Genomic DNA, 265,938 nt, shown 5'->3' with positions numbered 1-265,938 from the left:
CTTTCCCCAGATTTCCCCAAGTCAGTGACTCAGTATAATGTGAATACACAGTGGATTCATTACTGGGAGATATGAGAGTTTTCCAACAGGAGACCGTAGCTCAAGTACTCCTTTTCTGGAAACCAAACCTCTGTTGGAATCATGCTACATCAGAGAATTTTCCTCCTAATCCATTTTTTCATCCCTATCTCCTTCTATGTGTATCAGCCCAGCATTATGATATAAAGAATCTACTGTTCTTTTCTTGCTTCTCCCTACAATAAATGTCTTGAATGTCTAATTCTTTCTTGCTGTCTGCCACTCGGTGGTCCTAAACAAATGCAAATGATACCAATATATTTAAGAAAAAAGATGGAAAAATGAAGAAATGGGTGTTATTCATTGGCAGAAAAAGTAGACATTATCTTTAATGGTAGGAGGATCACCAATAGAGGATGACACAAGATGGCATCTTAACTGCCAAGGGTTTATCTTGCAGATACTTGGGGGAATGGTGGAAGTCCTCACCTCTTCAGGTGCAATGATTTAGGCATTTTGCATATCTGAGGGCTGACGAGTCATAACAGGATAGCCATACTGGCTGTTTGCTGCTAATTTGAATGAACTCATTGAAGAGGGTAGGACAATCTGATAGTGTTGCAGACCTTCAAATACATTTTTATGCTCAGGTAAACAAGATCTGTTATGGAAAAGTCAGGCCTTAGTTATGAAAACCTTACCATGACACATAATCTGGGGACATCCGTATGTAACTCCTGAGGATATTGGCTTTGCAAATTTGCTTGAAACCTCAGAGCTTGAAGACGTACCCCATCAGTCCCTATTAGGCCCTAACAGTACATTGTACAGAAGAGGGCTTTTTATCACTAGGAAATAATTGCTTTCCTCAGAAGCTGCACCAAACAAAATTAGAATTAATTCCAGTATACCCTGGCTAGGAGCATGCTGAGGCTGATAAAGGAAGAAATAAATTATAAACAAAAGGAGAAGTTGGAATTAGATATCATGTGCTGGCAAGGGCCAAGGAAGTTATTCTCAGATTGGATTTTTAGAGTGTTTAATCAGGGGACCAGAATGTCAAACTTGATAAGTAAGAAGTAATAAGTGACCAGGGGACAATTTATCAAAGCAGAAACTCCAAAGATTGAGACAAACTTACAACCAGGTGAGTCTTAGAAGCTGAGTGCAGTAGTACTGTCCAAGGTGCTCTGGCAGACAAGGAAGAAAAATAGAAACCCAAAGAAGTGGTCGTGTAAAAAATGTTTATAATGCAAGGCAAAAAAAACAAAAACAAAAACGCCAGATGAATATATGTTTACGGGATAGGCTCTAAGGACACACCCTTTACTAGGACTATCAGGAATACACTTAGAAGCAGGATATCGACATCCTTAAGAAGTTCAGCAGTGACTGCTCGCTGCAGGTTCAGTTTGAAAAGAAGAGAAACAGTGATAAAATGAGGCTCACTAAAAGCCATTGAGATTAATGGACCCTAAACTAATAGAGGCCAGGTGGCAACATATAATGTCTAAAACATGAGAGGTCAAAACTATTGTAATAACCAGTACAACTGGAGGAAATTGATGAGACATTACTCCTGCGAAGTTGTAGAGACGGTCGATTTAGCATCCCTGGACAAAGTAGATTGCAGTCAACAAGAGTGCTACTGAGCATATACAATCAAATAAGGATGAGAATTAAGGAGCAGGAAACTGAGGGCTGTTATCCCAATAAAAAGCCCCAATCATTTGTAGAGCTTGTAGACCTTGACCTCACCATTTTTAGATCTGGATCCCAGTGACTAAAAAGGAGGTTGTATCTCTGGAAGGAAGAACCCTGTAACACCATGACAAGTACATACAGAAAATGGCTTTATCCACCTGCTTCAGGGATTGAATGCCGAAAACAAAATACCCAGACATTTCGAGAACTATGTATATAGGGTAAGAGTTGATACTGATATCCTGAGTCTCACGATATCACCATGCCTCCTGTTAAAATGGAAACTAGAGGGGGAAAACTAAAATAAATTCCTATCTGAGGTGTTTCATGTGAAATCACGGGTATTTTAGAACTACCTATGGCTTTGAAGTATGTATTTGACTATACTGAGAAATTGAAGTAATCTGAACATTGACTCAGGGTTGAGTTGTCATAGTAGGGAAGGTTAAATAGAAACCTCTGAAATGTCCAGGATAAAAACTGTTGGCAACCTACCTCAAGCTTAACCACGTAGTAGCCACAATTTCAGCTGTTGTGTCAGATACTTTTTGTTATGCAGTAATTGATTTAGGGAGTACTTTCTTTTCCATTCTAATCATAAAAGAAGATCAGAGACAGTTTATGTAGGAATGGACAAGAATATTCATTTTCAGCTCTGCCTCAGTCATATTAACTCCAATGGTAACTGTTGTAATGCGAGTGATAGACACAAATGCACGCATGTAGTATGAACACTCCAATATTACTGAATTGTGACACTGTACCAGTAATATTCTCTTTACAAATTTGACTTAATGGTATAAGTTGCAACAGGCTATGATGGTAACATGAAGAAAATAATGTGATATATTCAATTTTGTAGACATTATAAATGATCTATTTATAGCACTGGTGATATGTATGTTGCCAACATGCTGACAGTAGCTCATTATTTTTTATTTAATCCTGCTTTATTCTGATTTTTTTCTTACATTTTTTGTTTTGGTTTGTTTGTTCATTTCCTTTTTTCTTTTTTAACTGAAGAGTCAAGGAGGGTAATATAGCTCAAATTATACAGCTCCCTATTAATGTAAAAACTAAATTCTTTCTGAGAAAAGAGTATTAAAAAAAATTTTCACCCCAACCCCTGGTAAAGTACATAGTAGGTACAACTAATGTTGGATTAAACCTTACTATAGGAATAGTTTTAAAAAAAAGAGAGAGAGAGAGTGTGTAGAAGTTAAAGGAATGTTTGAGTATATGCCAGTTGAGGTTTTCATAACTTTATATTACTAAAATATTTTAATCTATGAAAATATGTTAATTTTAACTATTTATTTTGTAACTGAGAATGATTTTGTACAAGATTGAAGTATAACTGCTTTTGTCAATATGTGAATTCTGATTAAAACGTAAAGATATCTCTTCAATGGAATTAAGTTTCAGATATCATTTTGAAATTTAGGTAGATTCTATCATTATAAAAATCATAGTTATTAAGGATGAACAAAGGAGATTACAGAAAACCATCTATTCTGTGCAACAACACAGGGTTTACTTTTTTGTCTCTCTGAACATCAAGGAATGAAATGAAACTGACCAGAAATCTTCATCCAATCCAGATAAAGTTCAGTGGAACAATGACTTGGAAGGTTATTAAGCAAAACAATGCACTTTGTTAAATCTTATAAAGTATTAGACTCACTCGTGTGATCTCAAACCAATCTGAGGGTGTTAGAAGAATATCTGGTCCCAGGGATCCTCCAAAATAGGCAGTATAATCAAAGTTTATCTCATTAGATATGTATATTATGTTAAATATTATAATTACATACCTTTTTGAATCCTCATAATCACCCTTAATACATATTATATTCCACTATTGATAATGATGAAATTGAGACTCAGAGAAGGAAAGTATTTTTTCTAAAAAATCATCTAGTTATAAAATATTAGAACTATTAATTAATCCCTTCTTTGCTGACTCCACACCACTTTCCCTTCTAATAGCTCATGCTCTCTGCAAGCAAAATAGAAAACAATACTTTTCAGATTTTAAAAAGATATTTATTTTCAATTAATCATTGAGGTTGACTTTGAAAATACTATTATGTAATATAATCTGAAATTTCATCAGAGATAAATTCTTCAAATCTGTGAATTCAAACTTATAGAAATGTTTAGAGATAAATTTATAATGTCTAATATGTCAATCAAATATCACAATCTACAGTCATTTCATTTAGTGCTATAATTAAGATTTACCAATACATAATTTAAAAATTTAACACATTGGTAAAAGTAATGTCTATTTTAGTGATAGAAACTATAGCTTGGCTTTTGAGAAATGTTTTATTAGTGGGAAGTTTCACACAAAGTAGTTTTCTGAAATAGGCAATGCAGCAAAAAATATTCTGACTTTCCATGATTTAAAAAGAAATGCACTTGGTTTCATATTTTTTTCACTAGTTTTATCACATTCTTACATGAATTGAGACAAATTACCTTTATTTCCTTAAAGAAGGAATGACTTTGTTCTGTGCTACTGTTTATTTGTGTAACCCACCAGGATCTCTTAATTTAGCATAAGTGCGAGCAGTTCAGACATATATCCACTGTGATAAAGAAATTGACACTGAGATTGTCACTAAGATGCTCCAAGATTGATGATCCTTCTTAAACATAAGGTATCATTATCAATTCAAGGTCACCCAAAAGGAAATCACCAAGCTGTCAAAAGTATCACACTGCTACTTTTCTCAAAAGAAACATTACCTACATTTTGCTCTGGCTAGTGAGTCGTTTTCTGTATATAAAAATAAAACAAAGTATATAATATAAAGAATTTTACAACAACTAAGCTCACTGATGATTGTTAAAGAAGAAATAATATCGCTTTTTTCTTCCTTCTACATTTAATCTGAAAACTCAAGATGGAGTACAATATTTTTTATTGTTCACTTTAGTTGGTATTGGGGCAATATTAGATTGGAATATTTGATATTAAAATAAGACCTAATATGTAGTGTAGATGCTTTCTAAAAAAAATTCCTCACTGCAAGTACTTGCATGCATGTATTACATTTAATAAATTTTAAAATATGTAGATCGTTAAAAAGAAATGCAATGTAAAATGCACGAGATAGGTTTACAAAGTGATATTTTATGTGACTATATACGTATGTGTGTAGATATACACCTGTATTTGTGTATGTCTATGTGTGTGTTATTTGGAACAGATACTAAATTTTAAATTTTATCTAACTTTAATTATTTTTAGACAATAGAAATATATACACAATATAAATTGTATATATATGTGTGCATGTGTATATATATATATAAATGCAATATAAATTGTGTATATATATACGCACACATGTATAGATTTTGTGTGTGTGTGTGTGTTTGTGTGTGTGTGTCTGTGTAGAGACAGGGAGGGATTTTCCAAGTAGGATGGAGTTAAATTCATTCTAGGAAGAATTGGAAAAATTTGCAACGTAATACTATTGCTTCACCACACTGATTATTTATGTACTCAAAAAAGCTTATTTTCAGGTCATTTGTAGCCAAACTACTGAAAAACTTGAAGTGCAAAGAGAAAAAAAAAATCTAAAGAATAAGGTTCAGTTTTAGGCAACTGCAAAGAACTCTCATATTTCTATGAAATTACATTAAATGCATTAGTTTGAGTTAATCCATACCTGCTGATAAATGCAACCATTTGGAATTTGGAATTTAATTTTTTACCTCAGAATATTGTTTTAATTATGAGGCAATTGTGTCTTTCATCAGCAAGAAGTTTTTTGTGTTTTTGTTTTGAGACAGAGTCTAGCTTTGTCGCCAGGCTGGAGTGCAGTGGTGAAATCTCAGGCTCACTGCAACCTCCGCCTCCTGGGTTCAAATGATTCTCCTGCCTCAGCCTCCTGAGTAGCTGGGATTACGGGTGCATGCCACCACGCCCGGCCAATTTTTGTATTTGTAGTAGAGACGGGGTTTCACCGTGTTAGCCAGGATGGTCTCAATCTCCTGACCTCATGATCCGCCAGCCTCAACCTTCCAAAGTGCTGGGATTACAGGAGTGAGCCACTGCACCTGGCCATCATCAGCAGGAAGTTTTAAAAAATGTTCAATTTTCCATTATTAATGCTGTCATTCAAGTATGCTAGTTTGTATTCTAGTGACTTGGACTTGCTGGACCTCCTTCATTTCTTTACACTTTATTTGAGAAGGTATTAGCTGTGGAAACACTTTTCATGCTACCAGATAGACTGAAGAACAGGTAGCACAACTGGATTCTTTAGGTGGAGGGCCATCTCGAAAATAATCTAATGATTTTAATCCTGTCATGTTTGCCAATTTTTAATTTAATCAGTACATGAAGTATGTTTTAATTGGAATTAAGAAAAATTGTTTTGTTAAAAATATCAAACTGGGGTTTTATTTATTTCATTCTTTTATTAAAATATTAAAAACTAATTTGTGAACCACCACTGTATATCAGGAAATTGAACAGGTACAGAGTACTCATTCTCCTAACAGAATAGGTTTCTGCACTTGTAAAGTCAAACTTATTATTGAATCGCATACACAAATTCTAAGGAAACAAACGGAATTAACTACCCAATTTTTTAACCAACAAACTTTAATTATTGTAAGAGCAAAATCAAGGCAACTGTAACCCATTTGAGGAACAGAAAAATATCATTTACAGCATTACTGTCTGGTATTTCATTTATCATAACATATTTACCCAGATTTTGCAGTTAAATTTAAAAAATTATGAATCATACTTGTCATCTCAATAACACCTGACTGTGTCTCAACTTACATTTGCAGGATCCTCAACTTACATAGATCCTCACCATCTCAATAACAATTCTGTGCCATATTCCATTTCACAGCAAGGAAATTAACACTATTAAAGGCAAGAGTTACTGTCTTAAGATACAACTCTTAATAAGAACTATACCAAAACCTGAAATCAGATCCACTGATACTTGAGCTCATATGTTTTTGTACTGTAAGGGAAGATTTTACTAAGATTTATACAATGTGATATCTGTTGTTGCTTTATTAACTATATTCTATTTAAGTATATAGACCGTGGATTCTTAAACTATAATACAAATGTGTTTGTATACCTAGAAATATTGTATACATGAGATTAAAATTTTTGAACCACTTACATTTAGGTATATGCATTTTAAGTGATTAAACTTTTGAATAAATGAGGCCTAATTGCAGATATTGAAATTGCTATTTTTCCAGCAAGGCATGGTGGCTCATGCCTGTTAATCTGAGCACTTTGGGAGGTTCAGGCGGGTGGATCACTTGAGCCCAGGAGTTCGAGACCGGCCTGGGCAACATGGTGAAACCTCGTCTCCACAAAAAGTACAAAAATTAACCGGGTGTGTGGTAAAGCATGCCTGTAGTCCCTGCCAGCTACTCAGGAGGCTGAGGCAGGAGAATTGCTTGAGCCTGGGGGGTAGAGGTTGCAGTGAGCCAAGATTACACCATTGCACTCCAGCCTGGGTGACATAGTGAGACTCTGTCTTCAAAAAAATTACTATTATTCTGAGAGTGGATGTATTGTCAGTTGGAGTTTTTGGGAACATACCAACCTACTTCCCACTGGGGCTGAATAGATAAATCTTGTTTAACCTGTAACAATATGGCTCTTTCTCTTATCAATATTTGGTGTTTCTAATGAAATGTCTATCAAATGTCTATTTCTACTGTGGAGTATTTATAGCAAAACAAATAAATTCAGATGGTATTAGCACCAAAATCTACTTCTCAATATGTATGGATAAGTGTCCCAGGTGGTCTTCCTTCTCTCCTTCTTCTCCTCCTCCCCTGCCTCCTCTTCCACCTACTCCTTCTTTTTCTCATAAGAAATTCCAGAGATGCAGGATGAGTAAAAAGCTGCCGTAAGCAGGCTGAGTAGAGTCTGCTGATGATGTTTTGCACGGACAATGAACTTTGATTCTTATTGATTGCTTCTTGTCCATTCATCTCATCTCTCCTAAAACTCTGTGTTCTTTTGTCATCTCTCTACTACTTTGTATTTTTTACACTGTATCTTTCTATTGGGATGTCCTTGTCTGAATTAAGAGTCATCCTCCTAACAGAAGAGAATTGAAAGATGACCTTCACAGGTCACTATCAGCCACAAGATACCATGGCATGCTGTCAGAAAATATATAAAGTGAGAAAATATCAAGTAAAAAGAAGGGCATCTTTAAATTTTGTTTTAATAGTATGTTTATCTCTCTATAAGATCTCTTTGATGTTTATTATTACTAAAGCCTCATACTGTTCTTATCTTAAAATCATCAATGAGATTATTATTGATTTATATATACTAAGGATAAGATAAATTATTTCAAAAAAATAGTGCTAATTCTTGTAGGTTTGGATTTGTGGTGATTGTCGGATACCAAGTGCCTCCTCTTCAAATAAAATTTGTATTTTAGTCATTTATAAACATATATATGTGTACATATGTGTATATATATGTATATATGTATACATATGTATATACATATATATATGTTTCCCTAATGTAATATATAGGTTTGTTTAGTCCACATAAATGTCTTAGTTTTATTTTTTAAATAACAGTTAAGAACCAGCATGCATGTATTTTTAACCTACTGGAGGTTAATTGTGATAGAATTAAAAGAAAGAAAAGCAGAGAGAAAAAGAAAGAGAATGAGCTTGTATGCAAATATAGCAATTTAAATAGTGTATTCTCTTTGCCATCTAGCACAACTGAGTATGTCTCCTTATGGATATGATATGGTAAAAATTTTTCTGCTATTTCTTTAGCCAGTTTTAGTACCAAATTTGCACTCTCAACACTGATGTGGCTAGTGTTTGAAGGTAAAATATAAGGTCTTATTTCCTTGGCCCTCAAATACAAGGAAGCCAACAGCTTCATTTAGTACTCAACTAGAAAACATTGTGAGGAAAGTGGCTGTGTTAATTTAGTTAAGAATTGCTATTGCAGTGCCCAATGCGATGCCTTGTTAACAGGTTTCCGAAAACAAATTTTACTTCATGAGATACTTGCCTAATGTTGTGTATAGATAGCAATTCTATCAAAATACAACTCCATTTCTCCTTTGATGCATCTGAGTTGCTTTTCTGGAATTTTCATTTTGTTTCATTTAGACTGCAAGCCATTTGGAACAGAGGCTATGTTTTCTGTACCTTTATTACTTCTATAGCACGTAAGACTATTATGAACATGGTTTGTGGCTCAACAAAAACAAATAAAAACATATAAATTAATTTTTAAGTGAGTGGGTAGAGCTATTGACGGATTAAAATACTCACCTTGCAAATTCTTGAGAGGATACATAATATTTTATTTTTGCTAGAACAAAAGCAGGAATAATAATGGAACATTCTCAGTGAATTTAATTTATGTATCCCAATAGCCTACATTATAATTAGTTGCCTTTGTAAGTGCTACAATTAACTTATTATTAAATGGAAAATATATTAAATATGTATTTCCTGAAGTTAAAACACTTTGAATATGAGAATAGGAACCCTATATTTTCTTTATCATTTATCTTTAGTAATTAAAATAGCAGTACCAATAATGGGTATTTAGTATGCACTTTCTGGTGATGAATAGCATACATGCAGTATGTGAGAGATATGGATCAGAGAGAAAAGGGGTATTTAAAAGGATTAATGACAGCAAAACTAGACAAAAACATTGAAAGAAAAGAAAACTACAGACTAATATCCCCCATGAAAGTAGCCGCAAAAATCCTGAACAAAATATAATCAAAATAAATTCATCAAAATTTAGAAAGGTTAAACCATCATGACTAAGTGGGCTTTCTCATAGAAAAACTAGAATAGTTAAGGTTTTTAAAAAACAATTTGGTTCACAATATATACAGAATAAAGTGAAAAACGGCATGGTCATTTTTTTTTTTTTTTTTTTTGAGTTAGAGTCTGGCTCTGTCGCCCAGGCTGGAGTGCAGTGGCGAAATCTCGGCTCACTGCAACCTCTACCCGGGTCCAAGTGATTCTCCTGTCTCAGCCTCCCAAGTAGCTGGGACTACAAGTGTGCACCAACACGCCCAGCTAATTTTTGTATTTAGTAGAGATGGGGTTTCACCATGTTGGCCAGGATAATCTTGATCTCCTGACCTTGTAATTGGCCTGCCTCAGCCTCCCAAAGTGCTGGGATTACAGGAATGAGCCACCGGGCCCATCTATGCATGGTCATCTTAATAGAGAAAAAATTGCTTGGATAAATTCAGCCTCCATTCAGAATAAAATTCTCAGGAAATTTGCACTAGAAGAGAATGTTTTTCTCAATGTGATAAAAGGCAACTACAAAAACACTATGCATAAAATTATGCTTAATTTTGGAAGATTAAATGCAGATTTTTTTGTGGAAATTTATAACTTCATTTTAAAATTTATACGGAAGGCAACAGGATTTAAAATTGTCAAAGAAATTGTGAAAAATCACTGATTAAAGACTCATATGGCCTACTTTTAAGACTTATAACTACAATAAGTAATAGAGCCTCAGTACTGGGAAAATATACAGACACAAGGTTCAATGGAATATATTAGAGCATCAAGAAATAAATCCACATATGTATGGTCATTTAATTTTAATAGAGGTACAAAGGCAATTTGGTAAAGACAAATAGCATTGGGAAAGTTAGTGCTGGAACAAATGGTACTGAAATAATTGATATCTATATGCAAACAAGAATCTTGATCTATATCTCATACCGTAATGAATATATTAAAATGGATTATAAACCTAAATGTACAATGAAAAACTATAAAAACTTTTAGAAAACAAATAAACAAAAATATCCATGATTTTGGGTTAGGCAAAGTTCTTTTTAGCATTTTGAGAGGTAACAGAACTGTTCTATGTATTTTACATCTATGTGGCTTACTTATATGTCTTATGATAGTAAAAACTGTACTCTTACAAGGCTGCATTTTATACCACATGTTAATACCTCAATAAAAAAGATACTGTCATCCAGCCTATTTTAAATTCAGGTATAACATGTATTATAAATTTCATGTATTCATACTAAGAATCTTTTTTCAAACCTATAAATGACCCAAAAGTCCATACACAGGAAAATGGATCAGCAAATTATGGTGTATTAATAAAAGAGAATACTCTTCAATAGTAAAAGTGGATGAACTACCTAAGAGTATACAAAATCTGGCCCTAATGTCAATCTATTCAAATTCATAAAAACAGATGTGCCCATATAAACATTTCTTAATTTTCTTGGCTGAAGTTCTGATGAATTTATAAGCTTGTTTCAGAAATACCAGCACAGAGTTTCTGTTGGAAGAAGTGTTGTGATATACCATCAACTAGAGTTATCAAGTGAGTCTTAAAACTAAGTCAGAAGCAGTTAAACTTAGCTTTTCTGGCTATGCAAACTCGAACATTATTACAATATTTGAATTTCTCTTTATCATTACTCTAAGGCATAAACGTAGGTCTTGTAGATGGCAGAGCTAATTAGGTTGCAGAAAGAAAACAAAACAAAACAAAAAGAACAATCAAGATAACCCTCTAAATAAATAAGTGTAAATATATATTTTCTGTATCTATTAGTTTCCATTATTAATAGTGACAATGGTAACATCAGTTCACAATTTCTAATGTGTTTAACATATGGTACTTGGGTAAGATAGCCAATGGTATTTACTTCTTGTCATAAATTGCTGCTTGATTGCATATGGTAGATTGATAACTGTCTTTTTTGTTTTTCCACATACTGGATATGTAAAAGGCCCTTTATCGGTCCATGAAGAGGCAGACCACATATCTCATCAGAGAAAAAGTTAAAATACATACAATTAAAAATTAAAATGAAATTAACACATTAATTTTTAATCTATAAATATTCATTTTTTTTTCTTAGGTTAATAGTGTTTGTTCTGAGCCTTTCAGATAATGCAGAAGTCACTGGGTTTCTGACTGTGGCACAACAAGTAGCTCTGCTGCTGTTCTTATTTCCCAATATTCACAGCTTTGCCATATGGTTTCAAGTACATCAGGGCCTTTTAAAGGGTACCTTCCAGCTATCCAGCCTGTGGTGGGCTCACCACAGCCCTGCAGTCCACAGATGACTAAGAGGCCTGCTGTTTTCACATCTTCACATGCTCTCAGCACCAGAGATTTGCAATGCAAGAAGCATTGCTGCAAACCTAGAGAACTGCTGTTTTCCAAGTCTTTGAATTTACTCCTCTGGATGTATCATTTATGAAAATTGATTCTCTTATTCATGTCTGGGAGGTGCCTAGCAACTCTCTGTGGAATGTAGCCATAGGAATAGCATAAGAGAGGTAATTAAAGAGGCAGAACAGTTGCATGTGTGGTGAAGAACAAGGAAAGGTAAAATGTTCTATGCAAATATCAAATAATTTCTTAATTTTATTCAGTAACTCACAACTACTCAGTATCAGACCAAGGTTTATTGATTATCAATATAGTGCTTTTTTCAGTAAACCACAACATTGTTATGTAAAGGCATTTCTGTTAAACATCATCATTGCTATTATTTAAGTCAAATCCTTTCCAAATGAGAATTTACAAAGATCATGATTTTTCTGAGTCAATTTGACTTGAGATATTCATGTGAGTATTTAAAATTGTAAGTTCTCACTCCTTGTATACACACATGCAGACTTGTCCTGGAACAAGAAAGAGCAAGAAACAAGGTAATTGTTAGAAGCACCCAGAAAGTCAAGGGATACCTATAATTTCCAAAATCTTTTCCTACCACCCAAATTTTTATATTTATTAAACAAAAAATAATTTAGACATTATATTTGTCACTGAACATACAGCAATAAAAGGAGGATATATTGTTACTCTTAATAGCTTATTGTCTCAGGAGAAGAAAGATAAATAATGACAATTATATGTAGTCAATTCTAAAAGTGACGTAAGCCCAAAATGCATATAAACGAGCACTAACCTGTACTAGAGGGTTCTAGTAAATATTCTCAAAAAATAATATCTTATTTCCTCTCTCTTATTTCCACTATTGAATTATAAAACTCTCCTATTAAAACTCTTCAGTCAGCTCCTTCTTTTCATGTCCAGTTTCAGTATCCTAGTTCAACTCATCATTTTTATCTCAAGTATATAATAATCTCTTCATGTTGTCCTACATTCACTCTGGCATGGATGCTGTCTGTCTGGCCTCTAGGCAACATCTCAAATTGTGTTTTAAACATTTTTATATGATCATAGGACAAATTTGTGTAAAAACATATGGAAATATTTCCTTTGATTTTAAAAAACTTTATTTTTTATTATGGTCTGTAAGCTCCTGCATAATTATGCCCTGGTGTTTATCTCTAGACTAAGCTCACACTATTTTTTTCTCCCTGCTAAATTTCTTTCCAACCACTGTGACTTTCTGTCTATTTTGCTAATGCTCAAAGTTCCAGTTTAATCATTAAAGTGTACAGTTTCTTTCTTCTTGCACTTTTCTTAAATCTTTCCCACTCTGATTTTGCTACTCAATTATCATGTCTCATGGCTGCATTATCTCATTCATTAATTAATTTATATTAAATAGCGTTTATCCTAAATACCCTTTGCAAACCTTTCCAAAAGGCTAAGGCATTTTGTTATATCTTTGCATAGTATTTTGTAATTTCCCCCATAATAATAATGCTTGTTGCATTACATATTTATATTATATTGTTAATCATAATATAAATAGCTTTCACCAGAATATCAGCAACATGCAAGCATATCTCTATCTTTATATTCTTACCATTTTTCTTCATCTGTTATCAACACCTAATATTATGCTTCATACACTCACAACAAATCTTTGTTGAATAAATAAATGTTCCAAATTATGCAAAATAAACTAAGCTGGTAAAGAGAGGAAGAGAATTTTCAGGAAGAAGAAGCACTTATATCAACATTTCTGAAGATTATGGATACAAATATCTGTAAATAGATTCAGGAGGCAAGAGTAGTAAAATGTGGACCTAAGTATTAGTAAAGTGCTCATTAATGAAGGATGTTTTATTCTATGCTAAGGAGTTTGGATTTTATTCTAAAGTCAATGAGAACTAAATGACAGATTTTATAATTTGGTAAGTTACATGTTTTAGATACTAAGGTACTAAATATATTAGAATTAGCAAGATTTGAAACTTTAATCAGTGTTAGAAATCAAAAGACAATGGATGGTAAAAGAAAGTAGGAAATCTAAGATTATACATGCCCTTCTAAATTAGAATCTTGATGTCTTTTTTTTTTAGAGATTTAAGCATTGCAAATTGATTCCAATCATAAAACAAGTATATATATATACACACACATATATGAATTTTAAAATTACATATATAAATATATACAAAAATATACATATATGAATTTATTTAAAAAATTTGACCCTGTCTACTCATTATCTACAGGTATATTTCTCTCTTACCATTTATAGTCGATTTCTTGAAAGATATGTACATGTCGTTACCTTGCGTTCACCCCGCAACTGACTTCTGTATAATTTTCTACTCACCACCAGTGAAAATGCACCTGTCAAAGGTATTAACATCACCCTTATAACAAATCTAATTACCATTTTTAGCCCTCACCTTATTTATCATTTGAGTTCTTTTAAAATTCTCAGAAGTTCCACCATTGGAAATAAAAATGAAAAAGATTTTGCAAAGGCAATTAATAATGAGTCATCAGAGAGAATGAAGCCACCAAGGAAATCTAAAGTTTCAAAAACTTGGGAAAGGTCGACAATGTCAGACATCCAAGGGATGACTGAAAATATTCTGCTAATATGCCATTGGTGAACAATACAGGTTAGTATCAGGGGACTGCTGGAATAGATAAGTGGGAAATTAGCAAGTAAATACACTAAATGTGGACAAATTGATTTGGGAACTAGGCACCAAATGGAAGGTTGATAAGGACAATAACTAGATACTCAGAACTAGAGTTGATGGAATCATATTTACTGTGGCTATAATTATTATTATTATTGCTATTACTCTTTATTGTCCAAAATAGAACAAAAGGTGGGAGAGTAGATGAAGAAATTCCCTGAGGAAATAGAAACCAGTTAGGTCAGAGAGTAGATATATACCATCAATAAGAAAAGGAACTCTGTTTCCACTGAACTGTAAGCAAGGAAGCATGATGAAAGACGTAGGTAGAATTTTGAGGTGTAGACAGCAGTAATGTGAAGTTTCTCAATACCCTGATTTCCAAGAATAGAAATAGAACATGAATCATGTTCTGAGAAATGTGTTGAGTTGAGTTATAAGAATAAGGCTGGAAGCTAGAAATAGGAAATTTATTAGGAAAACAGGAAAATTTCAAGACAGGATTCAGATCTTATTGCAATTCAAAGTATATTTTGTATGATTTTTTAATATCAGTGATCAGCGTTTTATGTGCAAAAGGAAAGTCGTATGATAGTGTTGAGATCAGATTCAGATTTGTCTAAAAGGAAATAATAATGAAAGAAGTATGGCTTACATGATGGATAATGGGTAGGTTAGGATAAGGAAAAAGGGAAATAGACCTAATTTTTTAAAGAAAATAGGAATTAAGGAAAAATTCATTTTAATTTAGTCTGAAATCAGGAATTACAGGGAATTAATGGAGTAGAGAAGAGGAAATATATAAATTTATGATCAAGAGTTGAATACTGAAGTATATAATCTCTAAATTTAAGCAATTCCTAGATATAATAATTTTATATGGTAGTAGATTATAGTTTAGATATCTAGAAAATATGTGCTAGTAATTGAGATCAATTCCCCATTTGATTGTGTTGTATTTTATAGAAAGTTATCCAGTTATATCTGTTGTGGAGATTTGCCATTTATAAAATATTATAAATATACAAACTTGCTTTTCATTAAGTAACATTTGCAATTTTGTAACAAAATATTTTAGTCACAATTAGCACAAAATAATAAAAATATATATTTACTAGACAAATTATTCCAACAAACTGTTAACAAACATTAGTCATCCACTAAGGAATTCATAATAGTATTGCTAGCAACATAAAATTATGATGATGAAGACACATATCTGCTAAAGAAACATCAGCAATATTTCAAAAGTTAGTAGTTTTGAAACAAAGATAATGAAAATATTCAGCTGTAAGAGTTGTTTTTGTATATGATTTTGTTATGATTCATTTTTTATTCAGATCAAGTGATTCTTCTAAATTAATTTTGCTAATTTTTAGTTTCAAGTTTTCTTTTGCATATTTAAAAATTGGACTAGGATGTATTAATGTGTAACATCTGTTAACATCAAAACAAAGTCAAAATTGTTAAATAATGCAATAGGATATCATCAGTTACTTTCTATAGTAATTCACTTACTGCCAATGATGGCTCAAAATTTTCATCAAATTCATGAATTAAACGTTTTAGAAGTTTATTCTGCCAAAGATGAAACATCTGACAGTATTGTGAAAATAAATTTGCAGTTATAATTCAGTTTCATAGATCAATATTCCAGATAAAATTACCTAGGTTTATAAGTTACTATGAATATAAATTTGACTGAAGCATGGTATCACAGTTAAAGCAACATTCTGATTAAACATCTGTCAAGCAGGAATATACATGGAATTGGTTGTGGTGAAAATGTAATATATATAGGAATCTATACTTGTCAAGTTTTCAAATGTTTAAAAATATTCACAAAATAAGTATATATTACCTATTTATAGATTACACACACAAACACAAATCTGATGTTGATACAAAAAATACTTGAAGTGTACCAATATGCAATTTTTCTTTTCACAGCTTATCAATTTAAAATATTTGTGCTTCTGAGGAACTATTTAATTAGCAACCTAAGAGCCCACCTATGAAACTGAACCTTTTTGCAAATGAGCCTTATAAATTATGATTACATTTCCAAAGTAGTTGGAGAACAGCTATTCATAAAGAATAATGAATTAGAGGCAATAACAAAAACAAAATCACTTTTGAAGTTTTCAGAAAATTGAAATTATTTAAAATAAGTATTTTGAAACAGAAGGACATAAAAATCTATTCTCTCAAATAAGGAGGACTAAATAAATTGAATAATGGCAGAGATCAAGTGGTGTACAATATTTGATTTTAAAATTTTACAAGAGTTTTTAAGAATATGTGAACTTGTGGAAACAAACTTTTGATGGGTTTTTTGTTTCAAATTTCATAAATGTATACTCTATCAAACAGTTTGTCATTCAAGAGATAAAATATTCAAAAATTATCTATTTTTATATTTATTGTCCCTTTTCATAGTCAAAAATATCCATATATAGATAATAAATTATATTTTAATAACACTATTGGTGACACTAATAATATTGGATCAAAATATCAAATTGAGACATGATAGAACATTCTGGAGACAAGGCAGACAAAGCCTGGTACAAGCTTAGATTGAGAAGAAAGTATGAATTCTGCTGTAGTTGAACTGTCAACAGAGACTTGCTGCAGTATTACTGACTGATGGTTTTGTCAGTCTGTCCAATGTACATCAGTTGTCTGTCACTTATTGTGGGCTTATGAGGGCTTATACCTTCAAAAAAGGAAAAGTAGGCCAGGTATGGTGGCTCACGCCTCTAATCTCAGCACTTTGGGAGGCTGAGGCCAGGAGTTCGAGTCCAACAGAGTGAAACTCCGTCTCTACTAAAAATACAAAAAAATTAGCCGGGGGTGGTGCCAGGCACCTCTAATTCCAGCTACTCGGGAGGCTGAGACAGGATAATTGCTTGAACCCGGGAACTGGAGGTTGCAGTGAGCTGAGATCGTGCCACTGCACTCCAGCCTGGGTGACAGAGTGAGACTCTGTCTCAAAAAAAAAAAAAAAAAGAAAAGGAAAAAAAAATATATATCTATCACCAATTTATAGAAAATTTTGTCGTTGTTTTTCACATATCATATTTTAGTAGGATCAATATATTTGTGATGCATGAACAAAAGAATAAGTAAATAAATTACAGAATCACCTCAGCTTGATATTTGACGGGAATTCATTGAAGCAGAGGAAATTGGGAAAATTATGAAAAACATTAACAGGAAGAAGCAATAACAAGTTACTAGATTTAGGACTGGGAAAATTCTAAATTAGGCTATTAATAATGTCTTTAAGAGGGGTCTTAGTGTCCTAAAATGAAAGGGCATAGGAAACACTTGAAAAAAAAAAAAACTTGTGTAAATAACGGAAAGACAGGAGATAGAAATTTGAGTGAAATTTAGGTTGAAAAATTTTGTACCATAAAAGTGAGTGCATCTTATGAGATGTATTGAGGGAGAATAAAAAATGAGAAAAAAAGCAACTGTCACCAGCTTAGCCTGATAGACGCCGAAGTTTGCTCATACAAATCCAGATAGTGTCTTCCCATAGATTTAACAACTTGCAAATTGGCCCTAGTTTATATCACTGTTAAGTCAATCACTAAATTTATTATTTTTCTTTCTTTTACAGTGGCATGCATTGTTTTGCTAAGTAAACTCAAGTTGAGCAAAATAAAAGTTTCTAATATGTAGACTTCATTCATCTGCACAAATATATGCTACAAAAACCATGATTTTGTAAAATATAGGAAATATTAGAGAAAGCTATAGTTAATTAGAATTTAGTTCAAAAATAATTAAGTTACCAATATTTGGTAACTGATGAAATATTCATATTTTGAATATTTTCAAGAAAGCAAGAAGTTTTGGATTCTAATAAAACATTTTCTTAGTACTCTTTGCCAGAAAATATATATTTGCTTTATTTCAGAGATTCCAAAATGAAAGAAAAGTCATCCTCTCTGGAAATGTGAAGCATAACTAAAGTTTGACCAACAAGTTGTAGAAGTAAGGAAAACTTTTTTCCAGATAAACATTATATTATGGATTAAAACAAGATTTGTATTATATAATATGGAAATATTGTCAACAATTGAGCATTACAGACACTATAAAACGATTTTATTTTTATTCATATTTTGCCTTTATTTTCCTTCATAAATGTGAAGTGGTTGCTATTTATTTCCAGTATTTTTTTCAGAGCTTATTATTTTCAGTTTCAACAATATCACCTAAAGACAAATGATGAAAAGTTGTAAATTTAACAAGTATTTTCTCCATCCAAATTATAATTCGGTGGTTTTTACGGGGTTTGAATTTTGAAAAGACAATAAGTGAAGAAAGTAAATAAATAGTAGTAATTCAATAGAATTTTAGAGTGTAAAGTTTTTAAAGGAAAATGTATAAAATAAACTTGTTGGCTAAGTGTTTTAGAAGTATAGGGTTGAGAGAGATTTCTCAGTCACTGGTGATTTGAAACTGCTTTTCGGGATTTATACATTTGTTTATATTCTGTTCTAAATTTTAGTGAAAATAGTGCCATTGATAGAGGATGCACAGTTAAATGGCAAAAGCCTATGGCATATTTTATCAAACATTTACAGTTCTAAAAGGCAAGTGTTATTATTATTGCAAATGGTGAAAGAGAAAAATAGGATACATACTTTATCACTATCACTGTTCATAAGAAACAGTGGAAAAGTGAGAAAAAACTCCAGATTTGTCCAATATCCACGCTCATGTTCTTTTCCCTACACTATGATTTCTGTTTAGAACTTCTTTCTTTTATATTTTCTAATTCTGTGGCGAATAGCCCATGACATCCCTCTTTTTACATTTCACATGAATGCCATATATAATCATTACCTATAGTCACCTTGTTGTATGATAGATCTCCTGAACTTATTCCTCTTAACTGCAATTTTGTATCCTCTGATCAGCATTTCCCCATCCACCCCCTCCCCATAACCTCCCCAGGCTTTTATAAGCACCTTTGTACTCTCTACTTTTATGAGACCCACTTTTTTAGATTCTGCATCTGAATGAGATCACGCCATATTTTTATTTCTGTGCCTTGCTTATGTCACTTACCATAATGTCCTCTAGGTTGATCTATGCTGTCACGAATGACAGAATTTAATTTTGTTATGGCTGAAAGTATTCCATTGTGTATACATATCACATTTTCTTTATCCATTCTTATGTTGTTGGATACCTAGACTCCATATCTTGGCTATTGTGAATAGTGCTACAATTAAAATGAAAATGCAGATATTTCTCTGATACCCTAATTTCTAGTGAGATTGGTGAATTGCATATATAGTAGTTCTATTTTTAATTATTTTTGTGGAAACTCCATACTGTTTTTCATAAGGGCTGCACTAATTTACATTCCCACCAACAGTATGTAAGAATTTACTTTTCCACAACCTCAACAACTCCTGTCTTTGAGACCTGAAACTATGAAACTACTAGAAGAAAACATAAGGAAAATGCTTCATTACATTGGTATGGGCAAGAATTTTTGTGGGATAAGACCTTAAAACTACAGGCAACAAAAATGAGATTGAATAAATAGGATTGCCTGAAACTAAAAAGCTTCTGCACAGCAGAGGAAATAATCAACAGAGTGAAGAGGCAACATACAGAATGGGAGAAAATATTCACAAACTGTACATCTGACAAGAAGTTAATATTTTAAATATGTAGGAAACTCAAACAACTCGACAGACAAAAATAAAATAAAATAACCTGATTTTTAAAAGGAGCAAAAATCCTAAATAGACATTTATCGAATGAAGAGATACAAATGGCCAACAAGTGTATTAAAAAACAGTTCAACGTTACAACATCAGAGAAATGCAAATTAAAACTGCCATAAAATATCACCACACTCCAGCATAAAAAATACTATTAACAGGCCAGGTGCGGTGGTTCACGCCTGTAATCCCAGCACTTTGGGAGGCTGTGGTGGGTGGATCACGAGGACAGGAGATCGAGAACATCCTGGATAACAAGTCGAAACCCCATCTCTACCAAAAATACAAAAACTAAGCCAGGTGTGGTGTCATGTGTCTGTAGTCCCAGCTACTCAGGAGGCTGAGGCAGGAGAATCCCTTGAACCCAGAAGGCGAGGATTGCAGTGAGACGAGATTGCGCCACTGCACTCCAGCCTAGGTGAGAGAGCAAGAATCCATCTCAAACAAACAACAACAACAACAACAACAACAACAAAACACTATTATCAAAAAGATAAAAGAACTTTACTTTCTTAATAAAATGAACATTTTATTTTGGCATTCATTTATTAAGAACGAAACTGAAAGGGTCTGAAGATTAAGGTATCCAGAAATACGTTTTTACAGTTATGTAGGGTTTTGTAAATATATATTTTGGAAAACATGTTGATAAAGTTATTCAGGGCTTTATAAATAAATCCTTTCTAAATTTTTATTTTATTTGTAATTGAAAATAATAATTACATGAGACCTACTATTTGATAGCATAATAGGGTTACCATAGTCATTAATACATTAGTCGTACATTTTAAAATAACTAAAAGAGTGTAATTGGATTGTTTGTAACACAAAGGATAAATCCTTGAGGGGATGAATACCCCATTCTCCATGATGTGATTATTACGCATTGCATGCCTGTATCAAAATATCTCATGAATCCCATAATATATATACATACCATATACCGACAATATTAAAAATAAAAAAAGGAAATTATAATTGCATATATTTATGGGCTACAATGTGATGTTATGATACATGTATTCATTGTGGCATGATTAAATCAAGTCAATTAACGTATCCATCACCTCACATCCTTAGCATTTCCTTGCAGAGAGAACATTCAAAAATCTCCTTTTTTAGCAAGTTTGAAATGTATATTGTTATTAACTACAGTTACCATGCTGTGTGATAGATCACTAGAATGTATTCCTCCTGTCTAACTGAAACTTTGTACCCTTTGGCTGACATTTCCCCTTTTCTTGTATCATCCCAACCCCTCTGGTAATTGCCTTTCTACTACTACTTCCTTAGGTTTCACATAAAAGTGAGATAAATGTGATACCTGTCTTCTGTACCTGTCTTATATCACTTAGCACTATGTCCTTAAATACATCCATGTTGTCACAAATGACAGAATTTCCTCTTTTTTTAAAAAGGCTGAATACTATTCCTTGTGTATACATATCACATTTTCCTTATCCATTTATCCATTGATGGTTATTTAGGTTGTTTCCGAATTTTCGCTGTGTTAATAGTGCTGCAACGAACTTGGAGAGGTTTCAACATACTGATTTCAGTTCTTTTGGCTATGCAGCTAGAAGTAAGAGTGCCAGATCATATGCTAATACTCTTTTTAGTTTTTTGAGGAACCTCTATACTGTTTTCAGGAGGCCGAGGCAGGTGGATCACCTAAGGTCAGGAGTTTGAGACCAGCCTGGTTAACATAGTCAAACCCTGTCTCCACTAAAAATACAAAAAATTAGCTGGCCATGGTGGTTGGCGCCTGTAATCCCAGCTACTTGGGAGACTGAGGCAGGAGAATTGCTTGAACCCGGGAGGTGGAGGTTGTAGTGAGCCGAGATCTCGCCACTGCATTCCAGCCTGGGCAACAAGAATGAAACTCTGTCTCAAAAAAAAAAAAAAAAAGGTTTATATTAGTTTACATTTACATTCACACCAACAATGTGCTAGGGTTCCCTTTCTCCACATCCTTGCCAAAAAATTGTTATCTTTAATATTTTTTATAACAGCCACTCTACTGTGTATGAGGTGGTAGCTCATTGTGGTTTTAATTTGTATTTTCCTAATAACAGGTGATGTGGAGCACTTTTTCATGTATCTGCTGTCCATATGTATGTCTTCTTTTGAGAAATTTCTATGCAGGTCCTTTGACCATTTTTAAATTGGGTTATTTTGTTTCTTGTTATTGAGTACTTTGTGTCTTTTATGTATTTTCAATATTAGACCATTATCTGATGTATGATTTTCAAATATTTTCTCTCAATATATAGGTTGTTTCTTCAATTTGTTAATTGTTTCTGTTGCTGTGCAGAAGCTTTTCAGTGTGACATAATCCCATTTGTCTATCTCTGCCTTTGCTGCCTGGGTGATATCCAGGAAATCATTGGCAAGACCAATTTTGTGGAACATTTTCTCTGTGTTTTCTTCTGGTAGTTTTAGAGTTTCAGGTCTTACATTTTAATCAATTTTGAGTTGATTCTTGTATAAAGGGTAAAATGAGGTTCAAATTTTATTCTTCTGTATGTGGATAGCCAATTTTTCCAACATCATTTATTAAAGAGACTGATCTTTCCCTGTTGTGTGTTCTGGGCACCTTTGCCAAAAATAAATTGACTGTATATGTGTGAGTTTATTTCTGGGCTCATTGTCTTATTACATTTGTCAGTGTATGTGTTTTTATGCCAGTATCATGCTATTTTGATTACTATATCTTTGTACTATATTTTAGGTAGTGGGTTGCCTCAAGCTTTGTTCTTTTGCACATGATTGTTTTGGCTATTCAGGGTCTTTAGTAGTTCCATACAAATTTTAGAATTGTTTTTCCTATTTCTGTGAAAAATGACATTGCAGTAGGAATTGCATTGAATCTGTAGCTTGCTTTTGTAGTATGGAAATTTTAAAAATATTAATTCTTCCAATCAGTGAACACAGGATATCTTTTTATTTATTTGTGTCATATAATTTAGTTAATCAATGATTTATAGTTTTCAGTATACAGACCTTTTATTTCATTAGTTAAATTTATTCTTAAGGTTCTTTTTCATGCAATTGTAAATAAGATTGATTTTTCTTAATTTCCTTTTCAGATAGTTTGTTTTCAGTATATGAAAATGCTACTGAATTTTGTGTGTTGATTTTGTGCCCTGTGCCTTTACTGAAATTCATTTATTCATTTTAACAGGGTTTTCTTTTTTTTGGTGGGGTGTTTTGATTTTTCTGTTTATAAGATCATTTCATCAGCAGAGAAAATTTCACTTTTTTCTTTCCCATACGAGTGCCTTTTCCTTGGTGTTCTTCACCGATTGCTCTGGATATGATTTCCCATAATATGTTGAATTGAAGTGGTGAGAATAAACATGCTTATCTTGTTTCTGATCTTAGAGGAATAACCTTCAACTGTGAAGCTAACTATGATGTTATTTGCAGGCTTGTTATAAATGGCCTAAGTTATATTGAGAAACACTTTTCTATACCTAATTTGTTGAGAGATTTTACTCTGAAAGGACATTAAATTATTTCAAATGCTTTTTCTGCATCTACTGAGATGATCATATATTTTTTATCCTTTATTCTGTTAATATGGTGAATCACACTGATTGATCTCCATATATTGAACAATCCTCGCATCCCAAGGATAAATCAGAGTTGATTGTGGTAAATGATCCTTTTTATGTTCTAATTAATTCAGCTTACTATTGTTCAGTTTAGAATTTTTGCATCTATGCCTTTTCAAGCTACAGTGGTATAAAACTGAAAATCAATAATAGGAAAACTCACATAAAATTCACATATGTGGAAATTAAACAATATGAACAACCAGTGAGTCAAAAAGGAAAAAGAAGTTAAAAAATATTGAGATTAATAAAAGTGGAAATACAACACACCAAAAACTTATGGAACACAGCAAAAGCCATCCTAAGAGGGAAGTGTATTAACTTTAAACTTAATAAATGTCTTAATAAACTTAAAATTAAATATCTACATCAAAAAAGGATGAAATATCTCAAATAAACAACTTAGTATACTTCAAGGAACTAGGAAAATAAGAACAAACTAAACCAAAAATTAGCAGAAGAAAGAAAAAAATTGCTTTTATTAGAGCAGAAATAAAATATAGACTAGAAAGAAAATAGAAAAGATAAAAAATATTAAGAGTTGGTTTTCTAGAAAAGCTCAAAAAAATTGACAAACTCTTCACTACATTTATTAAGAAGAGAGAAGACTCAAATAAATGACATCAGAAATAAACAGAGACATTATAACCGATAATGCACATGTCCAAAGATCGTAAGAGACTACAGTGAACAATTATATACCGAAAACTTAGATAACCTAGAATAAATGGATACAATTCTAGAAACATATAACCTACCAAGATGTAATTATGAATAAATCAAAAATCTAAACAGACCAACAGTGATTTAGAAGAGTAAATGAGTAATAAAGTTTCCCATCAAAGAAAAGTCATGGCCAGATTTATTCATGACTGAATTTTACCGAAGACGTAACGAAAACTAATATGAATTCTTTCCAAACTCTTCCAAAAAACTAGAAAGGAGGGGATATTTCCAAATTCTCTTCACAAGGCCAGCATTACCCTCCTATGAAAGACAGACAAAAACACTACAAGAAAAGAAATCTGAAAACCAATATCCCTATAAATATATCTTTTTAATTAGTTTTATGACTATTATAACTGTCATTATCATTTGTTTTCCTTATATGGCCTATATTCCAATATTCAGTGTTTCATAAGTAACCTAAGATCTTTTAGCATGCAGAAAATCTTTTGGAAATTTGTCTTTTTTTTTTTTTTTTTTTTTACTGATAACTCATTGACAGGAAACAAAATCATTCTCTGTTCAATCATTAAGTCTTCCTGTCTAAGCAACTAGTGTAGACCAATTTCACGTTATTATTTAATCGACGCAATCCAAACTCTCTCCCACCTAACTCAATCCAAAAGTAATATATTGTACTTGTTGATTATCACATGATGAGGTTACTTTATATCTATCTTCAAACTAAGCTCTGAGTAAATATAGAACTAGTAAAACTTCCTTTATTTCACTCTTCCTAGAAAGGGATTATTGAAAAACAAAATTTGAAAACTGAATGAAGAGAGATTCATCTCAGGGCCTCTATGCAGTATTTTCAAGGAATTGAGTGGCAATTACATATCCTTGATCAAAATTTTGGGTTTGTCAGGAGACAAGAGAATAAAAAGCAGTAGAGGATTATAACATTATCTCTTTGTGCATTTTTAGATATGTATTTAATTGGAACACATGGACTTAATTTTGGCTGATATATTCAAACCATGTGTTACTTTGTATTGAAGATACATCAGAAATACATATCTTAACTTTTTCTTTTTATATATACATCAAATTGCTCAAATTAGACAAAGGAAATGAACTTTCATTCTTGACATATGTATTTTACATGTATACATCATTTTAGTTAATATAGTAATAATCCACGTACATTTTTACTAAAAGTATCTAACTGTTCTATTAAGTATAAAATGCAAAACCAGATAAGCAACACTCATTTCCACCCTCATTTCCCTCAAAAATGTGTTGATTCTATTAAAGTTCACAGGATGTTCTTATTTTAAATATTTTAATTAAAGAAATATGTCTTACAGTTCCATTACCTAACAGGTAGACAGTGGTAATCTAATGATGCACTTGGGTCTGTTCTCATATACTTTTATATTTAACATAAAGCAGTGTGAAATAATAGCAGAGTATGTTAATTATAAAAACATGCAATTTTCAAAAATAAAGTGTGTGTCAGCAATTCATACTATCTCCATTAAAATGTTATGATAGATAAGATTTATATGCCTACAATAGCAGAATAAATTTTTATTTGATATCTCTATTAATTTTTCCCTAATTTTATGTGGTTATTTCAATACACTTATGATTTTCAAAGTGATAGAATTATAATTTTAATACTAGTGTTATTTGTCACTGATAATAGTTTGAAAATCAGTAAATAATAAAGCCTGTTATAACTGCTTTCACATTTGATTTGAAATACAGGTGAAAGGCATCAAATATAATAACCAAAGAAAACAGAAAAATACCACACGTCCGGTAATTCCTCAGCTGGCAGTAAAAACAGATGATTGATTTAAACCTTTTCTCTACATACATTCTCAGGTGGGAGGCCTTTGCCCCACATTTTGCTAATAATGTTATGCATTTCATGCATCTAATGTCACACTCTCAGTGCTGGAATCAAAGCCATATAATCATCAAACAGGTCTTTGGTCTTTGTTATTCAAAATCAGAGGAAAATAGAATTAATTAATGACTAAAAAATAGTTAAGTCTCTCACTTTTTGAATCCACCTCTCTTTATAGTATTCCTTAGGTTTCCCTGTTTTAAGAGTTAGCACTTGTATCTGATGGGAGGGGAGTTAGCTTTTTAAAATTTTTTTTAATTTTTGAGTTTTGTAGGTACATGGCATATATATTTATGGGGTATATGAGATGTTTTGATACAGGCATACAATACATAATAATCACATAATGGAGCATGGAGTTTCCATTCCCTCAAGCATTTATCTTGTGTGTTATGTACAGTCCAATTATACTCTTTTACTTATTTTAAAATGTACAATTAATATGTTACAGTTAGGTGAAGAATATAGGTTAAATAGTCGTAACAATTTCATAGACTTCCTTTACATAGCTAAGGCTGAAAGTAATTAAACATCATTAAAAAGTGATTCAAACTCATTAAACACTTGTTATTATGCCTTTGAGATTCTGCAACCAAAATTACACACAATATTTCACATGTACAAATACCATGGCATTATCCAAAAATGAGTGAGCTTTGTTCTTCTTACTATCCCCCTTTTTCATCATTTTTATTTTTTAGATTGAAATTTTGTGCAGGGTGAGTTATAACAATTTTATCCTCTTGGATAACCTATAATGATAACCAGATTAAAAATGATCTCATTCTGTCTCCCAGGCTGGATTATAGTGGCATAATCTCGGTTCACTGCAACCTCTGCCTCCGGGGTTTCAGCGATTCTCCCACGTCAGCCCGCTTAGGAGCTGGGACTACAGGCACGTGCCAACGTGCCCAGCAAATTTTTTGTATTTTTAGTAGAGACGGGGTTTCACCATGTTGTCCTGGCTGATCTCGAACTCCTGACCTTAAATGATCCACCCGCCTCGACCTTCCAAAGTTCTGGGACTACAGGTATGAACCACTGTGGCCTGCAAAATTAAAAATTTTAACTTGAAAACTGGAAAACTACAACTCAGAAGCTATAATCATATAAATTGTTCATTGGTAGTTTATTGGCACATACCAATATAACCTAAAGTATTTTGTCACCTGAATGTAAAACATGGTGAGATATATATCCTCCTTTAGCTACTTTCTTTACTTTTCTCCTTGAAATGTAACATTTTATAGATAATACTCAGGGCAATCTTTAAAAATATTGTCTGTGATGTACCCTGTGATTTAAGCCAAGTGAAAAAAAATATTATAAAATTTGTATTGTAGAAATACGACTCACAACATGTAGAAATGTTAGTAAAGTTTGTTTAACAAGTTTTATTAAAAGGAATGCAACTGTGCTTACAAGCCTATGGTAGTTCCCCATGTTCCTGAAGTTAAGGAGATGCCAGATCCTGAGAAATAAGAATAATAAAATGTTGAGTTTGCTCTAGAAAGAAGCATGAATTTTAATACCATGCATGAACAAAAAGTAAGTTATCAGAAATGGGTTACAACACTATGGGGTGATCAGAATAGGCCTCATCAAGATGATGACATTTGAGCAAAGACTAGATAATAAAGGAATTATCAAGAAGATATCTTGAGGGAAAATATTATGGGCTGAGTGATAATATGTGCAAATGTTACATTATAGTGTGAGGAAGTCATAAAAACATGGTTATTGGTGATATTATACATAAAATAATAAAGCCATTGCAAACTCAGATAAATCAGTTCTCGAACGAGAGACGAACACACTTGTTTCTTACAGAATTTACAGTGAGAAAATGCATCTTTTAAGAATAAACATTCTGGTACACTATTTCATGTTTATTTAGAGTGCAGAGTATTTCACTTATATTGCTTAGTAACTCCAAGATAAGAAATTAATTTTTTTTTTACAATTTCACAGGCAGACTGACTTTTGTTATGGTAGAATAAGGAGATAATCTCAATAAGCAATTATATAACTCGGGGAAAATATTAAAAAAAAAACACCCACATGTTGCAGGCATTTGGGTATCAACCAAATGCATACAACACATTGAGAAGCATTTATTCACAATAATCCTTGGTGTTCTTATCCAGACTATTACTATCACCCACTGATTGGTCAGCAGTTCTATAAGTCAGGAAATACCACAAAAGCCAAGCCCTCTACTCGCCAAGGAAATCACTTGATTAGGAACAGAAAACAAAACAGTCATGCCCAGCAGTGATGTCAGTGAAATTATCAATTTCAGTTTCAAGTGAAGAGAGAAAGTTTAGTGGACCAGCCATTTTGATCTTGTCTCCTAGCTGGGAGGAGCAATGGGACACTAAAATAGCCAACATTTTCAAAAGGAGATTTTATAGATGAGGCAGAGTGGCTTGATAATTTATCTACAGTTCCTAGACTGACTTGATTGCTGCAACTAGTGAAGACCAAAACAGAAGACTCAAGCTGTTAAGCTATGTACATATTATTTTGGCTGTCAAGAAGACGGTGATCATGCATAGAGGAGAGATAAAGGGTCCAGCAAAAAGTAAAAGTTAGAGTAAGTCTGAATTCTTTTTCTTAATTTTGGAAGTATTCCACAACCCACACACACATCTGTCAACAGGGGTTGGAAGCCTTCTTGGCAGATGTTTGGACATAATATTACACACCTGTAGTCCCTGCTCCTTGTAAGGCTAAGGTGGGAAGATCATTTTAGCCTGGAGGCAGAGGTGGCAGTGATCCAAGATTGCACCACTGCACTCCAGCCTGGGTGACAGAGTGAGGTCCTGTTAAAAAAAAAAAAAAATGAAAAGTAAAAGCAGAAACATCAGCAGTCCCATACTAGAATGGAGTCAGATTGTCCAGATTTAGCTTAACAAAGTAACAACTTACTAAATAAACAATGAAACAAAACAAAAATAGCAACAGCTTTTGGGAGGAAAATTGAGAATCTGGAATTCCTGCAATATAATATCGAAAATGTCTAGATTTATTTTTCTAATTAAGAGACATAAAAAGAGAAAAGTTAGTCACGGAGTGGAAGGGGCAGTCTGTCAAGAAAACTGAGTGTACTCAGATGTTGGATTTGTTATAGTATACAGCAAATTCAAAGCAGCTATTAAAATACTTTCAGTATTAAAGAAAGTATAATGATAATGAATCAAAAAATAGAAAATATCAACAAATGAATAGTAATTACAATAACCAAATAGTTATCCTGAAATTAAAAAATTGAATAACTGAAATAAAGTTCAGTAGAGTAACTCAACAGCATAGGTCAGGTTACAAATGAAAAATTAAGCAAAATATAAATGTAGATTAATAGAAGCTGTCCAACAAGAGAAGAAATGATAAAACTGTACATAAGAGCAACATCAAGCATACTGATGTATATGTAATGTGTGTGCCGAGAGAAGAAAAAGATAGGAGCAGAAAAAATATTTAAACATATAGTTACCTAAAGCTTCTTAAATTTGATGGGAAAAAATTATCCACATTTCCAAGTTTAATGAATTACAAATAGGACAAGCAGAAAGTGAGCCATACCTGAACATATCATAGTCAAACTGTTGAAAGCACAGACAAGGAGACCACCTTGAAATCAGTAAGACAAAATGACTTATCATGTAAAGAGGGAGATCTATACAATTAACACTGATTTTTGATATAAAGCAAAGGAAGTTACAACGTATTGAAATAGCATATGTTTCAAACACTGAAAGAAACAAGCAAACGAACAAGAAACAAAAGAACCATAACAAAGAATCCTATATCCAGCAAAACTACTCTTCAAAAAAAAACATGGTAAAATGAAGACATTCCTAGAAACATGATGATCAAGAAAATTCATTACTACCATATATGTCTTCGAATAAATTCTTAAGAGAGTTCTTCAAACAGAAAGGAAATAATACTGGCAGCTAATTCAAACCCATAGGAAGAAACCAAAACAACTAGTCTTGGTAAATTTAAAATTATTTCTAAATATATTTTCTCTTAGCTTATTTCAATGTTACAAGGTTATATAAAGCAATTACAGCATTGAGTTGTCATGTCTATTGCACACAGAGATGTAGTGCATATGAAAATCATAAAAGATAATAGGGGAGATAAAATGCAGCTATACTGGAAAAAATTTTTCTCTAATTTATAAAAATTAGCTAAGTATTGATCAATATGTATCTATCTATCCATCTATGTATATATCTATAAAAACACACAGGCATACTACACACACAAAGAAAAAGTAATATTCAATACTATAGTCACATTTAAAATTTAATTTCAGATACATTAAAGATACACAAAATAATAACTTTAAACTATCAGTTAAAACATTTTTTATATATAATATAGGCAAAATTATAATTAAAATTTTAATTAGGCTGGGCGCAGTGGCTCACGCCTTTAATCCCAGCCTTTGGGAGGCCGAGGCGGGTGGATCACGAGGTCAGGAGATCAAGACCATCGTGGCTAACACGGTGAAACCCCATCTCTACTAAAAATACAAAAAATTGGCCTGGCGTGGTGGCGGGAGCCTGTAGTCCCAGCTACTTGGGAGGCTGAGGCAGGAGAATGGCGTGAACCCCAGAGGCAGAGCTTGCAGTGAGCCGAGATCATGCCACTGCACTCCAGCCTGGGTGACAGAGCCAGACTCCATCTCAAAAAAAAAAAAAAACAATTTAATTAAACACACTTTTTCTAATTCACCCTAACGGACATAAATTTTTCTAGGTGTTCAGCATCCAATAATGAATATTACTGACAAATATCCCTCTCTCATGTGGCTTACAGTCTCATGTGTTTAACAGTATACACACAACCAAATGAATGAAGTGTAAAATTTTACACAGTACAATGAAAATCTTAAATGATATGAGATACTACAAACAAAATAGAAAGACAAATTATACGCTGAAACAAGGTATATAGTACATACATAACAACAGAGGCTTTTACTCCAGAGTATGTAAGACGAGTTCATATATCAGCGAGAACAATAAGATGTGCCAAGATAAATATGAAAAAGTCTGTAAAGAGAAAATTTGAATGACCAATAAGCAAATGAAAGATGCTCAAATTAATCATTTATTTAAGAAAACTTACTTAAAACAATACTGAAAAATAATTTACACTCATAGGATTAAACAGTTTTAAAAGTTGGCTAATATGAAGCTGTCAAAAGTTTAAAGGATGAAAAATGGGGCAAAAGAACACTATGCTACTTTCTGATAGTGTAAGTTCAGGAGAAATTGGCAATATCAAAAAAGTTAAAAATGGCTGGAAATTATGCTCAACAATTTACTCCAAAAAAAAAAATGCTTGTATTTGTACAGAAGGAAATATGGCCACTAGTGTTTATGGCAGTAATTGTGTGTAATTATGAAAACACTAAAACATCCTAAAATTTCGATGTGGTGGTAGAAGAAAAATCAATGTAGCTCATTAGTATTAGGGAATATTACACAGTAATTGATTAACAGATTAATGCACTAGAGCTACATAATTCTCAAAACCATCCTGTTAAAGGAGAAAGGAAGAGTGCTTTATGATGGTAAAGAAATGTCATTATTTGACTTTTATAAATACACAAAACCAATCCCTTACATTATTTATGTGTGGATATGTGAGCAGTTATATATAAGCACAAAACTGGATACAAAAATATCTGAATGTTCACACTAACTTGAGATTAGTGGAAAAAAAAGAAGTAACCTGTGGAACTTGGCCATAAACTGGGCTTTTCACAAAAAAATAGCTATGAATCTGATAAGTGAAATTGCTAACATCTTCCAAAATTAGTGTTCAAAACATTGTGTTTTTTGTATTATTTTTGTAGTTATGTGTTTTTAAATAATTGTATAATTTTATTGCTAAAATATAAAATTCTGTTACCTTTGAATGCAGTTTTGTTTGTTTGTTTGTTTTTGAGACAGAATGTTACTCTGTTGCCCAGGCTGGAGTGCAGTGGCATGATCTCGGCTCACTGCAACCTCCACCTCCCAAGTTCAAACGATTCTCCTACATCAGTCTCCTGAGTAGCTGGGATTACAGGCGCGTGCCACCATGTCCAGCTAATTTTTGTGTATTCAGTGGAGACGGGATTTCACCATATTGGCCAGGCTGGTCTCGAACTCCTGACCTCAGGTGACCCACCCTTCTCGACCTCCCAATGTGCGGGGATTACAGGCATGAGCCCCCACACCCAGCCTGAATGCAAGTTTTAAAAACAGATGATTCAGAACATCATAGTAAAAATAATGAGATACAAAATTAAAGCTTAAAATAATCAGTTAAAAGGTTTTCTTCTAAATACTAAATACTGCTCTCCCATCAGTGCACTTCATTGTTCATTTAGAGATCAGTTCCTACTTGACAGAACCCACGGATCAAAGAAAAATAATCTTGTATTTCTGTTCAAGAGTCCATTAATTAGCAGCCGGGGATCTGAGAAACTTTAATCAAAATATAAAGAGACATCAACAATTACAGAAGAATCCTAAAAGAAAATAAACCATCTTCAAAACTAGGCCAATATGAGAAAACACACACACACACACACACACACACACACACACACATACACACACACACACACCCCATTTGTAAAAATCTAATTTACATGCTATTGTTTTACCCCTTTTGAAAACAGCTGGAAACCTCATAAAAGCCTTAACATAATTTTACTCGGAAACAATGTTTTAGTAAGTCTTTAATTTTCAACATAAAACTTTTGAGAAATTGTGTTATTTCTTATTAAAACAAGACTTTCTTAACTTTTTTGCCTTCCCAATTCTGTGTGTTACTCCAAAATACTTTGTTTATGCCAACATTGCTTTTGTAAAATATATCATTTTTCATGTTATTGAAATTACATATTTTTAAATTTAGTGTTGCTTAATAATTTTGATGAATACAAAGGCAAAATTCTCTAAGTCTATAATATAGCAAAAATCTAATGGTCTGATAATAAGCATATTGTGAACTTTAATATAGTAAACAAGCCCACAAATTATTTCATTTACAATATGTCCATAAAATTATAGTGTTCAAATTTTTCTTCAAAAGAAAAGTGAGGTTGATAAGTAGGGCTTTAGAAATAGTAGATGTCAATTACTACTTCTGATAATACTAGGCTTGTGGTACATTTATGTATTCTGTAAGTACAGGAGAATATAGTAGAAAAAATCAGAACAAATAGTTAATAAGGATTAAAATAATATTTGAATCCAGTGTTCTTATTTAATATACTTTTAAAATAGTATGATAGTTAATATGACATTCTTTAGGGAATTAATTTTATTGTATTTATTTAGGAAATACATTTTGTATTTTTCCATAACATTTTTGTTTTATGAGATTAGAAAACTTCATAGGGCTGCCCTTCTGTTATGTGTTATTCTGACCTCTACTCAAGGGGGCCTGCCACAAGGACAGTTAGCTGACAGCCTCCAGCTGCAGGTACTTTCAGGATATGTCTCAGCTTTTATTCCCTGGCACACAGCAGAAAGGCTGTGCCCATCCAGTGACTTAGCATCACCATGATACAAGAGTTTAACATTTCTGAATTTGAGGGAATCTACCAAAAACATGTTAGCATTGTAGTTCCCTGCTGGGCTAGCTAGGATTTTCTCAATGCTGCACCATTTTCTGGGGCTCTTCCTAGTCAACCTTTTATCCTTTGTACCCTCGTTTCACAGATTGGAGACCTGTATGGCAGTCAGAAGTCTTCCCCTGACTACTCCTATACTCTGTTCCCTTTATTTTAAGTGATATTGTGTCCAATTAATAATTATTCTCTAAATACATGTTTGTAGTCAGTCTTCTAACTACTTATTTGTGTATATATGCGTGACTTCTTGGAAGACCCAATTGAGAAATATAAGATGTGCAAGTAAATAATAAATTAATTTTCAATATAATTAGCTAAAATTTGTTTTAAGTTCTTAAATGTTTTAATAAATTTTTGAGCAATTATTTTTAGGAAAAATACGAGATATAACAGTTGACATATAGTATCCTTAATAATAATGTGCTAGTGAATCTTGATTGAATGAATGCCCTGCTCTTTTCAAAAGAGTATACTAATATAACATATTCATTTATTAATGACTGCTCTCTATTACTAATTACAATATTGAGTGACACCATAGTCATTCTTGTTCAGTCCAATCCGTCATCAACTTTTCCCAGATAGCAATCTCCAATAAGCCTCTCTGCTTGAATTATTGCAGAGTCTGACTCAAAATAAAATAAAATTTTGAATAATTTTATATCACTATATTTACTAAATTAGATGAAATAGACAAATTTCTTGAAAGATACAAACTACAAAAACTCACTCAAGAAAAAATGCATACTCTGACTAGGCTGAGATCTATTAAAGACATTGAACTCTTAGTGAAAATAAACAAGCAGGAAGAAAACTCCCAGCTTTGATGGATTCACTGATGGGTTATACCAAACATATAAGAAATAAATAATTTCAATTCTACACAAATTTTTCCAGATCCATATCTCTCACGTAGATGCAAAAACTTCTGATCAATAATTTCTCAAATCAAGTCCAATAATATAGAGAAAATTGGTTTAATATTTGAAAATTTAAAAGCAGCACAAGAAAACATTGCACGTTACAGAGGTTTTTTTTTTCATGCTTGCAGTGGTGTTTTCACAGAATATACAAATGTCAAAATATATCAAATTGTACACTTTAAATGTTTCCAGTTTATTGTATGTCAAGTAAATCTCAATAAATCCATTAAAAAAAATAAAATGGTTGTGTTAAGTCACTATATTTTGGGGTAGACTGATACACAACAATAAATACCTAGAACGGTGTGATAACACTCCCTCTCCTTTGGTTTGGTTAGCTCTGAGCCTCAAGCTCTATCCTGGCTCTTGGTTCTTAGTCCTGCAACTTAGTTCTGTTAAGTGGTTACTTGTTTGATAACAAATCCTTTTGAACATTGTAAAAGGAGTCAACTAGGCTTTGGCAAAACACCTCAGTTGGGTTCTGATAGAATAGATTCCCTCGAGGACAGATCCTTGTTAGGGACAGCAGAGTGAAAGACCCCTCCTCCACTCCCTTGTGGAACATGAGGGGATTTCTTTTTAATTTTCACAGGGAGAACCTAGTACAACTCCCAGGGCTAAAGCTTGAGAATGTGTATGTGCCTTCTTTGGGCTGCATTACTTCAGAGTTTTTCACACTCATGTTAGTTCTCATAGAGCCTCTAGAATTTCATCAGTTACAGATTGAAGTGTTCCTGTTAACACTAGGTCCAGCTATAAGCTTCTGCTCCTAGTACGTTCTAATTCTATCTGCCTCTCTCGCCACTTTTTAGGGCAGGCAGCAATTTGCCCGGATTTTCAATTCTTTGACAAATATAGTAAGAGTTGTTGATTTTCAGTTTGTTTATCTTTTTTGCTTATTGTAAGAATACGTGTGACAGCTTCCAAAGTCTTTATGTGTTGGGACAGAAACTAGAAGTTTAATATATTTTACAAAATATTCCATCCTATAACAGCAGATGACACAAACTTTTTACACTCGCATAGAACCTTCACTAAGATGAACCACATTCTGAGGCATAAAGAACACCTTAAAATTTTTTAAATAATATAAATCATACAAAGTTAATGATCTCATAAAAGAAATAAACTAGAAATTAATAAGACAAACATAAATGGAAAATCCTCAAAATATAGGAAAATTTAATAAGACACTTTAATTCATGAGTCAAAGGAATCTCAAAAATCACTTAAAAACTTTGAATCATATGAAAATGAAAACATAACATGAACATTTATGAGATGCAACTAAAACTGTACCTAAAGTGAAATTCATAGCTTTATGATCCTATATTAGGGAAGATGAGAGATATAAAATAATTAAATTTATACCTCAAGAAACTAGAGGAAAAAGAGGAAATTAAACCTAAGTTAAGCTGAATGAAAGTAATAAAATATACAGCTCAAATCAATGGAATTGAAAACAGAAAAACAACACAGAAAATTAACAAAACAAAAAACTGGTTTTTTGAAAAAAGATCAATAACATTAATAAACTTCCAATGAGGCTAACCTTAGGAAAAAAGAGAGAAGATACAAACTACCAGTATTAAAAAAAAAGATATTATGACTACTGATTACATTAATATTAAAATGATAAAAAACTACAAATAAACCTATGCTCACACATTTGGTAACTTGCATGAAACAGAACAGTTTTTTAATATCACAAACTAGTAAAACTCATTTGAGAAATAGATAACCTATAACATTTTGAACAAAATCCCAAATACTTATAGTCAAGAGGGCTTCATTTGTCTTAGTACTCACCTTACTCACATATCCATGCTTGATGTTCTTCAAACAATATTAAGAAATCTTACTGCCAGGCGCGGTGGCTCACTCCTGTAATACTAGCACTTTGGGAGGCCGAGGCAGGCAGATCATTTGAGGTCAGGAATTTGAGACCAGCCTGGCCAACATGGTGAAACCCCGTCTCTACAAAAACTACAAGTAATAGCCAGGCATGGTGGCTCGCACCTGTAGTCCCAGCTACTTGGGAGGCTGAGGCAGGAGAATCACTTGAACCTGGGAGGCAGAGGTTGCAGTGAGCCAAAATCGCGTCACTGCACTCCAGCCTCGGCGACAGAGAGAAATTTTGTCTAAAACAAGGAATGAAGGGAGGGAGGAAGGAAGGGTGGAAGGGAGAAAGGGAGAGAGGGAGGGAGGGAGAAAGGGAGGAAAGAAGGAAGGGAGGAGAAAGCTAAAGAAAGAAAGAGAAAGCTTACAACTTCACTTGTCTTTACTCTGACTGAATTGATTCTCCCAAAATATCCAGTTCACTCTGATCTGTGGAAATATTCCTCCTTCTGTGCTCTATCTAAAATACCAGATGTCCATTCTATTACCCCATCCATTTGCTCTCCTGAATTTCTTTCAATGCATTTATCCTGTCCTTATGGTTTTATTTATGTATCTACTGTTTCTCTTACCACCAAGAGTAAATCAATATTAACCATGTTAACATATTTTCTACAAGCACATTTTTTAAAATAAAATATGCACAAGATATCAACTAGTTTTTTCTCCTTTCAACTCTGGAATAGGGTTATACTAAATGTATTGTCTTAAACTCTTTCTATTCTGCTATGTACTATCATCCTTTTTTCATATTTTAGAATGTTTACTTCCTATATATTTAAATGCAAATAACATAAAATATGCATTTTAAAATTTAATATGCTATACAATATAATGTTCTTCTTGCAATTTGTGATTTTTTGCAACATTTAACTGGAAAATAATATATTCTGAGACCTATAGCCCTAATTTGTTCATTTAACTGCTATGTAATTTTCCATTTTGTGAGCAGATTATAAATTTCTTTACCTTATTATCTACTAGGAGACTATAACTTTTTCCCACATTTTAAATATTTCAAACAGTGCTACTACGAACATCTTTTCTGTGCACTTATGCTACAATTTCTCTGGAAGTTGAATTATTGGAATATTTGTGCTTGCTGTTAAAAGACATTCATTTTAATTTATGTTATGGCTAGTTTAATTTGCAATTATCTGAATAGATACAGGTACAAATTTTAAAAAAATATATTTATATTATTCATCCAATTGCTTTTGCATTTTTATAATTTATTTTTATGTGTTCTTTACATATTTGTGATATTAATTCTATGATAATTATTCCCTGCAATTATCTTTTACCTCTCTACACTTCGTCTTTTTCAGAATGATTTTAATGACTATTCTTGTCTTTTGAGAAAATCTCTGCCACCCAGTGAGTAACAATAATTGGAAAAGCAAAACTGGATTTGATTAGCTGAATCTGTCCCAGAGATTTGTCCTGTAGGTAAAGATCTTTGATAATAGATTGACTCACTGTTGAATAGACAGAACTTCTAAGTCAGCAAACTCCCAAATAGAATTCAGATGCTATCACTTTTTTTCAATTTTACAGTGCAGTTACCCAGCTTTTAGACAATGTTACAGTTGATCTTACCTCATTATTTTTAGCAAACCAAGCATTTGTCATTTCCTTTTCTGTTTTAGTATGGAAATATTGAATAATTATTTACCTTATACTCCTTCAAATAAATGCATTATGTTTAATTTAGACTGTTTCTGGCAGTCCTTACGGAAGTATAGTTTCTCTGAGTGCTGCTTGTATGGCTTTCTCATAATGCATTTTCCTTCAGCCTCCTGAAAGACCCATGCCTGAAGGTTTTTTTGCTCATGTGCAGTAGATTGTTGTTCAACTATTTTACCAAATGACTTTCCAAATATGGTTATCTTCATGTACCAATGCTACTTCTTTTATATTAATTTACAATTAACCTCATTACAACAAATATTAAAGGTTTTGCCTATTTCGTTGACTTTACTATTTACCTTATTATTTAATTCAGCTATGTCACTTAACTTCTCTAAATGTGTTTGTCTCATCTCAAGAAGCTTTCGAAATATTTTTTCTAAAACACAGGCTTTCTAATACCTGGAACTTCAAATGTGACCAAAAAAGGCCATTGCAAGCAGCAGCAGTTCAAAAAAAAAATAATGTAGCAAGTGTGGTGGAACAAATCTGAATGAGTACTTAAATTTTTAAAATATGCTAAATTGTTCAGCACATTAAAAAGGAAAATACTTTGGAATGAGATGGAAACATGGTAAGCGGAGGCTCAGAAATGTTAAGGGCTAGTTATTGCAAAAATGAGTAATGATGGGGAGAACTGCCAATACCAACATAAGAAAGAGGGACAATGTAGAAGAAAGATGGCATTTTTTGGTTGTGTTGTTCTCTATGAAATGTGAATTCTCCATGTAATACACAAAATATGAGGTTATACCAATTGTGCAGCCAATCTATAGGAAAATGGGTGATGCAGATCGGATAAAGTCATTTCTTGATTCCCCAAAATAGATTCCACCCTGCAAATATTTTGTGAATGTGTATATATCTGCCACATAATGATATTTCAGTCAGTAAGAGACTGACGGTGGTCCCATAAGATTATGATGGAGCTGAGAAATTCCTGACACCTACGTGTGATATCGTAGTGATATCATAGTGATATTGATAGTGATATCATAGCCATCATAATGTCACAGTGCAATGCATTACTCGTGTTTGTGGTGATCTGATGTAGTAAACAAACCTACTACACTGACAGTCGAATAAAAGCCTGGCACATGCAACTATGCATAGAACATAATATTTGATAATAAAGGACTGTTACTTGTTTATGTATTTACTACACTATACTTTTTATTGCTATTTAGTATTTACTCCTTCTGCTAACCAAAAATAAAAGCAGTTAACTGTAAAATAGCCTCAGGCAGATCAGGAGATATTCCAGAAGAAGACATTGTCATCATAGGAGACGACAGTTCCATGTGTGTTACTGCCCTTGAATACCTTCCAGTGGAACAAAATGTGGAGGTGGAAGGCAGTGATATTGTTGATCCTGAAACTGTGCAGACCTAAGCTAATGTGTGCATTTGTGTCTTAGTGTTTAACAACAACAAAATATATATATATAATATAAAACATAAAAACATAAACATAATTCAAAAATCAAAAATATGCAATAAGAATATAAAGAAAAAAACTTGTATATCTGTACAATATGTTTGTGTTTTAAGCTAAGTATTATTGCAAAAGAGTAAAAAAGTGTTTAAAAAGTCAAAAGTTTATAAAGTAAAAAATTACAGTAAGCTAAGGTTATTACTGAAGAAAGAACTACATCATTTCATAAATGTAGTGTAGCCTAGGTGTACAGTGTTTCTAAAGTCTATAGTAGTATACAGTAATATCCTAGGCCTTCACATTCACTCTCCACTCACTCACTGACACCCAAAAGCAACTTCCCGTCCTGAAACCTCCAATCAGGGTAAGTGCCCTATATAAGTGTACCATAAAAAAAAATTATGCCATAACTTCACTGTACGTTTTCTATGTTCAGATATGTTTTGATACACAAATACTTACCATTGTGTTTAACTGCTTACAGTATTCCGTACAGTATGGTAACATGCTAGACAGGTTTGTAGCCTAGGAGCAATAGGCTATACCATGTAGCCTAGGTGTATAGTGAGCTATACCATCTACTTTTGTGTAAGTACACTCTATGAGGTTCACACCACAACAAAACTGCCTATCGGTGCATTTCTCCGAACATATCCCCATTATTATGTGACATGCGTATAACTGTATTCTACTCTTCTGTGAGGAATTTGACATCCTAGCTGAAAATATATACTTGAAGTGTATGAAATATCCCAACGAGACCATGCAAAGATTGTGAGTTAAACTATTACAAAAAAAAGCATAAGGACAAAGAAAGGGTATCAAAGAAAGAATCAGAGTGTGATTCAATGAACAAAAGCTTCTTAAGAGAACGGATTTTGTTTGGCAAATAGGCTGCATTTAAGCCAAAGTGAGTAAACAGAGATGCTTGGATATTGGTGATAAAAATGTTGGGGGTTAATGAAATGAAGCCTGTTAGAAATGCATTTTTTTATAAGTATTTCTTTCTGATAAATATTTCTTCTGGGGTTAATATTTGTGAACTGTGTCTAGCAGTAGGAGTCTTAAGCATCAGCAGTCAAGTGAACATCCAGGACACAACTTTAATCAGGTTACTGAGAAGAAATGTTTTAAAGATCCACTGAAGCACAAATTCAAATGACACAGCACAACTGTGTGCTATAGGAGAGCAACAGCTGCAGTCAGACCTCCTGGCAGTTACTTATGGTTCCTGTCAAGCAGTGCTATCACACAAATTTGATTTGTTGCAGTTAAATGATGGTGTCAAAAAGAAAGCAAGAGTGGCTTTTGAGCTAACAAGGCTAAAGGCAAAGTTCATTCGGAAACAAAGCTAATTTTTGTCTGGGCACAGTGGCTCACGCCTGTAATCCCAGCACTTTGGGAGGCCAAGGCGGGTGGATTACCTGAGGTCAGGAGTTCGAGACCAGCCTGGCCAACACGGCAAAACCGTCTCTACTAAAAATATAAAAATTAGCCAGGCATAGTGGCACACACCTGTAGTCCCAGCTACTCAGGAGGCTGAGGCAGGAGAATCGCTTGAACCCGGGAGGCAGAGGTTGCGGTGAGCTGAGATCGGGCCACTGCACTCCGGCCTATGTGACAGAGTGAGATTCCATCTCAAAATAATAATAATAAAGAAACAAAGCTAATTTTTTAACCATCCACATAGTCCTTCTCTTTTATAAAACCTTCAAACAAAATTTTTGGCCCTTGTCATATCTCTTCTCTTTTTATATTTCTTCCATAAGTAAAAATCGATTATTTGATTAGCAGACATTAATCATTGTTAACTCACTTTTTTCAATTGGTCTGCCTTAAACATGTTTTTGAAATGCCCAACTACTGTTTGAATTCTTCTGTGGTCTGGTTAATCTAAACAAGAATTTACAAGTCACTTTTATAAGAGTATGAGTTGAAGTGCCCTCTCCTGTAGTGAAATAAAACATTTCATGTTTTATATTTTACATGGTCTATAGCAATTATTGATGTTTTTCTAAGTAAATCTTTGAAAGCACAGCATGCTAAGGATTCTGCAAGTGATGTCAAATTTTAAACAGTTGGCAGTATCTGCACAATTATATTGCATTCTTTACATAAATTATATGTATTATAATGAAGCAGAGGTTTTGCATAGACTATCCCAATGGTCCACATTCTTACAGAAATCGGAGATTTATTTCTTTTAATCGGGGCCACATCCTTTGCCCACTCGTGCTCTAGAGATAGAGTTATGTTGGCTTTATGGTAGCTCTGCCTCCAAAAGGGTTTATCAATTCTCAACAAGTAGCCAGAATGATATTGTCAAAACTGAAGTCAGAAGATTTTATTCCTCTTATCTGAACCTACCAATAGCTTCCCATCTCCTTCACTTATAAGGCTTAACTCAATCTTGCCCATGTTACTTCCCTGAATTCAACTCTTACTGCTTTCTCTCTCTCACCACTCTAGCTATACATATGGTTCCAGATTTACAATAGTTTGACTTATGATTTTTCAACTTCATGATGGTGAGCTACATGCATTCAATAACTGAGGCCTGATTGGCTACTGACTTGTTCCACTAACTACAAACAATTTAGCAGAGACAGTACCAAAACATTGGCCTCCTGATTTCAGATTTGAGGATCAGCAAACATCTTAATATAGAGGATAAGAACGTGACTCTAGTGAGAGAATGCTACATTTCAACCCTCCCTTTATTAGTTGTTAACCCTTACTTAGTATTTAGGGCAAGGTACTTAGCCTTCCTGAGTCTTAGTCATCTGTACAAAACCAGAAAATAATATTCGCTTCACAGATTTGGGGTCAAGATTAATCAAGTCAACGTATATAAAATATTTTGGGCCGGGCACGGTGGCTCACGCATGTAATCCCAGCACTTTGGGAGGCTGAGGTGGGCGGATCACGAGGTCAGGAGATCGAGACCATCCTGGCTAACATGGTGAAACCCCGTCTCTACTAAAAATACAAAAAATTAGCCAGGCATTGTGGCCAGTGCCTGTAGTCCCAGCTCCTCGGGAGGCTGAGGCAGGAGAATGACGTGAACCCAGGAGGCGGAGCTTGCAGCGAGCAGAGATTGTGCCACTGCACTCCAGCCTGGGCGGGAGTGTGAGACTCCGTCTCAAAAAAAAACAAAATTATATATATATATATATATAGGGCCTGCCACACTGCATGAATGTCAATAAATGCTAGTTACTGGTTTTTTTAGATATTCACTAAATTCATCACATTAATAAGAGTCTATTTTGGTATGTTGTCTTAATAGATAGATATAGAATATATTGTTTATGATAATGTGTGCCTGTAACTTAATGATGCTCATTTCCAACACATGGACTAATTCAATTTTTATAGAGGTGAATTCAAACTGCATATGCATTGGTTGATTGATATTAGCAAGTATAACATTTAACACCAAGGAAACTATAATTGATTTAATTATGCCCATTATGGTATCTCCTCTAAGGAAGTGCTGTCATGAGAATCACACTCAGAGTTAAAACAATAATTATTTATGTAAATTGTGTTTAAAAGACAATCATAGTACAGTCATACATTTTATCTTCTCTACAAATAAGAAGAGTGACACTTTCAGTACCACTCATTGAAATAATTGGGACATTTTAGGGACAATAATACACAGTATTTTCTTAGGTTATATGACTAAACATGACATAACTTCAAAACATAATTTTTACTACTAGAGCGTATTTAAAAGCTTTCTAGATTTTTGAAGGACAGATTTCTATTTATTCATTTTTTAATACAATGAATGTATAAAATTAATATGTGACTTGTTAAAAACTTTCCAAAATTGACTGATGCCAGTGGGCAGTTCATGAGTATTTTAAAGTCAGTGTTCACTGAGTTACTTGACTGTTAAACATACTCCTTTGTAACTGAACATGCATCTGAAAGATCAGCTATTTTAAGACATATATATTTTTCCATAAACCTGGAGCCCAGGGCTGCAGTGCCTTTGATATAGGGGAAAATAATTGCTGCAGTAACTGTTCTATTTAAGTGGGCCTTGAAAGGTAGCCCTCAGTGAAATTAGTTCTTTTAATTATCTTTGACCTATGAAAATATTGCACAAAGATGCAATTCAATAAACAGGGATTCCCATCATGATTGCCAGTGAATACCACTTTGATCATAACATGTGGTTTAATAGATCAGAGCCCTCAAGCTAGAATTCATGCTGTCAGCAAGAAACACACCATATGGAGTTTCTCAGTTGTTCAAACTATTACCTTATTGAGCCTAACTAGTTGTTGTTGAATATAACAAGGAAATATCTTGAGTCAACAGCAGGTAAAATTCTTTAAAAAAACTTAGTTAAAAGGCTTAGAAATATTCTAAAGATTTTCTATTAGAAACAGTTGAAGCACAACTGATACACTTTCTTTTATATACAGTATTTCAAATAATAGATATTCCAGTTATTTCAACAACTATAAAAGATCCAATGACAGATAAAAACTTAGATTGCAGTACCACTGATTCCTGCTGTTTACCAAGTGCAGCTTAGATGCTCGAAAATAATGATTCTTCTCATCTCTATGACACATAGATTCACAACATTTTATGTTCAATATCAAAAACATATATTAAGCTACAAAAGATATGCACTTTTATGTGTATATATATATTTCATATACAACACAGGATGCTATTTATGATCCCATGTTTCAATATCAAATAGTTTCATCCTTTTATATCACTCCTTCTTTCTTTTATATGTGGGGTCTATGTTAAAGATTAAAGAAAACTTATTTATGAAACCACATTGAAATGACAGAGGTCTGAAGACTGCATAAAATGGATGTACATAAATTTGTCAGTTCCTATAAAATAACTACTTGAATCCATAAAGTTTAGTTACAGGAGAAAATATAGTGAAAGAAAAATGTCTTGGACTTTGAGTTAACCCAGCATAGGATCAAATTCTTCTATTTGGAGTCTTTGTGACCATGGGTAAGTTACTTAACCTGACTGTACACCTCATCAATCAGTCATCATTTGTGGGCTACTATGTAAAAAGAGGTATAACTTTCTTTAACTTTAGGTGAGGCAGCTCCCTTCAGATATGGGCAATTTCAAAGGAAGGAGTTAACTCCCAGCCTTCAGCAGACAGCATTCTCAACAGCAGAAGGTGGGATAAATACTTCTGTTCTAAAGGAGAATCAAGGCAGAGCACCACATTACTCATGAATGCCAATTATTTTGCTAACTCTTCCATTTTCAATACCAACTGTTTCAACCCCAAATACTAAGCCCCTCCTCTGTAAATCTTACAGGTTGACTCTATATGAAAAATATTCCCTTTGATTGTGATTATCTTACACTGCTTTTTAATCATTGACTTCTTACATAAATAATATGGTAAAATAGCCAAGCAGTAGTTCAGCAACTAAGAGTGTGGGGTTTGGAGCTAAACTGTTGGGATTCATGCCTTAGTTCACTAATCATTAGCTAGGAGAAATTAGTGAGGATTTATCTCTCTATGTCTTGGTTTCCTAATCCACAAAATGCTGATAATTATAGTACTTATTTCATAGGTGGTGAGGATAAGATGAGTTTAATAATACATGGAAAGCCCTTATCAGCACCTGGCATAAAATAATCACTGTGTAAGTATCAGTTTTTATTACTATGTCCTATGCTTTAAAATCTTCAATATCTTTCAATATTTATTACTCTACTTAGCTTTTTTTATGGTAATAGAAGAAAATGAGTTCAAAACTCACCAATATCATTAAAGAGTTATAAAACATTCAAATCCCTCTCAGAGTGACTGTTTCATTAAATAAAATGTGAGTCAAAATAATACACCCTTTCTGCCTGGCGAGTTTATTTTGAAAATCATATATGTGATTTTCACATGTATGTTCATATATGTGAAAACACTATATCCTCTAGCTAAGTAAACTCATTTTCAATGCTCCCAATGCACCATATTTTCTCATGTCTCAGGTCTGTTGCATACACCCTATTGTGCCTGGAGTTCTTGCCTGTCTCCTTCTCATCTTTTGACTTTAATTGCCCATCAAGCTTCAGGTCTATTCTTTCCTGGGTCTGTAACACCTCAGTTAACACCAAACACCCACCACCCCGCACTCCCCTGAAACTCTGTAATTAACAATAGCGTCACATTTATCCCACAGTTTTGTAATTATCTGGGTTTTTCTTCTTTGTTGCTTTGATTTGTTTGGTTTTCAGATGACTCTACAAGATTGTTATTTTAAAGGAAAGCTATATTCATTATTTGTTTATTTGTTAGTTTGTTTTGATACATGACCTCACTCTGTCACTCAGACCGGGGTGTAGTGATATAATCTTGTCTCACTGCAGACTCAGACTCCTGTGCTCAGTGATCCTCCCACCTCAGCCTTCCAGCTAATGTGTTTTTGTTTTATTTTCTGTAGGGATGGATCTCACTTTGTTTCACACTCAACTCAAATTCCTGGCCTCAAGCAATCCTCCTACATCAGCCTCCCAAAGCACTGAGACTACTGTCCCCTTATTCCTTTTGTTGATATTCCCAAACCTAGCCCTGCATTTGGGTCATGTAGGAAGGAGTACAGTGGAATAGATGGAATGGGCTTTATGGACTGGACTGAATTTTTCAAAAACAGTTAGATCTCGGGACATGACTTAAGATAACTAGCAAAAATTTAGTTTGATGGTATAAGTAAAAATTTATCTACTTTCTACCAAAATTATCAAAACCGATTCTTCCAAGATTGAATTTCTCAACATTACTTCAAAAGTATAGGTATTGTTTTGTTCAATATCTTAGCTAGAGTTAGCCAAACCACCCCCTCACCCCAGGATTTCTAATGGCTTCTTTCAAAGTATGTCTGCAGTTCATGTTATTTTTCCTACTAAACATAACAAAAAAAAAAAAAACTTGAAACTAGAACAAAGAATACCTGAAGAGACTTAGAATGTAATGATGTTATAACACCTTAGCTGTAAGTACACACACAAACATTACCACCAATGAAAATGGTGATTCAAAATCAAATCACTTTATGCATAGCTGTAAGGCCTGTTGAAAATTTCTAGAAAACCAGATATTTATTTCATTGTATTTGCATTTACACTGCATTGTATTTGGAAATACAGTATTTGGTTAACCTTATTTTCCTGATGACTGCAACAGAGTGAAAATAAGAGACTGGGACATGGGCATCATAGAGTCTCCCATTCTTTTGTTTGTTTGTTTGTTTTTTTTTTTTTTTTTGAGACAGAGTCTCTCTCTGTTGCCCAGGCTGGAGTGCAGTGGTGTGATCTCGGCTCACTGCAAGTTCTGCCCCCAGGTTCACGCCATCCTCCTGCCTCGGCCTCCTGAGTAGCTGGGACTACAGGCGCCTGCCACTGTGCCTGGCTAATTTTTCGTATTTTTAGTAGATACGGGGTTTCACTGTGGTCTCGATCTCCTGACCTCGTGATCCGCCCACCTCAGCCTCCCAAAGTGCTTGGATTACAGGCCTGAGCTACCACGCCCAGCCAGAATTTCCCATTCTTAAGAAATCATAATAGTACTTAGGAATGGCTATATTATTAGATTTCTATTTAGAATGAAAAAAAGCATATATTTTTTGAGAAATAGGCACTATTTTTATTAGAGCAGCTCTATCTCATTGTGTTAGTTTTTTTTATCCTAAACTTCAGGCTGTTTTTTTGGAGGGATCTAGCCACCACTGTTATCTTTTAACTAGCAAAACTTTTGACTTTTGCATTTACTATAAAGAGAAGTTTACAATAGGAGAACAGGATTTTCAAAAAAAAAAAAGGATCAAATTATGTTTAGTAATACACTCCTTCCCATTTACATGCTTTTTGTTGACTTTGCAGAATTACAAGTAGTGCTTCTAGGTCAAGTGAAGTTTCACATGCAAGGTTGGTAAGTTTCATTCCTTAATTTCTTTCATTTAAACCTTCATTAAACCCCCAAATTTAGCTATTCTCTTCCAGAGATCAGCGGTCCATGCTTTAATAAGTAAGAGTAGAAATACTTCTAAGTGACCCATGCATATTTTTGCAGGAATATGGGGATAATGATGTTGCCTTACTTTAACAGTGATATGGAGTTCACTCTCAATTATCTAGGAGTGATTGTCCATTTTCCTCATTATTCCGAACCTTTAATTGTTCTCCCTTTTCTCCTGTCATAATGCTTTGTTACTTGGCGGTGTACCAGCAGAAAATGGAAAGGAAAAACAATGAATTACAAAATATAAATGAATATTATGTTGTCATTACTGGCCTTATAAAAATGAAACTATATTTAAATAGTTACAGTAATTTTGATCTCTTGCCTTGTCTTTGTAAATTTTTTTCTTCCATTGCACTAGGGAAAAAATTGCTAGATAATTTAACGGCATAAAGATTCCAAAAGAGACACTTAAAAATACCTAGTAAGAGAAACTTACAATAATTTTAGCACATCAATTATTTATATGAAACAAAGGATTTCTAATAATGCCAATTAGACACATATCAATTAAAATCACACCCTACAGGGCCTCCACAAGAAATCATTTATTAGATTAATTTAAGTTACTATATAAAGTTAAATTACAACACTTATATATTCTAGAGTTCTGACATGTTCCTATTTTGTATTTGAATTCACTGCCAATGATTTTGAATTTATGATGCCTTCTTTGAGTTTTTCCAATTCCATTTAAGTATTATTAATTATTCAGTGACTATTTTTTATCCATATATAGCATAAAGATTTTCCTTTCCCTCCCCACAACAAAATATCTTGCATATTGATATGAAGCTAAGCTATCTAAAAAGGCTCTTGCAATAATCATATATAGTTCATTCTCACAGGTCAGTATATTCTGGTCCCAACTTGTCTGTCAAACCAGTCTTCCCACTCCTCTTCAATTCTTAAACTCCATATGATTTAGGTCAATTCTATTTACTTTCTCACTAACATAACAAGATATTTAAATCCATTTGCCAATCCTTATTGGTGATGTGCTTGCTTCAATTCTGTGTTTTTTTCACAGAATGTGAATATACTGTTAAGTCAGATAGGCATGGTTTCATATAATAAAACAGTCATCATAGTAAGAAAAGTTATAGTGACAATAAAATGTCAACACCTATGTAGTGATTATAGTGTTCTGTGTTTTTAGTACTTGAGATATTATCATATCTCATTTAGCTCCTCACAACAACTCTACTTATGAGACAGATAGCATTATCTTTAGACAGATTTACTTCTAGGGAAATCAAGGACTCATGATTGAAAATTGAGCAAGGTGTCAAAACTGGCAAGTGAAGAATATGGGGACCTTAACCTAGACACTGGGGCCCACTATCTGCTGTTTTAATAAGAAACCCATGCTCTCCTTGACACTTACTTATGCCTGTAACTTTGTGTAACTGACACAACCTCTCCAATCCTTTATTTCTCCCTTTATAAAATAAATTTATATTTGTGCACGTTTCATGTCAACCCTTTCTCCAAGGAGCCCTGGAGAATGGGACATACAAACCAAGATCTGTTGGCTAAGTATGCCCATCGTTATCACAGTTCCTTTTTTTCTATATGCTCTTAGCAGATATAGCTAGTGACATCTACCAATTATATTTAAAGCCTACAAGTTTGTAAATGATCCATTCAAAGCAAATCAGACACCACAGAGTTTATTCTAGCTCTTCCCCTTTCCACATTTGTAACTCCCTTCTTTGATGTTTTTGAACCCTGATTTAAATGTCAGCTTATTAATATCTAGTGAAGACTGATCTAAAACTTAATCTTATTCAAATTAGCAATGAGATTATTCATTGCACCAGGTAGTATTAACCTCACATTATGAGAAAAATTAATAATTTAGACTGCTTCTGAATATTTCCTGTTGAGTTGTAGAGTTGTACTGGCTTTTGGCCAACATGAACACAAAACAATTTCACTAACATTAGGTTTAAAGTTTATAATGGAAGGACAATATACACAAAACAAGAATTTGATGGCACATTAAATAATTGGACTTAATTCTGAAATTCTTCTTGGAAAGTGAAAAGGTGTATTCAGAATTTTAGCCAAATGTTTCTTCTGACGTGTCTTTAAAGACAGTATTTCTGGCTCTTAAGCTTAACTAGGATTGGATAAATGTCTAATTGGCCTATAAAACCTTGAGATTACGTGTGGCATTTTAGAACCGTAGTAGAGTGTACATATGTGATCCATATATAAAATATAGTAAGCCAATATCAATTTGGTCCATAAGATTCACAAGAACTGTTCACATGTTTATATGTCACTGTTAACTAGGTGATCCAAGGTTTTTCTAGGCTCAGTCTTAGAATTCTCATGGGTATTTAAAGTAGAGCAGGCTGAGCACAGTGGCTGAAACCTGTAACTCTAGTGCTTTTGGAGGCTGAGGCACCAGTATTGCTTGCGGCCAGGAGACAAGCCTGGACAACCTAGCAAGACCCTTTCTCTATAAGAAATTTAAAAATAAAAACATAAATTAAAAAATAATAAAAACAAAGTACAGATTATTGAATTTAAACAACTTCTCCAATGCAGGACAACTTTACTAGTGGTATATATAAAATAGCTCCAGAATATTGGTCTGAGTGCCTTAGAATAGCTGATTTACAACTGAAGTGGTAAAGCTAAAGCTCTCTCTATCTCTGGAGATACCTAGATGCCTGTTTGTGTGACTTTTACCCAAGATAAAGGCAGAAGAATTTACAGTGTGCTGTTTCACCTCAGAAATTCTCCTGGCAATCCTGCCCCACCAGGGCTAGTTTCTTTACTGGTTTGCAACTGGCTCAAATGCTTTGACAAGCCTGGCTTGACCACTTAACTACTGAAAGCTTTTCCAAGATGTGTCCTGAAGCCAAGATTCCTGACACAGACTTGGAAGTTCAGCCAGAGCTTCAGCACAATTCAGGTGTGTAAAGATTATCTCTCAGCCTTTTGATGCTTTCCTGAATTCTACTTCTATTGCTGCTCTGTATGTTTTACCTTTAAATAAAAGCCTTATATAGATATACTCTGTGAGGTTTGCTAGATTTCTCAAATATCCGAACAACAACAACAACAAAACAATACAGCACCACACTGACTATTCCACAGCAAATTGGAATACTGTTTCACACAAGGCCAATATGGAAGGAAGGTGTAGGAAAGTTGGTAGGCAACTCCAACACAGTCAAAAGAAACTCCAAAAGATAAGACCCAACATTGAATACGCAATTCAGAACAGACCAAACACACGCTATGGAGGTATTACTTTTTCCAAGGTTTAGGGATCTGTTCTGATCCAACTGAAGCAAAATCTGTTGTGATCCTCAATCTATGTGCTAAATGGGGAAAGTGATGAAGCCCCCATGATGCTTAAGTTTTCCTCTATATCTGACTGAAGGAAAATTGATCCCAGTAGGGAATATATGCATAGGGATTTTTCCTGTTCACTGGAATTAAACGTTATACCTGAACTTTGCCTTATTAGTTGCTTCTCACCAATGTGCTTACTGTAGTAGGTCATCATCTCCTTATGAAAAGGAGATGATACACAGTTCAAACACCAACTCTAACACTAACTAAATGATATTTTGTTACATTGCAACCCTTACCCACAAAATGAGGAAAGTAACACTACAATCCTTATGGGATTTTGTGGATTAAGGTATCAATGGATGAAAAGCACTAATATATTCCTGGCTTATAACAAATGCTCAATAAATGCTGCTTATTTGATATTTCTAACCTCATGATCAGACTGTCTAAGTCTTCTCCACAAAGTCTGGTTAGGCAGAATTAACTCAGCATTGGATGCTCTGTGCTCAGAATATCTAGTCCATAAGTCATATTAACTGGCTAAATTTAACATATTTAGCACCATTGTACTCCAATTTGACCTAAAGTGGCTGTTTGCATTACAAATCAGTGTGACCAGAGCCACTTCTGTATATAGTCACAGGAAATATCCTTGTGATCACCCAATTCACTTCTCTTAGAGAGCATTAATGCATCTTCCTTGGACATGTTAATGGTGGGAATTATCTGAGTCACACGGCATCAAAATACGTTACCAGTGGCGGATCCACGCAGGTCTGGCTGCAGCAATCTCAATTCTTGCCTCCTCAGAAGAAAGAATTCAATGGAGGAGAATAAAACAGAAAGGAAGACTGAGGCAAGTTTTCGAGCAGGGGTGAAAATTTGTTACAAAGCTTTAGTGCAGGAACAAAAGGAAGGAAGGTATACTTGGAAGAGGGCCAAGTGGGTGACTTGAAGGACAAGTGTAAACTTTGACCTTTTGACTTGGGGTTTCATATGTTGACATACTTCTGGGGTTTTGCGTCCCTTCTCCCCTGATTCTTCCCTTGGGGTGGGCTGTCCATATGCACAGTGGCCTGCTAGCACTTGGGAGATGAGCATGCACAGTGTGTTTACTGGAGTTATATGCATGCTCACTTGAGGTATTCTTCCCTTACCAGCCAAATGTCCCTAGGAGGTTGTATATCAGATAAACTCTGCCATTTTTTCTCTTAATGTGCATATGTGAGCCCACTTGCCCAACTCCTGAGATCATATTGGGAAGCTACTGATCACCAGTTTCAGGTTTTTCCTATCTATTGGGAGGCTGCCTTTCCCTGGCAGTGGCTGCAACCCAATAGTATTTTAGAGAGACAGTTAACAAACCACATGACCATCACTTGATGGTCGCCTGACTTTCCTGGTTGTTGTTGGTGGGGGGCTTCTCCTCCCCTGTTTATGTCTGACTAGCTACCTACTGTAACAGGCATTATACAGTACAATGTAGTGATCCAAGCTAGAGGCAGACATCATCGTTCTTTCTGAACTGTAAAATAGAGGGTTTCCTTTGTGTCTGTACTGTTTTCTATATTTGAGCTGAAATTACTATTGCTTAAATTTCAGTGGGGTTCTTTTACCTAGGTGAACACTTTATTGATTTATTTATTTTATAAAATGAAATCCATATCCATAAGGTTGTTCATATAGGTGAACACTTTAATAATAACTTGCATTTTATATCTTATCATTACCACATCTCTTCAATTTCTGGAGAAGGAGATAAAGATGGAACTATTTTTAGAATTAACAAATATTAGAGGTTGAAACTTTGAAATATTCACTGAGTTTCCTTTTGATGTTTGAAATGAGACATCAACACTTTATTTATATTCAGTTGACATAAAAAAATACATTAAACTGTAGCCATTGCTTTGGAGTTAGAAAACACACATGCACAATTCAAGATTTTAATGTACCTAATCTGTTATTCCTTTTGAAATGTTTCATTGTGTGAAAAGAGGACATTCCACATGATTATCAGCTTCAGAGCCATTTAAAGTGTTTGAACAGAAGTGCATTTTTTGAGACTAGCACATACATAAATAATTGAATGTATGCAAAAATGTTAAATTTAAAAAATAGATGAGCATCATAAAAACATAGTTTCCTTAACATTTATTGAAAATAAATAAGATTTTCCTCCATATTGGAAAACTTTGGCTTCATCTCTTATATGTTGCATACCAATGGGAAAGCTTTAATAGAAGCGGAGTAGGCAGGATTCTAACATGGTTGTCAAGATTCCCACCACATGGTGTGTATGCCTTGGAATCCTCTTCCTTTGGGGGCAGGCTGACCTGTGACTATAATGGGATATCACTCTTGTGATTATGTTACCTTATAGGGGAAAGTAATTTTGTGTGTGTAATTAATTTATGTCCTGAATCTTTTGGTTTAGACTTAACTGAAAGAGAGATTATTCTGAGTAGGCCTAACTTAATTATGTGAGCTCTTAAAAGATGTAAGCGTCAGCACTAGATGACCTCCTGCTGACCATGAAGAAGAAACCTGCTATGTTACGAAGAGGGCCATTTGGCAATGACCCAAGAGTAACCCCTGGAAACTGAGAACATTCCCAGGGCAACAGCTAGCAAAAAAAATGGGACCTCAGTCCTCTGGCAGCCAGAAAATGAATTTGGCCAACAATCTGAGGAAACTTAGCTGTTGGATCCTTCCCTAGCTGAGCTTCCTAGTGAGAGCACTAGAAGCTGGCTGACACCTCAATTTTATAGTTTTAAGATCCCAAGCAGAAAACCCAGCTGATCTGTGCTAGACTCTTGGACCACAGAGGCTATGGAGTAATGAATTTGTTTTGTTTGTGGCCCCAAATACTGTGGTAACTTGTTAGGCTGCAATAGAATAGTGATACAATAAGTCATATTGATACCAATGTTGACCAGTCAGTATTTGCTGTGTACTGTAACACTACTAGTTATATCTGCTTGTAGATGCCTAGCATGTGCTATTGCCTTCATTCATGACATAAAAATTATTTTCCATTTAAATATAATATTTTCAAACATCCTTTGAAGGGTGAGATTACCAAATCCTGGCAAATGAAATATGAGTAGCAGTGAAACGTATCATTTTATTAAGTCTTTAAAAGGACAGTGAATGCTCTTTTCTTCTTATTCCTCTTATATATTTAAATGATAGTAAGCCCATTCTGGCCAAGGTTGCTAAGTGAAGGATTGATGTAGGAGACACTTATTTCATTAGGTATCTGTAAGTTGCTGGACAGAGAAAATTAAGAACAAAACAACCAACTCAAGCTCACATGTAATAAAAATCTACAGAATGCACATGTATTAAGTGACAGAATACCAACAATAAATCATCAGAAAGGCATTACCATGTCTATGATGTATTCACACGCAGACATCCACATTAATAACATATATTTTAGTATTTTTTGTTAAAAAATTTTTACAAGGGCTGGGCGCAGTGGCTCTTGCCTGTAATCCCAGCACTTTGGGAGGCCGAGGCGGGTGGATCACAAGGTCAGGAGACTGAGACCATCCTGGCTAACACGATGAAACTCCGTCTCTACTAAAAATACAAAAAATTAGCCGGGCGTGGTGGTGGATGCCTGTAGTCCCAGTTACTTGGGAGGCTGAGGCAGGAGAATCACATGAACCTGGGAGGCAGAGCTTGCAGTGAGCTGAGATGGTGCCTCTGCACTCCAGCCTGGGCAACAGAGAGAGACTGTCTCAAAAAAAACAAAAACAAAAACAAAAAGACAAAAAAATTTTTACAAGACTATTTACTTAATAGAACTTTTTTTGGCTAATTATGATTTTGTAACAGTCTATTTATTTTCATTCCTTTTGCTGAAAGGCATTCATTAGACTAAAGTCTCACAGCCAATCAACTCATTTCCATTTAGAGTTACTTACTAGGTAGGTACTAAGTATAGGATTATATCAGGAGGATATAATCCATACAAAGTCTATATTCCAGTATTAGAGACAAATAAGGATATGAATTTAATACAGTGTTAAAAGAGATATTAAGAAGGAGGATAGAAGGACACCTGTCTCAGTCTAAGAGGCCAAGTTAGCATCCTGGAGGAGCTGATGTCTTACAATTGAAGAAAGTGAGTGGAGAGGGAAAGATACACCAGTGAGGCAAATTGAATCAGCAAATAGAAACCCGGTTAGAATATTTGAGAAAGCATATGTAGTTTAGGCTTATTAGATTATATTACAAAGTAGAAGGTGGCAGACATAAAGATGGAAAGAAAGAGAAACTCTAGATTATTAATATATGATACTGAAGAGATGAGATTTTATTCTGCAAGCTATGGAAATGACAGAAAGCACATAAAATGGGTATAGAAGGGAGACTGCTAATTAACCTTATTTACTTAACGATTATCTTGTTTTAACTTAATATTAACATGTCTAATAGCAGCGTACAGCCTCTATTTGATATTATTAGGCAGTTTTGGCAACAAATAGGCCCCGTGATAAAGATGAAAATCAACAGATACCCAATATAGAAAGAGAAAAAATTTTGAAAAATGTTGTTTTGCTACTTTAAAATGTATATTCATGATGATAAATATGAAGTTATTCGTGAAATGTGAAAGACACATATTACTGAATTATGTGTCAGATAGACCTTGTAAATCTATCTGTAATTTTATATTCTACAGAATGGGGTAAGAATGCATTTCATTGGGGAAGGAACAAAGTCTGTCCAAGTTCAATCAACCCAAAGTAGTCATTTTGGGGGTAAGTGCACAATTTAGAAAGTGTTGGGTTTTAATTCCACCCTTTATAACTCACCACCTATGGAGACTATGGGAAAATTATACAAGTGATTCTAACTTTTCTTAAAATAAGAAAAACAGAAAAATATGGTATTCAATACTTAAATTGTTAACTTAATACCTGGCCAAAAAAATCAATACGGGTTTCTATCCAACCATCAAAAAATAGGTAAAGCCTATTATCTTTTTAATAATGTTAATATGTTTCACAAAAGTCACTTGTAGACTCAAATTTGATAGTTAGTAAACAAGATTCTCCTTTTTTATTGTATCTAAATATAGGATAGAAACAGTTTATGTAAATAACTTTTATCAGAAGTATTACTCTCCTGTTAAATAATATGTTGCAAAGATATGTGCTGACCTTCATTTATCTTCACCTCAAAATGTTCATGTAGTGTGTAAAGTATCTATAAGAGCAGTTCCTCTCCACAGCTGTAAATGCTCAAGTAGGCATACATTGTGATTTGACCTGGATCACACAAAGTGCAAGAATGACAAATCCAGGAGGAAGACCAGAGTGGCTTCAAACTTAATCCACTACTCTGTATAGAGAAACGTGCAACTTTTGAAGAACTTGGCTAATTCCGTGGGAGCTTATGTTATGCTGGCTTATGTAATTGATCTGGCATGAAAGACAAAAATACGGATGGCTCAGCACTCTACAGATCTGTGGGCATTGAATTCTCCTGGATAATTGCATGAGCAAAGGGGAAAAGACATGCTTCCTTTTTACTCTCTATTCATCTTGTTAAATCTTTTTTTTAAAAAAGGAATAAAAGAATACCAGACTTTCAACAAATAGAACTAAAGATATTATTAACAGATAGCATGTTTCAAGTTTACTTTTTAAAATGAGCATATAAATTCAGATAAACAGATTATTAAATCACTGTATTTTAAAAATTTACATTAAATTTAAATTAAATTAACTAATTAAGCATATTTACCTCTTGGAAAAAATATACAGAACATACACACACATACACATACACACACAGAGAGATGAATATACCTGGAAGTTATTCCATTATGTCTTCCCTGACCTTTGCATTTAATTCTAGTTGACATCTAAAAGGAATGTATATGCTCCTAAATTATACTAAAAAAAAAGTTTAGAAATAAAATTTTGATAGCTGCAGTTATCTAATTTTATTCATATAAAATTTATAAAATGCAATCATAATTAAAGTATCAATGATATTAATAAGTAAATATAGAAATCTGAAAATGTTGATATGAATTAGAAGATTGATTTATTAAAAATTATGAAATTGTAGCCAAAATTTTCATAGCCCAAGATAGTTTATACAGTTTTAGCAAGCAAATGTAGATGATATTGAGATTCAATAGATTTAGACATGTCAAAATGAGTCATTAATATATATAATCATATCAAATATAAAGCAGAATCTGAGTCATTATCATGGCAACTATATTTAGGAAAATGAAGAAACCAAAGGGAAAGAAAGAGTGAGAATTTCATTGGTCTGAATTTAATTTTTACAGTGCAGCGTACCTGATAATTTCCTGAACAATTTGCTTTGGTTTCCAAAGCTATTAGTCATAATAATTAATCATCATGACTCCATTTTTTTTTTTTAGACCGAGTCTCACTCTGTCACCCAGGCTGAAGTGCAGTGGCGCAATCTCTGCTCACTGCAACCTCCGCCTCCCAGGTTTCAAGCAATTCTCCTGTCTCAGCCTCCTGAGTAGCTGGGATTACAGGCACCCACCACCACACCCGGCTAATTTTTGTATTTTTAGTAGAGATGGGTTTTTGCCATGTTGGCCAGGCTGGTCTCGAACTCCTGACCTCAAGTGACCCGGCCACCTTAGCCTCCCAAAGTTATGGGATTGTAGGCATCAGCCACCATGTACACAGGCCATTGTTAAATAAACATAGTGCTTACTACTGTAAGTATGTAACATTTTGAATTTTTTTTTTTCTTGAGACAGAGTCTTACTCGGTTACCAGGCTGGAGTGCAGTGGCATGATCTCGGCTCACTACAACCTCCACTTCCCAGGTTCAAGTGATTCTCCTGTTTCAGCCTCCCAAGTAGCTGGGATTACAGGCGCACGCCACCACGCCCAGTTGTATTTTTAGTAGAGACGTGGTTTCACCATGTTGGCCAGGTTGGTCTTGATCTCTTGACCTCGTGATCCGCCCGTCTGGGTCTCCCAAAGTGCTGGGATTATAGGCGTGAGCCACCACACCCAGCCTGTAATTTTTTTTAACAGTTGTATTTAATGGATCATTTATATTGGTTGTTTTGACAAAACAGGTTAAAATAATCTGAGCTTTTTATTTAGCACTGAACTATTCAGTTGTTTGACAAAGATAAACATGCAGAACTAGTTATTTTAAAATCACATATCCGTAAGTATTTTTAAAAATTTATTTCTCTAAAATGTGTGTATGTGCAGCAAATCACACTGATTTAAAATTTATTTAGTTACTATAAAAGAATCCTGACACATGCTATGTACTCACATAAATATAAATTTAATGAAATCTTTATAAACTGCATTGAATTGTTTAATATGATTTAAAAATCTAAAGCAGTGCAGTTTACCTGCATATATTTTAAGTACAATATTTTTAGATTAATAATTACTTTGTCGTGATGGGCTACATTCTATCTTTAGAAGAAAACCATCCAAGAGGATTTGAACTCATTGTAGCAAAGCTCAAACATCAAAGAAAACAAAAACAAAACATTTCTAACAGAGGAGCACCACACTCTCTTTACTCCAAGCACAAGACCTTTCAGCCATCAAAGATGCCAAGAATGTTCTCACTTCTGGGCCTTTTATGTGCTGTTATGACTGGTTAACTACCATTATCCAGTTATCCTGATCTTAAACTACCTCTTCCAAAATTAGGACAAATCTAAATGTCATATATGTTCATTACATCTATATTTAAAATTCACACAATGAGGATTCTTTGTAATTATGTTATTTGGTCAGATTATTGAACATTTTTCTACCCAATAACTGTGAAGCTCATGAAGGCAGTCATCTTGTTTAATAATTATTTATTGAATGCTCCAAATAGACCATAGGTCTGGTGCATCATAGGTTATTAAATAAATATTTGTTACATAAATAATGTTTAAATGTGGTAGGTTTGTCTTATATAATCAAAGTAAATTTATTTTTATCACAACAGTGATAAATGACAAAATTTATATTCAAACCCGCTGTGTTTTACTAAAAATTCAAAATTGTCTCCGTGCCCACGTACATATATCATATATAGTAGGTGTTCACTGGGTAAAACTCATGCTGTGAGAAGATGGAGTTATGAGGATGGTGGAAGATAAAATCAGAGATGATGTGAAACTCTGTAAAGGAAGAAGTCATGGTTAGCACAGATATTTTTACTCAGAAACATTGTATCCTTTGCCAGAAAGAGAAAGACACAGGATTAAAAATAGACTTATCACTGCTTAATAGAACGAGTTTCAATTTAGGTTTTAGGAGAAGGCTGGGCTACGTTTGTAGCACATCTAGTTTTAAATTTCTGACATCCAACTGCAGTTGTGCAACCATAATTCAAGGGATGAGGAAGAGAGACATGCCAATTATTTCTGCAGGAACCAAGTCAAAAGTACAAACAATAATAGTATATTCCTTCTGTGTGAGAGTAATTTTCCCATGGTTGCATGACCAGGAAACTGTAGAGGGGCTGTTGTTCCTTGGCAAAATCCACGGGAAGCTCAATGGCTGAGCATTTTCAGCATAATAGAAAGTAACTCTAGTCTATCAAAATTACATAAAATTGAAAATCCTAGTGGGGTTGGCACAACTTCTTATAATTTGTCACCTGAACCTAGACCATAAAATACATAAAGTCAAAATTTTTAAACTGAAATTGAACAGTTTAGATATGGATCAAGAAATGCTACTGAATAGGTGTCTTTTGTAAATATTGAAATTATAAATATGGAGAAATTGAATAAAATAAAAGCAGCAAGTATGAAAGCTTTAATAAAACTTCAGTTTGATTTGGCAAGTAATAAATGTCAAAAGGGGTATCAGCCAAAGATATTTTATTACTAAGGCCTTAGCTCAAATAAAATCTGCTAACTACTGGCCTTTAAACAAGAGTAAAGAGGAAAAAATAATAAATACAACCACGGCTATACTAGAATCATAGATTATAACAAAATAACACAAAAGCTTTCTTTACTTACTGTTTTGCAGGTGGAAATGTGGAAAAAGAGATCTTTGTTGTTTCTCTGTGCTCAAAAGAAAGACACTGTCTGCAATGTGTTATAACTTGTGTATATAGTTCAATACCTGTGGTGTATAAATAACATATAACCCGAAATGGTGTAAACAGCCATTCTTCTTTTTATGCATTAAGAACTTGATATGGTTTAGCTGTGTCCCCACCCAAATCTCAACTTGAATTGTATCACCCAGAATTCCCACGTGTTGTGGGAGGGACCCAGGCAGAGGTAATTGAATAATGGGGGCTGGTCTTTCCCCTGCTATTCTTGTGATAGTGAATAAGTCACACGAGATCTGATGGATTTATCAGGGGTTTCTGCTTTTACTTCTTCATTTTCTCTGGCTGCCACCATGTAAGAAGTGCCTTTCTCCTTCTGCCATGATTCTGTGGCCTCCCCAGCCATGTGGAATTGTAAGTCTAATTAACTCTCTTTTTCTTCCCAGTCTCAGGTATGTCTTTACTAGCAGCATGAAAATGGGCTAATACAGTAATTTGGTACCAGTAGAGTGGGGTAATTGTTGGAAAGATACCCCAAAACTAGGAAATGACTTTGGAACTCGGTAACAGGTTGAAACAGTTTGGAGAGCTCAGAAGAAGAAAAAATGTGGCAAAGTTGGGAACTTCCAAGAGATTTGTTGAATGGCTTTGACAAAAATGCTGATAGTGATATGAACAATAAAGTCTAGGCTGAGGTGGTCTCAGATGGAGATGAGGAACTTGTTGGGAACTGGAGCAAAGGTGACTCTTGTTATGTTTTAGCAAAGAGACTGGTGGCATTTTTCCCTGCCCTAGAGATGTGTAGGACTTTGAACTTGAGAGAGATTATTTAGGATATCTGGCAGAAGAAATTTCTAAGCAGCAAAGCATTCAAAATGTGACTTGGGTGCTATTAAAAGCATTTCATTTTAAATGGGAAGCAGAGCATAAAAGTTTGGAAAATTTGCAGCCTGACAATGCAGTAGAAAAGAAAAACCCATTTTCTTGGGAGAAATTCAAGCTGGCTGCAGAAATTTGCATAAGTAGCAGAAAGCCTAATGTTAATCCCCAAGACAATGGGGAAAATGTCTCCTGGTTGTGTCAGAGACATTCACAGCAGCCCCTCCCATCACAGGCCCAGAGGCCCAGGAGGAAAAAGTGGTTTTGTGGGCCAAGCCCAGGGTTGCTGTGCTGTATGCAGCCTAGGGACTCAGCACCCTGTGTCCCAGCTGCTCCAGCCATGGCTGAAGGGGGCCAATGTACAGCTTGGACTGTGGCTTCAGAGGGTAGAAGCCTCAAGCCTTGGCAGCTTCCACATGGTGTTGAGCCTGTGGGCACACAGCAATCAAGAATTGAGGGTTTGGAACCTCTGTCTAAATTTCAGAAGTTGTATGGAAATGCCTGGGTGCCCAGGCAAGTTTGCTGCAGGAGTGAGTCCCTCATGGAGAACCTCTGCTAGGACAGTGCAGAAACATAATATTGGGTTGGAGCCCCCACACAGTGTTCCTAATGGGGCACTGTCTAATGGAGCTGTGGGAAGGCCCCACCGTTCTCTAGACCCCAGAATGGTAAATGCACCAACAGCTTGCACCATGCACCTGAAAAAGCCACAGACATTCAACGCCAGCCCATGAAAGCAGCCAGGAAAAAGGCTGTACCCTGCAAAGCCACAGAAGTGGAGCTGCCCAAGACCATGGGCACCCACCTCTTACATTAACATGACCTGGATGTGATACATGGAGTCAAAGGAGATCATTTTAGAGCTTTAAGATTTAACTGCCTCTCTGGATTTTGGACTTGCATGGGACCTGGAGCCTGTTTTGGCCAATTTCTCCCACTTGGAATGGCTGTATTTACCCAATGTCTGCACACCCACTGTATCTAGGAAGTAACTAATCTCCTTTTGATTTTAAAGTCTCAGAGATGGAAAGGACTTGCCTTGTCTTGGATGATACTTTGGACTGTGAACTTTTGAGTTAATGCTGAAATGAGATGAGACTTTGAGGGACTGTTGGGGAAGCATGAATGGATTTGAAATGTGAGGACATGAGATTTGGAGGGGCCAGGAGCAGAATGATATAGTTTGGCTGTGTCCCCACCCAAATCTCAACTTGAATTGTATCACCCAGAATTCCCACGTGTTGTGGGAGGGACCCAGGTGGAGGTAATTGAATCATGGGGACTGGCCATTCACAATGGTATTCTTGTGATAATGAATAAGTCTCACGAGATATGTTGGGTTTATCAGGGGTTTCTGCTTTTGCTTCTTCCTCATTTTCTCTTGCTGCCACCATGTAAGAAGTGCCTTTCTCCTTCTGCCATGATTCTGAGGCCTCCCCAGCTATATGGAACTGTAAGTCTAATTAAACCTCGTTATCTTCCCAGTCTCAGATATGTCTTTACCAGCAGTGTGAAAATGGACTAATACAGAACTTGTTTCTGTTTGTTAAGCCCCCATGAGTTGATATCATAGAGTATACTTTTACACAAGTTTGGCAATGCTAAGATGGAGAAATGAGTCCTAATCAATATTCTTATAAAGACGACACAGTTTTCATCTCAACTTCCTGTCTGAATTCCTGTGGGTAAAATGGAGTGAAAATGGAAAATGGGTGCAAAACAAAACCAAAATGACTAACATTGCAATTTGGTCAATACTTTAAAAGTCTATACCAAAGGTGCAAAACTTTTTAAGAGGACAAGTAAATGAAGACATAGTGAAAAATAGTGTTTTTCAGCCTGTCTCTGTTTGAACCTGTTTCTTAGCCATTCTGATAAAATATATTGGATACAATTTAGCCTATCACTGAGCCCAGCTAAATTACAGAAATATCTTCATCCTCATATTTTCTTTTGCATTATTTTCTCCAGTAGGTATTATGTCAACTGCAGCTGATTCACCTCTACATAGTAATTATTAATAGTAATAATATTATTCTAGGCAAGAATAATTAGTTCACATTTTACCATGATTAAAATCATTAAAAATACCAACAACTTCCTGTATATAATATTAACAACTTTTCAAATATGCAATATTTATGCAAGGTAAACTTACACACAAAAGCAAAATATATCTCTACTTATCTAAAGCTACATTTTACAAAACTGTTGTCATTCACCCAGGAAATTATCCACCAATGTTAATGTATCCTCCCTTCCCAACTATCAACAGTGGATGATCTTCTGCTTCCTTATATTATGCTCTATAATTTATTTCACTGATAATATCTGTACTACATATAAAAATGTCTATAGCTATCTTGTCTGAAATTTGACCACAGAAAGTTAAATGATTATTGCTCAGCTTAAAAAGTACAATGTAAGATCCAGCACTTACTTTTGAGAAGTATGCAGGTAAATTGTGTAACCTTAAAATAACATAAGGGGGCAAACATTGCTTTTGAACAAATAAATATCCATTATATACTGTAATCTTAATAATATTCCAGTATTTTGAGAGACAGTATTATGCCTAGTTGGAAACACGGATCTTAGATTCCTTTGAAACTGGTGGTGACTGAGACTCAGTTCTGACAAATTGAATATGTAATTGAAACTAAAGACTTGAGCAACACTTCTAAAATCATGCTCTACTGTTCATTTTCTTTTACTTTTTTCACAACATGAAAATAAATCTATAAATAAATACATGAAAATAAATCTATAAATAAATAAACAATAAATTAAAGTTGATTGAGTATACATCTACAAGGTATTTTAATATTATCTGGCACCAATGAAGCAGTTGTACTAACTCTGAATTAGCAAATAACAAGGGACTTTATCATGAGAAAAACAAAATCATTATTTACTTTAACATCATGTAGTGGTTGCATAAAATGAAACTAAGTCTAAACTGACAGAACAGATCTAAACTATTTCATTTGAAATACAACAATCCTTTGAAGAAGGGATTATAACTGTTCCTTCAATTTGAGTTTCCCTAACTTCTAGGAAAGTTCAGTATTTTTTCAACATTGGCCGTCCACATTTGCATTGCTATATATTCCTTATTTCTGTTCTTTATTTAACCTCTTAATTTTTAGTAGCATGCCTTTCAGATTAATTTACAAGTCTTCTTTGGATGTTAAACATATTAATTAACTTTTTATATTTTATCTGCAGGGCATTTTTCCTCTAATAGATCCTTTTGCACTAATTTGATAATGTTATCTTTTGCCACTATGGAATTAAAATAATAAAAGCTCCTTCTCTTAGAAAACCATGAAATCAGGCCAGGCACAGTGGCATACACCTGTAATCCTAGCACTTTGGGAGGCCGAGGCAGGAGGATCGCTTCAGGTCAGGTGTTTGAGACCAGCCTGGTCAACATAATGAAACCCTGTCTCTCCTAAAAAAAAAAAAAAAAAAAAAAAAAAAGCCAGGTGTGGTAGTGTGTGCCTGTAGTCCCAGCTCCTCAGGAGGCTGAGGCATGAGAATCACTCAAACCCAGGAGGTGGAGGTTGCAGTGAGCCAAGATAGCACCACTGCACTCCAGCCTGGGCAACAGAGTGAGACTCTGTCTCAAAAAAAAAAAAAAATTAAAAACAAAGAAAACCATGAAATTATATACATATGAATCTTCTTCAGGATTGAAAATTAATTTTAACGAAATAAGGCAGCAAAATATACTGCTTATACCTAAAAGAACTTTTGAAAGTTTTTGATGTCAGCAAGTTGGCAGAGTAGAAAACTCCAGATCTGACATCCTCCCTTGGAGATATTGATTTCACAGCAATACATGGACCAATACCCTTTGTGAAAATCCAGAAAAGATTTAAGAGACTTTTAAATCAAGGCAAGTGTGAAATCAGCCACATCAAGTTTGGTAGGAAAATCTATGCCACTCTCTCACAATAGTCTTTCTTCCCAGCAGAATGCCACATGACTGCGAAGAAACCCCTAGTTCCTGGATTCTTCCTGGGAAGAGGAGTAAAAAAGACAGGATTATAGGTGCAATGTTCTGACATTTCAGGAGGGCTGCTCAAAGTACTAGGATCTGTCTCTCTTGTCTCAGAGAGCTGACAAGACCCGGCACACTCTAGATGCTTCTAGGCAATAAGAAACAAAAGAGTTGGGCAGCTTCAGTGTACATGAGGTACAGCAAACAAACACCAAGATCCTAAAAAAAGAAACAGAAGAGCATTCCTACAGACAATGAGAATACATCAGAGATGTGCACAAAGCTTGTAGGTACCATTACCTGCTATTTCATCACGGGCTAACAAATCTTAATAAAATAATACAAGACATAAAATAATAATATAAGTAAGAGCAAGGCAAATTCACAGAGTTCACAGAACATTACAGAACTTCAGTAAGAATTATAATTTTTGAAACAATAAGAAATCAAGAACAACTAGGTATAAAGCAAGAATGAATAAATATATCTGAACTCCTATATTGAACAGGCTGCACTGATCAAACAATAACAGTTACAATGGATTGAAACCAATCTAATATGCTTAATTGTGCTGTCTCACTATGATTTTTAAAAATCTATATTTGGATAGTAATAGGGAACCAATTATTATCTTAAAAGTTAGTAAATAAAGAAAATCAATAAAGGATTTAGTCTTTATTTCTTATATCACTCTGTAACCATGTAGTATAGGAGTTGTGACTATGTATTAACGAATTTCAACTAATGAATGAAAAAGAAATAGTTCAATTATAATATCACTGTATTGAAAACCCTAATGGATTAATATATCTAGGCATTGAGCTTCAATAGTTTTCTGATATTACAAAACATGAGGATAATTAGAAATATTTTTCTGATGAAAACCATTTCCCAATGTCTTGACAGGGGCTGAACTTAGACCAATGATCTAGATTTAGCTGCTGATTTTAGGAGACACAGAGGTCAGAGCTACAAACTGAACCACACTGTGAATTTGCACTCAGCAACATCTGGCCTATAGAAAACTCTCCAGGTCAAATGGTTGATGCAAGAGATAAATTTTAAGAAAATTAATGGGATGGATACGGATATATTGAATGAAAAGATGGCAGACAAATCTTTTTTGTTTGCTTCCCAATGGACAAACCTAAACTACCCTGCACACTTGCATAATGTTTTTAATGTAAGGGAGTAGTTTCTATATAATTCAAGATTGTGATTACTTATGAGGGATGTGAGATCACTGTTGGATGGCCAGCAATGCTCGATTTCTTTTTTGGTTGTAATACCACAAGGGCTCATCTTATACTAATTCATTATGCTATTCATTTTTGTTAAGTGACTCCCTGTATCTGTGTTCATTTCACAAGAAAAAGTGTGAAAAATTAAAAAACAAAGTCACAATTCTCAAGGAATGGCCTGGATAGTTTGCTTGGAATTAGAACATTTAAAATCAAAATCTATGGATCTCAGCAAAAGCTGTAATTAAAGAATTTTTAAAATCCCCAAAATAACTATTCAATAGAAACACATAACTTAATAAAAAATCTTAATACTAACTTTAAGAAATTAGTAAAAAGGCTACTGCATTAGCCAAGATAGTAAAAAGGAAGAAACAATTCTGTTAAAATTTAAAATTAAGGAAATAGGAAATAAATAAAAAATAAAGGATAAGTCCACAATATAGTCTTTACAACCAAAAATAAATCCATAAATTCCTCACGTACTCAGTTAAGAAGAAATCAAAAGACTGAGCAAAATTATATATGCTTATAAATGAACGTGTAGATCTGACCATTATGTTTTTGTGGGTTTCACCTCCAGGAATACTCACAGTGATTACTCAAAATGAAGTTTGAGAAAATCAAGGAAGCTCTCATATTTTTATATAGGAACATTTTTTAGTACCTGTGTGTTTTTAATAAATCTAAAACTTTTCTACATATAAAGTGTGTTAATTTATATTTGAAACATCTAACAATTTATACACAATACTAAAAATTATATAAGTACCTAAGGAAACTAAAGTGATAAATATTCCAGATATATTAAGGCCTGAAAAATAATTTACTTGAAATTTTAAGAAGTTGCTGGGTCCTGCTGTTAATAATTCTAAATTGACCTTTCTTCAGAACTTCTTAGAAAGTTTTGAATTAAATTTCAATCATGTTTTACCTTCTGCTAATAAACATCTCCTGGTACTCAAAGAATATAATCTTTTTGCATAAAATACTACATAAACAATAATTTAGCATTTCCACAAGAAAGCAGTCATAGGTACTTTGTGAAGAGTTTCCAACAGCTAGGATAACATGCAAATGAGCACTTTCAGTCACTTTATCATGTTCTTCAACTCTATAGTTCTAGGCTGTATATTCACACCTAATATTCCCAACACAATTTGTAGTCTGAAGACAGAGTTTAAAAAATGCATATTTTCCCTTTGACTGACTTACAGTAAAAAAAGACATTGCAAATGTGCACAGATAAATCTACAATAAATTTTAAAATTGGTTTCAGTGAATTTCACATAGAGACTATTTAAATAATTGAAACTTAAATAACTGCATTATTAAAAGTATCCTGTTAAAATTTCTAAAACATAGAGATTTACATCAGACTTTTTTCTTTAGCATCTCTGGAAAATAATGGTTTCATGAATAGCTGATAAACTTTCTTATGTTACATAAACCTATGTATTTTGTACACCGTAAAGCTTAAAATAAGTATTTTAACTGAGTTGCCTGTTCTCTCCGTTATACTTCTTCTTATTTGATAAAGTTGCTTTTATTGAAGTTTACGTTACCTCAAATCATTTATACAAATAAATAGATAAGTTAGATATAAATACATAGGCAAAACAAGGTAACCAAACAATATAAAACAGCAGGATTACGAGAAGTCTTGTATTGTGACATTGACTTCTAGTAATGACGTGACCCATTAGGTCAGGGCATAGATGTCTGTGATTGGGAAAGAGTCTGAATACATGGTCAAAAAACATGTCTCTGGTTCTTTTGCAATTTCTTGCTACCATTGGCAACCAAGCAATGAGAAATTTCAGTATTAAAATGATGTAAAACTTGATTCAATATTTTAAAAAATGGCTCCTACAAGCAAACTATCCAGGCCATTGCCCACAGTTTTTACATAATTCCTCTTCAGAAAATAAAATTGCAAAGCATGATTTAGCTTCATTATCTCATCAATATCTAAGAAAATATCCAGTTAATCATCTCTAACATCACAACAAAGTACAAAAATTAATTATCCTATTTCAAATATTTTGTTTACATAGCTCTTGCATCAGTCATTAAACAATTGTCACATTATGTTAGAATTTGTAGAAACCCAGGGTGTTCCTACAAAAAGTCCGCCCATCCAGACCTAATCTTACTTAGATATTTATAAAAGTGCAAATATCTTCCGATCAACTTGGTTATAGAACTTTGAACACTGCTTTTTCTTTAAATTTAATTTATATATAATCTTAAATAAAATGTTTGTGAAAATTATAACTTTTATCCAAAACTAAAGTCAGAAATATACTACCCTAAATCATCTGATCTTAGCAAAAAGGACAGAATGCAAAATGCCTTAAAAGACATGCGGTGTGAGCTTATATGAGTTTTTCTAAATTTCGTTGTCAAAAAATACTGAACAAACCTATTTATTCTGACATATCTAGCCACATGCGTTTCACCAAATCAATATTATGGTGATAATCCCCAAGTTTCCAAAGACTTCTCAGAACATCTGGTAGAGTTGAAGGCATGTATATGCCAATTTCAATTTATGTACATCCTGGATTATATCTAAGCCTGGGAATTGGTAAATGCCTAATCTTCACATTTAATTTTGTAAACCTTTAATGATTGGGGCTTAGTACAACAATTAACAATTAACCCTGCAAATACAAAGGAAAAAAATGAATAATATTTCCAAAATTCTAAAAGCAGTCTCCTTTCCTTTCAGAATTGATATCCACAAAGTAAGGAATGAATTGAAATGTATCCACAATAGCTTCCCCTCTTCCAGAGAAAATCATATTTAAGCTTTCATCCCTAGGAAACCTTCCTGGAACTTAAAGCCCACTTCTCAGAGATGCTCGTTTATTTTAACACCATCTGTTCTACAATTGAAGACATAGGGTAAAATGCCCTTATGTGTGATAGCTCCAGCCTTTAAATGTGGAGAAAATGAAAGAGAAGACAAGGACTACTGAATTCAATTTATTGATAGTTTATGTTTTTACCTAGACTTGAGTCTCCTCTTTTTTACATTTGTGCATTTATATCCTTGTGTTGGCACCCTGTAGAAAGAGGAATTTTATGTACATATGTTCATGATTATTGGAAATGTCCAGTAAAACCTCAGAAGTAAAGAAAGGATTTACTTCACTGGATCCTTGCTCTTCCTTTATATACATTTTTTGTCAAACAGTCAATACAGGACCGACGGAATCATGCACAGCTATGCCACACATGAAAACAGACAAAGTTCTAACTAATTTATTCTGTTGAACAGTTGTTTAACAAATACATATTTTGTACCTCTTCTGCACAGAAGCCAGAGATAAAATGGTGAGATAAACTGACATTTTTCTTGCTTTTGTAGAACTTAATGGAGGAGGCAATCATAGTAAAGCAGTCGTGTGCATACCGTAGATTTTTAATTCCAATCTATGCTTATTGCTACAAAGAAAATAAAAGAGCCTTATTAACATGCCTGAATTAGACCAAGGGCAGTGGAAAATGAAGGGTTACCCCAGGAACTGAAGTTTCAGCTGACTTTGAAAGATTAGAAATTATTTCTCTTGTCTCTAAAATAAAGAGTTGAACATGCAGAGGTTCAGTGTCAATTTTTCTTCCTGGAAGCTGGGGAGATTCAGATTTATTTATTCCATTGTAGTATGGGAAGGCTATGGCACTGGTGCACTGAATACATGCAGAGTTAATGTCTTTGGGCAGCCTGCTACAAGTCCATTAAGAGGATTTGTCTTTCCTTCCTTCTGTCTCCTTTTATTTTATGACTTGTTCTTCCTAGAGCCTAGTTTTTAAGAATTTCACCTAATCTCACAGCATCAACTCTTATCCCTATATGGCTGATCCTTACTTAAATCTACCAATCCAGTCCAAACCAATCTCTGTGATTTCAGCTTTAAATTTATAGCTGCCTGATTAATATTTTAACTTGTATATGCTGATCTTTCCTTAAACATAATATATCTGAAGTAAAATAAAATAAAATAAAAACTTATTTTTCCCTCCATCCCAATCCCAGACGGTTATCCGACCTTGGAAAGTTTAGGATAATATGGATTCCTCACATATTCAATATTCAATCTGTCAGGCCTCTAAGCCCAAGCTAAGCCGTCATATCCCCTGTGACCTGCACATATACATCCAGATGGCCTGAAGCAACTAAAGAATCACAAAAGAAGTGAAAATGGCATGTTCCTGCCTTAACTGATGACATTACCTTATGAAATTCCTTCTCCTGGCTCATCCTGGCTCAAAAGGTCCCCCGCACTGAGAACCTTGTGACCCCCGCCCCTGCCAGCCAGAGAACAGCCCTTTGACTAATTTTCCACTACCTACTGAAATCCTATAAAACGTCCCCACCCCATCTCCCTTCGCTGACTCTCTTTTCGGACTCAGCCCGCCTGCACCCAGGTGAAATAAACAGCCTTGTTGCTGACACAAGCCTGTTTGGTAGTATCTTCACATGGACGCGCGTGAAACAACCATTCATTTATTCATATTGATTACCTCGCTTTCTCTCTGTTTCTCTCTCTCTCTGTCTTTCTCTTTCTCTGTCTGTGTGTGTGTGTGTGTGTGTGTATGTGTGTGTGTGTGTGTGTGTGTGTGTGTGTGTGTGCAGGTCTAGATGTGTCATTTCTTGAGTTTTTAGATAATTTCCCATTCACGTGTTCCATGCCAATCCATATAACAGAATTTTGGTTTTGTTTTGTTTTCTGTTTTGGTTGACCTTTACATGAATGCAATTTTAACAAGTGTATTCATTAAATATTTATCCACTCTGTTATGTGTAGCACTTTCTTTCATTTTATTTGGAGTATGGAATTGTATGGATATACTACAACTATTTTATACATTTTAAAATTGTTGAGCCTTTGAGTTATTTCCAGTTTATGGTTGTCATAAACAATATTGCAAAGATTATTCTTGTAAATGTCTCAGTGTTCATATGTTTAAAATAATTTTATCTGTGCAGTCCAAAAGGGTAGCCACAAACCATATGTCACTACATAGTGCTTAAAATGTGGTAAGTGTAACTGAGTTAAGTAATTGAATTTTTAATTTGATTTTATCTAAATTTTAATTTAAATTGTCACATGCAGCTACTGGCTACTTTACTGAACAGTACAAGTCTATGACATATACACAGAAGTGGAATTGCTGAGTTATATGCTATGTTCATCTTTAAATTTCTTAAATAATATTACATAATTTTCCAAAATTATTGCAAAAATTTTCCTAGCAATATTTGGAATTTCCTAGTACACAGTATGCTTGCCAGCACTTGGCATTTTTAGGATTTTACCTTTTCCCCACTGTGATGGGAGTAAAATATTACTTTTTGATGTTTAATTTGTATTTTTCTTATTTCTAATGAAATGAATATCTTTTCATGTAGATATTTATTTTCCTTAATGTGTGTGTGCACATGTCTGCACATGGGTTGCCTGCTCAAGTATTTTGCTTCCTTTTTGATTGTCTAGCTTTTTCTCCATAAAGATAGGTGTTCTTTATATTTTCTAGGTATTAGGGTTTTTTTCCGTATTATAAACAAATATAAACATTACAAATATTATTTTCTTCCTCTTTATCTTTCTACTCTTTATATGCACATTTAATGAATAAAAGTTATTTTAAATGTAAGCATATTTATAAATATTTTCTTTACAATTACTTGATTTTTGGATCAGTTTTAGAAAGGAAAATACTTGTTTTCAGTTTAGTAGATTTTAAGAAGTCTGAGGTTAGCCGTTTACTCTCTTTCTGTATATATCTACACATACACACACTTACTGTTTTTAGGTTATGTACTTTTTTGTCAACTTAGTCATAAAAACCTAAGAAGTTCTACCTTTAACTTATTTTTAGATTTACCTAAATTTTCCATTAGTTTTCCTGGCTTTCTTACTTCCTTTTTCTTTCTCCTTTCCTCCTTTTAACCCCACTTCTATCCTCTCTTCCTTCTGTCATTTTCTCCTATAGTCATGCGTGCATTTCACACTGTCATCACCTAACCTCTTACAATTTCTATTTGTATTGTCTATTAGGTAAATATATGTTTAGAATTCATTTCTTCAGACTGCCGGAAGCTTTTAATTTAAAGGTCTCAGAAATCTAGTCAATGTCACCCCACCCTCATTTCTCACTTGAACTGTCTTTTAACATCCTTGTTTATTTCCTGTAGCACCCACTGTCTCATTCACTCAACAGTTTCATTCTCTGTAGAGTAAGTTCCATTAGGCTAACCAAAGCACTTGGGTGAAATTTAAAGTCCACTGAGCTAGATGATTAGATCTATTTAAATACAGATTTTCTCCATGGCTCTGGGATTTATTTCCTGAATCTAAGAGATACAAGACGTAGTCGTTTTGACCATATTTGTTTCTAAATATATCAGTGAGCTTTGTATTGTTTTTATCTGTGACTCCATTTGCCAGATTAATGTGCTTCATAATGGTTCTATCAACTCTGTCTTCTGAGAGTAAAGTTTCTCTAATCCAGAACATCTATTCAATCTGAAAGAATTTTGGTCTTAGAATTCTTGAAATTTTATCATTTTTAACCTTTTATTGTCTTATAATAGTCTAAATTATTGCTTAGAAAATATTTATTTATTTCTGTATCCCACTGAAAGTGGAATATATATCCCTGTACCATTGATATTGACTTTGAATATTTGACCAGCTTTGGCTAATGAAATGTTAACACTTGTTTTTAAAGCAGAGTTCTTACATAGGCTTGTGATCTGGTTTTATGCTCTGAGAGGCATGTGCCCGAGGTAGGCACATTCCCGTCAATCTAGAACCCAAACTAAAACTAATCACAGCCTAATGCAGGGGTAATTGATCCACAACCTGAAGAAGAGTCACCCAGTCAAACCAATCCTGGGTCAACTGAACCAGAGTTGCCCTGGTGACCTGCATAAGAATAAATGATTGTGCTGTAAACCACTGAGATTGGGAATGGTTTGTTATGCAACATTACTATGGCAACAGTTGACTCATACCTGTCCAAGTGCAAAACAGTTATGTCCAACAGCTTTCAGTTCTCTGTTATCTACACATTTTTATCAGATTAACTTGATTTATTCTTCATCTTTGAGAACCACCTTATTTTCTTCCTTAGACCTTCCTCAGTTTGTATAGTTATTGACAATACAAATCTTTTAAGATGAAGATGCTTTTTCTTTCTGCTTTAAGAGAAAAAGTTTTTTAAAGTATAGTCATTATTAGCACACTATGTCAAAAATAGCCTAGTAAATTCTTCTGTAATATAAAACAGGAAATAAAAAAGTTGTAGGCCAGCACAAAATGTCTATTGCTGAAGCCAATTCTAATGTTTTAACCTGACTTTGTAGGACACTTCTGTACTGGGAACATCCTTCCACTAGCCCAAATTTTAACTTAGTTTGAGACTCACTTATTATGAAGAGTCACTTGCTACATATAAATGTCTTGTTTCTTTATAAATCCGAGTTTTCATCTATACTAACCGTATAACTTTTATAATCACTGTTTTCTGAGATATTCTAACTGGAATTCCCAGTTTTCCCTTCACAGATCCATTCAAATGTGGTAGAAGTGGCAAATATAATGATCCTAGTCATGTAATAGATTTTCTCTAGTTGCCTGCTTTGTTATTGACTTCCTATCTTAACTTTGAGAAACTGCCTCTCAATAACTTTTTGGATATAGTTTCCCTTTAGGGGAACATTTTTGTATACTCTGAGATTTTCTTTTTTTTCCTCTGTTAAGAGTTCTCTGAGCCCTAGAAATCCTCACTGATTTTGTCATGAATAAAATATCATCCTCTTTCCTAGCTCCACATTTGAAAGCCATTAGTTCCAGCTATATCATTCTGGGTATATTTCTTTTTCCTTTCACATAAGAATAGTTTGGCCTCCAAGATTTCAAAGTTAGTTTCTGTTTTCCTCCATTCTCTGATGTTTCTCTGGCTTTCTCTTTGTCATTTTAAAACTAAGATTATCAATTGTGCTACATTTGTATGCTCATGAGAGTTTGTAAATCATATTTTGTCGTAGATCCCCTGACATCAGAACATCTTAGAAGTAATAGCTGTGTAATCTTAGGCAATTTACTTAATTTTCTATGCCTCAGTGTCCCACTTGTTAAATAGAGATTATAACAGTATTTACCTCACGTAGCACTTTGGGGAACTAAATGTGATAGTTTATGTATATTACTTAGAATAGTCCTAGTGCATCTGAAACACTTATTAAGATGTTGCTTCCAACATTATTATGTGCATTTGGTTGTGAGGAGTAAATGAGATATTCTATGTAAAGCAGTTAACATAGAGGTGCTCTGTAATAAGTACTGTACAAACATTAATTCCCATTATCTGTATAACCAAAAGTACTTTGTCTGCCATCCAAAGTCTATGACCGTTTCCAGGTACTTCTGATTCTCAAACCTGAGACTCTTCAGCAAAAAACCTAACTTAAAATAATAGACACACATTAATTTTTATATTTACAATTATTAATTTACATTTACCCTCTCCAGTATGTTCCCTAGTATGTTTTAGTTTGATACAAATCACACATTGCTGTCTTCAAAGTAATAAAATATAAAGAGAAAAAAAGATAAAGACCAATAAGCATCAAAAATATTGGCTTTATTACAGGCAAGTATGCAATAATCCCTAACCTGCAGTACTTCTTAATAAAAGGGGTAAAAGACCAATGATAAAGCCTCCTACTCCAAGTCTAAATGTAGACCATAAGAAGTGGGTGAATTCGATCCATATGGAAGACTCAGTCAGAGCTACTATCCAGCTCCTTGGAGTATTGACTGCTTGACTGGCACACAGTTTCTGGCATAAGAGTTAATGACCTTACTAGTTAGTGTGACTCTATCTCCTAATAAACCCATATCCCAGTTAACATTCTAGGTTTTGCTTATTCCAATTAGCACTACTTCTATTATGTGGAAGAGTGAGGGGGTGAAAAGACTGCAATGATGCCCATTTCAAATCTCTCTCCACTATATAGAAGGAGCTAGATTATATTCCTATAATAACACAGAAGGAAAATAAACATTCCTCTAAGCATTCACTAGATTATATTGCAATCTCCTTAATTTATGTAATATATATTGTATCCCTTTTTTGTATTCTCAGTAATTACTGAATTATCTGGTATCCAGGAGAGAATTAATAAATTGAGACACATTTATTGATTGAATACGTTGTAGATAAATAAATATGTTGATGCTAAATTAATCATAGTTTGAAACTATGAATCTTTTCCATTTCCTTTATTCAAAAAAATAAGTTTGCTTGCTAAAGATGAGGCAAAATCTACTGCTCTTCTTCTTGACACTAAAATCTGCAGTTATGAACAAAGGCCATTACATGGCCCACTGACATTTATTTAACATTTAATCTACTTATAGGTGAGAATAGTGGCTTGTAATGTCATACGAATACCATGAATTCATATGATTAATACAAAAAAGGAATGCTAAGATATTAGATGGTTTATATGCAAATAACACATACAACATATTTTTCCACTACCCTCTCATTAAGCCCTGCCAATAAGAAATTCTGAACCAAAACAGAGAACATTGAAAACATTGGGAGGAATTTTCTATCTATAAAAATCCATGTAGATACATGCACGAGTGGACACTTATTCTGGAATTGTCATGTTCCATGCAAAGTAACTTTGGAATCAGTCTTTCCCTGTCATCGACCTTTATTCTGTGTTTTCACTAGATAAGATATGAGCTATGTGATTAATGTAATTGGGTGAATAGAGTGACCATGCTCAGATCAAACAGCTCTTTTCTCATTTTCTTTAATAAAGCCTCGCTGTACAAAACAGTTACACGGCTCTGCCCCCCATCACTTACTAAGAGATTTGCAACTTTGTTTGACATACATGTGTGCCATGTCTTTCAATCTAACATTCGCCTCTAATAAAAATGTTAATTTCATCTCCTCTCACCTGATTTTGCATCCCTGTCTCAATTGACTCAAATGTCACATGGGAAAAGTGGATGCTTTTGGAAAACCTCTAGTTTCTTTAATATGTATTTATGTAGGCATATTGTGTACATGTTTGTGTGGTGTGAATGTGTGTGTGTGTATACACACATCAACATTTTGAATGAATTGACTTTACCATTGTTTAAACATAAAGATGTATTTTACTCAAAACTAAAATACCTCTTTGGTTTTATAATTTATTCTGGAAACTCAAAACTTTCCATTCTAATGTGTATGAGGTTTATTTTGTTTGTTTGTTTTTCACTATTCTAGAGTATTTTATGCTGCATTCTATTGTAATTCAAAATGCCAAAGCTAGTTGATTTCATAGTTTCTCAGACCTTACATCTTAATTTTCTACACTGGAAAAACAAAAGCAAAACTGTATGTCTTAGTGGAAACTAGCAGTTACTCTGGCACCTTGCCCATTTTGGCTCTTCTTCCTGAGGTTTCTCTCAGATCACTTTCTTCTCTTTGGCCCCAGATGAGCTTCCAATTTCTCCTTCTATGGCAAATTCTGATTGGGCAGGTACTGTTTTACTTGTTCTTTCCAGGTACATATCTTGGTTTTGATATATTATTAACATGAATATTCCACAATAAAAATGCGTTGCTCTGTTTGGTAGATTAAACAGAACAACTAAGATTCTCTCCGAAAGGGACATAAAATCTAGAATCGTTTTGCTATGAGAACAAAAAATTAAGCAAACCCATTTTACTGCAAATTATTTGTCTAATTAACACAGAGTTGTATCTTTAGCTGTAAACATTTTACTGTTTGCATTGAAAATATTAAATACTTCCATTCTGTTAAGAATGGCATATATCAAAGAGAATGATTGACACATAGATAATATTTTAATGTTGAAGCAGAACATTTTTAAATCCTTCAAGATCTGTAGGCTCTTTTGATACTTCCAAGGAAGTTGTGCTTTTAGCACATGGGAAATTTGTAGTTCATATAATCAATTTTTGAGTGTTTTATATATGTTATAAGTTTTAAAATTCCAGTTCTACCTTGATTACACAGCATATCATAGTGTTCATTCCAGCTCAGATATGTACTTAATTCAATGACCTGAAAGAATTATTGAAACTTTTTATACTTCTCCAAAATAGACATAAAATAAAAAAGGAAATATAAATAATAATATGGATGTGAGCCTTAAGTAAGAAAATGCATTCTTAGCTATAGCCAATGTAAAGAGCATAAATGCTTACCTTAAGCATCAGGAGCTGTGAAAAAATAATTTTACCCCAGCTTTCAGAGAGCTTGAGTTGATCTCAAGAGAATGACATAGAACATTACAGGGAAACTAGACATTAATATGCTATAAGTGGTACTGCAGTGTTTTAACTCTATGAATTGAAGTGTATTATGGCTCTTATTGACAGGTGAGTAATGACAAAGCGTTGGGTTTTCTGAAAAGTAAAATCTGACACAGATTGGCATGGAGGTCAGATTTTGGAGATCGAGCACAGAATCAACATCTGTAAAAGAGGGAAGGAGGTACGATTTTCCAGGTAGAGAAATTGCACAGCCATGTAGGCTCCTTGGGGACCTCTGGATCTAAAAAGGCCCTTCAAAGTAATTCCTAGTAGGGGAAAGAGGACCAGACCTTTTTATACCCCATGTTTATTTAGTGTGGCCACCATAGGAAGTTAATATGACATTGGCCAAGGTGTGTTTCTTCACTGAGACAATTCTTGAAATGACTAAGAGTTGAGGGCTGTTCACTGCAAAAATATCCAACAGCTGGAGAAAAGTCCTTCTGAACATGTATCTGAGCACACTGTGTGAGGTTTATCTCAGGGCAGAGACATAAGATGCTAGTATTCTGTGAAAATCCTGTAGAGTGGAATTTCCCTTAATTCAAGTTAACAGGAGATCCTTGGACAATCTTAGGAACAGCATCACCTTATTTCTGATTGTCCACAATGGACTTTGTGAACGAAGATGTCAATTAGCCTAAAGTACCAAAAATAAACTCTCAGTTTTTATATTATTTACAATTTAAGATGTTTTAATATAGAGAATGCATATGTGTATAGGCATAAATAAAGGTGTTGACAAAATGTAGATGTAGATGAGAGATATAGATATAGATATAGATATGGATATAGATATTGATCATCTCCATACTGGTCTGATTTAGTATTAAAAGATCTAATTAAAAACTTTCCTCCAGAAATAAATGCTACAACTCTTTTTATGTCCAATCAACATTAAGGGGCTTATAAATTAACATAATGAATGTTAGAAATGATTTTTTGTTGGTAATGATCAGTAGTAAAAATATGCAGATAAGGAAAAATACTTGCAGAAACTTCAATTCTGATAAGTTAAAGGTCTAGTGAAACCAGAAGCCCTCATCAGAATGGAGTCTTAGGCTTAGAACCCCGCATTCTCTTGGATCAAAATAGCAAAATATTTTGTCACAGGATAATTTTTAAATGATAATTGAATGCTGAAAAAAATTGTCCACACCAAGAATTTACCTGATTGTCTAAAAAAGTCAGAAATGAGAGACTTCGTCAGGATTGCAGAAAAGATTGCACAGCTGTGTCCACACACGTGTATGGAGTGCACACATGTTTGCTTGCTAACAAATATGTCAGAATATAATCTGTGACTTGGGTTTTGTTATAGCACAGCTCATGATAGTAAAGTTTTTGAAGAGAAAATATCCAGCCACTAGCTATCTTTAACTCTTGGAGGCTATCAATAGTTACTCAAAAAGCATCATAAATCTGAAAAACAAATTAGGTAGTTAGGTTGTAACACCAAGAAACTTGAAGTAACTCAGATCATAACCCACTGGGTTAATATTTAAATATAAAAATGAAGTTTCTTTTTTTACATTAAGATTTGCTCTCATAACTGCAATTATACCCAAACTTGCAACAATCACAAAGCTTTGTAGTATTTCCTTCCAATAAGAAAGATTATAAGGGATGGTTACAGCAAAGTTAAGCCACTTATAAAAAACTTGTTGGAGAAAAATAAGTGAAATAATCTGAACTCAAACTGCAGCTAAAGATAGATGCCACTTTTATAAAATACAGGAAAAAATTACTTATTCTGTGCTAAATAGAAATATCCATGGAGGAACAAACCCCTAAATGTTAATGGAGATTACATTACAGGGATAGGATAATTGCTAATTTTTTTTCTTTATCTTCATAATTTTTACTTAAAAATTTTCTAAGTTAAGCAATAGGACTTCTATACTTAAAAATTACTGAATTTAAATAATTTGCTTTATTATTTAAACAATTATTACCTCTTACTCTCTGCCATTGACTCATTCACATTCTCATGGATTTTATGGTCTTTATATCATGTTTTTCAATTTGTGGAGTCCAACTACAGTCATGCACCTCATAACAACATTTCTGTCAATGAAGAATTGCATATATGATGCTGGTCCCATTAGGTTATAACAGAGCTGAAAATTCCTTTTATTTGCTGATGATGTAGCCATCCTAGCCATCATAGCACAATGCATTACTCACGTGCCTGTGCTGATGTTAGTATAAACAAACCTACTGACCCGTCAGTTGCATGACAGTATAGCACATGCAATTATATACAGGACATAATACTTGATAATGATAATAAATAACCATGTTACCGGTGTGATATGGTTTAGATGTGTCCCCACCGAAATCTCAACTTGAATTGTATCTCCCAGAATTCCCACGTATTGTGGGAGGGAGCCAGAGGGAGGTAATTAAATCACTGGCCGGTCCTTCCCCTGCTATTCTCGCGATAGTGAATAAGTCTCATGAGATCTGATGGGTTTATCAGGGGTTTCCGCTTTCGGTTCTTCCTCATTTTCTCTTGCTGCCGCAATGTAAGAAGAGCCATACGCCTCCCGCCATGATTCTGAGACCTCCACAGCGATGTGGAACTGTAAGTCCAGTTAAACCTTTATTTGTTCCCAGTTTCAGGTATGTCTTTATCAGCAGCGTGAAAACGAACTAATACATGGTGTATGTATTTTACTATAATATACTTATTTATTACTATTTTAGAATGTATACCTTGTACTTATCGAAAAAAAGCAGTTAACTGTAAAACACCCTCACGTAAGTCTTTCAGGAGGTATTCTGGAAGAAGACATTGTTACCTTAGGATGGAGCTGAAGACAGCTCCATGTGTGCTATTAACCCTGAAGACCTTCCAGTAGGACATGTGAAGATGGAAGATTGATGATCTTGACCTTGTGTAGGCCTAGGCTAATGTGTATGATTATGTCATAGTTTTTAACAAAAAGTTTAAGAAGTTAAAAAACAATAATTTTTTTTTTTTTTAAACGGAGTCTTGCTCTGTCGCCCAGGCCAGAGTGCAGTGGCGCAATCTCGGCTCACGGCAACCTCCGCCTCCCGGGTTCAAGCGATTCTCCCGCCTCAGCCTCGTAAGCAGCTGGAATTACAGGCGCGTACTACCACACCCAGCTAATTTTTGGCCAGGCAGGTCTGGAACTCTAGACCTTGTGATCCGCCTGCCTCAGCCTCCCAAAGTGCTGGGATTACAGGCATGAGCCACTACATCCGGCCTAATTTTTAAAAGAAAAAAAGCTTATACAATTAATATATAAAGAAAGAAATACTTTTGTACAGCTATACAATATCTTTGTGTCTTAAACTTTTTACAAGAGTCAAAAAATTTTTTAAAGTTTATAAAATATAAATTACAGTAAGCTAAGGTTATCTTATTTAAAAATATATTTGTTTATTTAGTATAGCCTAAGTGTACAGTGTTCATAAAGTTTACAGTTGTATATAGTAATGTCTTAGACCTTCATACTCACTCACAACTCCCTCACTGACTCACCCAGAGAAACTTCCAATCTTGCAAGCTCCATTCATGGTAAGTGCCCTATACAGGTGTACCATTTTTTTTTATCTTTTATAGCATATTTTTACTATGCCTTTTCTATGTTCAGATATGTTTAGATACACGAATACATATCATTGTGTTCCAGTTGCCTACATTATTCAGTACAGTAACATGCTATCCAGGTTTTTAGTCTAGGAGCACTAGGCTATACTGTATAGTCTAGGGGTATAGTAGGGTCTACCATCTGGGTTTGTAAAACTACACTCTATGATGTTTGCACAAGGACAAAATTGCCCAACGCCACATTTCTCAGAACAAATCCGTGACATTCATCTGCTTAGCTTTACATTCACTTCACTCATCTACTTCTTCATATAAACTGCTTTATGAAAGCTGACCAATTCTCTTTTATTCCCCTACCACTAATCCATATAAAATTGTAAAATCCTTCAAAGCACATCAAGAATTCTTCTTCTATGGGTCAAAACATTCAAACAATTACACATCAAAAGATTGGGGGGTAAATTTGAGAATATTTACTCTTCCTCCTTTCACTATTACTGTCATTTCTGGAAAAAGAAATGGAAAGTTGTCCCATCCTTTATTCAAATACAAATGACAGTATCATTGAAAACTACACTAGTGATTTTTTTGTTTAATTTTGCCTTTTTTTTTACAGAAAGCAAATTGTAATCTATTACTTACACAATTGCTGGTGAGAAGCAAATTTTCTATTCAAAGTAATTATTGCCAATATTGCTAAATTATTGTAAATATTGTAAACTATTGTAAATATTGCTAAAATATTGACATCTGGCATCCCAAATATTATATGCTATAAGCTATTAAAAACGAAAATTAAAAATATTCAATTGTTGAATTAATTCAGGACCATACTATAAAGCATTAACAAAAAATTGGGAGTAATGTCCATTTTTGTAACTTTTCTATGCAGTATTTTTTACTATAATGGACTAATTTGATTTCAGAGGTCATGTCTTATTTTTTTTCACCTATTTATACCAAATATCTAGAATAATGTATTCTATTCAACGATTAGGTAAATATTGAATGAGTGAGTGAATAAAAATCATGAATAAATAAATGAATGGATGTTCAAAACTATGAAGCACTCATTCTCAAATATTCAGAGTTGCCTCTAAATAAATCTATTACTGAGGAAAAGATAAATGTATCATTGAGGAACTAGGCTGATTTAAAATTACAAGAACTTTAAAAAATTCAATTACGTTACAGAATTATGATCACTTTCATATTTGTTCTTGAAAAAAAAAGAATCACATGTATAACCAGCATTACTTTTCATATTTCTTGCTTTACCATGAACATAGATGTTACTATGTTTAATGATGTATCTGCTCAGTGTTCCTTAAGTGGTCTAAATGCTTAATGTGTTTGTGGTTCCAACACCTGTTGTATTTCTTATATTTCCCTTTGATGATGATCCTCAGAGGAAATTACAAGAAGTAGCATAATACTGTTTGAAAGAAGAAATTTTTTGTGATAAAATGAAAAGTGAAAGTATTTTCAAATGGAAGAAGTACTGGATGAGTAATGGTTAATGGAACATGTAGAATGCATTTGAAATTGTGTTAATGTATTAACATCGATTTGACTACCACTTTTCCTTGCTTTAGAAACTTCTACTTGCTAAGCAGTTGGTGGGAATTAATTAGCTACATAAAAAAGCATTGACAGTGTGCTGCTTTGTAAGGTAATGAGAAAATTAGAATTTGTTGAATTTAGAAAAATCATTGACACAAATTTTGGCTGAATATGTTTATTACTACACAGAATATCCTGAATAAAATATTTGAATCAGTATCTCATGTAGACACATTCTACAAGTTTAATTATGTAATAATTTTTAATAACTCCAATAAAGATACAAACATTTTACTCCATTTATTTCTTGAAACTACGGTATTTTTTTCTATATTTAAACAATACCTGAAATGCCTTAGGAAGATAAAGAGAAATTATATTAACAATGCATATTCATCTTTTTTTTTCACTAAAGGGCCTATACCTTCTGAAGTAATTATGAGCACAGTTGTTTTATTTTTATTGTAATTATGTAAATCATCTCAAAATTACAGATCACACATGAATAAATTGGTAAATTCAAAGGTTTTTGTTTCACTATTATCAGCACACATGTAATATTTCTTTAGTCATTTTAGGTGTTATCAATTCTAAAATGCATCCTTTAGAAAGTAAAATAGAATATTGGGAGAAAAAAGTTATTTAGAAGTAATACGTAATGTGATTTTATACTCTGCTTTACTTTTTCAAAAATGATCTTTTTTTTTCTGTACTTTAAATGACTCTGTGCTATTGAAGAATGCTCCAAATTTTGGTAGATCTTAATGGCTATCTGCTCTGGCTACAGTAATGTTTCTCTTGTGGGTAGAAGTAAACCTTACATCCCTCATATTATACATATGAATGTATTTTAGTTCTTGTGTAATAATTTATGAATCTGTTCTACAATTCATATTTATAATGTTTTAAGTGAGTTGTATACAACACCAATACCTGAAATATTCTACAACATTCACACTATTGTCATTTATATATTGAAGCTTAGAAAATATTCATTGAATGAATGATTGAGTAAACATGAGTGGTTTTGCCATGTTTCCTGGATTGGTTGTTCCATTTTTTTTTCATTCATTCACGTATGTTTATACATATTTATTTATTTATTTTGCAAATCAAGAGAAGAAATGCTGCAAACCCAAAAACAAAAAACTTTTTCTCTCTTTGGTCACACATTTCATGCCTCAATCATCTTGGAGGATTTATGCTTTGAAACACATAAGATTATTATTTCTCCAGCATACTGTGTGAATTTATGTCCTAAACTCTATTATCTATTCCTCGTAAAGCATGACATTAAATAAATAAAAGAGTCTGTAATCCCTTCAACACTATTGATGCATACCATCTTCCATGGCAAAAAAAGAGACTACATTGAGAAATGCAAAAACTACAAATGATAAGGATTAGAAGTCCTGGCAAAGACTCTAAAGTACCTTTAAGTTCAAAGAATGAAAGAGTATAAAATACAGAAATCTTCAAAATAAGGAATAATGATTAGTCTCCATTAAGACAATATTTAGCATCTAATCAAGTGAAAATGAATTTTGTGCAGAAATGTAGACAAGGAAAAAACTGAATTTAACTGAGGTAGCTCTCAAGAGTCAAATAGATATGCAGGCCTCACTTTTCAAGCTTTTCAGCTTTTTTACGAAGGACAATTTATTTAAGCTCCTTGAAACATAAGTTATTTCTCTGTAAAATGGTATAAATAACTGTAGTTGTCTCTTAAGGTTTGTTTTTTGTTACCTGATTTTATGATCTTTATAGGGTTATGAAAGTAATGCACTGTTACCTAGTATTGATTATTATAACACAGCATTCATTAAATGAAAGTTTTACTATTATGCAATAGTAGGTCTTACTGGCCAAATTTTAAATCGAGTACAAACATAAACCTGTGAATATTGGTTGAAGATTTGTATCATCAGGTGAAAGTGGCTGAATCTATGCAATGGTGAAGAAAACATGGACAGTGAAATAGTAATTGAAATGGGAATCCAGAAACATACATTGTTGTTCTGTGCTTCAGTCTAACTAGATTTGTGATCTTGAATTAGTTATTAAATATTTCTGGACCTCATATTTCTCAATCAAAAAATTAGATGATAGGCTTAAATGATTTCTGATGACATAAACACTTGCCAGAAACCAAGCTTTATAAAAATTGTTCTTGGAACATTTTCCATGATATCATTTGATATAGTAGAAGCTGTTCCCATTAATTCTGGAAGTTTGTGCATAAGCTATAAGCCTTTGGCTAGGTTATAGCACAATTAAGATGGTAGGTCTCTAAGAATTTCTCAGAATATTAACTTTTTTTTTTTATTGGGCCAGTTAACCCTGATAAGGTTAACTATGATCTTTGCTTTTGGCTTCTCTCACCCAAGAACTATTCTTCCTTGCCATGAAGGAGAAATGGAATTCAATAATATTCCCTGGTAGTAGGAATATTCCTTGATAATTGCAGTGATGTCCATATTGTTTCTTTCTCCAAAGTGGACAGCCCAGGAATTTCAGCAAACATAGCAAGTTCTAGGAGATGTAAAAAAAGAATGGTGGATCTAATGTTCTACATTTTTCCATGACTATGACAACCTGGTGATAAGAAACATAATTATCCAAACTTTTATTTCTAAATTTTTAAAAAACTGGAGTCTCTGCAGCTCTTCAAAAGAGCCTTTGAATCTCTTTCCAGAAACAGAACTAACGTATGTGCTCTAGAATAATTTTAGAATGTAAATTCCTTAATACACATTTACAAATACATATGCATATATATGTATTAAGTATCTACATTCATATTGTGTTGATTTGACTCAGATATCAAGCAACAGGAATGTGTTTAGTTTACGTCTACTACTGTAGGCTTTTTATTGTAAAATTATGCGGAAAAGAAGGGAAATGCAAGAAAATGTCCCAACAAATAAAGTGAAAACATTAAGGTCATATAAAGTGTTATTTATAATACTATATCTAGACTAAAGTCACCAAAATAATTCACAACTCAAACTCATACAATTTGGTTTCTATGGTGTCTACTTTTTTTTTTTTTTTTTTGCCTCAGCCTTACCTCTACCCTTCCACTTCTGGTTATTCTTGGTTTCTTCTGAAAAATGTTTTTTTTTTTTTCTTCAGAATGCTTGCTCTGCATATCATGTGAGTTTTACTCCATACAACTGCCTGAGAAAATTGCCTTTATGTCTGATGTTAATCAACTAACAAAAAGAGAGATTTGGCTGGGTAGGCTTAAAGATTTAAAGCCAGTCTTCCTCATAAAGCTACTGCCTTCCCTTATATTCAGTGAAACTTTTGGTCAGGCAACAATCTGTGGTCTGAAGAAATTCTCCTGGTCATCAGACCCTAAGGCACGAAACTCACATGCAAGGAACCATGTCTGAGTGCTTGGCTTGTAAGGGAGCTGTGGGTGTAACAAGAGCTCAGAGTTGTTCATTATGCAGTGTTCACACAAAATTTATTTTTAATAAGAAAAGTACTGAAAGTTATGTTCAAAATAAATGTGTGAACATATGTGTGACCGTCTACATTATACAATATGGATATTTATGTATTTAATATGACAATTTTCATTGACATGTATTTGCACTTAAGCAATTGATAGCACTATAAATACAAAGAATTAGGAAGAGAGAAAAATGGGATAGTAGTGTTGTCTTTTTTAAAACCTATAATTGTTCTTTAATTTTCAGCACTCAACAATATCTACTTATTGTCAGAAGTGTTCTTGGAAAGGTTAACTTGTAATATTTTTCCTTAGGATGTGATTTTCATTTAATTTATTTACTAGCATGTGTGAAAGTCATTCTCCACATTGATCAGTCACCACAATGAAATGGTGTTGCTGCTTTATGTGCCCACAGATAATATATTGCTTTTTAAATTAAGATTTACATTTCTATAAGTGCCTGAAAATATGTTCACTAATACGCTATCAAGGGAAAATTAATTCCTAGCAATTCCTTATTAGATAAGTATTATCTGTCTTACTTTTATAAAGTATAGCTCCCCTCTCCTACTAGTCCCTGAACATAATTTTCAAACAAGATTAATCACCAAAATGTATACAATAATGCAAATCAGCAATGATATTGATCCAGCTTTTCAAGAACATTGCCTAAACCACAGAATGAACCAGAATTTATTTAGGTCACCAAGTTATCATGTCCCAGACATTGGTTACTAAATACCATACTAACTCTTTACCAGTCCTAACTTTGGTGTTTCCTCTTTGGTTCCCGTAATAGCAGATGTAGGAATGCTATGTATTTTTTTAAGATGTGTATTTTATTCTATTTTTGATATTTTACTTATCACATTTTTATTGACTAATAAAAATTGCACATATTTGTCATGCGTAACATGTTTTGAAATATGTGGAATGCTACTTATTCTGTTTGCCTTTTTATTTGCAAATACTTAGAAGCACAATTGATCACTACTTTTGCTATTTTTTTTCAAACCATATGTTAAGGCAGCTGCAATACGCTAACAGCAGTTTCTATTTAGAACGTAACCACAGAAATCAGTGCTATTGTTAATTATGCCATATACTTTTTTTCATTTTATCTTGCTGATTAAGACCTGTGTAAATGATACATTTGATTAAAGTAATTAATACATGAAATTGGTAAGCTTCTAAATTGATATAACTAACTTAATCTGGCTTCCACTGCTCACAAGAACTGAAGGTTTTTGGGGTAATTTGGTCAAATCATTTTAGTGCATCTAATTTCCAGATAATAGCTAGCATTCGTTAAGATCATGCATGTGAGGTTATCTTGTGCAAGCTTGATAGTTGCTTAATTAGTGTAGGCTTTTGCAGTGTCAGAGATAATCAGACAAGAGAACTATCATTTTTGTTTCATGCCCATTTCACAAGCCACATCTCTAGCTGGTTATTCCTCTGTGCCATGGGCTATAGGTGCTCTCCTCTACTCTAAAATATAGATAGAGAAGATATAAAGTTAAAGTTACAGTAATTATATGTTATCTTGAAATAAGAAGAAAATACATTAAAACATGAATTTTTGACAACAATTTTAGTGTTCTGACAAAACTCCCTTCCAGGTCATCCCTATTCCAGAGAAAAAAACTGTGGGACTCAGTTATTTAAGAGAATTCAAAAACTGCCTTTAGCATGGCTTTACACCTTGTTAGTTTTCCAACACAAGCGGCCAACTGAGAGAAGAAAAAAATGTGTATGTTCCATTTGAGTTGACTATGGGTCACATAATCATTGAATCTAATGATGGGAGCCATTAGTTTGTTCAAGATAGCTTTTAATCATTTGCAAAAGTCAATTTTTAAATATTCAGAACATGTGTGAGGCAGTTTTTGGACACAGTTATGTTTAAAAATTAATGTATGTAGTTAAATTAAATGAATAATATTTTGAAGTGCATTAACTACTCACAACTCATTGCTTCCCAATGATTAGACTTCCTTTTCCTCTTATGTTTATATTTCTTGCATCTCTGGACACATGTGCTACTGCACATTTCTTGTCAATGTTATATTAGAAATTTAAAATTGGCTTTGGTAGGAATATATATGCCACTGAAATCTGCAAACACTGTAGTTCAGGGCTTCATATTTTTTTAAATTGTCCAGACTTTATAATGGAGAATCTTAATAATGGGAAATAAACTTTAAAAAATGTTGTGTCTTTAGCCATTACATTATTAATACAGCTCTTTTACAATAACTGGCCAATGGATATATTCTGAAATCTTCTTGCCTTTATTTGCATCAAATCTGAAAGGTCATCCTTGCTCCAGGGCTACCTGTGGGGTTGAATAAGTTTTCTGTTACCACAGAATTACAATTCACCTTCTGCTAATACTTGTCTCCCTCATTTATTAGAGATGTTATTTACAAGAGCACTTCCAAATAATTTTTTTCCATACAAATCTCTATCTAAGAGTCTGTTTTCTGAGAAACTCCAGCTATGACAGTTAAAGTCGGGAGTGATTTGGGGAAACATTATAACATGGTATTTTGTTGCTGGCTGGCAATGAGGACCCTGTCTTTGACGGTAGTTGGACTGTGGATAACTCCAGGTGTGATGTAATGGTGTAAATGTAAAAATTGTCAATAGGGACGAACTGGGACAACATACCAGTGTAAGTGTACGCATTGTCAGAGGAGGTAGTATAGGATGTCAAGAGATACAAGAGAAATATTGATTATAAAGACTATGTAATAATATAGCTGTTGTTTATAGATTCATTAGAGAAAGGCAATAAAGGGCTGAAAGTAAATAATCACTAATTATGGCAAAATGTGAAAATCAGAGGGAGAAACTGGAAGCATATAAAGAGATAATCCTCTCTTTCAGCAAGAGGGCAGAATAAAAATGAGGATAAGTTTTAGGTTTTACCTAAAAGGGTAACAGAGTTCTGAAGTACTTTAAAGTCTCAAATCCAGCAAATCTGTTATGTCAAGATTAGGTGTTTTACAGGAAAAAAATGAAACTGTAAGAGTTGGTATATGGGGCAAAAAGACTGACATACTGAGATATCATGAAACCTTAGATATCCCTGAGTACTCTGGGTCTACCAAAGGGGTCAACTCTTCTGCTTTAATGGCTAGTTCTCCCCTTATTTAAGACAATACACAATCTCTGTTTTGCAAACAAACAAACAAAACATAAAACAAAATATGAACTGTTTTATTTCTCCTGCCCTTCTGGCTTCCAGGGAAATAACTGGTGTCAATACATAACAGAATCTGGATGAGCAAGTACTCAGCTTGATAGAGGAAAAAAGGGGCTATATGCTGAAGAAGTTACGGGGCCAAGCCAAAGTGTTCTGGCAAGAGCTGGGGAGCCATATCTGTGATTGGATCCTGAGGATACTAGGAAGTTATATAAAGTTGGATAAGTTATTTGATATGGTAGCACTCTGCCAGAACACAGGATTTTGCACCCTGACAAAGATTCTGGGAGCCGTGCTAACATGCTGCTAAGATAATTCTTGGAAGCTTGGAGAAAGCAATGTTTCACAGTAAAATTGACATACTAGAAATGGATGGCAGATGGTAGACAAAAAGATCAAAAGGCTAGGAGAAGTGGGGATGTTAGAATGAAAATTCTAATAAAACCAATCTTTGTACTCTTCAGTGGGAGGACTCAGAGGACATTCTGTTCACTAAAGCAATAATGAATGCTGCATTGAGAAGGAACTAGTAACTTTTGTATGTTTGTTACCCTTTTTGAAATTGCCCCATAGTTTTGGGGTTTCTATGTATTTTTTTCTCTCTCTCGTTACATTTCAGTTTGGGGAGTTTCTGTTGACCTATCTTCAGGTTCATTGATTCTTATATTGGTAATGTCCATTCCATTAAAAAAACCACAGTTACTTTTGCACCAGCCTAATGCTGAGATGTACATTCCAGGCTCTCTTTATTTCTGTTCAGGTGTTTTTTTAAATTATTTTTTCTCATTTCCCTTTGATTTCTTTTCTTAGAATCTCCATCTCTTTGCTTACATTACATGTCTGTTTTTGAATGTGGTCTACTTTTTCTATTAGAGGTCTTAACATATTGATCATTTTAAGATTCCTATATAATAATTTGAAAATTTGTCATGCCTGAGCCAAGATCTGATGCTTACTTTGGCTCTTCAGACTGTGATTTTTTCCTGCATATTTTAGCATTCCTAATATTTGTTTGTTGTTGAAAGTCAGTTGGGATGTATTAGATGAGAGGAACAGAGGTAAATAGACATGTACTATGAGGTTTTAGGTTAACATGAACAGGAGTTCCACTGTGTTAATTGTTTGCTATGCTGTAGGTGCCAGCTTGATTTGCCACTAGGGTTCTCATTCATGTTGACTTTGGCCTTCTCCAAGTACAAGACTTCTGAGAGATTGAGTCTTGCAATTCACTGTTATTATACTGGTTTTATTTCTATTGCAATTCACTGTTATTATACTGAAGCTCTATGGGTCTTATGTGAAAATGTCAGTATTTTAGTGGGCTTGGATCCCTGAATTGTGACCTTCATAACTGTTTCTTTGCATCCATCCAGTCACTGCCACCGCTCAGGTGAAGAAGGAAGTCTAGATGTTGCTGAAGTATTAGGAATGCCCTTCCCTGAGGTGGGATAAGGTGTAATAAAGTCTTTCTCTGGAGGCTTAATCTTTGTGTTGAAAAATGCTCTGGACTTATTTCACAATCATTACTCTTCCTCTCCTTCTGCAAGAGCCAAGAGGGAGCATTTCTGGCTTTTCACTGTGAGAACCTGGTGGGGATCCTGGAGGTAAAAATGCATAAAAGAAATGCCCCCTAAGACTTCAGCCTCAAGAATTTCTCACCCTTATGCCAGTCCACACTCAGCTTCCATCAATTTGTCAAAATTACTGTTTAATAGTTTCTATTAACTTATGGCTTCAGCAGCTTCCCCTCTAGATAAACAGCTCTCATCTTTGACTGTCTAGATTCATTCCCTTAGATTTTGGGATGGTACTTTGCTGTAGGACCTGTTTTCTGATAGCTTAAAAGAAGTCAGTATTTTTAGTGTTCAGCTTTTAATGTTGTAAAGATGGGAATAATGACTACCAAAGATAAGTACACTTATCATCTTTGTACTTAACAGCATCTCATTATCTAATATTTTAATATACTCTCTAGGCATCCCTTTTTTAGATTTAGTGCTCTTCCAAGACCAAATTTTTCTTTTCTTTTTATTTATTTATTTATTTATTTTGAGACGGAGTCTCCCTCTGTTGCCTAGGCTGGAGTGCAGTGGCACGATCTCGGCTCACTGCAAGCTCCATCTCCCGGGTTCATGCCATTCTCCTGCTTCAGCATCCCGAGTAGCTGGGACTACAGGCACCTGCCACCACACCCGGCTAATTTTTTGAATTTTTAGTAGAAATGGGGTTTCACCATGATAGCCAGGATGGTCTCGATCTCCTGACCTCGTGATCCGCCTGCCTCGGCCTCCCAAAGTGCTGGGATTACAGGTGTGAGCCGCCGCCCCCAGCCCAAGACCAAATTTTTCAAATGGAAGATGGTAGGTATTTCTTCTCTCTAGTTGGCCTTGTCGCAGGCACATGTCCTAGGCTTGACCAATAAGATGCTCCTGTTAGGTACCGTAAATTTTGAGACCATGGTTTGAATACCGAGGAAAATAGAGAAATCACACGACCTTTGTAGAATGATGCAGTTTGTAATGAAATGGAGATGAGCTAATGGTAGCTATGCTGTCTGCAGAGCCTTTACCATTTATTTTGACTTGATTTCCTATTTGTTTTATGTTAGTAAACTTTCCCTCAGTCCCTGAATATTTTTCAAGCCTAGTCCTCTATCTACTCTATGAATTTTTTAACTATTCAGTATTCTTCAATATTCAATATTCATTCTCCTCTTAAATTAACTAGACTTAGATTTCCTTGCATACAACCATGAAGACTGACTGATAATGGAGATTTATATTTAAAAGTTAACACTGTTTGTGTTTGCCTATTGCAAACATAAAATCCATATTAATAATATCTTCATTGTGATATCATAGGTTATTTTACTGTTTCGTTTATTTTTTTTTGATAGGAATATGTATAGTCTGTTCTCACTCTATAAAGAACTACCAGAGACTGAGTAATTTATGAAGAAAAAAGTTTAATTGACTCACGGTTTCACAGGTTGTACAGGAAACATAGCTTGGAAGCCTCAGAAAACTTACAGTCTTCGCAGAAGGTGAATGGGAAGCAAGCGCATGTTCACATGTTGGAGCAGGAGACAGAATAAAGAAAGAAGCGCTTACAAACTTTTAAAACAACCAGATCTTGTGAGAACTCACTCCTTATCATGAGAACAGCAAGGAGAAAGTCTGCATCCATGATCCAGTCATCTCCCACCAGGCCCCTCTTCCAACATGTGGCAATTACAATTTAACATGAGATTTGGGTGGGGACACAGAGCCAAACCATATCAGAATAATACAAGTAAAAATACTAAAAATCTAATATTTATGGAGTATTTTACAAAGCACTGTGACCTAATAGAAATTAAGTTACAGTTTAAGTTATTTATGATTCACCCTGTCTCTTCTAAGAAAGTTTATCATGCCAAAAATAGGTATTATACCGGCAGTTAACAAGAATTACTTATTAAAATGCATGATTAAAATAGTCACTGACAGAATAGGTCTGTCAGTGAGATATGAACTTCGAAAATATAGTAAGTTGATATTCATTTCACGCTAAAGCTAGTTCTTGTGAGATTAATTTCATATATACACACAGGCATACATAAATTGACTTGTACTATATATAATATACAAACACAAAATACCTAATTGATAAGTTTGCAGAAAGTAGAAATTAATGAAGAAAGAGAATATTTTGATTAAAAGTCCCTGTATCCAGTTGCAATACATTTATTCAATTGCAATTTTAGATGATTTTTGTTGGTTTTTCAATCTGAGTGAACAGGAGTATGCACTACTTAGTGACTTTTTAGCATAAAATAAAGAAATAATTCTCACAAAGTAATGTCAATGGGCAACAGTTTAAAAATAAAATATCCGTGAGCACTGTTTTTCACATTACCATTTGTTAATTATTAGGTTTATACATACAGTTTAAAAGTGTCTGGAAGCTGAATTAATTCACAAGAACTGAGATGACTTAAAAATAGTATACGGAGACAATGAGGAAGTAACTAGGGCTACAATGAAAAAAAAGGTATTTCCTTATAGATATTCTGATAAACTGAAACATTCATATGTCTGCCAAGTGATCAGTGCTTTCTACACTTTCTTCAGGCATTTCTTCCTGTGCCATCCCACTTTGATTTTAAGTGCACCTACACCCACACATACAAGTGATACAGTTGCATGCCTAAATCCATATGTATGTATATTTCATTTGGCATCCACGTATTCATTTTTAAAAGGATAATCCTAATATAGTTTGACTGCAATAAAAATATCAAATTAAATTAGAAATAATGATTAAGAAATAGACATTCACTAGATTGTGGAATATGAAGCCATATATCACAAATGTATGAATTAGAAATGAACAAGATGCAGAGTCACATGGAAATTGGAATAAAGTTGTATAACACATAACTCATTCAAGAAGATTAGGTGGCATTTTGAAACTGAAATTTTGGTATAAATTAAAATTTACGAACATTTTGAGCATTTCTGCAAAGTTAGTTTAGCTGGCTTCAGTGTCAAGAAATGCTCTTTAGAATTCATAAATCTTCATGCAGTCTTGATATCCATGTTCTTAGGGGTAGCTCTTAAGTTGTTATTGTTGGTGATGCTGGTGTAGGGAAATGAATAGGGGAACTTGACAGAGAAATAAGCTAGGTTTTGTAGAAAAAACAGTTTCTGTCATCAGAGTAAACAGTCAACCTACAGAATGAGAGAAAATTTTTGCAATCTATCTATCTGACAAAGGGTTAATATCCAGAATCTACAAGAAACAAACAAATTTACAAGAAAAAAAAACAACCTCATCAAAAAGTGGGTGAAGCATATGAACAGACACTTCTTAAAAGAAGACATTTATGCGGCCAACAAACACAAGAAAAAAAGCTCATCGTCACTGGTCATTAGAGAAATGCAAATCAAAACCATAATGAGACACCATCTCACACCAGTTAGAATGGCAATAACTAAAGTCAGGAAACAACAGATGCTGGAGAGGATGTGGAGAAATAGGAACGGTATTACACTGTTGGTGGAGGTTTAAATTAGTTCAACTTTTGTGGAAGACAGTGTAGCAATTCCTCAAGGATCTAGAACCAGAAATACCATTTGATCCAGCAATCCCATTACTGGGTATATAACCAAAGGATTATGTCATTCTACTATAAAGACACATGCACATGCATGTTTATTGCAGCATTGTTCACAATAGCAAAGACTTGGAACCAACCCAAATGCCCATCAATGATAGACTGGATAAAGAAGATGTGGCATGTATTTACCATGGAATACTATGCAGCCATAAAAAGGATGAGTTCATGTCCATTGCAGGGACATGGATAAAGCTGGAAACCATCATTCTCAGCCAACTAACAGGAACAGAAAACCAAACACCACATGTTCTCACTCATAAGTGGGAGGTGAGCAGTGAGAACACATGGACACAGGGAGGGAAACGTCACACACCGGGGCCTATTGGGCAGTGGGGAGCTAGGGGAGGGACAGCATTAGAAGAAATATCTAATGTAGATGACAGGTTAATGGGTGCAGCAAACCATCAAGGCACGTGTATACCTATGTAACAAAACTGCACGTTCTGCACATGTATCCCAGAACTTAAAATATAATAAAAAAAAGAAAAAGAAAAGTGTCTATTTTTTGCATCTCCAAAGTCATAACTTGTGAAAAATCACATTTGTACAATTTTTAATGTTTTTGCCTTTTAATATATAATATTTGGTCAAGACAATTTATCACAAGGAAAAATAAGATGGCTTTGGATTTTCAAATTCAAGGTGATGTCATACATAATATAATTTAATTTGCATTGTTTTCCAACCCATCAACACATCTTTCCAGTTCATTATTTCTTCACACACTTTCCAATTTTATCCCTTATCCTGAAGTCTCACAGTCAACACCTACAGATCCATTAACTATTGCAGTCAACACCTACATCAGCCATTAAGTAACTCTGAATTTTAGAAAAATTCCTCCCAAGTGCCTTTCCTGTTCCCGTTTTCCAACTCCTATAATATATATAGATACTACAACTCAATTACTTTCCTAAGAATTTTTTTTAAAAAGCGTTCTTGTTAAATCTTCTCAGTGATTTTCATTGCTGAGAGCATAGTCTTTCATAATTATACACTGACCTACCATTTGCAATCAACAGTGAGTCTAAAAGCTGTTACTTAAAATCCTGAAATTCAATTGCTATTTCCCTTTTTCCTTTGTGGCTTTATGCTATTCTCTCAATTCTAGGATAAGCCACCTCCCCCCCTACTTCATGTCTGTTCAAAAAGATAAGAAATTTCACTTAGAGTGAGCTAATATAATTTTTCTCTATCTAATTGAGATATTTTGTGTACTTTGCCTTGTCTGGGTATTTTTGATCTTCTCACCTTATATTGGCAGCCTCCTGCACTCTTGTAACTTTGTATAGATTGACACTTAGCAAAAGTGATAAAACCTTTTCATGTAACTGCCAATTACATATTTAGTGAGTGATTATTGAGTAAATAAAGGGGCAAAGGAGAAGCAACAGAGAAATAGCAATTAGCTTAGGAAGGAAAGCCAATTAAAGTGCAAGTTGGTTTGTTTTTTCTGGGTTCCATTAACATTATTCTCTCATCCCTTTAAAGAATGCTATCTTTGATTTATCTTAAGAAACAGATTTCCTTTGGTCTTTTTAAATTTAAGTACATCTGGATCAACTTTCCTCCCATTCAGGCTTTGTAGTAAAACAATTATTATAGGATACAAACACTGAGCTTCAAATGGCAAACTTCCCTAAAAGCTGGAACTTTGTAGAACTTTGAAAATACAATGCATTATTGACCTGATTGTCTAATACCCAACAGATTTCTTTTTCTAGGGCTTTGTTCCCATATTATCTTTTGATGTTCCCGTGGAAGAGGTGAATACTTGCAACACCAGCAGCTTAATTAGGAATACTCTTTTCACTGGGGGATATCTCAGACTTCCTTCATGCTCAATCATCATGTCCTAAAATATACAGGGTGGGGTAATGCATCTTATAAATGCCAATTTATTTAAGTTCTAATCACAGATACTTCATCAACTGACAAAAGAAAAACCTCAGTAGGTACACCACTTCAAAATCTGGGACAACTTACATGTAATTTCAGGAATCAGCAGGGACACACAGCTGGAGAAAAATAAAAAGCTTGCTGTAATTGAAAATTGCCTTGCAGCTTGTTTGTGATTAAAATGAACTTCAGTTCCTTGAAATCTTGTTTAGCAATTAAATCTGTTTTACTTAGGCATTGAAATATTGTCTATTGTCCTGGAATGATCAAACTGGTACAGACATGTCTTAGCATTGGATGTTACTTGAAAATGCGAATTTAAGAAAATTCTAGTTGCATTGATCCCCAAAAGCAGAAGGTTATCTTTTAGAGCAGTGAGAGAGAGCAACTCAGTTAAATTATCCATCTAACTTGGAAATTCAAAATTAGGTCATTATATTAACAGAAGTGTTAATAATGACGAAGCTGAGAGCCATACCTAGAGTTGAACCTTCTCGGGGCTGTCTAGTCTAGCAAATGCTGCTTTTCTTCAATCTTTCCTAGTCCACTAATTTCCCTTATGGGCCTATTATGCTAGTATAGGTAAATAAATTTGTGATTAATACAAATCTGGTATCTTCAAGTAGGCTCGAAGTTTCATTGTTTCCCAACAGTTGCTTCAAATAAATAAAGTGAAGGTAACATTTACAAAAGAAAGGAAATATTTCCTGCTCTTCTAGAAAGGCTTGGCTCACAGCAACTAAATAACAAAATAAAATTTATGTGATTCACTTTGCAGCTCTGGGAACCTGTAATCATCCTCCATCTTCTTGGGAATATGGTTTTTGACAGCTTTGTTTTTTAGTTAATGTTTTTCACTATTGAAAGTCTTATGTACATTTTCCTCTACTTTAATCTGTTTTCGCATAGAGAATGTAATACCCCTGCAAATATTTGCATGTCTGTGTATCTCTCTTGGTTGGCTGTTTACATTAAGGCTCTCATGTAAGTTAGATGAGTTCACCTCAGTAGCCATAACTTTATCGTTAACATAGCCTCCATGGCATAGTTCAAAATCCTTCAAATAGAAATTCTGTATAATTGCTGTTAGTCTAAGTCCACACCAACTGAATGAACATTGTTAATGCATTTCAGAAAGAATAAAAAAGTTCATTTAGAGTGGCTGCCTTAATAGTTAGATTGGTCTGGTCTTCTTTAACAAAAACTTTTTGAACCACTCTCCCTTTCCCCAAAGGAAGATTTCTGTCGGATGCTTGACTATTCTCCTTGATGCACTTAATTATAAATCACAAGTGGCTGTCTCCGCCTTTTTTTTTTTTTTTGAGACAGAGTCTCGCTCTTTTGCCCAGGCCGGACTGCAGTGGCGCAATCTCGGCTCACTGCAAGCTCCACCTCCCGGGTTCACGCCATTCTCCTGCCTCAGTCTCCCGAGTAGGTGGGACTACAGGCGCCCGCCACCGCACCCGGCTAATTTTTTGTATTTTTAGTAGAGACAGGATATCCCCATATTAGCCAGGATGGTCTCGATCTCCTGACTTTGTGATCCTTCCGCCTTGGCCTCCCAAAGTGTCTCTGCCTTCTTAACCATAACTGTTCTTCTTTTGAGCTCTGAGATGTTCACCTTGAAAGCTAGAAAGCTAGTTTTAATCTGCTGTGAAGGAAAAATATAAAAAAAAATATAAAATATAAATATATAAAAATAAAGGTGGCCAGGAGATGGACATTGCACTGTTATTTCTAAACTCATTTGCTTCAAAAGCAGAGTAGTAACAACACATAATATGGTGCTCTCAAAGCCTAAAATATATAGTATTTGACCCTTTGCAGATAAAAGCTTGCTGACTTTTGGAATAAATTATGCTATTCTGTGTGGTTGTGCTCAGATCTATGAAACTCCAAATATATTGGTACAGAAATTCAGTATTGCAGCTCTTAATTCCACAACCAGTATTCTGATGCAATTACTGTTTGCAATAATTTACACCCTTAACATTTATTTGTTATTCCTTTGTGGCTTTGTCTGCAGAGTACTCAACAAATATTACCTTGATTTGAAGAACATGCTGCTTCTTGGATTTACTTTTATCTACAGAACAAACTGGACAATGATTTCCATGTCATAAAGCTTTCAATGATTTGGCTCCAAACTTTCTTTTCAATATCATCATCTATAGCTTCTTTCATCTACATACCCTCTGATTCCATAACAGTGAACATGGCATAAACTTTCAAGAAAATCTTGTGCCTTTGTCTACATAATCTCTTAACATGGAATTTCCGTTTTTTTCTGATTATTTTTCATCTTTCAAGACTAAGCTGAAATGCTCTACATCTTGAATGTTTTACATTTTCTTCAGTGTGAGCTATTTACTACTACTTTCACATTTTTGCAACTCTAATATGTCAACAAAATTCATTCTAGTATTTTGCAGTAATATTGTAGATGCTTAAAATAAATGATGAATGAATTCATAACAGTCAAAGATTTTCTAAAAGATATGGAAATAATTATTCATATAAGTGTCATATCCTTTGACTTAAAATTTTAATAAAGGATTAAAATTTATTTTTCTCAACACTGAATTTCAGTAATATGTATTATCTCCTTTTTTTCAGCTTTTATTTTGGATACAGAGGGTACACGTGCGGGTTTGTTACATGGGCATATTGTGTAACACAGGCTTGGAGTACAGATGATCCTGTCACCAAGGTAGTGAGCATAGGCGGTTTTTCGGCCAACACCCCCTCCTCCCTCTATCCTATAAGGGTCCCATATTTACATCAGTGTGTACCCAATATTTATTTCCCACTTATAAACGAGGACGTGGTATTTAGTTTTCTGTTCCTGTGTTAATTCACTTAGGACAATGGCCTCCTGCTGCATTCATGTTGCTGCAAAGGACATGATTTTCTTCTTTTATGGCTGTTTAGTATCCCATGATGCGTATATGTACCACATACTTTATCCAATACACCATAAATGGATATTAGGTTGATTCCATGTCTTTGCTCTGGTGAATATCACTGCAATGAACATATGAGTTCATGTGACTTTTTGGTAGAATGATTTATTTTCCTTTGGGTATATACCCACTAATTGGATTGCTGGGTCTAATGGTAATTCTGTTTTATTTAGAGGTCTTTGAAAAATCTCCAAACTACTTTCCATGGTTGCTGAACTAATTTACATTCCCACTAACAGTGTATAAACATTCCCTTTTTTTTCAAAGCCTTGCTAGCATATGTTATTTATTTTATTTTATTTATTTTATTTTTTGACTTTTTAATGATCTACATTCTGACTGCTATGAGTTGGCATCTCATCATGGTTTTGATTTGCATTTCTCTGACGATTAGTGATGATTAACATTTTTTCATTTGCTTGTTGGTCCCTTAAATACCTTCTTTTGAGAAGTATCTTTTTATGCCCTTTGCTCATTTTTTACTTGGATTATTTGTTTTCTTCTTTTTGATTTGTGTAAGTTCCTCATAGATTCTGAATGTTAGCTATGAAGTTATCATCATCCTGATACCAAAATCTGGCAGAGACAAAAAAAAAAAAAAGAAAGAAAAGAAAACTACAGGCCAATAGATAAACCTAGACACAAAACCCTCAAAAAAATAATAACAAGTTGAATCCAGTAGCACATCAAAAAGTAAGTTCACCACAATCAAGTAAGCTTATTCCTGGGATGCAAGGTTGGTTCAATATATGCAAATCAGTACATGTGATTCACCACATAAACAGAATCAAAACCAAAATCTGTATGATCATCTCAACAGACACAGATTAAGCTTTTGGTAAAACCCAGCTTACTTTCATGATCAAAATCCTCAACAGACTAGGCAGCAAAGGAACAGACCTAAAAATATTAAGGGGCAACCAGGACAAATGCACAGCAAATATCATATTGATCAGGCAAACGCTAGAAGCATTCTCCCTGAGAACTGGCACAAGACAAGGACACCCATTTTCACTGCTCCTATTCAACATAGTCCTAGCCAGAGCAATCAGGTAAGAGAAAAATAAAAGGCTTGGGAGGCCAAGGCAGGCGGATCACGAGGTCAGGAGATCAAGACCATCCTGGCTAACACAGTGAAACACGGTCTCTACCAAAACTACCAAAACTTAGCTAAGCATGGTGGTGGGCGCCTGTAGTCCCAGCTACTTGGGAGGCTGAGGCAGGAGAATGGCTTGAACCCGGGAGGCAGAGCTTGCAGTGAGTGGAGACCACACCACTGCACTTCAGCCTGGGCGACAAAGCGAGACTCCATCTCAAAAAAAAAAAAAGAAAAAAAAGAAAAAGGCATCCTCAACAAACTAACAGGAACAGAAAACCAAACACCACATGTTATCACTCATAAGTGGGAGTTGAACAATGAGAACACATGGACACAGGCAGGGGAACAACACTCACCTGGGCCAGTTGGGGGTAGGGGACAAGGCAAAGGAGAGCATTAGGACAATTAGCTAATGCATGATGGGCTTAAAACTTAGATGACAGGTTAATAGGTGCAGTAAACCACCATGACACACGTATACCTGTGTAACAAACCTGTGCGTTCTGTATTTGTATCCCAGAACATAAAGTAAAATGAATAAATATAATTTTTATGAAAAAATAAGAAATTAACCTATCTATCTTTGCTGATTATATGATTATTTGCCTAGGAAACCTTAACGACTCCACCAAAAGGCTTGTATACCCAGGAAACAACTTCAGTAAACTTTCATGATACAAAATCACTGTACAAAAATCAGTAGCATTTCTACACACCAATAATGACTTAACTGAAAGCCAAATCAAGAGCACAATGGCATTTACAATAGCCACATCAAAAAAAAATGAACTATCTGGGAATACATCTAACCAAGGAGGTGGAAGATCTCTAAAAAGAACTACAAAACACTGCTGAAAGAAATAAGAAATATCAAAAATAAATGGAAAAAATATTCCATGCTCATGGATTGGAAGAATCTGTATCATTAAAATGGCCATACCATTCAAAGCAATCTACAGATTCAATGCCATTCCTATCAAAATACCAAAATTATTTTTCACAGAAGTAGAAAAATTTTTTTTTACAATTTGTACAGAACCAGAAAAGAACTAATGCAATCCTAAGAAAAAAAAAAAGGAAACCAAAGCTGAAGGCATCATGTTATCTGAATTCAAACTATACTATAAGACTACAGTAACAAAAACAGCATGGTACTGATACAAAAACAGACACATACACCAGTGGAAAATAATAGAGAATCCAGAAATGGAGGTACATACCTGAAACCATGTGTTCTTCAACAAAATTGACAAAAGTAAGCACTGGGAAAAGGACTCCCTATCCAATAAATGGTGCTGGGACAACTAGATAGCCATATAAAAATACAGCTGAACCCCTATCTTTCACCATGTACAAAAATTAACTCAAGATGGACTAAAGATTTAAATGTAAGACCTCTAATTATAAAAATCCCAGAAGAAAACTTAGGAAATACTCTTCTTGACATCGACTTTGGCAAAGAATTTATGTTTATGTCCTGAAAAGCAATTGCAACAAAAACAAAAATTGACAAGTGAGATATAATTAAACTAAAGAGCTCCCACACAGCAAAAGACATTTCAACACAGTAAACAAAGAGAGCCTACAAAATGGGAGAAAATATTCACAAACTATGCATTCAACGAAGGTCTATTATTTCTCTTCTAATGGGAACGCTTCATGATCACTGTGATCAGGTCTTATTTTTGTGTATGTCACAAGCCTTATTACAATATTGAATATACAGTAGTTCTTTAAAATCATGATGAATAAATGAATAATCATCATGATAACTTAGTATACATGTATCGTGCCCTCTTTTGTTTGTGATGAAGTTGATGATGTATACTCATGACTATGGGCCTTTATCCTAATGCATCAACCTTCATTTCCTCTCTATTTACTTAGACCAATTACCAGTTTCACTGTAAAACCCCAGGTGCTATAATTATTATTATTTTTTGCCTGTACTGTAGCATACCTAGCACAGAGATAGAGTTGACTTTTTTATGACTACCCAACAAGTATTCCTTAAGTTGAAGAAGGCAGTAAAATTGCATGCAGTGAATAGATCTCAAATATTTGGTACTTGTAATAGTAGAGGCTTTAAAAAGTTTGGTATTTTTATTCTTTTATTACTTCCCAGTCCCAATCTCTGATGCAGCTGGGATAAATTTTCCAATAGCCTAAAGCAGCCCACCTCTTCTTTCTCACCCCACCATACATATATGCACACACACAGGCTGAGTCACATGTTTGGTGAAAATATTTAGGTCAAAATAATATCTTCATCTGACTACTACACAAAGCTATTAGTCATTAAAAGTCGGGTACGTACATGAAGTTAATGTTATAATTTTACAAATTAGAAAACAAATTTTTCTGTAGGGATGTAGACCAAGAGCAATCCACTCAAATACTTGTATCTCTATATTCTGAGAGCTGTCCTGAAAAGAGAAGGCTCACTAAAATTATGTGTGTGTATGCCTATAAAAGAAATATACATACATACACTCACATACACACAAATATAATGCATGCATATGTTAATGTTTATATATGCATGTATATACATTTTAAATTAAATTCCATTAATTTGCACAGGTCTGATAATATTAGGATTCAATGGTAGTAGATGGTAGAGTATATATGCTTAGCCATGCTTCTACAGTTGTGTCAGACACTGTTTTAATACCAGTTAGTAACTCACTGTTCACCATAAAATGAAAAAGAAACTGAAGAGATTGATGCAAGCATAGAGTTCCTCCCCCATAAGTGATAAGGTAGGAATTGTCTCAAGAAACAAATCAACATTTTATCAAAAATACATACAGCCAAACAGCTATAATTCTCTACTGTGTTTTTCTTCCATAAAAGTCTGTCATGGGAATGTGATGCACCTATATTACAAATCAATCCAAGGCCATTTCAAGGTTATACTCACTCTCTGGGGCATTGAGCTAATGAATTTGAGTGACTTTATTCATTATATAAAATTTATTACATACTCATTTAGTATTGCACATACGTTTCTCTTAAAGATAATACAAAACACAATAAATAACATATAAGATATTCATGATAAAGACAAAACTCAATTAGTGTTAATCATAGTTCTTTCACAGAAAGTAGAAATCTACCACAGTAACACATATAGAAAAGGTACTAAATAATATCCATTTGATAAATAAGTAGCATACCCTATGCAATGTATAAAAGACTGAATAAACAAATAGAAGAAGAAATGCAGAAGGAGGATAAATTAATTATGTTTTTAGAATTATGTTTTTAGAAGGCAGTGCAAAAGAAACTTCCTAAAAGAGCTGGCTCTTGATTTGAGCCTTAAAAGATGCCTTAAAGTTCTTGATGATGAATATGGTTTTGGAAAGGTAGAAAAATATTCCATTACTTGAGGTATGAAAGTAACCCATGTATGGAATTATAAATGTGACTACCTCTCTAATAGAACATTTGAAGGGTAGTATGAATTGTGGTTAAAGGGTTGACCTGTTAAAATCCTGCCATATTTATATACTTAATACTTAGTGAATTTGAATAAGTTAGCTAACTCCTGACTTTGGGCTTCCATTTCCTCATTTGTAAAATTTAGATAATCATTTTGAGGATTACATAAGCTGATACAGGAAAATAATGCATAGAATATAGCTCAGTGCTAGTGCTCAATTATATGGAAGCTATTATTAACAAATTTTCTTGCCATGAATTGTCTACATAGCACAATCACATACTGAAAATCTTTAGAATGGGTGCTATCATTCAGGTACTGTTAAAATGGCTCTGTTGTTTTAGTATGTTTTTCTAAAAGGAAAACATGGTGTCTCAAAATTTATCCTTGAGAAAAAGAATAAATGCTAATGTAATACCTATTATTGTGCCAGCTGTGTAAGTGTTGTACTGTCTCATGTGTTGTACTCATTTTAGGTAACTTTCTCATTACCCTTTGAATAACCAAGAAAAGGTATACTTTTTCCATATTCTCTGCTGATTAAAACATGCTAACAACTCCTGTTTTCCCAAAGTAAGAATTTTAAATTCCTAAATTATATCCACGTTCTTGTCCAAGCTTACCTCTCTAGTTTCACCTGTAATTGCTTCTCTAACACACTATGATCTAACAATAGCCACCTAATAACTATGTTTTCTCTTTTAGCCTGAGCTACTCATTCCACCTGAAAAACCCCACTCACCCTGCCTACCTGAAAAATTCATTATCTTTTGCAACAGTGCCAAAGTATTGCCATTTTTCAAAGCCTTCTCTCCCCCTATTTCTACCCTATTTTCAGAGTGGAGTTTACATGTCTCTGCATGTTTATATAGTTTTATTATGGCATGTCAGTTGTCATTTTAAATTTTGGTTGTCTGTTCTGTCTCCCCCACACTGACCTGAACTACTGTGCTCAGTCAAGTCCAGGTAAACTTAAGTGTCTAATAAATAGTGGTTCATCAACTGGGCCAGGGTCTTAAAAAAAAAAAAAAAAAAAAAAAGAAGAAAAATACCACTAGCTATATTTTATTTTTCTTTAGATAAAATATGTGTGCTATGCCCATCTTTTAAATATGGCTAAAATATATTTTAGAATTAATACATAGGTAAAGTTAACTGAGTTGCCTGGGATGCCTTCAAGACAGGGGTTGCTCTTCAATTAGCCCTTCAATATAGTTAAATGAAGTGACTTTAGATCCAATGAGGAGTTAGAAACTGAAAATTGCAAATGGTGTATGGATGCATAACCAGGACCAGATAGTTCAAGAGATGACAGCAGTGATCTTCAGAAGTGATCTTCAGAAGTAGGTTTTATACCAGTGGGAGCATCATAGCTTTTCTTTCACCACTGCATAAAAGGCTAACTCCTGCCAGAAGAGTGCAGCTCTTGGCCGGGCGCAGTAGCTCACGCCTGTAATCCCAGAATTTTGGGAGGCTGAGGTGGGTGGATCATGATGTCAGGAGTTCGAGACCAGCCTGGCCAACATAGTGAAACCCCATCTCTACTAAAAATTCAAAAAATTAGCTGGGTGTAGTGACAGGTGCCTGTAATCCCAGCTACTCAGGAGGCTGAGGCAGGAAAATGGCTTGAACCCAGGAGGCGGAGGTTGCAGTGAGCTGAGATCACGCCATTGCACTCCAGCCTGGGCGATAGAACAAGACCCCGTCTCAAAAAAATAAAAAAAAAAAAAACAGTAGAGCTCTCTTGGCCACATACGTCTCTCAAAGAGAACTTAACAGTGGATCAGAAAATAGTGTATCACTAATCTCATAAAGTTCTTCCTGTCAGTTCAACTTTCCCAACACCAGTCCCTAAAAACTATGACTTTGTAATGATTTAAAAAGTAAGTCCATATCAGAGACTCTCCTTTTATATATTATATACTGGTTTGTGAAAGGCTTGTGAAAATAGAGAAAAGTTTGCAAATGAGAAAGGTAATTTAGAGTAGTATTTTTTTCCCACAGTGTATGGGAAAAACAACAGTGATTGCCCATGTTGATTACCTTCAAATATTCTCAATAAGCAAAAATGTGTAATAGCTCCTTTTTATACATTTATGTCTAATGAATATGTCTAGGAGGTTTTAGCAATTTTTAAATAATTGTGGATATATGTGACTTGAAAAATGAAAAGATAAATGTTTTCTGGTAGAAAAACATTATCATTTACAAAGCCTCAAAGATACGTCACACCGTTGTCAGAATCCTAAGATTAAAATTTTGTCTCTAAATTAACTTCAGTTCAATAGGGTGCTATGTGGTCTACAAGAGCTTATCACTGGAAAGTAAGATGGCAAATCTGTCTATCAATGTTGATGATTGATTGAAAAACACTCTGACTGATTCCACAATTGAACTCTGCACAATTCACTAAAAAAAAAAGTTTTTTCAACTTTCGACAACCTAATGAATACTTCAAATAAGGCAGAAAATAAACCCGTTTAAATTTCAAAGGTCATTATTAGTAGTTTCTGTTGAATGTGTAATTGACATATATGCATTTTGTTGCACTTTTCACCTTAATTGTTAACCATGACTGACAATATGACTATGACACTTTTTGAAAACCTTAAGTCAACAATATCTAACCCTGTATTAAAAGAAAAATAAGGACACTTTTGTCCAAAGTCAATGAAAAATCAGGACACTTTTGTTGAAGGTAAATGAAGTGGTGAAGGAGAAATCATTATTCACTCAGTTAATAATTATTCACATATGTTTAAGTTACGTTAATAAACAAATATGCCTAGTATATGAAATTATTTTTACTGAAAATCTTTCCAAAGTACTTATCATATTTTCCATCATATGAACAAGGGGAAGTTTTTGCTGCAATTAACTTAAGTATGAAAAATAATACATTGAACCAAATTTGTGAAAAGACTTCTCAGAGCATTAATATTTCAATGATTATTCTGAGTCTTCCAGAAAGAGCTATATCATGCAGGAAGTTGACTTGTATATTTTGTACATCTAATTCTCCTTAACTAACATTCTGAAAAGGATGAGATAAGGAATATACATTTGGAAATTTCAAACTGCCTGAGCCTGCTCTATTTGCTTTTTCTGATAGAAAGAGCCATCCATTGTAGGAAAACATGCCTAGTTTAAAATACAAGTACCCACATGCACACACTGTACATTTTTTAAAAATTATTTTTAACAATTTAATTCAACCAGGTATTTAATTTTAACTCTTAGGAACTGTGCTAACCCTTACTGGGAAATTTTTAAAAATTAAGATGTGGTTTTGTCTATCAAGGAATGCCCTATTAATTTAAGGAGTAAGTTGCATAGATAAATACTTGTTTCTGTATACAATATTAACATAATAAAAACACTTAAGCCTAAGATCACATAGTGAGTGTCCTCCTGTACCCAAAGGGACTAAATCATGTTCATAATTATAATTGTTATCATTTATAGAAGGTCAAGTTTCTATAGAAATATCTCTTCCAGTCATGATCTTGCAACATATAATAAACATTTCATTATTTAGATTTCATATGAGATATATTAATTAGACTATATATTTTAAACAAACTTTAAAATATGTAGCTTTGGCCAGGCACAGTGGCTCACGCCTGTAATCCCAGCACTTTGAGAGACCGAGGCGGGCGGATCACAAGGTCAGGAGATGGAGACCATCCGGGCTAACGTGGTAAAACCCCGTCTCTACTAAAAATACAAAAATTAGCTGGACGTGGTGGCAGGCGCCTGTAGTCCCAGCTACTTGGGAGGCTGAGGCAGGAGAATGGCGAGAACCCAGGAGGCGGAGCTTGCAATGAACCGAGATTGCGCTGCTGCCCTCCAGCCTGGGCAACAGAGCGAAATTCCGTCTCAAAAAATAAATAAATAAATAAATAAATTTAAAAATAAAATAAAATATGTAGCTTTGAGAATTATTGCAGCATGTGTAGAATTACAGAATTCCTTATACTGAAATGGGATTTGAATTTGTAACTTTGGAAAAATTATCTCTTCACCCACAAGTTGGGATGGTTAATAGCATTTTCCTCATAATAGTGCTGAGGAGATCAGTTACAATTGCGGGTATATAAAAGCTGCTCAACAACTACTAGTAGTTATCTCATTGACTTAACAGAATAATAATGAACTTATTTTACCTATATTATATATTGGTAATAATACAATTTATTTATATTGTGATTATTTTATGCCATGCAATATTGCTTTTTCCTCAAATATTAATATAAATTATTATAAATATCTGAAAATAATATTAATATGTACCATCATTATAATATTATAATATAAAAACCTATTATATTAGGGCAAGGGGAACTTCCAACTTTCTAATGTTATAGGCATTTGCAAATAAATTTATCAAAGTGCTTTATTTTGTTAAACAGAGTTCTGTTTATGAGATACCTACAAAACATATGGCTATTATTAATACAGTTATCATTCAGACTTTATTTATGAAAAGTAATTACAAACTTTGGAGCATTATTTTACACAAGGTTGATTCATCTCGGCCATTATCAAGCCTAACCTTAGGGCACATTGCCATTTCTAATGATTGATTTTTTTTTTTTTTTTAAGTTACGTAGGACACTTGCAGTGTAAGTTATCCCTAAATGTAAAAAGGTGGGCCTGGACCTCCAATTACAATTACTGATAATCGATTTTTGCTGCATTTTCATACCATAATGCACTCCTTGAATGCATCCAAGATTCCATGAAGTGCCTGGAAAGGTCCTATTAATCATTTTCATGTGTTGTTTTCCTATTTATTAAAGTGCTAAACAGGCACTTTAATCTCTTCAAAAAATCCATTTACTTATGTTATCAGAAAAATAATGAATTAGACATGACCATAGGCAAATTTTATTTTTTAATCACTGTGCCATATCAATTTGAGTATTTCATCAAGAAAAAATGTAATTATATTAATGTAGAAGATTTTACAATGTTATGTGTAGCTTATTTCTATACTGCCTTTTTGATACTTCTTAGGAAAGTCTTCTGTCACAGCTTCATTAATATTGTCAGCACCCCAGGGCAATAAAAATACTGAGACAATTTATGGAAATGCAATTAAGCTACTGATTTAATAATCCAGTACTCAGGGGCTCGTTCTCTCTCCCTCGTTTTTTTTTTTTAATTTAATTCTCTTGTTCCTGGGACAACTCAGTAAAGATATGGCTATATCCAAGCAGACTTTTTTTGTTTGTTTTAAATCATTTTAACCAATGATTTTCCCGTTAGGAATTGAGTTACAACTTCGAACTTGTTCAAATATCCTTTAATACTACATTTTCAATTAAGTTTTAAAATTAAAAACAATTGTCGTGATAAAGTCTTTATTACAATGTTTGATGTCTATAAATAGTAGTCATTATCGATATGCCTACAAGGAAACAGAAGCAACAAGAAACTTGTCTCATTTTTAGAACTATCTATTGCAATGACCTTAAGTTTTGTCTATTTATGTATCCAGTTATTAATCACTATATATTGACATTTCACTAATGAGAATAGATTTTTTTCAGATAACATAAGTAAATGCATTTTTTGGAGACTTTTGAAAGTATGTGAATAATATCCTGAAGAAAATAGAAGTACCCTAAAACCCCATTTCAACAGTAAAAAACAGTAATTTCCATGGCTGTTTGTTTTTCATGTATCTTCTTATGCATACACACACACAGAGCTTTATTCCAGTGAAGTCAGATCATACATTGTTTTTCTCACCTCATTCTCATTCATACATCCATCAAACAACCTTAAAAACCCAGTTTTTATTCCTTCAGTTTATCCATAGCATTCTTCCTACTCTTAATCATATAAAAACATGTCTGGACACACAAATACATAATTGGAGAACTGTTATTGCTTACTTTAGGAGAAATTGAGTAATATCACATAGTCTTTCTAAATCTTGTAATATATAACTGCCCTCAAGTCAATTTATACTTCGTGGTTGCCTGACAGTTAATGCTGTAGTATATCAACAGGTGATTCAACCATTCTTGTACTGATGAACTTTCATTTTCCTTTTCTTTTCCTTTCTCCCCAAATCATACTGAAATAATCATGTTCTACAAAATATCCTTATACTGTTGTATTCTTGTATCTATGGGGATAATTTGTACAGATGAGATTAAAGAGTAAAAAGCACATATTTTTAATTTTAGTAGATAGCGCCAGATCACCTTCGAAATGCTGTAATTGTTCTTTTCACCAAATGTAAAAGTATACCCTATCCTCATCATTCCTGGCCAGCAGTAGGGGTAATCTTTTTTACCTAACTTTTGCCAACTTAAAAGTAGTGTCAATAGTTGTTTTTATTTGCATTTATCTGGCTATTAGAAATGTTAAGCTTTTGGCTGGGCATGGTGGCTCACGCCTGTAATCCCAGCACTTTGGGAGGCCCAAGCAGGCAGATCATGAGGTCAGGAGATCGAGACCCTCCTGGCTAACAGGGTGAAACCCCGACTCTACTAAAAATACAAAGAAATAGCCAGGCATGGTGGCCGGCACCTGTAGTCCCAGCTGCTTAGGAGGCTGAAGTGAGAGGATCACTTGAGCCTGGGAGATGGAGGCTGCAGTGAGCTGACATTGCACCACTGCAATCCAGCCTGGACAACAGAGCAAGACCCTGTCCCCTCAATCCCCCAAAAAGATTGCTACACTCTATTGAATGCCATTTGTCATGGGTAATTGTGTAGCATATACATTTTGCAAGTTCATTACCTGGTAATTGTGTCATATACACATTTTGCAAGTTCATCTCCGAGCAAAAACCATTTCCCCTTCTCTGTAAAATAACTCCATAGCAGTGGTTTCCCAGTAGCTATAATGTACTCTATGACCCTTCTCACAAGCTGTTGCTAATTATATCATAAATATATGTTAATTAATTTCAGTATCTTCTATAAAAGAAGTTAAGTGAAAGCTGATATTAGGATTGCTTGTCACACTTGCAATAAAATAACAATATACACATGACATAAAAATTCCAGATTAAAATAAAATAAATGCACCAGGTCAACGAAACACTGGTGCTTCATCAAGTAGCATATGACCCTTCAGAATCTTACTAAAAAGAACAAGAAAATTTGAAGTTACAAAAACAAAGAGACACATACTTCAGACAGATAGGCTTGAGTTAGTACTGCCGAAGAGAAAGGGATTATACTTGGCTGTATGTTGAATTCACATTTATATAACCCAACCTAGGTGGTATAATATCAAGAAGATAAAAAGAGTAAGAAATATAGCCATACTCTGAATTGACTAATGAAACCTTTATAATCACGACCAAGTCAATCTTCAGTAGCAAAGATTATATGGAATCTAACTCTAAATTCGGAGTTAAAAACAAGTCCACTTGAACTAATGCTTAAAACATAACATGGCGAATACTTATTGACAGTAGTTTCTCTTTTCATTTTTGGATTGAGAAGAATGGACAAAAAGACCTCTGGAAACATAACTTTCTTTTCTTTTCTTTTCTTTTTTTTTTTTTTGAGACAGAGTCTCACTTTGTTGCCCAGGCTGGAATGCAGTGGCGCGATCTCAGCTCACTGCAAGCTCCGCCTCCCGGGTCCATGCCATTCTCCTGCCTCAGCCTCCCGAGTAGCTGGGACTACAGGCACCCGCCACTACGCCCAGCTAAGACTTTTTTTTTGTATTTTTATTAGAGACGGGGTTTCACCCTGTTAGCCAGGAAGGTCTCGATCTCCTGACCTCGTGATCCGCCCACTTCGGCCTCCCATAGTGCTGGGATTACAGGTGTGAGCCACGGCGCCCGGCCTGGAAACATAACTTTATTTTCTAGTGTTGTATTTGTATATATACTTTAATAGCCCCGAGTTTTAATAAAGTTGCTTTTAAAATATATATCTTATTTTTCAGAAATATACCCTAAGACATGTGATTAGTTGGGTGGCGTGTTCTTTAGTTTTTACAATTGAAGGATTGTCATTCCTTTATACAAAAAAAAAAAAAAAAGGTGAAGTTTTATCATATACTAGAGGAAAGAAGGCGGATAATAAATAATAAATACTGTATGCCTCCATGTAGATAAAATTTGAAATTATATAAAGACAGAATGCCTTAAACTTTTCTGGGGTTGAAGTGGGGAATTTCATTGACAAAGGTCATGCAATAAATGTGTAGGTGAAGGGAATATTCTATATTTGATTGTATAGGTGATTATCTAGCTTTATAAATTTGTAAAACTGAACTGGACTAAAATGTGTGCCCTATATGCAAATTATAATTCTATAAAATTGATTAAAGCTAGTTAGGAGAAAATCAGTCAAGGGGAAAAGAAAGAAAAAGCATGTGAAAAAATAATGCCAAAGCACTAGAATTATCTTTGATGACATTAAATATGGCCTGGGCTTCTCTTAGTTCATTCTTTTTAAAATTAATGTAGATTTCTCAATCCTTTGATACTTTTTCCTCAACACATTTTATATTCTCATATATGTTAATGTATGGCTACATAAGAGAGGACTCTCTTACAGTTGGACTGGAACAGCTTGATATTTATATCTAGAGATGCATTGGAAGCATAACACTGACCCGTGAGCAAGATGAAAATGGCATGTGCTAGTTAGTGATTCATAATATGTTGCTTTAAGTTTAGTGCCAACTGGTCTATATCATTGAGAATGTTTAGTTTGATGGTTTACACAACTTAGCTTGAGATGTATATGACCAACAATGTATGAGAGAGACTGCTATAAAGACTTTTCTGCACTTCCCTTAAATTATTATAGTAAGCTCAAATCCTGAAGGTTCGTAATATACAGATAAAATGTGTCTGTGAGACTGAGAAAGGACCTTTAGGGAGAAAGGCTCTGTTCCTGAAAGACAGACTTTCAATGATTTCCTGCATTTTATTTCTGTTGTACTTTACCTTTACCTTTATTAAACACTAATAAGATTCTTCTTATAGGGCCTCATAGGCCTTTTTAGTTTTCCAACCTATTCATACTTGGTGCAAATCTAGTAATTTTTTGCATGATAGTATTGGGATTTTACTCTGAGGCTAGGCTTCAAACTGTAAAAACAGCTTTTTGGAATTGTATCATTTTCAGTCTTTCCATCATGTTCCACTGTCCCAGCCACACACACACCAGATATCAAGACTAAAAGCAATCTCAAAAATTAACACATCTATAGTAGATGTTTTTACCTCTTGTAAAATCTAAGGAAAATATACTAAAAATGAAAGCATGAGTAAAATAGTATCATTTTAGGTTGACCTCAAGTATTTCAATATCAGTCTAGCTTCAGAACAATACATTTGCAAGGGGAAATGGGGTACTTTTGTGGTTTTTTACACCTGTTATTTCAATTGAAATTGAAAAAAATGAACTAATTTGAACTAACCATAAAAAGAAGGTTTTATCAGTATTGAAATAAAATAACAGAAAATGCATTTGTGGGTCTGACCTCAGGACGGATTTTAAATAGTCAATACTACCTCTAACTCTCATTCCCCCTTCTCTGAGCATCAGCTTTATTCTTATTCCATCTTACTTAATTTGGCACTGACAGATACAGACTGATTCTTACAACATATACCATCAGAAGTGAAACCTTTGCACTCTCCAACTCTTGAAAAATCTAGATGCACTTTGACTATTCTCAGATCATGGATCTGTTACTTGGATCAAAAAGTACTGCACAGGGAAGTAGATACTGTAATCTCTGACATTACAGTTTCAAGGTTGAAGTGAGAAAGGGATATAGCTCCCTAATAAGGGAGTATCATAGAAATGATATTTTATTTTCATGGTCATACTTTTGTGAACTAGGCAGACATCCATTCATGTCAACTACATCTCTACTCTACTTTAAACAGATAAATACCCATGCATATACAAAATTATACAGTAATGTAAGCATGACTTTTCATTAAAATTTTAACCAAAACAGTCTATTTAGGTGAATAAATACTGATACAGGAGATAGTTCTGCTTGAATGATCTTTACCCTTGGGGAGACATAAATAAAATAATGTCATACTTTATTATGAAATGACTCTCCAGCATATTTATGAGTAAACTTTCATAATAAATTTCTTTATTGTCTAAAGTAAGCACAAAAACCCTTTTAGTTAATTAATATCCCTTTTTAATATACAGAATAAATATAAGAAAATACCACAAATGGTATTATGCCAGCACACAGAAATAGTTCCAGTTAAAAGTCAATCCTGTATTTTGAGAACTTGAGAAAATCATAATTGAAAATAGTATATTATCTTACATGCAGATGTTGTGTAATCAGGGACATCCAAATCAACTTACATCCAAATATTTCACAATTAGTCTTTGACATATTCTATGAAGTATTGTAAAACCATGCCCTCAGGAATATAAAAGCACAAAGGGAGCCAGGACTCCAAATAGTCATTTATTCATTTCCTAAGGTTAGGTACAATGAGGACTGAATTTTCAACATTATCAGGCCCATACAGACATTGGAGCTTAAGGATAAGATCCAATTTCCCAGCAATCTGTTAAACTATAAGTCAGTCTAATGACCCAAATGTTCACCATAATAATTACCATCTTGAGTGATGATGCTATGAATACAAAGGAACACTGCATCTCTAAAATAAACTACGTTTATATGACATGAGACCAATTTGATGAAAAGAAGGCAAACTGTGAATGGTAATTTTGTTTTTTTAATTGTTTTCATTGTGTGTGCTCATATCTGAAAATATAATACCATGTAATTAGAAAAGTTATCATAACAGAAAATAAAATAAGACTGGAAGCCTTAACTTTTTATATCAAATATTATGCACACAAATATAGCCTTTTACTGATGATCTATGGCTCCAAAATATTGGTAGCTATAATTATGCTTTGTAAAACAGAAGCTATGACTGCCTTACTACAGAAAGACACAAAGAATCATTTCCTTACTCATTCACTGCTAGTAGACCCTGAGGCACAGCATTTCCTGCCCAGATACCTGATTATTAATCCAGTTTTTGTTAGGGGTATACTAACATTAACTAACGGAGATTGGTGTTTAAACCAGTTAATATAAAGAAATGCTGTAGGAACTGAAATATTCCTTTTAAGTTAACAAAAGTGTTCTTTCTAGATAGACAAAGTTATATGAGGACCCAAATGTATACCAGAAAATCATTTGATAAACATGGAATTAATAAAAGAATGTTTTGTTATATGGTTTTAGTACTTTGTTGGTGCCAGGTTAAAGACATGTGGCCCTAGGTAGGATAACTCTACCGAAGATAATTTAATTTCTTTACCTGCTTCACTAGAAATCCAACAATTAAGTCAGTGACTCTATTTTCCAATATTCATTTCCTCCATTTTCTCATCTCTTTTTGATTGATGGTATCATTTCGTTATTTTATTTTTATTGACATGGAATTCATTTTGGCTAAAATGACTTTTTGACTATTTGTGTGTATATATATATGATATATATTATCATATATATCATACATATCATATATAATCATATATATAATCATATATATATGATTTTAAAATCAATGAACAATGTTGTTTCTCTGTTTCCAAGATTATCCCTCTATATTCTCTAAAGTCGATACTGTGAAACAGTCCAGATATGAGTCTAGGAATGGCAGTATGAAATACTGTAAAACTGGAAGCAATTTAACTCGGTAGGTAATCAATAGGGAAAATGAAACTCAATATAATTGACTCTATTTAGTTAATACAATGATGCATTCATTTTCTATTTTTCATAGAAGTATTTTTTCATATTTTAAAATTTCAAAGTTAAGTATACATGTGACTACAGTTCCTCCCAACTTCTTTAAGGTACTTTATCTGGCAGTCACTAGCAGATGTGTTTGTCTAATTATTTCTTATTTTTTTTTTCTGCCTCATAATTTTGTTCACATTTGCTGTGGAGATTTTAGAAATCATCTAGATTGTTTGGTACAGGAAGGAAATCAACCCTGGGCTGCCTAATTACTGACAATCTTCCTGTTTTTCCTTGGATACATTTTCATCCTTACATACATTGATGATTTTGGTTAACCCTTTCCACAAACAACTCAACCATACGTCCCATGATAGCTTGCTGCATATTAAATCAGACTATTTTTTTATTGAAAGTGGATAAAGTAAGCCAAGGTATTCCAGAAGAAAATACATTTGGTTCAATATTTTTAAAAATAAGCTACAGCTTGAAAGTTTCACATGCAGTCGTAACAAGAAAATAATTGGGAGAAATAGTCCAAATACATGAAACACATTAAAAAAATGAATCTATATCAAGTATAATAAATTGTTTACACCTCAGGTTTTTTCTGCTTTGAAATTTGTCTTGATATTTGACCACATTCATTTCTGTTGTATTCACTTCTCAAAATAGAACAGGAAAGATGTGGACAACAAAAATAGGACATGAATTGAGAGAAGACATGAACTTTCAGAAGAGGAGAAGCATGAAATAAGGATAATTAGCATCGAGATATTAAATCTCAACAAAATAAGACAAGGTGGTATAGATAATGATGCAAGCATGCTTGATGTGTAGACTAGCAATTTGGTCAAGCGAGAAATTTTGACATTCGGATTGAATACAAATAATTTAATAAAATTAGACCACAAACTGCATAGTGTGCTCACATAATTGTTTTTATTTTTTCAAATTTTTTCCTTGCTCTGAATTCAGATCTGACAGAGGAACAGATGATACAAATAACAGTTGATCCCCTTACATTATCTAGCTAGACAAAACTATGCATATATACTACTACCAATGGAAGTTTTCTTCTTTTCCTTGTATCACTAATCTTACTTATTTTTAAATTTTATCTATTTCAATTTATACCTTCTATTTTTCTTTTATTACCTAAAAGGTTCTATGTGAAAAACTTTCAGGGAAGCTTGGATTAATGCTGCACCTGTTTAATATGTGACATTTTCCAGTTCCTCCATAATATTCCAGTTAAGTGTGTATGGCCCATTAACCTCCTTCTTTGTGTTTCAGTGCACAGTCTTCTCTCATTAATCATCTGTACAACTAAAAATTCAGTTCTTTTTTAAAACTCACATCAGACTAAAGCTTTAGAGATTTGACAGGCACTGGATACTTTTTTATTTTCAAAAGAATAGTCAAAATGTCTCATAACTATCAAAATGAGGCTTAGTTGGGGAATATGTTTAAGACAGACTTTGACTAAGGGGAAAAAAAAGAGAAATAACAAATCCTTGGGCCAAGTACTCCAGCAACAGGCTTCAAGTATAAATGCAAATCCTTTTAGTTGAATGAGTTACTTATTTTAGTTTAAATAGATAATGTTGATATCAGACATTTTGGTATTTTATATATAATTGGTAGGATTAATAATTGATTTTATAGAAAATTGCCTCATTTATATTTGGGATAGCATGAGATACTGAAATTCACTCTAGAAAACAGAACATACTTTTATTTTACTTGAATATTTACAGTACATCTTTTGGGGCATTTCATTTTTTAAAGTACTTTTTTTATAAGTACATATAAGCATATGATAACAATATCAGCACACTAGCAAACACACTGTTACATTTTGTGAAAAGGCTCATTGGCTTATGGATTCAAACATTTACAAGGTTACTGTATCACTCACTAAGAAAGCATAATTCATTTATCACTGACTAGAATAGTATGCCTTTTTTTGAAAGCCCAGATAGTATATTAACTTAGAGAGGGAATATAAAATTGCTTTGCATTTTATTGGTATAGGAATAATTTTATTTAAATTGCTTAGTGACTTTTTGCTATTTTGATATTGTTTTGGTGGTGGTGGTTGTTAAATTCCTTCATTCTAGCCATATTTCCTCCTCCGAATTTTTTCATTCATTTATTGATAATACATTTATTAATTCATTTATTCATTATCTAATTCATTTATTATGTGAGTAAACATTGAGTTGGACCACCTGATGTAGATATAAAAATGAATTAAAATTTTCTTGCAATCAAGCATAATTGAGGCAGACATAAAAATATTTGACAAATATTATAATTGTTATAGTTGAAGTCACTGTTAAATAACAAAGTAGCACAATTTGAGCTTAAACGCCACTTAGAGAGTAGAGGAAGTCTTCATAGAAGTACAGCATGAACTGGACTTTGAAGGTTGAGAAGGCTCACTTAAGAAGGCTGGGGGGTTGGCAGTCATATACAAAGCCTCAGAAAAGTATAACTACATGGAGTAATTGCAGAAATTGACATAATTAATTTAATATTGCTTTGAAATTGCATAGAAGTGGTTAAATATAAAACTGGATATGTCAGACCAGGGTCAGGTCCATATGTTCAGCTAAAGAGGTTTAACACTGTTTCTTGAGAAATGGGGAGTCATTTCAAAAAAGAGGAATCATATAAATAGATTTCTGTATTACTGAAATTATCCAAGAAACAGTGAAGATGACTGAGTTCATAGTCAAAACTGAAGTCAGAGAGATAACAGAATAATTCAGTAATGTATATATGGGAGGAGGAGAGTCGATATAACACAGGCATTGTGTAAATGATGAGCAAAGAATAAATATAAGAAATCATAATAAATTTCAGAGATTACAAACCTGGAGTCAGTATACATATAGGACAAATAGAAGTGGTGGATAAATGAGAAGAAGTAGTTTTGACAAAGATCAATTTTCTATGAAAGAAGAAGTACAGTGCACATTTTGCCTTAAGGTAGCTGAGGGTCCTTCAGGTAGAAATGTTTAGCGTTCACTAAAGTATACGGCAAAATTCTAGAATAAAGATATAGAATTAACCAGATTCTAAGCTACAGGTATAGAATTAGCGATTTTCAATGCACAGTTAGTGGTCAAACTACCCACTTTACAGTAACTATATTGTGTTTAACTAGAAATGATTTCTTTGAGAAATAGATTTTCAATAAAAGTTATCCTTAGCTAAGAAAAAGTGAAGAAAAGAGTGGGTATCTAGAATCTAAAGAAAAAAGTATTACTCCTCTATGGAATAATTTTTCTTTCTGTCAAGCAACAGTTGAGTAATGGGAGTTATATTGTCCCTCAGGGACCAAAACTGGCTACGTAAAATAATAATAATAATAAGATTATACTATTTTATGTATAAAGTATGGATATAAATATAGTAAATAAATACACAGTATAACTGTGGTATTAAAATTTAATGGAAGGCAATGACTTGGAAAAAGAAATGTTCATGAATGCTCCTAGGAAAAGGTAAATGTATTTTTAAAAATGAAGTTGAGAAACATTAATCTGATAGAGGGATGTGTCTTCCTTTTTTTAGTGAATGTATTTCTGAGTGTCGTATGTAATTTGTGAAATCAGTTCTCATACTAAATGTGACTTAATGGCCACAAAATCACAAAGACTGGTGATCTCCCTCTCTTAACATTCTTACATCAAATTCACAGTCTGACATTCTGACATATTCTGCCCGCTCAGCTGCTGTGGAGTTGAACTCCTCTGTCGAGTCCATATCCCTAAGGGATCATAAGCTTTTATTTCTGAGTAAGCCAGAAACTTAATGCCAAGATAATTAGTGTTAGTTATTGGAAGATCATTAATGGCATCAGCATCAAAAATCACTCCAAGTGGGAGAGCTTCCTTTCTGTTATGGAGTTTTCATTTAATAAGCCATGTTTCCACTTTACATGACCAAAGAAATCGGTTGTATTTTATAATTTTTTTTCAGAATTTATGTATTCAAAATGACTATAGATCTTATATACAGGATATTTTTAATCGTATATTAAAAGTTTTCTTCTTAGCACATATAGTCTTCTGCATAAAGAAGCCAAGAAGAAACTATAATGATAAGACTTCTTCTCTGGTACTATCACATAAATAATGAGTTGTAAACAAGCTTTAAAAAATAATATATACGATATAGAATATATAGGCATGCACTACTTAACTAAGGGGATACATTCTAAAAATTGTGCCATTCGACATGGTGAAACCCTGTCTCTACTAAAAATACAAAAATTAGCTGGGCGTGGTGGCGCACGCCTGTAGTCCCAGCTACTCAGGAGGCTGAGGCAGGGAAATCTCTTGAACCCAGGAGACAGAGGTTGCAGTGAGCCGAGATCGTGCCACTGCACTCCAACCTGGCTACAGAGCAAGACTCCGTCTCAAAAAATAAATAAATAAGGGCCGGGTGTGGTGGCTCACGCCTGTAATCCCAACACTTTGGGAGGCCGAGGCAGGCGGATCAAGAGGTCAGGAGATCGAGACCATCCTGGCTAACATGGTAAAACCCCGTCTCTACTGAAAATACAAAAAAAATTAGCCAGGCGTGGTGGCGGGTGCCTGTAGTCCCAGCTACTGGGGAGGCTGAGGCAGGAGAATGGCGTGAACCCAGGAGGTGGAGCTTGCAGTGAGCCGAGATCGCACCACTACACTCCAGCCTGGGCGACAGAGCGAGACTCCATCTCAAAAATAAATAAATAAATAAATAAATAAATAAATAAATAAATAATAAATAAAATAAATAAATAAATAAATAAATTGCTCCATTAGGTGATTTTGTCATTGTGCAACCATCATTGGGTATACTTATACAAACCTAAATGGTATAGCCTACTAACATACCTAGGCTATATGGCATAGCCTATTCCCCTAGACTACAAACCTGTGCAACATGTTACTGAACTGAATACTGTAGGCAATTTTAGCACAGTGGTATTTGTGTATCTAAACATATTTAAACATAGAAAAGGTACCTAAAACTACACTATTATAATCTTATCAGACCACTGTTGTATATGCAGTCTGTCATTTAGACTGAAAAGTCGTTATGGGGTGCATGCCTCTATTGTTTAAAATAAGCAAGTGGCTTCTCTGCCTAACGTATGCATGATGCAAGCACATGAGATGTGTAATCTAATTCCTCTCATGCAGAAAGTCAGTTTGGATAGATAAGAGCAGCCTAAACCCTAGCTGAGGTTAAGTGCAAATGGGTTTGCACCTTTAATTTCTAAATTCTAGCAAGCAAAATTGTTTAAAGTATGTGAAATTAACAATCTGACTTTGTTATACTTTTTCTGAATTATTTTATTAACAAATGAATTTAAGGATTTTTAAAAAGTGTCAATTGACTGTGACTCAGTAAAATTCCATCCAAGATGAAATGAAAGAAAGTCAGTTTCTTTCTTTCAGTCTTTTCTCATGCTTTCACTAGAGATCTAGACCTGGGGTAGAAAACGTAAGGTTTTCCTTTCTAACATTTTATTTTCTTATATGAAAAAAGTTTTAACTTGGGGTCCATAAATTGCTGCTGCAAGCAAGGGTCTGTTCAGCTGCAAAAATGGTAGAAAAAATGTGAATGTGTATTCTTTTGTTTACTTTTCCCCCTGTAGGAGAGATTTTTCAAAGGAGTTCTTGACTTGAAAGCATTAACATTTGTCTGGTGCTTTTTCGGCTTCACTCTTCCTTTTGTGTTTGGAGGGAGCTAGTATCATTCTTTATTTGGCAGGAGACAGAGAAAAGTCACCTCCATCACATAATTATATGGTTTGCCTTTAGCCAGGCTTATGCTTACTGCAGTGACAGCCAATTTCTCTTGCTTAGCACAGGAAGAGGCAAGCTGACTTGTCTTGGCTTGCTGTCTCTCCAAATCCACTTCTCTCCTCATTGCGCCTGGCCAATACTAAAGTCTCTGACGAGGCCAGGAAATCTCACATAACCTAACAAATGATATATAATTTTTAAGTAAATTTGATATTAATCATAAATGTTTCATGCTGCAGGCATTACAATGAATTTCACTAGACTATTGGTAATGGAAGAGCTGGAATCATATCTATTGTGCCAGTTTGTTTTTTTCTTAAGTGTAAATTAATAGAATTATTTAATGACGTTATTGGAAGTGATTAAGAAAAAAAAACACAAGAAATAAACCATGAGACAAGAACGTTATTCCTTTGCATATTTTAATATGGACTGAAATGCAGTAATAGGTTAAAAAACTGATAATAAATAAAACCAGAAAACGTTTGCAGCAATCTTCTTTGGGGAAGAAGAAAGCATTTACTTTTGCCATAGGGTATAATACATTTACATCATAATAACAGAGTACCTGTGTCTTTTATAACCTAGAGAATTGAACTCTTACATGATGTCACTTTTTAATAATAAATGCAGGAAGTTCACCTTGAGAGCAAATAGTAGCTAGAGCTCAGTAAATTAACTGAAGGAAAAGACAAAAACATATGAATAGACAACAGAATGTTTTCCCTTGAGGAGAAGAGCAATAGAATATTCACAGAAAAGCAATTACTCTGAAACATAGTAAGGTTTGCAGAAAAAAGTGAAAGGAAAGTTAATGAGTTTAATAGATGGCAATAAGAAAAATAGATTATTAAAATGTTAAACTTATCAATAAATACATATCTATATGTAATATCTGTAGATCATCTGCTTCTTGAGTGCATTTATATGCACAACTTATCACTTTTGCTAGATTGTAAACTACATGAGAACAGAATCTGTAATATATTCATTTTAAAATAACTGGCATCTCTTATTAGAATGCCTTTCCTGGAGTTCAGATCTCAGAAACACATTCTGTAACTAGGATCTATCCGAACATCCAGATCCAACACGTATAAATTGTCTGAGAATATTTCCTGATCTAGGTCTAGGTTGTCACTTAGAGGTTCTCTTGAACTTAAAAATCCAGCTCAGAAAAGACTTCCGTATATCTTTCCCCATGTTTCTCTGTGTTCAAACATCTGAGTCCCAAAGGCTAATGATCATTCAAATAGAAACACGAAACAAGAGCCTTAGCAAAAAGTATAATTTCTAAACCATGCTGCAGCAAAGATTCCCTCATAAATGTGATATTAAAGGAAGTAAGTCTAAACCTTTACCTAATCTAAATTTCAATGACATATCATTTCTTCCATCATAAAGGCAAATTCTTTGCTAGTTTGGCTTAATTTCTTAAAGTATTACCACACTTACCCAAAGGTGGCCGTTGGGTCAGGGTTTTTGCATTATAGTCCCTTCTGTGGTCACCAGAAATATGTTATAGGAATAGGGTCCCAATCCAGACCCTACGAGAGGGTTCTTGGATCTCATGCAAGAAAGAATTCAGGGCAAGTCCAAAGTGAAAAGTGAAAGCAGGTTTATTAAGTAAGTAAAGGAATAAAAGAATGGCTAATCTATAGGCAGAGCAGCCCTGAGGTCTGCTGGTTGCCCATTTTTACTGTTACTTCTTGATGATATGCTAAACAAGGGGTGGATTATTCATGCCTCCCCTTTTTAGACCATATAGGGTAACTTCCTGACATTGCAATGGAATTTGTAAACTGTCATGGTGCTGGTGGGAGTGTAGCAGTGAGGACGACCAGAGGTCGCCCTCATCGCCATTTTGGTTTTGGTGGGTTTTGTCTGGCTCCTTTATTGCAACCTGTATTAGCAAGGATTTATGACCTGTACTTTGTGCCAAGCTCTTATGTCATCCTGTGACTTAGACTGCCTTAATTGTCTGGGAATGCAGCCCAGTAGGTTTCAGCCTCATTTTACACAGCTCCTATTCAAGATGGAGTTGTCCTGGTTCATGTGCCTCTGACATTAATGCTGTACCTTCAACTATTATTGCAAGAAATCAAGAGGATGTTAATATTCCCCTCAGCTTGACTAATCTTTAGACAGGATTCTTCTTATTCTAGGCCTCTGACCTCTCTTTTCTTAGAACATTTACATTAGAACACTTATCATTCCATATTATCTCTTCGCCCCTTTGAGATGTAAATCTTGTTAAAAGCATTTTGCCAGTTTAGAATTTAGGAATGTCTTCCTAAAGGATCTGGGAACCATCTCTTTGAAATGTAAGTATTTGAGGAGATATCACCCCACTTTCCAATCTCCTTGGGAGGGCAGACTCCTAACATCAATGGGTACCAATTAGCAAACACAGATGACATAATCTCAAAGAAAAACATTTGAAAACTCAGGAATAACTAAATGTGATCCATACATCCCACAGATCTTGCAAGACGTTTTCTTGCAACATCTTGCAAGACGTTTTCACTGGCTTACCCTAGTATATAAAAACTCTCCCACTTCTTGTTTCATCTGAGTTGAGTTCAGAGTGAGTTCTGGCCTCTATCGCCTACTGCAGTGGCTTTGAATAAAGTATTCCTTGTCTATTTAACTTTATCCAGTGCAATTTTTGATTTGACAATAGTTATCAAAAAAGTAGTCATATCAAATTGATTTTTCATTTACCCTGTAGTTGTTATAAAATCTATTACCTGTGGATTTTGTTTTTGTTGTTTTGAGATACAGTTTCACTCTGTCACTCAGGCTGGAGTGCAGTGGAGTGATTTTGGCTCACTGCAACCTCTACCTCCTGGGCTCAAGCCATGCTCCCACCTCAGCCTTCCAAGTGTCTTGGGCTACAGGTGTGTGCCACCATGCTTGCTAGTTTTTATATTTTTTGTAGAGATGGGGTCTCTCCATGTTGCCCAGACTGGTCTCGAACTCCTGAACTCCAGCAGTCCACCAGCACTGGCCTCCCAAAGTGCTGGGATTATAGGCATGAGTCACTGACTTGGCCTATTATCTGTTTTGTGATTAAGGGTCTCTGTGTTACAGGATTCTCTCTTCAGTTCAGTTAAAGATGGGATCCTTGTCACATGGCCATGAAAAATTTGTCTTGCAGACAATTTGAAGGGTGAGGAAAATGGGATTTATTGGGAAAAAAGGGGAAAAGGGACCCTCCACAAATCCAGAGTCCCTGCTGTTCACTTCCTGCCTTGCAGATTGAATACCAGGTTCTACCCAGGAAGAGGAGGAGCCAGGCTCTTCCCTGCTGCAAATGGCACAAACTTCCTGAGGCTCCACCACAGTGCACACCAATCCCAGTGTGCAGTTTGGTTGGGGGTTTGCCAATAACCCCTTTATATGGGCTGTTTCACGGGAAATGACTTTCATAGGATGATCACAATAAATGCTATTTTTTATTGTTTTTTTCAATGGATAAACTTTATGTTGTTGAGTTATTGATGACATATTGAAATGGACTTTTCATTATCATTGAGGAAAAAGTGGCTTCCCTTTACCTTCCTAGATTATTTCATTAGACTACAAATTAAATGATCATAAAACAGATTACCAACAAAAAAACTATAGTTAACTATGTACATGCACAGGAGTCCAACAGAAATATGAGATTCAGTGAAAAGCCAGATGATTGATGCTTATATAGCATTCTGAGCTATAGAAAAATATTGAGGCTTGGGATTTCTGAAGGTTGGTGAAGACAAGTTATAAGGGTGAGGGGTGGAGATGTATGGTAAATAAATGTTGTCTTGTTCTGCAGATCAAAAATCTCTCAGGTAATAAAATTGTCTCAGAGGAGCTATCTTCCTGTATTGGACATCTGTATTAAGTACTTTTACTAAAGCAGTGAAGAGGCAAGGAGAAAACTTCCCCTTCACCCTTGGAAGCTTCACTGAAAATTCAACTCACAAAAGAAAGATTAATAAGAGAAAAGCCATCTTATTTATTAAGGTGCACATGGAGAGATCCGGAGTGATTACCCAAACCCCTAGTGGAGTATAGAAGCTTATATACCACCTTGAGGTTACAGATAGAATGGGGACTCAGAGCCCAGGCAAAAACAGGTCATGGTGGTAAATCAAGTTATAGTAGCAAGGCAGGTTATGGATGGAAGAGAAGTGGAGGCTTGGCTAGCAAAGGTGACCTTGTAATGTAAATGAAACCTTGCATGTAGCTGCCCTCAGATAGAATAGATGGTATATATTTCTTTCAGGCCTTTAAAGCTGTCAGACTCTCAGTTACTCTTTGCTAGATCCAGGAAAGGGAAGTCCAGGCTACATCAATGCAGATTGTCCACAGATGCAAATCCCTGACACAAAAGACAGCTTTGTAAGGCTACATCTGTTTGCTGGCTCTCTGAACAGCCATCTCCATGTATGCCAAATAACCATATTTTGGGGTATGATATCCTTCAGGTCTGTGTCCCAACTCAAATCTCATCTTGAATTGTAATCCCTGCGTGTTGAGGGAGGGACCTGGCTGGAGGTGATCGAATCATGGTGAGGTTTCCCCCATGCAGTTCTTGTGATAGTGAGGGAGTTCTCATGAGATCTGATGGTTTAAAAATATGTGGCAGTTTCCCCCTTGCTGTCTCTTTTTCTGCCCCCTTGTGAAGAAGAAGGTGCTTGCTTTTCCTTCACCTTCCACCGTGATTGTAAATTTCCTGAGGCCTCCCCAGGCATGTGGAGCTGTGAGTCAATTAAAACTCTCTTCTTTATAAATAACCCAATCTCAGGCAGTTGTTTATAGCACTGTAAAAACAAACTAGTACAGCATAAAATATTTTTATTTTCTTCAGTAGATTTTCTTTATAGATTACAAAAGGACAGTTTTCAGAGCTACTCCTTTGTCTGCAGTTTTTCAGGATAGCCAGCTGAAAATATACCAAACGAATCTACTTTGCAGTGGCACATTCTGCTCTCCAACAGTCATATGAGAGTTAGGCTCAGATGTACCCTGAGCCCTGAGAGTCCCAAATCACTGGTATAAACCAAAAGTAAAATTCTGAAGCCCCTTAGCCACCTGAATAGACCCTGTCCTCTCAGGCAAGAGCATTCCAAAGTTAACCTGAAAAACTAGTTGAGGCCATGATGGGAATGGGAAGCCAGCCGTGTCTCATTATACCCTCCTCTGTTTTGGAATTGCTGATAGAACAGACTCTGAGTCTGATAGGAAACATTTACAATATTCTCTGAAGCCTGCTACCTGGAGGCTTTGTCTGCATAATAAAACCTTGGTCTCTACAACCCTTTAACTTAACCCAGACAATTCCTTTCTATTGATTCTAAGTCTTTATATAATAACTTAATTCTTCCTACAAATTGCCAATCAGAAAATCTTTGAATCTAACTGTGACTTGGAAGCCAGTTGTCATGCCTTTCTGGAGTGAACCAATGTACATCCTACATGTATTGATTGATGTCTTTTGTCCTCCCTAAAATGTATAAAACCAATTTGTGTCCCAACAACCATAGGCACATTTTCTTAGGATCTCTTGAGGGCTGTGCTATAGGCCATTGCTCACTCATACTTGGCTAACAATCAATCTCTTCAACTATTTTACAGATTTTGGCTCTTTTTGTCAACATTGGTAAGAATATAAATTGTTATGATCTTGTAGAGAGCAACTTAATGTGTTTCAAGAATTTTATCACATTCACACTTTTTGACCAAGTAATTTCAGAACTAAGAATATGCACTAAGAGTAATCAGAGATTTACATAATTATTTACAAAAATGTTCCTAAATGTGAAACAATGAAATAATGTATAAAGTGTATCATATTTAGAAGAAAATTTATTGTAAAATATCAAATATTATTGGTAAAATATTTAATAGAATATATGTATTGTTGTTGTTGTTTTTAGTGCCAATTGGGAATAGAAAGAGTTTTGTTACGACCATATGCTAACCATATCAAAAGAAACTATCTAAGCAGTGGGTGATTTGAAGGCTCAAGAAGAGTTGTAAGGGTGAAAACTTGTGATACCTTTCCTCACCCATCATAGGTGTCACGGCCAACACTCCTATAACAAAAGACATATTAACAAGAGAAAAGCATAACAAATTTATTTAATCAAATATTTATGTGACGTGAGATTTCAGAAATGAAGGCCCAAGGACACAGGGAAAAGTGTTGTTTTATGCTTAGGTTAGATGAAAAATGGGTAGCCATGTAAAAAATCTAATTGGACAAAAGGGGATTATCTAGTGGTAATAGAACATTAGATTTATTAATTTAGTAAAAATTGAACTGTACCTGCAAGGTCTGTTTGTTCAGATACTTCTTTGTCTCTCTGTGTAGCATTCATTATTTCCAAATATGAGGCAAGACACCTCTTGCTCCATACCTGGGGCAACAAACCTGGAGGAAATAAGGGTGGTCAAGGGAGAAGGATGAGTGTGGCTTGTCCAGGTTTTATGGCTTTTTGTGGGGGAAGGTAGTTCTAGCTTATGTAACCTGCTTTGAGGAAGACAAACCTTGGTTTGTATGAATCACTTCAGGGAGAGAAAGGCAGCAGGAGATAGGAGTACAGGAGACGGTCAGACAGACTTTGCTTCTGAGGCTTCTATTTCCTTTATTTCAAAGTACTCAACATGCCCAAGTGCCATACTTTGGGGTAACGTTTTCTGAGCCGTAACAGAGTAAAATCTGTATATGAGGTAACAGTGCAGTGTGCTAGAGACACAGTGACAAATAGCTTTGTTAGTGGGGTAGCTATTTGAATAAGGCATCTTTTCCTAGAATCTGTCAATTCTCAAGGACAGCTTTAGGAAATATGTGCCTCCTCCCAAATTAACATGGAGATTTTGTGATGTTTATGTTTTTTCCGGGCAAGAAGTTTTTCTATTTAAGTCAGTTCTCAATGGATTAAATCTTCAAAATCTTAAGAACAAACCCATTTAAATTAATAGAAGAGCATCTCTTTTGTTGGACCAGAGTAATTTTTCAGCTATTCCAATAATAATATAGAGGTAGTATGTTTAGACATTCCTCTGGGCGTGGACAGCTTCCTGGTAAATTCAGGCTCATCATCTAAATATCATAGTTAAAAACATAAATGGAACAAAATGCTTTTATTACACAGGTGTCTTCCATTTACATTAGCCAATGTTGCTTTCCTCAAATTGTACACAATACCCACAATGTTGCTAAGAGTGACAGAGATTAATGGAATCAAAAGTTATCTCTCACTCATGCAGGTGCAAGTTAGATTTCAAATTGTATAGCCATTTGCTTTGTTCTAGGGAAAACTGTTTCTTCAGTAATAGCATTTTACTTTCTATGGTAATTGAGCTTTCCAAAAGCAAACTGCTTCTTCAATTATGTTTCATTGAATGAAATTTTTGCAGAGTATATGAAGAGTTCTGTTTCTTTAAACACTTTAAAACATTAGTTTACCTTTTTATATACTGCACAAGTGCAGTGAACTGAACTCATTAACTAATTATTATTTAATTGTGATGCTGAAAGCTAAAATATTACATTGCAAGAGCTTTTAGTGATCATTATTTAGCATTTTAAAGGTACTAAAAGCACTATTCACCCATCAAATTGTTCATTTGTTTAAAACACGTGCAACAAAAACTGAGTGTACCTAAAAGCACAAAATAAATCTGCTCCCTTGCACTTTAGTTAGATGAAGCAGAATGTGCACAGGTAAGGTCAGTAGAAACACATACACACACACACGCACACACACACACACAAACACAATATGTTTGATGTACTCCAAGAAGTGCAATAACACTTGAACGTACATTAATAACGTATCTTTGGAAAACACATGAATATAATTTTAAATCCGGAAACAGTAAAAAAGAGAATTGTCACAAGATTGGTTTGGATTTTAGTATCATTATATTAGAAGTAAACTTCATAATCATTTTAAGAACAGCAAACATCTGTCTTATTTTGCATTTCTTTCCTTTCCTTGTTTCCCTCTCTGCTTCTGGGCTATTAGAGTTTCTCAAATTGTTTGTATCACATAGATACCCATGTAAATGCTGCAGGGTTGACTCCAAGACTATATTAGACACAAGTGTGCTTGTATTTCAATTCTTGTAATTATAAGTGGCCCCACTTCAGCCTATTCGGTTTTCTATGAAACACAACGGAAAGCATCAAATTAGGGGAAAAGAGTGGCTCAGGAAGCCCCAAGCAATTAAGTGAATTAAAGAAAATTACTACTGGATGCTTTATGTACAGCAGGGGCTCTGTGCATGAAGAAATATAACTGCTAGTCACACCTGTACTGATTCTCACTGTGGAATTGAAATTATCATGAGTAAATATAATTACTTAGCAAATTTAATAAATGTTGTTTGGGATTCTGAAAACAGCACTTGGATCTACAAATTACACAGTGATAAATGTGGCAGCACAAGTTCAGTGGTATCTAATAGCACTAAAATATGTAGAGCATCCTGGAATGTACCAGGAAAGCTTATGAGTAAGTAAAAGTAATAAATTGCTACAAAAAAAATGGGTACTCAGTGTATGTCATAGTTACCCATGCTTTCATGTTTTTCTTTGATTATGTAATTTTCACAAAATTATTTTTTTCAAAATCCCCGGTAGTTTAGATATCCAAGCTGTCCTACTGAATTACAAATAAGTTTATTCCTAACAAGAAATTAATAAGTATTTGGTAACACTTGAAATGAAGTGCACTAAATAAGTATTTAATTAAGAAATAAAACAGTTATTGCTCTTGGGTTGTGATGATTGGCAATAATTGCTTTACATGATTTAATGGTTATAAAATTAACAGAGATAAGTAATAAAAAGAAGAAATTAAGCTACACTTTCTACCATAACTTTAATTTGTATGCTCTTAAGAATCATAATAATGATTGGTCTTTTATTAAATGAATATTAAGATAAACCTTCATATAACCTATCTTACCTTTGAGGAATATGTTGAATAATTAAGTCATAATTTATAATTAAAATGCAATACAATTTATTTTGTCAAAAGAAATAAAGTATTTATGTATTTTGTAACATTGCCATACGGTAAAAGCCTATTTAGAGTATAAGGCTTCTGCTATAATACTAATAACCATAAGTCTTCTACTTTAAATCAAGAAAATGTTAGAAAATGTTTAATAGCTTTAATATATTTAAACAATTCATCAACATTATTTAAAATACTGTTCTTTTGCTGGGGCTGTCATAACAACGTGCCACAATTGGGTGACCAAAAGTCACAGAAACATACTCTCTCACAGTTATGGAGGCTACAAGTCCAAAATCAAGCTTTCTGTGGGACCATGATCCCCACAAAGGCTCTGGGAATGAATGCCTCCTTGATCTTCTACCTTCATTCCTCATTTTGTAGACCTGGCACTGAAATCTCTACTTTCTTTATCAAGTAGTCTTCTCCCTTGTGTCTTCATGTCTTCATCTCTTCACATCATCTTCCTTCTCTGTATATTCACATCATCTTTCATCTGTGTGTGTGCCTATGTCCAAATTTCTCCCTTATTAGGGAAAGGAAATTATCTAGTATCCAATGTCTTAAGTTCAATAATGGATTTTGTGGCTGCACTAGTTTAATATGACTATATATGAACTTGATTACATCTATAATAATCCTATTTCCAAATAAGTTTACATTCACAGGTTCCGGGTGGGCATGAGTTTTTAGGGGCCACTAATTAACTCAGTAAAAATATAAAGTGTTAATGTTTTGTAAGTCGTATGGCTGACTTCTCCCTGTTTTGTCAGTGTCCTGCAATAAATAAAATTCCCACCTAGTATTCACCTATACACAAAAAAGAATATTTATTATGCTCTAATGGAGGAATCAGGGTCAGAACACTTATTCTGTGACCAGATAATACGTATTTTAGGCTTTGCAGACCACATGGTCTTTGTTACAACTACTCACCCCTGCTGTAAACAATAGGTAAATGGATTGGCATAGTTGGATTTGGCCCCAAGTCATGATTTTGCCCACCTTTCCTATGGTGGAAAGGAATTGTTTATTTTATTTTAACAGAGTAAATTTAAATATATATATAAAGGAAAATCTGTTCTTTGAAAGCATTGTCCACAATTTTTGAAAACCCAGATTTTATTTTTAAAGCTATTTCAAGACCTAGGAAACATAATGTATTTTAAAAATCAAACCCATATGAAGAAGTAAAGAAACCTAGAGAAAAATATATGTATATATTTGGGGTGAATTGTAAGTTCAGACACAAAGCCCTTCTGAGTGTGGGACACCATGTGACTGCACAGATATGCCCTTGAAATTGCTTCTGTCTGAAAGTATTTTCAAAATCTCGTTCTTTCAACATACTAGGTCTTACTAAGTGGGATTTTTATAAAGTCACTAATAATAACTCACAAATGGATCAAATGAATAATATATTACTTAAAGTGCCTCCTATAATGTTTTGGACATTGAGTGATGTCCCAGTACAGAGGTTTTTAGATGAATTTATTTACACCTTTAATAATATAAATATCAAGTGGTGATATTGCCCCAATATAAGGTTATTTTAAATGCGATTTAGTATATAATTAACAATATTATTCTTATAATCATAGTAATATTTTAGTCAAATATCAATAAATAACGTGCTATTGATTTATGATTGTTTTGTAGAAATAGTCAAAGTTCCAGCTATGAATCCTGAAAAGTCAACATTTAGTGAAAACTTTGGATCACTAAAAAAGTATACAACAACCAATTTTGTGGAATTGTTGTTGCAAGTCTCATTAAGTGTGATTAACAAAGGAGGTTAAATTTCACATAGCATAAACTTTTTCTGTTTTTTGTTTTGTTTTGTTTTGTTTTTAGTGTGAGAACTTTCTCTAGAAATAAAAAAAAAAAACTCATGTAATTTTCATTTTAAATATATAAACCTTGGCACAAAACTGAGAAAATGGCTGCTTCAATAGATATGAAACTTGCTTTCCCTTGCAAGGGTTAATTACTAAAGAAGAAATTCAAACTTAAATCAAACAATAAGCACTGCAATCTTAATTAAAAATAAACTATCAACTGGTGACTCCCGGTAGTTTAGAGATGACAAATATCAAATATGTGGTAAAGTGAAATGTAAAAAGTGGAAGAGGGTGATTATAAGGCAGGCCAGCTTTTAGATTTGCCATAGCAGAGATAAAAATACTATGACTGATTTTAAAATCTGTATGTTTAACTTTACCTAATGAGTTTTATGTGGAGGCAGATGAATAGAGTACAGAAAACAAAAAGTACATTTGCATAATGGAATATGTTTCTGCTTAACTGGCAAGAGAAAAGTATTTTTTAACCATTAACGCAAATATATACTGTTTCATTTTCTATTATCTGATTATTTTAAATAATGTGTCTGAGTACCAAATAGAAGGCTTTTTTCCTACAAAAGATCATTATATCATTTCATTTTTCCAATTCTGTATAAATGTCCAAGTTAGTTTTTTTTGAGGTCTTGCAAACAAAATAGACATCTAAATATCCAGATTTTTATTTTTCTTAAATTAATTCTGGTATTTAAACAATGTAAAATCTTCTACCACTTGATATATATTGATAATCCAGAATTCTGTTTGATGGCACAATAAAAATCACATTTGTGTTTTAAATTTTAAAAATGCAAGAGTTATTTATAAACTAAAAATTTAGACTCTTAGAATAAATTACGCAGTCTCAAAATACCATTGCACTCTCCTACAAGTGAAAAGCATAATTTTTTTTTATTAAAGAAGTTCAATCTTAGTGAAATAATTTACAGTAACCTAGTAGGGATGGTGTTTAAGAGATTGAGCAATACAATTCACTTGATTAAGATACATACATACAAAATTTTCTAACAGTTACTTTGAAATACATAGGCTTTCAAAGTTCATTTTAATTCTTTATTCTGAGTATAATATTTTTATTACAATGTTGAACTTAATTTTATAAAGACTTTTCTAAAGTATAATTATAACCCCTCATATATTTTCTAGACAATTGAAAAGAATATTTATAGATTGAAATTTTAGGCTTAAAACAGACCCTCTTAATATTTCAATCTTTTCTGAGTCTAAGCCCACGTTCCCTGATCTAACAGATAACTTTAAGAAAATGATAATAGTTCATGTCAAACAGGATTTCTGTCTCTTAGAGAATCACTTACCTTCCTCAAAGTCATTTTTGACCATGTATTGTGTTTAATATGAGATGGTTATTGAGTTACTTGATAAACTTCTAGTTTCCATACACAAAAGTATAACCATTCTGAATATCAAATACTTTGTGATAATAAAATTATAATTTACATCTATATTTTACTTTGTCTATTCAAAAAATGTTTGAAAAAATACATGGAGACTGTAGTCAGCATATTATTTCAAAATTAATACTAATGTTAATGTATGTTGAATACCTGTGATGATAGTAACTGTACATTCTGAAAAAAATGTTACTATCCTGTGTCTAATTGCTAAGTAAATCACTCACCATTTTTAAGCACTTATTGTATGCCATGCAGTGTGATATGTTGTGAAAGGATGTATAAGGTGACACAAGGTTCTATCATTAAAGACATGGGGAATAAACTTATCACAACAAATGATATCTAATGGCTTAAAAAAGAAAGAAAATATTCTGACAGTGTTAGAGTTTCAGGCTGGGGAAATAGTCACAATGATGATGACTAATAGATAATTTAGGCCTTAAACATAAATAGAACTTTATTAAGCATATACAGGAAGGGGAAACAAATCTACATAAAGGAAATAGTATGAAGAGAAGCATAGAAGATAAACATTTAAAAATACAAGAAATTTTAGGAAATTTTTAATGAGCAACCTAGAAAACAACTTGAGATTCTTCCTTATTTTTAATTTCCTATATACACCATTAACCTTACTGAGTCTTCCTCCAAAATGCCTCTTAATTTTATTACTTCATCTCTATTTGTGTTACTTTCTGAATAAAGTTCTATGTCATCATGATCAGGGATTCCCGCCTAAGGGTGATTTTCATGCATGAAGGATATTCGGCAGTGTCTGGAGACATTTTTGATTATCGCAAGTGGGGGAAGAGCGCTAGTAGAATGTAGCAGGTAGAGGCCAAGTATATTGGCTAAATTGTGGCCAATACTAATACACTGAAGAATATACTAAATATTCTACAATGCCTAGGTCAGGTTCCCACAACAAAGAATTATCTGTCCAAAATGTCAACGTACCAAAGTAGAGATAACTTCCTAACTTTATCTCTGCCTTAGAAATTCCTATTCTTGATTAGAAATCATCTAGTCATGTAATGAATTTGATCTACTATAAAATATCCAAGAAGAAATATCTATGAGACAGTTAAAAATCTAATGTTAGGCATCAACTAGGCATCAACAGGGAAATCATTTTTGGAGATACAAATTAGTGAGAAATAAATTATAAAGGTTCAAAATATGGAGATGGTTAACATTTTCTAGAGAAAATCTTTAAAAGGAAAGAATAAATAATAAGATAATAAAATATATATATTTAAAAGGAGGATGGGCTGGGCGCGGTGGCTCACGCCTGTAATCCCAGCACTTTGGGAAGGAGGCCGAGGCAGGCAAATCACCTGAGGTCAGAAGTTCAAAACCAGCCTGGGCAACATGGTACAACCCCATCTCTACTAAAAATACAAAAATTAGCTGGGTGTGGTGGCATGTGCCTATAGTCCCAGCTACTTGGGAGCCTGAGGCAGGAGAATTGCTTTAACCCAGGAGGCAGAGTTTGCAGGGAGCTGAGATAGAAACACTGCACTCCAGCCTGGGCAAGAAAGTGAGATTCCATCTCAAAAAGGAAAAAAAAAAAATAGAGAAGAATGAAGTTGAATCTGCCAACAAAATATTGAACAAACAACTGAAACAGAAACATTAAGAAAGGGGAAAGAAGAGAACATCTCTTAATAAAGCACATGGGTTCAGCTACTGACCACTTCCATGAATTTGGCTGTCTTCAACATGCCCTTCTTATAATTCCACTTCTTCCAAATATATGTTATCTACACATATATTAGATATTGTTTCTTATATTGTTAACCCTTGTGTTTATTCTCATTTGGTAAAGTAGTAGAACCAAGAGAGAACAAACCAAGTTCTTTCGAAATGTGAAAATTTGGGGGGTCACAGGATAGAAGGCAGGAGCGCATCAGTGGGCACAAAATCCCAGAGGAATACCAACCATTTCTCAGCTTTTGGCCCTTTCAATCCACTGCATGATGCACCAAGGATGTTCAGGAAAGTAAAATGGCACTATTTCATCAATCATTTCCAAGGCGTCTATAAAATGCTGCCCTGTTCAGGGAAGAAGGGCATTTTCCCTTACCTAAAATGAAAATCAGCTTAACAGAAATTGAGCTTAAACATTTTACCCAACTCAGTAATTTTGGCATTTGTAAATTACCTGATGGATACATACTTGTTTCTTATCTAGAAATTAAAAAATCTTACAGTAGTTTTGTAGGGTGAAAAATCTATTTCTGTCGTTGACCCAAGTATTCCCAGTAAGGAAAGAAAAGCTTTTATTGTATTAGATCCTGGTTGCATTAAAATTATCTTTAAATATTTTGACTTCATCTATTTGTTAAAACTATCAAATAGTTTACTTAGCAAAATAAATATTTAATTCAGAAAAGAAAATAAAGCAATTACTGTGTGTAGATTCAGCCATATACTTAGAAGGTGCCAACTTAATTGCTCAAACAGAGGTGAAGGCTTTCTTTTTCATTCTATGGTCACATTCCCTTTTAGATTCATATGTGTATGTGTGTGTATGTGTCTGTATGTGTATAATTTATATATAATTAATGTATAAATATATGTTATATATAACATATGTTATACATATGACATACATAAATATTTATATTCATTTACTTATTTGTTATACATTTAGTAACTATCAACAATATGCAAGGTGCTAAGCATGTCACTATGTTAACAACTATGAAAAAGCCAAAGAAGCTTTGAGCTTGGAATCTAAAAGGAGAGACAGAAATCAAAGTTTATTTCTGTCTACAGAATTAGTTTATTAAAATATTAATAAATGATGTTTGAGAAAATTATAAGTTGTTATGAAAGCATAAACCACAGGACATGACAAGTCTAGAGATTTTGATAAAGCTTTTGTAGGGAGAATTTGAATGAATCGAACTAAGAATTTATGAAAATTGGGCTGGTAAGGAAAAGGGATAAATTTATTCTAGGAAGAAAAGGAATGGCAGAATGTCCTTAGGAAGAAGTGAGCATGAATTATTTGCTAACAGTGGAAAATGCTACGAAATTACGTGGAGTGCAAATTACACACCCAAGTAGAGATGTGAAAGTGCATAGGAAAACATGCAGCATTTAATATGCATTTAAAGTATATTATTAATAGCTTGAAAATAAATACATGAATGAATGAATGAAGAAAAGATTCAGCAGAAGATTTTTTGCTATCAAGAGGAGCAGAAAATACTTATTAGACAAAAGTGAAAAATGCACAGAAAATTGAGTTACTTGCCAAAGGTCATCTGGAAGCATCAAGGAAGGAATTAAAATGAAGTGGAAAAGAAACACAAGCTTAGAGAAATTATGTTGAGACCAGAGGCTATTTATTTTTAAAATTGGAACACTTTTCTCTGAACTTATAATACATTGAAATTCATTGGAAATATTATTCATACTCATATCTAAGTCAAATATATAATCTACCAAATGGTTTCTGGCATATATTTTCCTTTCAGTCTTTTCTTCAGAGCATACCATGAAAATACATGAGATAGATGGGATTTATAAAAGGAGACATAGAGATTGTGGGGCTACATTATTTTGAATAAATAAGAGAAATGAAATCTAATTTAAAAACATATCACAAGATCTAACTTATTGTTATATACACAAAGTACATTTTAGTAGACAATATACAGATAAGAATGTTTCTTTTAAATCAACATTTGTTGACAATGTTATCCATTATCCTCTATTATTCTTATTAGTTGTGTCTTATTTTTATTCAATTTTTTTCTATTGGATTTTTTATGAGAGATTAGTTTGGTTATAAGATTTTAAATATAACAATATTATATCAGAATACATATTTCAATTCAAATGAATCTTTTTCCAAGTTTACAATCAACTATGTCCTTCCATAATTTAATTTGTTGAAAATAGGAAGCATACTGGTAGTACATTTTAGTAATTTTAAAATCCTTTAATAAAGGAAAAATTACATTTTGGCTTTGAGAAATATCATCTTCAATAATAAAAACATTCTTTCATATTCATATTTATATTCATAGAGCATAAGGTATTCACTCTATATCACTCTATAGTACGTTTTTAGATTTGCAAATATTTTTGAGTAGAACATAAAATATCTAACTTCCCAATATCAAGGATGGGTGAACATCAGAAAGCTACCTTTGTTATCCTAAAGCAACTTAGGTTTTGTTGAGAAAATATAATTAAAACAGTCTTATTCCAACCCTGAAAACCTCTCTACAGGGGTAAAAGAGAAAAAAAGCAATTTTATTATTGAATAAGCATGAAACCAGGATGTGATGCACATCACAGGCAATCCACTAAAGAGAATGCAGACAGAAAGGAATCTCACCCTTTTATATAGCCAAACAGACACAACCGATTACATACACCTTTTCATTGTTGTGAGATCGTCATAGGATGTAATGTACTTACATAAACTTGGATGTTCTTACAGCACATAGTCTATATGGTATAGCCTATTGCTCCTAGGCTACAAAGCTGTACATGTTACCAGATACTGTAGGCAACTATAACACAATGGTATTTGTGTATCTAACCATATCTAAATATAGAAAAAGTACATGAAAAATACATTATAATCTTATGAGACCACCATTGTAATATGATCCATTGTTGAACAAAATGTTGTGATGCAGCACATGACTACATAGGCCTTTTAGTAATTATTCAATCTTCCTAAATAGCTTTTCTCAGTTTTGCAATTCAGTAACATCCATGGTCATCATCTAATATAAAAGTCTTGGCCGGGCGCAGTGGCTCATGCATGTAATCCCAGCACTTTTGGAGGCCAAGGCGGGTGGATGATGAGGTCAGGAGTTCGAGACCAGCCTGGCCAACACGGTGAAACCCCGTCTCTACTAAAAATACAGAAATTAGCTGAGCATGGTGGCAGGGGCCTGTAATCCCAGCTACTTGGGAGGCTGAGGCAGGAGTATCACTGGAACCTGGGAGGCAGAGGTTGCAGTGAACTGAGATCATGCCATTGCACTCCAACCTGGGCGACAAGAGCAAGACTCTGTCTCAAAAACAAAAACAAACAAACAAAAAGTCTTATTATAAGGTACAAACTGAAAGGCACAGATTAAACTTTGAGGGTTTAATGTATATAACTATTATTATTTTAAGTCTTGAAGACAAACCTAGCCTATGCGTAATTTTTTTTTCCAGAATGGGATCTAAACCAATAGCTCTATGTTATAATAGTCAACAAAATATTCATGAATGATAGAAATTCAGTTTCATGTATCAATTTATACTTAGATGGGAGAGAAGTTACATCACAAAGTTAACTAAGTAACAGTAGACCTGTTTTTTGTAGTCTCTATCTTACAATGCCAAGTTTCTATTTTTCTATTAGCTGGAATGTTTATGTTTTCGATTAAGCCAATTAATTGTTTTTGTTTGTTTTACAAGTAGGACTTGTCTTAGTCCATTGTGTGTTGAGATAGCAGAATACTAAGATGGGGTAATTTATGAAGAAAACTATTTCTTACATTTCTGGGGACTGAGAAGTCTAAGGTTGAGGAGCTACATCTGGTGAAGTCATCGTGCTGGTGAGGTCATCATAACATGGCAGAAAGCACCATATGGCTCATATTTCTCCTCCCTTTCTTATAAGGCCACTAATCTCATCACGGGGGCCCTACTCTTATGACATCATCTATCACTACATCCCAAAGGCCCTACCTCCAAATAGCAACAACACATAAATTTGGGAATTAAATTTCTGACACATGGAATTTGGGGACACATTCAAACCACAGCCAGGCTTGAGTACTTGGATGCATATTAGTTTTATTTTGTTATCAACAATTATAATGAAGATGGTCTCACCTTTACTCTTTCAATAATAAAACTGTTGGTTATACAATTCCAGGTCCTGTTTCTGCTGGGAGGACAATTTGAGCTAACTGGAAAGGGGATTGTGAGAACCATTACTGGGAGTACAGAAAGAAAAGGTCATGTAGCAAATAACTTTTGATTCCTAGTAAAATATAATTCTTAAAGTAGTCAAAATAAACCTACTGGAAATAAGACAGCAAGACCATCTAAAATGTAATATGTTCTCTAGATTACCTCTTTATCTGAATTCAATACGAAGCTCAGTTACTCTTGAAAACTTAAATTTCAAGGCCTTGTGAGAACCACAGTCAAGTCTTCCCCGGGTGCTGTCTCCACGTGGGAAGCATGACTCCAGCTGAGCTGTTTCTCTTTTGTTTTGGTTTTGGTTTTTGTTTTATTTTGTTTTAATCTCTGATAGCCAAACGAGTGATCAGTAGCACTTGAAAGACTTCTTCCCAACATGGTGACTGCATTTTCTTTCTGGAATACCTTTTTGTAGATGAAATTTCCTGGTCCACAGAGATAGCCAATTTCCACTGGCGTGTCCTTCCAGATCCTATTGTCTTTAAGTTTCAGGGTTTCTAGGAAAGAGATAAACCCTTTTAGGCATTGGAAATGGTTAGAAGAGGATTTGCTTATATCAGGCACAGGACGTGCTCTTAGACCCAAATTCATGGGCCTGCCAAATGTAGGTTCAAAGAAAAGATTCTGTGCTTGAATGCAGAGGCAGGAGGAAAAAGACTAATGATAAAACTCTGGAGATTTTAACCCAGTACATAGCTGAGTCTTAGTTAATTATTTTTTAAAATTTAATTTATCTACTTTATTTATCTGGAGGACTGAGGAATATAAGGTGTATGATACTTTATGGAAATCAGCACACGTTTGCATAAATCCTAGGTACAAATAAAATAACTTTCTCTGTCTGATTCAAATATTGTGGTATCCCAAAAGTTAGAACTAAGGTTTTTAAGAGAGTCTTTACCATTGCCTGAAAATCAGTTTTTATGTTTTGTTTCATTTTTTTGAAGAGGTTAAGGTCTCAGGTCATCCAGACATCACACACACAGTAAACAGACAAAGCTCTTACCTTTTACATGTAGTTCTATGAAACTCAACTACCAAAAGGTTCCTGGTAGTTATTCAGAGAGGATTTCCTGTGGTTTATTAGGAGTAGCATGTAAATAATTCTGCTGACGAATATTACATCTCTCTAATATGTTCGTATTAAAAAAATCTTTTTTGGTATGCAGGCTCAGAGTCTAGTGACTTTAAAATTCATCTTTTTTTGAGATGATTTGTTGATGACATAATAACCCTAACCAGGCCAGGCACGGTGGCTCACGCCTGTAATCCCAGCACTTTGGGAAGCCAAGACGGGCAGATCACGAGGTCAGGAGATGGAGACCATCCTGGCTAACACGGTGAAACCCCATCTCTACTGAAAATACAAAAAATTAGCCAGGCGTGGTGGTGGGCGCCTGTAGTCCCAGCTCCTCGGGAGGCTGAGGCAGGAGAATGGTGTGAACCCGGGAGGCGGAGCTTGCAGTGAGCAGAGATGGCACCACTGCACTCCGGCCTGGGTGACAGAGTGAGACTCCGTATCAAAAAAAAACAAAAAACAAAAAAACAAAAAAAAAAACCCTAACCAAAGCAAATAAAGGTTTTGATATAGGAATTATTATTGTGTTAGGGCATTCCCATAGTCCAGTTAAATTTCTTTTTTCTTTCTTTTGAATTTATTCTTCCTGTCTGACTAAAGTTTTGTATCCTTTGAACAATGTATCCCCAATATCTACTGCACCTCTAGTATCTGGTAGCCAGCATTCTACCGATTGCTTATAATAGTTCAACTTCTTTAGATTTCACTTACAAGGGAGAGCAATAGCATAATGTTCTCCAGCCTCATACATGTCGCCACAAATAACAAAATTTCCTTAATATTTAAGGCTGAATAGTACTACGTTGCACACACACACACACACACACACACACACACAAACACACACACATATGTTTTCTTTTTCCATTCACCTGTTGATGAACATATTGGTTGATTCCATATCTTGGCTATTGTGAATTATGCTGCAGTGAAAATGTGGGAGTACAGATATCTGCTCAACATGCTGATTTCAATTCTTTGGTTGTATACCCAGAAGTGGAAATTTTTGGATCACATGGTAGTTCTATTTTTAATTTTTTTGAGAAACCTTTATACTGTTTTCCATAATGGACGTACTAATTTGTATTCTCACTGACAGTGTGCAGAGATTCCATTTTTCTCTTCACAAACTTATATTTTCTTTAGATATCACCTTACACCTGTTAGAATGGGTATTATCTCCTAGAGCAAAGGAAAAACTTTTCTTTCCCCCTCTGAAAGTTCACTGAAAATCAACTAAACTAAAGGAAGATTAAAGGAGAAAAGGCATGCAAATTTTATTTTGATGTGTATAGGATGAGGAACTCTCACTAGAATGATTACTGAAAAACCCAGTGGGGTACAGATGAGTATTTTTTTTTAATACGGGAAAAGGAGTTGGCGAAATGTGGATGATTTTAAGGAGGATAATGAATGACTTGTAGGGGACTCAATGGGTTTGGAAAACATACAGTGGCCTAGGACAAAGTCTGTTTGGGCTGCAGAGCAGACAATGGTTTGCCACCAAAGTCTGTCCAAGTGTGTTGACAGACTTCAGGTTTTCTTCCTGAGATACCAGTTCAGTTAATGAAAACTCAGGGAAAGGACCAGAAGTAATTGTTTTCTTCTTTGGTGGGTCTGATCTTTAGGCACATAACAGAGTATCAGAGTAGAGCTTCTTCCAGCCTCTGCTGGTCTCCAAGGGTCATTCATTTAAAATAATCAGCAAACTATGGTGCTATATTTGGGGGTAAAATTCCCTGGTCTCCTTGGCTCCTTATGGTTTTAATTTGCATTTCTTTAGTGATATTGAACATTTTAAATAAACCTGTTGACCATTTGAATGTCTTCTTTTGAGGAATGCTTATTCAGATCTTTTGACCATTATTTAATCAGATCATTTTTTCTTATTATTGAGTTGTTTGAATTACAAATATATTTACAAATATACCTTTTCAGACATATAGTTTGTAAAGCTTTGCTCCCATCCATAGATTGTCTCTTCACTCTTTTGATTGTTTCCTTTGCTGTTCAGAAGCTCCTTAATTTGATTCAATCTCATTTGTCTGTTTTTGCTTTTGTTGTCTATAATTTTGAGATAGATCAAGTTTCTTTGAATCTCTTATATAATTCATTTATTTCCTTTTGTGAAACATATTTTTGAACATTAAAAAATGTTTCTTAATGCAGTATAAGTGGAGCTTCTAAATTTGGAGTCTTCTATGTTTTATCAACAGCTCTTGAAGCTCTGTCAGCAAAATGAATTATTGATATTTTAGCAGGCAATGGTAAAGTTCATAACAAATCAGCCATCAATTTTCCAAGAGTTTTTTAGTTCTCATGGAAGTGAAAAATCCTTTTCTTTTTAATTTATGCTGTTGCATGACAGACTCAAAACATATATATGTTTTGTACTATGAAAAGTACTATGAATACTTTTGAAAATGTACACAAATGCATTTTAATTCCAGAACCAAAGAAAGGCATCTCTAGTATCTGTTATTATCTCCTCTCCTTGTGGAGACTTAATTCCAGGCAAAACAGAAGCTTCTATAATTTTATGAAAAGTTGCTATAGCATGGGAAGCCTTAACTAGGACACTTGTTTTCCACGTGCATGACCCATAAGTAAACATTATTAAATATGCAATATGAGCATAAACGTCACATAAATCAGGTCAGACTTCTCAAAATTTTGAATCTCCAAAGGTGGGAAAGAAGTTATATTCAATTTCAGCTTTTTATAAGCTCTTCATTTTATAGGGACCAGACCCAAGGATCTGGAGAATTATGCAAATGAGATGTATTGTTCATGCTGCAAAAAGTGGAATCCATTCTCTACAATACTGTGCTAATCCCTAAAACTATTTTTTTTTTAGTAGTAGTAGTAGTCCACTTACATCTGCAAAATGAACTAACACTTAGATGTAACACTTTGTGGCCTACAGCTATAAACCAATGACCTCAATACTTTGCCTCAGTTGAGCAATGCTGCAATTTGTCTACTGAGGCCTTATGCAATTGTACCAAGGCCAAGACATGAATTTTTCATTGCTCTCTAGTTTCTGAGGCTACCAGAAATTCATCTGTATTTGAATAACTATAGATGTTTCTGGTGGGAAAGGTTTGTCTGAGTGTTTTTTCTTTTTTTGGGAGGGGTTGTTATTGCTGTTTATTTGTTTGTTTTATAAACAATTAGCCTGATGCAGCTGTGAGAAGAGGTCCACCATCCTCCAGACCCCAGAATGGTAGATCCACCAACAGCTTGCACCATGCTCCTGGAAAAGCTGCAGGCACTCAAACACCAACCTGTGAAAGCAGCTGGGAGAGGGCCCATGCCCTGCAAAGCCACAGGGTTGGTGTTTCCCAAGGCTGTGGGAGCCCACTTCTTGCATCAGCATGACGTGGATGTGAGACATGGGTTCAAAGGAGATAATTTGGAACTTTAAGGTTTAGTGACTGCTCTATTGGATTTTGGACTTCTACGGGGCCTGTAGCCACTTTGTTTTGGCCAATTTCTCCCATTTGGAATGAGTGTATTTACCCAATGCCTGTACCCACATTGTACCTAGGAAGTAACTAACTTGCTTGTGATTTTACAGGCTCATAGGCCGAAGTGACTTGCCTTGTTTCAGATGAGATTTTGGACTTGGACTTTTGAGTTAATACTGGAATGAGTTAAGACTGTGGGGGATTGTTGGAAGGGCATTCTTAGGCTTTTAATTGTGAGAACATGAGAGTTGGGAGGGTCTTGGATGGAATGATATGGTTTGGCTGTGTCCCCACCCAAATCTGATCTTGAATTGTAGTTCTCATAATCCCCATGTGTCATGGGAGGGACCAGGTGAGATAAGTGATTTGTTGCGGTGGTTTTCCCCATTCTGTTCTCACAATAGTAAGTTAGTTCCCACAAAATCTGATCGTTATATAAGGGGATTTCTTATATAACCACCCTTCGCTGGGCACTCATTCTTCTTCTTGCCACCATGTGAAGAAGGATGTGTTTGCTTCCCCTTCTGCCATGATTGTAAGTTTCTTGATGTCTCCCCAGACATGCTGAACTGTCAGTCCATTAAGCCTCTTTCCTTTATAAATTACCCAGTCTCGGGTATGTCTTTTATTTTTTATTTTTTATTTTTTTTGAGACGGAGTCTTGCTCTCTCACCCAGGCTGGAGTGCAGTGGCACGATCTTGGCTCACAGCAAGCTCTGCCTCCTGGGTTCACGCCATTCTCCTGCCTCATCCTCCCGAGTAGCTGGGACTACAGGTGCTCGCCACCGCACCCAGCTAATTTTTTTGTATTTTTAGTAGAGACGGGGTTTCCCTGTGTTAGCCAGGATGGTCTCCATCTCCTGACCTTGTGATCCACCCGCCTCGGCCTCCCAAAGTGCTGGGATTACAGGCGTGAGCCACTGTGCCTGGCCAGTCTCCGGTATGTCTGTATTAGCAGTGTGAGAATGGACTAATGCAACCATCTCTATCAAATTTGCCTTTCTTCTTTACTGTAAGTATGTGAGTATGACAAAGTAAGTGCCCTCTTAAAATTTATTCCTTGCTATTCTTATATTTGTAATAACTGATTTTATTCCTTTTAATGGAGCTCTCAGTAAAAGATACCCTTTTGCATGGGTCATGGCTTACCCTTTTGATAAACAATTTTTATTGGTTCTATAGCAAGTACAACAAGTATCACTAGAGCCAAAAGTGAAACTTTGTTTTCATTTTCAGTTTGGAGTGTTTTTCTGGCACAGTGTGAGACTGCTGTCTTCTTACATAGCCCTTTTCTTTCAAAAGGCACATAGTAGCTAAATCAGATAACTTTTTTCCCAAGGAGCTCCAGAGACATTCACAGTACAAAATAAGGTAGCCTTTAAGTTGCACAGTTCTCTCCCAAGAAGATGTATAGGAGAATCAGGACAAGGTAAGAACACATGTTCCTCAGATCCTCAGAGGAGTTATCTGTATGGGAACTGGGGGAAAAAAAGAACAAGTAGGAAAAAAAATGGACATAAAATACCAGCAACTTGTATTAATCTATTACCAAAAGAATGTGAGAAATTATTGAGAAAACTACAGAAAAAGTAGCACCACTGTTAGCAATTCTCGCATCTGAGAGTCCCTAAAATTAAATCATTTTCCATTTATTCCATAGCTTTCTGGACTTCCCTGATTCCCTTGTCCCTGTGCCTCCTGTATCCTCCTCAGTCTACTTCTATGCTTCCTTTTCCAACGTCATGGATTCTTCTTTTTCAACCCTTATAGACTGGCCAGAGTAGAGATTATTCCCTTTAGTAAAGAATGCTCATTGATCAGTAAACACAGTAGGCTTTAATATTTTTTTCTCCTTTGTCTTTCTTTTGATGATACCCAAACCGAGTAGCTACTGATAAAACTCAAGTGATATTCTACACTCGCCATCCTATTACATTTTCTGTAATTCTGTTTTGTAGCCTGCAAAAGAGACAAGGCAAAGGTATTCAAGGTCAGAAGGCTATTTCATCTGCCATTGGATCTATACCAATAAACTTTACAAATGTCTCAGTGAACAATTAATGATCATGAATTGGGGGACTCACCCCCCTTCTGGGCACACCATTATATCTTCCAACTCACATTTCTCAGCAAGCATTCAACTCGAGCTATTAGCAACTGTTGTCAATGTGTCTCTTAAACTATTAGATCCTTTCATAGTTGTGTGTGGGTATTGGAGGGGAAGATGTGTATCAGATAATCAGCTTCCCTTGTCCACCAGAACTCCCTGATGAAGTCTTTGGAATCCTATTGTTCTTGTTCCATCAAAGGAGCAAAGCTGACTAGTTAGAAAATCTCATAGAGGAGTCAGTACACATCCCCATGTGTGAAGCTGTAAAGCAGTTTGCTTTGCACTACTTCAACTTCTGAAGCACGGGAAAAAGAAAAAGTTTATAAATGAATAATATTAGCTTGCAAGGAAGGCATGTAGATGAACAAGGAACCCTCAGTAGCTTCTTGATGGCATCAGCTTTGCTTGCAATACAAATAAAAGCAGGTTTTTCTCTCACTGAGACAAGGGAAATGTAAATTATATAGCGTTTTGGTTTCCTTTTCTGTGTCTACATTTATCAATTTAATATCTTTTCTGTTTGCCTTTTTTTTACATGTGACAAGTGCAGCTACTCTCCATCCTGTTGTCTTCATAAAAGACAGCCTTTTTTTCAAGTTCTCATATTTTCCTGATTAGATCTCCTTATATCTTCTGCTTTTCTAGCTACATGGTACATGGATAATAAGGGACTTTTGGAGGGGGAATCAGGGCTAAGACATAGAATGAAATCACATGAGGCACTCAAACCTGTGTCCTCAAAATAGAGTAGATAATAATGTTTTTCCCTTATCCCTCTTTTCAGGAAAATCTCCTGACAAAGGTATCTTAGTTAATTTGTGCTGCTGTAACAAAATTCCTGACACAGGATAATTTATAAGAACAGCATGTTATTTCTTATAGTTCTGGAGGTTAGGAAGTCCAAAATCAAGGCATCAACAGGTTTGTTTGCCTGGCAAGAGCTCTTTCTGTTTCCAATATGGCATCTTGTTACTGCATCCTCCGGAGGGGAGGAACACTGTTCTCACATGACAGAAGGCAGAAGGGCAAGGGAGCCAAAGTTTGAGTGAAATTTCCTTTATAAAAGCCTTAATCCCATTCAGAAAGAAGAAAACCTCATGGCCTAATCACCTCTGAAGGCTTCACCTCTTAATACTATCATATTGGCCATTGAATTTTAACACAAATTTTGGCAGGGAGACTTTCAAACCATAGCAGGAAGAAACCATTCATCCAAGAGATCATTAACTTCCCTTCCCCAGACTCATTCTGAGGTAGTGAGTGATACAGACAAGATGTTTAGGGGAAGCAGGGGGAGTAGCCACTGCAGAAAAAGGGTCAGAAGGGTTCTGTGAAAGAAAAATTACCTTTAATTCTCACATTTCCTGTTCTATTTTGCTTTTTTTCCTTTTGCCTATCCAAATTAATTTTTTTCTTAGAATAATATTGATTACATAAATACTAGTGATTCATTTGTTTTAGATGATGTCTGTATTAGTTTGCTAGGGATTGCATAACAAAATTCCATAGACTGAGTGACTTAAAGAGCAGAAATTTATTTTCTTCACAGTTCTGGAGGCTGGACATCCAAAATCAAGTTGCCAGCAGGGTTGGTTCTCAAGACACATCTCTCCTTGACCTGCAGATGATCATCTTCCTACTGCATCCTCACATGACCATGGCCTTTTTTTCTCTGTGGTTTCCATCCCTGGTGTTTCTTCCTCTTATTATAAGAATATGAGTCATATTAGATAAGGGCTGTGTTCTTAAGACCTCATTTGGCCTTAATTATCTCTTTATGCTGTATCTGTAAATACAGTCCCATTGGAGGTTAGGTCCTCAACCTATGATTTTGGGGGATAGGAGAACATATTCTTATGTAACAAGGCCTGTCTATGAACCTCAACACATTCATTTAGTTTATTCAAATCAGAAGAACTGTCCTCAGTCTACTGCTAGACTGAATTATCATACACTTATTCAAATATAATAGAAAGTTATTAACTCTTTAAGAGACACACTTTTCAGGCAACATTTCTGGTGTCATTGATTTTCCAACTATAGTAATCCTGATGAGAATTAGAGCCTGTATTATTGATGTTTATTTAATAGTAAAATCTTGAATTTTAAGATGGTAGTTCATTTGGCTGGTATTCCAAAATTGTTCAGAGTGAAAAGAGAGGCATAATAATTCACGGTATCTTACCTGAGTGTTGTGTGCCCACAAGACCTTCAGCTGGACCACTCAATTCAGAAAATGGAAAACTCATTCTATCTCTGTTGCCAAAATTGTTAGTAAAAATGAAAACAAAATCTCCTCCCAACTCTGAAAACCTCTCTGCTAAGGTAAAAAAGAAAGTAAAAATACTACCGACTAGCATTAAACCAGAATGTGATGCACATAGGCAATTTGCTAAAGAGATTGCAAACAAAGAAATTTCACCCTTTTATATATTCAAGAAAGTACAATCCATTACATATATGTTTTCCTAATAAATAATAGCTAGTCCTCTAGTAAGAGGACTTGATAGTACCATTTGTCACACATAGTTGATCCTAAATTCACTTGGTAATTGAGATGACCATCTGTGTTAGCTAATTGGATTTATTCAAAGGAAAAAACAAATTATCATATTTTTACAGCAAGAGGCAGTTTTGCAATTTGGAGTGAGAACCAGCCCCCTACACCCAAGGCTAAGCTCCTACCATTTCAGAAATTGAGAGATGGGGGTGCTATCTTCCTTGATGATTGCACTTCAGAGAGATGGTTCCAGGTCATTGAAAAAGATATTCCTTGACCTTAAAGCTGGTGAGAGACTTACTAAGTTTTATTTTGGTTTATGTTTTTTATCTCTATTAATGTTTAATGGATTACCTTTAAAATTGTATTGTGGTATTTTTGATATCTATATACATTGTATAATAATGAAATCAAGTTAATTAACATATCCTGTAATGCACATATTTATTATTTCTGTGTGTGTATAGGGTAAGAATATTTGAGATATATTCTCTTAGCAATTTTTGTGTATATAGTGTATTATTATTAACTATACTCACTATGCTGTACAACAGAGCCCCAGAACCTATTCTTCCTGTCTGACCAAAAGTTATTTGTAAGCCTGATTTATTTCACTTAGCATAATATCCTCCAGGTTCATCCATGTTGTCACAGATGACAGATTCCTTTTTTACTAATGGGTAAATAGTATTCCATTGTGTATGTATATACACCCCACATTTTAAAAATCCAGTTGTCTTTTCCTAGATACTTAGATCAGTTTCATATCCTAGCTATTGTGAATAAAGCTTCAGTGAACATGGGAGAGCAGATATCTCTTTGACATATTTATTTCAATTCATTTGAAGCAGAAGTGGGACTGGTGGATCACATGGGTAGTTCCATTTTTAATCTTATGAGAAACCTCTACACTATTTTTCATAACAACTGTACTAATTCATGTCTCATCAACAGTGAAAAAGTGTTACCTTCTCAACATCCTTGCCAATATTTGTAATCTTTCATTTGAGTTCCTTAACCCCTTATCAGACATATCGTTTGCAAATATTTTCTCCAATTTCACAGACTGTCTTTTCACTCTGTTGGTTGTTTTCTTTGCTGAGCAGAGGCCTTTTAGGTGTATGAAATATCATTTTTCCTATTTTTATTTTGGTTGCCTGTGCTTTTGGGGGTCATATCCTAAAAATCTTTTTAAGACTTATGTCAAAAAGCTTTTATCCTATGTTTTCCTCTATAACTTTTAGTGTCCAGTTTTACATGTAATCTTTAATCCATTTTGATTTGATTTTTGTATGTGGTTTGAGGTAAGGATCCAATTTCATTCTTCTGAATGTGGATTTCTTGTGTTTTTAGCACCACTTATTGAAGAGACCATCTTTTCCCAATATTTGTTCTTGGCATCTTTGTAGAAGGCTAGTTCACCATAAATGCCCAGATTTACTTCTTGTGTCTCTGTTCTATTCCATTGAGCTATGTGTCTGTTTCATGCCAGTGCCATGCTGTTTTGATTACTAGAACTTTGCCATGTATTTTGAAATCAGGTAGTATAATCTAGTGTGACTAGCTAGTCACACTAATTATATGAGATAACTAGTGAAAACAACCTTTTCTAATGATTTGACTATTCAGTGTCTTCTCACATTTCCTTCAAATTTTGCAAATTTTTTTCTATTTCTGTGAAAAATGTCATTGGAATTTTAAAAGGGACTGCATTAAATCTGTTTATCACTTTACATAGTGTGAACTTTTTAACAGTATTAATACTTTCAATCCATTAAAATGAGGTTTTTAAAAATTTATTTGTGTCTTCTTCAATTTCTTTCATCAATGTTTTATAAGTTTTAGTATACAGATCTTTCACCTCCTTGGTAAAACTTATTCCTGAGTATTTTTTGTACTATTATAAATGAGGCCATTTCTTAATTCTTTTTTCAGTTTATTGTTAGTGTATAGCAACACTATTGATTGTGTGTATGTTAATTTTGTATCGTGCAACTTTGCTGGATTAGTTTATTATTTCTAACAGCTTTTCTGGTGTAGTCTTGAGGGTTTTCTCTATATAAAGACTATACCATCTACAAATATAGACTATTTAACTTCTTTCATATTTGAATGTCTTTTATTTATTTTTCTTGCCTAATTGCTCTGATTGGACTTCCAGCACTATGTTGAATGAAGTGGTGAAACTGAGTAGCCTTATCTTGTTACTGACTTTATAAGAATCGGATTATCACCACTGAGGAGGATGTTAGCTATGAGCTTGTCATATATGACCTTTATTGTGTTGAAGTACATTGCTTCTATACCTAATTTATTGAGAGTTTTTATCATAAAAGAATGTTGAATTTTGTCAAATGCTTTTTATCTATTGAGATGATTATATGGTTTTTGTTCTTCATTTGGTTAATATGATATATTATGTTTGTTGATTTACATACAGTGAAACATCCTTGCCTGCCAGGAATAAATCCAACTTGATCATGGTGAATGTCTTTTATTTTATTTTATTTTGCAATTTTATAACTTCATTTGATGTATTTGATGATCAGCGATTAGTTCTCATCCAAATTGACTGTGTGTAGATTTCTGAAAGTGGTAACAGGTACATAGGTAACCAAAGTATATAGCTTACGTTTTCTGGACAGCCACACACGGATTCAGTATGGGACATTCCTTATTCCTTTGGCCCAGACAGCTTTGTTGAGCCTGGTATCAATGCACACATCTGGAGTTCCCGTCTCCTTCATGGCAAATTCCTGAATCTCTTTGAGTGCCCAGGGGCACGCTTCTTGAAGCCCACTCCATGGATGTGCTTGTGAATATTGATGGTGTATTCTCGGGTCACCACTTCGTTGATGGCAGAACGGCCCTTTTTCTTCTTGCCACCCTTCTTTGTGGGAGCCATTCTGCTGGGTCCAGGTTGGAAAGGAAGGTGAATAAGTCTTTTAAAGTACTGTTGAATTCAGTTTGCTAATATTTTTTATTAAGGATATTTGCACCAATGCTCATCAGGGATATTGGCCAGTAATTTCTTTTCTTGTAATGTTCTTAGCTGGCTTTGGTATCAGGATAATGCTAGCCTTATACAATGAATTTAAAAGTATTGTCTCCTCTTCAAGTTTTTGGAAGAGTCTGAGAAGAATTGGCATTAGTTCTTTAAATGTTTGGTAGAATTCAGCCATGAAGCTATCAGATGCTGGGCTTTTTGTTGGTGTTATTTATTTTTTGTTTTGTTTGCCTTGATTTAATCTCCTTAGTCATTAATGGTGTGTTCAGATTTTTTTATTTCTTCATAATTCAGTCTTTGTACATTGCATGTGTTTAGAAATGTATCCATTTCTTTTGGTTATACAATTTGTTGGCTTACAATTGTTCATTGCAGTCTCTTATGATCCTTCATATTTCTGGGGTATGAGTTGTAATGTCTTCTTTTTATTTATGATTTTATTTATTGATGTATTCTTTCTTTTGATCTTTTTTGTTGTCTTTCAAGTCTTTATTTCATTTATTTCACTTCTGATTTTTGTAATCTTCTTCCTTCTACTGACTTTAGGCTTTGCTTTTCTTTTACTCCTTCGTGTAACATTAGGCTTTCTATTTGAGATTTTTTGTTTGTTTGTTTAATATAGATATTTATTTCTATAAACTTTCCTTTTAGAACATTCTTTTCTGCATATCATATGTGTATTAGTTTGATTTCATGCTGCTGATAAAGACATACCCAAAACTGGGAACAAAAAGAGGTTTAATTGGACTTACAATTCCACATGCTGGGGAGGCCTCAGAATCATGGCGGGAAGTGAAGGGCACTTCTTGTTCGTGGTGGCAAGGGAAAAAATGAATGAGAAGAAGCAAAAGCAGAAACCCCTGATAAACCCATCAGATCTCATGGGACTTATTCACTATTATGAGAATAGCATGGGAAAGACCAGCCCCCTGATTCAATTAACTCCCCCCAGGGCCCTCCCACAACACTTTGGAATTCTGGGCGATACAATTCATGTTGAGATTTGGGTGGGGACACAGCCAAACCACATCAATATGTTAAGTTACTATTTTCATTAGTCTCAATTATTTCTTGTTTGACCTAGTGGTTGTTCAGGAGTATGACATCATTTTATATTTTTTATAGCAGTGTGTATTTTTGGTGGCTTTGATTTGTGTATAAAGCTATGATTTTGATAATAGACTATTACTCTTCTTATAAAGATGAAGAAACAGAAACTCTAACTTATTTGCCTGATATCAAAAATAGTTATTGGTAGAGATTATAATTTTTTGAGGTGTAAGATGTACAGAAATCATCAGGATATAAATTGTTTACTCACAAATATTCATGTGTATATATTTTATGTACCTAAATGCAGATATTCATGGATGACCATAAGTATAATTATGAAGATATTTTTAAAAGAATTTTGGCTGGGTGTGGTGGTTCACACCTGTAATCCCAGCACTTTGGGAGGCCAAGGCAGGTGGATCACTTGAAGTTAGCAGTTCGAGACCAGCTTGGTCAAAATGGTGAAACCCTGTCTCTACTAAAAAATCAAAAAACAAAAATTAGCTGGGCATGGTGGTGCGTGCCTATAATCCCAGCTACTCAGGAGGCTGAGACGGGAGAATCGCTTGAACCTGGGAGTTGGAGGTTGCAGTGAGCTGAGATTGTGCTATTGCACTCAAGCCTGGGTAACAGAGTGAGACTGTGTCTCAAAACAATATATTAATAATCCTATTACTCATTTTTCTTTAAACTTTATGACTTTTTCTCTCAAATTGAAATCAAAATAGAAAATAATGTATACTTATTTTTAGTGATATTGAACTAATTAATACTTTAAAATGTAACTTTCTCATATTTTTTTCTTAACATAACCTTTATTTTTTACCTTAGCTCCAAGGGTGAGATTAAAGATAGATTTTGTCTTACTAAGAGAATTTTGCAAGGAAAAACCAAAACCGTTAGAAAATATTTGTAATAAATAGACACTATTCCTTGTGACTGCTCTAAAACCTGAGACAGATGAGCCTCTCCTTGGGTTTGTTCTTTAGAAGTCTTCACCGATTACAATCCCCAAATACTTCACAGTGCATTACGAACTTTTCTTTGGGATTCAGTGTTCAGTGCTGACATAGCATCGCTCCAGTTACTAACATGGTTTATGCTCCAGGGAAGCACTTCACAAGTTTTGCCCTAAGTTCTCAAAACAATTGCATCTCAAGGTCATAAGGGTTGTGGATTTCTTCTCTCCTAATATTAATGGAGAGACTGAAGCATTTGGGAAAAATATGCACAGACTTTGAACTTGTCAGGTCCTACTCTCTTTTACCTGGAATGAAATAGTTTCCTGTATAGCAAAATGTAATTTTTCAATAGCTTCAATTGTCCATTTGCTTGTTTTGTTTATCTTCTAATTTGAGATTTTGGATAAACCCATGATTGGTTGTGAGTTTCACAATAGTTGTACATGGTTATGAATGAATTCTTTTGGTATTAAATAATTCCTGTAACTACTAAATTTATATATCTACATGACCAGCAGGCATGAATAATATATTTTTTTTACATTGAACATTAGAACTGTGAGTGGTTTTATTCTTATATATAAAGAAATGTAATTTTAAAAATAATTATGTCAATTCTATCATTTTACTTAATTTTGAATATTAATTGATTATGGTATGTATATTTTGGTTTTAACTTAGTTTTAGCATTTAAGAAAAAATGTACAAATAATGTATATTTTTACATTTAATTTATTATGTTTTTAAAAATATTTTTAAACTTTGTTCACTTTTGAATAAGATTGTACAAAATTTTAAAATTCTACGGATAATTGGGATGAAATATGAGAGTAATTATGTTATATTTAGAAAATAAAAACAGAAGAACAAGAAAGTATAGACATAAAGGCGAAAAAGTAAAGAAGAAAATCTTCTAAAAACGTCCTAATTACATGTTTAAAAACTGAAAACAATGAAAGAGTGAATTGTATCATATTTGGTCTTTACAAAATTCTTGAACCGAGCGTTACAAATTTCATAATGTGATTAAAAATGAAAGCTATAAAAGTGAGAAAGAAAGTTATTCTCGTCAAATCCCCAACATGAAGTCATTGGATATACTCCATGAAATGTCATATTCTTTTGTTAAGGAGATTTGATTGGTGCCAAAATAATTACAGCGACAAATAATATTTTATTCATACCTCAGAAGTAGTGGATGAATTTGTGGCCTGTGCATTAGAAGATAATATTATATTGATTAACTTGACATGTTTGTTTAGAAAGTCGGAAACTCTGAAGTGTTGCTGTATTCCTTGTTCATAATGACACGTGCTTTTACATAAAAACCGATTAAAATCAGAAGACTTTAATGCAAGTCTCCATTGGTATTGTTATATTAGTTGTGGATTATTCCAATAGAAAGGAAAATGTTTTAAAACATGGAAATCAATATGGTTGATTAAGTCCTAGGAGAAAGACATGGTTATTAGAAAACCTAATTTACATAGAAGAAAAAATAAAACCATAATAATTAGTCATACTGTCATTCTCTGGGATAGTCTTGGATGTCACATCTAAGTTCAAAGTGCTTTTGTTCTTCAGTCACTTTCATTAATAGGCTGTGTGTAATGGCAATTATTTAACCAATTAACCTCACCCATACCCAAGTTCTATTTCGGCGTTAAGGTCAAGTAATCTAAGCTGCTCTATAATTACCCTTTATGGTGAATGAAGAAATTTACCATCCCAAGATTTAAAAACAAACAAAAAACAATACTTACTTATTTTGAAGTATACAAGATAATTAACAAACATTTTAAAATCATTGATTTTATGTGCATTCTGATAGTTTTTTAAGATGTTTGAACATTTTAAATACTTTTTTTTTTTTCTTCTTGAGACGGAGTTTCACTTTTGTTGCCCAGGCTGCAGTGCAATGGTGCAATCTCAGCTCACTACAACCTCCACCTCCCGGGTTCAAGCAATTCACCTGCCTCAGCCTCTCAAGTAGCTGGGATTACAGATGTACACCACTATGCCCAGCTAATTTTTTTTGTATTTAGTAGAGAAGGAGTTTCACTACGTTGGTCAGGCTGATCTGGAACTCCTGACATCAGGTGATCCACCTGCCTCAGCCTCCCAAAGTGTTGGGTTTACAGGCATGAGCCATGGTGCCCAGCCTAAATACTAAATTTATGTTTGAGTTAGCATATTTGTTCTCAAGGGCTTAGTAAGACCTTAGTTTTTTCAATAACTAACTACTTTCTTAAGTGCTTGCAATGTTTGAGAAAATTAACCCTATTTAATTGTATATGTAGTTCAAAAAGCTTAAAATAATTTCATAAATTGTAAATAGGGTTAGATATAATTTTTTAAAAATTTACATATATTAGATATATTACTTAATTTAATATTTATCCAAATGCATGTTAAAAATGATTGAATTTGTATATACAAATTACTTAAATGTATGATTCATATACAGAAGTGATATTTGAAATTAGGGAATTAAGAAAGAGTTTCTAAGCCTGGCATGGTGATGTGCTAATAATTCCAGCTACTACTCGGGAGGCTGGTGCAGGATGATCCTTTGAACCCAGGAGTTTGAATCCAGCCTGGGCAACATAGCAAAGCCCTTTCGCTAAAAAAAAAAAAGAAAAGAAAAAGAAAAAAAGAAAATAGTTCCCCAATTTATAAACTTCTCATGTGTAGAATTGATAGATAAGAATGTGTCCCCTCAGAATATAAATTAGTTCAGCCATTGTGGAAGATTGTGTGGCGAAGATCTAGAATCAGAAATACCATTTCACCCAACAATCCCATTACTGGGAATATACCCAAAGGAAAATAAATCATTCTGTTACAAAGATACGTGAATTTGTACGTTCATTGTGGCACTGTTTACAATAGCAAAGACATGGAATCAACCTGAATGCTTATCAATGACAGACTGGATAAAAAAGTATGGCACATATACACCATGGTATACTATGCAGCCATAAAAGGAACAAAAATCATGTCTTTGCAAGGACATAGGTGGACCTGGAAGCCATTATCCTCAGCAAACTAATGCAAAACCAGAAAACCAAGCATTATATGTTCTCATTTATAAGTGGGAGCTGAACAATGAGAACACATGGATGAGACTCTGTCTCAAAAAAATTTTTTAAAAAAGGCTCGTGCCTGTAATCCCAGCACTTTGGAAGGCCGAGGCAGGCAGATCGCCTGAGGTCAGGAGTTCGAGACTAGCCTGACCATCATGGTGAAACCCAGTCTCTACTAGAGATACAGAAATTAGGCAGGCACCTGTAATCCCAGGTACTTGGGAGGCTAAGGCAGGAGAATTGCTTCAACCCAAGAGGAGGAGATTGCAGTGAGCTGAGATTGCACCACTGCACTCCAGCCTGGGTGACAGAGCGAGACTCGGTCTCAGGAAAAAAAAAAAAAAAAAAAAAGAAGGAAAGGAAGGAAGGAAGAAGAAAAGAAAAGATTAGGACATGCTTATCAGATAACCTTTGATGGGTTTTGAGAGAGTGCTCCACAGAAGCATCTGTGGAATATGATAAAAGTTGATTTTTTTAAGATAAAGAATTTTGAAAGTTTTGGGTATATTTCTTTTAGTACCTTTGGCAAACACATGTATAAGAAGTTATGGCCAGGCGCGGTGGCTCACGCCTGTAATCCCAGCCCTTTGGGAGGCTGAGGCGGGTGGATCACGAGGTCAGGGGTTCAAGACCAGCCTGACCAACATGGTAAAACCCCTTCTCCACTAAAAAAATACAAAAATTAGCTGGGTGCGGTGGCGGGCGCCTGTAATCTCAGCTACTCAGGAGGCTGAGGCAGGAGAATTGCTTGAACCCGGGAGGCTGAGGTTGCAGTGAGCCAAGATCGCGCCACTGCACTCCAGCCTGGGTGACAGAGCGAGACTGTCTCAAAAAAAAAAAAAAAATTAGTTACATTAAAATTACATTCTGCTTCCTGGAGTATTTTTTAGCCACATAATTGCTGTGGTCCTGATCCTGTGGATCATATTTTGAATAGATTACAATAAAATCTTTAAGGATGAATCAGAACATCAATCTGGTTTTGTATATCTGGGGATCTGGGAGCAGTAGAAAGATTACACCACAAGGAAAAGTTTACTGCCTCAGGCTCAAGTTGCCTCTCTCATCTCTCAGTTATGCTAGAGACTTGGGGGTTTCTGTATTTTGTCCCAACACTCAGAAACTGATTATTTCAGTTTCTGTCTATATGTAAGAATATTGATCCCCCGTTGATATCCTGGGCTCCACTATTTTCATTGCATTCTATTTTCTTGCCTTTTCTTAATTAGCTTCTATATAAAGAGTAAAATTTAAGTGCATGTTTATTCCATAAATAGGTCTGAAGAAATGTGGCTATTACAGAAGTAAATCCCAAAGCAATTCATAGGTAGTTTCTGAAGCTGCCAAAAGAAAAAGTAATTAGCTGTTAGTTTATATGACACTATGCAAACTTTTTGTTACATGAGAACTACAACATGATGTGAAGAAGATATATAGACATCTATATAGACATCAAAGACAGAAACACATGAAGACACATATTCAAGACCATAACACAAAGACTTTTTGAGAATTTCAACACTGAGATTAGAAAGTATATAAATCTCAAATGATTTAAACATTGCCTGTAACTTGCAATTTGTCTGTTTCCTTGGAAATAAGTTGTCTCCTGTCACTATATTGCTGCTCATTGGAAAAAAAAATATTGTTCTGCAAACCCCCACATAATTAGTATAGATAGATAGATAGATAGATAGATAGATAGATAGATAGATAGATAGTTACAATTGAGGGACAGCACTTAGGTCGTTTGTCATTATTTAATATGTTTAGTGTGGACTCTGTGTGTTTGTTCTGTTTTTATTTAATATTATATTATAAAAAAATCCAACAGAAACAGAGTGTAAATTATTTGCTCTGAATCTGAGAGATAAATGTTAACGGAAGCCAGATGCAAAAACAAGCAATTCAAAATGAAAATTTCAAGTAAAAAAAATTCATTTGGAAAATCAGTAGTAATCAGATGAATAAAGAGGTGCCATACTGATACATTAAAAAAAGGTGATTGTAAGCAAGCCCATCAGCATACTGCGTGTGTGTGTGTGTGTGTGTGTGTGTGTGTGTGTGTGTATGAAACAATATAGGCTAAATCACTACAACAAAAGTTTGAGAAATATAGTGACCAACAGAACACACACATACACAGCACACATATGCTGTGTATCAGTTTGGTTTAGGGCTATTTGCTGGGTTGAAGCTTTTAGGAACCCAAGATCTTTCTACTCAATTGTTACATTATTTATAGGGCTCACCTTTGCTGTATAATCAGTGATGACTCACTGTTACTTTATCATTCCAACTTTCGACTGAGGAAAGAAGAAATGTATGCTTTTTTCTTTTTTCAAAAGCTTGGACCCCAAATTGCAAGTATTACCTGTGCCTATAACTCATTAGCCAGATTCTTGCCATATGGCCACTCCTGCCTTCAAGAGAAGCTGGGAAATTAACATGTTAGCTGGTCAACAATGTGCCATGTAAATCTTTAACCACTATTGAAGAAGGCAGTGAGGACTCCTGGAGAACAACTAGCAGCTTATCTCTATGAAATGGTTCCTCATGAATGTTGTGACTTAGAGTGTTATTTGGATGCTACTTTCCAGAAAGTATGTTAGAAATCTAAATGCAAGAACCATACAAATGCAGTATAATTTACTTTAATTCTAATTCTATGCATTTATTATACGGAAAATAATAAAAATAGAAAATTTTAGAAAGAGATTTGTGACATCTTTCTTTTCTCTTTTATTTCTTCTTTTGTTATTTTTTCTCTTATACTTTTGTTTATTTTTTTCTTCAGCTTTTAAGTTCTGGGGTACGTGTTCAGAATATGCAGGTTCGTTACATTCATGGGTAAATGTGTGCTATGGTGGTTTGCTGCACAGATCAATCCATCACTTGCTGCATAATATTCCATGGTGTGTATGTATCACATTTTCTTTATCCAGTCTATCATTGATGCGCATTTGGGTTGGTTCCATGTTTTTGCTATTGTGAATAGTGTTGCAATGAACATACATGTGTATGTTTCTTTATAATATAGTGATTTATATTCCTTTCGGTATATACCCAGTAATGGGATTGCTGGGTGAAATTGTATTTCTGCCTCTAGGTCTTTGAAGAATTGCCTCCCTGTCTTCCACAATGGTTGAATTGGTTTACACTCCCACCAAAAGTATAAAAGCATTCCTTTTTCGCCACAGCCGTGACAGCATCTGTTGTTTTTGGACTGTTTAATATTTGCCATCCTTTCTGGGGTGAGATATTATCTCATTGTGGTTTTGATTTGCATTTCTCTAATGATCAGTAATGTTGAGCTTCTTTTGAGAAGTGTCTCTTCATCTCCTTTGCCAACATTTTAATGGGGTTGTTTTCTTGTAAATTTGTTTAAGTTCCCTGTAGACCAGATATTAGGCCTTTGTCAGATAGATAGATTACAAAAATGTTCTCGTTCTGTAGGTAGTCTGTTCACTCTGATGGTAGTTTTCTTTTGCTGTGCAGAAACTCTTCAGTTAATTAGATCCCATTTGTCAAACTTGCTTTTGTTGCAATTGCTTTCATAACATCTTTAGTGAAGGATTGGAAGCAATCAGATATCTAACAATAGAGCATTCGTGTATCACCTAGTATATATGATAAGAAGTCAGTATACTGATGTGGAAGATTTTAAGCATTTTAGATTATAAGGACCATAATGGAAGTATTATTGGTCATTATATCCTGTGACTTCAGCCAATTAAGTATTTTCCTTGAACCTCAGTTTCCTGAGTTTTAAAAAATAAGATAATAGTTTTGATGTGAGGATTAATAATGTTAACGAGCTTCAAAAATCTGACAAAAACTGTATACATATAAATCACTTTAATTTAATAATTTAACAAAACTAAGAATGATGTAATGTTGAGAGAAAATATTTTTAAATGAAGGCTTGGTTTGGTTGAATTATTTAAATACTATGAGAATATGAGAGTAAAAGAAATATATATATACACACACACACCCCTATATACAAAATGAAAATTACATTAATTTTATACCATTGGTTCTAGAAAATACAGATTATTGGCTCCAGGTAGGGAGATTATGGGTAATTAATTTTCTTTTATCATCTTCTAAACTTATCAAATAATATTATTTGAATAATATAAAATAAGTTTCTTATAATATTATGAGGGAAGTGGTCAAAGTGGCCAACTAGAAGCAGCTAGCGTGCATTGCTCTCACAGAGAGGAGCAGAAGGGGCGAGTAACTATGATACCTTCAACTGAAGCATTTAGGTACTCACATTGGGACTAATCAAGAAAACAACTTGACCCAAGGAGAATGAAGAAGAGATAGGACAACGACCCACCTGGGAGCAAAATGGAGCCAGGAGAACCTCCTCTGCCCTGGGAAGTGGTGAGTGGATGAGCGGTCTTGGGAAACCACACTTCTCACATGAATCTTTGCAACCCTTGGGACAGGAGATCTTCTTGTGAACCTACTCCACCAGGGCTTTCGGTCTGACAGACAGAGTTATGTGGAGTCTCGACAGAGCAGTCAGTCAGGCATGTGTGGGAAAACTGGACCTTTAGATACTTGGTCTTTCCAGCAAAAGTAGCTGTAGCTCCAGCAAAGTGGGAGGTTAGACCCCTTATATATCCTTAGGAAAGAGGCTGAATCTACTGAGTGATTTCTGACCTGCATGTTTCTGGAGTGAAGCCCCGAGGAGACAAGCAAATGACCCTCTTCCACAGCCACTACTAAGATCTATTCCTCTGCTGCCTCTAAGCTGAGGAAGGGACATAAACACTGAGATCACTTCAGAGCTGCAGTGGACAGCCCAGGTGTACCAAGTCGTGAACTACAGCCAGCACTCAAGGAGGAGAGGAACCCACACTTTCAGAGCATTGAGAGGGAACAAGGCTGCAACAGTGAGGAAACCTAGGGGAGCCACATAACCAAGCAAGAGTTTACCAACTTACCAATAAGCCTGAGGGCCTCCTGCTGGATCATACCCAAAGCTTCAACACCAAAAACCTCACTAAGATACCCCTCTCTGAAACCAGAGACAAGCAGCCAGCTTCAAATAAAGGCCCTGCAGAAAGGCTTGGCCTAGTGAAAATACCCAAAAAAATTTATTGACTGTATTCAATCTATTTTGCAGTTAAAGGAATACCCACATGCAGAGATGAAAAAAAAAAATAATGCAAGAACTCCAGTAACTCAAATGCCCAGAGTGTCATATGTTCTCCAAATGACCACACTAGTTCTCAGACAACAGTTCTTAACCAGACCAAACTGGCTGGAATGACAGACATAGAACTCAGAATATGGACAGGAACAAAGATCGTCGAGATTCAGGAGGATGGCAAAACCCTATCCAAGGAGAATAAGAATCACAATAAAGTGACACAAGAGCTGGAGGCCAATATAGCAGGTATAAAAAAGTACTTAATGGGTCTGACAGAGCTGAATAACACAATACAAGAATTTCCCAATACAATCACAAGTATTAACAGTAGAATAAGCCAGGCTGAGGGAGAGATCTTAGAACTCAAAGACTGGTTTTCTGAAATAAGACAGTCAGACAAAATAAAGACAAAAGAACAAAAGGGAATGAACAAAACTTTTGTGAAGTATGAGATTAGATAAAGAGGCCAAATCTACCAATCATTGGCATCCCTGAATGGGAGGGGGAGAAAGCAAACATCTTGGAAAACATTTCAGGATATCTTCCATGCAAACTTCTCCAAACTTGCTAGAGAGGCCAACAAATTCAAGAAATACACAGAACTTCTGCCAGATTCTACACAAGAAAATCATCCCCAAAACACATAATCATCAGATTTTTCAAGGTTGAAATGAAAGAAAGAATGTTAAAGGCAACTAGAGAGAATGGGCAGGTCACCTACAAAAGGAACCCCATCAGGCTAATAGCGAGGTTGTGGAGAAAAGGGAACACTAATACACTGCTTGTGGGAGTATATATTTGTTCAACCATTGTGGAAAGCAGTATGGCAATATGGCAATTCCTCAAAGAGCTAAAAGCAGAACTATCATTCAACTCAGCAATCCGATTACTGGGCATATACCCAGACGAATATAAATCATTCTACCATAAAGACACATGTATTTGAACCCTCGTTGCAGCACTATTCACAATAGCAAAGACATGGAATGAACCTAAATGCCCATCAATGACAGATTGGATTAAGAAAATATAGTACATATATATTGTGGATGGAATACTATGCAGCCATAAAAAAGAATGAGATCATGTCTTTTGTGAATGGACCTGGAGGCTATTATCCTTAGCAAACTAATGCAGAAACAGAAAATCAAATACTGTACGTTCTCACTTATAAGTGGGAGCTAAATGATAACAACTTATGAACATAAAAGAGGAAACAACACACAGTGCCGTCTACTTGAGCAGGGAGGGTGGGAGGAGAGAGTGGAGCAGAAAAATATAACTATTGGGTACTGAGCCCTGTGACCCAAAACACCTCGACTGGCTCAGTGATCTGGGTGCAGAAGGCTTAGAACCAGCGTAGTCAGGCGGGCCTGCTCCCAGGGTGCATGCCGAAGGGGGACTCACTGGATTGTGGGAGCACAATCCATGGGTGGGCTTAATACATGGGTGATGAAATAATATGTGCCAAAAAACCCTGTGACACATGTTTAGCTATGGAGCAAATCTTCACCTGTACCCCAAAACCTAAAATAAAAGTTTAAAAATTATGTAAGAATCTCAGATATTTGTTATTAATAATTATTTATCCTTTTATAATATAGGCCTCCCCCAATTCTTTGACTTAATGTGATATTTATTGCCACTGTTGATTGTACTATGTAGGAATAATTTCTTAGAACATGAAATGCTTTTATTACAGTGCTTTAAAAAAATAGAGGGTTAAAACATTTTATAAACCATATAAATACAATTATAAAGAGAGAAAAAAACTACATAAAAATATACCAGTTTTTTAATAAAAGAAATAATCTTGAGGAAACCAGGCAAGATGGTCAACCAGACATAGCCAGAAAACACCTCTTCCAGCAAGAGGAACCAAAACGCCAAATAAACCATCACACCTCCAACAGACCTTTTGAGAGAAAACACGGAAAGCCGATAGAGGCGACACAGATGCTGGGGTTGAAGAGAGAATAAGCTGGGAAGCCTGCTTGGAGTAACAGGGCCACTAGGATTGCCCCCCAGTTCCTGAACCCAATGAAGGAGTGAGTGAGAAAACCTGGGGTAATAGTACCCCCACGGACCTCTGGTATCCTAGCTATAGGATAAGCTCCCACAACCCCCATAGACCTTTGAACTTGGAGGGGGGCGCTGCCTGGAAAGCAGGTAGATGTGCAGCTTGAACCCTCATGGAGCCCAGAAGGTTTTGCTGTGCAGTACAGCTGTGGCAAAACACAAGCATAGATGCCCATTCCCCAAGCTTCTGCATTTTGGACTGAGTGGTTGAAGCTCCTTTTGTCTGCTGGGCTTGGAGGGAACGGGGCTGCCATTGCTATGGGACTCAAGCATATCTGATCCACATGCCCCCTTGCCTGCTGGTCCCTCCCAAGACAACCTGCCTTTTGACTCCTACAGGATGGTGCCCACAGCACAGCCTTCACTGCCCCATGTGTGTCTTCTTAGCAGTGTGGGAGTAGTTTGCCCCTCAGCACAGCCAGTGCTCGACCTTGAGGGGCCAGAGAACAAATCCATAGGCCTGGTCTCAACTCCCTAGGATTCAAGTACATGGCCCAGAGATATCCAGTTGAGATCTGTAGCTTGAACATGACGAGGAGATGAGTCCCACTCTCAGAACAGAGAGGAGTACAGCGCGAGTTTATGTGCCAGCAGGGGAGCTGGGCATTCCTCCCTTTCCAAGACAAGTCTGGGAAGGGTGTGGCCTGATAGCCAGCCTCAGCTTCTTTCCCAGGGAGCCCCGTGACCCAGAACGCCTCGACTGGCCCAGTGATCTGAATGCAGAAGGCTTGGGACCAGCCTAGCCAGTCGGGCCTGCTCCTAGGGTGCATGCCGAAAGGAGACCCACTGGACTGTGGGAGCACAAGCTGGGCAGGCCCACAGCTGTCTGCCAGGATGAAAACCCAGGGCTGTGGGTGCCATATCTGTTGCACATCCACAGTCCCACCGCGCTGCCCTGGGATCCTCCATCCTTGACCCACTGCCTCACCAAACCACCTGCAAACATATCTCACAATTCGCTCTTACTCTAACAAGCACAGGAGACCAGCAGGCCCCGGAGAGTTGTGGGTCTCCTATGACCTAACCTCCGAAGGGAGATGAGAGTGCAAGCTGCCAAAGCCTCCCTTGGGGCAAAGAAAATGCTGGCACAGAGCTAGTAGTTGAAGGGGACTCCACCAAGGACAGGGAATGAACTTGGAGAGAGAGTCATCTTTTGCCCAACTGCCTCCCCTCCGCAGAGCCCTGCTGTGTCTGTACTGAAATACAAAAGGGGTGCACGACTAAGAGCCTATTTGCTTTCTCTTACTGTTAAACACCACCTACTGGAATGCAGCCGGAATTATACCAAAAATTGCTTCCGCAAGCAAAGCCTATGAAACCCATTGCAGAAACCTATCTCTCTTCACTGGCTATAAACTTAAATGTAAAACCTTAATCTATAAAAATCCTCAATCCCAGCACTTTGGGAGGCCAAGGCGGGCAGATCACCTGAAGTCAGGAGTTCGAGACCAGCCTGGCCAACACGGTGAAAGCCCACCTCTCTAAAAATACAAAAATTAGCTGGGTATGGTGGCGAGCACCTGTAATCCCAGCTACTCTGGATGCTGAGGCAGGAGAATCGCTAGAACCCGGGAGGCAGAGGTTGCAGTGAGCTATCGTGCCACTGCACTCCAGCCTGGGTGACAGAGAAAGACTCCATCTCAAATAAATAAATAAATAAATAAATAAATAAATAAATAAATAAATAAATAAAAAAAAATAAAAATAAAAATCCTCAAAGAAAACCTAGGAAATTTCCTTCTGGACATTGGCCTTGGGAAATAATTTATAACTAGTTTCTCAAAAGCAATTGCAACAAAAACAAAAATTGACACATGGCACCTAACTAAACTAAAGAGCTTCTGCACAGCAAAATAATCTATCAACAGAGTGAACAGAGAGAAAATCTTTACAAACTATGCATCTGACAGAGATCTAATATCCAGAATCTACAGGAATCTATAAGGAACTTAAACAAATCAATAAGAATATAAAAGATAACCAAATTAAAAAATGGACAAAAGAGAAGGACAGATGGACAGACTTCTCAGAAGAGGACGTACAAGCAGCTAACAAATATAAGAAAAAAAGATGCAGTATCACTAATCATCAGAAAAATGCTAATCAAAACCACAATGATATAGCATCTCACAGCAGTCAGAATGGCCATTATTAAAAAGTAAAAAATAAAAAATTTGAGCAGTTGTTGGCGAGGCTGCAGAGAAAGAGGATGCTTATGCCCTGTTGATGGGAATGTAAATCAGTTCAGCCACTGTGGAAAGCAGTTTGGAGAATTCACAAATAACTCAAAATAGAACTATCATTCAACCCAGCAATCCTGTCACTGGGTATATACCTAAAGGAAACTAAATCATTCTGTCAAAAAGACACATGCCCTCGTATGGTCTTCACAGCACTATTCATAATTGCAAAGACAAAGAATCAATGTATTTGCCCATCATTGGTGGATTGGGTAAAGAAAATGTGATACATATATACCATGGAATACTATACAGACATGCAAAAAGAAAGAAATCATATTCTCTGAAGCAAAGTAGATTCAGCTGGAGTCAATCATCCTAAGCGAATTAATGCAGAAACATAAAATAAAATATCACGTTCTTGCTTATAAGTGGGAGCTAAATCTTGGGTACCTATGGACATGAAGAGGGAAACAGTAGACACTAAGGATTCAAAAAGGAGAGAGGGAGAGAAGGGGATAAGGCCTGAAAAACTTCCTATTGTGTACTATGTTCACTATTTGATAGGATCAATAGAAATACCAATCTCAGCATCACACACTATACCACTGCAACAAAATTGCACATGTAGCACCTGAATCTAAAATAAAAATTGAAATTAGAAAAAAAAATCACTAAAGTTGATTCTGAAAATCAAAATCTTGTTTGGATTGTGAATATTTTCTCTACATGCTACTATTCTACAGATTCTGAATACTCTATAATTAACATGTACTACTGTATAATTTAAAAGTAGTCACAATACATTTTCTAAAGTAAGAAAGAAAAAATATTTTAAAGTGATTAGTGCCAATAGAGTAACATTTCTCCATTTCTAGTAGTGTTTACATTACTTTTTTTCACTGTAATTCATAGTAAAAATTCAAAATTCAAAATTTTAAATTATCCAAAAATGAGTAAAGCTTTACATTTAAGGTCATGACACTGAAAAAATCCTTGTAATAAAACTTCATATTATAGAAATGAAGGTCCAACATTGATAATTTTCCGTAGTGTGTGGAGAAAGTTTAGTTGTTTTGCTTTTGTTTGTGTTGAGAAGAAGGTTGATAGGAAGAAAGTAGCAAAGGCTTCACTGAACCTCAGGATTTAAACATACTCTCTAATTTTACCAGAACAAAGTACCTAAGGTAGAAGACATGATCATATGAAACATCTTTAGCTATTGAAATGGAGCTTACTCTCTTCTCATCAAACTTTAATTTCAAAACAGAAAAAAATTATTAAATCAGGTGTAAATACATGTTTCTCAGAAAATGCATAAAAAATGGAGAAAAATTTTCCTCAAGTTTTAGTCCACCTTCAAGAGTCATCCTTTTGCTCAATTGCTGTAATCCTAAAGCTCTTTTAAGTTTTATTTGACTGAATTCTTAATATGCTGAAACCTGAAATTTCTAAGCATTCAAAGCATGGTTGCTTCTGATTTTTTCATTAGTGCCAATATAAAGTGCTTCCCATCAGAGCCCATGAGATTTTATCAGTACTAATCTGCTGTTTCTTCCCTGATGTTTCCGAACTATTGAAAGCTCCTAATTTGTGATAATTAACCTCCTGAGAATAGCGTTTCTCATTTAACCCAGGGAGCAGCCACATCTCTCTGTGCTCAGCTTTGCAACCTCCCAGACAGGTCTTTTTTGGTCTGTATTTCAGGCATCAGGTAAATTATCCACTAATAAACACTGAGGGTTTTTGTAGTGAAAGCCAAAATCATATGGACAGCACCTGTCATGTGGAGCACCAGTTTTCTGTGGTGGTCAAGAACAAATGGCCCAGTTTTTGTTCTTGATTCTTCTTAATGAATATGTGATGTTAAGACAGTTATATAATCTTTCTAGCCTCAGTTTCTCTACATGTAACACTTTCAGGTTACTGTGAGAACTAAGGGACTTAATGTGTATAAAATGTGTAAAATGCTTAGCACCTAAAACACCACCATAATAAGCTCTAGATAGTGGTGCTATCATTATGATAACAAAATTTCATTTTGAAACTGCAGATATGGATAAAATTGGTTTGAAAAAGAAAAGAGGGAAATAATTAATGTAAGAACTGAATAAATTATTTCTCAATATGAAAAAATGTTTTTGAAGATGAAAATCAAAAGTGGGTTCAGAGAATCAGGGACAAGAAGAGAAAAAAAATTTCTTATTCACAATCTTAAAGAAAGCATAGAATATCTAGCATGCTTTAATATAAATATTAAGCTGCTTAATAAGTTCATTAATATTGTCACTCCCTCCAGTTAGAACAAATTTTAGACTACGTATAATTGGCATACAAATATCAAATGGTAACATACATACATGGTTATATATATAATATTCACATTATTGTCAAATTATATATTATAATTAATGAAATATTATAGTTACCATTTCTGTGAGTTGTATCAACTAAATGATTTCACTAAATTTCAGGTGGATCCATGTTGAGTCAAATGACAAGTTGGTAACTTTTTTTTTTAAGATTCACAGCAAAACCTTAGTGAAAGGTAGCAAGATTTCCCATATACCCCTGCCCCACATACATTTATTATAATTGATTAACCTGCGCTGACACATCATTATCACCTGAAGTTCATAGTTTAAATTAAGGTTCACTGTTGGTGTTTTAAATTCTATGGGATTTTTAAAAATATAAAACTCCTGCATGTACAACACGTAAAAGAAAAGCATATTTTGCTGAGACCAAAGGTCAAGGATCGAGCCACCTCTGCTATCTCTGATCCCAGAAGTGACTCCTGGTGCTTCAGGAAATCTTCCAACTATGGCATCAGTTTTAAAAACACTCTTGTAAGACAAAGTACTGTATTTTGAATGAGACGTGTCTGGATATGGCATATCTATATCTCTAGCTCTGTGACTTTGAGTAACTTTAAATTTTCATATTTCACCTTCTGTATTTCCAAAATAGAAATCATACTTAAACCTCACAGGTTTCTGGGAAGGATTTAAATGAGGGACCATATAGGTGACATTTACCGTAACACCTGGCACAAGCAGTAATTCAGTAAATCCTAGATGTCTCTAAGCTTTCTAAATCTTACTTTGAGACTAATGTGATTAATGCCATCTCTATTTTCTCCATAGAACAATGGTGAAATATATCACAAAGCTGGATTAAGAAGTTTTAAAAAACATACAAGTTAGCAATATTTATTATTATTACTACTATCAACAGAGATCATGAAGCACCCCAAAGCGCAGTCTCAAAAGCAGGTTAATTTTGGCATGAGGTAGATCTGCTAATAAATCTCACGTAATTTTCTGAAAAATTATTGATATTAACAGTTACTATTAACTAGTTAGTAGCCATTAATATCAATATATCCTCTAAAAATCTTATCAAATATCTTAAAATCATAGGACAAATTTATTCATATATTAAAATTAATGGCTTTTAAAAAATGGTCAACACAGGCCAGGCGCGGTGGCTCATGCCTGTAATCCCAACACTTTGGGAGGCCAAGGCGGGCGGATCATGAGGTCAGGAGATCAAGACCTTCCTGGCTAACACGGTGAAACCCCATCTCTACTAAAAAATACAAAAAATTAGGCGGGTGTGGTAGCAGGCGCCTGTAGTCCCAGCTACTCGGGAGGCTGAGGCAAGAGAATGGCGTGAACCCGGGAGGCAGAGCTTGCAGTGAGCCCAGATCACACCACTGCACTCCAGCCTGGGCGACAGAGAGAGACTCCGTCTCAAAACAAAAACAACAAACAAAAAAAAAACTGGTCAACACATTTAATACATCCTGAGACAGATCACCATAGAATTAATTTAATAAAAATATTTGGGAAAAGTGTGTAGAATAGAAAGGAGCCTAGGATGTGTTCTTGAGAAGCTCCAGCACCTGGAGGACACTCAGGAGAAGAGTCAATAAAAAGACACCGGAATGACTGAGTGGAAGGCATGGTCATATAAGAGAGATTCTAGGGAAACGGGGTTTACAAAGAATGGAATGATAGTTGTAGTTTCATCCTTTCATCCGTTATATATTAAGCAGCTATTATATCTCATGTGCTTAAGATTCAACAGTGAGCAAGATAAGATCTTTGTGCTAAAGAAACTTACAATTTAGTGAATCAAGTGAAGATTGTTAACACGGAAATGGATAGAAGAAATGTCCACTGAAATAGGCAATTAGGCACACATATCCGAATTTTGTTTAACAAATGTGTAAAATCATTAATTAAACACATTTTTTAAACTGAATGCCTGTTATTTTCCAGGCACTGTTCTAAGTGGGAAACCACAATAAACAAAACAAAATTTCAACAAAGGCCCAAAGCAGGTGGTGCTAGACATGTTGAAAGCATCTGAATTGCTGGGATATAGAAAGTGAGGAAAGAAATCATAGAAGCTGAGGTCACAGAGATAAAGGGTCAGGGTACAGATTGTGAAAGATCATACTGTTACTTAAAATTTCTTAATATTTACCCATTACCTAGTAAATGCACTAATCCAGTTCCTAAGTTTAGCTTGCAAGACCATGCTGGACTGGCCCAATATAATTTTTAATTGATGTCCCACTGTATCACACAGGACACTGTATATTCCAGTGATAGCAATGTTTATATTTTTGCCTCTGTTCTTGCTTTTGCTTATTTTTTCAGATTGTTTTTCCTTTTGAAATAATCTCCCTTTCTGTCCTCAAATCATTTTCCTTAGGAAACTATCTTAGAATTCAAACAGGGTAATAAGATTTAAAATACCATCCAGACATTCTTCTTTCCTACTAAACAATAAGTTCTTTTAGATATGTGATAATGTTTTTTTTCATCTTTACATTCACAATATACTATGGGTTGTTAATTTTATGTTTCAACATGTCTAGGCCATAGGAATAACTGGTTGATCTGTGAGGGATAACTGATGTATCTGTGAGGGTGTTTCTGGAAGAGATTAGCATCTGAATCAGTAGACTAAATAAAGAATATCTGCCTTCACCAAGGTGGGCAGGCATTATCTAATCCATTGAAGACACGAATAAAACAGAAAGGTAGAGGAAGATTGAATTAAGTCAGCCTGACAGAATGAACTGGAACATCAATCTTCTCCTGCCCTTGGCACTGCTGGTTCTCTGACCAGACTGGAATCTATGCCATCTATATCATTAGCTCTCCAGCTCTCAGGCCTTTGAACCACACAACTAGCTTTCTTGAGTCTCCAGCTTGCAGACAGCATAATATGGGAAATCTCAGCCTCAAATACCATGTGTGTAAATATCTTATAATAAAATTATTTCTATATATTTATATAATATATATAAGGTTATATATATGGTTTTATATCTATATGAGGTTATATATAAATTTTACTCTCCTATTGGTTCTGTTTTATCTTGGATATACATGGCATCTGACCCACAGTAGGTATTTAACATAACTCTGACCAAAACTGCATGCCAAAATTAGTTATCAAGAAACACAATTTTTAATTAATAAGCTTTATTTTTAGAACAATTTTAGGTTCACAGCAAAATTGAACAGAAAGTGCACAGTGTTGTCATATACCCCCTTTCTCTACAGACTCACAACATGCCCCTCCATCAATATTCCACACCAGAGTGGTACATTTGTTACAAATTATGAACGTACATTGACATACAATCATCATCCAGAGTTCATAGTTTACATTAGGGCTCACTCTTGCTGTTGTACATCCTTTGGGTATTGACAAATGTATAATGGTGTATATCCACTCCAGTATCATACAGAATAGTATCACTCTCTGAAAATTATCTATGTCTGTCCATTCATCTATCTCTCTCTCCTAACCCCTGGCAAACAACCATTTTATTGCCTCCATAGTTTTACCTGTTTTAGAATGTTGTATTGCTGGATCATATAGTATGTAGTCTTTTATGATTACCTTCTTCCACTTAGTAATATGCATTTATATCTACTTCATGTCCTGTCATGGCTTAATAGCTTTTTTTTTTTTTTTTTTTTTTTTTTTAGTGCCGAATAATATTTCATTTTCTGGATATACCTCACTTTATCTACTTGCTACAGAAGGGCATCCTGCTTACTTTAAAGTTTTGGCAATTAGGAATAAAGCTGCTATAAGCATCCAGGTAAAGGTATTTATGTGAACATAAGTTTTTAATTCACTTGAGTAAATATCAAGAACCATTATTGTTCTATCATATCGTAAGAGTATTTTTAGTTTTGTAAGAAACGCCAAAGTGTCTTTCAAAGTGGCTGTATCATTTTGTAGTCCCTCCAGCAGTGAATGAAAGTTCCTCTTGCTCCACACCCTCACCAGCATTTGATGTTGTCAGTGTTTTGAATTTTGATTATTCTAATTGCTGTATAGTAGAATCTCGATGTTGTTTTAATTTAAAATTCCCTAAAGACATAAGGTGTTGAACATCTTTTCAGATGCTTACTTTTAACTGTATGTCTTTTCTGGCAAGCTGTCTGCTTGTCTTTTGCCCCCTTTTAATGGGATTGTTTGTTATCTTGTTGTTGAGTTTTAAGAGTTCTTTGTATATTTTGTATAACAGCTTTTTATCCTATGTGTCTTTTGCAAATATTTTCTTCAAGTCTGTGGGTTTCCTTCTCATTTTGTTGAAAAAAAACATATATTTTTAAATAAAGAAGATAGATAGAAACACTTTGATGATTAATGAAATTCTTGATAATTATATCTGAGTTATTAAATACTTATTAATTTTAATGACATTTTACATTGTTTACATGTGTTAACTTTCTTAAACTTCAAAAATAAAATAATTGGAAAAGGGAGCAATATACATGTTCATCTTTAGCACCATAAGAAAGAAATTCAAAAGGAAGATAGAGAGCAAAGCTAAAGCTAAAACTTTAAGCAACGAAACTTCTGTCTTTAATTTAACTGCATACAATTTTCAATCAGGAACTTATCTTAGTACTTCATAAACATACTAAATTAGGAAAGAGATGAATGTATATCTGAAAACAAAATAATGCATCATTTTACTGAGAGAGTTTACACAGCTTCAAAGAGCAGATGTTTTGGTTCTATCAAACTGTAGTTGACAAATTTGCTAGCAGTGGGAGTGGAAAATTAGTTTTCATTTTTAGAAATTATTTGATACCATTTACAGACCTTTGCTATTTATCACACTGATTAAAAGCTGTCATTTGCAGCATTTATAGTCTTCAAGTGCATGTCAAAACTGTTTCTATCCAACTCAAATATTCTTCTGAAGGGATATATTAAACCAAACCAGGGTATATATCTTTTCCTTTCTTAAGCAATACATCAAAACTAAGCAGTAAGGTACATTCTAATATTGTATTTAGAATTTCACTGATTAAATCTGGAGAGATGTTTATCTAATACTTACAAACTTGGAAACAACTTTAGACCCAAAGATAAATATAAATAGGTAAGAAATACTGCCTTGGAATGTCATGATAAAATGGCTACAATTTCCATAAAAGCAACAATATCTCAAATCCATTTATCCCATGAGAAAAAAAACTTCATATCATAAAAAGCAAGATAATTCATTGAAGCTTATAAACTGGTAGGTGAAATTTTGTAAGGATTTCTCATGATCACTCAGGGGTTTCTTATATGGATACTGGAAAAATCCATGGAAGGAAAGTCCCCACTCCCCCTCAGGTATTTAATCTCACAGGATTTGCCATCAGCTGAACCATGCATGCACATTTATTTTAGATAGAAACTTTCGAAAAAGTGTATATTTTAAATATGGTTTTTTTCCCCCAATTAACTAAATAACTCTCATTTTGAGGAACGGGTCTGTACCCAGATACTTTTGAATACATTATAAGGTCAGGTATAGTGGCTCATGCACTTTGGGAGGCTAAAGCACGCAGATTACTTGGGGCCAAGAGTTCAAGACCAACCTGGCCAACATGACAAAATCCAGTCTCTACTAAAAATACAAAAATTAGCTGGGCATAGTGGTGCATGTTGGTAATCCCAGCTAGTTGGGAGGCTGAGGCACAAGAATCGCTTGAACCCGGGAGGCAGAATTTGCAGTGACCAGAGATGGTGCCACTGCACTGCAGCCTGGATGACAGAGCAAGACTCCATCTCAAAATAATAATTATGAAGTGAGAGGATCATTTGAGCCAGGAAGACAGAGGTTGGGTTGCAGTGAGCCAAGATCGTGATACTGCATTCCAGCCCGGGTGACAGAGTAAACTCCTGTCTGGAAAATACCTCTGTATGTCTCAGAATTAATAGTTCAAGGGTGTTCAAATAAATTTAAAACACGTCTTCCTTAATCTTTGATTAATAAGACTCAAGTGTTCACCCCAGTCTTGCCCTGGCATTGTCCTTCATTATAGAACATGTAGCTTTCAAAATATGCTATGAGAAAGATGACTAATATGGACTTCAGTAAACTTAAATCAGGGAATATTAAGGACTATAATTTTAATATAAAATTATGAATTACAGTAAAGTCTTGCTGACATATACAAACGTATACATAGCTTTTATGCATGATATATGTAAGTATGTGTATATTTGTATGTTTGTACATCCACATTTAATTTTGTTACAAGATTTGGGCTTGTGTTAGATGAATTTGGGAGAGTTCAAACAATAGTTTTTGAGGGAAAGGGAAATTTTATATATTTTGATGTAAATTTTATTTAGAATATAATATAATGAATAGGATATTACTACTTGCTGTTATCCTTCAGGAAATATTTATACTCAAGTCATTTTAAAAATATCAACCTGTTTCAGGATCTGCATCACAATATTCAAAACTACTTTCATTCAAAGACAGTATGGTAGATAACTTGGTACAGGCTAACTGAAAACAGCTTCTTGCTTATTTATTCAAGAATTAGCCTATGAGTTAGACCGAGTAAATAAGTGAATGCAAAGAGCCAAATGCTACATGTCAATAAAGCTTTGACTCTTAGGAAATTTATATCCCTGAGTAATGCTGGGTTCAGGGACACAGTTGTATCTCTAGATATCTTTAGGATAGATGCATATAGGCTAACTGCATAGATGTGCTCATGTGAGCTCTTTGCCTTATCTCTATAATTTTTCTACTTATTCATTCTTTCTGGGGTATAGGCAGGGCAATGCTCTCTTCTGCTTTAACTTGATTTTTAAATGTTTTTATACATAAACTTATTTGTTCATAAGCCCTTATTTGTTCATAACCACTAGCCTGCAGAATAGGAAAAGTACATATGTGTGTGTATATATATGTATAAGTGAATTGGTGAGTATATATACACGCACACATATTCGCACACAAATACATATGTAAATGTATGCTTATTACAGAGACACATAGACACACAAACACAAACAGTCATATATATACAAATATATAAATATATTGCTTTGAGTAACCATCGTTATGCAGTCAATTTCTCCCATCTCTTCTTCTCATCAAACACACTTGTTCTCTTTAACTCTGTTTCTTGGTATCTTTCTTGCATTTAGAGAAAATCATATGACAATTACAAAGAAATACACAGAAAAACCAAGACTTTTCAGCATATAATGAAAAGTATTGTTATGTAAAAGCAAGACAAACTTGTTTATATGGATGATAATAAACTGAATCAGAAAGTTATCTTTACGACACATGACTGATATAGCTCCCAGACTATAAACCACTGCACAGGCCTATCTGGTATGCAAAATCATGTTCTGTCACCAAATTGAAAAATTTTCTTGAATGTATTCTTGCCTTCCAGACCAGCAAAGCTACTCTAATGAAACGAAAATTATTATTATTATTATTATAGAGACAGGGTCTTGCTCTGTCACCCAGGCTGCAGTTAGCTGTATGATCATAGCTCACTGCAGCCTTGAACTTGTGGGCTCAAACTACCCTCCAACCTCAATGTGCTGAGTGGCTGAGACTACAGGCGTATACCACCTAGCCTGGCCCTGAAACCAAAATTATTCTTTCTATTTTTTTTTTAAAGGGGAGCTATACACTAGATAGATTGATAGATTAATACTAGATAGATATGCATATATACATATCTCTTGTGGTATGTAAGATTTACTAATTCATTTATTTAACAAATATTAATTACTTAGTTTTTGTAAAGAATGCTTCTCAACACTGAGTATGCAGCAGCAGACAAGACAAATTCCCTACTCTCATGAGAAAATATTCTAGTGGGACAGTAGATGATAATAAAGTCAACATGAGGAGATGGGAAGATCATTTTTTTTTTTTTTTTGAGACGGAGTCTCGCTCTGTCGCCCAGGCTGGAGTGCAGTGGCGGGATCTCGGCTCACTGCAAGCTCCGCCTCCCGGGGGAAGATCATTTTATTTAGGGTGACCAAGGACTACATTTCAAGGCAGGTAATGTTTGCACATAGACCTGAAAAACATCACGGCTTAATTCTTGAGTTAGTAAATGGTCAGCATGACAGCTGCTCTCCTAGATATGACCCCTAAGAAGCCATGCTTCCCAGTGTACATGTCCTTGATCCAATTTAGGGTGACTTATGACTGCATTAACCTACTGAACATAGTGACTATGACAAGTCTGGCACTAGCTTTCCAGAAACCGAGTAATGTTCCTTTCTCTCCCTTTGTATGTTTATTATTGAAAGCCCTGAGCTGCCATCTAATAAGTCTTTTTACTTTGCTGGAAAGACCACGTGGAAAGACCATGTGTAGAGGTCATATGAAAGGAGATGCTCTAAGACTACTCTTAGCCAGAATGAGTGAAGTCCAGCTGTACCATCATCCAAGTCAACTGAACAAGGACTCCCACTCTTGCCAACACCCAGGGCCTGCTCTAGGGGCACATGAGTGTGCAGTCATACAAAGGCCTCATGCTTAGAAGGGTCCTGAACTTAGATCAGTCTTGTACCTGGTTCAATGTTCTGCTGTTGCTGCCAAGACATTTTCAATGATTTTTAATCCAGCTAGCCTGCATTTTTACTACACCAGCCATGCAAATTCTGTAGCTGGCTTTACCAACAACTGGCTGTCAACAAGATACTACAAGTGAAGTGTCCATAGCAGAGGGACCATGGAGCTGAATCCAGTCTGAGTACACAGAACCTGAGAGACGAGATGCTTTTTCCTTTAAACAACTAGGTTTAATACAACTGTTGGGTTTATATATAGAAAAAACTCTGAAAGTTTTGTTTGAAAAAAATGAAGTTTTGGAAGTAGTTCCTGATTCTCAGCATTGTGTAGGCCATGCTGCATCCCATTAGACTAGACATGATAAGGAGTGAAAGGGTCTTATCAAATTCATGGTTTATTAAGAATTTAAATACACATTGTATTTCAAAGTGAAGAAATGGAGCTACAAGGATATAAAGCCTTAGTTATATAGTGTCAAAGTAAAAACATCATGATATTTAATATCAGATAAAGAATTTACTGTCCAAGGTCTATGCAAGGTTATAAATTTACTAAAACATCTGTGGGCAATTTTTCCTAATGTAAAGATTGGCATAGAGCCAGAAGCATAGAGTCATTAGTGCTGACTGGAGGAATTGCATCTTGTTAACTAATCTGGATTGTTTCAGTTTCTTCCATAAAGGCGGAAAGGTTGATCATATTATTTACCAGAATTTAATCTATCTGTAAATTTTATAGTCTTTTATAGGAGGTAGAATGTTCCATGGCCACCTTTTCTTCCCAATTATAATAATTTATTTTTTGCCACTTATGCCTCTACCTCTTTATTATCACATGAAGTTGGATTATTTAAAACATTCTCTCCGTCTCAAAGAAAAGAAAATATCAGATTTGCAAGTCTTTCAAAAGAATTTATGTTTCCTTTGCCTCCACTGTCAAATCACTTAATCTTTGTCACTATCTTTAGAGAACACCTAGTTTATATTTCTGCCAGGGAAACCTGTCCACATATAGAAATTGTGAAAGTATCTTGTATGTCTTGTCAACTGCAGTGTAATACACAGTGAACTCTTTATGTTCAGTCCATTTTGATTAAACAAACACTGAATTCATGAGTTGTAGTGTTGTGACTCCCAGATATATGGTCCTATATATTATTGTAAAAATTTTATCTAACCTGTATTCAATCCAATAATAGTATTCTTTATGGATCATTAAATATATTTTAGTTACTATTTTAAAACTTATGTCTGGCATTTTCAACATCATCACATTAGTTATTAATCCAAGATAGACAGTGAGAACTGTACTAATAAAGTAATTATTGTAACATATTTCTGCCTCAGTCTTCTCGTATGTAAAATGAAGTTTTCTCCTATGTGAAATATATGATATATATATATATGGAGAGAAATAAATTCTGTGCAGTCCTAGAGTTATAAAAATTTAAATTAGGCAATGAATTTGGCTTACTTTCAATGTTCAAATTACTTCTTAACTCACGTCAGATAAGTTCATACTCTTCACCCAGGGGTCAAGCACCCGGATGATGTGACCTCCACAGCCCTCTGGCCTCCTCTCCTCCCACTGCCTTCCTCACTTATTGCACTACAGGCAGGCTGACATGCTAAGACTGGAAAATACTAACATGTTTGTCCCTACCCTAGAAGCTTCACACAGTTCTTCCCTCTGACTGGAAGACACTTTCCCTAAACCTTTGTATTGCCTTACTCTACTTACTCCTTTACCATAGAGCGCCTTCATATGTCTCTCCCTGAAAAATCTTGTCCTCACCAGCTCCTCCCTTTGCTATTCCATTACCCTAGTCAGATTTTTATATATATATATATACACACACACACACACATATACACATATATGTTATATATGACATATATATGACATATATGTATATATGACACATATATGACATATGTATATATGACATATAACATATATATACATACATACACATATATATATACACATATATGACCAATTTAGAGTCAATTGCTTCACAAGTAAATAAATGTTTGTCAGTTATATAGATCAACCAAAGAAGTGACAATGTAGAACATAGTTAAATATTACAAGTTAGTTTATCTCTCTTTTCTGCATTGGCTCACTTTGCTATGGAATTTTGCAACTCTGAATGAGAAGTTCTGCCCCATTCCTTGACTCTGGCTCAGTCTTCTTACTTCACTGGCCAATAAGATGTTAGGAAATATGAATAAGCAGAGGCAAGAAAAGTGACTTGTCTTTTTCTGCTTGCAATCTTACTCCTCAGACTTTGTTAGGAGAGCAGACTAATTTGGACTATTCTGCTGAAATGCAAGACATGGACCAGAGATGAGCCCTTTTTATCATCTCAGCTGAGTCGATCCTGAATTAGCCAACCCATGGCTGATTCCAAAACATGTGAGGTAGCCCAGGCAAGACAAGAATAACTCCCTCGACTTGCTCATTCACTGGGTTAAAGTCTCACGAGCTCAGTAACAGTTCATTATTATAGTTTTACTGAAGTTTAGTGGTTGTTTGTAGCATTATTAAGGCAATAGGTAACTCAGAATAGTCAACAGGTTTAACAAAGTTATTTTAATACCTTTATAATTTCATTACAAAAGTAATGCATTCCCCTTGTAACAAGTGAAACAATGCAAAAAAAAAAACACACTAATTATCTTGGCCTACATTCACCTCTTTCATTTACTTCCATGTGAGGAAACTGATATTAACAGTCTTCTGTGCAAATTTTAATGATTTTCCAAATGAAGAATATTTCTAAAAATTAACAAGAATAAGGCATGTAGAATAGTCTGTGTATACTATTCTACTGTTCAAAATATCTTGCAGGTATCTATTTAAAATATTTTGCAGGAAAAAAGGGCGATCCATTGGCTCCTTTATAAAACTTACTCTGATTGCAGGAGCAGAGTGACAGTCTATACAGAGACTGTAGATAAGCAGTGATTCTAATAGACCATGAAAGCTAATGAGGGTTGAGATTACAGTGAGAGGACTGGAAGTAACAAGAGTGGAAGATTAATAAATCCAAGACTCCATTTTTCAAGAATTTAAACATGAGTGGGTGAAATGAAGCACAGAGAGAAAGATATGACTTGTCAATATATGGTTAGTGCAACAGAAGTTTAAAATTAAATTGCACCTTAAATTTGAAATCCACAGCAGTGACAAACTCACAACACAGTGAACAAGCATTATTTTAGCTGCACATACATAGAAATGCAATCTTTCTAAAATTTTAATTTTGCTTTTCTTTTGACTTAATATTTCATGAATGTAATAAAATGCAAGCCTACATAGAATATGCAGTAATTCAAAAACATGATACTGATATATTACATGTAATTAAATTTATCAGAAATATGCTTCTCCTTGTTTATCCATGACATTTTGTCTCATGAATAATAAAAGTAAAATACCAGAAAAAAGAAGCTTTCAATTGTTTTTAAAGCTCAAACTATTCTATTTCTGCTCATTTACTCAAACATTTATTCAACAAAAATGTATTAAGTGTGTGCTACCGTGCTAGGCACTAAGCATAGTTGCTGATATGAAACAGATTTTATCCCTGCTTTTATGAAACTTTCAATTTACTGGAAAAGTGGGTAACAGTATAGGGTGACATGACAGCATATAAGAAGAGGACCCAGGCCATAATTTAAGGCCATCATGATCAAACTTTATAGGGTCTAAAAATCACCTGAATTTGAAATAAATGCAGCTTCTGTCACAGCATAAGTAGTACTCAAGATTTTAGATTTCTAACAAGTCTCTAGTTGATGCCAACACTACTTACCTGTGCAGTACACTTTGATTAAAGGAGATATAGGTATCAAGGGAGGCTTTTCAGAAGAAGCCAGGTATAGTGTAAATCCCATGAGTGAAGAATTATTATCTTGATAAAGGAAGAATAGGCCAATATAGGAAGTCCATGTTCAAATCAAGAAAATTCAAAAATGTATAAAAAGAGCATCTGGGTTATATATCCAGAAGAAGAAAATAGAGAAAGCTGGGGCTGAATGTTTCCTGAGAGCATACAGAAATGCAGAATCTCAGGTCTTACCTTGACCCACCAAATCTGAATCTTCATTTGGGCAAGCTCTCCACATTGTTTATATGTACATTAAATTTAAAGTATCACTTCTCTAGAGAATAGTCTCCAAAATAAGCACAAGTTTATATATTAAGTGCAATCTTTTCTATGGCAATTTTACAAATAATATTAGTTCTTAGACTGTAAGTTGAGTACTTCTAAATAATGATTAAAACGAGAAGTATGTATATAATTATGTACCACAATGACAAAACTAGTAGTACGTTGCCTTTATTCTGAAAAACATTTAATTGGATTATTAGTGATATGGCTGTCATTGTAGCAATCACTCAAACCCCTGCTAAACCATACGTGAATATGCATATTCAAATGTGTTTTAGTTAATTATTAGCTGTCCTTTTCAATTCATCTGACTAGAGAAAAACTCTGAAATTGTGCCTTCTCCTTTTGCCTTTAACAAATATTTAACAATATATATGGCATATTTCAAAAAATATCAAAACAAAACAAAAATGTTTTAAGAAAAAACAAAGGGTGAATTTTTGAACTCCAGCTACTGTCCAATTTGCTATCAGCTATTAGTGGCCTCCTGCCACCTTGAGGGTTGACGCTTGAAATGTGGCCCATGAACTGGCAGGAGAGGCTTCTCCTAAGGATGTGTTAAAAATGAAGAATGTTAGATGTCTCCACTGACCTACTGAGCCTACATCTCAACAAGATCCCTAGGTGATCTGTAGACATGGAGAAGTTTAAAAGAAATGAAGCTTCTAATTCAGTAGTAGTTCAGGAGTGGGGCCTCTGGTTCTACATCTTAGATGAGTTCTGAGGTGATGATGCTGATGCCAGTCCTTGAATCACTCTTCAAGCAACAAGAATGAAAAGCACCGTAGCATTTAACACCCTCAACCATTTTTCTAATGTGCACATTTTTCCCTTTTGTGGTCCTTAATATCACTCACATAGTTCTCTAATTTTCTAAGTTGTTCTTCACAGTTATTTTGGCTGAGTTTTTCTTCTGCATCTGCCCAATATAGATTCTTGGCATTTTTTTCTTCATTCTGTCTTGATTTGATTTTTGTTTGTTTGTTTGTTTGTTTGTTTTTGCTTTTCTGGTAGGCATTCTTGTTACTATCTTATCCATATACATGATCTTAACTTCAAAATAGTTGCTGATGACAGTCTACATTTCTCTTCCGATCTTCAAGTTCATGTTCAACTTCTTTTTTCTGTTGGGAATGCTCTACATATATACCTCAAAGCAGTCAAGCTTAACTTGTTTAAAGTGTAGTTAATTAAGCTCTTTCTAACTAGTCTCTACAAATGAAATATACAACAAAAAATATCATAACTGAACTTCTGAAATTTGAAGACAAAAATCTGAAAGCATCCCCAGGGAAACAACACATTACTTACAGAGAAACATCAGTTTGAATAGCTGCAGTTTTCTCATCTGAAATCATTATAGGCCAGAGGGAAGTAGCACAATAGTTTTCAAGAAGTAGAAGAAAATAATTGTCAACTGCAGGTTTTATAATATCCAGTGAAAATATTTTTCAAGATGAAGGTAGTTGGGCATGGTGGTGCACACTTGTAGTCCCAGCTACTGAGAAGGCTGATCATTTGAGCCCAGTAGTCTGAGTCCAGCCTGTGCAACATAGTGAGACCCAATCTTAAAAAAAATAAAATAAAATGAAAGTAAAATATAGCCATTGTCAGATGAAGAAAAACAAAAATAATTTTATTTGTTATTAACAAATCAGACTGTAAGAATGGCTAAAATAAAGAGAAAGGAAATGATAACAGAAGAATGCTTGGAATTTCAGGAAACAAAAAGACCGTCAGAATGAGTGAATATAAAGGTACTTATAATAAACAATTTTTACTTCTCATGAGTTTCCTAAGCCATATTAGAAGGTAAAGGCAAATATTACAACTTTGTCTAATACAGTGCTAAATATATGTAGAAAAAATACTTAAGACAATTATATTTTAGAAGTGGAGAAGATAACGGGGCCTAAGTGGAAGTAAGGTTTCTACACTTATCTGAAGTGGCAAAATTTCAATACCAGCAGACAGTGATGAGTTACATGTGAATATTTTAATACCCAAAGCAACTACTAAGAAAATTATCCAAATAATTATACTAAAAAACACTATAAAAATCAGGATGCAATCCTAAAGAAGTTCAAATAGCTACAGAAGGTAAGCAAAGAGAAACAAAGGAATGAGTAACAGAGAAAAAAAATCAGAAAATATATTAAAAATACAGGCTTGCCTGGTAACCCAGGACCGTTTGACTTGGAGCTCTTATCCTTTGTACATTTTTGCACTTAGTAATTTTTGTAATTTTGAGATTCCTTACCTCACCCAAAGTTGCTCAGTTTCTAGAGGGTGGAAGCTACCATTTAAAAAAATCATCTCTTTACTGTAAATGCAGTCCACATAGTACCATCTGATTTATGTGTCTAGCAAAGTGCCACTGCCAAAGGGTAGCTCCAGGGGCAGAAATTTAGTCTTTTCACATCCCTGTCATCCATCCACTCCCAAACTCAATTAAATTAATCTATGTAGAAATGTTGTGCATGATATTCAAATGCAGCTTCAAGAGAATTCCCCCAGCTTTTTTCTTACAACAAAGTGTTAGCTTCACAGCTCTTCACACATCAAAATTCACATATAGGAACTCTCAATATGTCCATGAGATTTTTTTTGTGTGTTTATAAAAATGTATGCTGCAATTAGGTATTTTTTAAAGAAATCCAGTGAAAGATTTTTGTATGAGATTTATAATTCAAATGATAATCTTCATATCATACCACAGATGAGATAATTTATAAAGAAAAGTATTTTACTTTTTATGCTTCTGGAGGCTGGAAAATCCAAGTTGAGGGCCTTCTTGCTGCATCATCCCATGATGGAAGGTAGAAGAGAAGGAGAGCAAGAGGGAGCCAAACTCATAATGAGCCTACTACCACCATAAGAAACCCAGTCCTGTGATAAAAATATTAATCCATTAATGAGAGCAGAGCCCTGGTGTCCCACTCATCTCATTTTAAGCCCCACCTCCCAAAATCTTATTTGGGATTTAGTCTCCAACACACAAACTTTGGGGAACACGTTCAAACCACAGCATTCATATATGTAATACATGAGCATTCTCATTACATTGCCTAGTTTTGTTTTTTGCTTTGTTAATCTATCAATAAATTTTTGATTTGTTCCCATAAATTTGATAAAGTGGACTTGATTAACTTATGATGCTTTTTCAGAGCATTTCATATAAGTAATCAGCTGAAATAAAAATATATTTCAAAGAGAAAAAAAAAATGCCAAGGTAGCAAATGCCACTTACATTCAGGAGGATTGCTACTTTTTTTTTAATTGTACTTTCAGTTCTGGGGTACATGTGCAGAACATGCAGGTTTGTTAAATAGGAATACACATTCCATGGTGGTTTGCCACACCCATCAACCGGTCATCTACATTAGTTATTTCTCCTAATGCTATCCCTCCCCTAGCCCCCAGCCCCCGACAGGCCCCGGTGTGATGGCTGGATCCTTCTAAAGGGTTAGAAAATGTTTTCAACATCCAATATCAATATTATTTAACATGAATAGCATAATGTGCTATTCTTTGTGTTTATCTTTAAGATTTTTGTTTTTTTTTTTTTTCGTAACTCCACTGTTTGTTTGATTTTTTCCTCCCTTGGGCCTCATTTCTATATTTTGCTGTGTCTGTTGTCCATTGTCAAGTGGCTTGTTTGGATTAGGTGCCTTTTAAAGCTAAATCTCTTATCATAGTTCAGTGTATACAGAAATTATTTTGTCTCAGTATTTCAGATTTAAAAATGTATAACTACTTAATCTATGTACAAATTACCTGTCCTCAAAGTCCACATCTCTATTGGAAGCTCAAATCTATTCAGTTTTCATGAGCATGTTTGACAGTTTCTTCCATAGATACACTTTAAACTTTTCAAAGTTCAATGAAAAAAATCATAAGAACTTTAATGTTATGTTAATAGATTATGTAGCAAAAACAAGGTTTGAGTTTAAAACAGTTTTGCAAAATAAATAGTTAAAATTGGAGACATTAAACGTTTTATAGCATTTCAAAACACATGCCAAATTTTATAAAGTGTAGGTCTGAGTGTTACATAGTTGTTCATAAAAAGTATCCAAAACTGGAATATAAGCCCTTTTCAATGTTATCCTGGGGTTGTTTAATAGTTCAAGTAGGAGAATGTACTTTTATTTGCCTTTGCTATTTGCTAAGAACCCAGGTGCTCTGACAAAAGACACAACAAATCTAATTGTCACAGGACTCTACCCCACATTACCTATCCTCTTTTCATTTATTGATTATTCCTAGCATGCTCTCAACTCAGAGCCTTTATATTTAGTTTTATCTCTTTCTCCAGATATCCAAATTGCTCCATCCCTTACGTCTGTCAGTTGTTTGTTCCAATGTCATAACTTTACAGGTGCCTTCACTGATTACATTATTAAAAACATAATCACTGATATCCCTCTCTACTTGCTTTATTTTATTTCATAGTCGTATAGCAAATGCAATGTATTTGTGTGTCATATATTTTCCTCTAGTAAAATACAAGCTCTCTGAGGTCAGAAACTCTGCTTGCTTCACCCCAGTACAGAGAGAGTGTGACAGGTGTTTTGATAAATAAATTGTTCTACTGACACTATGCCTTTTGCAGTTACAAGAATGCAAATTATTTCCAATTTCTCCCTTTTGTCTTTCTTTGCTTAATCTCTGTGGTTTCTGATGCATAACTAATTGGCCCTTCTAAAAATTTCTCCTGGCTAAATTTGCTGCCATTTCCTACCCTTTCTAATTCTTCCCTTCAATGTAATAATTCCTACTGAGTAATATAAAGTTTACTACTCCAGCCACACAATCAAATAATTGAAGTTCATTAATCTGCCTGCTCAATCTTAAATAAATGTATGTGTTTATACATTTATCAACTCATATATACATTCATTCCTGAAATATATACTGGATGTATGCTATATGACAGGTCTTGTGCACAAGCAAATTTTAAAACTTAGATTTTTTTTCCTGCTGTGTTGTTGGGAGACTAGCTATGAATATTTAAAGATATTGTTCACATTATATCATCTTTTAAATAGTGGCTGTTAGAATAGCCTTCTTGGTTGTGCTGTGCATAACCAACAGGAGCAGTTTTTTATCTATCTATAATGTGTACAATCATACCAGCAGCTTTGCTGGTAAATGATTTTGGTTTCTCTAATATTATTTTCACACCATTTTTCTATAATTCTATAACTTCTTCATCTAGCCTTCATCATAAATTTACTCACAGTATAAAAGTTATGTGTTTGGCTGGGCGCGGTGGCTCATGCCTGTAATCCCAGCACTTTGAGAGACTGAGTTGGGTGGATCACCTGAGGTCAGGAGTTAGAGGCCAGCCTGGCTAACATGGCAAAAACCCCATCTCTACTAAAAATACAAAAAGTAGCCGGGTGCTGTGCTGCATGTCTGTAGTTCCAGCTACTTGGGAGGCTGAGGCAGGAGAATTGCTTGAACCCAGGAGGGGGAGATTGCAGTGAGCTGAGATTGCATCACTGCACTCCAGCCTGGGTGACAGAGAGACTCCGTCTCAATTAAAAAAGAAAAAGTTATGTATTTATTTTTCCCTTTCACCAATATGATATGAACACTATATGAATATAGATTTGGTCTTTCTATAGCTGATTCCCATTGTCTGGCAAAATGCACAGGAAGTACTTTAAAAATACTTGTGAGGTGAATGAATGATGCATATCATCAAATTATCTTGAAAAAAGAAATATATTTATTTTGAACTTACTTGAAAAAATATTATTCCATGAAACAGAATATTAGTCGATTTTTTCCCATACCCAGATTAAATGTAAGCATAAGTAAAAAGGAAATCTCATTGTTGTACTTGAAGCATTATAGCAATTTAAACCCACTTTCATTCTAACTCTCCCATTTTCTGAAAGTAGCCCTTCACATATTGTTATGAACCAAATGTTTGTGTCTCTCCAAAATTCATACATTGAAGCTCTAACCCCCAATGTGATGATATGAGAAGGTAGAGTCTTTGGAAGCTAATGAGGTTTAGATGAGATCATGAAGTCAGAGCCCCCTTGAAGGGATTAGAGTACTCATAAGAGGAGGAGAAGATAGTAGAGTCTGCTCTCTCAACCATATGAGGATACACCAAGAATCCAGCCTTCTGTAAGCCAGGAAGAGGGTCCTCATTAGAACCTGATTATGCTGCCACTCTAATCTCACATTTTCAGCATACAGAACTGTGGGAAATAACTGTGTATTGTGTAAGTCACGTCTATTGTATGTTGTTATGGCAACCACAGCTAAGATGCATATCCACCATGACATTGATTTGTGTTTTCCTTTTCTCTTGTAGCAGTGTTCCAGGGGAACAATATATATCCCAGTAGTCTTGCATCTATATGTAGTCATGAGATTAGTTCTAGCTATTACAAGATGAATGAAAGTGGTATGCATGGCTTCTAGGCAAGGCATTTTAAGAAATAGGAGTATACCTTCCACACATTGTCTTCCTTCTCTTGTAATTTGGTTCTCCACTAGGCAGATGTGTTTGCATGCTGGCGGTTTATTTGGGAAAATTCTCAGGAATAATGGTTGTGAGGAACTGAAGATAGCAGGATGGACAGAGAGTGGAGCTGAACACTTCCCTGTGCAACCAATCCCACAGCAAGTTCTCCAGCAGAATGGCCTTTCAAAGATGGCGACACCTAGGGCAAAGGAATGGGCTTCGTACTTCTTATGACCAGTCGTCAGTTATGTATATAGCCTCTGGAAAGAAGAGTAACTTTGGATAAGATAATTTTTTTTAAGACCATAGCAATGTCTGAGAGGCACTTAGCTTTGAGTCCTCAAAGGCCAACATTCCAGTTATCAGAACACCACAACATTCACTATCCATTATCCAACACTTGCAGAATGAATTGGGATCTAGTGAATAGTAGAATTATGAGATAGAGGAGTCTGGGTGATTAGACTACTTTGTGAAGAGAAGCTACCAAGTATCATCTACTTGACCGTAATGTATTTTAGCTAATGAAGTCTGCAGTATAACTAACTGCAGTGTAACTGATGCTCATGTTTCAGATAAATTTTGTCAGTTTTTTTTAGAGTAATCCGTTTCTAATATTGTCCTTTTTTAAAAAAATGCCTTTTAAGTTAAAGGAATGAAAACTATGTAGAGTAATTATACAGATGGCATAATGTTTACCAGTGTTGCTGGGAAACTCCTTCGAGAGGCTGTATTTCAGAAGCATAATATACAATGTCATTGATTTAAAATTATTCACCCCTCAGGGGTCTTAAACTACACAGCATTCTCTGCCACAACTGTTTTCATGTGAGGTATTAAAATCTGGTGATTCCACATATGTATTTGTTATTTGAGTAGTAATTCCATTTGCAGGAATAAATGTTTATTACTAAACACAAATTTTTAAGTTTAAAAGTTAAGATTTCATTTAAATTGCTATATGCCTCAAAGGGAGACAATATATACAGGTATGTATGAATGGTTGTTTTTGAGAAATATAATTCTAAATTCTTGTGATTTTGAGTTGGAGCTTTAGCATAAAAATCTATAACTAAAAGAATAATATGTTCTTCAGAACCACTGTTTACTACACAGCATAAATCAAGAATCTGGAATAAATAATTGTCTTGCTTATGTTGCCAGAGGTAATTCCAAATTCTGCATTCTAGGCCAAGTTTATCAAATGATTCGGAGCTGAGTCTTTATCAAGTACATTGAAATGTTTGGGGGATGAGGTGTGCTAATATTTATGCCACAGTAACCACCAGAGTGTTTTTTCCTGACATAAATCATATGGCTTTATTTGTTTAAGCTGAGAAGCCAAAAATATATCAATCCAGTTGGAAATTAGAAAAAATGTAGAGACTTGATTTTCCAAACTCAATTTAACCACTACTCTATAATATAATTGGAGGAAACAATAAATACTGATTAATAATGGAATTAAGCACATGGCTTTTGAAATAAGAGTGGTTCTGGAATCATTGTGTGTGACTGTGGATTTGTCACAGAAACTTAATTTTCTTATTAATAAAATGTGTTAAATTATGCATATCTCCTGTTGAATTTTTAAGTATCAAATAATATGCCTGAAATGCTTTTAAGACAGTGAATCATAGTAAGCTCTCAAAAGATAATCGGTATAGTTATTTTTTATTATAATACTTATTGAAGCACATGTAAAGGCAAACTTTCATTGGAGAGCTGTTCAAAAAATAGCATGCATTTCTTTGACTTCACTGATTTTAATTGTTTTGCTATGGATTAAGACACACCATTAAATATGAGGTGGCTAAAAATTCAATCATCAGGTACCAAGAAGTAAACAATTGTTGGCATTAAAAAAAAGTATAAGTGATTATAAATTGTTGCCTCATTTGCATAATTTCAAAAATAGCTTTTAATTTAAAATGCATTTTTCTAATATTGTAAGAGACAAATGATTAAAGCTACCTGATAATCTGACCAATTTATTGTGTCTATCATGAAAGGATAGACAGAAATATTTGTTTCCTAAGACACAAATAACCTAAGACCCTCACACAAATGTAAAAATAGTTGTACATAATAAAGGTGGGGAGTGAATAATTTAATTATTAATTCTGAAAAATGTATTTACTATTTGGAAGAAAGATTACTTTCAAATTCTACTTCACTGCTAGGGTATGGATATTTATATTCCCACAAAATTCATTGTTGCTATCCTAGCCCCTAAGGTGATGGTAGTAGGAGGTGAGGCTTTTGGGATTTACTAGGTCATGAAGTCAGAACCCTCATGAATGAGGTTAGTGCCCTTATAAAAAGGGCCTGAGGGAGCTCATATGCCCTTTCTGCCATGTGAGAGTACAACTAGAAAGCCTTCATTAGACACTGAAATCTGTAGGTGTGTTGATCTTGGACTTCTCAGCCTCTAGAAATGTGAGAAATAAATTTCTGTTGTTTATTAGCCCCCCAGTTTATAGTATTTTGTTATAGCAGCCAAACTGGACTAAGGCATTCTCTTCTTAAATAATTGAAATTTTTTCAGCTTCTTGAACACCGAATGTTCCTCTTTGAGGTAAATCTCTGAATAAATGTTTTTCCTGTTAGAATGTTCCTTGAAACTCCTATACCTGGTTTTCAGATGTTATCCTGAGACTTCCATAAAAATGCCTTTTCTGATCTCTCTTGAAATCTCAGCTGTCTTTTATATCCAAGCAGAGAGCTTGATTCCTCTCCTTTGCAGCACCTTGGAATGTTGAATTTTCTATGTAGTTTAGTGGTTATCTGATTTCTGTATTTCTCATGTGTAAATTCACAAAGAATGACACCATTTTTATTTTTGAAAACAATTTTCCCCCTGACCCCTAGTACAGTGCCTGGCATTTATTTATCAATAAAAGTTCTAAAATAGTTAGATAAGTAAATAGGGGTTTAAGGGTTAAATAAATCACCAAAAAATTAAAAGAAAATATTGACCTAATGAGAGATAAATACATAATCACATTGAAGATAATATACTTTAAACATATTTGTTCAATGGAGGTGTTTTTAAATATAAAAGTAAGAACCTGTTACAGGTAAATTCAATTGATTTTTCAAACAATAAGTAATTTTTTTTTTTTGTAACAGAAGGTGAATAAAAATCTAAATGTAAATGGAAACCTGAGAGAATGTTTACAACATACACTGCACGGGTTAATATAATGTGTATATAAAGTGTCTCAGTCCATTTGCCTACCATAACAAAATACCATCAACTGGGTAGCTTATAAAGGATAAAAATGTAGTTCTCCCATCTGTGGAGGCTGGAAGTCCAAGATTAAAGAACCAGCAGATTCAGTGTCTGGTGAGAACCTGTATCCTGGTTCATAGATGGCCCCTTCTGATTGTGTTCTCACATGGTAGAAAGGACAAATCAATTATCTGGGGTCTCTTTTATAGGTACTAACCCCATTCATGAGGTTCTGCTTTCATGACCTGATTAACTCCCAAAGTCCTCACATTCTAATACTGATCAACCATTGAGAAAAACAGAAACAAATGACATGAATATGCAATTCACTGAAGAAGGGATATTGACATCGTTTCAATCTATGACCCCATCATCTCATGTTGAATTGTAATCCCTAATATTTGAGATGGGGAGTGGGAGATGACTGAATCATAGGAATGGATTTCTCATGAGTGATTTAGCACCATACTTTTGGTGTTGTCCTCACAATAGTGAGTGAGTTCTTGTGAGATCTGGTTACTTGAAAGTATGTGACACCCTACAAACCTCTTGCTCCTGCTTTCACCATGTGATGTGCCTGCTCCTTCTTTGTCTTCTGCCATGAGTAGAAGCTCCCAAAGGCCTCCCCAGAAGCTGAGCAGATGAACCACCATGCTTACACAGCCTGCAGAACTGTGAGCCAATTAAACCTCTTTTCTTTATAAATTATCCACCTCTATCTCTATCATCTCTATCTCTGTCTCTATCTCTCTATGTCTATATTTATCTCTATCTCCATCTGCCTTTCTCTGTTTTTCTCATAAATCGTCCAAGCTTTGAGCAATGCCTATTAGCTCTACTTCAAATTATGCACTAAATCAAGCTTGTCCAGCTGGCAGCCTGTGGGGCACATTAAGCCCAGGATGGCTTTGAATGCAGCCCAACACAATTTCATAAACTTTCTTAAAACATTTTGAGATTTTTTTGGTGTTTTTTTTTTTTTAGGACATCAGCTATAATTAGTGTTAGCGTATTTTACATGTGGCCCAAGACAATTATTTCATTGTGGCCCAGGGAAGCCTAAAGATTGGACACCCTAATTTGTACTATTCTCTTCCTCCAGTATCACCCTAGTACAGGTCCCTCTTATATCTTGCATGTCTTGCAAATTCCTAACTGGTTCCCCAGATATACTTCTATGTGCTTTCTCTTTATTTTTCACATAGCAAGCAGAGTGCTCTTTCTCCAACTTAGATGTATTATTTCACTTTCTTAGGTGGCCTCTCATCCCACTTAAAGTTCAGCCTCCTAAACACAGCCTACATGTCTTTGTCTGCCCAAGCCCCTCTTCCCCTTATCTTGCTTCAGTCACTCTGGTTTAGTTATCTTTTCTGCATAATGCCAAGTATCGTCCTATATCAGAATCTTTGCAATTGATGTTTTTGCATTTGAGAAATATGGTTCTCAGTTGAGAGAGATAAGTTCACTCAGGCCTCTGTCCAAATGTAACCTCCTCAAAGATTCCTTCCTTGCCCATCCTATGACTGTAGCCATGCACCCTTGACAATAACTTTTTGTCTACATAGCTCTTACTTTTATTCATAACATTTATTACTTCTCAAAACATGTACACATTTATTCTTCATAGTAATACGTCAGTTCAAAATATAATGTGAGGTAATTTATTTAGTTTGTTTCCAAGTCTACCTTCAGTGAGTTCCTAGTATACACTAAAAATTCAAATATTCATTATATTAATGAATGTATGAATTAATAAAGGATTGGATACTTATATTTGGATAAATTTCTGTAATGAGATTCAATGCAATCTTTATACAATTGTTCCTGGAAATGGCTAGGGAAGAGAATCACTTCATAAAATATTATCATCACAATTATACACAATTTATATCTTCAATTTTTGTGCTTCTTTGACTTTCCAATTTTTGAGGAAACATGTTACTTTTTAAAATAATATGTGTATACTTTAGATTATTATATTATTCTTAAATGTTTGCCTAAACATTTGTAACAAGAGTCTGGTTGAAATAGCAGATGACTCCATACTTGGCAATTAGTCTGCTGCAAAGATATATTTTCTAATTGCTCTTTAGGTAAAATAAAGCAAAAATATAGTTTTTTCTTCATGCAGCATGTCTACTTAATTTATTTTTATTATGTTATATTCTAATATTTCTTAATGAGACGTGTGCTCTATCTAATTCTAAATTTGGATTAGTATCTCTACTTTAGCACATGGCATTTGTTGTCTTGATTGTATTTAAGTGAGAGAGACAAAGTAGACTACAGTCAGAGTTATAGTAAACCAAAAATTCAATGCTACCTGAGAATAATACAGTTATATAATTGGGGTTCTGTCATAGATGTGATTTAAAAAAATTATTTGCATTATGTGTTCATCCTAATTAAAAAATCACAATTGCTTCTCCTTTTTTCTTTCTTTATATTATGCAATTTAATAAACTGAGCTTACAAAATCCACTCTTTAAGTGAAATGGATAGTGGAGTAATATTTTATTAATATCAGTCAGGGTTTCTCAACCTCAGATGAGTGATATAGTGAAATTTTGGGCTAAACAATTTTTTGTTGGGAGATAGGATGTTGCTGTCCTGTACATTGCTTGGCAGCATTCTTGGCCTCTCTCAAAGGATGCCAGTAGCAACCTCCTACCCCTACTCACCCAGCTGTGAAAAGCAAAAATATATCCAGATATTCCAAATATCCCCTGTTGAGGAATCACTTTGAGTTGTAAATCACAGATATACATAGAGGAAAAAACAACAATAACAGTAAATCCAGTCAAAGTTTCATTTTGGAAGAAGTAAAATAAGTGCTTATTTATAAACATCTTATGTGTAATTTGCAGTCATGAAAATGGAAAATATTAGCATTGAAGCACTTTACTGACCTTCCAACGTTTATGACTTATTCATTTATAATTCATATGCACATAGACGTGCTCATTCCACTTAAAATGGGCTTCGATTCACAGAAAGGTGCACTTTGGTTCTATTATCAGCTTTTCTTCAATTAAAAGAGATGTCTGAAATTTACTAGTCTCCCATCGAGTCAATATAGTCCATTAAATAGGCATTTTATTTTCCATTTTCTCAAAATAAAGTGTCAATGAAATTAGAAGTTTAATTATGCACTACACTGATATTTCAGTATTTTATCATCTTGCTTGCTTGCTTTTTATTTAATTTAGTTTTACTGCAACACAGGCCACAACCTGTACTTTAGCATGGAACGAGTTCCAGTTCCTCAGAGGCACTTATTTTTTTTCTTATTGTAAGCCTGTCACATTCATTTGTACACCAAATGCTTATTTAGGATAGAGGATTTTGCTTCTTACAGTTTGGGCTAAGCTGATAAGAATTGAATATATTTTTTTGCCTGCTAGCTTGCTTTCAAGGAAGATTAAGAACATAGAAAACATGTTTAATGTATTTTAGCTGAACTCAGGAATCGAGTCAACTGAATCTCAGATATATCCTGTGTTTAAAGATTGCCTCACTCCATAACAAGTATTGATTCAGTCAGAGAAAGACCTCCCTCTGACCAAGTTAGAAAATCTTGTAGAGAATAGAAGAGAATTAAGATGAGGAGAAAAAATCAAATTGTATTACTGGGAGAGAATCCAAATGATTATATAGAATTCCATTTCACTTTTTAAATTCCAATTTGAAGCACAGAGAGATTGAACAGCATACTAAATGACACACACAGCTAATTAATTGTAAAGCAGGAATTTGAAACATTTTTCAAAATCATAGGTCGCCAATTCCCACAAACCACAAAGGGAGGTTGGGGTAAGATTCATTGTAGTATAGTTTTAATTTCAATCATTAAAGGCATAGGCAAATACTTGGAAGGAAATTCCCCAGATAAATTTGCACAACCTTAAGTGATCAAGCTATTGACATGACTTAGTAAAATTACAGGAATACCGCTAATCGGACACAGTGGCAAGTCTAATAAATAAAGTGTGAGGACTATATGCTTATGTTAGTTTTTAATTTACCTAAAAGCTATCTTCCCTGTAACACTAAGAGAACTTTGAAAATGCTTTTAAAAGGAGTTAGCCAGCTTGCTTTAGGCAGACAGTAAAGAAAGGGTCCCTAGAGAACCTCTGACCTGCCCCACAAGTGCTTACGCGAGATGTTTTGTGCAGATAAGGGAACATACACAGGGGGCTTACCTAAACATGCTGGCAGTGGAAAATTCCGTTCCTTAGCACATGCGCAGTAGGGAAAATAAATCAATACGGAGCAGTTCGGTCTAAGGGCCTGCATGCCCACTGGAAGGATGGGGTGGAGCTGCCAGGAATTCCCACCTTAAGCCCTGGTATTCAACTGTGAAGAGGGCAGCCAGCTTTCAGTACTCTTGTCTTTGCTGACTGCTTCCCTTTCACTTAGTACTACTTGACTCACTCTTTGATGTCAGCATGCCTAATCCTTCGTGGTCATAAGACAAGAAGCCAGACCTAGCTGAGCCAAGAAGCAAAAATCCTGCATCACGTTTAAACTCTTTTAAACTAATTAAACTATTGTGTAAATTAGATATATAAATGCATATATAGGTATGTACATATACACATATATAGACATGTGCAAGTCTATATGTGTGTACATATACACTTTTATGAATGTTGCAGTACATGAATTCCATTATGGCTGAATTAAATTAAATTATGTTATATGATTTCTTCCAGTTTTATAATATTTTGTATATCTAAAGGTAATTTCTTTCCACATTAAAACTCTATAGTTATTCCATTCAAGTTTTAGTCTAATGAATTTAATTTGGAAATTTTATTACCTCTCTTTAGAGTGAGAGGGAACTGTACAACTTTTAGAATACCTAGATGTCTTCTGTTTCCTTTGAGCTTCTAATTGCTTTTAGGTTTATCACTCTGTTTTGAAAAAACTAGGTTTCCATTGGATTTGGAATAAAACTGAAAATCCCCATTGTCACTTATGTTATTAATTTGCCATATTTTCCACTTCACTCAGGATCTTCATTTGCAATGGCTGTCTTTCTGTTTTACTGTGCCAAGCCTTTTCCTCCTTCTTTATGTGCACTTGCTCCTTTATCTCATGATCATCTTTGAGGTTTTAATGTAAATGTCACCTACTCAGAGAGCATTTCCTCTATCAACAGAAAATAATTAGTGAGAAAATGGGAAGTTTATTTTGGTTTGCGAGCTACAAATTTCAAGATTACTCTTTGAATGGCTTTGTTTCTTGAACTGAATGTCAATGACTTTGATGTTTTTCATCCAAATAATTCCCAACAATTCTGGGTAATAAATTATAACACATAAGAGAATTTGATTTGATACCAAAAACTGAATCAAAGTGAAACTGTACATTTACTGAGATGAAAGCTGTAACTTCTTCTAATCTTTATTATATAAATGCACGTTGCTTTTAAGTAATTCGGATAAAATCATTATTATTTAAACAAATGCTATCAAATCTAGAGAATAAACAATTATTCTGAGATAAATGCCATGTGGATTTATGACAGGTGTTCCAAAATACAATTTTCCTTCTTGATATCAGAAATTATGAGCTCCAAAAATATTTATTGTGTGAGTAGAAAGCTTCCTATATGTATAGATGACTTTTATGACTCAGTTCCATTTATTATTTTGCTATTCAAGTAACACATTTATGTTTGCTTGATGTATTTTCAGTTTTTAATGAGATAATAGGACCCAAAATATTACTAGGTACTTAAAAATGCTAAAATATTGAACAGACATTTTTACTTGTAATAATAATTCTAGTAATATATAAATTAATTTTAGCCAAATATTTCTGTGAATTATTATATTAACTTACATCTATTGCTTTAAAATAATAAGAATGCGAATACTAGTTTGTTAACTGTGCAAAATATGTAAATAGAAGTACTTAGAGAGCTGCCTATTGATATTACTTAAGTACAATGATAGTATTCCCCTAATATTTTCTCTATTGCCAGGCACTTCACCTGAAATTTTGGCTATTGATGCTACTTGCAAATCATTCTATATGAAATGCATGTACGTGACCCCAAAATGTTTTATATTTAGAATTAAACAGTATCTTGAGAATATGCTATATGACAGCTATTATGATTGATCCTTTCAAATAAATTTTAACATTAATATTATCATACTTGAAACAACCCATTATGAGTTAGGTATTATTTTTTCCCATTTATAGAGATTATGAGATTATGTAGTGTAAAGATGGAGAATCAGAAACTAAAAACAGAACTTGTGATTACAAGATCATTATTCATTTATTAGTGCAATACTCAGTATTGAGAAGTGAGGCATCAGGTAGAAACAACTATCATTTATCAGACTGAAAAAACTAAGATTATCTCTAACATGGAATGCTACAAAGGAGGGGAGGCACAAGTGAGGCACAGAACTGTAGAAATATAGGAAGGTGTTTTACTTGGATTAAAGTTGCCCAAACAAACTTGATATAGTTCAGAACTTTTTGGACCACGAATAAGTAAAAATGCAAGTTGTTGCCCCATTGTCAGCCACCTTTACAGACCCTTCATCAAACAGAATTCCAGGCAATACAACTTGACTATGTGTTTCATTAAAATCACAAAAGAAGATAAGAAGCACTTTCCCCATATTAAATTATCAAAAGCAAAATCTGTTTTTAATCAAAGCATACAACTTAAATCTACAAACTTGAAATCATCATTGGACTATCACTAGTTAGGCTATTTATCTTTATATCTATAAATTTAAACCTTTAATTCAAGCATTTCATGTCTTGAAAATAGATATAAAACTAATTTTTCTAGTGACCAACTTGATACCTATGTATTTTAAACTACTGACGTGATTAATAATTGTTGCTATTTATTCTAGAATGTACCTTTTTCACTACCAAATTAACACTTTGAACTGGAGTAATGGGGATATTCTGACAAGCACTGGAATTCTCAGGTTTATGCTCATTGATTTTGCAAAAGTAAAGCATACCACATAAAACTAGTCAAGTGATCTTTGACAATGGAACAAAAACAATACAGTGGCGCAAAATAGTATTTTCAACAAATGGTGTTGAAATAGCTAGACATCTACATACAAAAATAAATAAATCTTTACACAGACCTTATACCCTTCAGAGAAATCAACTCAAAATAAAAGACCTAAATGTAACATGCAAACCTATGAAACTCTTAGAAGATAATGTAAAAGAAAATCTAGATGACCTTGTGTTTGGCAATGACTTCTAGAAACAAAAACAAAGGCACAATCCATGAAATAAAAAATTAATGAGCTGGACTTAATTAGAATTAAACATTTTTGTTCTTCAAAACAAGAATGAAAACAAAATACTTTCAAAAGAACAAAAAGAAAAGCCAGTGACTTGTAGAAAATATTTACAAAAGGCTTATCTCATAAATAATTATCTAAAATATACAAAAATCTTATATACTCAACAGTAAAAAGTAAACTGATTAACAAATACATCAAAGACCTTAATAGATACCTCGCCTAAGATATACAGATGACGAATAAACACATGAAAAACTGCTTGATGTATGTTATCAGAAAAATGTAAATTAAAACAATAGCAAGATACCCCTACACACCCATTAGAATGGTCAAAATCCAGAAAAGTGACAATACCAAATGCTGGAAAGAATGCATAACAACAGGAACTCTCATACATTGCTAGTAGGAATTCAAGCTCTACGGATACTTTGGAACAGTTTTGCTCCTTATTACAAAACTAAACATACTCTTATTGTATAATCCAGCCATTGCACTCTTTGGTATGAAGTCAGATTAGAAAAAAGCTTAGTCCACAAAAAAGACCTACACACTGATGTTCATAGCAACTTTATTTACAACTGCCCAAACTTGGAAGCAACCAATATGTCCTTTAGAGGTGAATGAATAAATAAACCGTTGTACATCCAAACAATGAAAAAATTATTTAGTGCTGAAAAGAAATGAGCTACCAAGCCATGAAAATACATAGAGGAAACGTAAATATCTATCAGCAAATGAAATAAATTAGTCTGAAAATGCTACACACTATATGATTCTAGTTGTGTGGCATTCTAGAAAGGTAAAACTATCAAAACGGTAAAAATTCAGTGGTTGCCGCGGGTTAGGGGTGAAATTGAGATGAATCGGCAGGGAGCAGAATAATTTTGGGGCTGTGAAACTACTCTGTATGATACACTGGTGGATACATGCCATTATAAATATCCAAAATAGAGAATTTATGACACTGAGAGTGAATTCTAATGTAAACTATAGACCGTGAGTGATGATGATGTATCAGTGTAGGTTCATCGATTGTAACAAATGTATACTGTGGTGGGGGATGTTGATAATGGGGGAGGCTGTCTATATGTGGGATATACAGGGAATCTCTGTACTTTCTGCTTGATTTTTCTGTGAACCTAAAAACTACTTTTTAAAAAGTGTTACCTATTGCAGTGCCTACATAACAGCTGGACACTCATCCTGTTTTGTGCCCAATGCAATGCCCATGTAACATACACTTCCTACTCGGCTTTAACTCTGCTTATTTTTAGGAAACAGGATGTCTATGGTGGTCAGAGGTTCCTTCTTATACAGCTTACTGGACTGCTGAAGAATCTAGCTTCATTATAATCCAATTTTCATACTAAATGACACTCCCAGAGGCACCATGACAGTTTACAATCACCACATCAATGACCTGAAGGGAACAACAAAAAAAAAAGAGGCAGCTCTTTGATTCCAAAAAAAATGTTCACCCCCTCTCAAGAAAAAGCATGAGTTTTCCTCCTCTTCCTCCTAATGCCCATACCCTGTACTAAGAATACCCTATATCTGTAATTTCCCCAAGTGCAAGAGCTAAGAAGTTAATTTATGAGCTACACTCTCACTTATCCAAATTGTTGGCCATTGAATAAAGCTTGCAGTGCTTGATACTCACTGTCCATTTCTGGTATTGATTTCATGACATCAAATGGAAAAGTTGCCACAAAAAAGGAGCTCTTTCCCATTTGGTGTCATGAAAAAAATTCATTGAAAAAAGTAAAGCATTTCTTTAGCATATGAAATTCAATGTCTTCATAAATCTGCTTATTGTCTTAACTATGTTAAGCATTGCAAGACTAACAATTAATTTTTAAAAACCCCATTTGAACCAAATAATTTCTTCATCTTTTCTTTAATGTTGTACAATCCGTTTAAACTGAAGAAAATTTTATATATCTCTTGCCTTAATTCTTTAATAATTAGATTTTTAGATAGTAAACCCATTAGTCACAGCAAGAAAATTGACCACAACAGGCTTGGTTCAACAAGTTTCATTATCTTTTCAGTCCATTCAGAAGCATTATGGAATGGTTTATCAAGATAACTTTGCATTTTCTTAAAGTAAAATGATAAGAGTATTATTATGATATTTTTCAGGTGTGCACCAAGAATAATTTTGCAAACAATTCCCAGTAAGCCCTTGCTTTTTTACATGTTCTATTTTGTCTTAGGTTACTGTCACCAAGTAAGTTTTAGTGGCCAACATCAATACAGGTGTAATTGGCAGGTGACAAAAAGTTTATATAATTAAAACTATAATGACATTTCTGAAGAAACACCAAACTGAAGTCAGAAAATAAAAATAAATGTTAATATACTAAAATAAGAGAGAAAAAATTAGCATAGAGAAATAAAACAAAACTTTTTTTCAGAATATAAACAAAATGGGTAAAATACCAAGTGGTGTTTGGATGTATCGGAGCGCTGTATCACTTGATTTTATCCATTCTTAGGAAGTCCTAGACTTAACCTCAAATTATCTTTGAAATATTCTTAAGCTTAGAACACCCTCCACTCTTGCCTGTATGCTTCCATTTGCCTTATCCCATTTGTTTACCTTAAATATAACTGAAATTTGGCTTTCACTCCTCATTGATCTTCACCTTTTGACAGATCAGATGGCATTCCTCTGCCTGACTGAGTTCTCTCCTTAAAAAGGAGAGAAATTCTCACAATGGTTTTCCTGATATTGCCCTCCATCACTTTCTGTAATTTACAGCATAACCTTGAAATAAATATATATAGCATATATGTACCCTGACACAATTGTGTCACTTGTAATAGTATTTGTAATTGAATTTAAAATATTTTGTCAAGTATGATATCTTACCTGAAAAGCAATATATAGAACCACCAAATGTATTTTCCCCGTATACATCTTTAAAATTCAGCATGAATTTTCAATGCCTCAATTCTTAGTTCAATTTCTAAGCAGTAAGTGAGATGAGATGGTCTAGTCATTTAGAAATCTTGGGGAATAATAGATGAATGATGTACTTTAGCATTTTTTCTAATTAATGCACTATATTATGTAAATTATTACAATCATGTTAGCTAAAATGGCATTGAAAGTAATGCTGAATTGATCACATGCTGTCCCCTTGTGTAATATTTTTTCACATTTTCTTAGTATGATCATTTGATAATGATTTTTTTATCGAGTCCAAGAAATTATTTATTGGTCTCATGTACATCCTTGGAAAGTATGTGAGCCCACCACAGATTACAACTTTGCCCAAAATATTTTTCTAAAATCTTTAGCCCTCTTCTTTTTGACCTTTTGGAAGGAGTAATTCTCTGATAACCATATTTCTCTTTTTAAACATTTTTCTTCTTGAAAGCTTAAAAATTATCTTGCAATCAAAACAGATAATACTCTGGTTGAAGAACTATAAATAAGATCAAAACAAATTAACAATTAGGTAATTGTTTGGGTTCTAATGAGTATTTCCTTTTAAGAGAGGAAACACTGCATTGAAAATATGAGTTTAACCTTTATACAAAGAATGGTATTCAAAATGCTATTAAGTCATTAACTTTGGCAAATAGGCATTTAACCTTTGTCAAAATTCAACAGTGTTTAACCTTTGTGTTTAAAATAGTGCTTCCATTAGGTATGCTTCAATTGCTGCAGATCAAATAGGAAGCAAGCTGCCTCTTGACCTGAAATTTAAACTAATCCTCATGTGACCTTTGCAGGAATTGAAACTAAAGTTTATTGAACTTTATTTTAAAAGAGCAGGGTTTTTGTGTTGTTTTTGTTTTTGTTTTGTTTTTAAGATTTGCAGGCCTTTGCATATCTCACTACCTGCCAGGTGAGGACAATTCCAAAATGCCGCAAGGAAAAGCTGTAGCTGTTGTATTTACATTTTTTTGGAGGCTGCAAACAAAGACAATTCTCTTGAGAAAGTATGTTTTAACAGTATTTCTAGGCAAATTGTGCAAATTCAGGAGATTCAGATTAACATTTATACTTTGGCTTATGGAAAAGTACAATTCTAACATCTTCCCATTTACTCACTGTTAATTTACAGTCATGGAGGAGAAAAGACATAATTTGATTTACCTATTATGGGCACACCAGTTGTGTAGAAAGCATTATTTCAAATCAAAAAGAGCTATTTTCCTCTAACCATTTGCATCAGTCATTGTTAGTAATCCACTGGTACATTTCAAGTAATTTTCCTCTCTAATTAGAGCACACAGCTCTATCTTCTGTGTTTTCTACAACAGATGTGATATTTGCAAGCATCTCAAGGGAAGATATATTTTTCTGAAAGATGCTTACCTGCACAACCAAAAGATTTTGGAGGAGCCGCTGAAAATCTGGACTAAAAAGCACAACTTTCCATAAATAAGAACAAGTGGAAAATGAGTGAACTAAGTCCTGGTGTCTTTAATCGCCTTTTTCCTCTAGTGAGCAGATCTTCAAATAGACATTAGGAGCTATAAATTGGCCTTCCAATGTAAAATCACAAAGAATAAATTATAGGAGAATACGTTTCCATTTTAAAAGAAAATGTGTCTTCTTTTCACAATGTGTCTCTGTAGTCTAGTCTTTACCATTGTAGTGAGATCCATCATTTTACTTGCACTTACATATTCTAAAAGTTTTATATGCAAAAGTTTCCCAAACCTTCAATTTCCAGACAGAGAAAGTAATGCCTTAGAAGGAAATAACTCATAGTGTAAAACTAGAAAGTGTGTACCAGTCAGCACCAGCTCTAAAGTTTTCAAGTAGGTGAAGTTAGTATTGAACATTTAGTGGCCTGCATCTTCTGGGTACCTGCTTCTCTCAATTTTTAGTTCTTTTAGGTTTAATTAATGTCCATTTGAACCTGCTTTTCTACTGTTAGTTACTTAAAAACTATAAATTCCAGAAAGGTTGGTACATGGGTATTTCCAATAACTAGAGCAATACCTGTGACTTGGAGAAGGAAAGCCCCCAAACTGGGGCTTAGCCTAGGAGAGTTATTTGCTTCCCCCAGGAAAGAATTCATGTGTGAGACGATAGTGTTAAGCAGTAATAGTTTATTGAACCACAGCTGTTCCTTACAGAGCAGGGCTACCTCACAGGCAATGCTATCTACATCTGATAGCTGTTGTATTTATATTCCTTTGTACCCATGTTAAATTAGATACAAATTAAGGAGGGGGTAATGCAAAATGAAGAGGTGGGTTCTTTAGAACTTTCTAGTTATGGGGCAGTAACTTCAAGGGCACTGAAGGGGCTGGTAGCTTCCAGGTTGTTACCACAGCATTTGTAAACTATCATGGAACTGATAGGAGTATCATGCTAATGAGCAATGAGGGCGGTTAGGGATTGCTTTCATCACCATCTAATGGCTCCTGGCAGTTTCTTTACTTCATCCTGTCAGGATCGAGAAATAAGTCCTGCCAGTCTTCTACCTCATGCCCTCCTCAGAGATGACATACTCCTCTTTAATCTTAAAGGGGCTCCAGAAGGTCAGAGGTCTGCTCTGTAACTACTTCCTGCTGATATTATGGGTGTAGGCTCTGCCTAGCATTGGGGAGCAAAAATCTGTGGATACCTGATCTAAGAGGCTGAAATGCAGGATATTTTTATTCTCCAGGTTAGAAGATGGGATGAGTTGGAAGCCTTATGCCAGAATAGTCTTCATATAAATTATTGTAGTCTAGAAGACACAAACTTTACTATGAGGTTAAACAAACAAGGAAAAAAAATTAGTAATAATAGCTATCGAAGATCTTAGGAAAGATAAAAATCAAGTGAGAATAATATAATAGGTGCAGTTTATTACTGCACACACTCATCCTTGCCATGTTGTTTATTTGTGTGTTTGCAAAGCAACAGCTTTAAGTTTCCTAGCATTTACAAGTGTGTGTTGTGTCCTGCTCTTAACACCTGTGGGGACTCATAAGAAACAGGTTTAACTCTGGACAGGTGTACCCAGCCTGTGATTCCCTGAAGTTTAACAGCAGTGAAGGTACTTAAAATACCTGATAGGGGCCTTTCTATTTTATTTATAGTTGATCCTTAGGGGATCCTTCTTTTTAATATTTAATAAGACTAAGTCTTCTGGTTGAATAGAGGAGCTATTCTTTTCCTTTGTGCAAAAGGGCAATATTTTATTTTGTAATTTTGAAACACATTTTGAACCTGGCCTAAATTTCAGGTGGGGCATAGTGAAGAATGTCAATCCACTCTTTCCTGTCATGGCCTTAGATTTTCAGAGATTTTTGGGATTCACTTTGGCCAAGGGACTTCCATTAAACATTCTAGACTAGATGGGAATGGAGATAGGTAGGCACTTATTAGCCCTTAAAACTGTTTTAGGCAATATAAGAGCCAAAAACTAAAAGCCAAAAATGAGGTATACAGCAAGAAATATTAAGAGTATAAAATCAAGTTATACTGATACTGAAAGAAGATATTGCTTTTATAGACCTCTATGATAAAATATTTTAGCATCAGGTTATAGCAACGTTTAAAACTGGAGAGAAAAGAGTTAGAGGAGCTGACACAAAAGGTCAAGGAAAGAGTTATCAACTCAGGCCTCCTCAAAAGAGCTGAAAGCAGTGACATAGAGCAACAGTTGAACTTCTGAGATACAAATAAGACAAGCTTTAAAATATACCAATTATAATATTAAAAGCAAAATTTCTTACAATTTAGGAAATCAGTCCCATAAGCGAATTTTATTTTAGCATGTAGAGCATTCTTTAGAAAGTCTATTATAAACAATTTTCTTTTAATTAGAGCTAGCTTAATCACACACAACATTTCTTTCATAAATTCCCTTCCCCAGCGTTATCATGACTTATACCATCTATGACATGCTTGGACTTTCTGACTTGTCCTATAATATATTTATTTCTATTTTTATTTTTTTCTCTATTTACAGGTTGTTAACTGATTTTTAAAATTACTAGTAATTTTACAGTAGGACAAAAATTTGTAATTTGTAATACAACATCCTTTTTATAAATACAATTATTCTTTTTTTATATTTTTTCTTGAAAAAATACATCTTCTATCCATAACTTCCTTTACATCTCTCTTTCCTACTAACTTGTTCCTTTATATTTTGAATCTCCCCTTTAATAACTTCAGAATTAGATAAAAACTTTTCTTATTCCCAACAAAGAATACATATTTTTGGCACATTTTATATAAACTTCAGAGACAAGAAATTCTGAACTGCCTATCAGATATTGGCATTTTATAGATGAGAATGATTCTACAGTTTCAAGATTTTAAACCACATGAAAGCTCTCCATTTAAAGCCATTTTAATTATTCTGAAGCTCACAAACATCAGTGTTTTACCTAGGTAAAAATTAAAGTAAAATTTTAGAAGACACCACATTCCCTTCCAACTAACAAGTTTAAACTAGTCTTATTTGCTTAATTTATGAGCACTCCTTTATTTGTATGCCAATTTGATAGCATGCTAGACACAACACATATCACACAAATGAAGTGACCTATACAAGACAGCTGTATCCAAGTTATTTACAAAATTGAGACCTGTCTACCTGGCAAAATTTTGTTTTCCCTCATAAGTATGAAAGTCAGGAAGAGGCAGAAAAGGAGATCCCATACTACCAAACAAATCAGGCCACTGAAGTTCATTCTAGGTGATAAAGTGAGACCCCATCCTTAAAAAATAAATGAATTAAAAAATGGTGACAAAAAAATCAGCACAGGCTGAAAGAAAATGAATCAGCATAAGAAAATTATTTTTATTTACCTAGAATGTCACAGAAATTGTCTCTATGTTTCCTTAGCTTGACTAGACATTAGACAGGCTTCTTCCTGACCCTAGGACCTGACTCCCTTTGCTTAGAGCATTTAATTTGGAAAGCTTGTCACTGTAAATTCTTTCCTGATCCTTTTTGAGATGTATGTAATGTCTTAAGGAGCTAAGAACCATCTTTTTGAAATGAATTATCAAGAGAGAACTCCTATCTCCTTGTCTCTGTAAGAGACTAGAAGTCTAACTTTGATGTATTCTAATTAGTAAACATAGATGACCTAATCACCGTGGACAATGTTTGCAAGCTCTGAATTAACAGGACATGTTGTACACATTCCATTAATCAGCCTCCAGGTGACATAATGACCTCTGTAACATACTTTTTCATCAGTTTACTCTAGCAATTTATAAACCAACTAAGCTTTGTTCTATGAAGTTGAGTTCAGACTGAGTTCTGGCCTCTCTCTTCTATTGCAATAACCTCAATTAACATCTTCCTTTCTTGTTTAAATTTATCTGGTACAACTTTTGTTTTGAATGTCTATATATGTAATTAAGGGATACGATTTTCACTGAGATAAATGCCTCTGAGTTTGCAGTTGGTTTGATAATAAATTAGAGAATATGTTTAAACCGTCTTAAGTGATGTTTATTGATTTTAGTAAAAACATTTTAGAATGTTGATCCAATTCCCAATAACTAAGGGGTTTTTGCTTTTTGTTTTTTGTTTAGCTTGTTTTCCTTAAGAGCAATTGTTTACCCAAACAGTGCCCCTCCAGACATGGATGTATTAGAAGACTTTAACATATGGAAGTCATGGTTGCTTGGACTTGGAAGGATGCTTAACTTGAAATAGACCAAACAGATTCTCTCTTCCAAAATAATTTTTTAAAAATAGAAAAATATTTAGGTCTATTGGCACTAGAGTAAGATTCATAACTTGTAAAACAAACTTTTTGAAATATCAGCTAAATATAATACACCACAGACCAAATAGAAAAAATAAGAAGAAGTCATAGGGAGTTGGCATAAAATTTATTTGATGTATGGAACTCTTCAGCAATGGTTTCAGTTAGAGGAGTTAATCATTAAAGACCATACTAATAACCCAACCTAGGGACAAGAGTTAGAGATCAATATATATTCTAGAAAGAACTGATATTGCCCCACTTAGCTCCGTCATGGTGACCAGATTGGAGTTGAAGTAATGTAGTAATCCAGTTGTAGTTTCTTTATCTTGACTCCAGTTGGAGACTAAGAACGGAAAAGTTCTTAAGCAAGACAACTTAACAACCATGTAATTGGACCTCCAAGTGTAATTGCATGGATTACCTAAAGCTTGGCTATAAACAGCAATCTAAGGTTAGCATAACTCTTTAACAACACGGGATTCTGATACAATATTTTAAATAGATTCAGAGAGAATATGTAATGAGAGAAAGTTTCCAAACAGCTGGCTGCTAAAGCAAGTCCCCAGCCCTTTTCTTCACTTCCCTTGGGAAAAGAAAGGCTGACTCATAAAATAAAGAATGTACACCCAATCCTCCCACTTAGGTGCCAAGGAGATTTAAATAGTGCCCAAGCAAGCAGAGAAGAGTTTTTGGGACAAATGGTAAGCCCAGAACAAGATAGATGGGAAAAACATTATTATTATTATTATTTTTTTTTAACAAAACACACAAATATATTTTCAATAGCAGCATATTCTTCCATGTTACAAAGTTGCTATAATTTACTAACCCATTCTCCTACATAATATGTCATTTATATTTTAATGACTTTTGTTTGTTTATTCTATTATTAACATTGCTGTATTGAATGTACTTATACATACATCTTTGCACTATTCTGATTTTTTTCTGGGAGGATATTGTTCCAAGAGATAAGTTGGCAAATAAAAAGTGCTACTGCTTTGAATTATTGATACATATGGACAAATTGCCTTTTAGAAACTGCTTTTCACCATCAATATAGCAGAATACCATTTTAAAAATTCAATATTTATAAGCACCATGTTTATTTCAAACATGACACTACGTTCTAGGTTTGGATGCAGAGATGATGAAGAACAAGATAGAAACAGTGTTCCCTGGGACCTTAACCAGCCATGAATAAGCAGGAGATTTTTTTGTGTACAGAAAAATAATGAAAATAAAATGGAGAGTGTTGTTTAGGATAAAATAAAATTATTAAAGAGCCACCATATTTGATATATATCAGGACTATACACATTCTGCCAATTACCCCTCCTCATAATACCTGTCACCTATCACCACCAGCCTTATACAGAGATACAGGTCCTTGCTAAGCAATTCCAAGAGATATGTTACACATTCTTCTGTATGGACTAATGGATAATTGCTGGTTCCACTTGTGAGAAAATGTCATTTCCACAGAGAAATTGACCAACGCAATGCAATCCATGGTGAACCAACAGGGAACTTGATGAAAATTACACTTTTCTTACTCTCACAGAAGAAAAGGACTATCATTTATTTATGTGGACAGGGATTTTCCTTTGAGGGAATGTAAAGATCAAAAATATTATCCAAGATTATTATCTTATCCTGTCAAAAGAGGGCCCTCTATACATAAAATTTAGAATTAATTCATTCAAGTAACAATTTATTTTAACGATCAATAATGTAATACATTTGTAACTAGATATATGAGTAAAAATAAAAAAATTATATTTAAAACTATTAAAGTGGACACAGTCATCTTGTATACCCATACCAGAATAGGTCTTACATGATGTCTTGGTATGGATTCTCATTCCCTGCTGGACATTTGCTGCAAGTATATGCATTTCAGCCATTAGACATCAGTGAAAACAGGCTTAAAATTAATGAGGAGCATTGGAAAGCCTTGCAGTCTGAATTGCTTTCATTGTTTCCCTTAGTAACCTAATAAGAATCAATATTTTTAAAAAACACATTACTAATGGACATGCTAAAAATGTATAAGAACGGCAAATGATAAGTAAAATTAATAGTGTGACATATTTAGAAACTGGGTAATTGCAATGTGGAAGTGATCAATCAACTTAGGATTTTTTGTCAGCTGAATTGATATATAATTATTTTTAAAACTGCATATATTTAAAGTGTATATGTTTTGACATTTGTATATGCCTGTGAATTCACTACCACAGTCAAATAAATGAAAATACCTATCACACACAAAATATTCTTTCTGCTCCTAAATATTACCTTCTTCCTAATCCTTCCTGCTCCCTTTCACCTGTCCCAATACAAGTACCAATCTGCTTTCTGATGTTATAGACTAGTTTGTATTTCTTAGAGTTTTATATAAATGCAATCTTATGCCACATTCTCTTTTATTAAGTGGGCTTTTTCACTCAGTGTAATTATTTTAAGATTTATCTATAAGTTTAAGTTATCAAAAGCTCATTATTTTTCATTTCTGAGTAGTATTTCATTGCAACTATATGTAATAATTTATCCAGTCAACTGTTAAAGGTTATCTGGGTTATTTTGAGTTTTTGGCTATTACATATGTACTAAGTATGAACAATTGTTTAAAATTCTTTTTATGGACAGAGACTATTATTTCTCTTTGGGGAACAGCTAGATGTAAATTGCTTGGGCCATGTGGTAAACATATATGTTTATATACGGGTTTCCTGAAATGGTAAAACTGCTTTCCAGACTAGTTGTAGCACTATATATTCCCACCAACAACTCTAATTCCTGTATATCTCAAAGAAAACTTTTTATGGTCAGCCTGTTTAAGTTATTCTAATAGATTTATAAAATATCTCATTGTAGTTTAATATGCTTATACATAAATAGTGGTCTTTTAAAATTATTTTTCTTTTTTTCTTAACCTTTATTTTAGGTTTGGGGTAGATGTGCTTTGTTTTATAGGTAAACACGTGTTACGAGGGATTGTTGTACATATTATTTTATCACCCAGGTTAAAATTATTTTTTATATACTTACTTGATGTCAGTGTGTACCATCTTTAGTGGTATGTCTGCTTCCATCCTTTGTCCATTTCTATGTTTTTTTACTCATTATTAGTTTTAGGAGATTTTCATATATTCTAGATTCAAGTCCTTTATGATATGATTTTAAAATATTTTCTTCTAGTCAGTAGCTGGGCTTTTCATTCTCTTAACAATGTCTTTTGTGGACTACTCTTTTTATTTTTACAAAGTCTATTTTATCAATTTGTTTTTTAAAGATTGCATTTGTGATGTTTAATATAATAATTCCTTGCTTAACCCATTGATATGGTTTAGCTGTGTCCCCACCCAAATCTCATCCTGAATTGTATTATAGTTCTCATAATCCCCATGTGATGTGGCAGGGACTAGGGGGAGATAATTGAATCATGGGGTGGTTTCCCCTATCCTATTCTCATGATAGTAAGTTCTTACAAGATCTGATGGTTTTATAGGGGCATTCCCCCTTTGCTGGGCACTCACGTCTCTCTCCTGTTGCCATGTGAAGAAGGATGTGTTTGCTTTCCTTTCCACCATGATTGTAAGTTTCCTGAGGCCCCCCAACCCATGCAAAACTGAGTCAATTTTTTTTTATAAATTACCCAGTCTCAGGTATATGTTTATTAGCAATGTGAGAAATGACTAACATATCCATGATCACAAATGATTTTCTATTATGTTTTCCTAGAGCTATTTAATGCTTTAAGGTTTTTATTTAGGTATATGATCAATTTGGGGGTTAATATTTGAATATGGTTCAAGATATGAGTCAAAATTTGTTTTGTTATTTTTATTTTTGTTTTATTGAATATGAATTTCCAATAATTCCACAACACCATTCGTTTTTATCCATTCACCACCAAACTGCCTTTTCATCTTTGTTGAAAATCAGTTATCTTATATATGTGTGTGGATTTATTTCTGACACTAAATAACCCTGTTTCATTTACCTATTTGTTTTTATGCCAATATTGTAATGTATTCCTTACTGAAGGCTTACTAGTTCTTAAATTCAGGTAATGAAAGATCTCTATCTTTAAAAAATATTTTGGTAATTTTAAGTTATTTGCCTATGATATGGTTAGGCTTTGTGGCCCCACCCAAATCTCATCTTGAATTGTAATCCCCTAATTCCCATAATGCCCATGTGTTAAGCCGAAGACCAGGATAAAGTAATTGAATCATGGGGGTAATTTCCCCCATGCTGTTCTCATAATAGTGAGTGAGTGCTCATGAGATCTGATGGTTTTATAAGGGCTCTTCCCCCTTTGCACAGTTCTTCTCCTTCCTGCCACCTTGTGAAGAAGATGCCTTTCCTCCCTTTCACCTTTCACCATGATTGTAAGCTTCCTACAGCCTCCCCAGTCATGCTAAACTGTGAGTCAATTAAACCTCTTTCTTTTAGAAGTCACCCAATTTTGGACAGTTCATTACAGCAGTATGAAAATGGACTAATATAGCATATTTATGTAAAATTTAGAATGAACTTTTCAATTTCTACCATAATATATGCTGCATTTTTTTTTACTGTAATTGCATTTTATCAATAGGTCAATTTGGAGATATTTGATACCTTCATAATGTGCCTTCTGTCCCAAGAACGTGATAAACCTCTTCATTAATCAAAATCTCTAATTTATCTCACCAATATTCTTTCAATTTTTTAGTACACAGGTCTTGTACAACTTTTGTCAGATTTACTTTAAAATTTTTTCATATTTTTTATATTTTCTAAGTGATATTAAAATTTCAAGGTTTGAATTCACATTGCCAGTATGTAGGAATACAACTGATTTTCAAACTCATATATTAGTGTAGTAGTTTTTTTGTATAGTTCACTCATTTTTCTATAGAGGCAATTATGTTATCTGAGAATTAAGACAATTAAAATTTTTTCTTGCTAATTTGAATGTCTTTTTTTTTCTTTTCCTTATTTTATTGAACTGATTAGACCCTCCAATACCATGTTGAATAGAGCTGCTGAGAGCAGACATCCTTGTCTTTTTTGTGGTCTTAGGGGAAAACATCAATGCTTTCATTACTAAACATGATATTAGCTGTAGGGTTTTTTTTTTTTTGTTTCTGTTTTTTAAGAGATGTCTTCAACCAATTTGTAAGGAGTTCTCCTCTTTTCTTAGTTTGTTCAGAATTTTTATCAGGTTTGATGTTTGATTTTTCCAAATAACTTTGCTGCCTCTATTGAGATGATTACATAATTTTTGTTCTTTGGTTTGTTATTGAAGTCAAATACATTGATTAAATTTAAAATACTTCACAAACCTTGCATACCTAGGATAGATTCCACTTGGACATGATATTTTCTTTTAATGCCTTGCTGAATTGAATTTGCTAAAGTTATATTTACAATGTTGAATTGATTACATTAGGAATATTGATATGTGAATTGGTTTGGTATCAAGGTAATACTGGCTTGATAAACTAAATTGGGAATGAATCTGCAAATGTCTGGAAGAGTTTTGTACTATTAGTTTTGTTTCTCCCCTAAATGTTTACATGTTATCTGTACTTGATATTTCTTACCAGCAAAAAAGCTATTTTTTTGTTTGAAAAATTTCTGCTCTTGACCCCTCTTTCTCTTCAACTACTGCTTTGTTTTGCGGCTTTCTCAGACACTTGTCTCTATTTACCTGCTCCAGATTCTTTTACTAAACTGTCTTTAATGTAGTCCTTATTAAATTGTTATTGCTCCTTTTCAAAGAAAGTTGTGGCTGTAAATGTAAACAAAGATTTCCATGTTGCTAAAATTAATGATTATTAATTAGTCTTTTTATCAGTTGACTTTTTCAAGAACTTTATTTTTTTTAAAGAAGTTATAGGTTCACAGAAATATTAAGAGGAGTTGACAGAGATTTTCCGTATCTCCCTTGCTTCCACACATGCATAACCTCCCTCATTATCAACATCCTCCACCGGAGTGGTACATTTGTTACAATTGATGAACCTACATTGACACATGATAATAACCCAAAGCCCATAGTTTACATTACGGTACACTTTTTTTTTTTTTTTTTCTGAGACAGAGTCTCACTGTGTCACCTAAGCTGGAGTGCATTGGTGCAATCACAGCACACTGAACCCTCGACTTCTGAGGCATGAGCTGTCACACCTGGTCCCAACATTACAGTTCACTCTTATGTTGTACATTCTATGGGTTTGGACAGATAAATAATGGCTTGTGTTAATTGTAGTATCATACAGGAATCGTTCAGCATATAGTCTTTTGGTATTGTCTTCTTTTGCTTAGTCATATGCATTTAAAGTTAACCTGTGTCTTTTCATGACTTAATGGCTTATTTCTTTTTAGCACTGAATAATATTCCATTGCCTCAATATCCCACAGTTCTTTTTTTTTTCATTCGCCCACTGAAGGACATTTTGGTTGCTTCCAAGTTTTGACAATTATAAATAAAGCTGCTACAAAACTCTACATAGAGGTTTTTATGAAGATAAAATTTTCAACTCCTTTGGTTAAATACCAAAGAGTGCAATTGTTATGTCATATAATGAGTATGTTTAGTTTTGTAAGAAACTACCCAACTGTCTTTCAAAGTAGCTGTAACATTTTGCTTTCAGCAACAATGAATAAGAGCCCTTTTTCCTCCACAGCTTCATGAGCATTTGATGTTGTCAGTTTTCCAGATTTGGGCCATTTTAACAGATGCACTGTAGTATCTCATGGTTTTAATTTACATTTTTCTGATGACATATGATGTGGACCATCTTGTCATTGCTTATTTCCCATCTGTATAATCTTCTTTAAGTAAAGTGTCTCTTAAGGTCTTCAGCCCATTTGTCAGTCAGATTGTTTGATTATTGTTGAACTTTAAGGGTGCATGATATATTTTAGATAACTGTCCTCTATCATATGTGTCTTTTCCAAATATGCCTTCCCAGTCTGTGCCTTGTTTTCTTGTTATCTAGACATTGTCTTATGCAGAACAGAAATTTTAATTTCATTGAAGTCCAGTTTATCTATTTTTTCTTTCGTGGATTATACCGATGATGCTGTATCTAAAAACTCATCTTCATCCCCACGGTTATCTAGATTTTCTTCCATGTTATTTCTAGGATTTTTATTGTTTTGTGTTTTACATTTAGGTTTATTATTCATTTTGAGTTAATTTTTGTGAAGCATGTAAGTCTCCATCTAGATTCATTTTTTTTTTTTGAATGTGGATGTTCATTTGTTTAGTGAAAAGGCTATTTTTGCTCTACTGTATTGCTTTTTCTTATTTGTCAAAGGTCAGTTGACAATATATTTATGTGAATCTATTTCTGGGTTCTCTGTTCTGTTCCATTGATCTGTATTTCTATTAGTTTGTCCATACCACACTGTCTTTATTACTGAAGCTTTATCATAAGTCTTGAAGTCAGGTAGTGTCAATCTTCTGACTTTGTTCTTCTCTTTCAATATGTGCTGGCTCTTTTGCATTTTTTGGCTCTCCATATAAACTTTAGGGTTCGTTTTTCAATATTCACATAATAACTTGAGATTTTCATTGGAATTTCATTGAATCTACAACCAAGTTGGAAAGAAGTGACATTGTGTCAATATTGAGTCTTTCTACATATGAATATAAAATGTTTCTATATTTATTTAGTTTTTTTATTTCTTTCATGGGAGTTTTTTACTTACCCTCATAATAATCTTGTACATATACTTCTAGATTCATATATAAATATTTCATTATTGGGAATGCTAGTGTAAGTGGTTTTGTGTTTTTTGGTTCAAATTTCACTTGTTCATTGCTAATACATAGAAAAGTGATTGACTTTTGTATAATATATTAACCTTGTATCCTGCAACCATGCTATAATTGCTTATTGGTTCCCAAAGCTTTTCTTAAATCAATTCTTTTGAATTTTCTGCATATGTGATCATGTCTGCTGTGAAAAAAGACAGTTTTATTTTGTCCTTTGCAATCTGCATACCTATTATTCCCTTTTCTTGTCTTACTGCATAAGCTAGTACCTCCAATATGATGTTGAAAATAAGTAGTGAGAGGAGACAGCCTTGCTTTTATCTTAGTGGGAAAGCTTCAAATTCCTCCCCATTAAGTATGATGTTAGCTGTAGGTTTTTTGTAAATATTATTTATCAAGTTGAGAAAGTTACACTCTATTCCGAGTTTACTGAGAGTTTTTATCATAAATGGGTATTGGGTTTTGTAAAGTACTTACTCAGCATCGATTGATATGATTTTTATTTTTTAGCATATTGATATGATGGATTGCATTCATTTATTTTCAAACGTTGAACTAGCCTTGCATATCTTAAAAAAAAATCCCACTTGGTTGTGGTGTATAATTATTTTGATGTATTATTGAATTTAGTTTGTTATTTTGTTTAGCACTTCTGTATCTATATTCATGAGACATGTTGGCTTATAGGTTTTTTTTTTCCTGGCAATGTATTTTTATAATTTTCATACTAGGGTAATGCTAACCTTATAAAGTGAATTAGAAAATCTTCTCTCTGCTTCCATCCTCTGAAAGGCATTGTGTAGAATTGGTATAATTTTTTCCTTAAACATTGGTAGAATTTACTAGTGAACTCATGTGGGGCTACTGCTTTCTGTTTTAGAAGTTTATTAGTTATTGATTCAACTTTTAAAAATAGATATAGGCTTATTTGAATTGTCTACTTTTTCAACTGTATGTTTTGGTATCTATCTTTTGTCGCCTAGGTTACCAAATTTGTATACGTAGACTTAATATCCTCTTGATGTCCATAAGATCTGAAATGATGTCCCCTCTTTAATTTCTGGTATTGTAAATTGTGTCTTCTCCCTTTTTTTCTTTATTAGCCTGGCTGAAGGCTTATTAAATTTATTGATCATTTTAGATAACCAGTTTTTGGTTTTCTTGATTTTCTCCATTGATTTCCTTTTTCAATTTCATTGATTTCTGCTCTAATTCTTATTATGTATTTTCTTCTGCTTATTTTGGACTTAATTTGCTGCTCTTTTTTTGTTTCCTAAGTGTAAACTTAGCATATTCATTTTAGACACTTCTTTTTTTCTGATGTATATGTCCATGGTATAAATTTCATGTGTTGAATTGTCACTGCACTACCTTCACTCATCCCAATAATTTTAACAAATTGTGTTCTCATTTTCATTTAGTTTAAAACATTTTTTATCTCTCCTGTGATTTCTTCTTTGACCAATGTGTTATTTAGAAGTGTGTTTTTAAATCCACATTTATTTTTGGGTTTTCCAGTTGTCTTTCTGTTATTGATTTATAGGCTAAATCCATTGTTTTCTGAGGGCACATTGTAAGACTTCTGTTCTTTAAATTTATTACAGTGTGTTTTATGGCCCAGAATTTGGTCAGTCTTGGTGAATAGTGGTTGAATTTTTGGGAAAGTTTGACCCCATTTATTAGTACCTCCAACTAGCAAAACTTCCTTATTCTTAAACTCATTCAGAAGCATTCAAAACTAAAATTGCACAAATAGAGACATTTTAATTAAAAAATAAATCCTAATTTAGTTGAATATTGTCAGAAGACATGTTCTGTTTTTTATGTTGTTATTTATTGTGACTTGTTTGTGGACTCTACTATCAATTGTTAAAATGTTACATGTTTACCTTAGAGGAATATGTATTTTCTAATTGTTGGATATCAATTTTTATACATGCTCAGCTCTTCTACGACTTTACCAACATTAGGTCTTCTTGGTCTTTCATGTTTCCAAGAAGCATTGTATTAATTATAATGTATAATATATGTGGATACAATAAAATTATATATCATATAAGATTAATAATTAATCAATTTGTCTTTATAGATATCTTTATATATTTTGAGACTGTGTATGCAAAGGCATGTGAATTTTTACTTTTTAATGGTATCATTAATGATTTAAATTTTAATTGTTGCATAATTACCCACTGTATCCTAATAATGATTTTTAACTTTGTAGAACATTAGTTTAACTACACCAATTTCTTGGGGGCTATTCTTTACCTCATATATTATTTCTTCTTATTTTACTATCAAACTATCTGACTATGCATGTGTTAAAACTCTTTTTGTAGACAGCTTATATTTATAATTTATTCTTCTTTCTCAAGTTAAAAAAATTACTATATGATAGAACAAGTTGCGTATATTTCCATGTATTGTGATTAAATTTGAAACCACATTTTCAAAATACTTATGCCTTCTTTTGAATATTGTTTTCCTTCCTTCTAATGATTATTTTTAAAAATAACATTACTCATGTAGTATTTGGAAGGTTATGCCCTCTTTTTTTATTTAAAAGGTACAATTTACTTTATGTAAGAAATAAATAAGAAGTTTTACCCTCTTGAGGTGCAATGCAATTTCTTACACCACTTTAAATCAGAGCACCTCTATGTAGTTTTTCATAACTATTCATAACTTCGTGTTTAATGATAGCTTATTTTTATATCCCTATATCTAAAAATTACCATGATATGGAAGAGAGGATTAAAGACATGGAGTCGATATTTCATCACTTAGTATTTATTTATATTTACATACATGTTTTCTTTCCTTTGTTTATTGGTCTTTCTTTCACCTTAGAAATTCCTTCTGGAATTATGATTATTTTTTCTTTTTCTTGACATACATTCTCTATTAACTCATTTAGTGAAGATTCTAACTACTGTGCCTGTTACATCCTAATTACTTAACTAATGTCTGTTTCTTTAATAAATTATTAATTATAACTCTCATCAGAATGATGCAATAGTTAAAGCAAATAGACAAGAGAAAGGAAGTCTCTCACTGTATGCATGTGTTAGCATTTATAAAACATTCAAGGGTAGTATCTTACTCAAACTCTCTATAAAGAAGAGATATAGTAAGAAACCCAGAATATTTACTAAATGTCATGCTGCTATATGTTTAAACTGTGAGGAATGTCATGCTGCTATATATTTAAACCATAAAGATATATAATACAAGGTGGGAGGGTGCTCTTAGAGCACCAGATAATATGATTTTATTTGAAATACCCAACCTCTGTTCCTCAGCTTCCTTTTCTCAAAAAATGAGGGTGGAACAATAGCACCTACCATATAAGATTGCAGCAACAATTCAATGAGTGCATACATTAAAGGAACTTGGAGAATGCGTGCATAGCATAAAGTCATTTTAAGAAAATTATTTCAAACTTGTAAGTAGATGAAAAAAAGACTGCATGCCCTTTCAGTGCTTATTGCAGCATTGTCTAACAGTCTCCAACAAAGGATTATTTTCTTCCCTTTAGTTTAGAGGCCACAGAATGCACGTTTGTTTGAATTTATACTTACCATTTATTAAGGTTCAAAATCTGTTAAGTTAGATGTTAGTTTTTGGTTTTTGTCCAGTAATGATGTAAGTGACTTATGCTTAATTAATAGTATAACCTTCAAAGATCATGGTTTATTACCCTTTAAGATGTTAGCCAGTATTGTTTCTAATTTAGCAAACTTATTCAGCACGCCTTTTAAGACTGACTATATAATCCTCTTTTCTTTGAATTGTACTTTTAAGAAGTTTTACTTTCCTAATGGTTTTCCCACTAATAAGTTGAATAAATATTCGATCCATGTTCGTGCTATATTTGTATGTCATATTTTTAACTAAAATAAATTATTCTTTGACACATTCAGTAAATATTAGCTATTTTATTATCATTAATCTTTCTAGATTGATAAACTTAGCAGATTAGAATACGGTAATGAGAAAATCACAAACTCAATTTTACTTCATTTGATTTGTATTAATAAAAATATAATTAGTTTTTTAATTAACTTCCTTTTAAACATTTGTGTCATTTATCCTAAAGGAAATGGTTGTAGAGAGTACAGAACTTTCAGCATGACAATTTCTTGTTTTAGGAGAAATCCAAAATGTTAAGTCTCCTTGATGCTTAGATTATTATAAGAAAAAAAGAAATTGTTAACATATGATCAAAATAAATTACAAGTTAAACTTTTAAACGTATGTAGAAATAAGTTCATGTGTATATATATGAATATGTTGAAATATTTATTTGTTGAAATTAAGCATTAAGCCATCACATAGAATTTGGAAATAAAAGCTGCAAAGTATATGAATTACTTTTGTATGCCCATATTAATGGTAGCATCAGATAGAGGGTTGGATTAGAGATACTTTTCAACCAGAAAATAACCTGTTATTTCCGCAAGTGATAATAAAATATGGAAGCTTTTTTGTTGGTTTAAAAATTAATTGAAAGTTCTGCCCATTGTTTCATGTAACTGGCAAAATTACCTAGTCTCCATTTTGAACTAAATGTGTTTAGTCTTTGATCACTTAAAGTGTTGGTCATACCATGTCACTCTAGCCTGGATGGTAGAGTGAGACCCTCTCTCAAAAACAAAAATATAAATAAGAATAAAGAGTTAGTAGTAAAAAGCAGACAAACAAATAGAGTAATATTGATCTTTGTAAAGGATGATAGTTAATGCCTTACTTCTGCCCCATAACCCAACACAATATTGTATTTAAACTGAGTATCTCAGGGTTGTTGTTTGCCTCTCTGCAAGGCTTCAGCATTCAATATTGTTGCTGTAGTATCAAGTAATAGAAGGTAAACCTGTAATATCTTTTTGCTACAATATAACAAAATATGCCTCATTACAGTTATGTTGATAATCAAATTTCCTCTGTGTTTGAGAGTTAAATACTACATATTTGGTTGATTAATGTATAAGAATGCATGATTACTAATTTATATACTTTTAGTGGAATTTTTCATTTAGGGGATTCCAATATCTTCTCATTACTCATCAGATAAAATTCATACTCCCAACATAGCCTATGAAGTTCTAGCAGACATGGTTTCTACTTTTTTTTTTTCCTGCAGCATCCATTATCTGTTGTTCTCTAATTTTCAACAATACAAGTAAGTGTTTTAATCCTTTTGGTTCTCAGAGCATGTCAATCTTATTCCTGCCCCCAAATTTGGCTCTTGTGTTCGCTCTGCTTACTACAGGCAACTCCTAAATCTGTGTACAGCTAGATCTCCCTTATTGTTGACACCTCAGCTCATCTGTCACTTTCTGAGATGGTTTCTTGGATTATACCTTTTAAACTCACACTAGTAAATATCGTATCAGCCTATGCACTTCTTTCGTGGTCCTCAGCACAAATCACTTTATTGTTTGCTCCTTTTATTCTTCTGCCAACTGAACTATAAACTCAGTGGGCTAAAAGATCTAGTCTGCATTTTTATTATTTTATCCTCAGTATCAAGGATATGTGAATTACCCAACTATTTAATGAATGTTGAATGAATTTAACAACAACTTATACAAACTACACTTTTAATATATGCAGCAATAATTACTGAATGGTGACACTTCTGTAAACATTTTAAAAATATATGTATTAATTCTGTTTTTAGTAATGTGAAGATTATTTTTGATAAAGTAAGCTAAGTGTACAAGGATAACAAAAAGTAATTTTAGCTTAATATTGAAACATGTTTAAGTTGTTTTGACTTGTGTGTTCCTTAAAATAGGAACATTTTATTCATACATCTTTAATTTTTAGTAACCATGACTAGTGACGTGTTAAGCTTTTATGATTGATAGATTTGCAATTTTGGTATTTTAATCCACTTATGAAATAGCTTGATGTAAGCTAAGTTCAGAGGATAAGCAAATTCTGTCTTCAAGTTTTTTTAGAATTGTTTTCCTGACTAGCTATGAGTGTATAAGATTCTTGCTTCACTTTAGTGATAAATTTTTAAATGTTTAATATCCATCTCTCTCTTAACACTCAACTGCCTGAGGGCAACACTATCTTCATATCTTTATAATACGTTGTAATATTTGTTATATGTGACCCAGGTTCTATGTTTATCATACCCATTCCCTCATTTACTTTTCAGAGGTATTTCATAAGATAGGTGCTACTTTTACCATCCAGTTACCTATAGAAGGGGAAACTAAGACCTACACAACTATAAGCAAAGTATTCAAGTTCTCGTGTACCATGTGCATGTACCTTATGAGAACTTGAATACTTTGCTTATAGTAATCTATATGCAATTGTTCTAGAAAGTGTATTACCAACATATGTTTCTAGGATGTAACACTTATTTAATAATTGTGTATTAAATTGAATTAGAAATATGACCAGGGTTTTGTGTGTGTGTGTGTGTGTGTGTGTGTGTGTGTCTGTCTGTCTGTCTGCATATCTCCAATTTCTTTGTTTTGTTTAGAGAATGGACAGTTAATTGAAGTTCTCATGCAGGCCCACACAGCTTCTGTCTTATTCTGTCTTATTCTTTTTTATGCAGCTATAACAGAATACCTTAGCATGAGTAATGTATAAATAATAAAAATGTATGTCTTACAGTCCTGCAGGTTGAAAAATCCAAGATCATGGCACTGGCAGGTTTTGTGTCTGCTGAGGGCCTGATCTTCACTTCCAAGATGGTGGCTCGAGTGCTGCCTTCTCCAGGATACAGGAATACTGTTCCTCACATGGAAGAAGTGAAAGATCAATGAATCCACTCTTGCAAGCCAATTTTTGCTCTGTTTGTTTGTTTTTGAGACAAGGTCTCACTCTGTCACCCTAGAGGTTGGAGTGCAGTGGCACAATCTCTTCTCCCTGCGACCTCCACTTCCCTGCTCAAGTGATCCTCCCACCTCAGCCTCCCAAATAACTGGAACTACAAGCGATGACTACCAAAAAATGTCTAATTTGTTTGTTTGTTTGTTTTTGCTAGAGACTGGCTTTTGCTATGTCAGCCAGGCTGGTCTCGAACTCCCAGGCTCAGCCTATCCACCTGCCTGGGTCTCCCAAAGAGCTTGGATTATAGACATGACCCACTGCATCCAGCCACAAGCCCATTTTATAATGGCATTATTCCATTCATGAGGTCAGAGCCCTTGTGACCTGAACTCTTATCCTTAGGCCACAAATTCTAATGCTGTTGCATTAGGAATTAACTTTCTGACACATGAATTTTAAGGAAGACAAAAACATTCAAACTACAGCAGATTTTATTCTATATGTAATTGTTCAAGAAAGTGAATTACTGTACATGAATATAAGGAGTTTTTTCACTAAGAACTCTCAAAATAGTAAAAACAGAGGAATAAAAACAGAACAAGGGTAACTGAGACTAAACTAGCAAGACACCTTCAAAGAAGCCACAATAGTTCAGAGAACTAAAACATGGATTCAAGATTTATGGAAACTTAAAAAAAAGAGCTTGACAATTTTATAAAGACTGAATAGGAATATAATTAATCCAAGAATTTCCTTTATGGCCTGAAAGGTGACATAATAATAATACAAACAAACACTTATGCAGCATTTATTATGAACAGTGCTTTTCAAGATCATTTAATTCTGTCAACAATTCTGTGTAGCAAATAATATGATTTTTTTTATAGAAGAGAATAGGGGTGACAAGGGAAGCATGGTGGCTGATTATTAACATTACACTGGAATCTTCCACAGAGTAAAATATTGTGTGTAAACAAGCAAAGATATTTGAGTTACAGATTTAATTCAATACTTTAGTGTTGCATGATATCTTAATGAAGGAAACCCAAAATTCTGTAATCAAGAAAGATAAATTTTAATGCTTCATAGATAGATTTATTATTCAAAAGATTAATACAACAATATGTTGGCCAAATACAGCCCCCATTGCAAAGTAGTATTAACAAATACGTGCAGAAAACTAACACTTTACCCACATACATTGATTTAGATTTTTTCCAGAAAGTTTAATTTCATATAAATATTTTACCACTTTATATTAGGTTGCTCCAAAAGTAATTCTGGTTTTTGCTAATAGGTATGAATTTTCAGTCGAATATTTGCAAGGAATACTAGATTCTGCAACTAATGCTTTATAGGGAAAATAGTCACTAACATAGAAGAACAAAAACTCTATTTTAAAGTTAGCCCATATGTCTGACTCTTCAAAAAAATTTTTACTACTGCACTGACAGGTGAAATTTCTTTCGTGCTGGGGGGATGTAGGGGAAAGAATCACAAAGTTTTTACAGATTTATTTCCTTTCCAGATTCTATTTGCAAAGCAAGGCTTACAAAAGTTTTTTAATATAGATTTAAGTTTTCCATGATAGTGGGAAAGTTTTCAAGATAGCTCTATAAACATAATCTCCTAAATCTGATGAGTCTCTGCTAGACATGAAAAAAAATACATTGTCTTTCACATCTTTCTGTGCTAAGAATTTAGGCTGCAAAGAAAATTTAAAGGCGAAATTCTTATGTGAACTTATTTATTCTATATAATTATTAGACTTCATTTTGTCTAATCATTATTGATCATTTAATAAAATCAGTTGGGGATAAAATAATTCTCTATGTCTCATTGGTTTTCTGTGCTATTTTACTCTACATTCAATAAAAAGAAAAATATATAAATAACATTTATCACATACTCCATTAAGTCTAACATATGCTAGCAGAGCACACTGCAGTCAAATTGTGTATGTCTGTGTAAAATTGGTGCTGTTCCTTCACTAAAAAACATCTAGTAAATGAAACTATAGTCCAACAAGTAGACTTATTTTGGCTTTGCATTGAAATGAAACAAGCGTACAGATTCTAAATTCACAGTCCTTTTTGGCTAAAAAGTCCACACTTTATAATTAATGCATTATTTTGGTTTATGTTGCTCTTTGTTCAGTTATTAAAGTCCTGTTATCACAGCACACAAAGCAGACATTATGCATTTTAAAGCTAAGCAACAAGTATACTATTTTAGCAGTTTATAAGGAAAAAAAAGGACTGTGTATTAAGCTTTGTAAAGTTGTGGCCATCTGGAATATCAGGATGAAATTTGGTCTTCATATTTGCATCATGCAAAGGTTAGCCATATTTTCTGTTTCTAAACTTCCTCTCACAGGGAATTAGATATACACATTTTATGCAGTCTTTTCACCTGTCATGATGTGCACAAAGTGTATTAACATACGGATGGGGGAACAACATGATAGTTAAAGCAATAGTTTGTGGTTTCGGTCTTCATTGGAAATCCAATGGGGATTGGGATGTTAAATACTGAGCCAGGTCTACACAGAGTACATTTCTTTAGCTTCCCGGCTATTACTGCTGGGTCATCTTGCTAGTGTACTGTGTGGGCTAAGTACCTTATTTCAATTCCTTAGAACAAGGTTTCTGAAAATATCTGTGGTAAGGGACCACTTAAAAAATTTCTAAACTCTCAGAAATTTATACTTTTCTGAATTACAATGAAAATAAATTATTAAATATAAGTGGAAAATACCCACAAAGACATGAAAGAAACAAGTTCTATTTTGTTAATATTAGATTCAGTCAACATAAAATTACTTTGTCAGTGTACAAGGTACTCTAAATTTTTAAATATACTTACTCTCAATTTGGACACCCAGATCAATCTGTTTGGTGTATACTTGTATCTCATTGTGGTTTTTATTTATATTTTCCTGATGGCATATATTACTAAGCATGTTTTCATATGCTTGTTGGACATTTGAAAATCTTCTATTGTGAAGTATTTATTCAAGTTGTTTGCACATTTACAAATGTTGCATTGTCTTCTTATTATTGAGTTGAAGTTATTTATATAATCTGAATATAAGTACAATGTAATATACATATGTTGAAAATAATTTCTCCCAGTCTCTGGCTTGTCTTTTTTTTTTTTTTTCTGTGTCCACGGAGTCTTTTACAAAACAGAAGTTTTAAATTTTGTTGATGTCTAACTTGACGAGGTGTTATTTTAGGTTTTTATTTGTTGTCTTCCACCTAAGAGATGTTTACCAAACTAAAGGACAAAAAGATTTTCTCTTATAATTTCACCTAGAAATTTTACAGTTTTTGCCTTTGTGTTTAGGTCTATAATTCATTTCAACTTATATATTATGAGGTAAAGGTTGAGATTAATTTTCCCCACAAATACATCCAGTATTTACAGCATTACTTGTAAAGTTGATGATCATTTCTCCATTTTTATGCTAGTATTTTTGCTAAAAAATAATCAACTACCATATATATGTGTATCTTTTTCTGAACTCTATACATTTAATCTATCTACATGTATCTTCTTATGCCAAGACCTAACTCTCTTGATTACTCTAGTCTTAGGCTAAGTGTTTAAATCAGGCAACGCCAGTCTTCCCATTTGTTTTTCCAGAAGTGCTTTGGCTATTTTATATTGTTTCCTTTGCTGTACAAATTTTAGAATCATTTGTCAAATGTAAAAGAAAAATAAAGTCTGCCTGGATTTTGACTGGGGTTGCATTGAATCTATAGATCATCTGGAAAAAAAAAACTGAAAATATTATTGAGATTTTCCATCTGTGTACATGATATATTTCTACATTTAGTAGTTCTTTATCGGTTTCTAGCAAAAAATGTATAGCTTTCTGTGTAGGTATTTTACATACACTTTTTTAAATAAATACCTAAATGTTTCCTAATTCTAAATAGCATTTTGGATTATATTTTACATTTTACTTTCTAAATTGTTCATTGCTAGTATATAGCAAAACAGTTGATGGCTATATATAAATCATGTATCACTTGACTTAGCTAAGCTCATGTTCAATAGTTCTAGTAATCTTTTTCTATACATCATTTTGGATGTTCTATACTTAATCTGTGGACACTGTGTATTGCTGCCATAGAATTCTTCAATGAAAGACTTCCTACCTAGGTGTTAGGAATGCTCTTGGCAGTCAGTTGGCCAAGTCAGGCAAGTTCTTTCAGGCATTGCCTCAGCTGAAGTCAGTCCAATTTGCTTAAAGGTAAACTTCTTCCTGGGGCAGTATAAAAGTTTGACCACCTCGTCATAACTAATAAAATGGCATTTTAACTCTGCAGATCCCATGGGTTTACTTAAGTCTTTCTTGATTTTTTAATCTCAGGATGGTTTATCCTCCAACCCAGTGCTATTTCCTGGAACTCCCCTTCATAGATATTGATTTGAGAGCTGTTTCCTCAAAAAAGTTTCTGCATACTAAAATCCATCTAAGGATCTGCTTCTTAGGAAACCTAACCTGTAACCATGATCCTGTTTTTTTTTTTGTGAATTAACAGAGGGATTTTCTCGTTCTTTCTAAGATTTATGCCTTGTATTTTTTTCCCCCTTATTGTGTGTGCTGTGGCATCTTCTCTAATGTTGAATTGAGGTTGTGAAAGGGATTATAGTAGACTTTTTCATAATCACAGGGGGAAAGTGTTATGTCATTCAATTATGTATATGTTAGCTGTAGGTTTTTAATTGTTTCCCTTCATCACACTAAGAAAAGTTCACTATACTGCTTATTTGGTGAGGCATTTCATTATGAGTGAGTTATTCAAGATATGTTGCTAAATTTCTAAATACTTGAGGTTTTCTATATATCTTTTTCTAATTTATTGAGAGCTGGACTTGGTGAATGTTAGCTATTGAATGCCTGGATGGTATAATCGTCCTTTAAAATGTGTTGATTTTTGTTTTGACAGCCAGTTAAGTTACCTGTGGATCAGCTTCAGCCTTTCAAACTCTTGTTTTTGATGTTTGTTTGGAAGACATAGATTTTCCTTTTTGGTTAGTTTAGCTTTACTCTGAAGATATAAATTTTCTGCAGGTTCTATTGAATCTGCGTTGATTTTCAATATGTTTCCCCCAGTCTGCTTAGTTGGAACTAAAATGTCTACCAACCCTTTGTGACCTTCAGGTATTTCTTTGGTTATAGCTCCTCATAGGTCTTCATTGTCTGGCCTTGTGGAAATTCTCCTTCCCAATGCTCAGCCTAGTATTCAACAGAAGACTCAAGTTTACTTCATGCAGATTTCTGAAACATGTTCCCAGCTTCACTTCAGTTGGTTGGTACTGTGATCTGCAAATTCTAGCCACCTCAGCTTCCCTCAACTATAATCTGTTTCCCAAACTCAGTGAGATCACAATACCATTCTTCTTTCTTTGTGTTTGGATTTCCTGTCCGTGCTACAGAGTAGAAATACCCGAGCTTCTAGAAGACCAGCAACACTGTAGAACTTTATCCTACTCTCAGGAATCACTTGGAGTTTGGAAGAAACACAACATTGTGTCTGATGAGGAAAATAATTTAATTTCTAGGAAGTGGCCTTAGGGTACAACTGTTAATGTGTGACATTGCCATATGTACGTTTCTAATAGCATGAGAGAGGGGTCATATATATGGCATTATCTTTGAAAGGCATTTAGGAAATGGAGAGATTCTTAGGATTTTGTTAAATATTCAAAAATCAGTTTTTAAATTAGTTTTTAATTCCACCAATCTTTTTACTCAAAATATGAATGTGAATTTTTTTAACAGCCATTCTTATTAAAATGTAAGTCACATGCAAATTTGATTTCCAAGAGGAAGAGTGAGAACCAATGAGGATGAGGATGAAAGCTTTCATTTTTCATATTGTTGTTATTATTACTCTTACCTAAAAGTCTTGCTGCTTAGTCTTTCTTTACTTTCCTTCTGAACTTTCTCATAAACCTTGTAGGACATTCACACTCATTTTATTTTTAACACCTTTGACAAACTCTAATTCTATGAAAAGAGAGAGATACAGGAGTTATGACCCTCAGTTCTAGAGTCTAAAATATAGTCTACTTGAAAGAACACACAACATACCTCTAGTGTTAGACGTTTTTTTTTAGGTTGGCTTTGTTTGATTTCCAGCTGAGTTCTTCAAGTGGATCAGAGAGCAGTCGAATTAATTGGTGCTTCTCTGAACCAAATAGCAGTGCCTATGGCTAGTTGCCCTTCCCAGATCATTGTGACATTGAGCCTTATGATGCTATTATGTGAGTGTTCTCTGGCTGTGGCTGTCCTGGGTCATAACCTGATTTTGATAGCAACAATTACTGATCCTTCAAATGTCAAGATTCAGACCTTATGTATTTTCTGACAATAATGTACTACCGAAGAAAAGCTTCAGGGAACAGTCATGTAAGATTCTTCATTTCTAATGGTATATTTATAGGTTTGATATTTTGAAATACAATTGAAGTAATAATTGCCAATGGCAGAGGTGGCTGTTAGAATGCATTTTGCATGTTTTACATTAAAATAAACAGAAAAGGCCCGGCGCGGTAGTTCATGCCTGTAATCCCAGCACTTTGGAAGGCTGAGGTGGGTGGATCACGAGGTCAGAAGTTCGAGACCAGTCTGACCAACATGGTGAAACCCTATCTCTACTAAAAATGCAAAAATTAGCCAGGCGTGGTGGTGCGTGCCTGTAATCCCAGCTACTCAGGAGGCTGAGGCAGGAGAATTCCTTGAACCCAGGAGGCGGAGGTTGCAGTGAGCTGAGATCTCGCCACTGCACGCCAGCCTGGGCAACAGAGTGAGACTCCATCTCAAAACAAAACAAAACAAAAAGCAAAAACAAAAAAACAGAAAAACAAGTTAATTTTATATAGCAGTTTGCCCGAGTCTGAAGGTAAGACTAGGATAATTTGAACATTCACAAGACACTTTTGTGGCTCGTTCATAACCAGTCCTTCAAAAGTCTTAGCTATCCTTCAAAAAATTTGCTGCAGAAATTCTAGATGCCTTTTGAATTTATAGAGAGTGAGGTAGCAAGAGGAGGGAACAGCTGCCGCATATGCTCTACAAACTTCCTTTCAGAAAGTGACTTCATTCCCCATGAGAATCGGCCTTTGGCACAACTGCCAATTTTTTCTTAGATAAAAATGTCATAAGCTATCCAGTTTTAAAATTGGGCAAAAGACTTGAATATGTTATTCTCCAAAGAAGATCTACAAATAGTCACCAAGCATATAAAAATGTGGTTAATATCATGAATCATAAGATAAATGCAAATCAAAAACACAATGAAATGTCATCTCACACACCTTACTTAGGAGGGCCATTATCAAAGTAACAGAATGTAGCAAGTATTAGCAAGGATACAGAGAAATTGGAACCCATGAGCACCACTGATGGGAATGTAAAATGATACAGCCATTAAGGGAAACAGAATGGAGGTTCCACAAAAAATTAAAATGGTATTAACAATATGACCGAGCAATCCGACTTTTGTGTCTATATCAAAAAGAATTCAGAGCAGAATCTTGAAGTCATATTTGAAGATCCATGTTCTTGCAGCATTATTCACAATAGCCGAGAGGTAAAAGCAACCAAAATGTTCATTGACCAATGACTGGATAAAGAAAATGTGGTATATACATACAATGGAGAATCTCGCAGACTTCAAAAGAAGCACAGGCTGCCACAAAAATAAACCTCAAGGACATTATGCTAAGTGAACTAAGCCAGTCACAAAAGAACAATACTGTATGCTTTCACTTACATGAAGTATCTAAAGTGGTTAAAAATTATAGAATTGGAAAGTAGAAAGGTGGTTGCCAAGGCCTGAGAGAAGAGGGAAAGGTGAATGAGTGTTTAATGGGTATAGTTTCAGTTTTGCAAGATACGTAGTTCTACAGCTCTGTTGCACAGCAATGTGAATATCATTACTACTAAACTGTATACTTAAAAATGGTTAAGACGGTAAAGTTAAAGTAATGCATTTTTTATCATAATAAAAAATAACAGGCTTATATGATACATAATAATTGAAATTAGGAGAAATTTTGAGTGTTTGAAAGGAACTACACTATCAACAATAATAATACAATTTTTTGCCTTTCTTTTTAATGGCTGGCACATGCTGTACATGCTGAGATCACATTTTGGACAATAAATACACTAAACTTGTGTTCTAAAGTTGATTACAGAAGTTATTACTTGCCATGTTACCCAGAGAATTTCATCTTAACCATCTTTTTTTTTTTTTAATTTGTATAGCAAACTATCCTGACCAAGTCACTCTCTTTTCAACTTCTTTATATCTGAATTTGGTCATCCTTATTTCTTTCCTGCATGAGTATTTTCCTGGCTCACTTCAGCTACCACTGTCCACACTGGTAGACTAGAGAATAGTAAAAGTCACCATCTAGGGATGAAACTTTTTCTTCTCACCCCAATTCTTTCACACTTCTGTTGTTTTTAATAATCATCTTATATATAGATAGATTCTCAATTTAATTAAAATATATTGAATTCTGCAATATACTGAGTGCTGCACACAATACTTGGAAATTAGAGATAAGTAAAGATTAATCTTTGCTTTTTAGCAGTGGTAGAATCTCGTAGGCAAACAGATAATTATAGTATCATGGGTAAATGTTATGATAGATAGAAGTATATACTGCTAAAATAAACCTAAAAATTTAACTTAAGTTTACCTTGAAGAAAGAAAGACCAGGGAAAACACCCAAAAGGGGATAACACTTGATACACAGGTCTCATGTAGCATTCATTCTTGGTTGAAAAAGAAATCCATTGAAATCCATACTCTAAATAATGTCTAAACTCTTTAACCCATCTTTCATTCCGGCATTGAGTTACTTTCTCACATCCTGTCCTTCAGCATGATAGAATTCTGTAAATTTGGCTACATGAGCCTAATACTTTCTTATAACTATAATTTTCTGCATAACATTTTTTCAACTTAAAATATTTATCCTGTGTCTGTATGTTCAAATTCTACTCCTCTTTAAGGTGCAAGTTTACATCATCCAGAAAATGTACTGCAGACTGACCTTGAAATTACACATTGCAGGAAGTCATTCTTCAGCCCGTACCTCCTTTTGACTTTTTATTGTGCTTACCTTTTGGGGAAATTTTCCTATAAATTTTTTTTTTCAGGGTCTTAAGCCCTTTCTCCTGCGATTTAAGTGGGGGAAAAAAACTTATATTAAAATCTGTCTTAATTTTAATAGTATTATCAATAATGTTAATTTGCTCCGGGATAAAATATAAATAAATAAGTAAATTGATACAAATTGCAGTCCACTTGAGGGCAAAGTTATTGTCTTATTCATTTTGTAACTTCCAGTTTCCTCACAAAGTAACTTCTCTGTTGCAGCATATTAATGAGCAGTTAAGTTAATGTTTTCTCTCTATAAACCTACCTCCTGCAGCATTTTTTTTTTTTTTTTTTTGTGACGGAGTTTTGCTCTTCTTGCCCAAGCTGGAGTGCAATGACATGACTTCGGCTCACTGCAACCTCCCCCTCCTGGGTTCAAGTGATTCTCCTGCCTCAGCTTCCAGAGTAGCTGGGATTGGCCCGCGCCACCACCACTCCTGGCTAATTTTTTGTATTTTTAGTAGAAACAGGGTTTCACCATGTTAGCCAGGCTGGCTTCGAACTCCTGACCTCAGATGATCTGCCTGCCTCAGACTCCCAAAGTGCTGAGATTACAAGCGTGAGCCACTGCACCTGGGCCAGATTTTTTTTCTTTTCTTTTCTTTCTTTTTTCCTTATAGAACTGCTACATTGCTAAATAAGCAATCATTAAATGCTTTAATCAATTTACCCAGCTTTGAATTTCTTGACTAGTATCATTCTGAGGATGTATCTTTTTTTTCTTTTCATTTCTTTAGTATTTTGCTCTCAACTTTGTTACTACTCAGGTCACTGATTTTCATGATTAAATAATGTTCTAACCCATACTGTGTTATAAATATATCCATCAATATTTTGCTTTATAACATCAGTCCTCATACAAAAGTGGGAAATTTAAGTACATGTATCTGAAATAAAAGGCTTAAGAAACACATTTCTTCTGTGTGTGAACAAGGAGAACGTACAAATTAATATGCCACTCCTCTACCCCATCTTAATTTCATCTTCAGCAGCTGACTCAGTCTACTTCCTGCAGGAACACTTGATTGTGAGCTTCCTTCTTAGTCAGCTTTATATTTCCTCATTCCCTTTTTTTTGATCTTCTTTTGTATTTTTAATGATTCTGAGAAAATAAACTGATTTTCTGCCTCCAAAACACTTTCTTTGTATTTGTTCAAAACTGTCTATCTTAAAGTTTTCTTCCAGGTTAGCAACTTTCTTTTTGAACTACATGTTGGGTCAAGACATCTACATCTTAAGAAAAACTAAACCAGCCAAATGCTTTACAATTACCCCTGATATACGATCTCACTTCTCTTTATTAATATCTTAAAGAAACATTAGATTTTCCCATGTTCTTTCCCCTTGTATTTGCTAGTCAATTAATTTCAGTGTCCTTTCCTATCAGCTACACTAGTGAACCTTCTCACACCAAAACCACTAATGATTTCTAATTGCCAGACCTTTGGAAGCTTGTTATATTTAAAACTATATTCATTCTATTAAAAACTATATTGTTTGACATCGTTGTTTGGCATCCATATATGAATTTTATTTTATTTTTAATGACAAAACTGTCTCCCCTTTTTCTTCTGACTTTTCCTTTCTTATGTTTTATTTTGTCTCTTACCCTTAACTTTGACAAAGGAAATCTCTAAAAGAATGGACTCTGGTAATGATAATAGAAATGCAAACAGTGAGATGCTTGCCTTTGTTTGATCAGTCTTGACAAGATGTAGAATTATGAGTTTATTACAGAATAAAGTTGCTAAATATTTTATTTATATTCACTAGTTGTTTGACCTTGAGCAAACAGAACTTTCTCTTCCTCATTTGTAAAATTCCATCATCATCATCATCATATTTGCCTCATAGGGCTATTGTGAGAATTACAAAATCAAACATGTAATGTGTTCAGAACAATAGTTGAAACAAGGCAAACATGCAATACATTTTGGTTATTATTAATTGTTGTCATACCTGCAAAATGGAATGGAAGATAAGTGAATGTGTGTATACAATAAGAATAGTTTCAAATTTAGAGTAGATTATTATTTTAATTCTTTTTGTACAGGGAAATTTACTTGAATTATTTTCTATTTTAGATAAGCAGATGTTTTAGATAAGCAGATGTTTTAGATAATCATCTAGATGAAGCCTTTTATTTTGGAGAAGATGAAACTGAGGTAAAAAGAGTAAAAATGTCATGTCTAGGTCTTATAAATAGTTTTGGGATTTTTCTATGTGTAGTATTCTGCTACTGAAGCTGTACGGGTCTGCAGCAACCTCAATTCTTGCCTCCTCAGAAGGAAAATTTTGACTGAGGGGAATAAAGCAGAAGGCAAGTTTTAGAACAGGAATGACAGTTTATTAAAAAGCTTTAGAGCAGGACCAGAAGTAATGAAAGAACAGCTGGAAGAGGGCCAAGTGGGCAACTTGGGAGATCAAGTGTGCAATTTGACCTTCCGACTTGAATTTTTTTTTTTTTTTTTTTTTTTGAGGGAGTCTCTCTCTGTCACCAGACTGGAGTTCAGTGACGCGATCTCAGCTCACTGCAAACGTGCAACCTCCGCCTCCTGGGTTCAAGCAATTCTCCTGCGTCAGCCTCCTGAACAGCTGGGATTACAGGCGCCCATCACGAAGCCCCCCTAACTTTTGTATTTTTAGTAGAGACAGGGTTTCACCCTGTTGGCCAGGATGGTTTCCATCTCTTGACCTCGTAATCCGCCCGCCTCAGCCTCCCAAAGTGCTGGGATTATAGGTGTGAGCCACCATGCCCGGCCCTGACTTGGGTTTTTGTATGTTGGCATGCTTGCAGGATCTTGCATGCCTTATTCCCTGATTCTTCCCTTGGGGTAGGCTGTGTGCATGAGCTTGGACTCCTAGCATGTGGGAGGGGTGCATGCACAGTGTGTTTACTGGAGTTGCACGCATGCTCACTTGAGTCATTCTTCCCTTACCAGTTAAATGTCTCTGAGATGTCATACACTTTGCCTCTCAATGGGCATGCTTGAGCCCACTAGCCCAACTCCTGAGATCTTATCAGGAAACTGCTGATCAGCTTCAGAATTTTTCTGTCCATTGGGAGACTGCTTTTCCCTGGTGCCAGCTGCTACCAATTATTATTTTAGAAAGGCAGTTAACAACTCCCTGACCATCACCTGATGGTTGCCTGGCATTCCTGGTACAAGGCTAGGGGAAGCCCTCTCATGCCCTGCTCATGCCTGACTAGCTACCTATTGTAACAATTCCATTGAATAGAAAATGTATGCCAACTTGCTCACAATTAGATGATAAATTAAAAGTGAATTAATGAATATACTTAGAGTGTTATTATTTTGGGTCACTGTATCCCTCCTTGCTTATGCTTTAAAGAACTCTCTAACTTAAAGAACTCTCTTCCTTGCACTACTGCAGGAATTGTCAGGGACAGGGGGAAGAAGATTGAAGAAGCTTTAATTTAACAAAATAGATTGAAAGAAAAGGACACAACATAGTGAAACCCCATCTCTACTAAAAATACAAAAAATTAACTGGGAATGGTGGTGCCTGCTTGTAATCCCAGCTACTTAGGAAGCTGAGGCAGTAGAATCGCTTGAATCCAGGAGGCGGAGGTTGCAGTGAGCCAAGATCATGCCACACTGCACTCCAGACGGCAACAGAGCGAGACTTTGTCAAAAAAAAAAAGCCAAATATTTTGTAAAAATCTATACTACAGTCTTTTATTTCTAGTTTTCACCTGTTTTTACATCCATTTCATAGTCATGGTTGTTACAGGCATTAAAAATTAAAAGCAAATGCCTCACTTGAGAGCTACTTTATAAGCAGCCCTCATTCTTAGAAATTCATGAGGATCCATGTATTTGCATTTCCTTAGAAACAATGACAGCATTGCAAGGTTTGCATGCTATTATGATGGCTCTTGTAGATGCCATTGCTAGCCCAGACAGTGCCAGTCATGACAAATTCCGTGGACTGAATGATCACCAAATAGGAGGAAAGAAAGTGACTACAGTCTGTTTTTGTTGTTTGTACTTTCTTATGAAAATTTTTGCCTTAGCTTTTTCTGTTAGGAGGCTGCTGTTCTTAGGGCTAGGACCAGCTGCTTCCCTCTATCACAGTTGAAAATCATCATTTCCTCCACTGAGGTGAAATATTATTGAACCTAGCACCTTATATTCTGCTTATTTCTCATGATATGCCCTAAGAATAGTGAAGTACTGTTAGTAAAATTATCTTAAAATAAGTTAGTAAACTGCAGAAAGGGGAAAATAAAATGTCTTGATCTTCAATGTTGGCTTTAATGCATAATCTGAATATATTCCCAACAAAATTGTGTTATGTTTTGTTGTTAAGTTTGAAATTTTTTTCTGTCTAGTGTGGTGGATGGATGATGCAGTTATAACTGAGCTCTATTTTTCTTTAAAATGGTTAATATTATCCCTATATCAAAAAGAAGGTAAATTACAGTTATTTGGAAATTTACATTATGTAAAAAGATATGGATGTTGCTAAGAACATGACTCAACTCCTGCATTTTATTATTTTCAAGTAAATATGAAATTATAGTAAAATCCTATTGGAAAAAAATGATACACACTAACTAACCTTGAACTGTGAAAGGGTGCTCGACCAGCAGCAACCTGGAAATGTTGTCCAAGAGTCTATATAAACTTAGCTAAAGAACAGTAAAACATTCTTAGCTAGTTAGAAGAAATAGCAATGCAACACAAATTAACTGATTAAATCTACTATAGCATTTTTAAAAATGTTGGCCTCATGCTAAATTAAAGAGTAATAAAGTATAAGTTTAAAAAATTCACATGTCAATATTCTAATATGAAACTATAATTAATTGTATAAACTTTTACTGACTAATGTGGAAGTTGTGACACTAGCTGGCAAATACTACAACTCATTTAGCATTAGTGGTGATACGTATATTTAAATCTTCAGCGTAAGAGTGAAGAAATCATAGTTTGTATAAATAATGTCAGCATTAATAACAATTTCTTGGATATTTGATGTATTCAATAGTTTTTGTCACAGTGCTTCTTGGAACTTGAGGTATTTGAGCTCAGAAATTCAATTTCTAATGAAATAGATGAATACAATGTACTTTATTTTTTGTAAAACTATATTGCTAAGTTTTTAGAATTAAAATATTATGTTTGTGTCTGATGCTGAAAAATTTCTCTGATCTACATTTATAATATAGAGAATAAAAGCATAATATGTATGATAATTATTTCCTAATAATACAAGTTAAATTAAGCACAGTGATTTTTTTTTTCCAAAGATGTCTCTCTTAATCTTTAATGCTTTTGCCTTCTGTCATAATTGCAAAACAGATTTTTCCCATTGTATTCATCTGACTCTCACAAACCCATAATTTTATCTTTAACAAATGCATTCATTATCAACTTTAAAATTGACTATTAAGGGAGAGATTTTTAAAGTGCCATTAATATTACAGAATCCTTTTGATATTTATTAAATCATTATAGCTTTAACAGAAGTATTAAAAAGTTGATTTATTTTTATGGAGAGAGAATGAAAGGAAAAAGAAGGAAGGAAGGAAAGAAGGAAGGGAGGGAGGGAGAAAGGGAGGGAGAGAGGGAGGAAAAGGAGGAAAGCAAGGAAGGAGGAAAGGAGGGTTGATGTTGTGTACAGTGTTGCCAGGCAAAAATCTAGACATGAAAGCAGACTTGTAATTTGAGTATCCTATAAATGTCTGTTTCTATGAGTTTTAAATATGACAAAAGCAAATGAGTGAAAGACTACACTCTAAGTAATAATACTCAAATGGAAAGAAAATAATACTTTCTATTTAATTTAAATAGAGCAAACAGTTTAAAATTCATATGTACTTTTCCATGGAAATCAGATGTGATAATTTGTTGAAAATGTCATTTATAGACAGTAAAGAACACTGACGATCTCAGAGTCTGAACTAAAGTTCAGTCTGAGGAGCCTGAATCTTAACAGTTGTTTCCAGTGTTTAGAACTGTGGAGGTTCTGTGATTTTTATCCCACAGACAAGCCAGCAATTTAGCCTGCCAAAGTTTTATGGACATTGTCAGAAGACATAAGATGAGTTGGCAGACACAAAGGGCAGTTTCTTTCTCAGAGCAATAACAGTAGCCAGTTATCAACATTTTGTGTTTGCTTCCTGAGCTCAATTCCCACAGGGCTATACAATGAATGCCCCCGTGATATATTGTGCTCACGGTGAAGTGAATCATAGGAAAAGATCTCAAACTTGGGGTATACCAAATTTATAATGGATGATTAGCTTGCCTAAGCTTTGCCACAGGAAGACATTATGTTTATTACATTGGACAGTTGACCACCCATCCTTAGCTCAAGAGGAAGACTAACTATATCTCTACCTCCCGAAGCTGTTTTCTTAAACAGAATTCTGGAATATATAGTCTGAATAAAGGTAGTTAGTGGAGAAACTTTCCCCAGCAACCAAGAAACCCTGAAAGAGGATGGTATAATGGATTTTCACAATGGGATCGTTCTCCAGCTGATGAGCAATGATGACCACATCCTTAGACATAAGAGAGCAATGCAGTTGTTAAAATATTCATCAAACAAGAACTGAGATATTATACTGGTGAAATAAATTGTATTGGCAAGTACAGTGTAAGATAGATACAAATATGGTGAGAGAGTAATTGTAAATCAAATGGAACTGGATTTTTTTAAGCTCAGAGCACTTTATGCTCTAGATAAATACAATGAAAGGCTAATAAATTAACTAAAAATTTACTGTGGAAGCCAGAGGATCTACTCGGCCACATCTAAAGGGACTTATCTCCCACAGTTAGCAGGCTGAGAAAACAGAGCCCCAAGATTTAGTCACAAGCATGTTAAAGCTCTTGGGCAGCTCTGATATGTAAAGGTCAGAATCTTAATTATGAAAGAATGAGATCCTGTGACATGTGATTGGAACACCTGAGTTGACAAACTTAAAAATTTTGAACCCTCTCCAGATTCTCCTAATACTGCAGAAGTAGCCTACCCATATCTACTAAGATCTGGGTATATTCCCTTAGTTGAAGATGATGCAGGACAAAAGGTGGCCCTGCCCCAACAAACTGTTTCTATCTCGCCTCTATCCTTTACACACATATCTAAGGTTAAGTCACTCAGGGAAGTGCTGAAACTAAGAGAAAAAGGAAGGAAACGTACTATACCATGAAAAAAGCACAATATATTGCTTACCTCTATCAGCAGAAGCCAGGAGTGCAAGACATTTGGGGTTATTTTCTGATGACGCTGAATTAAACAGGCAGTGCAAGGGGGTTGAAGATGAGTTTGGGAAAGGGAGAGTTTATCAGTGTGAGAACTTTTCCTTTTCTTTTCTGGAACTCAAAATTTAATGGCCTGGCAAGAACCTTGGGAAATGAAAAAACATAGTATTTACATGGTTCCTAGAATCGTGGAAAATTTTATGGGCTAAAATAAGTGAATTGAAGATGCCAGAACTACTGTGGCAGAAAGTTAAAAAAAGGAACAAAAGACTCAGAGAAGTGGGATGCCAGATTGCATATGCTATGTAATGTTGGAAAATAGGCCAAAAAAATATTTTCCCTGGAGGAGTTGGAGGACAATTTTACCAAAGCAATAAAGAATATGCTGTTGAGAATGACATCAGCATCACTGAGAATCTCATATGTGACTCTCTTCTTTAGGCCAGGGCTGAAGGTAAGAAATTGTATTAGAGAACTAGCCTTCCTGATAGCAATGTGTATGAGAAGATCCTCCAGAAATAGAGACTAGGAGGTGGTACATTATTGTCAAAATCCAGGTGAGCACAATTAACATAGTGTGAGCAAGGTTGTATGGAAGGTAGCCTTGCTCTCAAAGGAAGAAGTCTTTCACTTGGTTTAATAGCAAGAAACCTATTGAATGGTAAGCTATGGCAGCCATCTGGGCTCTTTGGACTCGACCGTACCAAGGTACCGGCAGGCAAGAAGAAGTTTTCATTTTTGCATGGATAATTAATGCTGATTATTAGGCAGAATTAAGGCTGCTGTTAAAGAATATGGTTAGAGAGGAATAATAACTTCAGCATCTCTTGGGATAGCATGGCCCAATTTTGATATAGTTTCACAAGTTCATTTGCCACAGCCTAGAACAGCACAGCGATCAGTAGTACAGACAGCTCAGAGATGAAGTTCTTGGTTATCGCAACAGGCAGGCCACCCAGATCAGCAGAGTTGCTGAGATTGAAAAGGGATGCAGAATGGGGAGTAGAAGAAGGAAATACACTTTATCGGTTGCAGCCTCAAGGCTAGGGATTGACTGAGGTGGGCTGAAATGCCATCACTCCCAAGGTTATGCTTTCTTTCAGAGAAGGCCTGAATCCAATTACTAGCCGATGCATGTTATTAAGGACCAGCCCCAACTACGGACATCTCTGAGTGCCATGTCAGCTTCAGAGCTGAGGTCTTTTTGCCATAGCACTGCAGCCCAATTTCTCCATCCAAGCAATCCTTGTTTTTCCCCTTCCCTAAGGTATTATTCCTGAGATTATTTTCCAATTATTTTTTGTATGTATTAATCTCTGTCTCAGAGTCTGCTTTCCAGAAAATCCAACCTATAACAGCCTTCAAGAACAAAGATACCTCTGATTACTCCAAAGATTGTGTTCTCATAAAGTCATTTTCAAAGGCAGAAAAAAATGGAGTGTTGGAAACAGTGAGGTCATCAGTTAGAAGACTATTATACCAATCCACCTGAGGAAAAAAAAAGTCTTGAAGCAAAGTTTATGTAGATAGAAACTTTAAAGATGGAGATTTAAGGCTAATCTGGAAGGCTGTCCAACAGGTATCACTAATATGTTGGAAATCATGTATAAAAGATTAATAAGATGGGAATATTGATACATATATTTTCAATCAAAGGCAAATATTTTCTCAAAATAGTTGAGCTCATATTTTCGTTTTTTTCCTTGCTAATAAAAATATTTTCTTGTCATGGCCAGGCGCAGTGGCTCACCCCTGTAATCCCAGCACTTTGGGAGGCCAAGGTGGGGGGATCACGAGGTCAGGAGATCGAGACCGTCCTGGTTAACACGGTGAAACCCCGTCTCTACTAAAAACACAAAAAATTAGCCGGGCGTGGTGGTGGGCGCTGGTAGTCCCAGCTACTCGGGAGGCTGAGGCAGGAGAATGGCGTGAACCCAGGAGGCGGAGCTTGCAGTGAGCCGAGATCGCGCCACTGCACTACAGCCTGGGTGACAGAGCGAGACTCCGTCTCAAAAAAAAAAAAAAAAACTTCTTGTCACAAGAACAACTGTAATAATAATAATAATTAACAGAGTTTGACTTCTTCAAGACAAACCTGTGTCTTAGGAGTTTACATATAATACCCATGTCATCAAAGAATCTTTCCATGAATTCTCCAGGAAATTACTTTTACGTAATATTGCTTTGTTGGCATATCACTCTTTTTCAGGACACCAATATTATGTAGCATATATACTTATCAATCCCCTTACTAGCAACCTTCTCATGCATGTTTCTGTTAAAAAATTCAATTAGCAAGAAATGCTATAAATGAGCCAAAACCAGGCAATTCAAATTAAAGACTAAATTATTTCTGATGATTAAACCTCAAACTGTTTTTGGTCTTCATGTCACTCATTGTGACTGAAAAGACAGAGATATCAGAATCATAGCTGTTAGTTCTTTACATCTGCTGCTCTAATTGCTTCTCATGTGAAAGTTCATGTCAATGTTAACAAATTGTGACTGCTCAGGTCGGTGTCCATTTATAATCTACATAAATGTATCTGTAATTTTTACTTGTTTTGGTAGGCAATTAATCTATATAATCATTTTGTGAATCCCCAAAATTGAGTCACTCATTGTTGATGATTATACTTCATTATGACAATTAAAGTGCACTGTTTACTGGGCTGTAATGCTGTTAGACTATAAGTCTTGAGACTGTGAAATTCAAGTACTTGATGGCCATAATTTGCACATAAAACATAATCAAATTAGCAATGTAATATTTATGTTTATTGACTTTAGGACAATACTATTTACTCCAATTTGTGATCAATTAACCAATCAAAACTGCATTTTTGGTTTTGATAATAAATGAAAAACAGATGAGATATTATGAGATGATGCTTTAGGAAATACCTCATGCAATTTTATGGCTCTGCCAGATTGCCATACCAGCATCTGGGCCTAGAGACTGTGATTTTATCAACTGAGAAAAAGGGAGGAAAGTAAAACCATAGTTACTAGCAGAACTGTGAAAAATAAATCATCAAAGCTACCATTTAAAAAATATATGGAGTACATATTTATTAAAATTACATGACTGGTACTAGAACAATAAGTAATAAGTTTTAATTTATAATATTATGATTTTGTGGAACAATAAAATCAGATTAGGAATTTCGGAAAGCAAACGTGATTTTCCAAAATACTGTTATCTTGGCATCCTTAATCAAAGAAGAAAAATTAATAAACTTCTAGAAAATACCCTAACTTGTCTATGCATTTAGAACTTTTAACTATATATAGCTATGTGTATGTATAATGAGATAACATCATAGTGAATTTGGGGGAAGGAAAACATTCTTTGACCTCAATGGGAGGGTAAAGAATATACCAGTATTCCTAGTCTTTTTCTGTCCCTTCACTCATTCCAGCTCTGAGAAAAACAAGTAAACTGGCACCTGAAAATTTCCAGAAGAAATTGTGTACTCTTTCTCCATTATATGTATTATGCAGAGGCAACTCATCATTCATCCAACTCTGCCTGGAAAAGGGTAAACCAACTTCTATAATTTTGTGGTTTGGTACTAAGATGCCCATGTTTCAATAATGGCAAACTGAATCCAGCAGCATATCAGAAAGCTTACCATAATCAAGTATGCTTTATCCCTAAGATGCAAGGTTGGCTCAACATATACAAATCAACAAAGGTGATACATCACATAAACAGAACTAAAGACAAAAACCACATGCTCATCTCAATAGATGCAGAAAAGGCTTTCAATGAAAACCAATAAACCTTCATGTTAAAAATTCTCAATAAACTAGGTATTGAAGGAACATATCTCAAAATAATAAGAGCCATGTATGACGAACCCACAGACAATATCATACTGTATAGGCAAAGGCTGGAAGCATTTCCCTTGAAAACCAGCACAAGTCAAGGATGCCCTTTCTCACCACTCCTATTCAATATACCATTGGAAGTCCTGGCCAGAGCAGTCGGGCAAGAGAAAGAGGTAAAGAGCATCCAAATAGGAAGTGAGAAAGTCAAACTATTTCTGCTTGCAGACAACATAATTCTTCATCTAGAAACCTCCCTGTCTTAGACCAAAAGCTTCTTAAGATGATAAACAATTTCAGTGAAGTCTCAGGATACAAAATCAGTGTACAAAAATCAGTAGCATTCCTATACACCAACAACAGTCAAGCTGCGAGCAAAATCAGGAACACAATCTCATTCACAACTACCACAAAAAGAAGAAAATACCTAAGAATACAGCTAACCAGGAAGGTGAAAGTTCTCTACAACAAGAATTAACAAAACAGCACTCAAGTAAATCAGAGATGACACAAACAAATGGAAAAACATTCCATGCTCAAGGATAGAAAGAATCGATACTGCTAAAATGGCCATACTGCCCAAAGCAATTTAGAAATTCAATGCTATTTCTATCAAACTACCAATGACGATTTTCACAGAACTAGAAAAAATATGGTAAAATTTATATGGAACCATAAAGGAACCTGGATAGCCAAGGCATTCCTAAGCAAGAAGAACAAAGCTGGAGTCATCATGTTACCTGACTTCAAACTATGCTATAGGGATACAGTAACCAAAACAGCATGGTACTTGTACTAAAACTGACACATAAACCAATCGAACAAGTAGAGAGCACAGAAATAAAGCCACATACCTACAACCATCTGATCTTTGACAAAAACAAGCAATAGAAAAAGGACTCCCTATTCAATAAATGGTTCTGGGACAACTGGCTAGCCATACACATATGCAGAAGATTGAAAGTAGACTTCTTCCTTATACCACATACAAAATTCAACTCAAGATAGACTAATTACTTAACCGCAAAACCCAAAACTACAAAAACCCTGGGAGACAACCTAGGCAATATCATTCTGAACATAGGAATAAGCAAAGATTTCACGATGAAGATGCCAAAAACAATTTCAATTAAATGAAAAGTTGGCAAATGGGATCTAATTAAAGAGCTTCTGCACAGCAAAAGAAACTATCAACAGAGTTAACAGACAACCTACAGAATAGGAGAAAAATATTTGTAAACTATGCATCTGACAAAGGTCTAATATACAGAATCGATAAGAAACTTAAATTTACAAGCAAAAAAATACAACACTATTAAAAAGTGAGCAAAGGACATGTACAGACACTTTTCAAAAGAAGACATGCATGTGGCCAACAGCTATATGAAAGCAAGCTCAGCATTACTGATTATTAGATAAATGCAAATCAAAACCACAATGAGATCCCATTTCACACCAGTCAGAATGGCTATTACTAAAAAGTCAAAAAATAAACATATGCTGGTGAGATTGCAGTGAAAAACAACACTTATACACTGTTGGGGGGAGTGTAAATTAGTTCAGCCATTGTGGAAGACAGTGTGGCAATTCCTCAAAGACCTAAAAACAGAATTACCATTTAACCCAGTAATCTCATTACTAGGTATACACCCAAAGGAATAAAAATTATTCTATCATAAAGAGACATGCACATGTATATTTATTGCAGCACTATTCACAATAGCAAAAACATGGAACCAACCTAAGTGCCCATCAGTGGTAGACTAGATAAAGAAAATGTGATACATATACATCACAGAATACTATGTAGCCATAATAAGGAATGAGACCCTGTCCTTTGTAGGAACATGAATGGATCTGGAGATCATTATTCTTTGCAAACTAACACAGGAACAGAAAAACAACTACCACATGTTCTCACTTAAAAATGGGAGCTAAGTGATGAGAGGGGAACTAGAGACACCGGGACCTGCTTGAGGGTGGAGGGTGAGAGGAGGGAGAGTATAAGGAAAAATAATTAATGGGTACTAGACTTAATACCTGAGTTATGAAATAATCTGTACACAAGGTTAACTATATAGCAAAAACCTGCACATATACCCTTGAACTTATATTAAAACTAAAATAAAAGAAACGATGCCTGTGTTTGTCAAATGCCTAAATGATGGTCTCCAGCAGTTCTCTCAATAACAAAATACACACAGTATTTGATCTTTACTAGCTTATCTCCTGTCAGAGTTCTTCATTCTGGAAAAAGGTGTGCTATAGACAGAATCCTGTAATTGTGACTGGAAATATGTCTGCTAAACTCAGATGGCTAGGTCTAAATCCCAGCTCCCTACCTACTAGACCTATGAATCTAGTTAATTCACTTACATCATTTCTATTAGTTTCTTCACATGCTAAATGACATTTTAATAGTACCTGACATTTTCAGGCACATAATAAGCATTTGACAAATATTACTTTTATCCATTAGATGTGTTTTATGATCTCAGTTATACAAGTTCTTCAATACTCAAAAATAAATTAGAATTTATAGTGCTTAATATATCAAGAAAATGGAACAAACTCTTCAAAATATAATTAACCTATATTGGGATAAAAATACTTTCCAGATGTTTTTCAATTTACTGCAAAGGAGCAGGGGAGAAAACCCTGATTCTCAGTAATCTTCAGTTAAGTTTGCATTGTATTTAAAAGGTAAGTAAATATAACTTTCTGAGATTAGACAAGGACAATAAAAGAGTAATGCTTTCTAGTTAAAACCACTGCAATATGACAGAATCCAATTTACTTCCTCACTTTGTGGGCTTTTGAAGAAAAGGCAATGTAAATAGATTTTTTTCTTTAAAATAACAAAAATGCTTTTAATAAATAGAATGTGTGAAAAATTGTGAGATTTTTAAATGGAACATTTTCACAGTAAAATCTAATCTCATCATCAGTTTCACACAGCAGAAGGTAGTTAAAATATATGCTAACTGTGCTTAAAAATGGCAGTGTTAGGAAATAATAACAATGTCTTCCAAAATATTTTTTCTTTCAAATTCAGAGTGTTTACAGGAGGGCTGATTATATTTGCTAAATTATAAAATATAAGTGTGTGCAAAAGAAAAGATGTAAAACATTAAAAATTAAATTCATTCCAGAAGAGTGAATCCATTCTCTAAATACTGTTTTTAATTTATATTTCATGCTTTATGGAAAATTTTCATATTTAAACAGAATTGAATTTTTTTCATTCAAGATGAAATACAATTTTTTAATTGAATTATTTATATTTCTTGGAAATTTGTAAAGTACTTGCTTCCCCATACTCTTTTGAAAATAGTAGTATACTTTGGAGAAAACATGTGAGGCATTCTTTTTGCCTCTAGCCTCATCAAACACATGCTCAACCATTTCTTCTCACCTGAATGTTACAGCAAATGTTTCAAGTACCAAGATCTAAAAGTGAATAAATTAATTTAATAGCTTGTCTACTATAAATTTAAGAATGAGTTAAGTTCTCCAACATAGTTATTTGATAGCAGAAGAGCTTTAACAATTCTATGCTCCCTTCTCATTCATTGAATGATGTAATTGTAACATCCATAATGTTTTATTATTAGAAACTAGTATGTATACACTCACACACACAGATTCATACATGTATACGATATCTCCAGTATAACTTCTGTCACATGGTTGCTCTAGAAATGTCAGTTAATTCGATAAATAATTATACAGTTTTGCTTCTGAGTGGAGTATAGATGCTTCAGCAAGTCAGCAATTCTACCAAGGTCTGTTAGAAAAGCTAGATAAACCAAAGAAATGACATTTTGAGAGAAGGCAGATTAGGATTCAGCTGGAACTACAAAGAGGTGTGAACCATGGGAAGATGATAGGAGCTCAGCAGCTGATATTGCCCTGGGGGTATTTCAGAGACTAGGCAAAGACAAGAGTGAGAGAAACCAAAATGACACAGCTGGGGACAGAAAACCAACAGAGTTTTTCAGGGATATATTGGTTGAGATAGTCATAGCCTTTTTTTTCCCTAGGACATCTGCTGAAATTTGAGGCTTCAAAACTTGATCAGGAAACTAAAATCCTAAGTGAAAAGACATTAAAAGCTGAGCAGAGTTATTTTCAATTTTGTAAAACAAAAGTTAGAGGGGCCATAAAGAACACTCAGGACTCTTATATGAAAACGACTGAGAGCTAGTAGAAACCCAGAGGTAGAGTAGCATTGTTGGGGTTGCAACCCAGCTGAGAGTCAGCACAGCTGCTGGCTGGATTATCAACTACCACTCTATCAAGTCTAATGGAGAGAAAATGATACTTTCTCTGGAAGAATATGACACTATTTGAGGCCTTTATATTTTCATATGGCCATGCTACATGAAGAAATAAAAAAAAGCAAAAATGCCAAGAGATACCATAGTTCCATATGACCAAAAACCGTGACAAAATCAGGCCCCAAGAAAAAATAGTTTAAAAAATTATTCAGATATCATAGATGGGTGAAAAAGGCTTTAAATATCTATGATTAATATATTCAAGAAAATAGACCAAAAGATGGAGAAAGCAGCTAAAAATAAAGATTTTACCATAAAGTTGGAATACATAGCAACAAATCAGATAAACCTAACAGAACCTAAAAAATAAGTAACCGAAATTCATCTAATGGGTGAATTTCAAAGCAAATTAGCCTCCAGTGAAGAATGAAATAGACAAAGAGATATAAAAATATCAATCTATAGCAATTGTGTAAACTAAACTGCAGAGGGGAGATAGGAGTGAAAATATGTAAAAATGTGTTAAACACATGTGGGAGTCAAGTAAAAGGTAAAACATACATGTAATTGGAGTTTCAGAGAGAAAGAAGAGAGTAAATGGTACCAAACATTATTTGATGGGGTACCCTAATTTGAAGAATTATCAAAAACTGTTGAAAAACAGTATCACAAATTTGAGACATTCTGGAAACTCCAAAGAAGATAAACAAAAGGATAACTGCATGTATGCTTATAGTAGTAAGACCACTGAAGACAAAGCAGAAAAGAAAAATCTAATAAGCAGCTATAAATAATGGAAGTAATAGAAGGAGGATAAGAGCAGGAGACAAAAAACAGAAGGAAGGAAAGGGAGAAAATAAAAAGGAAGGAAGGATGGAAGGAAGGAAGGGAGGGAAGAAGGGAGGGAGGGAGGAAGGGAGGGAGGGAGGGAAGGAGGAAGGGAGGAGGGAGGCTCATAAACATAAAAGAAGCAATTTCTTCCAGTAGGAATAATGGAAACCATGGGCAATGAAATAATATATTCAAAGAGCTTAAAATTCATTAATCTGTAATTATATACCAAATTAGAATATTCTTGAAGACAATGACTCAGTAAGTACATTTTTACACAAACTGAGAGAATTCTTTGTTGAAAATAAATGAAGAATGACAGACACTCTAGGTAAATTAGTAATATATGGATTGAGCAAAACAATAATACTAATGTGTTAAAAATATAGCTCTCACTAAACAGTTTTGTTTTCCCTTGAAAACCTTGTGCTAACATTAGAAGACTTTTAGTGAGAAACATTGCTGTTCATTATGGTGGACAAACTTTCTTATGCATTCATTCCCAGACAAGGATTCTCAAACAATATTCATATACAGAAAAATCAATTTAATAAAAACAACTTTCTGAAAGTATTCAAAATTTGCAAGTAAATAAATACGTTGTCTGAATAAAATCAAATGAAATCAGTTTTATTTTACTTTACAAGGGAGAAAGAGAAGACTTGATAATGGATGGAGGTTGACAGAGAAAGGATTGGTGACAGTCATTCCTTCAAAGTGGGAGAGTAGGAGATTCTGCATTTAATCAGGCATTCAACACCAGAATCAGAATACATTATTATAATTTTTTTTGCTTTCAGAATAAGCAGATAAAACTTTACTCATTATGTTCACATCATACATCAATGTGTGTGTTTTAAATCATTTAAAGCACACATAATTTGCTTTAAATACTCAATTATTCATCTCATTTTTTCAATATTCCACTGACATATTGGGGTCTTACGGTTATCTTGTTTTAAAACTGCACTTGAATCTTAAATGTAGCATAAAAAATACTTCTAGAGCAAAATAAAGATTATCATGTGAGTTTGTTGAAACATAGCTCATGAATGCAACAGACTGAAGAGTCATTAAAAAGATACTTTTTCTTTCAATTTTGCTCTTGGGAAAATAATTCGAATATTTTTCAACGTAATATTCTTTGTCTAGAAGCTGTTGTTTTGAGATAATTTGTTAATTTATTTTACCTAAAATTATATATACAGTATTACTTTATGTGAAAATGACATTTAAAATTTTATTCAAAGAGTGCTATAACTTTTTAAAATCTGTTGGTATAGTCTTTAACTGAATGATCCATCAGGTCAGATGGATATAAATTTATAGATGAAAGATACATAAAAATAAAATGCAAAGCAGAGAGTATAAATGTCCTTTAAATGTTACAGTATTCTAGCATTATCCAAAGAGGAGTAGAAGAAATAATTGTTACATGATAATCAGTAAAGGGTGCTGATGGTAATATCTAGGATAACTACTAAAACAATAGTGAAAGTATTCATAGCTAACAATGCAGGGAAATTGAAAGGTAGAAATATGTGATTGATCCAAAAGAAGCAGAGAAAATAGAAAAATGTGTTTTAAATAACAGAAAGCAAATAGCAGTGTGATAGATACAAAATTCCATGTATAAATACTTAAATTGAATAGGCAAAAATCTTCCAATTAAAATGTAATTTTATGGTGCTATCACAACTTTCTGTCAGGTGTCCTCATTTATCTTTTTGCAAACCTGGCACTCTGTTTTCTAGGGATTTTAGTACAACTTTGTAGGTTTTACAGGCAAGAAGCCTCCATTTGTAGAAACCCATTTTTGTCATTGTTTCCTTATAGTGTTCTCAAGAGCCCAAATTTCTAGAGTATACAAACCCAGAAATTACATATTTGATTTGAAAAAAAAAAAAGGCTTCAGTAACTAGTAACTTCTTCACAATGATATGAAAGAGAAAATAATATTAATATCAAAATTAATTAATACTTTATTTTTAAAGCTTTGGACACATCAAGAACAAATAAAGATGACTTCTATTAACCCCAGCTAATATCTTATGCATAATAGTCAGGATTTTTTTTTTCAGCTGTGGATTCCTGTCCTTAGACAAGAATTAATGTTTTTTCATAATTCAGGACGTAAAAAAAGGGACAGATGTCTGCTAATTTAGAGACAACTCCAAAGAGGCATTATTTTTAAGATCTAGAAAAGTGTTACAAATTAATCACCAATATCTTAAGTTCTATATAAAGACATTTAGATTTTTATTTTATTTAATTTTTTAGAGATAGGGTCTTGCTTTGTTGCCCAGGCTGGAATACAGTGGCGTGATCATAGCTAACTGCATTCTCAAACTCAGCTCGAGCAATCCCCCCTCCTCAGCCTCCCAAGCATAGGACTATAAGTATGTGCCACTAAGCCTGGCTAATTTAAAAATTTTTAAATTATACTTTAAGTTCTGGGCTACATGTGCAGAACGTGCGGGTTTGTTACATAGGTATACACGTGCTATGGTGCTTTGCTGCACCCATCAACCCGTCATCTACATTAGGCATTTCTCCTAATGCTATGACTCCCATAGCCCCCCACCCCCCAAGAGGCCCCAGTGTGTGATGTTCCCCTCCCTATGCCCATGTGTTCTCATTGTTAAACTCCCACTTATGAGTGAGAACATGCAGTGTTTGGTTTTCTATTCCCGTGTCAGTTTGCTGAGAATGATGGTTTCCAGCTTCATCCATGTCCCTGCAAAGGACATTAACTAATCCTTTTTTATGGCTGCCTAGTATTCCATGGTGTATATGTGCCACATTTTCTTTATCCAGTCTATTATTGATGGGCATTTGGGTTGCTTCCAAGTTTTTGCTATTGTGAATAGTGCTGCAATAAACATACGTGTACATATGCCTTTATAGTAGAATGATTTATAATCCTTTGGTTATATACCCAGTAATGGGATTGCTGGGTCAAATGGTATTTCTCGTTCTAGATCCTTGAGGAATCAACACACTGTCGGCCACAATGGTTGAAATAGTTTACGCTCCCACCATCAGTGTAAAAGCATTTCTGGTTCTCCCCATCCTCTCCAGCATGTGTTGTTTTCTGACTTTTTAGTGATCACCATTCTAACTGGTGTGAGATGGTATCTCACTGTGGTTTTGATTTGCATTTATCTAATGACCAGTGATGATGAGCTTTTTTTCATGTTTGTTGGCTGCATAAATGTCGTCTTTTGAGAAGTGTCTGTTCATATCCTTCGCCCACGTTTTCATGGTTTTTTTTTCTTGTAAATTTTTTTAAGTTCCTTGTAGATTCTGGATATTAGCCCTTTGTCAGATGAGTAGATTACAAAAATTTTCTCCCATTCTGTAGGTTGCCTGTTCACTCTGATGATAGTTTCTTTCACTATGCAGAAGCTCTTTACATTTGTCAATTTTGGCTTTTGTTGCTATTGCTTTTGGCATTTTAGTCATGAAGTCTTTGCCCATGCCTGTGTCCTGAATGGTATTGCCTAGGTTTTTTTCTAGGGTTTTTATGATTTTAGGTCTTACATTTAAGTCTTTAATCCATCTTGAGTTGATTTTTGTATAAGGTGTAAGGAGGGGGTCCAGTTTCAGTTTTCGGCATATGGCTAGCCAGTTTTCCCCATACCATTTATTAAATAGGGAATCCTTTCCCCATTGCTTGTTTTTCTCAGGTTTTGTCAAAAATCAGATGGTTGTAGATGTGTGGCATTATTTCGGAGGACTCTGTTCTGTTCTATTGGTCTATATATCTGTTTTGATACCAGTACTATGCTGTTTTTGTTACTGAAGTCTTGCAGTATTGTTCAAAGTCAGGTAGCATTATGCCTCCAGCTTGGTTATTTTTGCTTAGGATTGTCTTGGCCATATGGGCTCTTTTTTTGTTCCATATGCAGTTTAAAGTAGTTTTCTCTAATTCTGTGAAGAAAGTCAGTGGTAGCTTGATGGGGATAGAATTCAATCTATAAATTACATTGGGCAGTATGGCCATTTTCACGATATTGATGCTTTCTATCCATGAGCATGGAATGTTTTTCCATTTGTTTGTATCCTCTCTTATTTCCTTGAGCAGTGGTTTGTAGTCCTCCTTGAAGAGGTCCTTCACATCCCTTGTAAGTTGTATTCCTAGGTATTTTTGTAGCAATTGTGAATGGGAGTTCACTCATGATTTGGCTCTCTATTATCGGTGTATAGGAATGCTTGTGATTTTTGCCCATTGATTTTGTATCCTGACACTTTGCTGAAGTTGCTTATCAGCTTAAGGAGATTTTGGACTGAGATGATGGGTTTTCTAAATATGCAATCATGTCATCTGCAAACAGAAACATTTTGACTTTGTCTCTTCCTATTTGAATACCCTTTATTTCTTTCTCTTGCCTGATTTCCCTGGCCAGAACTTCCAATACTATGTTGAAAAGGAGTGGTGAGAGAGGGCATCTTTGTCTTGTGTTGGTTTTCAAAGGGAATGCTTCCAGCTTTTCCCATTCAGTACAATATTGGCAGTGGGTTTGTCATAAATAGCTCTTATTATTTTGGATACATTCCATCAATACCTAGTTTATTGAGAGTTTTTAGCATGAAAGGGTGTTGCATTTTATCAAAGGACTTTTCTGCATCTATTGAGAAAATCATGTGGTTTTTGTGGTTGGTTCTGTTTATATGATGGATTACATTTATTGATTTGCATATGTTGAAGCAGCCTTGCATCCCAGGGATGAAGCTGACTTGATTGTGGTGGATAAGCTTTCTGATGTGCTGCTGGATTCGGTTTGCCTCTATATTATTGAGAATTTTCGCATCGATGTTCATCAGGGATATTGGCCTGAAATTTTCTTTTTTTGTTATGTCTCTGCCAGGTTTTGATATCAGGATGATGCCGGCCTCATAAAATGAGTTAGGGAGGAGTCCCTCTTTTTCTATTGTTTGGGATATTTTCAGAAGGAATGGTACCAGCTCCACTTTGTACCTCTGGTAGAATTCATCTGTGAATCCGTCTGGTCCTGGGCTTTTTTCGGTTGGTAGGCTGTTAATTACTGACTCAATTTCAGAACTTGTTATTGGTCTATTCAGGGTTTTGACTTCTTCCTGGTTTAGTCTTGGGAGAGTGTAAGTGTCCAGGAATTTATCCATTTCTGCTAGATTTTCTGGTTTATTTGAGTCTAGGTGTTTATATTATTCTCTGATGGTAGTTTGTATTTTTGTGGGGTCATTGGTGATATCTCCTTTATCACTTTTTATTGTGTCTATTTGATTCTTCTCTCTTTTCTTCTTTATTAGTCTGGCTAGTGGTCTAGCTATTTTGTTAATCTTTTCAAAAAACCAGCTCCTGGATTCATTGATTCTTTGCAGGGCTTTTTTTGTGTCTCAATTTCCCTCAGTTCTGTTCTGATCTTAGTTATTTCTTGTCTTCTGCTAGCTTTTGAATTTGTTTGCTCTTGCTTCTCTAGTTCTTTTAGTTGTGATGTTAGGGTGTTGATTTTAGATCCTTCCTTTCTCCTGTGGGCATTTAGTGCTATAAATTTCCCTGTAAACACTGCTTTAGCTGTGTCTCAGAGATTCTGGTATGTTGTGTCTTTGTTCTCATTGGTTTCAAAGAAATTAGTTATTTCTGCCTTAATTTCGTTATTTACTCAGTAGTCATTCAGGAGCAGGTTGTTCAGTTTCCATGTAGTTGTGCAGTTTTGAGTGAGTTTCATAGTCCTGAATTCTAACTTGATTGCACTGTGGTCTGCGAGAGTGTTTGTTATGATTTCCGTTCTTTTGCATGTGCTGAGGAGTGTTTTACTTCCAATTATGTGGTCAATTTTAGAGTAAGTGCATTGTAGTGCTGAGAAGAATGTGTATTCTGCTGATTTAGGGTAGAGATTGCTGTAGACGTGTATTAGGTCTGCTTGGTCCAGAGCTGAGTTCAAGTCCTGAATATCCTTGTTAATTTTCTGTCTTGTTGATTGGTCTAATATTGACAGTGCGGTGTTAAAATCTCCCACTATTATTGTGCGGGAGTCTAAGTCTCTTTGTAGGTCTCTAAGAACTTTCTTTATGAATCTGGGTGCTCCTGTATTGGGTGCATATATATTTAGAATACTTAGTTCTTCTTCTTGTGTTGATTCCTTTACCATTATGTAATTCCCTTCTTTGTCTTTTTTGATCTTTGTTAAAGTCTGTTTTATCAGAGACTAGGATTGCAACTCCTGCTTTTTGCTTTCCATTTACTTGGTAAATATTCCTCCGTCCCTTTATTCTGAGCTTATGTGTGCCTTTGCACATGAGGTATGTCTCCTGAATACAGCACACCAATGGGTCTTGACTGTTTATGCAGTTTGCCAATCTGTGTCTTTTAATTAGGGCATTTAGCCCATTTACATTTAAGGTTAATATTGTTATGTGTGAATTTGATCCTGTCATTATGATGCTAGCTGGTTATTTTGCCCTTTTTTTTGCAGGGAGGGGGACGGAGTCTCACTCTGTCACCCAGGCTGGAATGCAGTGGCACGATCTTGGCTCACTGCACCCTCCGCCTCCAGGGTACAAGCAATTCTCTGCCTCACCCTCCCAAGTAGCTGGGATTACAGGCATCTGCCACCTTGCCTGGCTAATTTTTGTATTTTTAGTAGAGATGGGGTTTCACCATGTTGGCCAGGCTGGTCTCCAACTCCTGACCTTGTGATCCACCCACCTCAGCCTCCCAAAGTGGTGGGATTACAGGCGTAAGCCACTGCACCCGGCCTATTTTGCCCATAAGTTGATGCAGTTTCTTCATATTGTCAATGGTCTTTACAATTTGATACATTTTTGCAGTGGCTGGTACCGGTTTTTCCTTTCCATATTTAGTGCATCGTTCAAGAGCTCTTGTAAGGTAGGCCTGGTGGTGACAAAATCTGTCAGCATTTGCTTTTCTGTAAAGGATTTTATTTCTCCTTCACTTATGAAGCTTAGTTTGGCTGGATATGAAATTCTGGGTTGAAAATTCTTTTCTTTAAGAATGTTGAATATTGGCCCCCACTCTCTCCTGGCTGTAGGTTTTCTGCAGAGAGATCCACTGCTAGTCTGATGAGCTTCCCTTTGTGGGTAACCAAACCTTTCTCTCTGGCTACCCTTAACAGTTTTTCCTTCAGTTGAAGCTTGGTGAATCTAATGATGATGTATCTTGGGGTTGCTCTTCTCGAGGAGTATCTTTGAGGGGTTCTCTGTATTTCCTGAATTTGAATGTTGGCTTGCCTTTCTAGGCTGGGGAAGTTCTCCTGGATAATATCCTGAACAGTGTTTTCCAATTTGGCACCATTCTCCCCATCACTTTCAGGTACAGCAATCAAACTTAGGTTTGGTCTTTTCACATAGTCCCATATTTCTTGGAGGCTTTGTTCTTTCCTGTTCATTCTTTTTTCTCTAATCTTGTCTTCATGCTTTATTTCATTAAGTTGATTTTTAATCTCTGATATCCTTTCTTCCACTTGATTGATTTGGCTATTGATACTTGTGTATGCTTCACGAAGTTCTCGTGCTGGGTTTTTCAGCTCCACGAGGTCATTTATCTTCCTCTCTAAGCTTGTTATTCTAGTTAGCAATTCATCTAACTTTTTTTCAATGTTCTTAGCTTCCTTGCATTGGGTTAGAACATGCCCCTTTTGCTTGGAGGAGTTTGTTATTACCCACCTTCTGAAGCCTACTTCTGTCAATTCATCAAACTCATGCTCTGTCCAGTTTTGTTCCCTTGCTGGAGAGGAGTTGGCATCCTTTGGAAAAGAAGAGGCATTCTGGTTTTTGGAATTCTCAGCCTTTTTGCACTGGTTTTTCCTCATCTTCATGGATTTACCCACCTTTGGTATTTGATGTTGGTATTTGGGAAGCTTCAGATGGGGTTTTTCTGTGGATGTCCTTCCTGTTGATGTTGATGCTATTCCTTTCTGTTTGTTAGCTTTCCTTCTAACAGTCAGGTTCCTCTGCTGTAGGTCTGCTGGAGTTGGCTGGAGGTCCACTCCAGACCCTGTTTGCCTCAGTATCAACAGTGGAGGCTGCAGAACAGCAAAGATTGCTGCCTGTTCCTTCCTCTGGAAGCTTCATCCCAGAATGGCACCTGCCAGATGCCAGCCGGAACTCTCCTGTATGAGGTGTCTGTCGACCCCTCCTGGGAGGTGTCTCCCAGTCAAGAGGCACGGGGGTCAGCGACCCACTTGAGGAGGCAGTCTGTCCCTTAGCCGAGCTGGAATGCTGTGCTGGGAGATCTGCTACTCTCTTCAAAGCCAGCATGCAGGAAGGTTTAAGTCTGCCGAAGCTGCACCCATAGCCACCCCTCCCAGCAACTTTCATTTTTAAGTTACAAGTTTTTAGTGGATTATCAGAGTACAAGCTCATTTTATCTGCAAATATAGTTTTACTTTTCCTTTTCAATTTGGATTTTATTTTGTTTTCTGGCCTAATTGTCCTAATCCTAACTAAAACTTCTAGTATAATGTTAAATAGATGTGTCAAGAGCAGATATACTTATCTTGTTGCGATCTTAGGAGGAAACATTTGGCCTTTTACCATTAAGTTTGATATTAGCTTTGGATTTTCACAGAAGCCCATTATCAGGCTGAGGAAGTTCCCTTCTATTCCTGGTTTCTTAAGAGTTTTTGTCATTAAATGCCATTGGATTTTGCAAAGTGTTTTTTTTCTTAATATATCTATTGAGATGATTGTATGTTTTTTATTCTACTGCTGTAGTATATTACATTAATTGACTTCCAGGTGTTGAAACAGTCTTGCATTCCTGAGGTAAATCCTGCCTGGTTATAGTATATTATATGTTTTATGTATTGCTGGATTTTGTTCATTAGCGTTTTGCTGAGGATTTTTTCCATCTGTTTTTGTTGAAGATATTCTTCTGCATTTTTGTTTTCTTTTTCTTTTTTTTTGATGCTTTTGTCTGGTTTTGTTATTAAGGTAATACTAGCTTCAAAGAATAAACTGGGAAGTGTATTCCCTTTTATTTTTTTTGCAAGAGTTTGTAAATAATTGTATTAATTCAACTTTAAAAGTTTCATAGAGGCATTCTTGGCTAGAGGATTTTGTTGCTGTTGTCATTGTTTCCTGGGGTGGTAGTTTTGATTACTAACTTAATCTCTTTACTTGATAAGATTTTATATTTTTCCTTGACTCTTTTTGCTAATTTGAATCTTTCTTAGAATTTGTCCAGTTCATACAAAATATCTAAATTTTGGTATATAATTGTTCATAGGTACTTTTGTAATAATTTTTTATTTCTTTAAGTTTAGTGTCCTTTTAAAAAATTCATTAATACTTGACTAGTTTCTCTTTCTTGTTGGTCGGTCTGTCTAAATTGTGGCCACTGTTGATGTGTTCAAGGAAACAATTTTTGGCTTTGTTGAGGTTCTCAATTGTTTTTCTATTTTGTATTTCACTAATTTGTATATCCCTAATACTTTCTTGTGGTTGCTCTAGTTTTAATTTGCTCTTCTTTTTTCAGTGCCTATGGTGGCAGGTTAGAGAATGTTATTTTTGAGTATGAGAACTACTTTTACTGCATCACATAAGAGATGTTATGTGTTCTTAAAGTATTTTATCTTCTTTTAAAGTATTTTCTAATTTATCTCATTATTTCTTCTTGGACCCATTGATTATTTAAGAGCATGCTGTTTAATTTCCACATATTTCTGAGTTTCCCAAATTTTCCTATTGCTGATTTATGATTTTACTCAATTATTATCTGAAAATATACTTTGTATTGTTCCAATGTTTAAATTCATTGAGGTCTATTTTATGGCCTGGGATATGGTATTCCTGGACAATGTTGCATGTGCACTTGAGAATCCACTGTTGTTACAGTGTTCCTTAAATATCTAAGCAGTCTAGTTATTGTATAGATTTGTTCCAGTGTTCTATTTCTTTGTTGATCTTCTGCCTAGTCATTTTATCCATTTGTTAAAGTGAGTATTAAAGGCTACAAGAAGTATGTTAAATTGCCTATGTAATCTTCATTTTTGGGAGTTTCTATATCAATGGATTTTGATGTCTTTTCATCACACATACATATGCTTATAATTGTTACCTATTTTTGAGATATTGGCCCTTTTATTTTTATAAAATATCTCTCTTTACTTCTGTAACCCCTTTTGTTTTAAAGTCTATTTTTTTCTATATTAATATAACAATTCCAGCTTTCTTGTGGTTACTGCCTGCATAATATAACTTTTCCATCCTTTTTTTTTCTATGAATTTTCATCTTTGGATCTAAAGTATGTCTCCTGCAGACAACATGTAGATGGATCTTGTTTATTTAATTTGTTTTTCCTCCAGTCTGACAATCTCTGTCTTTTATTTGAGTATTTAAATTCATTTTCACTTGAGATTACTAGTATAGTTAAATTTACATCCATCATTTTACTTCAGTTTTCTGTATACCTTATGTCTTTTCATTCCTCTATTCCTCCTTTACTGCTTTCTTTTGAATTAGGTATTTTTTATATAACATTTAATTTTAATTTTAATAATATTTTATCTATATTTTTTCAGTGTTTCCCTTAATTGCTACTTTAGAGTTTACTGTATACATCTTATCAGACTCATTTTACATGGATAACAATTCTAGTGACATATATGTTAATATAAATTTCACTTTTGTTCACTTTTGTATACTTCGACTCTCCTTTTTGTGCTATAATTGCTGTACACATTACATCTATATATGCTATATACCCAATAATTTATGGTTATAACTCTTACTTGATGCTATGATTTGTTGTTTTGTCCTCTCCAAAGTTCATGTTGAGACTCAATTTCAATGTGACAGCATTAAGAGCAGGAACCTTGAGGACGTGATTAGGCTATTAGGACTCTGTCCTCATTGATGGTATGAGTGTCTCATAAAAGGGCTGGAGGAATTAGGACCCTTTGCCATTTCATCCTTTTCACCATTTGAAAATACAGCATTCATCCCCTCTGAGGATATTCAAGGCACCTCAGCAGACACCAAACCTGCCAGCAAATTGATCTTAAACTTCCAGCCTGCAGAATTATGAGAAATAAAGTTCTTTACAAATTTCTCAGTCTCTGATATATATATATACGTGTATATATATATGTGTATTTATATATATATGTGTATATATATATGTGTGTATATATATATATATATATATATATATATATATATCAGCACGAACAGACTAACACACTTGACATAATTTTATGTCTTTAAAAAAAAGAGATAAAAAGAAACGTACTATGTCTTTACAGCTTTTGTTATATTAACAGTCTTATTTATTATTTCAGGTCTTTTCATTTGTTCAGCATTTGAAACTTCTTCCTGACACCAGAAGGGCTCTTCTTAGCTGTCTTTTTCCTGGGTTATTCCTGGTAAACTAGCTGACCTTTGTTTCAAAGCATATGTCTCTAATAAAGTGCCAGTCCTTCTTATTTGCTTTTTACCATCTCTTCATTGTTTTTCAAAGTATCCTTATGGTTGAATTTCCCCCAAACTCTTCTTGTGGGAAAAGTTTTATCACTCTTCTGCTGTATGTTCTGCCCCTTCCTTTGGGCAAAACTTGTGAGCTTTGGCTCTGGTGATTGCAGCAAAGAGAGCAACATTCTCCTCTCGGAGTGACAGCCCTACTTTGAGACTGGGTCACTGGGATGAGGAGTAGCCATTGGTAATCTCAGCTTGCCACTCCTGGAATGAGAACTTTGCCTTACAGACAAACCAGAAAGAAGACAATCAGGGCCCAGTGTTCTCAGTGTGTTGCACCCAAACAGTCCTCATTCCATGAATTAGAGCTGGTAGGAAGAAGTGACATCTCACTTCTTGGCCACATTCAACAAAAGCTTAACCTCAAGAACAGGTAGTGGCAGCAGGTGGGGGTTGAAATGAAAAATTCTGATGTACTGTTACTCTCAGAAACATACTGTAGCCCCCCAATGGCGTCTAGTAAAAGTCCTGTGTTCTTGGCTACATTGCCTTGAGTAGAGTTTATATCAAGATAGGCTGTGAGAAGAGAGGTAAGAATGGGTTGTGGATCAAATGCAAAAATACTCTCACTGTTCTTAGTGAGTATCAATAGATTTTCTTGAATAAATACTTCATCATTTTCTATGTACCGATATGACTTTTCAAGTGACATAGATGATGGTTGTTTTATAATTTTCAACACTTTCACTGGAAAAAAGATCCATGGAGCTCTTCACATTGCCATTCTAGAGGTGGGACTTCTGCATTTATTTCTTATGCAAGGAAATTCGGGTTTTTTTAAGTTAATTTCTCTTCTTTCTTCTAAAATATGCTTTGGAATCTCACTCTCTACAGCAAATTGGGTCCAGTATATTTCTTTCTCCAAGAGAAGTCTGCTAGATACTCAAATAATTTTTGTTTTATATTGTTAGGTTAGAAAGGTTGTTTTGTTGTTAAACAAAAGGCAATAGGAAGATCAACATGAAACCCTCACATTCATTGTATGAATATTATCTTTTCATTCAGAAAGAGTTACAATATATTTGAGTGCTCATGAAGCTTTAAAAAGAAGTGGATTAAGTAATCAGTCTCCCTAGACAAAAAAAAGCACATGATATTTTGGTATTCCCCAACTTTTATTATTTGACTTTCATGTTCTAGCAAATAACTTTCAACAATTTGTCAACTTATTTGCACAGTCATTTATATTTTATATTATTAATTCCATTATTTATGCATGTGTTGAATAGACTTTGCTTTAATATATAGAGTAGATGTCGACACATTCGAATTTGTAACAAAGTGAAAAATTACTTTGATACATATTTCTTTTTTTTCTGACAAAATTCTGAAGTGCTTTTCCATCTCTTCTAAAACAACATATAGAAAACATTTTTTCTCATTATTAAATATATGACTCAGACTACAGCAAAACTAATTGGCTATAAAGCAAACCTTTAAAAGAGAATAGTTTGATGAAAACTATAAGCATTCTTAGTTATACATAAGATCACACAGAGCCAATTTAACTTTTTTTTTCCAGATTTATGTCCCAATTTAAAACTTTGATTCCTACTGTCTAAGCATTGTGGATAAAAGTATGAGATAATTAATTACTCCTGACATCCAAATTTTGTGATCATAGTAACAGACATTCCTTTGAAAAAAATAACTTGAAAATTTTCTGGTAAATGTTATGTTGGTGTGTGGGTGTAGAGTTTCATTTTCAAAACAAGCTCTCACATATCAAAGTTAAGTGTTTTAATTATCTTGTAAGACTATGTCCTTGGATGCTATGCTGTATGCCAATATTTATACATGTTGAATATACTTAACTTTCATTTAACTTACTAGCCATAATGCTTAACTTTAACCAGAGATTCCTTACTAACTCTGATGAATGTTGGTAGAAAATATGCTGAAAGTAAAATATAATGTTAGAATAATTTTTAATAAAGGGATAAAAGGAAAGACGCTAGCGGAAGAGCTGGCACCACAGAAAGCAAAGTCACATTCTGGATCCAAGCATCCTTTCCGTGAGCAAAGAACAAGCAAATTGAATCCACGAGACAGGGAGCAGAAGCAAGCGAGTGAAGAGAAAGTACACTTTTTTTTTTGTTTTTGTTTTTTGTTTGTTTTCTCATGAGAAGAGTTACTAGTAGTAGAAATAAGTTCTATGAATGAGACCAGAAAGACATAAGTAGAATATCTGGACCCTCTGTATAGGATAGGTAGTTATTATATTGTGTGTTCTGGAGGTAAGATTTATATAAATTCAAGCCTACAATAGTATCAAGGCCTATTAAGCAAACGTCCATTAGACAGCAAGAAAGACTAAGAGGCTTTCAAACTACAAGTGTCAATAGTTAAATGTAAAGCAAATATATAGACATTTGATACTATGACAAAAAATAATATGAGAGGTTTATCATGATATAATTTAATATTTTGTTCTTCAGTTTAGTAATTATACAAAGCTGCATACTAGTTTTTCAAAACTTAACCAATCCTCTTTAAATATATTTCTGTGAAATTTCTTGCTATCCTTGGGATACAGTTTAGAGTGTAAACTCATTTTGTAGGATTTTTTTTTTTAAATCATGAAACAACATAGCGATAAATTTAAATAGTTTTGCCAGTTGAATCATGTATGTGATAAAAAGGCTTTATATTTCTGATTCCTGAATCAGGGCATGAGAGTACAAATCATAAATCAAGTATTCTTATGTCTGTTGTATAATTATAGAAGAATAATGCCCAAACCTTTTTTGAATGAGGGTATGTCATGAGCATCAAAAGGGAAAAAAAAGTATGAAAATCCCTAAGAGTTTTACTCTGGAGAGTCATATAGATTGTGCATTCTTTAGCTAACATTTTAAAACAAATATCTGAAATCACTTGCTTAACCCCTTTGAATAATGTACTATTGCCCTTAAGAGAAATTCGGTAATCTACTAAAGGTCCTTTTCATATAGCCCTGACTTCTGTCTCCAGTCACGTGTCCTTACTGGTGTCTATGACCCAAACAAACTAGTCGTCTCTCGATTTCACTAAGGTGTTCTGCATTCTTTCTTCTCACAGCTTTTATGTCTATTGCTGCTTCTTTAAGGCATACTTCTCTAATATTTACGAGCTACGGTCTATTATTTTGAATCTGTTTAATGGTTTATTTTCAGGGAGACAAGGGTAAATTTTGCTGCTGTATATTCCCATAGTATTGAGGTCTTCTCTATTAAAAACTCATCAGGCTAAAAATCGTTTGTGATTCCCATTTATTTACCTGCTAGATTCTAAATTCCATGAGAACTGGAAATGCAACCCTTTTATTTACCTGTGTATCTCAAACTTTGTATTCTTCCTGTGAGATACTCATGTATTTATTAAAATGAATGAAATTTTTATGTCTATAGACTGCATTACCAATACCTCTTGCACTATGAAATTTTCCTTAATTTCAAAAAAGCCTAACATTGTTTTTTTCTCATTTATATAGTTTGAAATTCTTTTCTGGCAATAATGTTTCACCTATAAAAAGACCTATTAAAATTTATTTAATAATAAGGGGAGGGATAAAATAACTATGCATTTTTTGTTGAAAGCACAGTTTTGTCTGATACTTTAATTATGCTATCTAATTTAACCTTTCATAAATGCCTAGAATATGAGAATATCATCCATGATTTAAATACCAATTCCCAAAATTTACAGCTGTCAAATGGAAGACTCAGGTTTGTGCTATGCCACATTTTCTCTTCTTTCCTTTTTGTGATGGTCTTCCAAATTGTGGAGAAAGAAAACATTTCTATTTGTGATTGCTTCTGCTAGTTATTTCTGCAAAACAAACTACTGAAATTCAGTGGCATGATGCAATAACCATTTTGTCATCCTCATATATTCTGGGGTCAGGGGGTTGAAAATGCAAAGTGGGGTGACATTTCTGTGGTCTACAATATTTGGGCTTCTGAGAAGTCCTAGATGTCTAGGAATGAATTAAACGTTGGACATGAAATCTTCTGAAAGCTTCTTCATTTACATATTTGGCTCCTGCATTGGTATGACTTAAAGGCTGGGCTCAAAATAATCTCTTAACCAGAGTGTCTGAATATTGCTTCTTCATGTAACTTGAACTTCCTCACAGCATGGAATCATACAGGTAGCTTGCCTGAGTGTTTCAGTTAATGGGTCAATTTATTGCCTTTAAAAATCTTGCCTCAGAAGTCACATAGAATTACTTTAATGGTCAGTTGGTTTAAGCAATCACAGCCTCTCTGACTTCAGGGGGAAGAAACATGATGTCTACCCTTTGATGTGAGGACATTGAAAGTATTCGTGGCTATATTTTAAAAATGCCACAGTTATCTTCCTTTTAAAGAGATGCCATATCCTTACTATCAGCAATAGAATCAGGATTTGAAAATAGTTTTTATGCTACATATGCATTTTTATCATCATTCTTGTTATTATAATCTTTTTCAGAAAGGGTGAAGGGGTAAGGATTATGTTTCATTCCTTCTCAAATTTTGTGCTCTATAAGTATTTTTATTTTTTGTCCATAATAGATTATGGTACAATCGTAACTCAAAACTAGACTGTAGAAACAGAAAAAATATAAGTTTTCACATCCAAGCTGTGGATAAGATATTCAAATATAAAAAAGATTTTGAATTTGTTTTAAAAATTAAGTCTTCTAATTTTGTAAAAAGAACTAAGATAATTGTCCACTAATCACCCATTGAATCTCCTCCTTAATTCTACTTTCACAAAAGTAGAATTATGATTAATTTGGATTTCTATGGAAATCTATGATTAATTTGGATTTCAGAGGAAGAAAATATAGCTTGAGGAAAATGGATTGTGAAGCAATCTGAATGCTAACTACCATAAAATGCTTATTACTTGAAAAATGAGGATATTGTATGAATTTTCACTAGTCAATTGGTAGCAAAAACAAAATTTAAATGATTGTAAATATGTCATATTTAAAACTATCTTGTAAAGATGTTATGTACAGAGATATTATATGTTACTAGCTTCTGGATTCAGAAAAATATCTAACTGGAACAGGTTTAAGTTGGGTAATTGTAGTGTGTCTAATAATTTTAATACAAGGTAAAAACATTTTCTGTTTAAAATTAGCTTTAATATTAAGTTAGGCTTTATTTATATTTTGAAAATTTAAGGACTCTTGAATATTCTTAAGTAAATTGTAATTTAATGCAATTGTAGTTATACTCAGCAGTATAGTTACACTTGATTAAAGCCATTATAAAGGAAATGTAATCCCATACTGATGGTCTTTACATTTCTTTGGGTTAAAGATCAGTTTATTTCATTGAGATTACAGTTCAGGAGAAAGGTTATTGACTACATGTATCTATAGTATTGTCTAAGCAACAGTTAGGAGTTTAGTTTGCATGTTTATTATTTTTGAGAGTACATCAATGTAATGAAATGTATTTAAAATTGTACCCATATATACATAATTATATATATATATATTTTTTACAGCAGTGTTTTTCCTTGGAGCTGATTCAATCAAATTGCAGAAGAGACACTTCTAATTTGTTATTGGGAAGTACAAGCTAGGATTATTGTTTTCCTGAAAGTTTGTGACTAGCAATGATCTCTTACAGACATGGGGGTCTGGACACTTGGACCTTAAATTGGAAGTGGTTAAAAAATTGTTATCCAAAGAATGAAACGGTCTGTTTGCCAAGACTTTTTGTTTTGTTGTGTTTTGTTTGTTTTTTTGAGACGGAATCTTGCTCTGTCACCCAGACTTGAGTGCAGTGGTGCGATCTCAGCTCACTGTAACCTCCGCCTCCCTGGTTCAAGCAATTCTCCCACCTCAGCTTCCTGAGTAGCTGGGATTACAGGCAGCCGTGATCATGCCCAGCTAATTTTGTAGTTTTAGTAGAGATGGTGTTTCACTATGTTGGTCAGGCTAGTCTTGAACTCCCGACCTCAATCAATCCATTGCCTCAGCCTCCCAAAGTGCTGGGATTACAGGCGTGTGCCACCGGGCCCAGCTGCCAAGTCTTTTTGTGTTAGAATTGCTATTGAATATATCCGGTGTTTTCACTCAAGAAAATACTGAAAAGCCATTTTAGGGTAAAAGAACCTTTCTCAGAACTATCACTGTACACATCTTCCTGTTTCACTGATCCCTCTTCTCTCCTTTAGGTTTAACCTTTTGTGATAGCTCTTTACACATCTTTTCCTTCTGGGGTCATTGAAGATGTGTTCTGTCTTATTGATGTCTGTTACCACTAAGTACTTCTTATCCCTAAACAGGTGGTTTGATTTTATGACCACCCAGGCAACTCTAAGTAAGATGCAAGCATGTGCTACTTTCCCCTATTCTACACTCTTAAACTTCAAACAACAATTCCCTCTTCTGTCCGCATCTTCCAATAAGGATATAGACTTAGAACTTTTAAAATCGATGGATAATCACTCTTTACTGCAAGAGTGGAATACTATATTTGACCATGATTATAGGCAAGATCACCTAAACAGAATGGATAACTTTAACTCTACAATGTGTGTTTAAGTACTCACTAGGCACTCTCCTAGTAGTGTCTCTACTTGACAGAGAAAAGTATAGAAGAAAAATGAACAGCTTCATTCTCATGATTTATAATATGTCATCATAAATATGAGGTCCTTCATTTCTGTTAAGTAGAAAACCAAGATGATACTGCTTTCAGAAAACCATCTGTCCATGTTCATCTATATCGACAAACTTCCAGGCAATTTGCATTGGCACAAGCTGTTATTTCTGTCTTTGCCAATGTTTAACAATG

The 265,938-nt window shown here is 34.3% G+C and overlaps 2 long non-coding RNA genes and 1 pseudogene across 4 annotated transcripts, besides 1 other annotated feature; 1 reads left to right on the top strand and 2 right to left on the bottom strand.

The window, feature by feature from the left end:
- Positions 1–80,564: 80,564 nt before the first annotated feature.
- LOC101928622 (uncharacterized) lies at positions 80,565–224,119 on the top strand. Its single transcript, NR_125902.1, has 5 exons — positions 80,565–80,623; positions 140,172–140,253; positions 149,502–149,667; positions 172,934–173,049; positions 222,139–224,119. It is a non-coding gene; the product is annotated as an uncharacterized LOC101928622 (long non-coding RNA).
- Positions 123,989–124,490: an enhancer, noted in NCBI's record as "NANOG hESC enhancer chr4:33997590-33998091 (GRCh37/hg19 assembly coordinates)". NCBI's record gives its function as "activates a minimal SCP1, AML or CMV promoter by ChIP-STARR-seq in naive H9 embryonic stem cells {active_cell/tissue: H9 hESC(naive)}" and the evidence as "EXISTENCE:reporter gene assay evidence [ECO:0000049][PMID:30033119]".
- On the bottom strand, positions 151,891–152,311 carry RPL31P31 (ribosomal protein L31 pseudogene 31; annotated as a pseudogene).
- On the bottom strand, positions 213,781–238,822 carry LOC105374392 (uncharacterized). 3 transcript variants are annotated; one of them, XR_925181.3, is made up of 5 exons: positions 238,704–238,822; positions 231,385–231,508; positions 228,213–228,322; positions 222,137–222,255; positions 213,781–215,309 (listed from the first exon to the last, which is right to left on the bottom strand). It is a non-coding gene; the product is annotated as an uncharacterized LOC105374392 (long non-coding RNA). The 3 variants fall into 3 exon arrangements; XR_925180.3 differs by lacking the exons at positions 231,385–231,508; positions 238,704–238,822 and adding an exon at positions 228,407–228,611 and having other exon boundaries at positions 215,075–215,309; XR_925182.3 differs by lacking the exons at positions 228,213–228,322; positions 231,385–231,508; positions 238,704–238,822 and adding an exon at positions 228,407–228,614 and having other exon boundaries at positions 215,075–215,309.
- Positions 238,823–265,938: the final 27,116 nt, after the last annotated feature.

Source organism: Homo sapiens, chromosome 4 (genome assembly GCF_000001405.40).
Source record: "Homo sapiens chromosome 4, GRCh38.p14 Primary Assembly".
NCBI lineage: Eukaryota > Metazoa > Chordata > Mammalia > Primates > Hominidae > Homo > Homo sapiens.
This window is presented reverse-complemented; position numbering and strand designations above follow the sequence as displayed.